Source organism: Capricornis sumatraensis, chromosome 17, assembly GCF_032405125.1.
Source record: "Capricornis sumatraensis isolate serow.1 chromosome 17, serow.2, whole genome shotgun sequence".
Classification (NCBI taxonomy): Eukaryota; Metazoa; Chordata; class Mammalia; order Artiodactyla; family Bovidae; genus Capricornis; species Capricornis sumatraensis.
The window spans coordinates 71,003,501-71,291,134 of record NC_091085.1 but is presented as its reverse complement, the minus strand read 5'-3'; the positions used below and the strand labels follow the sequence as shown (position 1 = coordinate 71,291,134).

Sequence of the window (287,634 nt, the reverse complement as noted above, 5' to 3'; positions counted from 1 at the left end):
GGGCTCCTCAGCGCAAGAATGCTGCAATGTGCCGTAGGAAGAACCTCGCTGGTGTTAGATAAGCTCCCTTCAGGCGTGAGTTATGGTGCCATTGGCTCTGAGTTCAGTGTTAATGAATCAGCTGCACGTATTAAATAAGATGTCTTTAAACAGAAACACAAATACAACAAGGTTATGCATCCTTGGTTGACGGAAATGTTGTGACCAGGGGCTTGCAAGAACCTGATCCTGTATTTCCCCCAGGAGCCGTGGTCCTAACCCCTGACTCTAATTCCGTGTTTGTTCTGACTCATTGAATGTAACTGCCAGGCATCATGAGAACTGACTGTACTTGACATAAACTAACCTGTCTTAATTAGATGCACAACTTTGTCAAGCAGGAAGGCGGTATTATATTCCACTTTACAGGGAGGAAACTGAGGTGCAGGCTGCTAAGTGTCTTCTCTGAGATCACCTAGCCAGTGTGTAGTGGGGCCAGGATCTGAAGCCATGTGGTCTGACTAGGGGACATGAAGACCCCCTATGATACTGGTCCATCTAACTGTTTGTATCTAGTCTCCAGGTGTGTGGATGAGGGCAGACGTGTGAGAAATCCCGAAATGCACAATTCTGACCTTCCAGAAAAATTCGAGATCCGCACACAGTCTAGCACAGTGCAGGGCACCAAGGGAAATGTGAAAGGAGGTGAAAGCCTGGAGAAAGACTGGAGACCACCACCCCAGAAAGGGCCTGCAGAGGAGCTGAGGCCCCTGGAGTCCATCGGACACCAGAGTCTCCAAGGAAAGCTCCCATCCAGAGGTTATGACATTTGCCACGGCCATGGACGCTGACAGTTGGGGTCTGGCCCTTTAAGATTTCTCAGCAGCCTCCAGATCAAATGTCCTGTGCCCTTGCTGGTCCCAGCAGTCCCTAGCACTATCCTCGCTACTGGGTCTCTGTGTCCAGAGCTCTCGAGAGTGTAACTCTTCTCCAGGCTTCTCCAGCTGCTCCTGACTTTCTCCTCAGCTGCCACGATCCCACCCAAATACCCATTTCCCATCCCCACTATGTTCATTCACTCTAAAACCCCTGACACTGTGTTTTTCCTGCCAGCATCAACAACCAGTTCTGACCCTCGTCCAAACAGTCACATCTTCTCCCAAACCCTAGTTCATCTAATTTATGGCCAGTGCGGGGCCAGGACCAGGGGATTAAGCACCTGGGCTCTATCCAGTAATAGCTGTGTAACCTGGGCTAGGACAGTTGCCTCCCCCAGACCCTTGGCTTCCATTCCTCATCCAGAGCATGAGATGAGGCTGGAGCAGATGACACTTCAAGTACTGCCTCGGCCAGCTCCACACTCCATCTTTCTCCATAGATTCTGCTGTTGATCTTCAGTCGCTCAGTCGTGTCCAACTCTCTGCGACCCCATGGACTGCAGCACACCAGGCTTCCCTGTCCTTCACCATCTCCCAGAGCTTGCTCAAACTCATGTCCATTGAGTCAGTGATGCCATCCAACCATCTTTCCCTCTGTCATCCCCTTCTCCTCCTACCTTCCATCTTTCCCAGCATCAGGGTCTTTCCCAATGAGTCAGCTCTTCGCATCTGGTGGCCAAAGTATTGGAGCTTCAGCATCAGTCCTTCCAATGAATATTCAGGATTAATTTCCTTTAGGATGGACTGGTTTGATCTCCTTGTAGTCCAGGGAACTCTCAAGGGTCTCCTCCAACACCACAGTTCAAGTGGTTTGCGATTCCTTTCTCCAGTGGACCACGTTTTGTCAGATTCTAGATGGTACTTAAATACCAACCCAGAGGCCCTGTCAATAGGCTTCTACTGAGGACCGAAAGGATGGAGAGAGAAGATCACAAGACCACTGACATTTATTTCATGTCCTCCAAACATTTCTTTAATGGCTTCTCCAATGACTCAGGGGGTAAAGAATCTGCCTACAATGCAGGAGATGAGACACCAGGAGATGCAGGTTCACCTCCTGGGTTGGAGAGATGTCCTGGAGGAGGAAATGGCAACCCACTCCGGTATTCTTGCCTGAGGGATCCCCATGGACAGAGGAGTCTGGTGGGCTACAGTCCATGGGGTCACAAAGAGTCAGACAAGACTGAACACAAGAATGGATGGAAACATTTCTTTGGCTGATGGATTGGCCCACTACATCAGTTCAGTTCAGCTGCTCAGTCGTGTCCAACTCTTTGCGACCCCATGAATCACAGCACGCCAGGCCTCCCTGTCCATCACCAACTCCGGAGTTCACTCAGAGTTGCGTCCATCGAGTCAGTGATGCCATCCAGCCATCTCATCCTCGGTTGTCTCCTTCTCCTTCTGCCCCCAATCCCTCCCAGCATCAGAGTCTTCTCCAATGAGTCAACTTTTCACATGAGGTGGCCAAAGTACTGGAGTTTCAGCTTTAGCATCAGTCCTTCCAAAGAAATCCCCCGGGTTGATCTCCTTCAGAATGGACTGGTTGGATCTCCTTGCAGTCCAAGGGGCTCTCAAGAGTCTTCTCCAACACCACAGTTCAAAAACATCAATTCTTCGGCGCTCAGCCTTCTTCACAGTCCAACTCTCACATCCATACATGACTACTGGAAAAACCATAGCCTTGACTAGACGGACCTTAGTCAGCAAAGTAATGTCTCTGCTTTTGAATATACTATCTAGGTTGCTCATAACTTTTCTTCCAAGGAGGAAGCATCTTTTAATTTCATGGCTGCAGTCACCATCCGCAGTGATTTTGGAGCCCCCCAAAATAAAGTCTGACACTGTTTCCACTGTTTCCCCATCTATTTCCCATGGAGTGATGGGACCGGATGCCCACTACATAGGATAGATAAAACCGTAACTCTGTTTTACCGTTGACAGTTCAGATGTGAAATGCAAAGAAGAGGGTGCTCATTTAGGACATCCAAGTCCTCTTAACTCGCAAGGCAGGAGTCCTACTGGAGCTGCTTGAAATGATAAGAATGCAATTTAATTTTCAGGTTCAATTAACCTGATGTTCTACTTTGTATGATGAGCAAGTCACTTGCATCAACTGAAAAAATGAAGTAGCTCTCCAACTCAAAGTTTTCAAAGTATAAGGCTCTCAAGATTGATATACCCAGATCTGGGGACTCAAACATTAAATTGCAATGATCCAGGACCAAGCAAAGATTGATGAATGAAAGGGATCCATCCAGTTCCAACTTTGTGTTGAGTCATCGGTCTCCCGGTGCCTGACCAAAGGCAGGAACGCACAGCCGTCTCATTGGCTCTCTCCTCTTTCAATTGCTACTGCACTTCAGTGTAGGTCAAGGCCCACTCTTGCTAGGGAGGAGATAAACTACAGCCTTTTGGTTATGCTCTGGAGTCAGACTCCTGATGGCTTTGAATCCTGTATCTCACTCACTCTGTGACCGCTGCCATTTTTAAGCTATGTATTTATTTGGCTGAGCTGGGTCTTAGTTGCAGCATGTGAGACCTTTAGCTGCAGCATGTGGGATCTAGTTCCCGGACCAGGGATCAAACTCGGGCCTCCTGCACTGGGAGTGCGAAGTCCCTGGACCACCAGGGAAGTCCTGACCTCAAACATTTTAAGAAACCTTCTTAAGCCTCAGTTTCCCCATCTGTAAAATGAGAATAAGAAAGAGCATTCCCTCCCTCTTAGGGTATTTTAGCGCCTCTCTGTTACACTGGAATCGTTTGGGGGTCTTGCTAAGACGAAGATTCTGCTTCAGGAAGCCCAGGGCTCTGTTCCTCATGCGGTAAAGTGAGGGCCTGACAAACTAACCATGCCGCATATAACAACGCTGAGCAAAATACAGAAGGGGATTACTTTAGGTCTCTAGAGAGTCAGGGTGGTGAGGAACAGGTAGATAGATCTAGGTGGGAATTTCAAATCTTAGAGGAATGACCTAGCACAGAATTCTGGTCTGAGGGTCCCGACTCAGGCACAGCTGTGGCTCAGCATAGGACAGTTGGAACACTTAGGAAATCTTGCCAAAATTTGGCAACCACAGTCATAACAAGGGATAATCCTAGTAAAGAGAGAACAGAGAAGGGGTACCCCAAAATTCTGGCTTGGGCATAGGCTTAGTCCAAATCTCTGTTTGACCCCTAGGCAACGCACGCCTAGTGCTTACAGCTTGGTGGTGGAGGTGGTGGTTTAGTCGCTAAGTCGTGACCAACTCTGTGGTTATGTCCGACTCTGCAACCCCATGGACTGTAGCCCACCAGACTCCTTTGTCCATGGGGATTCTCCAGGAAGGATACAGGAGTGGGTTGCCACTACCTCATCCAGGGTATCTTCCCAACCCAGGAATCAAACCCATGTCTCCTGCACCACAGGCAAATTCTTTTCTGACTGAGCCGCCGGGAAAGCCCCACGCTTACAGCTTATTAAATTTTAAACTACAGCTAAGATTTCGACTGCTGCTCATGTAAGTAAGACAGAGTTTGTTGTCTTTACAGCAAACCGTAATTGCCCACTAAAACAAAGAGATCAACACTCTTTGGAGGAATTTATCAATAACATAACCCATAATCTTCCATTAAAATAAAAATTCACAACATCCAGGATAAACTTCAAAATTACTCAACATGTAGAGAAACAGGGAGATGTGACCCATTTTTAAGGAGAAAGGCAATCAACAGAAGCCAACCCTGAGATGATGCACGTATGAAATAAGGATTTAAAACTGCCGTAGCGCTGTCTGATTGTTTTGTTTTTAAATATGCTTTTAATGAATGGAAAGAGAATCTCAACAGAGAAATAGGAAATACAAAAAGGAACCAAATGAAATTCAGAGCTGGAATACACAAAGGAAGGGGATTTGAAGATAGATCTATAGAAACGAACCATTCTTGAGGAGGGAGAAAGATGGAGAAACAAAATGAACAGACCCTATGGGGGGGGGGGTGTTGGTCCAAGAAACAAAAATCAGAAGTTCTAAAATAAGGGTAGTCAGGGTCCCAGAAGAAAAGAGAGAGAAACTGAGGCAGAAAAAAATATATTTGAAGATTCAGTGCTCCCAAACGTTCCCAACTGGTGATTCAGTGGAGCCACAGGAAGGGCTGAGATTCTGTCATTCTAACAAGCTCCTAGCTAATACTGAGGAGTCACACCTTGCGTGTGTAGGGTCTGGGCCAGCACTGTCCAGGAGAATGCCCTGCAATGGCAAGAACGTCCTGTATCTTCACTGTCCAGTGTGGCAGCCACTAGCCACACGAGGCTACGGAAAACCTGCAAGGTGGCTGGTATCACTGCAAGACTTAATTTTAGTCTTAGTTAATATAAACCTAAATCTCAAAAGCCACGTGTGGCTAGTGGCTGCCATATTGAATGGTGTGGGTCTAGAGGATTCACTGGGATGGTGCTTATAAGGGACTTACCTAACACCCAGCACAGAATGGCTCTCCATATGAACTAACCATCATCATCCATGCCATAGTCCTCAAGATCCATCTGCGGGAATACAGCCAGTGTTTTCTAATAACTATAAATGGAGTATATAGCCTTCAAAAAGTGACTTGATATGTTATAGACCCATAACTTATATAATATTGTACCTCAACTGTGCTTCAGTTTTTAAAAATCCATCTGTTTCAGCCCCTTGCTCAACATCATCCCTGTTTCTCCCCCAGTGGCAGGGGTCAAGGCCCTCACGGCCCCCGGCTTCTCCCACCACCTAATCATTACTGACATCCTTTCTCAGCCTCTTCCGCTCTTTCCATCCGCTGAGGGTTTTGTTTCTCTGTCACTCCGACTTCCTTAATTCCCCTGTGAGTCAAATGATGCGAGTGCCCTTTGAAGAAGGCTGGGAGCCCTCCCGGTGTTCTTCTCGAACCTGAAAGGGCCCTTCAGCCCTTTTACTGAAATGGCGTGGGGTTTCTGTTCTTCGCTTAAAAGAGAGACTGGCGAAGGCATGACAGCCCTCGGGCTTTGGGGAGCACTTCTGTGCCATCCCCGCTGTGCTCTTGTGAGGTCTCATACACACTCAGGCTGCACACTCGTAAGGATCGAGCCTGCCTATGAATATCCATTAACTTAATGGAGAGGAGAGACCATCACAGCGATCAAGCCGTTTCTGCACAACCGCATGGAGCGGCGGCCACTGGGAATGTCTCTAACTGGCACATTTCTCCTCCAGCTGGAAAGAGATGAGAAGGAAGGAGGGCCTGCGAAGTGGTCGCCTTCCCCTTTTCCCAGAATGGGAATAGGGGATTATCCGGAGGTTACAGCCTGATTCCCAGGAGCTAAAAGCAGAGGAGGACAGGCCAGAACCCTGGAGCAGGCTGCAAAAAACTCTGTCCTGCACAAGCTGTGTGTCCCTAGGCAAGTTCCTTAACCTCTCTGAGTCTTGATTTCTTTATATGGGAAGTGGAGGGAATAATAGTGCCTATATTATAGCCTATCATAAAGAGCTACTTTGAGGCTTTAAGTGGGAGGAAATGCCAGACAATAAGAATAATGATGATGACAACAGAACCAGCGTTTATGGGGGGCTTATTCTCGATCAGGCCTCGTGCCATGCGCTTTCTCCACATTCATTCTTTTACTCCTAACACCCTGTCAAGGGAGGTTCTATTACTAATCCTACTTTATAGATGAAGAAGCCGCATCTCAGAGAGGTTAAGACGCTTGCCCAAAGACACACAGCTAGTGAGAGGAAGATCTGGGATTTGAACCCAGGGATATCTGGCTCTACACGCTTCAGCCCTGGGAAGTATTTCCAAAGGCCCAGGACAAGGCTAGGATGTGCCCTTTCCTAGGGGAGAGAGACCCAGTAACTAAAGTACTAGCCCATACCCTGTCAGGAGTTCTCGTTTCTAGCTTCACATTATAATCACGTGAGAAGACTTTTAAACACACCAATGCCCAAAGAAGACCACAGACCAACTAAGTCAGAATCTCTGGGAGGTGGCGCCCCAGATCTCAGGAGCTTAAGCTCCCCCAGCGTATTTCCAATTTGCGGCCCAGGAAGAGAATCACGGACTTAGAGCAGGGGTCCCCACTCCCCAGGGTCGTGGATTGGGACCAGCAGCCTGTTAGGAACCGGACCAGAGGGCAGGAAATGAGCGCCAGGCGAGCGAGCGAAGCTTCGTCTGTGCTTAGAGCTGCTTCCCACACTTCCGGTGTCACTGTCTCCCGTCGCTTCTCCCCACAGGGGACCAGCTGGTTGCAGGAAAGCAGGCTCAGGGCTCCCACTGATTCTGCATTATGGTGAGTTGCATAATCGTTTCATTATATATCACAATGTAATAATAATAGAAAATGAACAATGCGCTTGAGTCATCACAAAACCATCCCCACGCCCCCATCACCCCCCGATTTGTGGGAAAACTGTCTTCCGCAAAACCAGGTCTGGTGCCAAAAAGATTGGGGACTGCTGGCTTAGAGCCTGAGCTCTGAGTGCTCAGAGGGAAAGTGCAATCCACGGAAACAAAAGACTCAACACGGGAGAGGTGGGGTGTGGCCAAGAAGGCCGTCCCCACGCTCCCCTCAGCTCTGCAGCATTATTGCCATATGATCCCAAGGCCTCTTTATTCTCCACGCATAATGAAGCCTGACGGGGGTTAAGATGGGTACTCAGTGATGCAGGGAACGTGGAAGGAGGATTTTCTGTAATTGTGTAATTACAGCCCCTACATGTCCAATGTTAATGATCCTTCTCCTGCATCTCATCGAGAGGTTTGGTAAACAAAGCGAGAAGGGAAGACCCAGGTGACAGGCACAGCTGTGTTTCCCAGGACAGCATCTGAGCAGGAGTCAAAATACCAACACTCCTTGGTGGAGTGGGGTTTGGTGAAGGATTTTAAGTGGCAAGAGTGAGGTCACTCTATTATGGTCATTCTACAGATGGGGAGAACCAACCATCACTATCCCAGCTCCTAAAATAGCCCTGGACCGCACAGCACCCTGTCCATCCCCAGGATAACCTCTGCAGTGGACTCTGCTGAGTTTTGCCTGGCTGGGTTCCTTTCCTCTTCATCTGCTACTAGCACCTTCATTTTTATACAGGGACCTGTTCCCACCACCCCCCACCCACACTGAATGCTGTTCTTTGGGAGCTGCTGGTCAAAACGCCCCCTCCTCTCTTGGCTGGGAAGCAGGCACGTGACCCAGCCTGGGCCACTGTCCCCTAGGACTCTGGCTCTTAAGCGCAGTGGACGCGGAGTGGAGGTAGGTGGAGCTGGTGCATCGTTGACACCAGGCCCTGAAGTGCGGGGGTTTGCACTGCTGCCCGGAGCCCCAGCGTGTCAAAGTCTTCTTCGTTCATGGAATCCGTAGTTTGGTTCTTCTTTGGTTCTATGAGTTCTTCTCTCATTTGTTTTGGTCCAAGTTAGCTCAGTGTCTGATGTTTCCTAGGTGAAGGCCTGGAAACAGAGCCCTGAAGCAGCCAAAGTGGCTTTGCGCCTATTCTAACAGGTCTTTAAACTCATGGAATATTAGAATTAGAGGGGATTTGGCTGACCAGTTCCCTCCCTCCTGGGTAAATCCTGTAGCCCACACCAAGACGTTGTCCAGCCTTCTAGTGGGAAGTCCTCTGCCTCCCAGAGAATCTGCTTTCATGGGTTTTGACCAGCTCTTCCACTTACTAGCTATGTGATTTTTGGGGAAACCACTCAACTCCTCTGAGCCTCAATTTGTGTGTGTTATACTGTAGTGTGTTTTGAATGAGATAATGTATGTAAAATACTTTATACGTAGTAAATGCAAGTTAAAGGCAATTACCATAACTCATTGTTCAGTTGCTAAGTCATGTCCGACTCTTTGTGACCCCATGGACTACAGCACACCAGGCTTCCATGTCCATCACCAACTCCTGGAGCTTGCTCAAACTCATGTCCATCGAGTTGATGATGCCATCCAACCGTCTCATCCTCTGTCATCCCCTTCTCCTCCCGCTTTCAGTCTTGCCCAGCATTGGGGTCTTTTCTAATGAATCAGTTCTTTGCATCAGGTGGCCAGAGTATTGGAGCTTCAGGATCAGTCCTTCCTTCCAATGAATATTCAGGACTGATTTCTTTTAGGATTGACTGGCTTGATCTCCCAGAGTTTGCTCAAATTTATGTCCATTGAGTCCATGATGCTATCTATATACCATCACTTGCATGGAAATGAAATCGACCTGGTCCCAGAGCCCCCATTGATAGCATAGACTCAAACATCTTTGGGGAACACTTCCAGCTCTTTATGTTACTAGGCCCAGAATGCCTGGGGAAATAACACTGTATCACACAGGAATAACCATGGTGCAGGCCTTGAGTTTCATTGTCTCTTGCTGGCTGGTCTTTGAGCCACAGCTTCAGCGTGGTCTCTAGGAATCAAAGGAAGCATTGAATCTACCAGTACAGTCAACGGGGAAGAAAATTGTTTCTTGTGGCAGGAAAGAAAAAAAAAGGAAATTATTTGGTCCAGTGCTTCCAGATCCCATCTTGAACATGTCCATCACCCATCACCTCACTGGGTAATTGCACACACAGTTCCTAAGTTAAGCTCAAATTAGATGCTGTGGCCTACACTGAGGGAACAACATAATTCACTCTGCTAAGTTTGGCCCCAGGATTCTGTGTTTATAAATCCAGCCCAGCATGGGATCCAGGACAAATAAAACTCTATTCCCTGGACAGGTTCGGATGAGGCATCCATCCTTATTACCAACCCCATTAAAATTCCCCAGAGTCCCAAGACTTCTAAAGGGGTGGTGACCCATGTCAGAGTTCTCAAACTCAGATACCTGCAGAAGCTAGACAAGTAATATCAGTAAATGAAGAGGCAGGGTGGGTACTGTGTGAATACACACTCAGTCTCAAGGAGAGAGCCACTACTCCGCCAATAATTGCCACACGGGAGTATGATCCCAGAGTTGCCAACCCCCGCTCCATCTCTTAGCAGCTGTGTGACCTCAGTCAAGTCACTTAACCTCCCTGTGACTCAATGTTATCATCCACAAAATGCCCACCTGTTAGGGTGACTGTGAAAATTAAGCATTACACTGAAGTCCTTAAAACACTCCCCATCCCCTAGGAGAAACTCAGTAATGTTGACTGTTACTGGTTTCTAATATTTGTTTATTTGGCTGCGCCTGGTCTTAGTTGCAGTACATGGGATCTTCAGTGTTCATTGTAACATGTGGGGTCTTTAGTTGTGGCCTGCGGGAGCTAGTTCCCTGGCCAGGGATCAAACCCGGGCCCCCTGCTTTGGAAGCATGGAGTCTAAGCCACTGGACCACCAGGGAAGTCCCAGCTGTTATTATTAAGTCAGTAGTTTTCAACAAGGGATTCTCATAACCATTAATGTGAACAAGGGTATTCCAACTATTCTCATTGTAGAGAGGCTCATGGCATGGGACAAGACCGAGTTGACTAAACAATCTTTTACTCGGGCTGGAATGCTGACAACATGACGTACAGTCATATTGGGACTTCCCTGCTGATCATCACCTTATTCAACGCATGTCTTTAACGTGTTAAAATTTGAACAACTTATTAATTCTTATTTTCTGCAGTGGACTTAGCAAAACATTTTCAGTTAAGGAATCTTGGGGAATAGAATAGCTGGACTCTTGATGAGAGGAAATTTGGAGACTGTTGTTCTAAAACCAGAGTGTAGATTTAGGTTTGACATCAAATATGCTGAGATCCTTGACTTCATAATGATACTCAAAAGGACACTCACTGGTTACTCACGGGGGATGCAAGTGAGCCAATGCTTTACTGTGAAAAAATAGAAAAATAAAGGGAAAGAAATATTTATGGTGGCTCTTCTAAAAGAACTGTATCTCAGGCTAGCCAAGTAGCATGTGACACTTTGTAGTTATATTCCAAATTAAGTATGAACACAGAATTACAGAATTAGAGTATCACCTTTTTTGCAACCCCTATGGAATTAACTGATTTATGGACTGGGCACCAATAGCCACTAATATCACCCAAAAATACAAAATACCTGCTATCAAGTAGTCTTACAAAAAGAAATGAACATAAATTTAATATAGCCTCTAGATCCGACTACTGGTTTACAAGAGAAAACAAAGACCAGAAGAATAATTTGAAGAATTCAAGAAGATAGAGCAAAATTAAGACTACAGGACACTTACAAGAAAAAGAACCCAGTATCTTCAAGAATAAATTACAAGGACAAAGAAAGTTTTAGAGGAAGGAATCTATAGGTTTTTAAAGACTTGAGTGATATCAACCAAACATAATATATGGACTTTATTTGGATCCTGTGGTAGCAAAATAGTGGTCTCCAAAGACGACCATTTCCTAACGCCTAGAACATGTGAGTATGTTACCTTACAGGGCAGTTCCTGACACGCTTGGGTATAGGATCCCAAGTGTCCCAAAGGTTGTGTTCGCCTGCTAGTGGACAGGGCCACGGCCCAGCTAGTCCCAGGGCAGGGCCTGGCTCGCCGTGAGTTGGCTGGGTCCGCAGGCTTCGAGACTGTGGTTTTCTTGCATCTGGTGTCTGCCAGGAGAGTCTGGTACCCCCTGGGGTGGGGCCGGGACCAGGGGATTCTGGGACTGTGGGCAGAGCTGAGTGCTGGACCCTCTGGTGGGCAGGGCCACGTCCAGAGGCAGCTGTGGGGCTCAGGGAACCTCTTTTTTTTAATTGGAGGATAATGGCTTTACGGTATTGGTTTCTGCCACACATCAACATAAATCAGCCATGCGTATACATGTGTCCCCATCCCACCCCTCTAGGTTGTCACAGAGCCCCAGTTTGAGCTCATTCAGCAGATTCCCACTGGCCATCTGTTTTCCGTATGGTAAGGTGTATGCTCCCATGCTTCTTCATCGCACCCCCTCCTTCTGGCACTGCGGCCACAAGTCCAGTCTCTATGTCTGTGTCTCTATCGCTGCCCTGCAAATAGGTCCATCAGCACCAGGTTTCTAGATTCCATATATGTGCATTAATATACAGTATTTGTTTTTCTCTTTCTGACTTGCTTCACTCTGAATAAAAGTCTCTAGGTTCATCTACCTCACTAGAACTGACTCAAATGTGTTCCTTTTTACGACTGAGTAATATTCCCCTGTGTAAATGTGCCACAGTTTCTTTATCCATTCATTTGTTGATGGACATCTGGGTTATTTCCCTGCCCTAACTATTGTAAACACTGCCGCAGTGGACATTGCGGTACGTGTGTCTTTTTTCAATTGTGGTTTTCTCAGGGTTTATACTCAGTAGTGGGATTGTTGGGTCATGTGGTAGTTTTATTCCTAGTTTTTTAAAGAATCTCCATACTGTTAGGCACAGTGACTACATCAGTTTACATTCTCACCAACAGTGCAAGAGGGTTCCCTTTTCTCCACACCCTCTCCGGCATTTACTCTTTGTAGATTTTTTTGATGATGGCCGTTCTGACCAGTATGAAGCGATACCTCATTGTGGTTTTGATTTGCATTTTTCTAATAATGCAAGATGATGAGCATCTTTTCATGTGTTTATTAGCCATCTGTATGTCTGGAGAAATGTCTGTTGAGGTCTTCTGCCCACTTTTTGATTGGGTTGGTTATTTTTCTGGTACTGAGCTGCTCGAATATTTGGAGATTAATCCTTTGTCAGTTGTTTCCTTTGCTATTATTTTCTCTCATTCTGAGGATTGTCGTTTCACCTTGTTCATAGTTTCCTTTGCTGTGCAAAAGCTTTTAAGTTTAATTAGGTCCCACTTGTTTACTCAGGGAGTCTTAAGGCAGCCTGAGCTGCTGGGTGGGGCTGTGTCCCAACTCAGTTGCTTGGCCTGAGCTGTCCCAGCACTGATACCTGCAGGCTCTCTGGTGGGGCCAGTTCTTGGTGCTAATGAGCTGGAGGAAGGATTCCAGGGTGTCCACCAGCATCACATCCTTGTCGTGGGACCTCCCCAGAATCACTGCCACCAGTGTCTGTGTCCCCGAGGGGTGAGCAGCAGCTGCCCTCCCCAACCCTCTCCAGGGGACTCTCCCAGACCAGCAGGCCAGTCTGGCCTAGACTCCTATCAAGCTACTTCTTCTGCCCTGTGTCCCGGTTCACATATGATTTTGTGCGCATCCTTAAAGGACGAAGCCTCTATTTTCTACAGCCTCCTGGGATCGCTGAAGGCCCCCCGGCCTTCAAAGTCAAATGCTCTGGGGGCTCATCTTCCCAGTTCAGGACCCCCAGAGCTCAACGTAGGGTTCAGACCCCTCACTCCTGTGGGAGAACCTCTACGACGTAATTATTCTCCAGCTTGTGGCCGCCCCCGCTGGGATATGGAACTTGGCTGTATCGTGAGTCTGCCCCTTTTTTGTCATTGTGGTTTCTGCTGATTGTCTTTAGTTCTAGAATTTCTTCTCTATTAGGTTCAGCCTTTTTCATCAATGGTGGTTTTGCAGACAGTTGTGATTTTAGTGTGCACGTCAGAAGAAGTGGGCTCAGGGTTTTTTTACTCTGCCATCTGAGCCAGTTCCCCCTTGATGTCACATGGCCAGACACTCAGTGCTTAGCAGAGCCCGCCAGCAAGGTGGGCGTGGCTTTATAGACAGTTTATCAGGTCTATAATTTAGATGGTGTATAGTTCAATGCCTTAGATGGTATATTCATGTTGCAGGGCTGCTGTAACAAAGTTCCCCAAACCAGAGAGCTAAAAACTTCAAAATGTATTCTCTCATTTAATTTCCTCCTAGTTTGCAAGCTCGGAGTCCAAAATCAAGGTGGCGGCTAAGTTGGTTCCTTCCGGAGGCTCTAAGGCGGGGGTCCCCACCATTCGGGATCTAATGCCTGATGATCGGAGGTGGAGCTGGTGTGATAATAGGAATAAAGTACAGCAAATGTGATGTACTTATATCATCCGGCGACCATCCCACCCACCCCATCTTGGTCTGTGGAAAGTGTCTTCCACGAAACCGGTCCCTGATGCCAAAAAGGTTGCGGACCAATGGTCTAAGGGACAAAAGGTCCCTCACCTCCCTCCCAGCTGGTGGTTGCTGGCAGTCCTTGGCCTGCCTCGGCTTTGTAAGCAGTATCGCCCCAGTCTCTGCCTCTGTCTTCACGTCCTATTCTCTCCCAGTGAAATTGCCTCCAAATATCACTTTCCTGATAAGAACATAAGTCATTGGATTGAAGGTGCACCCTAGTCCAATTTAATGTCATCACATCTGCAAAATTCCAGTTTCCAAATAAAGTCTCATTCATGGGTACCAAGGGTTAGGACACAATTCAGTCCACTACAAATGGCAAGGTCTTCCTCCAAACCCCGGCCTCCTTCTCTACCAAAGATCCCTCTAGTTCAATGTTATCTACCAAGTCACATGACTCAAATAGCAGGGCTGCTCGGACAGTAGCTTGGACTCACTCTAGGGCCCTGTCTCGCTGCTGGGCTCTGTGAGAAAGCTAGCAGCCTTGCGTGTCAGGCAGTAAGTACGTCAGAGAGCTATTTTCAACTGTAAAATGATCTCTCTTCAAAACCCTAAGGAGCTCACCAAGCATTGTGCTGCTTTTTTAGTGTTGCTGTTCAGGTGCTCAGTCCTGTCCGACTCTTTGCGACCCCATGGACTGCAGCGTGCCAGGCTTCCCCGTCCTCCACTATCTCCCAGAGTTTGCCCAAACTCATGCCCATTGAGTCAGTGATGCCATCCAACCATCTCATCCTCTGTCGTCCCCTTCTCCTCCTGCCCTCAATCTTTCCATCATCAGGATCTTTTCTAATGAGTCAGCTCTTCGTATCAGGTGGCCAAAGTATTAGAGCTTCAGCTTCAGAATTAGTCTTTCCAATGAATATTCAGGACTGATTTCCTTTAGGATTGACTGGTTGGATCACCTTGCAGTTCAAGGGACTCTCAAGAGAGTGTTACAAGGTGCAAAAATACAGAAACTTGTCTTCCGCGTAAGAGGGGCTGTACTGATGTGCTTCAGATCACAGGGCCAGGAAAAACTTCACTGACATGGCAAGCTCCTGAATCACAATAGGTTTTCACTCCCACCTTTTGTAGCGAATTTGTCTTCAAAGGCATCCAGGGTACTTAGCACTTTTTTTTCCATCAGTTAGATGAACGTAAAGTCATCGGTGTAGTAGACCTATATGATGATATTCTGCAGAATTTCTAGGGAATCCAGATCCCTTTGGACTATGTTCAGGAGGAGAATTGGAAATTAACATAACTCTGGGGAAAGACCTTGAATTTATCTCTTATCTGTCCCGTGCAAATGAAAACTGCTTCCAATTCTCATTCTTGACAGTTATTGAAAAGCATGCATTCAGTGGCCGTATGTCTTCAGAGAAGAGACCAGATAGTCTTTTCTAGTAAAGAATCTGCAGCTAGAATGTGATGTGGTCAGAGCTACAACTGATGGTATTTGAGGTCATCCTCTATCACCTACCATGATCTGCCTGGTTTCTCCAGGAGCTAGACTGATTAATTAGAACAGAAATGTCAGTCCAACATCCACGCATTCTATAAATCCTTGTGTGGAGATACTCATCTCCATCTTCCCCCTAGAATATTGTGATTTTTTTTCCTTTGTTCTCTTGGCTTGGAGGAAGTAGTTTCAGGGGTTTCTACTTGGCCTTTCCTAGTACAGTGACTTACTTCACAGGTCAAAGGACAAATGTGAACATGAGGGTCATGCCCACAATTAACTACATCCATTCAGACTGTATATTCGAAAACGGGGATGCCCAACAGCTGGTCTGTAAAGCATCACATTGGTCCATCTCCCATACAAAGTCCAGGAGATGAAGCTGGGATAGGCATAACTCATCAAGCTTCTCACATGCTGCTTTTTATTTTTTTTACAAATTGAAGGTTTCTAGCAACCCTGCATCAAGTCAGTCTGCCGGTGCCATTTGCTCACTCCCTGTCTCTGTGCCGCATGGTGGTAACACTGGCAATAGTTCAGACGTTTTCATTGTTACTGTATTTGTTATGCTGATCTGTGGTCAGTGGCCTTTGATAACGACTGTTTCAAAAAGAGTATGACTTACTGAAGGCTCAGGTGATGGTTAGCATTTTTTAGCCATTAAGTATTATTTTAAGATATATATATTCTTTTTTAAGACACAATGCTCTTGTACACATAGCCTACAGTATACTGTCAACATTACTTATATATGCACTGAAAACGAAAAGTTCACGTGATCTCCTGTATTGTGATACTCATTTTATTGGAGTGGTCTGAAAGTGAACTCTCAGTATCACCGAGGTGTGCAAACACTCTCAGTCAGGAACCACTGTGCTGCTTTGGGTCTGTGGGTGTCAGTTCCATCGTACCCTATAGCCCTGTATTGATTTCCTCACTGCCAACACACCTTGCCACAGACTTGCTGGCTTAGAATGGCATGTACTTGTATTATGGCATTGAAGTAAACGATTGCAAGCTTCAGTCCCGCACTCTTTGTTGTGTGCCCACTATGTACCAGCTACTGTGCTGCGTGCCAGGGGTGTGTTTAGGAGTAATATGGGCACAGTCCCTGACCTCAGAGTGCTTACGGTCTAGTGCGGTGACAGTCCATAAATAAGTAAGTAAACACTAAATAAAAACAGGGGGGGAAAGGGAGTAACATCTGCTTATTATCTCGCAGTTCTGTAGGTCAGAATTCCGAGTGTAGCATGACTCCATGAGTCCTCCTCTCAGAGTCTTGTAATGCCAACATCAAGGTGTTGGCAAGGCTGGGTTTCTTTCCAGGGGCTCTGAGGATGAATCTGCTCCCAAGCCTATTCAGGCTGTTGGTCAAACTCACTTCTTCGTGGGTGTAGGACTGAGGTCCCGCTTCCTTGCTGGAAGCCGGTCTTTGCTTGCAGAGGCTGCCCGCATTTTTTCTCATGCGCTCCCTCTAGCATTGGTGGGTTCCCTTCTGCCTTCTCTCCTGTTTCCAGCTGGAGAAGATTCTCCACTCTTGACAGCTCAAGTGATGAGTTTAGACCCACTTGGTTAATCCAGGATTATCTCCCTTTCTTAACACATTATTGACTGAAGGACTTTGGCAGACATTAACGCCTGTGGCCAGCGATTTGTTATGTAAGTGAATTGAAACGCTCTGGTCAATAGGTTCGGGTAACAAAAGACGTATTACTACATCTCTGGTCAATAAGCTGTTAAAAATCTGGAACCTTCATTACATCTTCAAAGTCCGTTTTTCTGTGTAATGTAACGTGTCCCCAGGATCTAGGAATTAGGGTGTGGACATTTCGGGGTGAGTGGTAGTATTCTGCCTACTGCACCCCAGTATGCAGACACCTGAGTGAATGTCGCAGATCTGGGTGAAAACCTAAGAACATCACAGCTGTACTCGCGACCACGACTCCACAGGGCCCTTTATTGTAGGAACTCTGCTCTCTCTCTCAGTTGATGGATTATAGGTGTGGGAACAGGAGAAGGAAGTGGCAACCCACTCCAGTGTTCTTGCCTGGAGAATCCCAGGGACAGAGGAGCCTGGTGGGCTGCCTTCTATGGGGTTGCACAGAGTCGGACACGACTGAAGCAACTTAGCAGCAGCAGCAGCAGGTTTAGGAACTCTTTCAAGGCATGGAAATTGGGATCATGGATTTCCTTGGAAATAACTGACATCAGTCTTCTGCGCATCCATTTTTTTTTTTTAATCTTCTTTGATTATACATATTTAGAAACTCATTTGTTGACCGTTTATCTATCCTGCCCAGAAACATCATGATCTATTAAGCACCTCAACAGACCCCCACAGGTCGAGCGACCCTGGCTATCACTCTGACTTGCTGCCTATGGCAGTCATTGTACCCTCCTTGCTTCTTCTTTTTTTTTTTTTTTTTTTTTAATTTGACTGTACCAGGTCTTACTTGTGGCATATGGGACCTTTAGTTGTGGCATCTGGGAATCTAGTTTCCTGACCAGGGATTGAACCTGAGCCCCCTGCACTGGAAGCATGGAGTCGTAGCCACTAGACCATCAGGGAAGCCCCTAACTCCTTACTTCTGGTGGGTGAGAACTGCCTGCTGGCCTCTGCTCTCAAATCCCACCATTCCCATTGCTCCCAAGTTCTGTAGCAGGGTCTCTGCCAGCCCCACCCTCAGAGGGCACCACTAGAGAATCTCCCAATGACGTTGGTGCCCCTTATGGGCACCCTCCTCGTGGCCTTGGTGAAAAGATGGTCCACCAGGCCTTCCCAAGGAATCCAGTCATCTGATGATTTTCTGCTCTTAGGCAGTACAGCCCCTCTAGCATTTTCACTCCTCCAGGACTTTTGATCCCTTCCTCCAATCTGCCATCTCTGCTCCTTTTGCTATGAGACAGTTTCCCCAAGCACCCAGGCAGTGTACCAAGATTGGGACCTGGGGTGCTTAACCAGAAGTTAAATGCGTTCTAACATCAGAGGAAGAATGCCTCACATTGACTGATTCTCTTTTATCCAAACTTGTCCCCCTTGATCCTGCATGCTCCCTGGATTCACTCCAAAATATACTCTCCTAATTCAAGCCTTTACAATTCCTCTGGAGTCCATTGTCTCTCCCCGCTGAGCAGTCCCAGCATGTTCCTGGTTAAACCTTCTTATAGGCCTGACATCCAGGAGTAGTGGGGTAGGGGGGACAGGTGCTGGGGAGAGGAAAGATTGTTTATAGGTAGCTGTCTCATTTGAGATTTCTGCATAAGTTTCAAGCAAAGAGGGGGGGCTCTTCTGACAAGGAAGAGTGAACTGCTTTTGCAGGCGTGGAGGGCTCAGGAAAATCAAGGGATTTGAGGTTCTCAAGTGCCCCTTCTCAGACGTCCTCATCCCAGTTCTTAGGGTCTCTCTCCCTCCCTCCTTGTCTATCAGGGTCCTGACTCTGGCATAGATGACTTGCCTAGGCTGAGACTTCAGCTTTCTCTGAAGTTCAGGAACTTTCACAATTGAATCTGGTACTTGGTCTTCAGCTTGGTCTGCCTTCCAGCTGGGGCCTTTTCTTAATATATAGTTTTACTTATTATCTATCTATTTTTGGCTGTGCCGGGTCTTTGTCTCTGCACGGGGTTTTCTCCAGCTGCCCCAAGCGGGGGCTCCTCTCCAGTGGCGGCTCCTCCTGTTGCAGAGCACGGGCTCTAGGGTGCGCAGGCTTCAGCAGTTGGGGCTCCCGGCCCTAGAGCACAGGCTCAACAGTTGTGGCGCACGGGCTTAGTTGCTCCGTGGCATATGGGATCTTCCCGGATCAAGGATCGAACCCATGTCTCCTGCACTGGCAGGTGATTCTTTACCACTGAGCCACCAGGAAAACCCCAGTTGGTGTCTTTAAATTTCCCCAAGGAGATGCTCTGTCTCATGTGGTTTTCCATGATAATGAATAGATCGGAGCCTGTCATTCTCTCCAATGCATCCAGCGATTCAAGGGAACAGCTACTCAGTTTTCTGATTCCTACACTTTTTATTTCTCCCATGTTGTTCACATGCCAGAGACATGTGAACATTGTATCCTCTTCCTCCCAAACACCCCCCAGGTGAAAGCCTTACCGACAGTCCTGCTGTACTCAGCCCGGGTCCGTTAATACCCCCCACCCTCAGTAACGGGTTCCCCACTACCCTTAAAGCAGCAAGTGCTTCAGCTCGAGAGTTCCAAGCTTAAAACTGGCTTCTAGGTCCATGCTGTAAACCGGGAGGTGTTTATGTATTTACGTGTTGAATATGTGTGTTTCTCTTATCTCCCCTACTCAACTGCTAGCAGGCACCCATCTGGGTTTCCCCATATTGCTTCTGCTGAGTTGACTAGCTTTCCCTCAAAATTTATGTCCTCCCAGAACAAGTGAATATGACCTTATTTGGAAATGAGGTCTTTGCAAGTTAAGACGAGGTCAGAGAGGGTCAGGGTGAACCCTAAACCCAACGTCTGGTGTCCTTATAAGGAGAGGGAGATTTAGAGAGACAGAACCACAGAAAAGATGGCAATGGGAAGACAGAGGTGAAGGCTGGAAGGAAGCTGCCACAAGCCAAGGAATGCCTGGGGTGATCAGAAGCCAGACGAAGCAAGGTAGGATTCCTCCCTAGAGCCTTCAGAGGGTGTTAACACACTTAATTTTGGACTTGTAGCCTCCAGAACTGTAAGAAAATTAATTCCTGTGATTTTAAGCCAACTGATTTGTAGTATTTTGTGAGAACAGCCCTAGGCAACTGTGCCAGGTGGCTCAGTAGTAAAGAACCCACCTGCCAATGCAGGAGACGCCAGAGACTCAAGCTCGATCCCTGGGTGGGAAGATCTCCTGGAGAAGGCAGTGGCAACCCACTCCAGTATTCTTGCCTGGGGAACCCCATGGACAGAGGAGCATGGTGGGCTGCAGTCCATGGGGTCGCAAAGGGCAGGACATGACTGAGCATGTGCAGGCAAAGGCAACTCTAGAGTACTTGACACAGCACCTTGCATATGGTCCATTCTCAGTAAAGAGTGAGCGAGAGTGAGTGACTGAGCGAGCGATGAAGCAGTGACATGAACTGGAAACAGAATCTGACAGGCCTTAGCCAACAGCTATGCCAGCCTCTTTGGCAACCACGGCTAATGTTTAATGGTCTCTCCCAATCCAAGCCCATCCATCCATCCACTTATTCATTATTTATCATTCATATTTACTGAGTCCCTGACTTGGGCCAGGTCCTAGGCACTGGGTAGCAATCCCATTGTAACTAAAGCAAGGATATGGGAACTGGCCTTTTTCAGTCCCCACCTCCCCACACACCTCTGTTTTGATCGATGACTCCCCAGAAGCCACCCAACCATGCTCACACAATAAAAGGAGAGAAGAAAATTTAATAAGATTCTAAATTGCCTTCCCTTGCATTCAAATTGCTTCATATATTATGTTCATGATAACTACTGGAGTCTCTATTTTTTTCCTCAAGCCCCCCCCCCCCCACTTCCATTTCTTTCTAATACGAGACAAGTTCTTGTGTTAATGAATTCTAGATTTTCATTTAATAAATGTTGTGTGGGAAGCTTCATTATTTGCAACTTCATCCATCTAAAGCAGACACATAAATGCCCCCTCTCTAAGTACCTGGGATCAATAGAGCATGATTCTCACGTACTGTGGCCCCGCGCACTGCCACCAAGAAGAATTCAGTAATTGAAAAGACCTTATAAATCAATACAGCCAAATTGAAAACTCCAGGAGACCTCCACATCATTCACTGAGGTGCTTGTAAAGACTTCTCTTTACTTTTAGAGGGGAAAAAAAAGACACTGGGAAAAGGTTGACAAGGGCAGGGGGCAAAAGAAAACATATTTCTGTCTAACCCTAATTACTTGGTAGAGCTGGTGGAGCTTCTATTTAGCACATGGATCTCATTTAGTTTTGATTACTTGTCCTGATTACTTTTTTTGTCTTTGCCACTGTTCAAATATACGGTTCCTCCATCCAGGCCACATACGGATGGTTTCTGAAACTTTTCCAGGGAGGCACCGAGAAAAAGAATTCCTCTGTTCACCATTAAGCCGGTCATGTGCTCAACAAGGGGTTCCCATGTGGCTCAACAGTAAAGAATCCGCCTGCAATGTAGTAGACCTGGGTTCGATATCTGGGTCAGGAAGATTCCCTGGAGGAGGGCACGGCAACTCACTCCAGTATCCTTGCCTGGAGAAGCCCAGGGACAGAGGAGTCCACGGGGTGGCAGAGTCAGACATGACTGAAGCAACTGAGCGCGCACGCACGTACTCAACAAATGCTGTGGATTTCCGGTGAGGTGCATTGACCTGAGTGACCGCTACCCTCCAGTCTTTCAAGAGTGGGACTAAAGCAGAACCCCTCTCTCTCTGTCCCCCTACACCCTTCCCTTGCCTGACAGTTCTCTACTACAGCTCCAGGAGCTGAACAAAATGTATCTTGAGTGTCCACAATGCAGGTTCTTCTCTTTTTCCACCCTCATCTTTGCTTCCTGCTTGCAGTGAGAAAATCAGCTTTAGTAATTGTAAATTGCCCACCTTGCAGGGAGGGGAGTAACCTGTCCATTGACCGCCGCACCTGGATGTTTGGATGTTTAAAGATGCCTCGAAGGCAAGCTGCACAAACCTAGCTTGATCACCTACATCCCTACTCCAGACCACCTCCCCCAGCCATGTGCTTCCCTTGGTGGGTCCCTGTCTCCATCGTCCACAAAGCCAAGCAGTTCCCCACTACACGCCTCCGCTACACACCCAGTAATGCCCAGCCAAGTCCCCAGCTCCACTCTCCTCCCTAAGTGTTTCCATCCGCCTCTCCTGCATCTCCTTGACCAACGCCTTCTGCCGGTTTATAGGATCACTGCCACTGTTTCCACCCCATCTCCTGCCTCCTATCTTGGCCCCGCGCGCAGCCCACGGGCTCTTCCCAAACTGAATAGCTGATTATGTCCCTTGCCTGTTTTCAAGTTCTTTAATGGCTTTCCATCTTTTTTTTTTTTTTGGCTGTGCCAGGTCTTCGTTGCTGCTTGGACTTTTCTCCAGGGCAGCGAGCAGGGGCTACTCTCCAGGGGTGGTGTGCAGGCTTCTAATTTCTGTGGCTTCTCTTGCCGTGGAGCATGGGCTCTTGGTTGCGCGGGCTTCAGTCATTAGGGCTCATGGGCCCAGTGGTGGCAGTTCCCAGTCTCCACAGCTGCGGCGCATAGGCTTAGCTGCTTTGCAGTATGTGGGATCTTCCCAGATCAGGGATTGAAGCCACGTCCCCTGCATTGGCAGGTGGATTCTTTACCACTGAGCCACCAGGGACGCTGTCCCTTGATTTTGATTAAGGACAAATTCTTTGCACTTTATAAAGTAAAAAGACATCTGGGCCCTGCCCATCTTTCTTGCCTTGTGTTGTTTCATATCCCACCCTCCACACCACCACAAGCTCTATCTGTCTCTCTCTCTCTCTCTCACACACACACACACACACACACACATACACACACACCGCCCACACCCACCCCTTGCTCATTGCCCGGCAGCTGCTCTGGCCTGTTTCTCAGACATGTCCTTCCGCCTCCTTTGCACCTGCTCTTCCCTGGAAAGCCCTTCCTAACATGCTTCTGCTCGCTAAGTCCTGCTCTAACTTGGGTCTCTATTTCATGGTCTCCTCCTTGAGGGAACCCTCGCCTGATCCTGCAACCATTCACTTCTGATTGAGACTTGAACCTCCATGCTGGGACTCACACACAGCCTAAACCCAGATTGGAACTGGAGGGCTTCTCCGATAGCTCAGCAGGTAAAGAATCCGCCTGCAATGCAGAAGACCCAGGTTCGATCCCTGGGTCGGGAAGATCCCTTGGAGAAGGAAAGGGCAACCCACTCCAGTATTCTTGCCTGGAAAACCCCACGGACAGAGGAGCCTGCTGGGCTACAATACAAAGGGTCACAAAGAGTGGGACACGACTAAGCTTGTACGCATGTTGTTCTGTGAGTTCTCGTAGGACAGACTGGGATTTGAACCCACGATCTCTTTTCTTCTTTTTTGAATGGTTGCTCTTTGTTGCTGCGTACAGGCTCTCTCTAGCTGCAGAGAGTGAGTGGGGGCTACTCTCTAGTTGCGATGGGCAGGCTTCTCACTGAAATGGCTTCTCTTGTGGAGCACGTGCCCTAGGGCTCTCACACTCAGTAGCTGCAGCTCACAGACTCCAGGGCGCAGGCTCAGAAGTTGTGGCGCATGGGCTTAGCTGCCCCGAGGTATGTGGGCTCTTCCCAGACCAGGGATCGAACCAGTGTCCCCTGCATTGCAGGGTGGATTCTTAACCTCTGGACCACAAGGGAAGCCCAAACCCATGGTCTTTTAATTGGAATCACTCACCAGGTGTCTGGACTTGAGGCTCAGGTTCTTTGTGTCTCAGCACAGAAGGAATTCAGCAAGAAGCAAAGTGATAAGCAAGAAATGTATTAATATAGGACACTTGTGAGAGATGCAGGCAGGCGAGGGGTCTCTGCCCCAAGGATTAAGTGGGCTACAATTTTATAATCAAAGGAAAGTGGGGGAGGGAGGGAAGACCGCCTTCTTCAAGTAGACGTCAGGCTTACGTCACCAGCTCCTCCTTCATATGCGGCAGGAGAGTGTCTGACCCTATGAGGTAAAACCAGGATTATCTTAGTGCTTATACAAATCAGTAGAGGGGTGGTGACATTTTTCTTTCCCCTGATGGCCTGGATCATATCTCATGCTTTTGTTTATGGCTTTATAGTTAAGCAAACCTGCTTCATTGAACGATGTTCCAGTAGCTTTCTTGAGCAATCATTAACCTACATGGTCTCCCGAAGCTTCCAAGGTTTCCCTTTCTATCCATAATCCCCTGCTGGGACTTCTACAACAACCTGTACGACTAGCCCATTTTATCCCTGTTAGAGAGAGGGGAGCGACCACTTGTACTTTGCATCCTATACAAAAAAGGCGGGGGGCGGGGGGGGGGGCCGGATCTAAGCAGAAAGAAAATACAGAAATAAGGAAGGAAAATGGTTTATTATCAGTTAAAAGCTTTCCCCTTACAATGCCATCTCCCATAACAATAAGGTAGACTCGGGGCCTAGTTTTAAATATTTGGAAGGCTTTCAGACGTACGCCTTGCTTTGTCTGCTCTGCCCAGTCCTGAAGCCTGTGTCTCCCTGGCCTGCATCCCTTACAGGTTCCCTGTGGGACTGTGCTTTTCACCACAAGGAGCCCTAAACACAGAGAAGGTCTAGGCAGAATTTACAGTTATAGTGTGGCACCGTTTCCCCCTTGTGTCTTGTAAATCTTTCTTTGTTTTGTTTCCCTTTAAGGGCACATTTTCTCCCTTTCCAGACATGTTTCGCATCAGCTACTGTACCCTTTAAGACTTTCTCAGTTGCAAGGGAAAGAAGCTAAGAAAAAAGTGGAATTTATTTTAAACCTTCAGTAAATGTTGCTTGTTGCTGCTGCCCCTGCTGTTGTTATTAAAGGCAAGACTTGATTGGGTCTCAGGAACGGCTAGATCCAGGAACTGGTAGCTGGATAAATGTCTTTGTCTCTGTCCTTTGCTCATTTCTCCTTCTGTTTCAGTGGGGTCTCTTTCACTTGTAAGTGAAACCCAAGTCACCAACTTTAGCCAAAAAAAAGAGATGTATGTGTGTGGGGGAGCTACTTATTGTCTCACATAACTGTGGCTTCAGATATTCCTTCAGTTCAGTTCAGTTCAGTTCAGTCACTCAGTCGTGTCCGACTCTTTGCAACCCCATGAATCTCAGCACGCCAGGCCTCCCTGTCCATCACCAACTCCCGGAATTCACTCAGACTCACGTCCATCGAGTGGGTGATGCCAGCCAGCCATCTCATCCTCTGTCGTCCCCTTCTCCTCCTGCCCCCAATCCCTCCCAGCATCAGAGTCTTCTCCAATGAGTCAACTCTTCACATGAGGTGGCCAAAGTACTGGAGTTTCAGCTTTAGCATCATTCCTTCCAAAGGAATCCCAGGGCTGATCTCCTTCAGAATGGACTGGCTGGATCTCCTTGCAGTCCAAGGGACTCTCAAGAGTCTTCTCCAACACCACAGTTCAAAAGCATCAATTCTTTGGCACTCAGCCTTCTTCACAGTCCAACTCTCACATCCATACATGACCACAGGAAAAACCATAGCCTTGACTAGATGGACCTTAGTCGGCAAAGTAATGTCTCTGCTTTTGAATATTCTGTCTAGGTTGGTCAGAACTTTTCTTCCAAAGAGTAAGTGTCTTTTAATTTCATGGCTGCAGTCACCATCTGCAGTGATTTTGGAACCCAAAAAAATAAAGTCTGACACTGTCTGTACTGTTTCCTCATCTATTTCCCATGAAGTGATGGGACCAGATGCCATGATCTTCGTTTTCTGAATGTTGAGCTTTAAGCCAACTTTTTCGCTCTCCTCTTTCACGTTCATCAAGAGGCTTTTTAGTTCCTCTTCATTTTCTACCATAAGGGTGGTGTCATCTGCATATCTGAGGTTACTGATATTTCTCCCGGCAATCTTGATTCCAGCTTGTGTTTCTTCCAGTCCAGCGTTTCTCATGATGTACTCTGCATATAAGTTAAATAAGCAGGGTGACAATATACAGCCTTGACGTACTCCTTCATGTAGGCACAAAAACTATGTAAGTTACACACACACCCTGGAAGCAGAGTGTGGAATCATTTCTACCCAACCCACAGGAACTAAGAATGGGAAACAGGTGGTTCTTGCCAAAGCAAACCAGGGCGTTGTCACTGAAAGAGGTAGAAGGGATCCTAGGTAAGAAGAAATAGCGCTCCACTGACCACAGATCATCTCCGTCCTCATTCTCCTTTTCTCACTCTTTTGCTCTGAAAATTGGCTTCTTCAAACACACTGATCTTTATGGTGGTACATATGGCTGCCAACAGATCGCAAATCCACTTGGCCTGACTCTCAAACCCAAGCCTAAAAGTCTCAGGGAAGGGTCTTGTATCAGCTTTCTAGGTGAAGGTGAAGTCGCTCAGTCGTGTCCGACTCTTTGCGACCCCATGGACTGTAACCTACTAGGCTTTTCCGCCCGTGGGATTCTCCAGGCAAGAATACTGGAGAGGATTGCCATTTCCTTCTCCAGGGGATCTTCCCGACCCAGGGATCAAACCCGGGTCTCCCTCATTGGAGGCAGACGCTTTAACCTCTGAGCCACCAGGGAAGTCCAGGTCAGCTATCTACTGATGTGTAACAAATTACCCAAAAACTGAGTGGCTTAATACAACAAAGACATTTATTACTTTGCATAGTTTCTGTGGGTTAGGGATCCAGGGGCAGCTTAACTGAGTGATGGTTGCTCAGGGTTTCTAATATGCTGGAAATCATTTGCAGGTTTGACTGCGGCTGGAGAATCCGTTTTCAAAATAGTTCACTCTAATGGTTGACAAGTCTGCGCTGGTTTTGTTGCAGTTCCTCACCATGCAGGCCTCTCTATGGGCTGCTTGGGCGTGGGGTTCCCCTGAAGAAGGTGGTCCAAGACAGGGAACACCAGGCAGAAACTACACTTTTTATGACCAGCTTCCAAAGTCATATACCATCATGCTACTAACTAAGGCACTAAGTCCAGCCCACGTTCAAGAGAAGGGGGATGCTTTAACTCTTGGAAGAATATCAGAGGACTTGTGGATATACATGTAAACAACCACAGAACTGATGAGTCCTTCTTGGGTCCATTTTTCCATCCAGTTTCATCAACTGTGATCAGAGACAATCATGTCATAATATGGCTGCTCCCTCCATAATCTCGTGGAAATGCTGGGAAAGAAGTTTCTAGAAAGGAGAGCTGCAGAACTGGAGAAGAAAGGGCTGTTTTCCTCCAGTTCTAGAGAGAAAAATTTCCAGGGAAGGATTCTGATTGCCTCAGCTTGCATTACATGCCCCTCTCAAGAGCCGTCAATCACAGTTGTCAAGGGGTAGGGGCAGGTGTCAGGAAAGGGTCCCAGATGATCACGCATGATGGAGTCTGTACTGCATGACTCTGGACAAGCCACTTCATCTATTTATGTTGTAGTCTCAACATCTGCTAAATAGGGTTTGAACACCTTCTGCATTGAGTTGTTATGACTATTAAATTAGGCAATATCTGTAAAGCACGTTTAGCTACATGAAAATCTATTAAGATCCTTACTGCTACAAATACATAAAACTCATCTCAAACTGGCATTTTAAAAAGAGTAATATATAATCAGAAAGTCTCAAGGCCCACTCTTCATTTCTAATTCTCTTGGTCCTTGGATAATGTCATCCGCAAAAAGGCATTCCTCGTAAGAGCAAAATAGTTGCAGCTGTTCCAGCTCTCGTGTTCAAAACTCACACAGTCCACAAAGGAAGAATGTCTTCCTCCCAACTTTACAAGCAAGAGTCTTGGCATTCACTTTGACTGCACTGTGGTCGCATGCCTGAACCAACCAGTGTCCAGGAAAAGGAAATGAGCTAATTAGCTTCAGCCAGTCAAAATCCACCTTCAGTGTCTTGGGCTGGAGCCAGTCTCCCAGGAACACAAGAGAGGTAGAATGAAAATCAGGTCCTGTAGAAACGAGGAAAGTACTGCTATAGACCAAGGTCAACTGATCTGCCAGACCCAGTCCCCTGCCTGCTTTTGTAAACAAAGTTTTATTGAAACAGACTGACAGACATTGATCTACATGTTGTCTGATTGCTTTTGTGTTACAGCAGCAAGATTAAACAATTGCCACAGAGCCTAAAGTATTTGCAATCACCTGCAAAGCCTAAAATACTTAGCTGTTAGACCCCTTATAGAAAAAAAATTTGCAGACCTCTGCATATAAGCAAACAAGTACCATTGCAATAGTACTTAAAAAATATATTCCTTTAACTTCCCCCACACCACCCCCCCATCCCTTCCATTTTGAGCAACATCATGGCAAGCCAGCAGAGTAGGCATCTGTAGGCAGGAGAATCCTCCCAGGGTCCATCAACTCACACCCCATTGCCAGTGACTAAACGCAGAAGCCTGTGAATTCAAATCAGGCGGAGGACTGGGTTGAGAAGAGCCTTCAGAGCTGCTGGAGCGTGAGGGCTCTGACTCTATTCATTACCCATCTCAGAACTTCACCATTCGAAGATCAACAGCGTGCAGCCTGGATGGTGCTGGCAGCCCAGGAGCTGCGGGTTCTGATTTTTCCCCTGTGATAAATGGGGAGCAATCTCCAGGAGCTCTAGCCCAGAAGACAGCCCCAGTTAAATTACTTTATCGCCCAGCTGAGAGATGGCCAGCCTGCAGGAGACGTACTCGGGTAGCATGCTAACTAGAGTCAGTATCAGCACCCAGGTGCTTCCTCGGAGCAGCAGGACCCTCCCTCCTCCTGCCCCGCGAAGAGCAGAACTCCACCCTGGGATGGGCCTGGAGGAGCTACACTTCAGGCCACTTGGATGGCAAAGAAGACGGGGGGGGGGGCGGGGGGGGGGGCGGTCTGCATAGTCAGTGCTCACCTTACATGCACACATCCTGCAAGATCACTGCCTTCAAGCTTGTCGAGTGGCAGAGAACTTGAACTTCATGGCACCCTTGCAGACACCCAAAGTGCAGCCCCATAGAGCTTAGAAGAAAGCTCTAGTGCTGTGGCTAAGTGCACAGGCAGCAGAGAGAAGCAGGACAGGGTTTCAAAACCCAGCTCCTCCATTTGCTACCTATCGTGGGCAAGTGTCTCTGGCTGGGATCCCACAGAAACTTATTCCGAGACCGAGACAAGGGGGTCAAGTGCAAGTAGCTGATTGGGAAGGTGCCCTCTCGAAGCACCAGCCAGGGGCTGGGGAAGAGAAGGAACCAACGCAGGGCGAGTATCAAGGAAGCCATCAAGGGATCTCGTCCAGGGAGCAAATGGTACCTCACCTAAGGAGCAAGAAGGCCAGGGGACTTATCCTATGGGTCTTTATTTGAGAGCTGCCCCCTGGGGGCATTCATTCCCTGGCACTGCTGGCCTGTTGGGCCTGTGGTCGCTGGAGTCCTGTGAGAGCCTTCAGGCAAAGAGGTGCTCACGCTGGGGGTTGGAAGACCAGTCCAGGAACCCTGAAACGGTAAGGCCCAAGGGGTAGGTCCAAAGGGGCACCAGCAACGTTTGCTACAGCAAGCAACCTAACCTCTCTGAGACTCAGCTTCCTCATCTATAAAATGCAATCATATCTAATAGCCTGGGGTTGCTTTGAGGGATAAAGACAATACCATAAGTTAAAATATTCAACACAGTGCCCAGCACTAGGAACCATTCAGTAAGCGATAGCTCTGTTTACAAGACCCAGCCTGCAAAATCAAATATACAGTGAATGCTGTGCTTGTATGTTTAATCAACTCTGAGCCCCTTCCTGTAGAGTCAACAAGAAATTCAATCTGTATTTTGGGATGGTCCTTCCCTCTCTAAAGTTACATTGGAATCTCAGAGGCTTAACAGGGAGCTCAGGAAAAAAGGCAAGGCCTCTGGTCTCCAGTCCCCCACTGACCCTGACGGTCTGTCATCCAACCCCTAGAGAGCTCTTTAAGCTTGACTGTAGGAATCAAGAGCCTCCGTATCCAGGGTCCATTTTTCTTCAGGGAACCCCAGCCATTCCACACCTCCCCATCCTGGCCCCCAGTGGGGCTCCAGCCATCACCCCAGAATTCTGTGTAGGATCATGGCCCCTACAGAGCTCCAACCAGCCCCCTTCTGGTGTTGGGGAATCTCTCTCTTACTCTCTTCTGCCTTTTCCCCACACCTCAAAATCACTACTCTCCTCCCCCTTTTTGAGACATCAGCCAAGAGTGGCCAACTGGAGGATGAACAGAATGGACCGAGTTTCCTCTCTGAGATAACAAGTGCCTTCTTGGAATGAGCTCCCAGCATCATCTGAGCTGCCCATCCTTGACTTATAAATGGCGACAGGATGTAGTAGGAAGAGCATCAAAGCCCAGCATTCTACAGCATCCCTGAAATCTCTCGTCAGCCCAGTCCTCTGCCTGAGGTGGGTTCACAGACTTTTAAATATGTATTTATTTATTTGACTGTACCAAGGTCTTTAGTTGCAGCATGCAAGGCCTTTATATGCAGCATGTGGGATCTAGCTCCCCGACCAGGGATTGAACCCAGGTCCCCTGCATTGGGAGTGCAGAATCTTAGCCACTGGACCACCAAGGAAGTCTCATCACAGACTTTGTATGTAGGTCACTGGCTACAAAGTAGGTTTGACTCTCTCTAGGACAGTTCTGCCTGCACACGACTGCTCTTGCGGTTTGTCACAGTGTCTAACAAGACACAGGAGAGAGAAATGGAAACAAACCACTTCTGAGCACCAGTAGCAGCAGTCATCACTTAGAGGTTGTGAGAGCTGGACCATAAAGAAGGCTGAGCACCAAAGAACTGATGCTTTCAAATTGTGCTGGAAAAGACTCTTGAGAGTCCCTTAGACAGCAAGGAGATCAAACCAGTAAATCATAAAGAAAGTCAATCCTGAATATTCATTGGAAGGACTGAAGCTGAAGCTGAAGCTCCAATACTTTGGCCACCTGATGCGAAGAGCTGACTCATTAGAAAAGACCCTGATGCTGGAAAGATTGAGGGCAAGAGAAGAGGGTGGCAGAGGATGAGATGGTTAGATAGCATCACTGACTCAATGGACATGAATTTGAGCAAACTCCAGGAAATAGTGAGGGACAGAGGAGCTTGGCGTGCTGCAGTCCATGGAGCTGCAAACAGTCAGACGTGATTTAGCAACTGAATAACAACAAACAGTAGCAGACGTTGTCTGCCTGCCCATTCGCTTTCCCCCTTTCCTCATAGTATCCAACACACAGAAGAATTTACAGATAACTTTCATGATTATTTTCCTGTGCAAAACAAAACACAAATGAGTATCTCAATGAATTATACTGCCTCATAAAACTTTGTGCTAAATCCACTATCATCTTACACCAAGTCAGTAGCAAGAGCCAGTGATCTAGCAGGAAAATGATGGAAGGAAAAGCCAAAACTATAAATTCCATTCATTCAGGATTTGGTTGTTTTTTCCCCCTAAGAATTGAAAACAAGTTGATTTTCATAGAGGGGAATGTCTCGTATTCAGTAAAAGCAGTCACATATGCCATTCTAAAGACACCACCCTGCTTTGAAACAGAGCTGTGTTACATCTCTGAGAGTGGCCAGATGCCTGGCTTCTCAAAGCAAAGAAGATGATTTGTTTTCCCAAGAGAATGGGAGAGCAATCCAGGAAAATATCTTGCTTCATCTCCATCAAAAGTATCAAATGCATGAAAATTTAGTACGGATAATTTGCATCTATTGGGGGCTTTCAGCATTTCAAAATGGTTTCATCTCAGTTGCTATATTATGCAAGACTGCTGGTGTCAGAAACCCAATTCAAAGTGATTAAGGTTTAAGGAGAATTTACTGTCTGGCATAACTTGGAAATTCAAGCGTGTCTTGATCCAGGCACTCACAAGATAGCATAAAGACGTGGCTCTTTTCTATTTGTTCCCTTAGGGAGGTATTTACCAGGGAAGAGGAGTTTCCCTGTTAGCTCAGACAGTAAAGAATCTGCCTGCAGTGCAGGAGACCAGGGTTCAATCCCTGGATCAGGAAGATCCCCTGGAGACGGGAATGGCAACCTACTCCAGTATTCTTGCCTGGAAAGTCCTAGGGACAGAGGAGCCTGGTGGGCTACAGTCCATGCGGTCACAAGAGTCAGACACCACTTAGTGACAAAACCACAACCACCTACACCAGAATAAATGACAGCAGGAGCTCCTTGCTGTTTACAGTCCCACCAGCTAGGGGCCCAAGAAGAAAAAGAATGCCTCTGTATTAGTAACTCTTAGAAGTCCTGGAATTCACTCTGATTGGACCAGCTCTGTGGTCACATGCCTTACCTGAACCAATCGTTGTCCTGGGGGATGCAATACGTGCTCTGATTGGCCAGACCTACCATTGTCTATCCAGGAACCTAGAATGGGTTTAATCCAAACCCCATTGATTAAGAGCAGAGATGGCACCCCATGATAAATCAGAGTGATGTTTCCAGAAGAGAGGAAAGTTATGCCAGACAGGCAGTCATGACTGATCCCCCACAGGCTCCCCAGCTATCATCTGATTCTCAAGGGAATTAATGATTCCAAAAAATGATCATTTGAACTTTCTCAGACTCAAAGTCATGTACACTTATTGTAATAGTTAATTTTATAGAAAGAGAAACTGAGGTTCAGAAGGACCAAATAACACCTAAATTCTCAGCCTGTCTGACACCAGAGTGGGGCTCCTTAAACCACAGAGCAGATCTGCTTACTGCCTTTCCTTACAAAGACCATTTACAGGCCCAGGGGTCATTGTCAGGATTGTCCAAACTCTTCTACTTCGTGTATAAGCCAATGGAACTAGTGTTCTTCACCCTTCTCTCCCACAACCCAGGTAAAGCAAATTTCCGGAGGCTGTTTACAGCCACCCACTGAGCCAGCAATTCTATTACGGCCAAAGCAGGAGAATCACCTGAGCACTTTGTAAAAAAGGTGGACCCCTGGGCTCAGCCCACACACACCTGTGAAATCAGGCTGTGACATCCAGCCTCCAAGATGGCCCCCTATGATCCCTGCCCCCCATGTTGTTGTGTGTTCACATCCTTGTGTGTTCACATCCTTGTGTGTCATCCCCTTCTACCTAGAATAGGCCTGACCTGTCATCTTAGTCTCCAACAGCTGCTATAACAAGAACACCATCGTAGATGTTCAGTCACCAAGTCGTGTCTGACTCTTTGCAACGTCATGGACTGCAGCACACCAGGCTCCTCTGTCCTCCACTGTCTCCCTGAGTTTGCTCAAATTCATGTCCATTGAGTCAGTGATGCCATCCAACCATCTCATCCTCTGCCATTCCCTTCTCCTCCTGCCCTCAATCTTTCCCAGCATCAGGGTCTTTTCCAATGAGTCGGCTCTTTGCATCAGGTGGCCAAAGTACTGAAGCTTCAGCTTCAGCATGAGTCCTTCCGATGAATATTCAGCATTGATTTCCTTTAGGGCTGACTGGTTTGATCTCCTTGCAATCCAAGGAACTCTCAAGGGTCTTCTCCAGCACCACAGTTCAAAAGCATCAGTTCTTTGTATGTAAGCAACAATTTCTCACAATTCCAGAGGTTGGGAAGTCTAAGATCAAGGTGTCAGGGCTCTCTTCCTGAGTCATAGATGACCGTCTTTTTGCTGTTTTGTCATCTGGCAGAAACAAACAAGGGAGTCCTCTGGGGTCCCTTATGCAAGACACTGATTCCATCCGTGAGGGCTCCACTCTCATGCCCTAATCATTTTCTGAAGGCCCCTCTTCTATTACCATCACATTGGGGATTAATGTTTCAACATATGAATTTGGGGAGGGATACAAACATTCAGCCCATAACATCTGTGTAACCAGTAGGCTATTGTGGAATTAATGGAGTGACTTCTGAGGCCAGGTCAGAAGAGACATTGCAGCTTCTTCTGCCTTGCTCTCTCTTGGGTCACTTGTTCTAGGGGAAGTCAACCGCCATGTCTCAAGGATGCTCAAGCAGCCTTGTGGAGGTTTCCATGTGCTGAGACACTGAGTTCTGCCGAGATCCAGCACAGATGTGACAGCCGTGGGAGAGCCGCCTTGGAAACAGGCCCTCCAGCCCTAGCCAAGCTCTGACCCACACCTTGACAGCAGCCTCATGTGAGACCCAGAGCCAGGACCAACCAGCTCAGACACTCCCCAGTTCCTGACCCTCAAACACTGTGTGAGGCAAAGATTCACTGTTGCTATTTCAGTCATTAAGTTTGAGTGTAACTTATTATGCAGCAGCAGATGGCTGCCGCACAAGGTAAACCTGGGGATCTACATTTATAAAGCCTCCTGGGTGCGTGAGATGCACACTCCAGTCGTCTGGCCCTCAGTCCCGAAGTTCTGGGGAGCAAATGCCTGGAGAAGAAAACACACCCTGTCTCTCAGGGCAAATAAGCACGCTGAGACCTGGAGCCACCCAGCTCTCACATTTGGGCCTTTTTCTCCCAGCCTGCAAGGCTACCTTCTGTTAACGCAGTTGCTTTTCAGTCCTCTTTAGTATATGTACGAGCTCTAGCTGCAACTTCAGCATTCCGGCTTTTAGCGCCTCCCCGAGAACCGAGAACCGTAGTTTTCTCTTCTGCTCACCACATGCTCACATCCAGAATTAAGAGACGGTCTTTCTCAAAGGTAAACTCCAGGCTCGTTCCCAGAAAGCAGGAAATGAATGGAATGTCTTGCATGAAGGCTTTCCCAGCTTTGATTTGTAAAAATGTGTGAGTTGACTCTACTCCAGGAACACTATTAAATATGCATTTATGTTTCATTAATTCAGCAATATTTACTGAGCACCTACCACATGCCAGACATTCCTGTCGGTGCTAAGGACGTGGGGCTGGAAAAACAGAAGCCAAGCCTATCGGAATCATACTCTGGTGCACACGTGCATAGAAAAAAAGCCTTAAAAAGACTTTTTAAACTGATAATGGTTACCCAGAGGATTGAGATAATAGCAGATTTTTTTTTTTTTTACATTTTGCGTTGTTTATAATATTTGCATTTGGGAAAAAATAGATAGTTTGAAAGAAGGTAGTTGCGGGTGTATGCCCATGTGAAAAGAATCCGTTAGAGGAGAATAGGCAGAGTCTGCTATTTGGGGTAAATATATACATTGCGTGTGAGTGTGTGTATGTGCATATGTGTGTATGTGCTGCTAATGTAATTTTGGACTGGAGAAATTATAGAGGAATGTTATATTTAATTTTCTTTTTGCCCTTCTGTGTTTTCCAAGAGTTATGTGTTGAGCACACACAGTTTGTTATAAATAGTGAAGGGGGGTGTTATTTAACAACCAGCGTTTGCTGCCTAGCCCTAAGATCTCCTATCCCTTGGTTGATCAGAATCCCTGAAATCTCTCTGAGTCCCTCATATGATTCAGCCTTGTGTTCACGGAGGCTCCTGTTAGAACACTTAGGAGAAACAGCATCCCGAGCTCTTGTCACCTGTGAAAACAGAACGTGAACAAGGGAATCCAATACTGAGCTGCTGTTTGGGGGGAGGGAGGAGCTCTCCCTGGCTTGGGGAGACACAGGCAGGTAGGGCAGGTGATGGGCAAAGTCTGGACCAGTGTGGAATCCCAGTGGCGAGTCAGGGCTCTCTGTTCTGACAGTAGGAAGGAGGCAGCCAGATGAGAGATGGGAAGAGAGAAGTCGCCCACCCATCCACACCCCTCCACCTACCCCACCAGCACTACAGCTAACAGATATCCTGGGGACAACGTCAGAGCTAATGAACAGACTAGAACAACCCCTTTTGTTTACCTGTCAGAGGGTTTGTCTGTAGTGAACAGCTCTGCCCAAGAAGCAGCAGCTCCATCATCACTGTCCCCCATCACAGCCTCCAGAGCTGGACATCACAGCATCGCCATAACACTCATTCACCCATCACTCATTCTAGCAGCAGAATTGTCCACCCAGAGGATGGAGAGGGGTCACAGGAGGAAACGCTGGCCCCTCATCTCCAGGCTGTCAGCAGGCCCTGGCCTGGACCAGCTGGAGCAGCAGCATGCTGACGTCGGGTGGTGAGACTGTTTCATGTTCTATACAAACCCCCCACGAGGAGGTATTCATCAGTTACCGACTCCATCATCTGGGCTCCTGGTTTATTAGACTTTTAAAGACCATCAGAGAAAGGAGGTATACAGATCTAGAAACTTCACTCATCCTCTTTCTATCATGCATCTAGTATCTTTTCCTAATACCAGGGACTGGGGTTCAGGTGCAAATTTCCTTGTAGATTTAACAAGTTTGAGAACATCTTGAACTTTCGAAAACACGCAGTCCGTTTTTGAATTGTGAAAATAAACACATGCCTGTTGTAATGCGCTAGAAGTTTAAAGAAAAAGTCAACAATCTCTCCCGCTCCATTCGCCAAGCCCACTCCCGTGAAGTTACGAATGTTAACAGATTATTGTAGAATTCCTTTCTCTGTGCCTGTTTTCCTTACAAAAAAGGGGATAATACTACACACATGATTCTTCAACTTGCCTTTTTTCACTTCATTTTGTATTAAGGATGTTCCATCGGGGTGACACAGAGATTGACCTTGTCCTTTTCAACGGCTGCATAGTATTCCATGGTGCGGTTGTGATACTGTGTGTTGGACAAGTCCCAGACTGATGGGCAGTTAGGATGTCTCCAGGAGAGGAGAAGATCCCATTAAACAACCTTGGACATAATCATGATTTCATGGATGTTTAAAAAGAGGTTCCCCAGTTGGGACTGCTAAGTCCCAGGTGTACACAGCTCACAGTGACAGAGAATTCCTTGATGCCCCAGCTCATGGGAACTTTTCCCAGGGGCTCTGGTCAGTCGCCCCTAGTTAGAGACCCAGGTTTCATCCCTCGATCAGGAAGATCCCTTGGAAAAGGGAATGGCTTCCCACTCCAATATTCTTGCCTGGAGAATCCCATGGACAGAGGAGCCTGGTGGCTAGTCCATGTGGTCACAAAGAGTTGGACAGGCCTGAGCAACTAACACACACTGGTCAGTCACCCCTAGTTAGGGAACAAGATTGCCCTTCTTTCCCTCTCCCAACGAGGTTCCTAAGCCCCCTGCCTTCTCTTTATGGTGCTGAAGAATTGCCAGAATAATTGTGTGGCAAATTATTCCCGAAAGGTGGGTCAGAAAGTCAGTCTCCTCCCACCCCGACCCCAACGAGGGCTGTTCAGCACTCAGCCGTGGCCCTCTCCTCCCTGGTCGTCATGCTGGAGGCCGCTCCCTCCCAGGCCCTTCTGCCCAGGACAGCCCTCACAGCCATCTCCCCTCCCTCTGCCCCGTGTCCTCATCCGTCCCACACGTCAGTCCACTTTGGTAGCATCAGACAGGGGAGGAGAGGGCCTTCAGAACCACAGCGAGAGCAGGGAGGGAGGGGAGGGACCGGCCAGCAGAGGGACGCGGGCTCGCTGCCACCATCCTGCCTCACTGCTTCCCAAGCTCCCGAAGTTCACATCGCCTGAACTCAGGTTATCCTCGAAGCCTCCCTCCGCCAGACATGATGGTCGTGCATATTTCACAAGGGAGACCCAGGGACCAAGGTGAGGCGGGCTCGTGATTCACCCAGCATCCCTTAACAAGTCAGCAGCGGAGACAGGGCGACCTCCCAGACCTCTGACATCACAGTCTCCATTGCAGTCCGTTCCTCCCGCCCTCCCGGGAGTCTGTGGCACAGCAGTATTAACCATGATAGAAAGGCTGATATTAAAACAGAACTGGGCCTAAATGAAGACAGACAGGTTCAAATCTATCACCCTTATGCCCCATCCAGTCAACCTGTCAGCAAGTCCTGTTGGCTGTTCCTTCAAAATGTACAGGGGAATCCAGCTCTCTCTTTGCACTGAGGCTACCTAGGGCCCAGGCATCGCGATTTCTGCAGCCGCCTCCTCCCTCTCTCCCAGCTTCCAGCCTGGTGTCTCCCCCCAGTGAGCCGCTCCTTTTTGCACGGCAGCCAGAGTCCTCTGTTTAAAATATAAATGGGATCACGTGTCTCTCCCCAGCTTGGAGCCTCCAGTGAATGACTTCTGCTCACACTTAAAATAAAACCCTCATTTCTCACCCTGGTCTGCAGGGCAGGACTCGATCTGCCTGCCCTCCAGGCCTCTCCCCTGCAGTACTTGCCTCGCTCACCCTGCACTGTTCCCGCTGTTGGAAACCCCCAGCTCTCCCCACCCCACCCCAGGGCCTTTGCTTGCTCTTCTCTCTCCCTGGAATTCCCAGCCCTCTCCTCTGCACCACCACCCCCTCCCCAGGTGTCTGCCCAGCATGCTGTTTCTCCCCTTCAGGTCGCAACTCAGATACCACCTCTTTCAAGAGGTCCTCCTGGATTCACATAAAATCCCTCCCATCTTATCAGCTGGGTGACTCTCTCAAAAAACTCTTTACCACTTAAAATTACCTTGTTTACCAGTCTATTCATTGACAGTCTGTCTTCCCAGTGCACCGTTCAGATACTGCTGGGATAAGGAGCAGGCCTATCTTGTCCAAGCACCCAGTACTTAGTAGGTGCTCCGTAAAGACCTGAGAAGAAAGAACGGAAAGACTGGGCCCTGGAGAGAGGAAGAGAAAGGCAGCCCTGGGGGATGCACATGGCAACATCCATTGTTGCTGTTGCTCTGTTCAGTCGCTCAGTCATGTCCGACTTTGTGACCCCATAGACTGCAGCACGCCAGGCTTTTCTGTCCTTCACTGCCTCCTGGAGTTTGCTCAGACTCATGTCCATTGAGTCGGTGATGCCATCCAACCATTTCATCCTCTGTTGCCCCCTTCTCCTCCTGCCCTCAGTCTTTCCCAGCATCAAGTTCTTTTCCAGTGAGTCAGCTCCTTATCAGGTGGCCTAAGTATTGGAGCTTCAGCTTCAGCATCAATTCTTCCAATGGCTATTCAGGGGTGATTTCCTTTAGGATGGACATGCCTGTCACCAAACACCCAAGTAAGAGTCAGTTAACCAAATGGGCCAGTAGGCCCTGAAGCTGGTCCCACCCCTCCATCGACTGCGCCCTAGTGGGGGTCGTTTGTCACTTGGCTTGGCCCCCTGGTGAGTCTGGTCCTGGCATATTTGGGACAATCAAGCCTTCTCCTAATGAGATGGATGGAGACTCAGCAGCCATTGTCTCTTGGAAGCTTCTAGCATCACTGTGAATGCCTCTCTCTGAGTTGGGTTTGTGGCTCTTCCTTGATTCACATTACATGGCATTAATGAGAAGAACAGCCAGCGCTTATAGACTTCTGTCTCCCAGGATCTGATCCTGTACTGAAATGCTTTAAACATGTCACAGCTCCATGACTGCACTGTAAGAGACAGACCATTTCATCCCCAATTTACAGATGGGGAAATTGAGGCTTCAGGTACTTCCTAACTAGTCCCAGGTCACAGAGCTGCTCAGTGGGTGAGTTGAGATTCAGATCCAGGCAGGCTGAGTACAGAATCGGTACTTTCACCCACTACACGGGGTACGGGGTACATCCTGGCACTGGAGAGGCCACGGGCTTAGTGACATCTCCAAGACTCCTAGCTGGTTTCTGCCTTAATTACCTTGACCGCAGAGCCTTGGGTCTTGGGGTCCACAGGTGGCCATGTCACAGTGAGCTGGGGTCCTGCTTTCCTGTGTCAGGAACCTCTTCCCTTTCCTCCACAAGGAGCAGGGGCCCAGGTCCATCCAAGCGTGGTTCATTCCTACAAACCCCACTCTATCCCTCCAGCAAGGAGAAGGCAGTATTGATTCTGCAGGCTCCAGGGATGGTAAATTCACCCCTGTCAGGCAGGCTCTGCCAGGCAGGGGCGCAAACAAAGCACTCCAGGACCTCAATCTAGTAAACCTGGGAGACTTGGCAGTGAGGATTGTTGCCGGGAGGGCGGGACAGGGGCCGGGAGAGATTTATGGGACGCCCGCAAGAGAGAGATGGGGGTAGCTTAGCTCATTCTTCTGCCAACCCCAGATTTACATGCTCCAGACCTAGCTCACTGCCCCCCACGGGACCTCCGGGACCTTTCAGCCTCTCCTCCTGGCCTTGGGACGATTCATCACACACAGAGGAAGCCGAGTGTCATGTATCATTGTGGGTGTGAGTGTGCCTGTGTGTGCTTGAATATGTGTGTGATTTGTGTGTCTTTCTGTGTTGGCCTCAGTGTGTTTGTGTATCTCTGTGTATGCATGCATTCGAGTTTCTGTCTGTGCTCTATCTTTCAAATATATCTCAGTCTCCCTCAGTTTTTTAAAAAAATTTTCTGGCCGTGCCATGAGGACATGTGGAATCTTAGTTTCCCCAACCAGGGATTGAACCTGTGCCCTCTGCATTGAAAGCGCAAAGTCTTAACCAATGGACAGCCAGGGAAGTCCTTTCAAATAGTAGCCTACTGGGCATTTGCTACAAGGCCCACATTCCCCTCCTCTAAGGAACATCGTGAAGCCTCATCTTTCCTTCCTTCTCCTCTGCTGACTTTAGTGCAAATCTTGAAAGTGGCCTCTGGTTATATTTGGGGATAGATGAGAACCTGTGTTGTGACATGCCAAGAAAAGGAGCTGGGTGGTCCCAAGCCCCTAGCTGGTGAATACCCTTCTCCTTCCTTCCTGCTAGTTAGTTCTTGTTTAGAGCAAAGATGTTTAGATCCTGTGTCAATTGTCATTTTTTAACAGCCTTACAGCCCCTTGATTCTCTTTTGCCTGCTTGAATGACCTGGAAGCTACACAGTGAAATGGCAGCATTACAAAAATCAAAGCAGCCCAAGTCCTTGAACCTTTGCACAGAAGACCACCACCCTGGAGGGCCAACAGACCCTCGTCAGAATCTGGGGAGAAAAGACAAAACTTTGTTGCATTAAGCCCCAGCCCTTTTTGGGTTTGTTTGTTACTGTAGCCTTAATGAGCTTATCCTGACTAATACAACCCCTAAATCATCTTATATATCCCTGCTGATAGACACAGAAACACTTTGGGATATACTGGGCTTGACTATTCCTGAGGTCCTGTTCATCTCTGAAACTTGAAGATCCTGACCTCTTCTGATGGCCTGATCCTAATTATTCCCCCAGATCACAACCTTGGAGTCTCCGCAAACATAAACTGTCATCTTGACATTGCCACCCAACCTCTGGAGTCTAAGGAGATAAGTCTAAAGATGCTGTCAGGCCCTCCAAGAATGGCAAAGCATGACACCAGAGGGGTTTTTTTTGTTTGTTTGTTTTTGCTTTTGGTGTAACTGTGAGGCTTCTATATTTCCTGCCTCTGGACTGAGCCAACTTCATGTCAGCCTGTGCTGGGTCACTGTTCCAAAAGGAACCCAACCCGAACCCCTTCTTCCCAGACACCCTTCTGTGATCCCAAATCCTCCTGACTATGGAAACCACTTTGAAATTAATCACAGCAGAGCCCTACAAGGACCCTTAGGCTTCAAGCAAGCTGAGTTTCTTGAAGGGTTTTTCCTGGCTTCTTGTCCGGTTGACCTGGACACACACATGGAGTGTGTGCACTAACACAACCAGAGTGTTAGTGCACACGTGCATGCCCATCGCTAAGTCGTGTGCGGCAGACATGGGTTCAAATCCCAGCTCTGGCATTTCCTAGCAGTGTGGGCTTTGACAGCCTCTCTGGACCTTGCATTCCTCATCTGCAAAATGTGGATAATAATAGTACCTCATAGGGTTGTCCTGAGGCTATATAGAACAGTTCTCTAAGGGAATGTGAATAAGAGCAACCCTTCATGTAAACAGAGAGGGGAAACGCACCTGTATGCAAAAATTCTTTTCCTCCATCATCTGGCAAAGTGTCAGTCCTGCCATTGGCGTTGTTACTTTAAATTAGGATGCTGCCTCCAGGAATAAACTTGACCTGAGGCAATAGCTTTTCGATTCATTATCGTTCTCAGGCTAAGACTGGCTTCTGAGACATGCCATTGCCAGTGATGGGAGTGAGTTAGACTGGGGACTGATAGATCTGGATGAGGGAGAGGAGAGTCAGTGCTTGGACACCACTGGAGAAGTCCAGTCAAGTGATGAGAAATCCCATGCACTGCAGAGAGATAGCACGAAGGTTGTATACTCTCTCTACATTTCCTCCTGAGGAAAACCCATGGGTTGTCCATATTGAGGGCCTAAAGTGGCTGCCACAAGTTTTAAACCATGATGGACATGTGAAATGTTATCAGTCCTATTGCCTTTTTTTTTTTTTTTTTGGCTTCACTGTGCAGCCTACTGGAATTTAGTTCCCCAGCCAGGGATCAAACCTGTGCCCCATGCAGTGGAGCACAGAGTCCCAATCACTGGGCCACCAGGGAGGTCCCTGTGATTGCCATTCACATTATTATGTAGCCTGCTTGTGAAAGTCCCTAGAAAACCTCCCCTCCCTCCAAGCTCTCCATGCCATCTCCTCCCTGGAGCCCCACACTATGTGGGTGAATGAATAAAAAACCTACTCTCTCCAGTTTCCAGCATCCTCCTGGAATCATCATTTGTTCTCCAAGAGGGTGGCTTTTAATTCCTCTGTAGGTGAGAGCCAGGCTTTCAGTTTCCCCCTCTGCTGTCATGGAAACCAGCGCCCTGGCAACTTGGCGTGGAAACAAGAACACTGTTTTCTTCTCTCGCCAACGCAGAGGAAGGACTGGAACAACTTCAGGGCAGGCGGAGGAGACCTTCACGTCGATTCAATCTCCTTTCGTAAAGGAACAGCTACCCAGAGGATGCCAACTGGGGAAATTTCTACAAGAAAGCATGAAAGAGTCCAGGACTGACTTCAGGACCATGGAAAGCTCCCTGGGGAGCTAAAGGTTGAGCTGAGAGGGAGGAGGAAGTCAGGCCAGTGCCTACACCTTATCCTCAAGGGGGACAGTATGCTGTGTTTAAGAATGCCAAACCACAGGGAGGAGACTTTATTGTTGCTTTCACGGGTCCTCAGAGTGTGTCCCGAGGGCTGCATCAGGCTGTACCTAGAGCCTCAGTCCTCCCAATATCTGAATCACTTTCTGCAGAGCAGAGCCCTGTACTGGGTATTTTAACATCCCGCCCAAAGAACAATTCTGATGTACGTCGGGCTTGAAACCAACTGATCTAGTGCCACACCCACATTTTTGGGGTGAGAAAATGGATTAGGCAAGGTGATGTACATTTCCCAAGTTTAAGAAAAACATAGTTGTTTTTTTTTTTTTCTTTTGGCTGTGTGAGGCAGCACATGTGCTTCCCTAACCGGGGATCGAACCCTGTGCCCCCTGCACTGGGGGCATCCACATGAAGTCTTAGCTGCTGGGCCACCAGGGAAGTCCCCATGTGCCAAGTTTATACAGCAAGTTGGAACCAGAACTGGACCCATGTCTCCCCCACTCCAAGATTTCTCTAAATCCCCCAGCATCACTGTGGGTCCTACCTCCGAGACCTGTGTTGGAGGCCCCAGAGTCACGGAGATGGCCGTGCCTTTGATCATCTCTGAGTTCTCTCCTATGATGCTTATTCTCCTTGGGAGAGGCAAACCATCTTGCTCCCTCATTTACATCCTTGGATCCTAACACACACAAACACTCAAAACATATTGATGAATTAACTAATCAGTTCATGGACTGATGAGCAAATGAATCAGTGCTGTTCACCAATGCAGGGTGATCTCTCTTAGTGGAGCTATAATAATAACTCACATTTGTTGAGCAAGTACCATATGCCAGTTACAGAACTAAGAACTGACATTCATTGGCTCATTGAGTTTGCGCAATAACCTGATGAGTTAGAAACTATTATCATTCCCCATTCAAAGATGAAGAAATGCAACTTGGAGAGGTTTAGTAGCTTACCCCCTGGGCACACAGCTAGTGTGACAGAGCTTGGGATTCAGACCTAGGTGTGCTGGATCAAAAGGCTAAGTTGCCAGCCACATTCTCTGCCTGAACCCAGGAAAAGTAGCTTGTCCCTACGAGTGGCTCTTGGGTACCAGGAAGAAGGTTAAAACAAAAATTCATTCATCTGTGATATGTTTGGTCGATAGCCAGAGCTTCTGCTTGGGGCTTACCAAAGAGAGGTAAAATTCACCCATTCATTTGTTCATTCATTCATTTATTCCTCCTGAAAAATGTTGTCATTGTTGTTCGGTCACTAAGTCGTGTCCAGTTCTCTGCAACCCCATGAATTGCAGCACACCAGGCTTCCCTGTCTCCCTGAGTTTGCTCACACTCATGTCCATTGAGTCAATGATGCCATCCAACCATCTCATCCTCTGTCGTCCCCTTCTCCTCTTGCCCTCAATCTTTCCCAGCATCAGTGTCTTTTCCAATGAGTCGGCTCTTTGCATCAGGTGGCCAAAGTATTGGAGCTTCAGCTTCGGCACCAGATCTTCCAATGAATATTCAGAGTTGATTTCCTTGAGGATTGACTGGTTTGATCTCCTTGCTCTCCAAGGGACGTTCAAGAGTCTTCTCCAGCACCACGGTTCAAAATGTTTGTTAGTTACCTGGTATGTGCCAGACCCTTCTAGACACTGGGGCACAGAACTGAGCAAGCTAGACAAGGGGCTCTGGTCGAGGGAGATGATCGACACATATTGAACTAACAAATAGGTATTAGAGTACCAGGCAGGGCCGAGTGCTCAGAAGAATACAGCAGGGTCAGGAGCTAGAGAGTGACAGGGCACACAGGAAAACAGCAGAGTGCCATTGACACAGAGCAGCTGTGCCTACAAAAGCCCCAAACAACCAGCTGAAACATAACACGTCAGGCAACCCACTGTTTGGCATCAAAACCCCCAAACCTGCGAGCGATCTTCTCCACTGGCCGGATCTATGTTGCCTTATCTTTCCTCCTCTCTTCTAACACAAGTGTCCATGGGTAGACAGGAACAGAACCTGAGGGCTGGAGGCTACGACTGACGCTCGGTTCCCCGGCCCGGCCTGGGGCTTTCTTCTGATGGAGACTGCGGCTCTCTGAACAGTGAGGATTGGCAGGAATGCCCGCTCAAGTCTCAGAAGGAAGAACAGACAATGGAGGCAGGTAACAGAAGCCTTTTATATCTAACGCTAGGAATGAAAGGGGGCTTGAGTATAAGGATACAGAAGTGTTTCAAGGAACCTGAGGCGGGACATGCCAGGACCCAGGGGAGGCAGGAAGCCCTCCGGATGGCCAGGTCTCAGGCTGTTCCTCTCTTGGCCCCTGGGCCACCCAGTTTGTGTGATGAAAGAGCAGATAGCTGCCTGCAGCTCCTAAGTTTTATAGTTTTGCTCAAAGTCATCCTTCTGACACTGGACCTTCTTAGTCCTGATCCCAAAATCCCAGGGAAGCTTCATGCTCTAATTGGCCCAGCTGGAGCTAGGGGTGCCCCGCCCCCTTTGGCCTGCCGGCTCTGCCCAGAGAAGGTAGAACTTCACTGAATAAATATGGCTACTTCACTCAGTCGTGTCTGACTCTTTGTGATCCCAGGGACTGTAGTCTGCCAGGCTTCTCTTTTTATGGAACTCTCCAGTCAAGAATACTGGAGTAGGTAGCCATTCCCTTCTTTAGGGGGTCTCCCTGACCCAGGGGTTGAACCCAGGTCTCCTGCATTGCAGTCAGATTCTTTACCCTCTGAGTCACTAGGGCACCAGGGAAGCATACATGTCCCAGGGACCCTGTGCATCAGAGGAGCAGTGGGAATGGTTTTCAGGAAAAACGGTTTCAGAGTCAGAAGCTATGCAGAATCGCATGCCCTTACCATGGCAGTGATACATCCTGGAGCCTAGAAACAGACAAAATGTGTATTGGGAGGGCTGAGTGACTTGGTCAGGGAAGAGTGCGTTGTGGAAGCCAACGATGGGGGTGAGAGAGTTCAGCTAAACCCATGAACTCTGAAAAGTACCCACACTCCACTCAGGAGTCATTGAAACGGCCTCCATAAAGCTGTGAGGCAGAATTATAGATCATCATTTTAATTGAGTGAAATTGGCTATACATTAATATTCATGATTATTAGCGCAGCTAATTCTCCTCTTTATAGAAAGTGAGTGGGGGATCATATCAGCTGCTACTTGCTTTCCCTCCCCTCGGTTTCTGCGGGGGAGGTGAAACAGAATAAAAAGCAAGGCTCTTGGAACCAGCCATCAGTTTCTGAACACTGGGTAATTGTGAAAGATTTTTAATTACTTTGACCTCTTAGCGGGGGCTATAGAGAAGCATCTTATGAATATAAAAGACAGGCTCCCATGAGCCTCTTGGATGGGCTCCTTTGGCCAGATCAAAGCAGGTTGTCTCACTGGGAGCAGCCCCCATCTATTCCTCTGTCCCGTCGACCTGCTAAGGGTGATCATAACAACAACAAAAATATAATTGCAGTCAGATCCTAAGCAGGATGAGGAGGGCATTGGCATGAGGTTAGGGTGACCAGGACATCCCTGCAAAGTAGGTGTGGCAGCTGTAATGGGAGAATTGTTTTGTGGATCAAACAATACCTTGAGAATAAGAGCAGTCCGATTTCTCACCACAAGAGAAGAAAGTCACAAATTCAGAGAGAGAAAACCAGCATGCACTCCACAGCGATGGATTAGAATCAGAGGTATTAATGTGACTTTATGGTTTTCAATACACTGGAAAAAAAATCTAGAAACACAGGTGTTCGCAGACATATACATGCATATATGCATGTGTCTAGAATTTGGGTTTGATTTTAAATCAACGCAAAAAACACGGACATGGTCTAATTCCTTTTTTAAATGTTCTTTATTTTTGGCGGCACTGGGTCTTCACTGCCGCGTGTGGGCTTGCTGTAGTCACGGCAAGTGGGGGCTGCTCTCTAGTTGCAACGTGAGGGCTTCTCATTGCAGTGGCTGCTCTTGTTGTAGACACGGGCTCTAGGGCGAACAGCCTCCGTACACTTACATCTCCTGAATTGGCGGGAAGGTTCTTTAACGCTAATGAAACAGCTCAGTTTGCTCACTATTTCTTGATCGAAGGAGATGAAGTATGTATCCCCTTCTGCTGACAAGTCATCCACTGAGGAATGCTCCCCTGGTGTCACTCCGAGGCACATGGAATTTCCCAGACCAGGGACCAAACCCACGTCCCCTGCATCAGCAGATGGGTTCCCAACCACTGACCACCAGGGAAGTCCCGATTCCCGTTTTAAAGGGAACTCCTAACTGTAGAGAGAGATTAGATGGGGCAAAAAGAGCAAAGGTAGGGGCCGAAGGGTAAGTAAAGAGCAGAGCCAGTGGCCCCCTCGCCTCCAAGATCTGTCTGACCTGTCTTGTCGCTTGAAGCTGGCACTCCAAAGTGCCCTCCCGCATCCCTCCACACTTGCCATGTTTGGCCCAGCTTCCCACCAGCTACTGCATCCCTGCCTTGAGCTTTCTCTGGCTGCCCTCAGCAACTCAGCAGTGTCTGGGATTAATGCTGCCACGACGCCAGGAGAGCATCCCTCAGTGGATGACTTGTCAGTGGTAGGGCACACATACCCCAGCTCCCTCACTCAAGAGAGAGTTAGCAAACTGAGCTGTTTCATTAGCAGTAAAGAACCCTCCTGCCAATTCAGGAGATGTAAGAGACTCAGATTCGATCCCTGGGTCGGGAAGATCCCCTGGAGGAGGGCATGGCAACTCCAGTACTCGTGCCTGGGGAATCCCATGGACAGAGGAACCTGGTGGGCTATAGTCCATGGGGTCGCAAAGAGCTGGACACGACGAGCACTTGAGCATGCACGCACACTACCTCATAGCCGCCTCTCGCAGCCCAGGTTACACTGAGGTTAAAGATGCCATGGGAGGAGGGTGGTGCTGGAATTAAATGAGATCTGGGTTCTAAGCCCAGTTCTGCCACTTCGTGGGAGACAGAAGCAAGAGGTGTCTAGGCTCCTCAAGCTGGAGCCAGGAAAGGTCTTACCTTTTCAAAAATTACTAATTGCTTTTGCCTGCCGCATGATGGTTTTCTCTAGTTGTGGCGAGGGGGGCTACTCTCTAGACGAGGTGCCCGGTGCTTTTGCGGCGGCCTCTCTCGTTGCAGAGCACAGGCTCTAGGGTGCGTGGGCTTCACTTGCTGCAACACACAGGCTCAGTCACTGTGGTCCATGCATAGTGTTGCCCCAGAGCATGTGGAATCTTCCCAGACCAGGAATCAAACCCAGGTCCCCTGCACTGGCAGCTGGATTCTTAACCACTGGACCTCCAGGGAAGTTCAGCCTGCCCTTTTTCTGTTATTTGAGTGTCTTCCATAAGCCTCCCTGACAGTCGACACCACAGTTACCCACCAGAACCTTCTGCCGTGATGGAGAGGCAGTGTATCTTGTGCCCCCCAGTATGAGAGCCACTAACCGCACGTGGCTACTGGACACTTAAAATGTGGCCAGAGCAGCCGGCTGACTCAAGTTTTCATCGTATTCCCTTTTACCACTGAGGTATGGCCTAAATCAAATCCCTTATGACTATACAGTGGAAGTGAAAAAGAAACTTAAGGGCCTAGATCTGATAGACAGAGTGCCTGATGAACTATGGATGGAGGTTCATGACATTGTACAGCAGACTGGAATTAAGGCCATCCCCAAGAAAAAGAAATGCAAAAAAGCAAAATGGCTATCTGAGGAGGCCTTACAAATAGCTGTGAAAAGAAGAGAAGCAAAAAGCAAACGAGAAAAGGAAAGATATGCAGAGTTCCAAAGAATAGCAAGGAGAGATAAGAAAGCCTTCCTCAGCGATCAATGCAAAGAAATAGAGGAAAAGAACAGAATGGGAAAGACTAGAGATCTCTTCAAGGAAATTAGAGATACCAAGGGAATATTTCATGCAAAGATGGGCTCGATAAAGGACAGAAATGATATGGACCTAACAGAAGCAGAAGATATTAAGAAGAGGTGGCAAGAATACATGGAAGAACTGTACAAAAAAGATCTTCATGACCCAGATAACCACAATGGTGTGATCACTCACCTAGAGCCAGATATCCTGGAATGCGAAGTCAGGTGGGCCTCAGGAAGCATCACTACGAACAAATCTAGTGGAGGTGATGGAATTCCACTTGAGCTATTTGAAATTCTAAAAGATGATGCTGTGAAAGTGCTGCACTCAATATGCCAGCAAATTTGGAAAACTCAGCAGCAGCCACAGGACTGGAAAAGTCAATTTTCATTCCAGTCCCAAAGAAAGGCAATGCCAAAGAATGTTCAAACTACCACACAATTGCACTCATCTCACATGCTAGTAAAGTAATGCTCAAAATTCTCCAAGCCAGGCTTCAGCAATACGTGAACCGTGAACTCCCTGACGTTCAAGCTGGTTTTAGAAAAGGCAGAGGAACCAGAGATCAAATTGCCAACATCCGCTGGATCATGGAAAAAGCAAGAGTTCCAGAAAAACATCTATTTCTGCTTTATTGACTATGCCAAAGCCTTTGACTGTGTAGATCACAATAATCTGTGGAAAATTCTGAAAGAGATGGGAATACCAGACCACCTAATCTGCCTCTTGAGAAATCTGTATGCAGGTCAGGAAGCAACAGTTAGACCTGGACATGGAACAACAGACTAGTTCCAAACAGGAAAAGGAATGTGTCAAGGCTGTATATTGTCACCCTGCTTATTGAACTTCTATGCAGAGTACATCATGAGAAATGCTGGGCTGGAGGAAGTACAAGCTGGAATCAAGATTGCCGGGAGAAATATCAATAACCTCAGATATGCAGATGACAGATATGGCAGAAAGTGAAGAGGAACTAAAGAGCCTCTTGATGAAAGTGAAAGAGGAGAGTGAAAAAGCTGGCTTAAAGCTCAACATTCAGAAAACTAAGATCATGGCATCTGGTCCCATCAATTCATGGCAAATAGATGGGGAAACAGTGGCTGACTTTATTTTTTGGGGCTCCAAAATCACTCCGGATGGTGACTGCAGCCATGAAATTAAAAGACACTTGGTCCTTGGAAGGAAAGTTATGACCAACCTAGACAGCATATTAAAAAGCAGAGACATTACTTTGCCAACAAAGGTCCATCTAGTCAAGGCTATGGTTTTTCCTGTAGTCATGTATGGATGTGAGAGTTGGACTGTGAAGAAAGCTGAGCGCTGAAGAATTGATGCTTTTGAACTGTGGTGTTGGAGAAGACTCTTGAGAGTCCCTTGGACTGCAAGGAGATCCAACCAGTCCATCCTAAAGGAGATCAGTCCTGAGTGTTCATTGGTAGGACTGATGCTGAAGCTGAAACTCCAATATCTGGCCACATGATGAGAAGAGTTGACTCATTTGAAAAGACCCTGATGCTGGGAAAGATTGAGGGCAGGAGGAGAAGGGGACGACAGAGGATGAGATGGTTGGATGGCATCACCGACTTGATGGACTTGGGTTTAAGTGAACTCCAGGAGTTGGTGAAGGACAGGGAGGCCTGGCGTGCTGCAGTCCATGGGATCGCAAAGAGTCAGACACAACTGAGCGACTGAACTGAGCTAACAAATTTGAATGCAAATAGCCACATGTGGCTAGTCACTGCCACATTGCACAGCTCAGCTCTACCAGCTGGAACAAATGCAAGGGCACATTCCTCTGGAATGGACACTCCCAGCCACCTGTCCTTTGCCACGTGACCCGAGCCCCTACCCCCACCCCCGGTCCCCGGGGTCACCCACAGGGTTTGTCTCTCTTTGGTCCTGTTAAAGCAGTCCTTCACAAAGATGCACAGTCATTTTAATGAGAACATACAGGGCTAAATTGCATCTCTCTCTTTCTCATCTCCTGACATAGTTATCACTCTAATAAGATTGTCCCCGGCTAACCCATTTTCTCGGCAGCTGTTCTAAAAAGCCATTTTCTGATGGAGCTCTGTCTTACACAAGGCGGTGGTGTGGGATGGGAGAGCGCGAGGCACAAAGCCAGAGGGATTTAGGCCCATTTTCTCACCTCTTTGGGGACAGCCAGATAATATAATCAAGCCAAAGTCCATTTCCCTGACGCCCACTGCGCGGCCAACTGACCAGCACCTGTCGTGTTCCGTTCTAATCGGTGATGCTGCCAGCCAACAGCACTGTGACTGTCAGAGGCAGGCCTAGGCCCCTGGCCCCTCCAGAGCGAGCTTTCCCTTGCCTTTTATGAAAAGTGAAAACAGAGACCCACTTCTTAAAAGGTGAGCAGAGTTCATTCTCTAATATGAGACTGTGGGAGGAATCTCCAGCCCAATCCATGGTATGGAAAGCCCTTCAAGTACAGACACAAGTAAGCCTAGCAGAAGTAATTCTTTCTTTTATCCCTAATATCCATTCGCATGCCGTGGCCTCTTAGCTTCAACCTGCAACTGACCATTCCTTTCTCCTCACCCGGACACCACTATTCCATCCTCTCTCACCTCCAGGAATGAAATAACCTTCTCAAAAGTCTCTTTGCTTGCGTTGTGCTCCCTGGCAACTCCCTTCCAGACCACCAGGAATAACTGTAGCAGGCAGGACAGGCCACATTATGCTGCGGTAACAATCGATCCCCCAAAACAGTTACACCTAACAGCTGGTTTATTTCACGGTTGTGCCCCATTCAACTAAGACCTTGGCTTCACGTCCCCACTTGCAAGATGCAGTCTCCACGTCAAGGCAGAGGGGAACTGCACCTGGAGCATGGTTTACCAGCAATCAAATGGTCCAGCCCAGAAACTGCCGCTTCTGTCCTCAACTCATTGGGCAGAACAGGTCACGTGACCCTGCCCAATGACAAGGGATTGGTCATGCGACACTGCCCAATGCAGAGGGACTAGGAAGTGAAGCCCTATGCTGTACCCTGAGTGCAGAGAATCTTAGCGCTGGATGGCATCTCAGAGATGATTGAATTCAACCTGCTTTTTCCATGAGCAGGGAAACTGAAGCCAGAGAGAAGTGGATTATTGACGGCCACAGAGCTTCTGCTTCAAATCCAGCGCTTCTTTCACCCATCGTTAAACATTTATGAACAACCTACTGGGTGCTGGGCACTGCTGGACAGGTGGAAATTGAGGAAGACTGGCCGAATGTCAGCTCTCGCCAAGCTCCCAGCCTAACCAGGGAAGCAATAAGTAAATGGTCAGTTTCAGCCCTGTGGGATAAAGCTGGGCATACACAGCGTATAACCCTGTTTATGTTAACAGTGTCATCATTTTGCCGAGGATCACATGGCCAGTTCATGGACATTCTGTAAAAGACACACTGCTCAAAGCAAGGAGAAACTACCCAGTGACCTCCGTAGGACACCCGTGGGCGATCTGATCTCTTCTTCAGTCATTTTCGGCTGTGCTGGGCCTTCAGTGCAGTGCTTAAGCTTTCTCTAGGTGTGGTGAGCAGGGTCTACTCTCTAGCTACGGTGTGGGCTTCTCACGGCGGCGGCTTCTCTTTATTGCCGAGCTCGGGCTCTAGGGCACTCGGGCATCAGCAGTAGTGCCGCACAGGCTCAGTTGCTCCATGGCACGTGGGGTCTTCCCAACCCACGAATTGAACCCATGTCCCCTGCAGTGGCAGGTGGATTCTTAACCGCTGGACCACCGGGGGAGTCTCTCTCTGATCTCTTAATACCTAGAGTAGGGAGGGGTCCCTACGAACATCTTGCCAGCCAGGCAGGGCAGGGCTAATCCAGCTTTCCCTTGATCTGAAACAATAAAGAAACCAGGCATTCTGTGTCACAGGGCCAATCTACACTCATTTCCGAAGTTTGGGTGACTCACTTTCCCTTCTGGGGTTAAACAAGGTGCTGGGGTTCAAGGAAGAGGATCACCCCACATCCATCAGCACCGTTTGGTTGCTGGCAGTGGCTTGCCAGGGAACATAGTATATGCTCAGTAAATCCTGGTGAATGAATGAAAATAGAAGGAAAAGCTGAAACTCCAGGCTCCAGAGGGCAGCTCAGGGAGGCAGAAGGGACATGTCATAAGTGCAGAAACTAATGGGACACATTTGGGTTGTCTCCTGAAACTGAACTCCAGTTGGTGGTATGTTTTGGGGTTTGTTTTTTTTTTTTTTGGTCTTTGTGTTCAAGATCTAAATCCCAGTGAGTTGGCCCCTGCTGCCCCACCTCCAGACCAATATCCCCTCTGTCCTTAATTGACGGTGACAGTGGATGCTCTTGGTGGCCACCACAGGTGGCCTGCCCCCTGCACGAGTGTGAGGCTCCGCGGCTGTCTCCCATCATCTGCGTGTGTTTTTTTGCCTCGGGGGCCTCTGGGCACACATTCAGCGGACAGAAGTGCTGAGATATTAGCCCTCTGCCAGGTTCCTCCCACAAGAAGCAGTTTATTTGCCCTCCCCCCACCCCCCACTGATAGTGAGCTTGTTCATGTGACTCTGGTGCCAACAGGCTGCTAGTGAACACGCCACAGGCAAAGACTTAAAATGAGCTTCAGCCATCGGCAGAAAAGGATGCCCCCAATACCCTGCTGGTGTCTAGCGGCCAAAGGCGCGGAGCAGCGCAGGCCAGCCGGGCCACAGCTGGCTGCACCACGGATAATCGGCTTGAGTGAGATGTGGATGGCCAGGCAGTAACCACTGCTCTTCAGCGCGGTTGCCATGGATATGGGACTGATGCTTCAGGACACCTGCAGTGGCACATTCAGGCTTCCTGGAAGATGGGGGCCTTCCATCTGGATGTCCAAGCTCTCCCCACAACAGCTGGAACCACTGGAGTGGTCTCCAAGCTTCAGTCCTGCCAACCCCTCACACCCAGCAGCCAAGCCAGGGCAGTGAGGGCAGGTTTCTGGGGCAGCAGTGACCCTCTGTGCCTCTTGGCAACATTGCATCGGGGTCTCCTCCCACCACCTGCCAGGATGGAGGAGACAGGAGGCTGAGAAGGGCCACATGCATCCCTTGAAGACTGTGGGACAGGAAGGAATCCGAGTGCACGACCAATGCTCCCGAGGACCCATCACTGTCCCCTGGTGAATCTGACAGCTAATGGGTGGGGACCCTGCAGTCAGGACGGGTCAAGGCTCTCAAAGTCCAGAAGGCAGGAGGCAGCTGCGTAGGGTTTGCTGAACATGAGCCCTTGCCACACTGAGCTCTGGGGCATATTAGTAAGCAAGAAGCATCCGGAACCACGCCTCCTAGAGTCTACAGTCTAGTGGGGAAGAGTGACCACAAACAAGAAACAGCCAGGTCCAGATTTTGATGAGTAGGACATCGTTTCCAAGAATACAAGCTCTACAACCAGACTGCTTGCGTTCAAATCCCAGTTCCAACTCTTATTATCATGTCACCTAAACTCTCTATGCCTCAGTTTTGCAATCAGTAGAATGGGAATTTAACAACCAAGAAAAAGTAGTATTTGTCTCCTAGCAGAGTTGGAAAAATTAAATGGGATAATACATGTACAGCAGTTAGCAGTGTGCATCAGACATAGTGAGGGCTATTTCAGCCTTAGCTATTCTCGTCACTGCTATTTTAAATGCTGTAATGGAGACAAATTGATGAAGGGGTAAAGAATGAAGGAGGAAATGCATTTAGTTAGGGTGATCATGAAAAGCTTCGCCAAAAATTTCCTCTCAGCTGAACTCTGAAGGATGAAGCAGATGGGTCAAAAACCTGGAAGAAAGAGGGAACAGCAAGTGCAAAGGTCCTGAGGTGAGACAGAGTCGGATGCTTCTGAAAAACTGACAGAATGGACAGGACGGGCTGTGGATGGAACACAGTCAGTTCCTCCACCTCAGGGGCCTTTTCACATGCTGTTTCTTCCCAAAACACTTCTCCCCTCCCTGTCAAAACCCTCGCCTCCAGTTCAAACCCTTTCACCAACTGAACTCCTGCTTAAACTACATTTGCCAGCTCAGAAGTCACTTCCTCACAGAAGCCTTCCTTGATTTCCCAAAGCAGGTCATAATTATGTTATATCTATATTAGTTTGCATGGGCCATAACCCCAAACTTGATGGCTTCAAACAGTAGAAATTCAATCACTCACAGTCCTGGAGGGCAGAAGTCTGAGATCAAGGTGTCAGCAGGGCCCTGACCTCTCTGAGTCTCTAGGCAAGAATTCTCGCCTGCCTCTCCCAGCTTCTGGTGGCTCCCAGTGTCCTCTGGACTCTGCCTGCATCCCTCCACCCCCTGTCCCTACCCTCACGTGCCCTCCTCCCCTTCTCTCATGCTGGCTCTGAAATAGTTACTTCTGTATTTATTTAGTTGGCTGTCCCGCGTCCTAGCTGCGGCATTCGGAACCTTTAGTTGTGGCCTGACACCTCTTAGTTGCAGCATGTACATAACTGGTTCCTAGTTGTGTTCCTCCCTAGGCAGGGAACTAGACGCCTAGGAAACGAACCTGGGTCGCACTGGGAGCTGAGAGTCTTAGCCACTAGACCACCAGGGTAGTCCCTCCCCTTCTCTCTTATAAGGTCACTTGTCATTGGATTTTAAGACCTACCTGGAAAATCCAGGAAAATCTCATCTCAAGATCTTTAACCTGATTCCATCTGCTAAGACCCCTATTTCCCCCCCCCCCAAATAAATTCTCCTTCAGAGCTTCCTGGGGTTAGGACGTGGACATATCTTTGTGGGGTCCCCTATTCAACCCGCTCTTCCTTTCCAGATCATCCGGAACGTCCCCTCCCTCCCTTAACCACGGTTTGCACTTGTGTGTTTATTTGCAGACTCATTTGGCTGTGCCGATGAGGAAGCTGCAGGCAACGAGAGAGCAGGTCTCCCAATCTGTGCTGCTCAACCCCCACACCCAGCACCCAGCAGCTACCTGCCAGGGGGTAGCTGAACCCACGGGCCGCTGAGCCCCCCAGCTCCTGGGGGATGCCTTTGTCAAGGACCCAGGCCAGAAGCCATCAGCGAGGTCTCCAGCCCGCACCAGGCTTAAAACTTTACAGCCTCATAAATCCCATGGCTGGCAGCGTGATTAGAATTGAGTCAAAAATGCAAGAAATTTAATTTCCCGATGCTCAGCCTACAGTGGCTTGTAATCTCACCCCCCAAACCAATAGTCATAAATGTTTGATAAAACACCGTCCAGGTTCTCATTTCCCAGAAATGGTTCCTGGGCCCAGGGAAATAGCCACACTCAGCCCCAGCTCCATGGGACTTGAGCATTGCGATTCATGTTTGGTAGAGTCCTTCTTAACGGCCTGGGCTCTTTGCAGCCGTATCAATACCGAAGACGTTCACCCAGCCGGTGCAGCCAGCAGCAGCAGGTTCAAACAACATGAGGTCAAGGAAGGTGACGGTGGGTTTTGTGGCGCTTCAGGCTCTCCTCCTACACCCGTGTCCTGGATCCCACTTGACCATGGCGCTGGGTCAGTGAGCAGAGTGAAGCAAGAGCTGCTAGCTCCGTCGAACGGAAAGTGAAGCCCAGAAGGAGAACCTTGCCAACTCAGGGAGCTCATCAAAGCCCTAGGACCCCACCCCACATAGCACATTCGAGGAGCAAGCAGCAGCATGCCCCAAGCACACGCCAGGTCAGAATGGCCTCCCACTTTCCATCACACTGCCTGAAATGCCAGCAGAGAGACCCACTTCTCTGTCTCTGTGTCTCCAAGATGCGTCTGTGACAAACGCATAAAGCCGGGGAGGAATTACAGCTGGGCTTGTTTGTAGAGGGGCACAGCTAGAGAGGTAGTGAGCTATCACTGGGTAGCTGTACAGATAGGGAAACTGAGGCCAGGAACGGAACCGTGACCGACTTTTCTACTTTTACAGGGGGATTTGCCGACCGCAGCCTGATCACAGAGATGACTTGTTTTGGGAATGACATCCAAAGGGAAACAGGAGCCCGGGGTCAGAGGGTGCCAACTTCCCCAGTTTGCCTGAACTCGGATAAGCCAGCAGGAACCATGAGGACCACAATGTGACCCATACTCTAGACCAGACCCCGCTTCCAGTAAGCAACTAAAGGTTTCAGCAAGCCTGAGTCACTCTCACTGGTGAGAAGGGAAGAGAACCTCATATTTTGCCCTTAAGAAATAGGTGTTGACATGTCTTTACGTTATTAGAAAGAAATGCCCAGCAAAAAATAAACCACCACTTTTATTTATAGTGTATTTCCCAGAACTCAGAGAAACACCATGCTTTTCTGCATAGACCTCAGACCAGAGCATCATTTATCACAATACATCATACTTTATAGTGCATAAAACTCTCCCTACCTTATAAAAAAAAAAACCTACAAGGAATTGTTCACTCTTTACATAAATTACTTAAGAGCACCCTGGTTGAACACATCATTTTGAAAAGATTTCCATTACTGGGAAGAGCTGTGTCTACCAGTGGTGGTCTTTGCAGAGGCTTGGGGACCAATTAAAATGGGTACAAGAGAAGGAACAAACCATGCGGTGAGAAACAACCCATCCCAGATCAGCCGAGAACAGAATGTGTTGTTCTAAGTACAAAATAAGTCAGCTTCTTATTGAATTCAGTCTTTCAAGGTGAGTGACAAATAGGAGCAGTGTTGGCGACTACCTAAGGGCAAGGACAGTATCTAGTTTTGTTCATCACTGTATTCCTGCCACTTTACAGATGCTCAATAAATACGAGCTGAAGAAGGAGGGAGGGAGTCTGCACAGAGTGCAAATATAGCTGTTATCTGCTGCTGTAGTAACGCTGTGTAACAAACATCCCCAAACCCCAGTGATTGAAAACAACGACACTTCCTGTTACTGCTCACAAGTCTGCAGGTTGGCCAGCAGGTTTGACCTCAGCCGACCTCACGCATATGTCTGGTGGTCAACTGGTTGTTGGCCTCAGTTGGTACAACCTGGCTCTCTCCCACGTGCCTCTCACATGCACGTCCCTTTCACATTGTGGCCTGGGCACATTTTCCAGCTAGCCCAGACATGTTCTCACGGTGACTACAGGAGCCCATCAGAGCCATGGAGACAGGCAAGCACTTTTTCCAGTCTGCTTTTGCATTCTGCTTGCTAACATGCCTGCCAGTGCAGGAGACACAGGTTCGATCCCTGGGTAGGGAAGATTCCTCTGAAGAAAGAAATGGCGACCCACTCCGGTGTTCTTGCCTGGAAAATCCCTTGGACAGAGGAACCTGGCGGGCTACAGGCCACGCGGGGTCGCAAAGTGTGGGACACGACTTAGCAACTACACAGCAACAAATGCTAGCACGCTGCTGGCCAAAGAAAGTCATACGGTCCAGATCCAGAGCGGGAGGGGACCGAGCTTCATAAACGAACTTCATAAACACAGGGAGAACGGTAACTGGGACCGTCAGCGCAACCAGCCTACCGCAGTAACGGTGCCTGATCCCCACAGCCCCCACCTCACCCACATGCAGTGGAAATCCAAGCTCCGGGTGCTGACAGGGCTGGCTTCTGGTGACAGCCCTCTCCTTGGTTTGTGGACGGTATCCTCCAGCTCTGTTCTCCTTCCTCTGTGCACACGAGGCAGGGTGGGGGGCTTAGGATCAGTACAGTCTTGTTGTCTTTTTTTTTTTTTTCTATTTCTTAATTTGTCGTATTTTACGATTTGCCAAGCCCTAGGTGGTTGGGGAGAGGGACAAATGCTGCCTCCATTTCTCAGATGAGAAGATTGGGGCTGACAGAGGCTCAGAGACTTGCCTGAGGTCACACAGTGACGAGAGAACACCAGGTCAATCTGGGATTTTGAGAGCAGCCTTTCCAGTATGCCCCAGCATCTCCCACCTTCAGCCGGGTCTGTACCGGAGGAGGTGGGGCCCTGTTTCATCCAGTGAGACCCACCAGCCAGCCCGGGGCCTCTTCTTTGCAGCCCCACCCTCGACTGCCACAGGCTCTCCCCTGGTGCTTGCAGGGGCCAGCACTGCCTGAGCGCTTCTCCCAGGAAGCCCTCAGCTGACGACTGTCAGGGCCATTGTATGGAAGCCCAGCTCTCTTCCTGGGACGTCACTCACCCGCCCGGGCTCCCCCACGGATCGGGCTGAGGCTGAGGCTGTACCTTGTCTGGCGTCCTTCCTGTCCCCGCCCCGCCTCGCTCACTCCCCTGGGACACACAGATGCTTGTCTCTGGGCCTTCTGGAAAGGCCAGCCCAAGACCCAGTCCCCTTGGCTTGATTGCCACTTGGGTGCAAGAGCTGGACTTGGGCCCCAGTCGTTGTTTTGTATATAGGTTCGTGTGTATTATTTTTTTTAGATTCCACACATAGGTGATATCACAGAGTATCTGTCTCTGTCTGACTTGTTTCACTCAGCCTCTAATAACCTTTAGGGCCATCCGTGTTGCTGCAGATGGCAACATTCCATTCCTTTCTGTGGCTGAGTAATATTCCATTGAATATTCACAGATCACATCTTCTTAAGCCAGTCGTCTGCTGATGAGCACTTGGGTTGCTTTCCCGTATCTTTTCAAATTCGTTTTCACTTTTTTCCTGGATGCCTATCCGGGAGTGGAATCGCTGCTTCATATGGTAATTCTGCTTTTAGTTTTTTTAAGGAAGCTCCAAGCTGTTTTCCATGGTGGCTGCACCAGTTTACATTCTCAAAAACAGTGTACAAGGGTTCCCTTTCCTCCACATCCTCTCCAACACATATTATTTCCTTGGAAGAAATATCTATATAGGTCTTCTGCTCATTTCTTGATTGAGTTGTTTGAGATTTTTGATACTGAACTGTTTGTATTAGCGTATTTTGGAAATTAATACCCTCTCAGTTGCGTTGTTTGTAAATATTTTCTCCCATTCTGTAGGGTTTTTTTTCATTTTGTTGATTGTTTCTTCTTTAATTTTTATTTATTTGGCTGTGCCAGGTCTCAGTTGTGGCATGCGGGATCTGGTTCCCTGACCAGTCCGATCAGATTGCATCTGTTCATTTTTGTTTTTATTTCTTTTGTCTTGGGAGACTGATCTAAGGAAATATTGCTACGATTTACGTCAAAAGAATGTCTTGCCTCTGTCCTCTCCTAGTTTTGTGGTGTCGTCTAACATTAAGGTCTTTAAACCATTTTGAGTTTGCTTTCATGTACAGCGCAGGGGAATATTCACATTTCACTGTGGTCCAGTAGCTTTCCCAGCACCACTTGTAGAAGAGGTTGTCTCTTCTCCATTGCATATTCTTGCCGCCTTTGTTGACTGCCTGTGGGTGCATGGATTTATCTCTGGGCACAGTCACATGGAGGGTAGCCTGCACTCAATCCCCCAGGGAGGTCTGGGGACACTGCAGCTGCCCCATCTTAGAGTTGACCAGGTCAGAGGCGAGGGAGCTGAAGTATTTACGCTCCACTCCCGGACACCACACCCCTGCGCCGTTGACTAAGGGCTGCCCAGGGGTAGGGAAACCTAAATCCCCAGCAGAACGGATTCTGGCAGCATGAGGCTAGTATGCCAGTAAAGAGCACAGCTGCTGGTCGTTAGAGACTTTTGGAAGGCAGTGCATGTGAAAACAGGAAACCGGCCCCAGAGGTGCACAGGGCCCTGACTGTGATGGCTGCGGAAGCATCAGGAAACGTGCACAGGGGTTCTGGGGTTGGCGGTGATTGGGGTTGGTGGGGGGGACTTGGCATATGACACCCAAGGACCCAGGATGCTAAACACTATACGATGTCCGTCCTAGTCCCACACGGTGAAATGTCATTTCACTCCAAAGGTCAGCCTCGCAGATGAACACATATTTACTTCCAACCCCTCATTTGACAGATGGAAAAACTGAGGCCCAGAGAGGGAAAGTGACTTGCCCAAGGCCACACCGCCATGAAAGATGCAAAGCTGGGGAACCAGAACTCTAACTCGCTTCCCAGTAGCCCTTGAGTCTTAATTCCTCCTGAAACGTAAAAGAGAACGTTCTAAGCCCCAAGTGCGGAAATCCCTTCTGGAATTCTCGCAGGGAGCAGCCAACCCCTTGTCCTGCCTGGGCACAGTGAGGAGAAACTAAACTTGAAGACCTCAGAAGCTGGTGCCCAAAGCAGATGTGCAAACACAGATAAGGGAGACAGAGTTTCCACCAGACAAATTCACACCCTGCTCAGTTTAGACATTAAAATGAACTAACTTAATTTCATGCCATATGCAAATCTTTACCAGCTGTCGGCTCTGTAATCACAGGAGACTTAATGTAATAACTAAACAAGAACAAAAATGCAGCGAATGCAGGCTCTGGGCAAGTCCATTGACAGCGGGTTTTATGTTCCTGGAAGCTAAGCAAGCACACAGCATTCATGGGGGACAGCTGGAAGCAGCGACGTGCCCGAACTCCTGCCATCTCTTTCAAAACAGTGCCTGCAACGCTAAAATAGTGGCCGAAGACTGGTCTGGCCGCTGTGTACCCTGAGCCCTCGTAGACCGTGAACATCCCCATCAAGATCTCACGGATGCTCTCCCGTTGTCAAGGTTCAGCTCAGTCCAGCCATCCAGACCAAGGGCTCAGAGGAAACAAAAGTTGCCTCAGGTTCAGTGGATTTGAGTCCCACCTCCTTACCCCCTTCACCAAAGGGACAGGAAGATGGCTGCTGGGGGCTGGGGACAGGGCAGCTGGGCTTCCTGCCCAAGGACCCCTGTTCCTCTGGCTGTCCCAGCTCATAATCATTATAGCCAACATTTATCAAATGCTCACCATGGGCCAAAAGCCAAGCACACTACCTGTGCATGGCCTCCATGTTCCCCAAAGCATGGAGGATGATTTAAGGTCATTCGTTCATTTATTCATTCAACAAACCTTTACTACCCATCTGCGGTGTACCAGGCACTGGGCTGAAGCTCTGTCAGAAAGCAAAATACACAAAAATTCCTGGCCTTGTTTAAGAAGCTTAATTTCTGGGACAATCACTTTTTAAGTACCATTATAGTGTATGTTAGGGAAAACCCCTTTGAACCCCGTGATGTCACCAATATCATTGCCTTAGGATGAAACTCTGTGTTTAAAGGATGATTTAAAGAGACATGTTGGAAGAGGTCCAATGGTTAAGACTCTGCCTTCCACTGCATGGGGTGTGGGTTCAATCCCCAGTTGGGGAACTAAGATCCCACATTTCATGGGGTACAGTCAAAAACTGGAGGGCAAAAAGTAAATCATAGAACAGATGATTCAAGATGGAAGGCAGGAGGAGAAAGGGGGGGCAGAGGATGAGATGGCTGGATAGCATCACTGACTCAATGGACATGAATTTGAGTAAACTCCAGGAGATAGTGGAGGACAGGGGAGCCTGGCCTGCTGCCGTCCGTGGGTTCACAAAGAGCTGGACATGACTCAGTGACTAAACAGCAACCACAAAATCATAAAACAGATGATTCACAGGTGAGCTAAAAGCATGATGGGGTTTCTTTTCCAGTGTGTGTGTGTGTGTGTGTGTGTGTGTGTGCGCACGCTTAGTTGCTCAGTCGTGTCTGACTTTTGCAACCCCATGGACTGTAGCTCACCAGGCTCCTTGTCCATGGGATTCTCCAAGCAAGAATACTGGAGTGCATTGCAGTTCCTCTTCCAGGGGATCTTCCCAGCCCAGGGATCAAACTCGAGTTTCTGGCATTTCCTGCAGGGGCACACAAATTCTTTACCACTCAGCCACCTAGGAAGCTGATTCTTTTCACATGCAATCCTGATATAGGTGTTATTGTTAGCCCCACTTTACAGCTAGAGAAACTGAGGCTCGGGCAGGTAGAGTCAGTCGCCTGAGTTGCATAGCTGGGACATGGTAGAGTTCAGATTTGAACTCAGGTCAGTGTTCAGAGTCAGTGTTTTATCCACCAGGCTGGGCCAAGGCCATCCATCTGTGGCCTGTGTCATTCTGACACTCAGTTCCCTGCTACCAGCGACCAAAAGTCCCTTCACACGTGCCTTGTATCTCTCGAAGGGAAACCTCATGGACGAACATGAGGGCCAGGGTTGGCGGCCTCGAAGAACCTGCCTCCTTCCATCCATCTCCAACCCCGGTGGCTAATTTGGCAGCTGTATCTGCAGACACAGCGAATTGTTCTTAAAGAGAATGGAGACGCCTTTGTCAGAGAAACCATGGAGAAGCTTAAGGAACCAAGAAGAATAAAAACGCTGAAAGGAGCCAGTCACAAAAGACCACATATTGTATGATTCCATTTCTAGGAATTGTCCAGAATAGAGAAATTTACACAGACAGAAAATAGATCACCGGGGGCTGAGGAAGGACAGTGTGGGAGAAATGAGAGTGACTGCTGGAAGGGATGGGGGTTTCTTTTCACGGGGAGTGATAAAAAGTCCTAAAATTGACTGTGGGGATGGCTTTACAATTCTGTGCTCAGCCACCTCTGACTCTTTGCAACCCAATGGACTATAACCCGCCAGGCTCCTCTGTCTAGGGGATTCTCCAGGCAAGAATATGGAGTGGGTTGCCGTGCCCTACCTCCAGGGGATCTTCCCGACCCAGGGATTGAACCCAGGTCTCTGTATTGTGGGGATGGCTTTACAATTCTAAGTGTATTAAAAAACCATGGAATCGCATACATTTAAATGGGTGGACTGTGCTGTGCAAATTATATCTCAGAAAGCTTTTTTTTTTTTTTTTAAGTTGCCTTGGCTCTAAACTGATGCCTCTAATTCCTCTAAGAGTTCCAAACCCTCCACCATCTCCCTGATTAGGGCTGCACTCATTTCACAGTAATTTTTAACAAGCATTTCCTCAACACCTGAAAAAGACGCTTTGATGTCCCTCCAAAGGCCTCCTAGGAATTCTTATCTAAAAGCTTGGCTTTCTTGGCTAGCAAGGGACCCATGTTAATTTCCATGTCAACACATTACTATGGCAACAGGAAGCTTTCACCGAGAGCTTTTAGGATGCGCCCAAAAGGCCTGCTCTCTGGACCCAGGTGGTCTGCAGCCTTCTACCCAGCATCTCCCAGGCACCAGATGCCTAGCCGATGGACGTGGCAGGAAGGGCAACCTGGAATCAGGTGAGGCGGGGAAATCTGAGGATGCGGGCGGTGGCACCTCAGGGTCCACACCATGCTGGTTAGTGGTCACCCTGAGTCGCCAGCACCGTGTGGGAAGAGGAGAGGGTGTCAGCCGCACCTTTTAGAAGCTGTGGTCTAAGGCAGGGTCTCGAGCATCAGAGCCGGTCTCCACACCAACATGACAGTATTTTCAGGCAGGAGTAGGCAAGGCAGCTCCTGGGGCCAATGAGAGTGACATGGCTAGAAACCTTTCATTAAGCAACTGGAGGAATGGCAGTTGGTAACTGGGAGCCCACTGTTCTCACAGGTGGAGAAACTCACACCTGCAAAGACTCCCTGCCCAGGGAACCTGCAGTCCAAGCTGTCGTGCTGTTGGGCAGACCTCTTGGGACCGAGGAGGGGCAGGGGCCGTGGGTGTAGGGTCAGCAGCTTCCCAGATGGTCCCCAGTGATTTCCACTTCTCCATTAACCTTAGGTAGTCCCCTCCCATACTTTTTACCAAGTTTGGTCTGCGTTGCGACCGATAGAGCTTGGCAGAAGTGACAGTGTGTGACTTCCCTTAAGCTGCTAAGTGTGGGGGCTATTTGTTACGGAGCAATGGATAACTGAGGTAGAACAGATCCAGATGCCCCTCGGATAGCCAGAGAGTGTCTTGAGAATAAAAGATGGCTTTTGAAGAGTTTTCCCTCCTTGCTGCTCACTCCTTTTCCCAAAGTGCTTTGACCTGAGAAAGTGTTGTGTTGGTGGATAAGGAATCTAGAGGCTTGGATTTGTGTCAGGGTTCCGTCTTTCCCATCAGCCTCAGCTTCCACCATAAAATTGAGCAGTTCAAGTGTGACCTGTTGGCTCTGAAATTGTAGGGTCTCCTAGTGGTTAAAGGGCCTCCCTGGTGGTTCACATGGTAAAGAGTCCACCTGCAATGCGGGAGACCTGGGTTCGATCCGTGGCTTGGGAAGATCCCCTGGAGAAGGGAAGGGCCATCCAGTCCAGTCTTCTTGCTTGGAGAATCCCATGGACAGAGGAGCCTGGCGGGCTACCGGCTGTGGGGTCCCAAAGAGTCGGACACAACTGAGCTACCTTCACTTCCACTTTTCACTGGTGGTTAAAACTGTAACTTCTGAGTCAAGAAGACTGCTTGCAAACCTTGACTCTGCCACATGCTTGCTGTGTGACCTCAGGCTAGTGCCCTAACGTCTCTGAGCCTCAGTTGCTCCTTCTATAAAGTGGGTTTAAGGATATCTACTTCATGGCATCATTACAAAACTCCATTAAAATAATACATATAAACTACTTAGCACACAGTAAGTGCTTAACAAATGGTAGTTGCCACTACTAATGATGAGATAATGTGACAGCTACAATTATTTCCTCTTCTACTTAAGATGAGATGATTGATGAGATGGTTGGATGGCGTCACCGACTCGATGGACATGAGTTTGAGCAAGCTCTGAGAGTGGATGATGGACAGGAAAGCCTGGCATGCAACAGTCCATGGGGTCACAAAGAGTCGGACATGGCTGAGTGACTGAACTGAACTAGTTAAGATACAGAGAGTTTGAGTGGTTGCTTCTGGTGGGGGATAGGGGTAGGTACAGGGATTGGCAGCTTGAGAGGGAGTTCCAGTAATCTTCTCTATCTCTAAAGGAGCTTGCATTACACTAGAAATACACTAGTTGAAATCATCAATGGTAGGCCTAAAGATCTGTAATTTTATTGTATTTTTTAAGAAAGCAAATATTGAATCCTAGATAATAATAAAAATCTGTTAAGAATTAAGGGGAATTTTGGAGGACTTTATTGGTCTGCATATGAAAAAGCAGAGACATTACTTTGCCAACAAAGGTCCATCTAGTCAAGGCTATGGTTTTTCCAGTAGTCATGTATGGATGTGAGAGTTGGATTAAAAAGAAAGCTGAGCGCCAAAGAATCGATGCTTTTGAACTGTGGTGTTGAAGAAGACTCTGGAGAGTCCCTTGGACTGCCAGGAGATCCAACCAGTCCATCCTAAAGGAAATCAGTCCTGAATATTCATTGGAAGGACTGATGCTGAAGCTGAAACTCCAATACTTTGGCCATCTGATGCGAAGAGCTGACTCATTTGAAAAGACCCTGATGCTAGGAAAGATTGAAGGCCGGAGGAGAAGGGGTCAACAGAGGATGAGGTGTTTGGATGGCATCACCAACTCAATGGACATGAGTCTGAGTAAAGTCCAGGAGCTGGTGATGGACAGGGAGGCCTGGAATGCTGCATCCATGGGGTCACAGAGTCAGACACGACTGAGCAGCTGAACTGAACTGATTGATCTGGAGCAGGCCAAGGTAGGGGTGCTATTTATTTATCTGGCTGTGCCAGGTCTTAGTTGCAGCATGTGGAAACTAGTGCCCTGACTAGGGATCAAACCCAGGCCCCCTCCACTGGGAGTGCAGAGTCTCAGCCACTGGACCACAGACAGGTCCAGTCTTAGTAGGGGTACTTCTTTAAGAGTTCCCCGGGTGATTCTTTGAGAAACTGCCAGAGAGAAACTTCAACACATGTGCCCTGAAAGTTATACAAGAATCACACTGCAGTGCCACTTGTAATGGGGAAAGGTTACTTGTAACAGAGAAAGATTAGAAGCAATCCAAGTACCCACGGATAGGTAAGTGGAAAATTGCTGAATATTATTTAGAAATACATACGTATGAATGAAGGCAAGAAGCCATGCATGAGTATAATAAACTTTGAATTCAAGATAGTAGTTACCCCTGGGAGGGGAAGGGTGTGTGTGGGAGGGGGGCTTCCTTGGGGCTTTGCACGGTGCATTTGTAATATGACATGGTATTTCTTAAACTGGGTGGCAAGTATGCAGGTGCTTATTGTATTATCCATGCATTCTGGGTGCCTGAAATCTTTCTTAATTTAAACACAGATGGGCATAGAAAAATATCAAGGGCAGTTGTGCATGGGTGATTTTCTTCTTATTGCTTTTAACTTTACCAATTTTCTTACCTACCATCTTCCTCCCTTTCTTTATTTTTTTAAAGTTTATTTATTTATTTATTTTGGCTGCACCAGGTCTTAACTGCAGAATGTGGGGTCTTTTAATTATGACATGTGGGATCTAGCTCCTTAACAAGGGATCAAAACTGGGCCCCCTGCATTGGAAGCATGGAGTCTTAGCCACTGGACCACAGGGAAGTCTCTTCTCATTGTTGTTTATTTGTGCCTTCTGTTACATCTATAATCACCCCATCTTGCTTTTAAGAAATAATGTCATTGATTTGTTAACAAGAAAAAATAGGTTTAATTTTTTGAAAGTAGGACCTATGGCTTCCCCAAATGACTTGCTCTGAGAATACTTCCTTGCATGTCTGAGATCCATTCAGTGGTGAAAACGAATCCAACACCCCATGACCTGAGATGCGTCCTAAATCCAGGGCATGAGCCATCAGCGCAGGGACACCTACACAGGGTCTTCAAACTCCTGTCTCTGGGGTAGGAGGGGAATGCCTGAGAAACTGGGCCTGACCACACTGAGCTTAATAAGAAGGACTGATCAGTAATCAGAGAGAAGGCCTGCTGGGGCCTCTTCAGCCTTAGGCTGTGTTAATCACCCAGTCGTGCCCGACTCTTTACGACCCCATGGCTCCTCTGTCCACGGGATTCTCCAGGCAAGGATACTGGAGTGGGTTGCCATTTCCTTTTCCAGGGGATCTTCCCGACCCAGGGATTGAACCCAGGTCTCCTGCATTACAGAGTCTTTACCACCTGAGGTACAGGGAAATGAAAAAATTCAGGCAAAGGAGTAAGAGTGAGGAAAGAGTCCCAGCGCAAGAGAATTTTCCTTTAAATGAAGTCGAGTCATCCGGATTTCACCTCTGCCAGGAGGAAGCATTTGACTGCTGTTTCTTAAAGATGCATAAGGGCTTTCTGGTTTGTTTTGCTTTGCATAATGGACTCATCTCCCAGGCAGCCACTTCCCAGGTTCTTTGTCAAGAGTCCAGGTAAGCGTTTAGAAAACCGCTCCGTGGACCACGGGGAGGCAATTTCCACCAAATACAGAGTGCTTAAGATGGAGAAAGCCCGCTTTTCAATACCGCTTCAGGGACCATATTTTGTGCACAGCTGAATGTAGACAGAAAATTGAGTGGGATCTCCTGACCGGGGATTGAATGGAAGAAGCGATGACAAGTGAGGTACTGCCCCCTGGTGTCCATAGACAGTAGTACCTCCATTTGCTTAAAAGGTCTTGTGTGTTACCAGTAATTCTGTGTTCTCTACCTCTATCTCCGCATACGTTTTAAAAAGCCTACAACAGGGATTACAATATGGCAGCCCTCTGTAGCCAGTGGGAAGACAGGCCAATTGTTTAAAACAAATAAGGACATTTTGCTTTAAAATCTAGGCCTGACATTTCTTTGGAGAAACTGGAAAAATCTGTCAACTTTTGGGCTGCACCCAGCATAATCAACATAGGCGAGATGGGATTTCCCTAGTGGCTAAGGCCCCAATGCAGGGGGCCTGGGGTTCAGTCCCTGGTCAGGGAAGCAGAAGGCTAGAGCTGAGAACCGCTGCCCGCTTTGGACTACCGTTCTTTCTCCACACTCCCCACCTCTCCCTAGCGTCTTACTCCCAGGCAGTATGTCTCATTATTGGTTCATGTATGGCTTCCAGATTTGCTACCAAGGTCCTAGCTCATTAAAGAGTTTATACTTGGTGTTCCAAGGAAGGGAGAGAGGACGATGTCTTTAAAAGCAGGTGATTACATCCCCTTATGCCAGGCAGGGGATGGGGTTCACAAGCTCCATGATACCAGCTCAGCGACAGGGTCAGTGTCCTGCTCAAGGTCGTCCAGCCAGGACGTGGAGGACCCTGCACTTGAATACACACATCTGTCCAGCCCAGAGCCTCACCGCTTTCCACTCCATCCGCTGTCCTCCATAATTAGCTGGCCGAGAAGGCCCTCCTCTGGGGAGGGTTTCTTATAAGGACGTCACGGCTTGCACCATCCAAAGTGAGATTCAGGGGGAGGTAATAATGTTTATGGCCTTTGTTCAAAAGAGAGAAACAAGAAATAACCACCATCCTGATTGTGTTTCCTAAACACTCCATGGTTTGTCCTGCTTCCGATATTTCTTGTTCAAGTCTGCAAGATCTCTCAACCTCTGCTAAGTGCTCCGCCCCACGCCAAGGGCGGGGAGTTGGTGGAAACGGGGCCAGGTAGCAGATATAAACAGGGACGCAAAGGGCCAGGGTCAGAGCTGTTGGGTCCCTCACCCTTTGTGACAGGGACCTGGACGCTTCCCGCTATGCTCTGGGTCAATGGCTTCCCTAAACTAGAAACAGACTGACGCCCACAAAAGGCCAGTGGGCTCTGTCCCCACTGACCAGAGCAGCCAAAAGGGACGTCCTTGAGGCCAAGTCAGTTGCTTAATGCAACTCAGTTCCCAAGTAGTAGATAGAGCTGGGATTTGAACCCAGGGCTGGTGACTCCATTGGTGACACAACCACTGCTGGGAACTGGTTCCCGGGGGGGATGTGAGTCACAGAGGAAGGAGGTCGGATCTTAAAGGGTCCAGTTCAGTTCAGTCGCTCAGTCGTGTCCGACTCTTTGCAACCCCATGAATCGCAGCACACCAGGCCTGCCTGTCCATCACCAACTCCTGGAGTTCACGCAGACTCACGTCCATCGAGTCAGTGATGCCATCCAGCCATCTCATCCTCTGTCGTCCCCTTCTCCTCCTGCCCCCAATCCCTCCCAGCATCAGAGTCAACTCTTCACATGAGGTGGCCAAAGTACTGGAGTTTCAGCTTCAGCATCATTCCTTCCAAAGAAATCCCAGGGTTGATCTCCTTCAGAATGGACTGGTTGGATCTCCTTGCAGTCCAAGGGACTCTCAAGAGTCTTCTCCAACACCACAGTTCAAAAGCATCAATTCTTTGGCGCTCAGCCATCTTCACAAGTCCAACTCTCACATCCATACATGACTACTGGAAAAACAATAGCCTTGACTAGATGGACCTTTGTTGGCAAATATTGTCTCTGCTTTTGAATATACTGTCTAGGTTGATCATAATTTTTCTTCCAAGGAGTAAGCATCTTTTAATTTCATGGCTGCAATCACCATCTGCAGTGATTTTGGAGCCCCAAAAAATAAAGTCTGACCCTGTTTCCACTGTTTCCCCATCTATTTCCCATGAAGTGATGGGACCAGATGCCATGATCTTAGTTTTCTGAATGTTGAGCTTTAAGCCAACTTTTTCACTCTCCTCTTTCACTTTCATCAAGAGGCTCTTTAGTTCTTCTTCACTTTTTGCCATAAGGGTGGCGTCATCTGCATGTCTGAGGTTATTGATTTTTCTCCCGGCAATCTTGATTCCAGCTTGTGCTTCCTCCAGCCCAGCATTTCTCATGATGTACTCTGCATAGAAGTTAAATAAGCAGGGTGACAATATACAGCCTTGATGTATTCCTTTTCCTATTTGGAACCAGTCTGTTGTTCCATGTCCAGGTCTAACTGTTGCTTCCTGACCTGCATACAGATTTCTCAAGAGGCAGGTTAGGTGGTCTGGTATTCCCATCTCTTTCAGAATTTTCCACAGTTTATTGTGATCCACACAGTCAAAGGCTTTGGCATAGTCAATAAAGCAGAAATAGATGTTTTTCTGGAACTCTCTTGCTTTTTCCATGATCCAGCGGATGTTGGCAATTTGATCTCTGGTTCCTCTGCCTTTTCTAAAACCAGCTTGGACGTCAGGGAGTTCACGGTTCACGTATTGCTGAAGCCTGCCTTGGAGAATTTTGAGCATTACTTTACTAGCGTGTGAAATGAGTGCAATTGTGCAGTAGTTTGAGCATTCTTTGGCATTGCCTTTCTTTGGGATTGGAATGAAAACTGACCTTTTCCAGTCCTGTGGCCACTGCTGAGTTTTCCAAATTTGCTGGCATATTGAGTGCAGCACTTTCACAGCATCATCTTTCAGGATTTGAAACAGCTCAACTGGAATTCCATCACCTCCACTAGCTTTGTTTGCAGTGATGCTTTCTAAGGCCCACTTGACTTCACATTCCAGGATGTCTGGCTCTAGATGTGTGATCACACCATCGTGATTATCTGGGTCATGAAGATCTTTTTTGTACAGTTCTTCTGTGTATTCTTGCCACCTCTTCTTAATATCTTCTGCTTCTGTTAGGTCCATATCATTTCTGTCCTTTATCGAGCCCATCTTTGCATGAAATATTCCCTTGGTATCTCTAATTTTCTTGAAGAGATCTCTAGTCTTTCCCATTCTGTTGTTTTCCTCTATTTCTTTGCACTGATCGCTGAAGAAGGCTTTCTTATCTCTCCTTGCTATTCTTTGGAACTCTGCATTCAGATGCTTATCTTTCCTTTTCTCCTTTGCTTTTTGCTTCTCTTCTTTTCACAGTTATTTGTAAGGCCTCCCCAATAGCCATTTTGCTTTCTTGCATTTCTTTTCCATGGGGATGGTCTTGATCCCTGTATCCTGTACAATGTCATGAACCTCATTCCATAGTTCATCAGGCACTCTATCTATCAGATCTAGGCCCTTAAATCTATTTCTCACTTCCACTGTATAATCATAAGGGATTTGATTTAGGTCATACCTGAATGGTCTAGCGGTTTTCCCTACTTTCTTCAATTTGAGTCTGAATTTGGTAATAAGGAGCTCATGATCTGAGTCACAGTCAGCTCCTGGTCTTGTTTTTGTTGACTGTATAGAGCTTCTCCATCTTTGGCTGCAAATAATATAATCAGTCTGATTTCGGTGTTGACCATCTGGTGATGTCCATGTGTAGAGTCTTCTCTTGTGTTGCTGGAAGAGGGTGTTTGCTATGACCAGTGCATTTTCTTGGCAAAACTCTATTAGTCTTTGCCCTGCTTCATTCCACATTCCAAGGCCAAATCTGCCTGTTACTCCAGGTGTTTCTTGACTTCCTACTTTTGCATTCCAGTCCCCTATAATGAAAAGGACATCTTTTTGGGGTGTTAGTTCTAAAACGTTTTGTAGGTCTTCATAGAACAGTTCAACTTCAGCTTCTTCAGCATTACTGGTTGGGGCATAGACTTGGATTACCGTGATATTGAATGGTTTGCCTTGGAAACGAACGGAGATCATTCTGTCGTTTTTGAGATTGCATCCAAGTACTGCATTTCAGACTCTTTTGTTAACCATGATGGCTACTCCATTTCTTCTGAGGGATTCCTGCCTGCAGTAGTAGATATAATGGTCATCTGAGTTAAATTCACCCATTCCAGTCCATTTTAGTTCGCTGATTCCTAGAATGTCGATGTTCACTCTTGCCATCTCTTGTTTGACCACTTCCAATTTGCCTTGATTCATGGACCTGACATTCCAGGTTCCTATGCAATATTGCTCTTTACAGCATCGGACCTTGCTTCTAACACCAGTCACATCCACAGCTGGGTATTGTTTTTGCTTTGGCTCCATCCCTTCTTTCTTTCTGGAGTTATTTCTCCACTGATCTCCAGCAGTATATTGGGCACCTAATGACCTGGGGAGTTCCTCTTTCAGTATCCTATCATTTTGTCTTTTCCTACTGTTCATGGGGTTCTCAAGGCAAGAATACTGAAGTGGTTTGCCATTCCCTTCTCCAGTGGACCACATTCTGTCAGACCTCTCCACCATGACCTGCCCGTCTTGGGTTGCCCTGCGGGCATGGCTTAAAGCGTCCAGCCTACTACAAATCCCAAACTTGATGGTAAAAGTAAGGAAGGTTGTCTCCATTTTGCAGATGGAGACACTGAGGCTTGGAGTCACTTGCCTCAGCTCACATGGAGCGGAGAGAACACAGGCTGAATTTGAGCCCGGGTCTCCCTGACTCCAGAATCTGTACTGCTAACAACAACTTTAATGCCTGGCACTTTGGGGCATGTCTTGGAGGTTTGATTTTAATATTTGTGAGTTAAGGTGGAGATTTCCACTCTCTGTTTGCTGTCAGATAGGAAGATCTAGATGCAGGAGTTAAACAATGCTCCTCTAGGACACTGCTTCCTGAGGGGGTTAAAAATTCCTCCCATGAAGTTTGGAGAAATTCTGGCAAAAGATTTAAGGGGCCCTCCGCCAAAGGAGGAAGCCCTGCTCCAGTGCTGTGGAGGGTCCTCTGATGTCCAATAAAACAAATACCTCAGACCAGAATAGAGTATCAATTTTGAACTTTTTTGATTGAAAGAGGCTGTGGGGGGGGGGGGTCAGGGGCAGTCCAAGAGAAAGGCAGAGTTCTCAGCCCTCTGTGAAATACTCGGTTCTGAACCCTCACGGGGACAGAGAGACTTGCTCCCCGACAGAAAGGACGCGCTAGACCCACGGGGATTCCGGGGGGTGGCCGGGTTCTGCCACGTTCAGATCCCCAACTTTGGACTTATAGCAAAACTCATTTAGGAAGCTCTTAGAGGAGACAATGAGCCTCTAGACTGAAATCTTAAAGAATAAACATCCAGAAAACCAGCTCCATCCTCTCTGGATCAGACCTCATGAGGAACATGATGGGGAAACACAAACCGTGCTCGCCACAGAAGAAAAACCGGGACCGAGATCATCCAAACCTTGGCTGGTTCCAGAAGTCCCACTGACTTCTGCAAGGGGGCAGTGAGCCCCTTATGGAATCTCAAGTTTCTTTTCAGAAAGAAGCTGTGAGAAAGAAGTTGAGGTGAGCACAATTGCTACAGAGGTGGCAATTGCCTTCTGGTAATCCTCAGAGGGCAATTTGCTTTTTTCTTTAACATCTGTTTGTTTATTTGGCTGCACCGGGTCTCGGTTATATCAGTCAGGATCTTTCATTGTGACCCGGGGGCACAGTAGCTGTGGAACGCAGGCTTAGTTGCTCTTAAGCATGTGGAATTTTAGTCCCCCAACCAGGAATTGAACCCATGTATCCGCATTACAAGGCAGATTCTTTTTTTCTTTTTCTAGATTTTATTTATCATTACTTTAAAATCGTATTTATTCATTTATTGGCTGCACTCTTAGCACGAGCTTTCGTTAGTTGCTGCAAACAAGGGCTACTCTCTAATTACTGTGCATGGGCTTCTCATTGCAGTGGCTTCTCTCTTTTTATTGTTTAATTAATGTTAATCGCTTCCCTGGTGGCTCAGAGGTGAAAGCGTCTGCCTCCAATGCGGGAGACCCGGGTTTGATCCCTGGGTCGGGAAGACCCCCTGGAGAAGGAAATGGTAACCCACTCCAGTATTCTTGCCTGGAGAACCCCATGGACGGAGAAGCCTGGTACGCTACATACAGTCCATGGGGTCACAAAGAGTCGGACACGACTGTGTGACTTCACTTTTCACTTTCAATCACTTTACAGAATTGTGTTGGTTTCTACCAAACATTACTATCTCCTGTTGCTGAGCACAGGCTCTTGAGCGCACAGGCTCAGTAGTAGGCACATGGGCATTGTTGCCCCGAGGCATGTGGGATCCTCCCCAAGCAGTAATCAAACCCATGTACCCTGCATTAGCAGGTGGATTCTTAACCCCTGGACCGCCAGGGAAGTCCCAGAACACAATTTAATTAACTTGTTAGTGACAGCTTACGGTGAATGATGTTGGATTCATGATCTCCGAAGATTTAACTTCGGGACGAGGGACCAGGCTTGACCACTCAAGAGGTTTTGTGTAGCAGAGTTTTATTAAATTATAAAAAGGGACAGAGAAATCTGACACAGACATCAGAAGGGGGAAGGAGAGGGCCCTGCTCACTAGTCTTATCAAGGCCTGATACACTTTTACCAGACCCACTCCCACAACAGACATCTTAAGATAACAGCATTAGTCAGAAGTTTCTTGTTAAGAAGGTGATATGTGTCCTTGAGCAAGATATTGTTATATAATCATTAGTCCAGAGCTTAAGGAAAAACAAACCCTTGAGCAAGATGAGTTGTTTTGTTGTGTAATCATGAGCTCTGGGCTTAAAGCAGTTCAGTTCAGTTCAGTTCAGTCGCTCAGTCGTGTCCGACTCTTTGCGACCCCATGAATCGCAGCACGCCAGGCCTCCCTGTATATCACCATCTCCCGGAGTTCACTCAGACTCACGTCCATCGAGTCAGTGATGCCATCCAGCCATCTCATCCTCTGTCGTCCCCTTCTCCTGCCCCCAATCCCTCCCAGCATCAGAGTCTTTTCCAATGAGTCAACTCTTCACATGAGGTGGCCAAAGTACTGGAGTTTCAGCTTTAGCATCATTCCTTCCAAAGAAATCCCAGGGCTGCTCTCCTTCAGAATGGACTGGTTGGATCTCCTTGCCGTCCAAGGGACTCTCAAGAGTCTTCTCCAACAACACAGTTCAAAAGCATCATTCTTCGGTGCTCAGCCTTCTTCACAGTCCAACTCTCATATCCATACATGACCACTGGAAAAACCATAGCCTTGACCAGACGGACCTTAGTTGGCAAAGTAATGTCTCTGCTTTTGAATATGCTATCTAGGTTGGTCATAACTTTTCTTCCAAGGAGTAAGCGTCTTTTAATTTCATGGCTTAAAGCAAGTTAGTCTTGAAGACTGTTGTCATAACAACTCAGAGTTTAAGAAAAAACACTTTATGTGACTAATACAAAAGTGAAGTGAAAGTGAAAGTCACTCAGTTGGGTCTGACTCTTTGCAACCCCATGGATTATACAGTTCACAGAATTCTCCAGGCCAGCATACTGGAGTGGGTGGCCTTTCCCTTCTCCAGGGGATCTTCCCAACCCAGGGATCGAACCCAGGTCTCCCACACCTCAGGCAGATTCTCTACCAGCTGAGCCATCAAAGAAGCCCAAGCAATGTAGGAAAAAAATGTCCTTTTCTCCTCTTTGAGAACCCCAGACCCCTTTCTCCTCCTCAAGGGCCCTGGACTCCTTATCAACCTACCTTAAGAATTAACTCTCTCATTTGGTTACCAGGATGATTCTTCTCTTGTTATGCCTTCTCTTGGCTTCGACCCTCCCAGGCCTGGAAGGACAATTCAGCCACTACCTACTTGTGCCAAAATTTGAAAAGTGCTCATCTCTCTAGCTGTTGGACATGTCATCCAAAATCTTTTCTCTGTATTGGACCATGCTGATTCCTTTATTGTGCCTCTCATTAATTTTCTGATTCTCCCTGACTTCACTTTGTCTTCACAAGCAAGGCTGTGCTAAGTCGCTTCAGTCATGTTGGACTCCTTGTGACCCCCATGGACTATAACCCTCCAGGCTCCTCTGTCCATGGTATTCTCCAGGCCAGAATCCTGGAGTGGGTTGCCATTTCCTTCTCCCTTCACAAGCAATAAATTGGGCTAATAAGAAAATTTCCTGTCCCGTTTTTTTCTTGACTAAGCTGAAATTTGGTCCTCTCCTTGCGTTCTTAGATTCTAAAGTCATGTTTTTGTTTTTGTTTTTTAATGTGGACCTTTTTTTTTTTTTTTAAGTCTGTATTGAATTTATTACAATATTGTTTCTGTTTTGGTGTTTTGGCTTCAAGGCATATAGGATCTTAGCTCCCTGACCAGGGATCACACCCACACCTCATGCATTAGAAGGTGAAGTCTTAACAACTGGGCCACCAGGGAAGGCCCTCTGCTTGGATTTGTTTTTTAAGACCCTGGTGTCTACCCCTGGCAAGGTTCTGCTTGGTCAAGATATTGTAGAAAGTGTACTCTGTTTTCCCAGGCTATGTTCCTTCCACAAGAACTTCAGTGCAGTTCAGTCGCTCAGTCGTGTCCGACTCTGCGACCCCATGGACTGCAACACTCCAGGCTTCCCTGTCCATCACCAACTTCCAGAGTTTACTCAAACTCCTGTCCATTGAGTCGATGATGCCATCCAACCATCTCAACCTCTGCCGTCCCCTTCTCCCCCTGCCTCCCCTCTTTCCCAGCATCAGGGTCCTTTCCAATGAGTCAGCTCTTTGCATCAGGTGGCTGCCTTCCCTCTTTCCCAGCATCAGGGTCCTTTCCAAGGAGTCGGCTCTTTGCATCATGTGGCCAAAGTATTGGAGCTTCCAATGTCTGCATTCTGTGCTCCCCTCAGGCTACGTCTTTATGGTTTCAGTTACCAATCTTGGGCCTATAAATGCCGACAGCTGGTACGTAGGTGGTGATTGTTTATTGGGATCAAAATGTTAACTTGAATCTGGGAACAAGAGAATCTTTTCAAATGAATGGTGCTAAATGCTTTGATTCATCAAGCTACACCCCTTCTCAGCAAGAAAGAGTCAGAACGGTTGTTGCCTTTATTCCTTAAGATTAAGGAATGATCCAAAAACAGGGGCAACCGTGGGTTGAATCTATTTCACCTGCCTCCGCTAAGGTCATTGTAAGAGTTGTGCATCCCCCAAGCGTAACTAAAAGTGGAGCATGGACTGTTCGCTGCTCAAAAGCTGACAAAGCAGCAGCACTAATGGAACAAAAGTTTGCTTTATTTTTGTTGCCCGCAGCCAGGGTGGTGGAGGAAGGATTTCAGTCCATAGGCTGACTTCTCACCCCCACCTACCACAAACAGTGGGAAAGAGCTTCTGTAGGTGCGGGAAGGGAGCTGCACGTAGAAACAGCACCGTCAGCACAGTCATCTGGAAACTGGTTGTATGGCATTGTTTTGATGGTTTTAAGCACAATTAATCTTCAGGTCCAGGGTAGGTTTGTTTCCATTTTCTTGAGGCCCGTTCTTGGAATTGTGGCAGCTTACATCATGGCTATTCTGGCCATCATGTAGTTAACTTCTTCCACTGGTGGGGGTTTCAGTATCTATCAGACAGCTCACAAGATATGACTTAGAATAGTATCTATAGCCCACGAAAGGTCCTTGACCGCACATAATGACAAAGCTATTATTTAATCTTGTTGGACTCTCTCCTCTGTCTGCATTTTCTCACTTCTCCGATTAAACTCATTCTTGGTGAAAGTTTCTCCACAGACAAAAGGCAGGCAGGGGGCATGAGGAGAAGAACTATAGGACCCTGCTGTGTGTCACAAGTGCCCGTAGCTAAACAATAAGATGTTTACCAGAGTCGGAGTCAGTTGTGTCTAGATTGAACTGAGCTGGTTGAGACGGGATGGGATCACCCACCCTTTACCTGGGCATGGTGAGGGTCCCTCTGTGACCTTTTGAATGTGTGGAGGCCTGTAGCTTAGTTATGCCTGCACAGAACCATCATTTTCACGCCTTCTTCCAGTTACCTGCCCCATGGTCCCCATGCCTCCAATCACGCAGCAGCTTTATTCATCTCGTAAATACCCTGAAAGTGAAAGTGAAATAGTTTACCACAGATTGGGACTTAAACCCATGTGCTGGGACTGGAACCCAGCCTAAACCCAGTTTGGGACTCAAACCCATGTGGCTGGGACTTGAACTCAGCCAAAACCCTGCTTGGAACTTGAACCCATGTGACTGGGACTCAGTTCAGTTCAGCTGCTCAGTCGTGTCTGACTCTTTGCAGCCCCATGGACTGCAACACGCCAGGCCTCCCTGCCCATCACCAACTCCCAGAGTTTACTCAAACTCATGTCCATTGAATCCGTGATGCCATCTAACAATCTCACCCTCTGTCATCCCCTTCTCCTCCTGCCCTCAGTCTTTCCCAACATCAGGATCTTTTCAGATGAGTCAGCTCTTCGCATCAGGTGGCCAAAGTATTGGAGTTTCAGCTTCAGCATCAGTCCTTCTGGTGAATATTCAGGACTGATTTCCTTTAGGATGGACTGGCTGGATCTCCTTGCAGTCCAAGGGACTCTCAAGAGTCTTCTCCAACACCACAGTTCAAAAGCAATAACTCTTGGGTGCTCAGCTTTCTTTATAGTCCAACTCTCACATCCATACATGACTACTGGAAAAACCATAGCTTTGACTAGACGGACCTTTGTTGGCAAAGTGATGTCTCTGCTTTTTAATACGCTGTCTAGGTTGGTCATTAACTTTTCTTCCAAGGAGCAAGCATCTTTTAATTTCATGGCTGCAGTCACCATCTGCAGGGATTTTGGAGCCCAGGGAAACAATATTTGGGACTCAAATCCAGCGCAAACCCTGCTTGGAACTTGAACCCACATGGCTGGGACTCAAGCCCAGCCAAAACCCATGGTACCTCGTTTCAGGACCTAATGAAGCTCGGGTTCTTGATGTCTCATCACAGAAAGAATTCGGTGAGAGACAAAATGATAGGTAAGTAGTGGATTTATTCAGATATAGAGATAAGCACACTCCACAGATAGAGCATGGCCCATCGCAACGGGCAAGTGCAGCACAAAATGTGGCATGGTTAGTTTTTATAGGCTGGGTAATTTCATATGCTAATGAGTGGGAGGGTTATTCCAACGATTTTTGAGAAGGGGTGGAGATTTCCAGGATCTGGGCTACCGCCCACTTCTTGGTCTTTGGACAGTGCCTTGGAGCTGTCACGGCACCTCTGGGTGTCATTTCACTTGCCGATTGAGGATCAAGGTCTAGTTTTTCTGCCATCTTGGTCCCACTTGATTCTAATTGGTTTATTTCGTGTCCTTGGGCTACATCATTCTTTCAAAAGTTGTGCCCTACCCCTTTCCCTCCTGTTTAAGAGAGTCGCTCAGTGTTTGCAACCCCATCGACTATACAGTCCATGGAATTCTCCAGGCCAGAACACTGGAGTGGGTAGCCTTTCCCTTTTCCAGGGGATCTTCCCAACCCAGGAACTGAACCCAGGTCTCCCACACTGCAAGCAGTTTCTTTACCAGCTGAGCCACAAGGGAAACCCAAGGGAAACTCAAGTAAATACCCTGAGCCCCTCCCTGGCTTTCAGAGAGAAGGATCTGAGATTTGTTCTCCTGTCTCCTCACTTGGCTGCCTTTTGAATAAATCCTCTTTGTTGTAAACCTCAGCTTCTCAGCATTTTGGTGTGCTGTGCATGGGATAAGAGGAGCTTGATTTGGTGTCAGGGCTTCTGCAAATCCCAAACTTCAGGGCAAAAGCGAGGCAGGCTGTTAGCCCCCATTTTACAAATGGGGGAACTGAGACTTGCCCAAGGACACACAAGAGTGGAGGTGACAAAGTCTGAACTTAAGCCCAGGTCTCTCTGACTTCAGAATCTGCAGCGGTAACAATTTTTTTTTTAACCTCATGTACTTAGAGCTTAGCATTTCCGGATGCATCCTGCATGTTTAATGTCAATATTTGTGAATTAAGATGGAGGTTTCAGCTCTCTGCTTCAAGGAAAATTTCTGTCAACTGAAGGGAAAAAAAAAAAATACAACCTCAAAGTTGTTTTATTCGGGCACATTACTGAGGGCTATATGGCCCAATACAGTCTCTCAGCTCTGGAGATCTGTTCCAAACAGGGAAGGAAGGAGCTAGGATGAGGTTTTGCTGGGGCCGTGTGGAGGGTGGGGTGGGGGAGAGATAATTGAACATCCAAACATGACCGTTAATCACCAAAACAGACATCTCAAGTTAACTTTAGTGCTCTCCTATATATGAGAAGATGGAAGAATCTAGGCTCATTTAAATTATTCTTTTGATTGCATCTTTACTGTCCAGGCCTCCTATCCTATTTTTCTCCATCCTTAAGTCCCCTCAGGACACACCCTCTGGGCAGCTGGTGGATGGCTTCTGGGATGGCCATAGTCTGTTTACCGGAATGGCAGGCAACATTCTTTGTCCACACCGGAAGGCAGGAGAACCAGGCTGGCTCTTCTCAAGAGTATGTAAATTTAAAACTTAGGAGGAAAAGGAGATAGAGAAGCGGGCAGCCCTGGCAGCAGAGACCAGGCTGTGAATGCGGGCTGGGAAGTCAGACACAGGTTTAAACCATCAGCCTCCTCACTTTACACTTAAGGAAACTGAGGTTCCCTCCTTCCCAGGGCCCCTTTTCATCCTCCCCTGGGCCTAAGAGAAAGGCCGTCGGAACTCCGTTTCCCAGTCGCTACCCAGAAGGCCCCAAAACCGCCTAGGCGGGGGTTTTCCCCGCGCCCAGGGCTCCAGCTGGTCGCCCTGGCCCCGCCCTCCCCATTGCTTATTGGCCCTTTCGAGCACGAGACCGATACAGGAGTCAGCCAATGGGAGTGGCCCACGGCGCGCCTTTCCCAGGAAAGCGGAGGCGACGCGAAAACCCGGAAGTGTGAGACGCCGACAAGTTGAGGAAGCCAATCCGCTGCGAAGAGGCTGATGGGCCGACCAATGGCGGGCCGCCGAGGGTGGGGCCACGGGCCGGCGGCGGAGGTCCCGGGAGCCGGTCGCCAGCAGACACTGCGAGCGCTGAGAAGGCGGCAACAGGGCCCCGCAGCGGCGCGAGGTGAGGAGGGGGTGGGCGGGGAAGGGTGCAGCGGGGCAGTGAACCCTGGGTGGGGTTCGGAAAGGGGCGGGCCCCCGGGGTGACCTTAGTTCAGTGTCCTCTCAGGTCCTCAGGTTCCCTCTTCCTAGCTAGTGAGCATTGAGATTCGTGCCTCCCAGGAACGCCACTTCCTCCCTGGGAAGCTGCAGCCCGGCCGGAGAGCCCCGACCACCTGGACGGAGCAGTGACCCGCACCGTCTTCTGTACCTCCCCACTAGAGTTTGTACCAAGCCTTTTCAGAAGTTCTGTATCGACCAGCCAGGCTCCTCCTGAAACGTCATCAGTTCTGGGTCTTGGTCTAGTACCAGGAGTAGCTGCTTGGGCCCTGGTTGTGAGTTAAGACCTAGGTACTCTAGACACAGATGCACTGGGGATTCGTTCCTGATGCCTGTTTACTTCTTGTGGGTCGTCTGGGTATTGACTTATCCAGTGTGTTAGTTTTCCTCAGTTAAAAAGTTAATGCCAGGGGCAGCTTACCTCGGTGGGATAATGAGTGGGGAGATAAGGTACAGCTGGTACTCAGCTCAGTGCCCAGCACACCGTAGTTGCCTAATAAATGCTTACTGTTAGCATGATGGTGCTTGCAGACTGGACCCCTCCACTCCCACTGCCAGCCCCAAGCACCTGCTCATTGTCAGAGAGAGCAATCACAGCCTCAGACCCACAACCTGAATTCCTCTTAAGATACTCAAACTGCGCAAACTCGGCCAGATGCCTGCTGGACAGGCCAGAAAAAGGTGGCCAGAGAGGAAACAGTATCGTGGGTAATGTCAGGGCCAGGGCAGGGGGAGGTGGTTGCCCAGGCTGCAATAAGTCAGGCCCCTGAACAGTTGTACTTCTCAAACAAGCCTCAGAACTGCCTTAGTTGTTCTGGACCTGTGTCTTGTGTGTCCAGAACACCCAGTGTTGGGTCTGAGGCCACAGAGATTTGTGCCCAAGTGGGGAGACTAGAGCCATGGGTTCCGCACTCAGGTCCCAAGGCCATCACTTGCTGTCCAAGTGCCTCTGGGCAAGGCCCTTCACTTCCCTGAACCTGTCTCAGCTGCAGAGCCAGGCTTCCGCTTGAATACCACAAGAGACGTTGTTAAGAGGCTGCCACCAGGGTTCAGCACGGGGTCTGGCACACAGCAAGTGTTTAGTGTTGAGCGGCAGCAGCGTTCCTTTTCAGTCGCACCACCCTGGAGGTGGCACCCATCTTTGCCTTGCCCCCACCCCCAGTCATCAGTTAGGAGGCGTGGGGGCGAGGGGGTAGGTCTCTGAGACTCTGCTGAAGCCAAACCTGTGTCCTAAAGGTGGTGTTCCCCTGCTTCACTTCCTGCAGGTCCTGCTCTCTCCCAGCCCCCTGTGGATGTGTGTAAGGGGCCTGCCCCTGGGCCCAGATGACGCTCATGTCGATGGCTTCGGTGATGGCAGTGACTGAACCAAAGTGGGTCTCGGTCTGGGGCCGCTTCCTGTGGGCGATGCTGCTGAGCATGGTGCTGGGCTCCCTGCTGGCCCTGCTGCTGCCGCTGGGGACAGTGGAAGAACACTGTCTGACTGTGCTCAAGGGCTTCTACCTGCTCAGGAGCAAGCTGGAGCGGGCACAGCCCGCCGTGACCAGGTGCACCAGGCCGTCCACGGAGCTCAGTCTCACCTCCAGGGGTGCGGCGCTGCTGGCGGTCAAGACCAAGGCCTCCCCAGGTAAGACTAGCCATCTCTCAACAGTCGTTGATCCCACAGGTGTTCAGAGGGCCTGCTATGTCCTGTGTGCAGGGCACGTGGTCGCCCTGAGCTCCCAGCTAGACAGGGTGATAGGTAGCCCAGATAGGGGTGGTGCTGTGGAACAGAGGCAGCCAAGGAAGCGCGCCAGGAAGGCTCCCTGGAGGAGGGGACGCCTGCGGAGACCTGAGGAAGAAGGGGCGAGAGCAGAGTGAGCCAGGTGGGAAGGCTAGGAGGGCGCTGCACCCTTGGACTAAAGGCCACCCAGTAGGTGCGGCTGGCACTGAAGGTGGGAGGGCGGCAGAAAAGAGCCAGGTGTAATGGAGGGTCTGGTTGAAAACCATTAGGTCAAAAGGTCCAGGGATGAGGAGGCCCCCCAGGGCCTAGCAGCAGTGGGGAGCCTTTCAGAGTCAGGGTCTAAAGGGGCGGGGTGGATGCAGGGAGAAAGGACCCGCACCTCCAGAAGTCACTAGAGTGGCTGCGAGCTGGAGCAGCTGGAGGGGAGGGCCTCCTGATGGGCGCTGCGGCCGTCCGGGAGCACGACCGCTCAGAGGGGGCCAGGGCACCCAGCTGACGCCCGCACAGTAGAGAGTGGCTCAGGGACTGAGTGGACAATGACCAGCCCGGGGCCCCACGGGGCTGCAGGGAACAAACCTGTCTACACAGACAGACGCACGGAAGGGCAGGTGTAGCCTGGCTGGAGGGGGCCCTGAGGCTGTGGGGGAGACAGCCCAAGTGACAGCCCCTCTGAACATTCTCTGCCTGCCCCCATCCTCCCTGACCCGTGTCTCTGGCTCTTTTCTAGCAGGCAAGTTGGAGGCCAAAGCAGCTCTGAACCAGGCCCTGGAGATGAAACGGCAGGGCAAGCGGCAGAAGGCCCACAAGCTCTTCCTGCATGCCCTCAAGATGGACCCGGGCTTTGTGGATGCGCTCAACGAGTTCGGCATCTTCTCGGAGGAGGACAAGGACATCATCCAGGCGGACTACCTGTACACCCGCGCGCTGACCATTGCGCCCCACCATGAGAAGGCGCTGGTCAACCGCGACCGCACGCTGCCGCTGGTGGAGGAGATCGACCAGCGCTTCTTCAGCATCATCGACAGCAAAGTGAAGAAGGTCATGTCCATCCCCAAGGGCAACTCCGCGCTGCGCCGGGTGATGGAGGAGACCTACTACCACCACATCTACCACACGGTGGCCATCGAGGGCAACACCCTCACGCTCTCGGAGATCAGGCACATCCTGGAGACGCGCTACGCGGTGCCGGGGAAGAGCCTGGAGGAGCAGAACGAGGTCATCGGCATGCACGCGGCCATGACGTACGTGAACACGACGCTGCTGTCCCGCGTGGGCTCCGTCAGCATCGGCGACGTGCTGGAGATCCACCGGCGGGTGCTGGGCTACGTGGACCCCGTGGAGGCCGGCCGCTTCCGCGCCACGCAAGTCCTGGTGGGCCACCACGTCCCGCCCCCCCCGCAGGAGGTGGAGACGCAGATGGAGGAGTTCGTGCAGTGGCTCAACTCGGAGGACGCCATGAACCTGCACCCTGTGGAGTCTGCGGCCCTGGCCCACTACAAGCTCGTCTACATCCACCCCTTCATCGACGGCAACGGCAGGACCTCGCGCCTGCTCATGAACCTCATCCTCATGCAGGCGGGCTACCCGCCCATCACCATCCGCAAGGAGCAGCGGTCCGAGTACTACCATGTGCTGGAGGTCGCCAACGAGGGCGACGTGAGGCCCTTCATCCGCTTCATCGCCAAGTGCACGGAGACCACCCTGGACACCCTGCTCTTCGCCACCACGGAGTACCCGGTGGCACTGCCAGAGGCCAGACCCAACGACTCTGGGTTCAAGGAGACGCTGCCGGTGAAGCCCTAACACTGTAAATCCCTCCTTGGTGGCAAGGGATGTCTCAGCGGAGGGAAAAAAAAAACAACACATTTCTAGAAACCTAGTCATCTCCCAGAGCAGAAGGAGATGGGTAAGAAACTGAAAACATTCTTTACCTCCAAATGTCTCTTTAAAGAAGAAAACTAAATTATTAAGCCTTGTCCCCAAGATAACTTATAACTGAGCCAAGTTATTTATTTCCCTTTGAGCTGGCACACGTGTGGTGTCTGCTGGTGGCCCTGACCCCTGGGGTGGTCCCAGCAGCTTCGGGGGCATCCATGCTCGTGTGACCAGAACCCAGGTTCTGGAGTGAAATTTGCACTAAGGTGAGGAGTGTGGGCTGAGGCCTGGAGGAGTAACTCCTCCCAGCACTTTCTGGAACCGGCTGAGAGGGTCTGTGCCTCCCTGGGGCGGTCGCAGTTGAGAAAGGACTGAAAGCTTGCTTTCTTACAGGCATTGGCTCCCCTACAGAGAGCTTAGTGTTGTGACTGATCTTACTGGTAGAGCAGACTTCTGAGACAGGAAGCGAGCGTTCACCATGTCTCTAGTTAGACACCTTGCTTAGTCCAAGGAACATGCTTTGAGCCACAGTTGCCAAACGCTGGTACCAGAGGTGGCTGTTTTTCTGATTAAGAACAGGGGTGTGGCTAGCCCGGTTTCTATTGATGTTTCTCGTATTCGCAGCAATTCAGACCAGATGTTTTAGTCTAAAGGTTCTCTGGGTTTGTCACCTGACAGTTAAATCCTGCTGCAAATCAAGTGTTAGGACCCACTGAAGACAGATGGCAAGTCAGTGCCAGACAAGTGTTTGTGATGAGTTAGGACGCCGCTCTGTAGGAACCAAGAAACACCCTCGACTGCAGCCAGGAAGCATCCCTCTCGTCCACTTACCTGCCCCATAGCCCCTGTCCCTTCAGGGGAAGCAGCATAGATTGCCTTGGCATGGCCTTATTTTTCTAGCAACTTGTAAAAAGATGAAATGTTACATGTAACACACCCACATTGTCATTATGGAGGCAGAGTCTTTTCAATCATTACCTGGCACAGATGCCAACATGACTGCTGCTGCTGAGCCCTGAGGTTGGACACCATCGAGCCCGTTTTCCAGGGGCCGAGCTGGTGATGTCCATCCCTGGACTGTCAGTGTCTGAACGAGGGTGAATGCCCACCGAGTGTTGTGTGAGCAGACAGTTCAGATCCTGACGGTAATGAGCACCCTCTTCTGATAACAAGCAGAGCAGTTTTCTAAAAGATAAGTGAAAAGATGTATGAAATGGCCCCAAAGGAGTTATTCAGACCTTGATAAAAGATATTTTTCTATTTGTATGCCAGAAGATATTTCTTAAACCTTAACTCTTCTACCGTTCTGCTTTTTGTAAGCACACCAAGGAAGCGTGATTGAAGGGCTTGCTTTGTGCTAGAGGGAGAGATCTGCACTTTAGCTATATTTGAAGGGTATTATTTTAAGACATTACTAATAAAGTATTTTGTTACATAAATGCCTAAGACTTTGCTTCCTTCCTCAAGAGATGTTCCCCTCTGTCCTAGGGATGAAGGAGGGACTCTTTCAGAACTTTAGCCCTGTATTGTTGAGAGAGAAAAAAAAGAAAGACCCAAGATGGCAACGTCACAAGAAGGAGACACAGAACTGGTTGATTATACTAACGGGGCTGAACCACTGGCCTTGCACTAAGACTGAAATAACTGACATGGTCTTTCATCTGTCCGCTCCCCATCCGTTCCCCCTCCACGCCCCAAGCCAGGGACAACACAAACCCACTCCTGTGTTCCTGAAAATCTCTTTCTGGAACAGTCGACACCCTGCACCCATTAGGGTCCTGCTCAAGTCTGAAAGGCCCACCTCTAACGAGCTCTGTGTACGCCTGAGAGGACGAAGTGCGGTCAGAGGACTGGAACAGCAGAAGAACACCACCGTTCCCTAGCGCCCCGCGACCTGGATTGAGAGCAGAGGTTCACGGCCCCTCGGTCCCACCTGACCCACAGACTCTCACCCACAGAACAGGCCTCTGCAGGGGAGTGGACGGCCGGCCACCCCCAGAGAACACAGGCTCCTCCGACAGCTTTAAAGCTGTTGCCTGAATTCAAAAACACCTAACAAGCGTTCTGTGCAAAGGATGAGGTACAGAGAACCTACAGATTAAAAGGGTTATTACGAAACAATAGGAAATTGACAATTTGTCTGGATGGCTGACATCAACACTACTCATGTTTCTAGAAATAACGATAAAACCATGGTCTTCAAGTCCGTAGAGACAGGTGCTCCAATAGTAGGGGTGCTGTGATGTCTGGGGTCTCCCTGTGGGACCCAGGGGGTACAGGAGAGAGGTGGAGACGAAGACGGGCTGAGCAAGGCTGGAGCTCGACAGCAGGCGTGTGGGGCTTAGTTTAGTATTCCGTCTACTTACCTGTTTCAAACGGCCCATTAAAAATGTTACACCAGAAAGTACAGTAAAGCCTGACTGATGCATAGAACCTTTAAAAGCAGATAAATGAGCCGATTTTTCATCACAAAGGAAAGAATTCCGATATTTTCCCCCAGAGTGCCTTTATAAAGTCAGTTTTCCTACTGAACTGGCAACATCACTTTCAAAGGAATAAATGCTGGATAAAAGGGGTAGAAAAGCTGTAAGCGCCCAACTGCTGTAAACTGGAGGTCTCACAGCTGAAATGGTTAAAGCAAAACAGCCGGATCTGACTTACAAAAGGTCTATTTACACATCTATCAGGTAAAGCCAGCTACACCCATTTCAAAATACATATTTGAACACACATTTGAGTACCTTTCTGCAAGAAGTTTTTAAGAGAACTTCAGTTTAATAAACAAAGCTAAATGGAGAGAATTTAAGTTTGCACTTGACATGGTATTTAAACAAAACCAAAGGGCTGAAACTCAGTATTCAGACAAAGAACACAGTTCACTAGTCACTAGGCAAAGAAAATGGTCCATAGCAGATGGCGCGCAAAGTTCCTACACGAAACAAATGTCACAAATATTTTGCTTTGAGGAAACAAAACAATGGGTTGACAAGTCATTTACAAATACAGAATATAAAAACGCACAGCCCCCGTGAACAAAACTCCATCAGATGTTTTTTAAGTGATGTCCCCTCCCCACCCCGTTACTAAAATAGGCCATTCTGGTGAATTACTAGCATCTGCCATTTTGTCTTTTAAAAATTAAAAGAGTGACGGGCACATGTGCTGTGCAGGGTGTACGGAAGTGTCTTATAAAAAGGGACCAGAGTTGGCCAAAAATACTTGGACAAGTGGGTCTCAGAACAGTGTGTTCGAGTTTCACTTCTGTTTCTCAGCTCTTTCAAGACACAAAAGTATCTCAGAAAACTATACCCTGCACCCAGCCTGTGGAGTGGTGGTTTTCGTCCTCTTGCCCTCAATATGAGGGAGCACTCACAACCTCTTTCCCTGGACACCCTTTTCCAGTCCTGCCTAAACCAGAGGAAGCGTGTGGCCACGCCCTGCACCTGGCCCTGCATGGCCAGGGCCCTGCTGGGCACCAGGCGTCTTCCCGGCCAGCGTGAAGTAAGGCATCTCCCTTCTCACACCGTCCCACTCACTTTCTCAGGAGCAACTTGGCGAAGTCGGCGTTGGACATCTTGGGAGCCTCAGTGGTGGCCGGGGTGGCGCCTGCCGGCGGGACGGCAGGGCCGTTCTCAGCCTGGGCGGTGGCGGCGCTGGGGCGCTGCAGGGCGCGAGGCAGCAGAGAGAGCTGGGTCCTCCCCTTCCCCCGCCTGGAAGAGCAAACACTGCATGGACCTCCCGAAGCGACAACTGGTGGCGTGAGCCAGGCCGGTCCTGGACCACCCCAACACAAAAGGTGAAAAGCTACACACAAGAAGGCTGAGACGGGCCCTGAGCTCCCCGACTCTGGCTATCAGAGGACAGTGACTTTAACAAACTCCACCTTTTCCACAACTTTTTGGCCAGGGCCACGCATGTGCAACACGGTCACACGCGTAGGGTGGACGGAACGGCTGTGACCGTACAGACCTCACCAGACAACCTTGCAACCTCGCTGCCTCATGCCCATGGCTGAGGACACAGCTCTGCTGGGGTCACGGTTGGCGAACACCTGGCTGTCAGGTTTGGGACCCACACACATGGATCCACCTGCCAAAGGGGACTTCAGAGTGACCACTATCTTTAAAAAAATCTTTTAAAACTTAAATAAACCACTGGTGTAAACCAGCGTAGACGAGAGAGGGCCCACTTCTGGGCTGGCCCTCGGCATGGACTTGGTGGGGAACCCCTGCCCCGGGACGGAGCAGGCAGGCCTGACCCTTCACCTAACTCACTGCCCTAGAGGGAAACAGGGTCACTGTGGTGCCACAAGGCCGCACCAGCGCGCACGACACTTACGCCCCGTAGACCTGCCGCGGCAGCAGGGCACTCCCCGAGGCTCTCCTCGCCTCCGGCTTCTCCGGAACCTTCCTCTGCGGCGGGTTGCTGATGGCCACTTTGATGACATTCTCCCTGATGGTCATGCCGTCCATCTTCAGGACAGCCTGCGACGCCTGTGATTCGTTCTCGTACTCCACGTAGGCCAGGCCCTGAGGGTGTGTGAGGCCCGGCCAGTCAGCGCTGCAAGCCAGGACGCGGCTCCCCACTCAGGGCCCCAGGCCAGTTCAGAGAGCCCCTCCCTTGGCCTATAGGTTCCTTCCCTGCCCAAGTCTCCCCTATTTCTGCAACTGACCATAACTTCAGACAACTCATAAACTTCTATGCACCAAGTGCCAGAGATGGACCAGCATAAACCCAGCAATGCCCATATATTCGTCAGCTCTCAATTAACCTGGACAAACGTGAAGGGGCCTCTCTCAAACCAAACTCTTCTTAAACAACTACTCAAAACGTGGTCAAGGATTTCACAGAAGTTGAGGAAACAGAGGGGAGAACACGGTAAGGAGGACACCAGGGCAGGGATTCGGGGAGATGCCGGAGGCCTCGTGAAGAGGGGTCGGGGTGGGAGGAAGCAGACTGCAAAGGGGGGCACCACACCCCAAAGCCCCACAGCCTGGGGCCGCACTGGAGCCCCTGCTAATTTGTGGTAGCTTTTCTTGCAACGCCTTTTTCTTTTCAGTGTAGTTATGCACATACAAGTTAACCTGACCCGAAACGCAAAGAGCCTAGTGCACCTATCCTTCTGCTAACTTCTTGTCTGTTTCTTAGCAGACAAACCAGAAACCACTCTAGAACCAAGTAATCTGAACAGAGGCTCCCCCGGGCTCCAGGCTCAGACACCGACCTTGGGTTTCCCGGCCCGGTTAGTGACCAGCCGGATGTCCTTCACGGTGCCATGGGCCTTGCAGATCTCCTCGAGTTCCTCTTTGGTGCAGGAGAAGGGCAGGCCCGACACGAACAGCTTGTGTTTCTCCAGGGCAGTGCTGTACCTGAACACCTGTGGAGGAGAGAGAGGACTCACACCCCAGGCCCAGCCCAGCTCCCCAAACCACAGGGTCAGGCCTCATCCACAGGCTGGGCCAGAGCTGGCTCTGGGTGCGAAGAACTGCCCACTCGCCCTGGGCAAGTCCCTCACTTCTTGAAGCCTTCACGTCCTCCTCTCAAAAACAGCCAGAATAAAGGCCGCCATTCTCCGAGTCTGGGTGAGGGTCGAAAGGTAATACACCAGATGCTGGGCGCAGCCCCGTGACGCCTAACTACCCCACGGCAAGGAGCTGTTACACGGCGCCTACTGTCAACATCACTTGTCAACATCAGCAGCTCAAGTGACCAGCCCCAAGTACAGACCTCAGCGAACCAGCTCTGAATGGACCCAGTTAATTCAGGCATTTCACTCCGAACAAACGTTCCACTTAGATTCTAAAGACAGGAGGCAAACAGCATTTAGTCTGTCCCACTGCAACCTATGGAAAGGCGGGCTTACCCCCCATACCAACCTTGAAGTCGGGGTTTTTGCTCTTGTCCACACAGGGAGAGACGAACATGGGCCGGCCCTCAACACTCTGCCGGTCCAGCTGGAGCGCCTGCAGAGCCGCCGCCTCCTCTCTGAACTCCACGTAGCAATAGCCGCGGAAGTCGCCGCGGTTACTGAAGATGGGGCGCACCTCAACCACATCCCCACAGGCCTCAAAGAGCGGCCGGAGAGTGGCGGCCGGCTCCCCAAGCCCATAGGGCAGGTTGCTGACAAAGACAGTGACGCCGTCCTTGCTGCTGTCGTGCGGCACCTTGGGCACGTCCCTCCGCCGGGCGCCCACCCGCACCTCCTTCAGCTCCGAGGGGGGCTCTGTGGCCGTGGGGGCACTGCTCCCGGAAAGGTTGGCTTCAGAGCCCAGCTCCGCTTCCCCGGCAGGAGGAACACTATTCTCCACCCTCCTGCGCTTGGAGGGCTGCTCTGTGGGTTGTCAGGGGAAAGGATGGTTAGGTAATGGTCTCCTGGCACTGAGCTGAGCCAGGGTGCGCCAAGCAGGGAGACAGCTCTCCCCACCAGACACCAGGACCCATGGGGACGCCAGGGTGCACGCCCCCCACCCTGTGCCAGGTCTCTCCCAACCCTCCCAGCACATCCCACTCCTTGCCTGGCCCCAGTGACATCTGGGGGAGGGGACAACTCAGATGCAAGTGACATCCTAAATGCTCATCGTCCATGCTCAACCATACAAGAGGTCAAGGTTGGAGGTCTCCACACTGTCCCGGCAAATCCCTAGGACCCCTCCCGGAAAGCCCAGGGCAGAGATGGGGATGGAGCCCAGGGGCCACATGTAAACAAGCACCTCAGTGACCCGGAAGTGCATACTCCCCGGGCCAACCCGGAAGTGGTACAGAGCACTAGCTCCTCCCCACATTCATGACTGTCCCATGTCCTTCCACAGAGCTTAACAACAACACTCTACTCCAACCAACACTCCCCAGTGCCGCCAGGGGGACGGGACTGAAACCAACCAGCGTGGGCCGCCTGCTGCCAGACCTTTCTGTCAGTTCCCCACTGCCCTCCAGATGGGGCCTACCCACTGCACTCTGCATTCTAGAGCACTGATGGGCGGGCTGCCGGCCTCACCGACCCCAGCACCCAGCCCCCACCAGGATCAGGCCCAAGGCTGCAGGGAACAGCGGGCCATGCTGTGCTCTGCGGGCCCCGGCCCCCTCTCTCTGGACACTCGTCGCCCTCCCCTGATGCCCGGGTGCAGCACCACTGCCCACGAGGGAGGAGCCTCACCATCTCCGCAGCCCACGGGACCCAGTGCTTTCCCCGGGGGGCCCAGCCCCCTCTCTGGACACTCGCTCGCCCCCACTGATGCCCGGGTACAGCGCCACTGCCCACGGGGGAGGCGCCTCACGGTCTCCGGCAGCCCGCTGGCCCCAGTGCTTTCCCCATCCTCCACCGTGATTCTCACCCACAGCTCCCCGAGCCCCCATGACACGTCACTGTGGTCACAGGTCCCCTGTGCCTCCCCTTGCTACACCAGGACCCCAAAAGAGCAGTGAGCTACCCACGATCACTTCTGAGGGCCCCAAGAAATGAACGATGACTCCGTCACTTTTGACTCCGGCTGACAGCTCCGCACCAGGAAAATGCTGAGCCTCCTTTCGCGTCTAGAGACCACTCTTTACCTTGACCGAGTTTGCTGAAATAAATCTAACCCACAACTGCCCACACGTGAAATGGCAGGGGTGACAGAAACACAGTCCGGAAAATTCAACAACTCAAACCACCAAGTGGGAGTCAAGTGTCGGTGGCGGGGTGGGGGGAGGGCAGGGGGGTGTACAGCATAGGTGCAGGGCAGGGCTGCAGCCAGGTGCCAGGGCCTGAGGGCACAGAAACGTCCACACCTGGTGAGGAGGGGAGGGAAAGTCCGCAGCGGGGGAGAAGGCAGGCGCCGCTCAGGAAGGGGATGGCGGTGCCCGGTGTGCCGGCAGGGGTGGCACCTGGTGCAGGCCTGGGAGCCGAGCAGGGGAGGCGGGCGCCACCAGGTGGAAGGGAGGCGGTGGCAGGGAAGGCGGCGGGCACTTCGGCTGTCACTCGCTCTACTGTGTCCTGCCCTGTGCCACCCCACGTAGCCCGCCAGGCTCCCTGTCCATGGGGTTCTCCAGGCAAGATACTGAGGTAGGTTGCTCCTTCCCCAGGGATCTTCCCGACCCAGGGACCAAACCCACGCCTCCCGCACTGACAGGGCAATTCTGTATGATCTGAGCCACCAGGGAAGCCCGCTGGGACCTTATCCTCAAACGGTTCCAGAATGAAGTTCTCTGTGCTGTTCGGCACCCTGTCTGGAGGTCTAGGATGTCCCAGGTATGAAAGTCCTGCCAGGCCTTACCTTCCTCATCGTCGCCCCACTCCTTTTCATCATCCTCGTCGGCTCTGTGCTTGTCCGCCCCTCTGATCTTTTTCTTCTTCTTCAATGCTTTCTTCTCGGCCCGGGCCCTCTTCCGTTGCTCAACCTTTTCTTCCTCTTGCTGGGCAAGGGCTGCTTCCTTCTCTGCAGCCTGGAAGGTCGGGACACGACGTGTCACTGGATGCGGCTGTCACACGAAGTCCACTGACTTGTGACAGGAGAGGTGAGCACACCAGGAGGTCGGCCACCCCCAGGAGACCAGGAAGGGCGCGGGGCGGGGGGGGTGGGTCAGGGGCTAAGTCCCACCTTTCCAGGCCCTTAAGGAGCTGCATCTCAAGTCTACAGTGTGTCTCCCAAGATCCCCAGGAATGACTCACCAGTAAAAAGAAAAACATCTATAAAACGGGCCCTGACTCATCTGGGGGCACTCACACTCCAACCACTAGGCTACACCAGTCAGGCTCCTTTTTTATCTTCTTCATCTATTTCAGTAACCTTTAAGTACCCCGCTACCTAAAGGATTTACTATTGGGGTTAACATTTTAAGCCAATCTAAAAAAAAAAGATAGTCTTAAACACTGATCTCATAGTTAACACACTGAATAAAATACACTTCTTAGAGGATGACCCCAAAGGTTTTAACAAGGAACATTCATACCAAACACAGTCAAAATCACTATCAGAATTCTAAATCCACTATACTCCAATAAGAAATTTAAAAAAAAAAAAAAAGCTTTCAGAGGTTCAAAGACTTGAAACAAAGAGCATCGTTACCTTAATTCTCTGCTCGTTAACTCGAGCTAGTCGCGTCTCGGTTTTCTGAACAGCTATATCCCAGTCTTCTAAAGTACCTTGAGGGGAAGGAGAAGCAAAGTTTCACTTCTCTGGATTTTGAAGGATATAAAAATATAGAATTGTCTCAATGTCCCCACACCTCCAAGAGAGAGCTCTTCCATCAAACAGTAACAACTGGAGAATCGGTTTTCCATTTTAAGATTTCATTTGTGTAGGTTTCAAGTTTCAGAACTCAAACAGTTCTTCCAGGTGTGTTTAGATCACTCCTTCTCTTAGAAAAGAGACTTGAAACCAGACTAGATTCTATTACAAGCTCTCAGTGGCAAAGATTAGTGAAAACATTCTAATGCAAAAGGTACAAAACATTTGTATTAAGATCGAAAGATTATTTTAAGAGCTCCTCAGATGATAAAAGCTGAGGTGTTTTTCTTACTGATGCTGCTGTTTAGGTGTCTATTTCCAGTTCTAAGGGGCTCATAGTACCCAAAATCCAGACTAATGCCCTTGGAAACTGTATACGGAGGCTCTGAAATTCACCAGGGAGGCACACGTGATCAGAAAGCAGTCTCGCCATGGGCCTCACCGCGCTGTGCTGGAACACAGGCTCTACTGATCCAAGGGAGCTCTTGGCAACGCCCAGAGACGGTTCTGCTCGTCAGGACTGGGGGCAGGAAGAGCATTCCTGGTACCCAGCAGGGAAGAGCGGGTCCAGGGAAGCTGCGCATGACAGCAGCGCCCCGTCCCCCAAGAGGCCTGTGCTAGAGCCCCGTCACGGGTCCCTCTGCACGTGGAGAGTGAGAAGGGCAGCGGGACTCACCGCATGATGGTCTCATTGCAGAGGCCCCTAGAGGGGGGAGCCGTAAACACACGTGTCCTTACACCTACAGCCCTGCAACCACACTGGCCTCAGGAACAAGGCCCAAGCCCAAGGCAGCGCTGAGGTCCCCACCTTCTGTCCTCTCCATGGTGAGCAACACCTCACAGACGTGCTCCGGGTAGTCGCTGGTGCACTGGACGGCCCGGTGCAGAGCCTTCCTGCAGTGCTGCGTGTCACCGTGGGCCCTGGGGCGGAAAACACAGAGTTGGGGCCACAGGGACCCAGCGGAACACATGGGCAGGGGGCACCCTCGCACAGCTAACGCCACGGCAGCAAAGCCTAGCGTCACCTTCAGCTCTGAGGAGACACCACGCTCTTCGTGCCAATGGTTTTAATGCTTCCTCCTTATCCCAGAAAGCTCCCTGGTCAAACCTGAAGGCTTTCTTCTAGACCACTCTTCCCCTCAGTAGCCAGGGCACCTGCGAACAGCGGTCCACAGCCAGGCCTTCTGCTTTCGCGTGTGCAAGGTGTGTGGGAGGACCCAAGAGCTGGGGTGACAGGGGAAAGGCCCCAGAGAGACTCTAGGATGCCATCCCCCTTGAGGGGAAAGCCACCAACACAGCGACTATCAGGTTTTGTGCCCAGGGTCACAAAAATCTTCCCACACTGACATGAAATGAGATACTGCTCAACACAATAGTTACAAAACAATACTCTCTTCACCCCAACCGTTATAAGACACTATATTCTCCTGTTTAAAAAATAAACATACATAAACATTGTAAACACACATTAGGACACTAAGAAAAAACTCAGGGCAATGGTTCTCAAAGTATGATCCATGGACGCCTAAGGGTCTCCAAGACCCTTTCAGGAGGTCTGCAAAGTCAAAACTACTTTCATTTATATACCGACATACTTTTATTGGACTTTTTCGCTGTGCTGACATTTGGACTGACGCTGCCAAAGCTACAGTGGCCCTTGGCACAAATCAAGACAGTGCACACTGATGATATTCTGGGTGACAAACGGAAAGCACACATTAAGCACCTCTTCACACCCAAGTACAGCGGTTGGAGCAAAGAAATATCAGGTTACTGTCTGAGCTGCAAGCTGCACTACTTCCTCTTTTTCATGGAACATCATTTTCACTTGAGAGAACAGTTGAGTGACAAAAACTACAGTGACTCAGACGTGTGTATTTGCCAGACATTTTCAAAAATTAATGAAGTGAGGCTGTCACTTCCAGAAAAACCAATGAAGAGTTTTTGTTGACTGATAAAACTGGGGCTTTCAAGTGAAAATCACAACTTGGAAAACCTGTATCTGCCACTGTGAGTTTGACAGCCTCCTACTTTAAAGACCTTTCTGTGACGATCAGTGCAGATATGAACAAATGGGATAATGAGATGCGTCAATATTTAGAAGAGCTGCAGAACTTGATGGGTCAGCATTTTCTATACACACAACGCATGTCATGGAATCCTGAGTGGGTAAAAAGGTCTGCTCAGGGCAAGACAGACTACTGGATGTTAACAGAACAGTCTCATAGTCTCCAATGAAAACGTCACCACGGAGAGGGTGCAGAACCAGACAGGAGAATCCAGCTGTCTGCTACTGAGCCAGATTAGAGGAATTTGTAAAAAGTATAAAACCAGGCCACTTTCTCACTATGTTACTTTGGAGTCTGGAAAGCAGTCATTTCTTATAAAAATACATTATTTTTGTTAAATGTCTTTACAGTGAACTTTAAATGAATAAAAGTTTTTCTTTTAATTTTTCAGTTTCATTTTCTAATATGGTAAATGTCAATAAATATACTTCACATAAACAAAAGCTCTTGAGGTGGTCCTGAGACCAAAACATTTGAGACCCACGGATCTAGCGGAATACTCAACAAGTTTTAATTATGGTCATCTCTGGGGAAGGATTTTAAGAAACTTTCTATCTCACATTCTGTAAATGTTCTATTTTAACTTGAGCACATATTATTGTTTTAAATCGGGGAGGCAAAATATTCAAAACAGAAAAAAATGTTTAGTGACATGCAATACCCAACAGCTGGACAGGACTAAGCAACTAAATAAAACACAAATGAACATGCAGTGGAGGTGATGAACAGACCCAAGGAATCAGACCTAGTAAACAGACGGCCTGAAGAACTATGGACAGTGGTCCATAATATTGTACAGAGGCAGCGAATAAAACCGTCCCAAAGAAAAAGAAATGCAAGAAGGCACAGTGGTCGTCTGAGGAGGCTTTACAAGTAGCCGAGGAAAGAAGAGAAGTGAAAAGCAAGGGAGAAAGGGAAATGTACACCCAACTAAATGCAGAGCTTCAGGGAATAGCAAGGAGAGACAAGACAGCCTTCTTGAAAGAATGATGCAAAGAAAAAGAGGAAAACAGAAAGAGTAAGACGAGAGATCTCTTCAAGAAAACTGGAAATATCCAAAGACCATTTCATCCAAAGATGGGCACAATAAAGGACAGAAATGGTAAAGACCTAATAGAAGTAGAAGTGATGAAGAAGAGATGGAAAGAAGACACAGAAGAACTGTACGAAACAGACCTTAATGACCCAGATAACCACAACGGTCCACTCTCTCACTCAGAGCCAGACATTCTGGAGTGTGAAGCAAAGTGGGCCTTGGGAAGTACTGCTGTCAATAAAGCTAGAGGAGGTGATGGAATTTCAGAAGAGCCATTTAGAATCCTAAGAGAGGACTCTATTGGCTGCACTCAATACGTCAGCAAATCTGGAAGACCCAGCAGTGGCCTCAGGACTGGAAAAGGTCAACCCTCACCCCAATTCCCAACAGAGCAGTATTAAAGAATGTTCAAACCACAGGACAACTGTACTCACCTCCCATGCTAGTAAGGTTACACTTAAAATCCTCCAAGGTAGGCTTCAGCATTATGTGAACTGAGAACTTTCAGATGTTCAAGCTGGGTTTAGAAAAGGCGGAGGAACCAGAGATCAAATTGTCAACATTGACTAGATCATAGAGAAAGCAAGGGAATTCCAGAAAAACACCTACCTCTTGTTTCACTGATTATGCTAAAGCCTTTGACTTGTGGATCATAACAAACTATGGAAAACTCTTAAAAAGAGATGGGAATACCAAACCATCTTACCTGTCTCCTGAGAAACCTGTCAAGAACAAACAGAATTTAGAACCCTGTATGAACAACTGACTGGCTCAGGATCGAGAAAGGAGTACAGGACAGTTGACTGTCACCCTGTTTATCTAACTTCACAGAGCACATCATGAGAAACGCCAGGCCGCACTGAGTTACAAGCTGGAACCAAGATTGCTGGGAGAAGTATCAACAACCTCAGATGCAGATGATACCATTCAAATGGCAGAAAGCCAAGAGGAAGAACTAAAGATCCTTTTGATAAGGGTGAAGAGGGAGAGTGAAAAGGCCGGCCTGAAACTCAATTATTAAAAAACTAAGGTCATGGCATCTGGTCCCAACACTTCATGGCAAACAGAGGGGGGAAGAGGGAAGCAGTGACAGATTTCCTCTTCTCGGGCTCTAAAAAAAAAAATCACTGCAGATGGTGACTCCAGCCATGAAATCAGACGCAGCAGCTTCTTGGCAGGAAAGGTATGACAAACCTAGACAGTGTGTTACAAAGCAAACACATCATTTTGCCGACAAAATTAAAAATAGTCAAGACCACGGTCTTTTCATAGTCCTGTATGGATGTAAGAGCTGGACAATAAGACAGAGCACCGAAAAATTGATGCTTTTGAACTGTGGTGCTGGAGAAGACTCTTGAGAGACCCTTGGAAAGCAAAGAGATCAAACCAGTCAATCTTAAAGGATATCAACACTGAATTCTTTTTGGAAGGACTGATGCTGAAGCTGAAGCTCCAATACTTTTAGAGTACCTGATGCAAACAGCTGACTCATTGGAAAAGCCCCTGATGCTGGAAAAGACTGAACGCAGAAGGAGAAGGGGGCAACAGAGAATGAGATGGTTAGATGGCATCACCGATTCAATGGACATGAACTTGGACAAACTGCGGGAGGTGGTGATGGACAGGGAAGCCTGGCATGCTACAGTCCATGGGGTCTCAAAGAGTGGGACAACTGAACACTTGGCAACTGAACACCACCACCATCCAAGATATACTGAATTTAAAAGCTGACCGTATTCTTTATATCTTCCCTCATGCTATAAACATCAGTTAAAATAATTTTAGAGATTGAGAATATGTATACTGTAATTGCATCACCATTTCTTAAAAATTTAAGCACAGGAAAGTCTCAAAGAACATATTCAAACTATTAGCAAACTGGTTTTATGTGGGTCTGTCACTGAAAAAAAATTGGGGGTTTTTCCCCTCTTTGCTTTTCAGTATCTCTAACTATAGACAAAGCAAACATGAAAAAAAATATACAGCTCCCCAAGAAGTCAAATAAAATATTCATGTCCCCAGATCAAAACAAACCAATATAAGTGGCAAGTAACACATGGCCATAAGAAGAGCCCAGGCACGGAATATCATGTGTGGTTCTCTAGAGCCCACCCAACAAGCCCAGGCACAGAGAGGCAGGACCGTAAAGGGAGCGGCGCCCGCGAGCAGCAGTCTGAGCTGTACGGGCGGGGTTGGGGCACAAGCGCCAAGGACAGTCACACCTGACAAGCGCCTCCCCTCACCCCGGGCCCGTTACCTCTCCAGGTTGTAATACTCGAGCCACATGTTGGCGAACTTGGCGTTCCCTCTGGTCATGATGCTGTCCCAGAGCTCTCGCGCTTTCTGCATGTTGTTGCAGAGTCGAGCCTGAACCCATGAACAGACCAAGTTAGAAAAAGACTCCGGCCTGACGACGTCAACACCCGTTACAAAACATACTTCAGACACTGTGCTGAAAACCTCCCACCCCAAAACTATTTGTGCTACTCAGCTCCTCAGACACTGCCAGGCGCCGCGCCCACCCCCCATGGTAACAGCCCGGCCCAAGCACCGGCCTTTCTGCAGCGTCAAGCCTCAGGCTGTCTGCCTACGTTCACCGTGAGAACCACACGAGCGAGCACACAGGCGCTGAGGACAGTGCTGGCCAGGCATCTGATTTTATTTTTATCAAGCCTTAACTCTACGTGTTTCATCCGAAGGCCCAGGCAGAGACAGAAAGAGCACCAGGAGCTGACGCTGCCTTAACTTCTGCGCCTCGGCTGCTGCACCCTTAACACGGTTCAGCACAGCCATCCCATCCACCACCAACTCAACACCGGACCCCCCTCAGAGAAGAGGACACAGGGGCCAAGTCCACATCCGACTCACCATGGAGTCCACGATCCAGCAATAATATTCAGCTCATCATATCCACTATCATCTGTCTCCCACATTAGTTTCAAGTCTTTCTAGCACAGGGACAGGGTCTATCTCATCCCCAGCCCACAGTGAAAGGCATGGCAAACTGCTCACGCCTAGAACAGGCTCATCACTGGGGCCCGGAGCGGGAGAGAAGTAACACACGTGTGAGCACCTGGCGTGCAGACAACTGCTGCGCAACGTGGCTGGGAGCCTGGATGCCGCCGGATATCAACAAACACGCGTCAAGCGAGGTAAACAACGCAGAGCCCTGCAGGGCCTAGGTGGTCAACTGGGACCCCAACTCAGCTTCAGCTACGCTATCGGACAAAGGTCCCACAAAGGTGGATGAAGCTGACAGGTCTGTTAAAACATTTACCTCAATCCGAGCCCAGTTCTGCATGATGAGGCAGCTCGGATCTCCACTTTCATTGAAACCTTGAAGAAGAGTAGCAGACAAAATTAGAAATCAACCGAGGGACTTCTCCCTGCTGGTCTAGTGGTTATGAATCCATCTTGCAACACAGGGGACATGGGTTCAATCCCTGGTCGGGGAACTAAGATCCCACATGCTTCAGGGCATCTAAGCCCGAGGTCCACAACTGGAGTCTGTTATGGACTCAACACATCGCACAACACAGCATGCTGCAACTAAGATCCAACCCAGGCAAATGAATAAACATTAAAAGCAAAGAGAATAGCGGAGAGGCAAACCGCCTTGGCCTGAAGAGACCCCAGGACCAGACGAGGAAGCACGGGCGGGCAGGGCAGGAGGACGCACTTACGCTCCTCCACCTCCTGCTTCAGGTACTCCAGGGCGCGGGCGAACGCGGACCGCAGCTCCTCCAGCTCTTTACTCGAGTCTGTGAGAAAGCACAGGGCAGGTTCAACTCTTCGACACCACATACCACGTCTTCTAAGTGCTGTCCAATCCCATACTGATACCCCGAGCTCACGCTGGGGACACCGAATAGAACACTGCCCGTTCCTGCCCTGATCACACACGGGACGGGGGGCAGACCCATGATAGCGCACATCACAGACGGTGCAAGGACAAAGGGGGCCAGGGGGCCAGGTGGGGCCAGAGTGGAGGGGTCTTCCCCAAGCCGGCAGAAGAGCCAAAATCCACCTGCATGCGTTAAGCAAGCACCAGTGGGGCGGGGGTGTGGGAGCACGGCGGGGGTGGGAGCACAACGGGGCTCTGGTTGCTCTTTATTATTTTCTTTTCAGGAGGGAGGAAGGCAAGGGATCCCATGGAGGCAGAGGTTCAACGACTTAAAGGGAACACAGCCGTCCCGCGTAAAGAACTATTCAGGACACACAGACGGGAGAAACGAGACTGAAGAGACTGGCAGGGGCCAGCGTAAAAGGCAAGGACATTCCTCTCTCCATTTAGCGTCTATGGCGTGACTCAGCACAGACTGAAACAGCTACAGTGTCTACCAGTGGCTGGTCTACATCGCTTGCCCAATGGTAAGGTATTCGGGCCACTGCCTCCTCCCACCAAGACATGCGAAGACACAGTTCAGTTCTGATAGAAACACAGGAACTTTAATACCTTGTTTGAAGTCGACCCTTCTCCTCAGGTAATCAAGGTATGCCTGCCAGATCTCCACATAGTCGGTGGCCTGAATGAAGCCAGCACTGAGAGCTTTCTCAAAGGTCACTAGAGTTGAAGAAAAAGCCAGGATTTGTGGTCACTTCAAGAAGAAGCTAATATAAAATTATCAAGATTATAAAAACCTCTTATAAAACACTATATGGCTAACAGTAATAATGGGATGGAACCAAGTGAAATGAGCTAGAGAAATATTCAGAAGGAAGGCTACCACAGCGGTACACAAACTGTGTGTTTTGTAGACAGGGCAAGTCCCACAGGGGGCCGTGCAGTAAAGTGCTCCAGGTCAACTGAGCTGGAGAAAAGACGACGACTCCCAGGAAAATCGTGGCGAGTAAGACATTAAAAGGTTTTAAGAAGTCAAAAATACATCTAGTTTATCTCTCACTTAGAGCCCTTTTTGCATTAACACCAAATATTCCAAAAGAACAATGACTCTGTCACAGCCCAACGTTCTTGACTTGGGACAAAAAGCTTAGACGTCTTCCCACAGAAACAATCCGCACCCGAAATCACGCGGTGTTCAACTCCGTGTCTCTCCAGAGCCAGGAGGTACCGACTCCACAGGGCAACCGTCCACGGGCAGTTTCGAACAGCACGACTGTGTGCAGACAAGACTAGGTCCTTGACTTTCAGCTGCCGGTCCTATGATAAAGAATGCCAGGGTCAGCAGACAAAGTTTCATTCAGGCGCCACCATTCAAGACACTCTCAGCAAACCAACCAACAGAAGAAATTTCCTTAACGTGACTGGTGTCTTCAACAAAGAATCCGCCAGGGGTTTGAGGGGAGAAGAGAGAGGTAGAGAAAAACCTACAGATCAAAGAGCTTTAAGAGACATCAACCAATGCTAACGTATGGACTTAATTGAGATCCCGAGTCAACCTCTTAATACACGTGTAAGGAAATAGTTACCATCAAAATGGGATCTCTAGATTTGCTTCAGAATAACATGGAAGGGGGGAATAGGTAAGGAAACAGATAAAACTGGTTAAGATTATAGATCAAATTAGACTAAGCCATTAGTGAAGTGTTGAAGATGGGTGATGGGTACTTGTCATTTCATTTTACTAACCTGTCTGTATTTATGCAATTTTTCCATAATAACACGGTAAAAGAAAAATTATTCTGTTATAAAGTCCATGATAGTAAGACTATGCCAACTTTTTTTCACAGTTAAGTCATCAGTTTACAATGCAACACGAGAAGACTTCCTTAGTGGATCAAGCAGAGAGGGGCAACACATTGCCAACTCCTGGCACTCTTTCTGATTCTAACTAGAACCTAAATTGGTAAAAATAAAGTGAGATTAGAACAGGTAGGTTATCTTACTAGGTACTGACTGTAACGGATCCATAAGTCTGGAACAAGGCAGTTCTCAACCAGGGCGCGCTCAAAGATCAGCTGAATGCGGGCGGGGTCGCCCATTTTCATCTCAAAATCGATGTACGCTTGATACTCGGCCAGCCTGGGCGCTTCAGCTTGCAGCTGGGGCAAAGGAGAATGGCAGTGAAGTTGCAATGGGCTACGTGTCACTGTTGGAGAGCACACACATGTCCACAGTAAACCATGGTGAGAATGGCCACCCCACCAATCCCCACTCTCAGAACCTCTGCACATCGGATCTGCAAGTCTGACAGACAGAATGTGAGTCCAAAGTACCACCTCATGGCAAGAGTTACAGAGGCTCCATAATCCCTTTCCTAAGTCTACTCCTAGATCACAGAGAACTGAAACCACCCATCAACCAGGAACTGCATGAAAGAGAAATACCTGGCCAATGACCACTGCTAGCCCTCTTCCGAAACAGATACGGCTTTCTTGGCCTACTGAGTGGGGTGAACGCAACCACACCAGAATGGCTTGGTGCCCTGCGTCGCTTCACGCCTGTCATTCCAAGTATCGGCTCCTGCCAGAGCGCAAGCACACGCAGGAGACGGAAGAAGCTATGTATGGCCACTGTGCACTGGCCCAGAGACAGCCAGCCAGAAGTCTCGTTAGACAAAATCCTCTTGTTCAGCTCATTCTCTCCTCAGCCACTCCCTGCTGATGGTCAAAGCAAAACTCAACTGGCCCAGGATTTCACGAATGAGGCTTTGTGAAGGGTAGTGGTGTTGTGTTAGCCGCTCACTTACGGCCAACTCTTTGCAGACTCCATGGACTGCAGCCTACCAGGCTCCTCTGTCCATGGAATTCTCCAGGCAAGAATCCTAAAATAGGTTGCCATTCTCCTTCTCTGACCCAGGGATCAAACCCAGGTCTCCTGCATTGCAGAAGATTCTTTACCATCTAAGCCACCAGAGAAGCCCTCTGTGAAATACACCTAAATGCCAATTATTCACATGTGAAAAAGAGAGTGCTCATGCGGGCCAGCTCTGATCTTAAAAAGATGAGACTGGAGAGGCTCAGTTTCTACTAAATAATGCCAAAAATCAGTTACCCAGGCAAACTGTGTCACTGAAAATGGCAGAAAATACTCGATTGAATATTGAAAAAAAAAAATTCTTGCAAATCAACCAACTGGGAAAGAAACAAGAAATATCACAAACAAAATCTAAATGAAGGTGGTTAAGCTAAGGGAAGGCTAAGCTTTTGCCAGTTTAAGAGATAATATTAAGAATTTGATCTTTACAACAATCCCAGGAGGCAGTTATCATTTCAATCCCATCGGACATTTGAGGAAACCAAGTCACAGGAGTAAAGTCCTAGCCCAGAGCTAAAAGCTGTGTTCTTACTCACCAGCCCATTAAAGATACCAAAAGCACAGCCAAGAAGTTCAACAAACCTTAAGCAAGATAAATACAAAGAAACCCACACACCTGGCCCTACTGTAACCAAACTGCCGGACATCAAACCAAACCAAAGAAGTCTTGAGACTTCACTGGTGGTTCAGTGGTTAGGACACTGCTCTTCAAACATGAGGAAAGAGGGTTTGATCCCTGCTCAGGAAACTAGAATCCTATATGTGCAGCCAAAAAAGAGAGAAATAAAACAAAAACAAACAAAAGACAATGACATCTTAAAACTGGCCAGGGTACAAACAAGAATTTCCTTCCAAGAAGCAAAAGTTCTTTAAGACAGTTGACTTCTCAGCAGCACAACAGAAGCCAGAAAGACATATTTAACTGCTCAGAGAACAGAACTGTCAGCCTAGAATTCTATATCCTGCGAAATCAACTCTCAAAGAGAACAAAGACCTCTTAAATAAAAACAGAAAATGTTACAAATAAATATCCAAGCACATGACACTAAAGGGTGGACTTGAAGCAAAGGAAAAGTGACTCCAAGTGAAAGATCTAGGGTGTGGTGAGAGGAAGCCGAGACAGCCGGAAATGTGCGCAGCAAGCGCGACCACACAGGTGCTGCAAAACGCAGCATTAACAGTGACCTGCGGGCCAACTGAAAGACAAGAAACTCGAGAAAACAAAAGCAGAAGCCTGAGGAGCGGTGAATGAAATAAAAAATATTCTAAGGCCAAGAAAAGGGAATAAAGGCCATTTGTAACTAATACCATGTGTGTATTACTGTCAACACAGAAAATTCCCCCAAATCTATACATTACCAGTATTAATAAGGACTGAACAAGTTTGATTAAAATACCACTAAAAATTACATTTTATATACCAGGAACAAACAGCTAGAACAGAAAATCGTTAAAAAGATATTGCTTACAACAGTATTAAAAACACTTAGAAATACATCTAAAAATGTGTTCAAGGCACTGGATAAATTTATAAGACCTCAGAGAAAGATAAGACCTCAACAGCAGAGGCCTATACCATGTTCATGAACTAACACCAAGAAAAGATGTCCTTTTCATCACAGGGGACTGGGATGCAAAAGTAAGATGTCAAGAGACACCTGGAGTAACAGGCAAGTTTGGCCTTGAAGTACAAAATGAAGCAGGGCAAAGGTTAACACAGTTCTGAAAAGAGAATGCACTGGTCACAGAAAACACACTCTTCCAGCAACACAAGAGATGATTCTGCACATGACATTCACCAGATGGTCAATACCCAAATGAGGCTGATTACATTTGCAGCTGAAGATGGAGAAGCTCCATACAATCAGCAAAAACAAGACCTGGAGCTGACTGTGGCTCAGACCATGAGCTCCTTATTGCCAAAGTCAGACTTAAATTGAAGAAAGTAGGAAAAACCACTAGGCCATTTAGGGATAACCTAAATCAAACCTCTATACACAAGAAGTGACAAATAGGTTCAAGGGATCAGATTTGATAGAGTGCCTGAAGAACTATGGACAGAGGTTTGTAAAATTATACAGGAGGCAGTGATCAAAACCATCCCCAAGAAAAAGAAAGGCAAAATGGTTCTCTGAAGAGGTCTTACAAATAGCAGAAAAAAGAAGAGAGCAAAAGGCAAAGGAGAAAAGAAAAGATAAATCCATCTGAATGCAGCGTTCCAAAGAACAGCAAGGAGAGAAGAAAGCCTTCCTAAGTGAACAATGCAAAGAAAGAGAGTAAACAAAAGAAAGACTAGAGATCTCTTCAAGAAAATCAGATACCAAAGGAACATTTCATGTAAAGATGGGCACAATAAAAAATGGTACGGACCGGACAGAAGCAGAAGATACTAAGAGGCTGCAAGAACTGTACAAAAAGGTCTTAATGACCTAGATAACCACAATGCTACGATCACTCACCTAGAGCCAGATATCCTAGAGTGTGAAATCAAGTGGCCTTAGGACGTATTACTACAAACAAAGCTAGTGGAGGTGATGGAATTCCAGCTGAGCTACTTAAACTCCTAAAAGATGATGCTGTTCAAGTGCCGCACTCAATATGCCCAACAAATTTGGAAAACTCAGCAGTGGCCACGGGACTGAAAAAGGTCAGTTTTCATTTCAATCCCAAAGAGAGCAATGCCATAGAATGTTCAAACTACCACAAAACTGCACTCACTTCACATGCTAGCAAGGTAATGCTAAAAATCCTTCAAGCTAGGTTTCAACAGAACGTGAACCGAGAACTTTCAGATGTTCAAGCTGGATTTAGAAAAGGCAGAGAAGACAGAGATCAAATTGCCAACATCCGCTGGATCATAGAAAAAAAAGAGAATTCCAGAAAAACATCTATTTCTGTTTCGATGACTATGCTAAAGCCTTTGTGTGAACCACAACAAACTGCAGAAAATTCTTCAAGAGATGGGGATACCAAACTACTTTACCTCCCTCCTGAGAAACCTGGATGCAGGTCAAGAAGCAACAGTCAGAATCAGACATAGAACAACAAACTGGTTCAAAATTGGGAAAGGAGTACGTCAAGGTTGTATACTGTCACCTTGTTTATTTAATGTATCTGCAGAGTACATCATGCAGAATGCTGGCCTGGAGAAATCGCAAGCTGGAATCAAGACTGCTGGGAGAAATATCAGTAATCTCAGATATACAGATAACACCACCCTAACAGCAGAAAGTTAAGAAGGACTAAAGAGCCTTAATGAAGGTGAAAAGGAGAGTGAAAAAGCTGGCTTAAAACTCAACATTCAAAAAACTAAGATCATGGCATCCAGCCCCATCACTTCATGGCAAATAGATGGAGAAACAATGGAAACAGTGACAGACTTTATTTTCTTGGGCTCCAAAATCACTGAAGATGGTGACTACAGCCATGAAATTAAGACGCTTCCTCCTTGAAAGAAAAGCTATGACAAACCTAGACAGCATATTAAAAAGCAGAGATATCACTTTGCTGACAAAGGTCCTTATAGTCAAAGCTATGGTTTTTCCAGTAGCTATATACAGATGTGCTAGTTGGGCCAGAAAGAAGACTGAGCACCAAAGAATTGATGCTTTCAAACTGTGGTGCTGGAGAACACTCTTGAGAGTCCCTTGGACAGCAAGGAGATCAAAGCGGTCTATCCTAAAAAAAAAATCAACCTTGAATATTCAATGGAAGGACTGATGCTGAACCTCCAATACTCTGGCCACCTGATGCGGACAGCCAACTCATTGGAAAGAATCCTGATGCTGGTAAAGACTGAAGGCGGAAGAAGCAGGCATCGGAGGATGAGATGGTTGGATGGCACCATCAACTCAATGGACACTAAGTCTACACAAGCCCCAGGGGATAGTGAAGGACAGGGAGGCCTGGCATGCTGCATTCCACGGGGTCACAAAGAGCCAGACATGACTGAGCAACTGAACAGCAACAACAGACCATGTTCACAGACTGGAAGGTTCGATGTTTAAAAAATGCAAATTCTTCAACAATTCACCTACAGATTCAATGCAATTCCCATCAAAATTCAAAGGAGTCCCCTGGCAGTCCAATGGTTAGGACTCTATGCTCTCACTGCCAAGGGTCCGAGTTCCATCCCTGGTCAGGGAACTAAGATCCTACATGCCGCACAGTGTGGCCAAATAAAAAAAATAGTAACGATAATATTATTAAGTAGAACTTGAAAAATTGATTCTCATTCTTAATGGAAGCATTAGCAGCTAAAGAAAGCCAAGGCCCTCTAGGAGAGGAACGGCATGAATGGGACTCATGCTACCGAAGATCAAAACTTAATTATAAAACCATCCCATCATTGCAACAGTGTAACATAAACCAGCAGGGTGGAGCAAAGAGCCCAGAAATGGACCCACACAGAAATGGACAGCTAATCCCTGACAGGCATGGGGCAACACATGAGTGAGGGCCAGGGAGAATTACCAAAGTCAGCAATGAACAACTGTTTCTCTACATAAAAAACGAAGTTAGCCCACACCTCAGACCATGCCCAAAGATCCATTCCAGATGAAAGCTGAAAAACAAACAGCAAAACTATAAATTTTCAGAAGAAAAACAAGAGCTAAGTCGATCAGTGACCCCAGAGTACAGAGAGAATTCTTATTCACAAATTCTAAGAGAAAGAACGATAAATCCAATTACATTACAATCAAGAACTGTTCACTGGGCTTCCCTGGTGGCTCCGTGGTAAAGAATCCGCCTGCCAGCGCAGGAGGTGTGGGCTGGATCCCTGGTCCGGAAAGACCCCACACGCCCAGGAGCAACTAAACCTGTGAGACGCCACCACTGAGCCTGCGCTCCCGAGCCCGGGAGCCACGTGCCCGAGAGCCCGTGCTCCGCAACAAGAGAAGCCACCGCAATGAGGGGCCCGCGCACCGCAACTCGAGAGAAGCCCCTGCAGCGAGACAGACCCGGCGCAGCCAAACTAAGTAACATCACTTAAGGACAACTAGTCATCAAAACATGCCACTGCGGGGGGGGGATGGCAACAACAGGCCACCGACTTGGGAGGAAGAAATCGCAATACATGCAACCGAAAGTATGCATGAAGACCCAGGACGCCCAGATGTCAACTAGAAAAAATCTGACAAACCGAAAGAAAACTGAGTGAAAGACTTTAACAGCTACTTCAAAGATTTTTTTAAAAAAGGAAATCTGAGGTGTGAAAAGACGCTCAACTTCATTAGTAATGAAAGAGAAATGCAAATTAAAACTGTGCTTTCAAATCCATGAGACTGGCTAAAATGTCAACATCCCAGCTGGCAGGGCAATGAGAACGCTAAGATATTGCCGGCAGAAGCAGCGGCTACAGCCTGGAAACAGTTCGGCTCTGCCTCAGGACCCAGCACTTCCTTCCATTGTGACATAGGTACCTCAACAATTGCTACATATGCGCCTAAAGAAACTCTTTTTCACGTGTACCAAGAGATACGTCTGAGAATCATCAGAACAATTCTCCTCCTCCTAGCAAAACACTGGATACAACCCAACTACCTATGAAAGGGATAGTTTATACACAGACAACCTTACAGTAAACAAATGGACTGTAACTATACTTATCAACGTCAAACTCAAAGACATCTTGAATGAAAAGAAAATATACAGCCTGATTCCATTATACAGAAGCTCAAAAACAAGCAAAACTGAACTATACATTAAGGATACGTCCATAGGGCATAAAACTATAAAGAAAAGCAAGGGGATGATGGTCACACGTCAGGAAAGTGGCTGCCTCTCGGGAGAGGGAGGAGGAAGCAGCCGGAGAGGGCACAGAGGAGACTCCTGAGGGACCGGCAACGCGCTACTTCTTAACCTGGGTGGTGGGCACATGGACGCTCACTCTCATCAGGATGGAAACTGAATGTACACATTCATCCACTCTACACATTTCATGACAAAGATACTGTTTTACTCGCAACTGTTGATGTAGGGAGCAGCTGGGAGAGAGACATTTAATGCAGAAGGGGCCATACTCACCAGGGCTTCCTCATAGGGCTTGTATTTCTCCAGCTGCTGCAGTGCTTTGTTGTAACTCTGAATTACTGACTCTGGAATGGGGTCTTCAGACCATTCCTCATACTCTGCAAACGTTGCTTCCATATCTATTGAGAGATGGAGTCAGCCCTGTGGGTCTGGCCGTTGGGTTTTATCATCTCAAACACAGAGTAAACTCTGAGACAGGTGCCCCGGGCCCCTCCCGCATCTCTGGCCATGGGCTCTTACTGACTGAACCCTGACCTCTTCTGCTGAGCCCTGTTTTGGCCCCAGACTCTGTCCTGAAGCACCATCCTGGGCAGCCCTACCAGCTAATCCAACCATCAGTAAATGGAACTAACAGCAAGGCTAGAACCACACGTACGCACTGCTTCCTGTGTTCTAACACTTCACATCCATTACCTCACTCAAGCCTCACAATTCTGCAAGGGAGGTTCTACAGTGATCCCCAAGCTGCGGTTGAGGAAACACAAGCAGAGGGTCACGTCACCCGGCCACGGTCAGTGGCAGAGCGAGGCTCTGAACCCAGGCAGTCTTCTGCCTCAAGTTCACGCTCACTCACCATGCTGCACTATCTCACACTGGTATGTGAGGTGAAATGTACAAGCCAGCTCCACTCTGGACTTTTCTGCTTGTCACCCAAGGATTCAACTGAAGAGCCACTTTATAATTTGTCAAATCAAACCCAAATAAACCAGGCAAGTAAAAAGAGAAGTAACACCTGGGTTTAAGTAAAGTCGCTCAGAGGTTCCCAAGGTGTGCGGTGCATAACCGCACCCAGGGAACACACAAGACGGTGGCCTCGAACCCTTCCCACGCTTGGGAAAGTCCTCCCAGTGCTTCTTGCATTCAAAAAAAGGAGGTCTGGCTTGCCAAATTACGTTCACACGAAAAAGAATCTTTCCCAACCCCAAAAAAATTCAGACAGAGCTACTCCAATCAACTATGCTCATGAACCAAATCACCTCCAAAGCCCACGTAAAATATCCACCCTGTAATGGAGGTTTCTTCTGAAGGGAAAATGCTTATGACAGAACTCTTTTTCCCCCAGAAAATACAGGGGGTCAGCTTCCCTAGTCCTTTCAGAGACCCTGTCTCCGCCCACCCACGCACCACGTCTTAACATAGGAAACTGGGAGTCCCACCCCTAACCCTCACAACTCTCCTGAGCGTTAACAATCCAAGATACATTTTTACCCAGGGCCTTGTCAACAGTGACATCCAAAAAGAAATCAAATGCCAGCCACGTCTGCCTCATGAGATGCTGGGAAAGGCCTAATCATGACACGCCCCAAAGCGCAGACTGCTGACGGGGCAGTTTCTCTTACCGTAGAGTGGGATCGCCAGCTGTCGCCGGAAGAGACTGTGGACTTTCTCCAGCTGTGAATCAAAGGTTTGTTCCCAGTCAGAAGGGGAAAGGAAGCCAGCCATGGGCTAAAGAAGCAAACCCGTAGTAAATAACAAACTTTGGTTCTGCCTACTTCAAAAATTGTTTTAGCACATTTTTAGCTCACACTAAAAAAAATTCATAGGACCCCTTACACATGAAGTGTTATGCCAAAGTATTAGGCTCAAATGTCAATGTTATCTCTACCAAGTGATGGTGATGGGGAGAGCAAGAAGGAATCTAAGAAATGGACCCAAAAGACTATCATGAGATAGGACAGAGGCATCTCAAGTATCAAAGGCTCGTGGCTTGCTTCAGGCTGGTTTTTAGGGCTGTCTGCAGCTATCAAGGGAAGAAGTCAGGAAGGACTCCTGGAGGAGCTGGCACTGGGGACACCTCTGCAGGCTCTCCAGAACTAATCAGACAGAAACAGACCCCCCCAGTGAATGAACAGCAGGAATCAAAGCACAGAGGCAGCAACTGCAGGAACACTGAGGGGAGCGCGGGACCCGAGTCCACACGGGGTCACGACTGACATGTGTCAGCCAGAGGCTCTGTCCCGCGCCTCAGTGAGGGTGGGGGGCAGGCACCACCGCACGTTCTTCAACAGGGACTCCATCCAGAAGGGCCTGGGCGCTCGTAATCATGATGATCTAAGTGATACAGGGCTCCACTGTGCACCAACAACAGTGTGGTCACACACATCGTGGGGGAGACACCGGGGAGTGGACTCTCAAACCCTATAAATCATAGTCTAGTCTGAAAAAACGCAATCATGGTGAGGTCAAACCTCATAGTTACTATGGGACACACTCTGTATGTACAGTGTACAAGGACAACCAAGTCACCCCTTCAAAATTATATATCAACATATAATTTGAATGAACATATTTACATTTTAATATAAATTATATTTTATATTACATTAGCAGAAAACATGTATATATTAATGTAATCTATATTTATATATTATACTAATATAATTTGAATGTCATATTAATACATAATTTGGGGGGGGGTGACTTGGTTATCCTTTGTACATTCACCTGGAACCATAACTAAAACAGCAGTATTTTTAAACACTAGAAAAAGCTTGTAGGGAATCTGCTTTTTAGGCAAGGAAGACACTCCTACTACTCCACAAAGATACTTGATTTTATTTACTTTGCTGCCCACCCGCTAAGGGATGGGCAAAGACCGTTTTGTTCACTGTGTTCTTCCCAGACCACTAACGAAGACTGGTAAGCGGCTGATAGAAGGCAAGCACTGGGCACTCACCCGGGCAGCTTCCGCGATGGCACTTTCAAACTCCCGGTATGCCTCCCAGATGGCAAGTCCCTTGGTCATGTGTAACCCAACGGACGAGAGGGCCCTTTCAAACACAGAGCGGACTTTCTCGAGGCCACCCTTCTGACCAATCCCGCCGACTGAATACTGGCCGTACTCTAGCCAAATGTTAGGACCTAAAAACGAGAGGTATATTCAGGATAGGAAATGCCCGAATGTAAAAACTTTTGTTCTGAAGCAAACAGAAGAAATGAGCCCACTGAAAAAGTGCTCATTCGTGGAGAAAGAGCACAGCGTCACTGACAGGCATCCCAGGTCACCTGTATCAACACCGCAGCCTGAGAAGAACGTCTACCCGACGCGCCTACGAAGCATCAGCAGTGAGTCCTGACTGTGTAAGCAGTACACGCCAGGTGGTAATATGTAATCTTACGACTGGTTATAAAGCGGATTTATTAAAATTGAAGCAACCCTTAACAGATTTCAATGAAAATAGTTAGAAATCTGAGTGAATTTTCAGAAAGACTGCAAAGCCTAGACTGTTCCAACTTTTAAATCTTGATTCATCTTTAAGCCTTCCGATTGAAATGAAAAAAAAAAAGTACCAATCCTGTTACCAAAGATTTTTAAATCTCTAAAATACAACAAAGAGACCTGGCTGCCTTGTTTCTTTCCCTCTTTAATAAACTTTCTATATGCTCACTCCTGCAGCTTTAAAACTAATGAATTAAACTCTTGATAAACGCATTGTTTTTTACCAAACACATTTTGCCTATTAAGTCACTTTTCAGAGATCTGGAAATAATTTGATGTTTATACACTAATCTTCGAAAATAAAAATTCTAAAAAGATAAAGCTAACATGAGAATTCCCGCATGTTTTCCTGAGGCTTGCTTTTTCAATGAAATAAATCTATTTCAAAGAACTTAGCTAAAGTTTGTTAGCGGCTCTGTTTTCACTCACCAGTACAGAGCTGCCACATGGGCTGTGAAATACAAAATGAACTAGCTCTCTGAGGCAGAATCCTCCTTTAGTGAGGGTTAGTCAGGTTTACAGGGGGCTCTGCACTTCTCACAAGGGGAAATGGGGAGTGAGGACAATTAGACAGGGAAAAGAGATATTTAATTAACAATGGGGACTTTTTTAAAAAACATTTTATCCACAACATTGTCTGATACAGTCCTCAGTGTCTGCAGAGAAAATATTTTAGAGACTTATATACCATCAAACTGGATTTAAAGAGAGATAAAGCGTTCGCACTTCACTTTCACTGAAGTGAAAGACCAGCAGACCAGGCAGATCTCCGTGGTGATGGAAGATTCTGTAGCTCGAGACAGTGGTGAAATAAAATATCACAAAACTATATACAGACATTGTATGTACCAAGGGCCGTTTCCTTGAGTTTGTCCTACAGTCATGGGGCTTCCCTGGTGGCTCAGTGGAAAAGAACCTGCCTAGAGCGCAGGAGACACAGGTTCGATACCTGGGTTGGGACGATCCCCTGGAGGCGGGCGTAACAACCCACTCTAGTACTCTTGACTGGAGAATCCCATCAACAGAGGAAGGAGCCTGGTGGGCTACAGTCCATAGGGTCGCAAAGGGTGGGACACGACTGAAGTGACTGAACATGCATATACTACAGTCATAAGATACTGGCAGACTGGATCAAGAAATTACACAAGACCTCTCTGTACCATCTTCGCAAACTCCTATAAATCCATAATAATTTCAAATTTTTTTAAGTTTTTTAGTATGAGATGGCTGGATGGCATCACTGACTCGATGGATGTGAATCTGAGTGAACTCCGGGAGTTGCTGATGGACAGGGAGGCCTGGCATGCTGCGATTCATGGGGTCACAAAGAGTCGGACACGACTGAGTGACTGAACTGAACTGAGTATAGGGGGAAAAGAAGCATCCAGTCCAAAGCTTCTAAAATTCCATTCAATATGTAAAAGGTAACCTTTAGTCACCTGGAAATAGCAGCTAAGTTCTCCCTGGAGACAAATGCTGGGGGCGAGTCTATTCACCTCCTCCCTTCAACTGTTTCTTCCACGCGCGTTGTGAAACCAAAAGCCTCAACTGAAAACCACAGACAGTGATGATAATAACCGCACTCCAGTCTTTCCCACTGCTGGTCGAAGGACTTTCCTGCGGGCAGCGCCTCATGGTGTGGCCCCGGCAGCCGAGAGGGACGCGAGGGGAGCCTGCCAGACCCGCCTGGGCCGGCCCGCAGGGGACTCACAGATATAATCCTTCACCGCTCTCTCGAAGAGGTCGTACACGTGCTCCCGGTCCAGGCCGTCCATGGCCATGCTGGTCTCGTCGTGCAGCCACTCCAGCCAGAGCTCTGCAAGACACCCGCGCCCCGCGTCACTGCCCATCCCGCAGCCCCCGCTCCGAAGGCGGGCAGAGCAGGCGCCGCACCCCGAGGCGTCAGCACACACAGGCTTCGTCTGCCTCATACACCCTGGCCCAGTTCACAGAAATTCAATTCTTACGACCTGCACTAAGCACACACGAGGCTGAGGCTTCCAAGTAAGATCAACTCACTGGAGTCATAATATCCCTCCAGCTACGGGGCGTTTCATTTTCTGCAAAGTATTTACACACTTTCTCTTTCAGTATCTATCAAAATCCTGTGAGGCAGGCAACAGTAACATCAGTAACAGTGGCATCTATCCAAGCATTTACGACACGCCAAGCACGTGTTAAGCGAGGCACACAGAATGCCTTGTGAGCAGAAACTACTGTTATCCCCATCGTACTGCTGGGAAAACTGAGTCTTAGAACGCTTATATAATGCACTTAATGTCACACAGCTAGAAAGACATCTGAAAGGCAATCGGATTTCAGCTTCTACACTCCACAGTCATGCTTTGTGGGAGGGAAAGGGGGACAGAGCTGGATCTAGAATCTGTGTTACCTCACTTGTCCCGAAAACATCAATTACGTATACGCATGGAGATTTAACTACAGAGATGCTTGGTGTAATCACATTTCAAATAAGCAACTTAAGTGGAAATAACTTAAATGCCCAATTACTGTGGACCAAATAAGGTATGAAACATTTAAATTTAAAAGTGCTTATGAAAGTTTAACTATACTACAGTTACAATTATCTGTTTCTGAGAGAACAGATTAAATACATAAATACCAGAATGGAAAACAGAAAGGGAACGGGGAAATTTTAATTACATAGAAATATTTTATCGTAACATTACGAGAAAGAAATCAAGATTTGAAATGTGACTCAGTACTGCATGACCACAACTATGTGTAGCAAAACCCTAGAAGATGAGAAACTAAAAGTCACTGACTTTGGATGGATTTTCTTCTTTCCACTACACTTATCTATTCTGAATTTTTTATGAGGAGTATGCCCCACTTTCAGCACGGGAAAAAAGACCCTTCAGCTCTCTGTGTTTGTGAGAGCAGCTCGGCTGCGGCAGCACCACCTTCGGTCAGAGGGAAGATCTCGCTCATCTTCTGGCGCGCCATCCTCACTTTGGTCAGCTCCCCTTCCAGCCGGAGCAACCGGATCAGGTCCACGTGGCAGTTGTAGTCATAGACGTTGATAGACAGCTGGAAGGAAAAGGAACACAGGTGGAAACTTAGAATGCGATCATCAAAACAACTCACCTTCTGTCACCACCGGCGAAAGCCCACGCCTGCTACAAGCATAAGATACGTGTTTTCTGGAAGAGTCACAGAAGCAGCGAGGCAACATTTCCCTCAGGAAGATGGAGAAAAATACACAAGAGGCTTTTTGTTTCTTCTGAGCACACCACTCGGCGAATGTGACCCCACTTCCCTGACCAGGGGTTGAACCTGGGCCCCTGGCAGAGTCCTAACCACTGGACCGCCAGGGAATTCTGAGAGACATTTTAAAATAAATGGAACACTCCTTCAAATCTGTTACAGGTCCTGTCAGAACACACTTGGTTCTCCCAGAAACACTGGAAACAGTCTAATGAAACAAACACAGAGTGACCTGAGGCAAATCACTCACTATTCTAAGCTTCCCTTCTCTCATCTGTAAAGTGGGATACACCACCAGAGGGTGAGAATTCTGAAAGGTAACTCAGTATCACACTGTAGCGCATGCCAGCGACATGTATGAAGAGTTCTTTTCTTTTACTGACAAACAAATGAAAACCCCGCCAGGAGAAACAAGAATGGGGACAGACTGGTACCAGATGAAGGTGAGTGACAGGCACAAAAAGATTTATTTCAAACTTTCCAAACTAAAAGTTTAATAAACTAAGATCACTGCTTCCAAAGATACTGGACATCTGAAACGAAGGGAAACTAAAAGCACCTGTCACTAGCAGGCTTTTACTCTTAAACAGCTAGAGGAACCTCTTCAGAGAGAAGGAGAATGCTAAGAGAAACCTTGGAGCGTCAGCAAGAAAGAGCAGAACTACAGGTAAGCACAACAAACGACCCTTCTCTTCCTGACTCTCCTAAACTGTGTCTGATAATGGAAATACTTTAAGACTATCTGATAACCGAAACGACGACACTAGAAAGGAAAAATGGTAGAGACCTAAATGGGAGGAATATTTCAACACTTTACTCAGGGATAAAACACAAATACCATGTAAATCAAATACACTGAAATACTCAAAGCAACTACTAAGAAACTATACAGACCAAGACTCTAAAAATTGGTATGAGTAACCAAGCTGGAATCCAAAGAATGTCCAGGTAACCCAAACAAAGGCAAGAAGAAAGAACGCTGAGAACAAGAAACACAGGAAACAAAAGAGAATAAAATGTCAGGCTTCAGACCTAATATATCGGCAATTGCCTTTAAAGGACCTGGTTTAAACATGCTAATTAAAAGGCAGAGAATAGCAGAATGAATAAAAACACAACCTATCTGAATGCTGATTACCAGAAACTCACTTCAGATTCAACTGAAAGGATGGGGGGCTTCCCTGGTGGCTCAGTGGTGAAGTCCGCCTGCCAGTGCCGGAGACGCGAGGTTGAGCTCTGATCCCGGGAGATCCCACCCGCTGCACAGCAAGCCTGCTGCTGAGCCTCTGCTCTAGGGCCCGGGCAGCCACACGACCAAGTGCTCCTGCCGCAATTACTGAAACCCACGCGCCCTAGGGCCTGTGTCCACAACAAGAGAACCCGCCGCAATGAGAGGCCCACACGCCACAAGTAGAGAGCAGCCTCCACTCACCACCACGAGAGAAAAGCCTGCAGGGCAACAAAGACCCAGCGCAGCCAAACATAAATAAGCAAATAAAATTATACAAGGCAGAAGCACGGGGAAAGATCTAGCACGCAACCAACAGAAAGAAGCAGAGGTGGCTATACTAATACCATATAAAACAGACTTCAGCGCAAAGAAAATGATCAGAGATAAAATAGGACATTACGTAATGATAAAAGGATCAACCCACCAGGCAGACAAAACAATCCCAAACGTGCAGGCACCAAACAACAGAATCCCAAAACAGAGGAAGCAAAAACTGATACAGCTAAAAGAAGAAACAGACACACCCACAGTTACACTGGGAATTTCAAAGCCCCCACTCAGAAACTAAAAGAACTGTCAGATTATCAGCAAGGATATAAAAGAACTCAACAACACCATTAACCAACATGATCTAATTGCTATATAAAGAACACCCTCCCAACAATAACAGGGTAACACAGTCTTCTCCAGGGCCCAAGGAACATTCACTGGGACCATATCCTGGGCTATAAAACAAACCTCAACAAATTTTAAAAACACTGAATCACAGAAAGTATGTTTTCTGGTAAGAAGAGAAGCAAACTGGAAATCAATTACTGTAGGAATCACTCTCTCTAAACACGTGGAAATTAAGCAGTTCAGTTCAGTTCAGTTGCTCAGTCGTGTCCGACTCTTTGCGACCCCATGAATCTCAGCACGCCAGGCCTCCCTGTCCATCATCAACTCCCGGAGTTCACTCAGACTCACATCCATCGAGTCCGTGATGCCATCCAGCCATCTCATCCTCTGTCGTCCCCTTCTCCTCCTGCCCCCAGTCCCTCCCAGCATCACAGTCTTTTCCAATGAGTCAACTCTTCACATGAGGTGGCCAAAGTACTGGAGTCTCAGCTTCAGCATCATTCCTTCCAAAGAAATCCCAGGGTTGATCTCCTTCAGAATGGACTGGTTGGATCTCCTTGCAGTCCAAGGGACTCTCAAGACTCTTCTCCAACACCACAGCTCAAAAGCATCAATTCTTCAGCGCTCAGCCCTCTTCACAGTCCAACTCTCACATTCATACATGACCACAGGAAAAACCATAGCCCTGACTAGACGGACCTTAGTCGGCAAAGTAATGTCTCTGCTTTTGAATATGCTATCTAGGTTGGTCAGAACTTTTCTTCCAAGGAGTAAGCGTCTTTTAATTTCATGGCTGCAGTCACCATCTGCAGTGATTTTGGAGCCCAAAAAAAGAAAGTCTGACACCATTGCCACTGTTTCCCCATCTATTTCCCATGAAGTGACGGGACCAGATGCCATGATCTTCGTTTTCTGAATGTTGAGCTTTAGGCCAACTTTTTCACTCTCCTCTTTCACTTTCATCAAGAGGCTTTTTAGCTCCTCTTCACTTTCTGCCATAAGGGTGGTGTCATCTGCATATCTGAGGTTACTGATATTTCTCCCGGCAATCTTGATTCCAGCTTGTGTTTCTTCCAGTCCAGTGTTTCTCATGATGTACTCTGCACAGAAGTTAAATAAGCAGGTGACAATATACAGCCTTGACGTACTCCTTTTCCTTTCTGGAATCAGTCTGTTGTTCCATGTCCAGGTCTAATTGTTGCTTCCTGACCTGCATACAGATTTTTCAGGAGGCAGGTCAGGTGGTCTGGTATTCCCATCTCTTTCAGAATTTTCCACAGTTTGTTGTGATTCACACAGTCAAAGGCTTTGGCACAGTCAATAAAGCAGAAATAGATGTTTTCCTGGAACTCTCTTGCTTTTTCCATGATCCAGCGGATGTTGGCAATTTGACCTCTGGTTCCTCTGGTTTTCTAAAACCTGCTTGAACATCAGGAAGTTCACGGTTCACGTATTGCTGAAGCCTGGCTTGGAGAATTTTGAGCATTACTTTACTAGCATGTAAGATGAGTGCAATTGTGCGGTAGTTTGAGCATTCTTTGGCATTGCCTTTCTTTGGAATTGGAATGAAAACTGACCTTTTCCAGTCCTGTGGCCACTGCTGAGTTTTCCAAATTTGCTGGCATATTGAGTGCAGCACTTTCACAGCATCATCTTTCAGGATTTGAAACAGCTCAACTAGAATTCTATCACCTCCACTAGCTTTGTTCATAGTGATGCTTTCTAAGGCCCACTTGACTTCACATTCCAAGATGTCTGGTTCTAGATTAGTGATCACATCATCATGACTATCTGGGTCGTGAAGATCTTTTTTGTACAGTTCTTCCGTGTATTCTTGATGTTTCTTAATATCTTCTGCTTCTGTTAGGTCCATACCATTTCTGTCCTTTATCGAGCCCATCTTTGCATGAAATGTTCCCTTGGTATCTCTAATTTTCTTGAAGAGATCTCTAGTCTTTCCCATTCTGTTGTTTTCCTCTATTTCTTTGCATTGATCGCTGAAGAAGGCTTTCTTATCTCTTCTTGCTATTCTTTTTTTGGCCACATCCTGCAGCACGTGGGATCCTAGTTCCCGACCAGGGATTAAACTCGCAAACCCAGCACTGGAAAGCAGAATCTTGACCACTGGACCGCAGGGAAGTCCCAAGCAATACACTTCTAAATAATCTATCGATCAAGGAGGAAATCTCAAAGAAAACTTAAAATACATAGAACTGAATGAAAATGAAAACACAGCAACTCAAAATAAGCAGACTGCAGCGGGCACCACGTGGAGAGGAAAACTTACAGAGCTACAGTCAATGTAGAGAAAGAATCACACACCGTGACTGCGTGCGAGTCATTCCAGGCGCACAAGGCAAGTTCACTCTGTAAAAACTAAATCACTGGATTCCACTGCATCACAAAGAAAGAAGCAAAATTCATGGTATTGATTAATACAGAAAACAAGCATTCACAATAAACACTTTCAACTGTTTGCTCTGTAAAAGACTGTGCTCACGCGTGCTCAACTCCTAGTCACGTCTGACTCTTTCAGCCCCACGAACTGTACAGCCCACCAGGCTCCTCTGTCCCTCGGGTTTGCTAGGCAAGAATTGTGTCTCCCGCTCTGGCAGACAGACTCTTTACCACTGCACCACCTAGAAAGCCCCGTAAAAGACTGTTAGGAGGCTGCAAAGACAAGCTATAGGCCGGGGGGAAAAAAATGTATAAACAAGTATCTGGCGAAGTTAACATCTAGAAGACGTAACTCCAAACGAGTTAAAAAACAAACAATCCAAACAAAAACTGGCAAAAGACATGAACCAGACATGTACATCCGAAGAGGACACAGATGGCCAGCGAGTGCAGTGGACAGTGGTCACCATCACGAGCTGTAAGGAGCACAAACTGCCACTGCAATGAGCTATCGCTGCACACCTGTCAGAAGGCCGAAAGGGGACTTCCCTGGGGGTCCAGTGGTCAAAACCCACCTGCCAACGCAGGAGACACAGGTGGGAGCCCCGGTCCAGGAAGATCCCACGTGCCGCGGGACAACTGGGCCCGCCTGCCATCCCACTGAAGCCTGCACGCCTAGAGCCCGAGCTCCTCCAGTGAGGCCACCACAAGGAGCCCACACACCACGGCTAGAGGGTGGCCCCTACCTGCCGCAGCTAGAGAAAGCAAGGATCCCAGCATGGCCAAGACTACATTTTTTGAAAGAAAGAAAAAAAAAAAAAGAAACAAAACCAAGAATGGCCAGAAGGGAAAACGGGGGCACCACCAAATGCTTGAGAAGAGGTTAAAAAAACCAGTTCCCTTTAAAATTCAACATACAACCACTGTAACACCCAACAAGTGCACCCCTGGGCATTTTTCCAGAGCAATAAAACCTAGGTTCATACAAACACCTGTATAGGACTGTGCATAACGGCTGTACTCCTAACCACCACATCCGGAAAGAAGTCAGAGGTCTTCAATGGGTGAGTGGGTAAACGAACCGTGGAACACCCACGCTATGGAAAACTACTCACCCATAGAAAGGAACAAACTAATATACACACACGACTCAGACGAATCTTGAGGGAGCTGTGCTGAGTGAAAAAGGCTCCTCCCCAAAGGTTACATACTATATATTCCACTTATGTAATATTCTTGAAATAATAGAACTATAGGAGTAGGAATCAGCTTAGTGGGCGTCCGAGGTCAGGCTGCGGCTCCATCTGGGTTGCAGGAGGGGCCTGAGGTGGCAGAGCCCATCCATGTAATGACTCTGGCAACGTTAATACGAGGGCTGGGAAACTGCACTCCAGTGTACCACTGGGGGAACCTGGATAAAGGGCACACAGGATCTGTCTGTATTATTTCTTGGAACTGCAAGGAAACCTACAATTACCTCAAAACGAAGTTTCACTTTTTAAAAAAGCTTTCAAATGAGTTAGGGTATGAGGTTACATTAGGTCTATACACCAAAGGACTTCTTGATGGTCCAGCGGCAAAGACTCTGCACTCCCAATACAGGGGGCTCAGGCGTGATCCCTGGTCAGGGAACTAGATCCCACATGCCTCAACTAAGACCCAGAGCAGCCAGATAAATAATTTTTTAAAAAAAGTCTAGGGACTTTCCTGGCGGTTCAGTGGTTAAGAATCTGCCTGCCCATGCAGGGGACACAGGTTTGATCCCTGGTCCAGGAAGGTCCCACACACGGAGGGGCAGCTACACCCATGCACCACAACTGCTGAGCCCACGATCTGCAAAAAGCCACCGCGCTAAGGCCACGCACCACAACCAGAGAGGAGTTCCCGCAACTAGAGAGGACCCGCTCGCAGCAATGAAGACCCAGCACAGCCAAGTGAGTCGCTTTTTTAAAGTCTGCTCACTGAGACTGGTTAGTACCTACTCTTCCAACATCTGCCACATTTCAGCAATAAATATTTCCCTCTCCAGAGATGACAGATGAATGATAATCCATTCAACTAACACTGCCATCTGACAATACACTCTTAGTAATCTAGACACTAGCTACTGCATTAAACTGCACATAAGAGGATCTGTCTCAGCAGATAATGAGTTAGACCGTGGAACAGACACAGGACAAACTGACCAACAGAACACTAGAGTGCCCAGAAACAGACCCCCGCACACAGAAAGGGACATCACAGAGAGACACTGGGGTAGCCACCGAAACAAATTCATGACCCATGACCATGAGCCCAGTTTGAACAATACTGACTCTTACACAGCTTCAAGAGTGGCAGTTTATCAGTAACAATGTTCGTTGGAGCTAGTCTGTATTAGGGGAAAAACTGTAGGCAACTCAAACGCCACAACAACTGATAAGCTGTGTGCTACTCACACCCTGGTGTGCTGAATACACAGCAGTCAAAATGGATAGCTAGAAGGAACATGGCGGAACCTCAGAAACACCTCTGAGTGGAAAGCACTCCCAGATTACATACTGCAGGATACGCTTTCGTAAAAGCTCAAAAACAAACAAAAGTATCTGCTCAGGGCTGCATACTTAGTGGATAAAATTATACATTTTAGAAGAGAAGGAAGCAGAAGTCCATGAGGTTCAAGAAAGCAGTCACCTGGGTTTGGGGGTGTGGGGCAGCGGTGAGCATCGAAGCAGGACCGTGGGAACGGGAGAAGCCATCTGGACAGGCAGCACCAGTGACGAAGCCCCCACTCTGAGAGTGAGCGGCAGAGCAAGGGTGTGCATCTCTTTACCACCCTTCACAATTTACAGACGTGAACTGCTCTGTATACATCAAATTACACGTAAATAGGGACTTGGTGGCTAAGACTCCTGGCTCCCAATGCAGGGGGCCCAGGTTCAATCCCTGGTCAGGGAACTGGACCTCACATGCAGGAACTAAAACAAAAGATCCCACGGATCCCACGTGCTGCAACTAAGACCCGGCACAACCAAACAGATAAACTACATGCAAACAGATAATAAAGAACCAATAACACATCAGCCCACGACCCGGAATTTTTAAAAAATCTTTAAGCAACCGCCTCCTGCTCATGATTGAACGCCCACCAGTTGTCTCCCTACCTGTCCTGGAAGGCACTAAGGTGCACCTCTGGATCTCAAGTGGGCTCCCGTGACACAGCGATGTCTCAAAATCAACATTCAAGTGCGTCAACAAGTAACAACAGTGAAAGAAGAGAAGATGGTGGGAGGCACACCGTCCTCATGGAGGCGCAGGCATGGCTCCCCAGGTCACCCCAGCACTCCCACTCCCCCGGGTCTCTATGTGTTCCCTGAGCACGAAGCGGTGGCAAGTCCTGGGAGTAGCATCTACGCAAGCCCTTCTGTGACCACCACAGGGAGGTAAGGACTGAAATGTACAAAACCCACTGAAGACATGTCTCTAGGATGCTTTTCGGTCTACATTTCTGATTTTCAGGCCCAAATGATGAAGATACTGTGTATAGAGAGGCACTCTTTAATACACAAGGACATGCATTGCAGAGGCCGTCCAGAGAGTTCAACCAGAGCTGACAAACGCGCACATGTGCCGATCTAGTCCGGTCTCAGAACATCGCCAAGGACAAAGGACGCTTCAAGGAAAGAGGCGGCCTAGCCATCGTGCAAGTGCTCTGCAACAGGTTTCCTCTCGCCCTGACAGCACGACCTGCACGGAGAGGTGACAGAGGCGCCTGATGGGACCACACTCGGCCCAATCACGGGAAGGGACCACGAGGTGCCGCTCCTAGTTTCAGCCACGACCACACACACAGTGGGACATCTCCGCTTCTGTTATCTGGACAGATTTCACAGCTGACTGTGAGCTTTCATAAAAACACTTGGGGTCAGAAGCGGAATTCAAACACGACAAGGCCGAGCACTTCGCGGGCCTCTCTGGAAGTTACTGACCATCACGCTCCACCAGGAGAGTCGTTACAGCAAGAACTAGAGGCTGGGATTAAGAGGACATGGGAGGGAGTTTTGGGAAAACTGGAAAAGTCCATTTCTGGACCCCAGGAAGAGGATGAAGCCAAAGGCTCTTCAGTTCACCATCACCTGCCGGATCCCATCCTGTGCGGTGGCCTGAGGTAGGGTTGGCAAGTACACACCACCAGTAGCCAGGAGACCTCTGCCCAGACCCGTCCTCCACTTTAGTAAGCAAAATACCCTCATTGAGGGTTTAATCCCTCCGCTTCCGAGCCTCCCCTTCCCCTCAACAGGTAATACTATTTCCGCGACTAAGCGAGATAAGGGCTCACTGAAAGGCCGAAGGCCAGAGCGACAGACTGCCACCAGGACAGAGGCACAGGCGGCCTGCCCCCTGACATTACACTGCAACTGCCAAACGAGTAAGAGAATGAGTGGCCTGCGGCATGCTTGCTTATAGGAGGCAGGACGGGTGGCCACCGGCCTCCCCCTGGCTGGTTCAGACGGGGTGACAAATGAGACACATATACCGAAAGAAGATACAACTATTTCACAACTGAGCAGGAACGTCACCACCAGAGAGGACATTATAAGGAATCTCACACCCAGCCAAGTTAACTGAGAAACCCAGGCTACCAACCCCACATCACTAACTGATTTCACACCCACTGTGGCATTCGGTCTACAGACAACCTTGAAAAGTTCAAACGCCCTTAGGCCTGACTCTGACCAAAACACTTCATCAGTCCTTTGGAGTCTCCGTGTCCTCGTCTGTAAAATGAGATGGAGCTCCATCTCTTCCCCTCCAACACTACTCCACTCTCTCCCCTCCCTGTCCTGGGACCCACCGTGTGGACCACATCCATGGGGTCTCTGGGTCTCGGGGTTCCAACAGGATTTGCCCAACAGGCCATGTGGAAGCGAGGCAGAGAGGTAGGTCAGGGTACTTCTTGCCCACCCTCCTTCCTGATGGGAAACAGGGGCTACCTCCCTGGAACAAACATCTCAACTCCTCTCAGGGATCCTCTCCACAAACTAGAAAACCAGTCACTCCATCACCTCTACAGGACTAAAGGGGACACCTAAAGGTCCTGCTACTACTAGCCCTGGGAAACCAAACCTTTGCTCCTGACTTCCCTGCCCTAGACTCAAAAGTCTCTCCATCGCTGTGCTGTGCCCAGTCTTGTCCGACTCTTTGTGACCCCACGGACAGTAGCCTGGCAGGCTCCTCTGTCCATGGGATTTCTCAGCCAAGAATCCTGGAGTGGGTTGCCATTTCCTTCTCCAGGGGATCCTCCTGACCCAAGGATCGAAGCCACCTCTCCTGCACTGTCAGGCGGATTCACCACTGAGCCACCTGGGAAGCCCAGTCTCTTTATGGACCTTTACTCCAAACTCTCCTAACTTGAATGTGCCACCTACTTCCTGCTGGGATCCTAGATTACATAGGAGACACCAACACCTGTACCTTCTAAGGTTACAGATTAGAAATCACATAGCTACTATTGCCAGGCCCCGAGCCCTGATTACCGTTACGACAATTCTCTGGGCGGGAACCGTTTGTCCCAGTTTACAGAGTGGAGGATGAGAAACGTTAAAATATTGGCCCCAGCACACACGGGTGTGGAAGAGCTAGAACTGGGGCCTTAGCCTCCAGACGCTATTCCGTTTCTATTATCACCGTCACGGTCACTATTTTCCCTACCACGCCAGAGCTCCTTATCTTCGTCATTCCTACAAGCAAACAACTCTTCTTGGAGGAAAAGAATCTTATTTCTAGGCCTAGACACAGTTGACCCGTATGGCTAAGAGGGGGAGTTGCGGAGTCGATTCAAAGTGCAAAGCCTGACTCGCCACTTGCAGGAAGTGTAATGGTGAGCAAGAGAATTCCCTCCACCGGGAGCCTCAGGGTCCTCCCACAAAACGGGAAATACAACAATTCCCTCGCCGGGTTCTGGCGAAGGTTCAATAGGATAACACTTGCGAAGCACCTGGCGAGCAGTAAGCGCTCCGAGGACCGGAGACGCGCTGGGAAACTGCGATTTGGAGGCTTTGGCGCTTTTTATTACCTCCGAGGACCACGGAGGTGGGCCGGGGCCTGGGAACCCGAGGGAGAGAGCCCGCCGCCGCCGCCGCCCACGCCCGCGCCCACCTGCTCCTCCAGCCGCTCTATCTCCAGCTGGTTCTTCTCCTCTTCGTCGTAGCCCCACTCGTACTCCCCAGGGGAGCTCTCGGCCGAGGAAGCCATGGCGTACTCCTCATCTCCATCGCTCTCACTCACGCCTTCCTCCTGCTGGTCCCACTCTGGCCCCATGGTCTTGTACGTCGCAGCGGCCACGGCCCGCGATAACACCTTCCTCCTCGCCCGAGCCGCCTTAGCCTCATCCTCCTCTCCCTCGGCCTCGGGCCCGGCCTTGGGCTCAGCCTCCGCTTCAGAAGCCGATGCTGCGGCCGCCGTCGCCATCTTGGACTTCCAAAGACTCCCGGGTCCTCACTTGGCCGCCAAAGACCCGCAGTAGTTGGAGCTGCCCGCGGCGCGCGCCTGGTCAAAATCCCGCCCGTCTGCCACCTGCAGAGAAACTATGCGCCTCGGATGACATGGAAATCTCGAAATACACGAGATTCATGTTATTTTATATACTTTCAGTAGCTCTTGTTCGAAAAAAAAGCTCACCAACAGGGCATGCGTTTCGGCACAACGTCGGACAGCAGTTGGGTCCTTAGGCAGGAAGTGGAAGCCATAGAGGCAGCCACGGAGTGAGCGTGATGGTTGTAATTAAGGGTTTGGCGCCATCTTGAGAAGGTCAAAAATGTTTCTTGGAATAAATACCTTACCACCTACTCTGACCTGGCGCGTGAGTCAGTCTCCCCAGCAACTGAGCCTCAAACGCGCAGAAAAGTCTTAAGTCCTCACGGAAGGATCGATTGCACCATTCATGAGAATAACTCATTTCCCAGAGATTCCTTCTCTTTATCGAATGCCTGGCGCCTAGCACTTAAATACACGTGTGAGTTTTGATTTTATAGGATCATATTCTGCAAACCAGTATCAATAAATTACATTAATAAACATTTACTTAGAATCTCTTCATTGCTATATCTTGTGATTTAATCTGTGCCAGTTTGCTTTTTAATGGAGACATAAACATATACAATTTTTAAAATCAGAGCAAAGTATTCTTTCCTTTAGTTAAGCTTCTCACTTTAGTGGTAGAAAAGCCTTGGTGGGTCTATTTATTGCCTTGCTCCCTCAGTAGCAAGCTTGTGTCGTCTTGGGTTTTCCCAAAGCACCCTGACAAAAAGTAGATACTCAACACAAGATTTGCTCAATGGATGAAGAACTGTCCTTGAATTAGTACAAAAAAGATCGAGGTTTACAATGACACTATGTTTCACTTAGCAGCACACAGCCAGTTAGGAGCAGAAATAAGATTCTAACTCAGGACTGTTCAAGTCAGAATCCCAACTGGGCCCCTCTGGGCAACCTAGGGCAAGTTACTAAACCGTTCCGATCCTCAAATTCCTAAGCCGCAAAATAGAGCCAAGAAGGGTGGACTGGTTGAGCCTCTGCGCCGAATTAGGCGGTGGGGCTTTGTGAACGCAAAGCTGGGTCCTGATTTCCAGCTCAAGGATCCTCAATATTCAGAACCCAGCTCGGTGGACCAGCCCTCGAACGATTTCAAACCTTTAGGCTCCGCGCCCCGGGAACAAAACGGGGACACGTGAACGCAGCGGGAGGGCGCAGGCGCAAGGTCGCCGGTACTTCAGAGGGTGCGCGCTCCCAGCTGGGAGCCGACTCGCGCACGCGCCCCTCCCCTCGGCCGCGCGCTCCACCTGCGCAGGCGCGAGCCCTCAAGATGGCGGCGGCGGGAGCGGGCCGTCTGAGGCGGGCGGCGTCGGCCCTGTTGCTCCGGCCCCCGCGCCTGCCCGCCCGGGAGCTCTCAGCTCCCGCTCGGCTCTATCACAAGAAGGTAAGAGCGGCCCGGGGGTCCGCACCGGGCGGGGGGGCGGGCGGAAGTGCGAGGACCCCCCAGAGGACTTAGGGGTCCTAGCGGAAGCCCAGCCTAGTGGCCCTCCCGGCTCTGCGCGGCCCTGGAACCCCGACTGCAGCCCAGGGCCCTGGCCGCCCCCAACCCTGGATGGAGGGGCCTTCCTCTCAAGAGGCCGCCTCGAATGGCTTTCCCTCGCTGCGCTGGGGCAACTAACCGCGCCTGAAACAAGAATGACAGCTCCCGCTAGCCTAGCGGCAGCTGCCCTCAATCTGAAACATCCATCCAGCCTTTAAACCTCTCTGCTGCCCAGGAAGCAGGGTCCTGCTCTGTCCGGGCTAGCCGGACACACAGCGGCCGAGTGACCTTGGGCGAGTCACTGCCCCGCGCTCGTCAGATGGGGTCTGGGCAGCGCCCCCGTACGCCAGTCCATTGCCTGCGGAGTCCAGGGCAGGGCGCTTGGCACAGGGAGGCCACTGAGGGTCGGTGTTACTGTTGCAAGAGCTCAGAGCCTCCGAGTGGACATGGACGTGTAACCAACAGTCGTCACGTTTTTGTGTTTGGTTTGGTTTTGTTTGGGGGTGGTGGGATGCTGTGCGTTAAGACAGGTTGGGTAGTTGGCAGCCACATGAGACGTGTCTCGCTTGGGAACCGGTTAAGTAAAAAAAGGAATGCGGTAAATCAACCCCGGGGCAGAAAGTCCAGACTGGATATTATCTTACAGATCCTTGGACTTGGAAGTCAAAATCCGTGGTCGGATAGGTCGGGGGAAGGGGACTGGAAGTTCGGAATACTTAACGACTAACTGGGAAACAAACCGCAAGGTTTTTAAAGCCTCGCGTATGCCAGTTTGAATAGATGTCTTCTCTGTTCTGGCTTCCACGCGTTTGCGCACAGACCTCACTCCCCGCGGACCCAGGGCTGTATATTGTTGACCGTACACGCGGAATGACCTGGCGCGCGCAGCCTTTCCGCCACCAGGGCGCGCTGCGGCACCGCAGATTTCAGGGCCCCGAAATACAGTCATGGTGGTTATTTATCACCACACACAAATGGCCGTATTCCATAGCCTTGTTCCTCCCGTAACAATCTCCATGAGGCTTCTGGGACCATACAGACGTATAGGTTTTTGAATAGTAATCATTCTTTTGAGAATGGATTTTCTTCCGAAATTACAAAAGTGCTGTTCGAGCCCAACTCTGTGACTTGGGTGGTTAGAGGTCAAGTAATTAGTTGTGGTTCAAAACCCCACAGAATTAAGACATGATTTTGCTGATTTTTCTCCAGGATCCCCATCTCTCTTAAATCCTGCCCAAGTGAAATTTGGTATTTAGTGATGGCCTGCCAGGTCCAGCTTGCTGACTTGAAGGAGCTTGCCATCAAAGTCGGGGAGATGAACAGCAAAAAAGAGTGACTGTGATTTCTCTTCACTCTCATTTCAGGTTGTGGATCATTATGAAAATCCCCGAAATGTGGGGTCCCTTGACAAGACATCTAAAAATGTTGGGACTGGATTGGTGGGGGCTCCAGCGTGTGGTGATGTCATGAAATTACAGGTACCCCTGGTTTCCATCTTTACTGGTGGTAACAGTGACCCCTTTGTTTGTACAGTGTTCTGTAGTTGACAGAGCATTTACATGTCCAGCATTTCCTCTGGTCCCCATCTTGATTCCTGTGAGGTGGGAGAAGTCATTGTTACAAATGATTCCAGCAGGGGCTGAATCCTAGTCCTCCTGGTAAACTGTGCTGACCCCTTCTGACAGAATAAACAGATCTCACGTTCATACTCACTGTATCAGTTAGCTATCCCCAGAGGGACAGGAAATGCCATAAATCAAACTCTGCCTGCCCCCACGGTGGAAGCGCCCTGCACTCTGGTAAACCATAGCTTTCTCCACATCTCTTTCGTCACTGTGGTGGGAAGCTGGCCAGGCGGCTTCATGCCTATCTTGGAGAACAGAAGCAAGGCAGGGAGGAACACACTGCTTGCAGTTTGACGTCAAAGGGGAAAGCACCAGCCAGTGACCTTCACTGCCAGTGCTTAAAGGTGCACACTGACCCAGCAGCTGGGAAGCCAAAAGTCAGGCTTGGGAGTGGGAGGAGACTGGGCAGGAGGCACACTTTTTGGCTGATCTTTGCCAGCGAGGCCCGTATAATTCTGTATAGTTGTTCCTGCTTGCAGCTTTTCATTGCTGAACTCTTTGAAACAGAGGGGCCTCAATAATCAACGCCCAAACTTTTAAGTATGGAAAGCAGGAGCGAAACTCTTAGGAAGTGCCCTGCGGGCCTCCCTAGGTGCCGGGCTCTGCGGGCAGTGCCAGAACCCTGCTAACTCCTGCCTCTTTTCCAGATTCAAGTGGATGAAAAGGGGAGGATCGTGGACGCCAGGTTTAAAACATTTGGCTGTGGCTCTGCCATCGCCTCCAGCTCATTAGCCACCGAATGGGTCAAGGGGAAGACGGTAAGGCTCTTGAAAGCTGGAATTAAGTCCTATCCCCACACACCTGCCTCTTGGTTAAGGGAAGGTCTTAAACAAACACACGCTATAATTTTTTTGTAAATATTCCAAGGATTTTCTTAATTTTGCTTACCCAGATTTTTATCAAATTCTTCTCCACATTGGGAATCATGGATAATCTTAAGTGTTTTTTTAGTTTGGGGTTTTCTGTTGTTGTGGACCATTGTTATTTGTTTGGGGGTTTTGGTGGTGTTTTAACTAAATCAAAAAAAGGTCCCCACCTACTCCTAGAACACAACAGAAGTGGAGAGAAATCTTTGGCTTTCTCCAGGGACACGGATGTTATCATTTCTTAGAAGCCTAAGTCTGCTCGGGGGCGGGTGTACCGTGGTTTGTTTTGTTTATTTCTTCCCATCTGGTGTCAGGAAGGATTGCAGGTGGCTTACAAGGATTCATGAGATAACTGACTAGCCTTTCGAAAGTCCCGTCCTCATTAAAACCTCTCAGAAAGGCCAGACTGTAGGTGCTCGTCCTTGCGGCCCCAGCAGCCGGAGTTCAGCAGGCTGAGTCACAGAGGCCTGTGCCAGGCAGCTCTGCAGCCAGGCCACGTGCCACCAGTCCCCTGTGACTCAGGGCCTCCTGGCCAGCAGGCTCCTCAGGGCCAGGAAGCAAAGACCCAGCTTGTGCTGGCCGATCTGTCCAGAACGAGCCTCTGGGGGAGTGGGCATGAGGAGACGGCACCTCAGAAAGTGGAGAGAGGGCATTTCTCTGACCTTGAGAGCCTCCCATCTGAGTTCACAGGAACAGAACTTGAAGCTTAATTCAGTAGAGTTAGCTGACTTGGGAGACTGGGGGACAGGCTGGGAAAATGCTTTCCTTAAGGCAGCAGGCCCTGCTCCACAGAAGCCTGCCTCCGGCTCTGCCCTTGGCTTGAGACAAAGTCCAGGCGTTCTTTCAGTCCACCTGGAGGTGAAAAGTCCTCCTACAGGCCGGGGATGTGCCCCAAGGTCTCCTCCTAGGAGCTGTCTATGCTGCTGGCCCTGGCCCCGCCCACCTCGCTGACACCATCCAGCTCACAGAATCGATGGACATCAGAGAACTCATAGTAACACAACCAACGCAGGAAATCACTGCCTTTCGGCAAATAGGCTCGAGGGGACTTCCTGGTGGTCAAGTGGTTAAGACTCGGTGCTTCCCCTGTAGGGAACGCACGTTCAATCCCTGGTCGGGAACTACACTCCCTCATGCTATTTGGCCGAGGAAAAACGAAAAAACGGCTGGAGCTGCTGGCCTCAAGGAGATCCCTCCGAGCCTCCCCGGGCTCTGCTCCTGGCTGTGACAGTGTCTCTGCAGGCTGGGCTCACCCCAGGCCAGCAATGTTTGCTCTTCGGCCCCACCAGACAGAGCATCACCAAAGCTGCCCCTCTGTCCTGTCTGCCTCTCAGGTGGAGGAAGCCTTGACCATCAAAAACACAGACATCGCCAAGGAGCTGTGCCTCCCGCCTGTGAAGCTGCACTGCTCCAGTACGTGTCGCCTCCAGCATGCCAACGGGCTTGGGCTGGGGGCAGGGGTGGGACTGGGGCGTTTTCGTAATGGTGTCCATGTGCATTTGGACAGGTGAATGGTGAGTCCTTTGGGGTCGTGGAATCCACCTTTATAACCTCAGAGGATTAGAGCTCGGGTTGTCTTCACAGCCTCCAGAAGATCAGAGCCCCAGGGTCTCCCGGCGGGTGCTGTGGGTTGGGCATCAAGCCGAGCTGGTCGCGGCCTCACATCTGACCCTTCGGAATGTCCTCCAGTCGTGTCCTCACCTCCCCCTCACAGAGCAGGAAATGAGGGCTCAGGTTCAAGCCGCCCAGCCTCACAGCTCCTGAGGGAAGGGCCAGAGTCTAAAGCCCAGACTTTGATTCGGAATCTGTGCTGTTCCCACCCCACCGTGGTGAAGTTGGCACCGGTGAAGGAGAAAATGCAGCTTCCACATAATCCCATCTGCCGTGCATTTTATCACTTCCTTTCCAGAGGCCTTTACTCTCGGGGTCTGCATCTGTGTATATGGGATGACTCAGCCCAGCTGTGCAGTACCCTTCTCTTCACTGTCCTGAGAGAAAGCCCAGATGCCGAAGGCTTTTACTTGGCTTTCCCGTTCAGTCTAAAGCCTTAAAAATCTCACCCTTCTAGGGGAAGGAGAGAATGAGACACAGTAGCCTTAACTAAGTGATGGAGGTTTACTGACCAAATTAGTTAAAGATCAGGAGAGAGCCAGGCCTCCTGCCTGGGCAGGACTCACAGGGCAAGACGTGAGTGCCAGGGCCCAGACAGAGGTCTGCTGAGACCCTCGTTCTTTCCACTGAAGCTGGAGTCTCAAATACCCGAGAATAAAGGCCATAGCTTGTAAACATTTTCACGTGGTTTCAGAGAAACCCCTGCCTTTTCATCAGGCCTTCATGGGCGCTGGAACTTAGCCAGTGCTCTCCACCGCCACTCCAGCTTTCTCAATGCTTGTTTCCCCAGAAGCCTCCCTTTTAATACCGACTCCAAAATAAAAGCTGCCAAACTTGGGATCACTAGAGTGAGCCGGCAAATGCCATCCCACCCCCAGACTGACGTGACCCGAGTTATGCCAGCCAGCATCACCGACATCCACCGTGTTATCCCGACTTGCTTGTGAGCAGCTGAGGACTAACATCTGTTGTGTCGGTCCCCGCGCACCCCTCCCAGTGCCCCAGACCTCACCCTATCCCAGCGAGAGGCTGAGCTAACGTAGAATCCCAGGTGTGTGCCCCCCCGTCTGTCCCAGAGCCGCCCCAAGGGGGTGGCTCAGGAAACGGCCAGCTTGCTCCTGACCCTGCACCCTGGTGAGGGGACTGTCAAGCCCGTCCCAGCACCACTGTCTCAGCTCTTAAAGATGTAGAAACCTACAGGCTGTGTTTTGTTCCGTTACCTGCAGTGCTGGCTGAAGACGCCATCAAGGCCGCCCTGGCTGATTACAAGCTGAAACAAGAGCCCAAAGCAGGAGAGGCCGAGAAGAAGTGAGCCCCGGTGACAGGGGCCTCAGACGCCCCGCAGGCCGCCAGCACCCCCGCCACGCAGCCACAGAGGCATCCCGGAGCCCTCACACTAAATAAAAGCGCTCTGAGGTCCACACAACCTGTGCTGCTCACCTTGCGAGTCTTAACTCAAGCAAAATACACAGCGTAGTTGTTCTGAACCCTGGGGTTTCCTGCAGCTCACTTGCATCGCCTTAACCTCGCGCGTGTCTATCTCAATCTGTGTGTATGACCCCAAAACTGAAATCAGTAGCAAAGTCTCAGGTTTGGGGAGTCGTGAAGTGCACAATATCTAATTCTACCTGAATCTTTTGGGGGAAGATGACCAGTAGAATGCCTTGGTAAGATTATTTGGTAGGACCAAATAACATACAAGTATTGTACCTAAAGCAGATTTTGCATCCATATAATAAATAAAGGAATGTTGTAAGAGTGTCTCTCTGGTAAGCCTTGTCGCTGGGGCCCCTCCCTCCCTTCACAGGACTGCCTTCAGCCCCACGGGGTTCATTCACAGATGCTGGATGGGGTGATGACCGAGGCTCCTCTCCAAGCAAGCCGGGCGGCAAAGACCACGCGTGAAGGTCTTCACAAAGCCGATGTCAGTGACGTCTCCTGAAACGAGCGGGGGAAGGATATGGCCATTACTCTTCACTGGTCTTTACTGAATAGCAGGCTGGCAACTCAAAGTGACTCCAAGAGATTCTTTCTGTAACTCCCCTGGTTTCTGAAATCTGAGGAACTCTGGCTTGGACTCTACCCTAAAGCTGTGGACCGAAAACAGATAGAGGCCTGAGGAATGAGCTTTAAATAGCAGTTTCTAGGCCCAGGGTCTGCTCCAGATCTGGCCAGGCAGTTCCAATATCTGACTTTTTTTTAAACTTTTTATTTAATGGAGTATAGCCAATTAACAATGTTGTAATAGCTTCAGGTGGACAGCAGAGGCCCTCAGCCATACAAATATACGTATCCATTCTCCCCCACGGCCCTCTCCCGTCCAGACTGCCACACGACGTTGAGCAGAGTTCCCTGTGCTGTCCAGCAGGCCCTCGTTGGTTATCCAATTTAAATATAGCAGTGTGTACATGTCCATCCCAAACTCCTTACTTGTCCCTTTTCCCATCCTTACCCCCCAACCAGCAGCCATAAGTTTGTTCCAATACCCGACTCTTGAGAACCTCTTGGGTGGTTTTGTGTGGAGGCGATGAACCAAGCCATCAGGAAGAAACCTCTTTGGTCCACACCTGCACAGCTGTGATACTTAAGCAGTTCGTTCTGAACAGTCTGTATGTGTACGGTGATCTAAAGTTTTAAAACATCCACCTCTGACTCAGGGACAAGTAACAGGCACCTCATCTCTGTCCGCCTATCCCATCCTCCCCCAGGGTAGACAGGCGATGGGTGGGGGGTCATGCAGAGATGCCCTCGGTCACACAGCAGCTCAAAGCCCCACTACAGGAGGTCCAATGGTCTGGTGAAAACATGACCTCAAAATGCCAGCTAAGACTCAGATCTCCAACTTCAAAAGTAAGATGTCCTGACGTTCAGGCATAGGCTGGCTGGGTCTTCTCTTAAACATACCTCCTTTGTTTAAAAAAAAAAACAAAAACCATGAAACGAAACTCCTCTGGGTTCTGGGGAAGGGCATGGAACTTCAAAGGCCCTTCCCCACACCCAGTGGGGAAGGCCACAGAGCAAGGCCTTCATCAGAACCTCAAATTAGAGCAGCCGGGTGGAACCATGTCACATTGTCCCGTGTGGCGTCTCTGCTGTTTAATTCACGGTCCCTCTAGGCTGTGCTTGTCTCTTCATTATATGTGGCCACCCTGCAATTCCCCACCACTGTTCTTTGCAACCTTTTTAAAACGAGACATTTTTGTCCCAGTTACACCCTTTCAGAGCCAAGCCTAAATTCTACACATCAGAAGCTGTTCATAAACAGCCACGGCAATAGCCCAAACCTCAAAATATGTGGTCATGTAGCTGAAAGATAAGAACATTTTGGTTGAACTTCCATGAGAGACTGTTCTTGGCCCAGACACAGCTAGTCTGAACCACAGGGGGGCACCATGTCCCCATGGGTGAACTCAAGTCTACAGATGTTGACATCCCAACAATCTTCGCATCTCCACGTAAACTCTTCCACGGGAGATCCCAACGTGTAAGTGACAGAAGCTCTGTGCACTCCTGTGTCGGGCCAGGCCCTCACATTTGTAATCCCCTCCATCCTCAGCACAGCCCTCTGGGGTGGGCATTGTTTCAAACAAGCAAACTGGCTCGGGAGGTCAGCTACTCCCAGGCCACGAGGTTGGGCGTGGGCTGGGAGACCTCAGAGGCCGAGATTCGCCCGCCCTGTTTGCTTCCTGCAGAACTCGACACCACCGGATGCTCCCCTGTGCCTTGAGCATCAGCAGGAGGTGACCCCCAACACAGAGTGAGCCCTAATCCATTCATTTGGCCAACTTGCCGCCAAGCACTGTGCCTGGCCCCAGCCGTGCCTCAGTCATCCGGGAGCCCAATTTAACCCAACATCCAATTAAATCTGATGCTTTGTGGGTAGGGCCTGGGCACAGACGTTTTCCCAAAGCTCGCCGGGAGTTTCACAGAATGAAGCCCTGAGAGAGAACCACCATGGAGTGCTCTGCACTTGGCCAAGCAGTTTGCTGAAATTCTTTCCATGGAGGCTGACGCTCCTATGAGAAGGCGTCCCTTTCCACCCCCAACTCCCTCTCTGCCCCTCCCACCTCATGTATCTGCCTTGGTCTGGGCCTCTATCACCTCTCTCCTGGCCTCCCCACAGGCCTCCCTGCCTCCAGCCTCACTGCTGGAGTCCAGTCCCTACTCTGACCCTGTCCCTCCTCTTGAAACCTGTCCCTGGCTCCCTATCGCCCTTCAAACAAATCCAAACTTCCTGCTACATCGATCCATCTCTCTGCTCCGGGCCCACCAAACCTCCCTTTCAGCCCTGTGCTACTCCCCCCACCAGCAAGAGCCCAGCCAGGCACCTTCCCTTAACTTCCACTCAGCCTGGGAGCCTCATCTCAGACACTGCCTCCGCAGGGAAGCCGATCCCGACTCCCCCAGGCTGAGCTAGGCGCCATCGCTGCTCCCAGAGCACCTGCCGTTCCCTGATCCCATACATATTACGGATGGTTTTTGTACTCCGCTCTTGCCTTGTCTTTCTGTATCATTACTCAGAAACTTGAGTCCTTTTTAAACAAATTTTTTTTCATATTTTAATAGGTAAAAATAAATAAATAAATAAATAGGTAATATACTTTTTTTTTTTAAATTCAGGACTTCCCTGGGAATCCAGGGGTTAAGAATCCGCCCACTAAAGCAGGGGACATCTGTTCAGTCCCTCGTCTGGGAAGATCCTACATACCGTGGGGCAACCAAGCCCGAGCTCTAGAGCTCAAGAGCCACACAGCTACTGAGCCTGAGCACTCCAGAGCCTGTGCTTCACACCAAGGGGAGCCGCTACAATGAGAAACCCCTGCACCAAGGCTAGAGAGCAGCCCCAGCTCGCTGCGGCTGGAGAAAGCCCATGCGTGGCAGAGAAGGCCCAGCATAGCGAAGAATAAACAAATAAAAATGTAAAACATAATATTAATAAATATAATTAACTAATTTAAACAGCCTGAAAAGGAACAGAATGATAGATAAGCTTCCTTACCACCCCTACTAATTCCCCAGTCTCCCTCCTCATAGGCAATCTCTGATATCTGTTTCTTAGCTGTCTTTCCAGAAATTTTTATGTGGATATGCTTTGGAAATGCCTGTTCATTTTTTCATTTTTTACACAAATGGTAGCATACTACACATACTTCCGTATCTTTTTATTTTCCTCTTAACCATATTTCTCCATTTCAATTGCCGTAGACCAACCTCATTAACAGCTACCCAGGATTCCATGTAGGATGGTTCATGATTTGGCCTTCTACTGATGACAGTAATATCAGTTATGGCTTCCCTGAAAGTGAAAGAGGAGAGCGAAGAGGTTGGCTTAAAGCTCAACATTCAGAAAACTAAGATCATGGCATCCGGTCCCATCACTTCATGGCAAATAGATAGGGAAACAGTGGCTGACTTAATTTTGGGGGGCTCCAAAATCACTACAGATGGTGATTGCAGCCATGAAATTAAAAGACACTTACTCCTTGGAAGGAAAGTTATGACCAATCTAGACAGCATATTAAAAAGCAGAGACATTACTTTGCCAACAAAGGTCCATCTAGTCAAGGCTATGGTTTTTCCAGTGGTCATGTTTGGATGTGAGAGTTGGACTGTAAAGAAAGCTGAGGACTGAAGAATTGATGCTTTTGGACTGTGGTGTTGGAGAAGACTCTTGAGAGTCCCTTGGACTACAAGGAGATCCAACCAGTCCATCCTAAAGGAGATCAGTCCTGGGTGTTCATTGGAAGGACTGATGCTGAGGCTGAAACTCCAATACTTTGGCCACCTGATGCGAAGAGCTGACTCATTTGAAAAGACCCTGATGCTGGGAAAGATTGAGGGCAGGAGGAGAAGGGGACAACAAAGGGTGAGATGGTTGGATGGCATCACCAACTGGATGGACATGAGTTTGGGTAGACTCCGGGAGTTGGTGATGGGCAGGGAGGCCTGGCATGCTGCAGTTCATGGGGTCGCAAAGAGTCAGACACAACTAAGCAACTGAACTGAACTGGTGGCTTAGTGGTAAAGAATCCCTCTGCCAATGTGGGAGATGCAAGAGATGCAAATTCAATCCTTGGGTCGGGAAGATCCCCTGGAGAAGAAAATGGCAACCCACTCCAGTAGAAATCCCATGGACAGAGTAGCCTGGTGGGCTACAGGCCATGGGGTTGCAGAGAGTCTGACACAACTTAGCAACTGAACAACAAATGTCAATTATGGGACCCAGCCTCTGGTCCAGCTCTTGTCTTATTAGGGGCTTCATGAATGCTTATTTAGTGAATGGATGGAGGGAGGAAGGATGTGTGAGTGGATGGATGGGTAGATGGAGGGGTTGGGTGGAGGGTGTGTGAGTGGATGGATGAAGGACAGATGGAGAAACAGAGGCTCAGAAAGGTGAAATGACTTTCCTCAGATAGCACAGTGAGGAAGTGGTAGGTTAGAGCTCCAGCTGTGGTCCTCTGCCCACCTCCCACCCCCAAAGCACCACCCCGTGGCTATGACCACATCTGTAGTCTAATGTTATTCCTGGATTCCAGCCACTTGGGACCACATCGACATGCACTTTTACAACTTCCCATTAAGCACTGTCCTGCCAAAACCGGCTGTCTGTATCCTGGAGTCTTCTTAAAAAGCCAAGCAAATGAGAGGTGATTAAGGCCCCTTGAACTTGAGACAAGAGAGCAGACTCTGTGTCCATTTTCGTGATGGGACAGATTTCCGGGTCCCACTGAATCTTGGCAGAGTTAGGGGGACCCTGCGGATGAGCTCCAGCCCCAGCCAGAAGATGGATATGAGTACCTCTCTCACTGGTGGCTTTGTGGCCTGTCTGCTTGCTTCCTCCATCCCTCAAGATGACATCAGCTCAGCCCTCAAGGAGGGCTCCCCAAAGAAGACCTTCTCCACCCAGGGAGCAGCAGCAGGACAGAGCAGGGTGAGCTTAGAGCCTTGGAGTCAGAAACAGTGGCTTCAAATGCTGCCTAGCCCTGTGTGACCCTGAACAAGAGACCTCAACCATCCAAATCTCCATTCATTCATCTGCAAAATGGGGTGACAGTAGGACCCACCTGGTCTGGTTGACGTGGCCATTAAATGAGAGGAAGCGTGTGAAGCACGTGGCACTTAATGTTCACTGTTGTCACGGTCGCATGGCTCTTTAGCCGCAGAGACACACCCGGCACAGCTGCTGGGTGCTTTATACAGATGAGCTCATCTACTCTGCACAGAAATCCTAAAATTCTATGATCATCCCATTTTACAGAGGAAGAAACTAAAAGGTAAAGGCATGTGTCCAAGGTCACAGAGCCAGGACGTGGCCGCAGCCGGGCTCCAGCCCGAGAGCTCAGACCGTGACTGGCCTATTCTCTCTTACGGCCGTTTTTACTCCTGTCAACATCAGTCTCATTACCATGACTCGTAGCAACGGTCACTATTACAACCACTGTTACCATCACTGCTGCTATTACTATTTTTAAAATACTATAAGGAATTCCCTGCGATTCAGTGGTTAGGACTCGGCATTTTCACTGCCGGGGCCCAGGTTTGATTCCTGGTCAGGGTATTCTGATCCCTCAAGCCATGGCAAAAAACTAGAGTGACATGAAATAAAAATTAATAAAGTAAAACAAAATACTATAACTTCAGGCTTCCAGCCTATGGTGTCTTCGCCTTGGAATGAGCCCTCAGAGCACGGCCTCCAAAGTTACACAAGTTGTAGTCTGCCTGCCCCTGTGCAGGGGACACACAGACGTGACTTCTGTCACACCTGGCTTGACAGGCAAGCTCACTCCACTGTACTTGGTCAGCCACAGAACACAGCTACTCCCAAGGCCCGGCCTCAAATACCACCGGCACCCTCCCTGCCCAGCTATCTTTGGAAATGTCCTGTTGGGCACTCCAGCCTGTGGCCTCACCTCAGGGAAGCCCACATCCCAGAATAACTCCTGGAGGCCCCCTGGGTAAGGACAACGCTTGATGCCCTGGAGCTGCTGGTGCAAAAGAGGTCCTGGGGGCCTCATCCCCCCACCCCACCACTGGGGCCTCAGGCTGCTGGAGCAGAGGAAGCCCCAGTGGGGAAGTCAGGCTGGACCCCTCCCCACCAAACACCTCTCCACCACACACAGCCCCTTTGAGCAGGACCATAGGATGTGAGGGAATAACCTTGGATGGGGATCTAGGGACTTGGGTTCTAATCCCAGCTCTGTCATGATCTCTCTATGTGACCTTGAGCAGGTACTTAACCTCTCTGAACTTTGATTTCCCTTCCTGAAAAATCAGCAGAATACTAGCTCCTAATGGCACCCCACTCCAGTACTCTTGCCTGGAAAATCCCATGGATGGAAGAGCCTGGTAGGCTGCAGTCCATGGGGTCGCTAAGTCGGACATGACTGAGTGATTTCACTTTCACCTTTCGCTTTCATGCATTGGAGGAGGAAATGGCAACCCACTCGAGTGTTCTTGCCTGGAGAATCCCAGGGACGGGGGAGCCTGGTGGGCTGCCGTCTATGGGGTCACACAGAGTCAGATACGACTGAAGTGACAGCAATAGCAAGTGATAGATGTGTTGTAAGGATTAAAAGAATGATCACAAGTGGAAAAAAAAAAAGCACATTACCAGGCATGCAATAAACACTCAATGAATGTTAGCCATCATCACCATCGCCATCATCATCCCCATCACTATTATCATCACCCCCATCATCACCCCTATTATCACCATCATCATCCCATCATCCCCATCATCATCCCATCATCACCATCATCATCCCATCATCCCCATCATCACCATCATCATCATCCCCATCATCATGAAAGGTTGTTGCTGAATCACGCAAAAACGCCAGGATTCTTGGCCTCCGGAGGAGAAGAATTCAATCTGGGGCCAGAGACGAGGCTTGATCACTCAGAGCTTTTGTGTAATAAAGTTTTATTAAAGTATAAAGGAGATAGAGAAAGCTTCTGACATAGACATCAGAAGGGGGTAGAAAGAGTACCCCCTTGCTAGTGTTAGCAATGGAGTTATATACTCTCCAATGAGTTGGAGAAGACTCTTGAGAGTCCCTTGGACTGCAAGGAGATCCAACCAGTCCATTCTGAAGGAGATCAACCCTGGGATTCCTTTGGAAGGAATGATGCTAAAGCTGAAGCTCCAGTACTTTGGACACCTCATGAGAAGAGCTGACTCATTGGAAAAGACTGTGATGCTGGGAGGAATTGGGGGCAGGAGGAGAAGGGGACAACCCAGGATGAGATGGCTGGATGGCATCATGGACTGGATGGACGTGACTCTGAGTGAACTCCGGGAGATGGTGATGGACAGGGAGGCCTGGCGTGCTGCGATTCATGGGGTCGCAAAGAGTCGGACACGACTGAGCGACTGAACCGAACTGAACTGAATGAATCCAGAGAATGTCTGGAGGTTGTAAAGACCTCACCAGACCTACTCCCATAACTTACATTTTAAGATGACAGGATTAGCCAGAAGGTTTAATCCAGAGACTGTCCTCAGGCAGGATACATAATCCTAAGGAATGTAGAAGGAAAAAAAAAGTTTGTCCTTTCTTCCTCCTTGAGAATTCCAGACCCTTCTCTCCTTGGGGACCCCTAGACTTCTTATCAACTTGCCTAGGAAATGACTCTGTCCATCACCATCCCCATCATCCCCGTCATCCCCATCATCATCACCATAATCATCCTCAATACTATCACAGTTATTCTTGTCATTACCATCACCACCGTCGTCACCACCGTCAGCAGTAGTGACAAACGTCACCATCACGGTCACCGCCATCGTTATTGTCACCATGACCGTTGCTACGGACTATACTGTGTCCCCTCTCCCAAAATGCATATACTGAAGCCCTAACCTCACTGTGACTATATTTGAAGATAGGGTCTTTCGGAGGTAATTAAGGTTAAAAGAGGTCATAAGGGTACAAAGGTACACTCATGCTCAGAGGATAGGCCATGCGAGGACAAAGGAGCCATCTAATAGCCAGAAAGCTCCCACAGAAATTGAGCCCTACTGGAAATCTGATCTTGGACCTTCCAGCCTCTAGAACCGTGAAAAAAGAAATTTATTGTTCAAGCCACGACATCGGTGGTATCTTATGGCAGCCTGAGCAGACTGGCACATCAACCATCATCATCACTGCCAGCATCAATATCAACGTTTCCACCATCATCGACATGACTCCATCATTATCACTGTCATCAGCAGTATCAACATCACCACCATCTTCAACACCTTCATCATCACGGTCATCATCAGTACCAACATTATCACCATCACTGTCATCATAGCATCGACATTATCACCATCACCAACATTATACCATCATCACCAGTATCAACGTTACCACCACCGTCAACAGCCTCCTCATCATCGTCATCACCAGTATCATCATCACACCATCATCATCACACCATCAGCATCAGTGTCATCTTCAGTATCAACGTGACCACCATCATCAAAACCATCATTATGATTGTCATCATCATCAGTATCAACATTATCACCTTCATCATCAACATCACCGTCATCATCAACTTTATAACCATCATCATTACCACCTTCAGTAGTCTAGGTCAGATTCCCCAGAGGGTTGACTCTCAGGTGGAGTTAACAAGCCGGGTGTTGATCCAGGAGTGTTCCTGGGATTGACACCTGTGGAAGGCTGGCTAAGAAAGCAGGACTGAGCAGAGGGAGAAGATGGGTGGCAGGGTAACCCCAACAAAGTCTCCAGTGACCCCATGGAGAAAAACAAAACAAAACAAAACTCTGATGGCCCCTCAGAGTTGTTCAGCATCTGGGCCCCTATCACTTACAATCTCTAAATTTTATCACAATATTGGGTTTGCGACATCATCTTCTCACTTTTCTCCAAAGGAGATTTGCATCTTACAAGAAGAGAAGCCAAAAGGAAGGCTTGATAACACCACCAAGTAAATCACTGGTGGAATTCCAGGCATCTGCTGGGCTTACTGTCCTGGGGCAAAGAGCCCTTTGGGAGTTTCTCACACTGTCGCATTTGCCCTCCAGCTCGAGATCCTCACTTTCCCACCACAGCAGAGCCCCTGGGAACCACCGCCCTTCCAGTGGGCGCGCATCCATTCCAACCCCAAAGGCTCAGGCCAGCATGGCCCTGCTTCCTGGCAAGTCTTCTTGGGCGGCCGCCGGGATTGGAGTCTCCTCTCAACCTTTCCCACTCTTTTTCTTCAGGAGCTGAACCAAAGGACAAGCTGCTCACGCAGGCTGGTCCTTTCCCGGCTGAGCTAATCAAGCAGAGGGTCTCAGTGAGGGGCAGAGCCTGGGCCAGGGATGCCTGCCGTGGGCCTCTCCCATCTGTCCTCCTCCAATGGTCAGCCTGGGAGAGACTGCCGCATGATGAAATGAGACCATGTGGACGAAGGGCCCGGGACAGCTCAGCACACAGTAGGGGCTTACTAAATGCTCATTCATGCACAGGACAGGCCCTTAGCAGGCAACACGGGGCAGGAGAAGGGGTCACAACGGGGATCACGCCCCTGATGCAGGGCAGCTTCCCACTGAACCTCTCTCTGGTCTCCAAGGCTCTGCCTGTCCTCCTTATGCCTCCCTCAGCCCCCTAGTCTCCCCGCTGTGTCTCAAACTCACCAAACTCATCCCCACCACAGGACCTTTGCACAGACTGGCCCCACTGCCTGCAGCCCTCTTCCCAGATCTTCTCCTCCAGCATCTGCAGCTCACTTCAAATGCCATCTCCCTAGACAGGCCTCCCCCCTCCACTCCAACATCACACTGTCCATATATTTGTCTCACAGCGTAACACTCTGAATTTTTCTTGCTCGGGGAAAGCGAGTCGAAGGATTCACCATGAAATCTCGGTTACCTAGAACAGTAACTGCGTACAATACAGGAGGTGGTGCCAAGGGCTTATTTTGGCCACCATCCCAGGAAAAAGCTACGAGGCAAGAGATCCGTTCCTTACTTTCTGGGCAAACCTTTCTCCCTCTCTGTATTTGCAGTTCCTCTGTCTGCAAAATGAGGGGACTGGACCCGATGAATCCATACTCCTTTCCAGCTCAAACAACAAGATTCCATATCCTTGGATAACTTCTCATTTTAGCCCATAACCAGCTCCCGCCAGGACATGATTCATCTCTGCCGATTCTGCCTAGCAACCAGCCCTTCTCCCCACATCCCGAGCCAACCCACCCCCCCTTTCAAGACAAATTCCTCCGCCACCACACACCCGCCCGGCCTCCCCCCTCCTCCAGCATCCTGGGGAGGAATGCCAGGCTTCAAGATCCTCCCCTGTCTGTCTGCCACCAGCATTTTAACGCAACCTCAGAATGTCTCGGGCTATGTCTGGAACCAGATGGGGGGGAGCTGGTCCCCCCGGGATTAGTACAGGAAACGGCAGCAGAAGTCAGGCAGGCGGAAAGCGCTGACCCAGCACGGGAGATCATTTCTATTCTGATGCCTCGCCCTCCTCTACTGTCCAGCTCCCTGGGCCTGAAAAAGTGTCTGTGTTTAGGTAAAGAGAAAGAAGGGACAGAGAAAGTGGATGAGAGAGAGAGAGCGAGTTTCCATGCTTGAGACAAAATCAGTTCATTTGGACTTTCCCAGGGAGGTCTTCATACAGTGCCCCATGGTGAGAAGAAAGAACCATCTCACCTGCTGGCTCAGTGGTAAAGAACCTCCCCTGCCAATGCAGGAGATACAGGTTCGATCCCTGGGTCAGGAAGATTCCCTGGAGAAGGAAATGGCAACCCACTCCAGTATTCTTGCCTGGGAAATCCCATGGACAGAGGAGCCTGGCGGGCTACAGTCCATGGGGGTTGCAGAAAGAGTCAGACACAACGACTCAACAATATCATTTTCATAGATACTGGAAAGCGTTTGATAAACTTCACTGTCCATCTACAATTCAAAAATCTTGGCAATCTAAGAATAGAAAGGAATTTCCTTAACTTGAAGAAAAGACATTTACCAGAAAACTACAGCAAACATCACAGGAAAACTTTGGAAGAACTCCCATGAGGATCAGGAACCAAGCAAAGATGTTCACCACCATAGCCACCTCCACACTGAGGTCACCTCCTCCAGCACCATCCATCACCCACCCCCCCGCCCCCACCACCATCACACAAAAAACAAATGACGTGCAGGGCACAGACTGAACGTGAGGAGCCTATCACTGATGGATGGACCATCTCCCTAGAGATCCTTCTTGAATGACCATTGACAGTCAGCCTACCTGGGGACATGCCTCAATCTTTTCTGGGCAACTTTGGGTCTCAGTTTCCCCACTTAGACCTGGAGTGGTGGGACTATACCAACTGCTTGCAAACTATAAGCCCTAGGGGCTGCTGAAGAGGGGGAAGAGGGGCAAATAGGTACCTCTGGGAATCCCACCCCCTCCTCCAGGAGGCAGCTTTGCTTTCATTCAACTTATGTTAGGATTCCTAGGAAGAGTTGACTCGAACAAAGGATTTTATGGCTCAAAAAATGTTGAAAACCAGTACGTACCTAATCAATCAACACGTGGAAACTAAGGCCAGAAACAGGTCATTCGTAGGAGAGGAACTCCATGGGGTTAAAAGCCCCCTCTCTCTCACAGATAATCAGAGAACCAAAATGAAAACAATGAAACACCACTCCTCATCTCTCTGATTGGAAACTCACACTGCTGGCAAGGGTGTGAGGACCCTGAACCACCCTTACACCTAGATGGTGATGGAAACTGCTGACGCATTTTGGAAAAGTCGTCTGGCAGCACTGCTGAAAACGTGATGCCTCTATCCCTGGCCTTGGCAAAGCCCCTCCAGTAGGACCTGGTATCTGCAAAGACACCCACATGCAGGATGGCCTGGTGACACAGAGCCCTCCAGCTCCGCCGCCTGTGGTCTCCCTTTGTGAGCTCACCCAGGGCCTGCTCTACCCCCATGCCTGACCTGGAGGCACCGTGAGATGGTTCCATTGTTGGGGTGCCTGAAGCCTGGGTGGACGTCTGGGTTCACACTTCCAACAAGTGCCTCACAGGCGTGAATCCACCACGCCAGGGCTGCCCTTTCCCTCATGTAAGACACCACAGGAGCGATGAGTTGCCAGACCAGACCCAGGAGCTGAGCCCTCTCCCCAGCTCACCCACGGTGTGACAAGTCCCCTCGCCCCTGGGGTTACCACATCCGTCAACAATTCTCTGAGCATGGGTGCTTTCCTCATTAGCTCAATGAAGCTGATGGAATCGACTTCACAGTGATCTTTCAACATGAAATCATTCACGTGAAAAACAAATTAGGACGTGCTGACGACAGTTCTTACGTCCAGACCCTGCTCCCAGAAGCGAATTCTCTCTGAATATCCTCTTGAACTCGACAGGGCTGCCATCTCCCTAACCCTCCCCCAGCGATGGGCACTTAAGTCATTTTCCCTTTTCTCATTTATTCGCATCAGCGCTAGTGTCAACCATCTTTGTAGGCCCATCTCAGGGCCCATGCAGAGGTATTTCCATAGTACCTTCTGGAAAAGAATCTCAGGGGCAAACACATGGACAAGCTTGGTCGATGTGGCCCCACCACCTTCCAAAAGCCTCCTTCTATCTCTTTCTGATGTCTACTCAAAACCAGACAGTGCGGGGACCAGATCCGGACAAAGTCGAGATGTTCTTATTTCGTGAGAGGCCAGGGGAAAAATTCAGAAGAGTTTCTAACTGGCTCGCCCATGGTTGTCCACCCAGCTAGGGCCTCTGCTGGGGAAAACTGGCCCTTGGGCCAAGCCGGTTCAACTTCCCTTAGGTGGAAAGCGGCATCTGAGAGGGTTTGTTTGGATGCTGGAGAGACCGTCCGAGAAGCTGGGACACCTCTTCCAAGGGTCTCTTAAGGTAGGGGGGTGGTTGCTCTCCCCACAATGGATTCAAGGGGGTAAAAAAACTCCAGGTTCTCCTAAGATGTTCTCATCCAAGAATCAAGCGACTCTTTTTACTTCAGGGAAAATGGCTTCCTGCAGCCCTTGTCTCAGCTGCTGACAATCGCTGCCTCACACGGGAACAGTTCGAGGCCCACCAGCTGCCTGAACTGTAGATGTTGCCTCCTTCTTTCCTTTGTGGGAGAAGCAGCTGAGGGCCAGGAGGAGTGAGTGACTTCCCTCAGGAAGCATAACCAGGAAAGGGGCAGAGCCAGACCTTCACCCCGGGGCCCCAGACCCAGGGTGAGTGACTGCCTTTGGCCCCTCACCCCAGGTTCACGCCTCCCCTCCGGAGAGCTCAGGGGCCGTGGGCTAGGCCCCAGGGACCTGGTGGACTCTCGGTGTCGACCGCATGCGGCATCCTGGGCAGGGTCAAAGAAAGCATTGGTTGGAGCCCAGCAGACTAGCTTGGTCATTCCCCGGCCACGTGGACTGGAAGGCCACTTCAGTTACACTTGGTAACACCGGCAGGCAGGCCCCAGGTGGTGGTGGGAGGCGCAGGGACGCCAAGCTCCGCCCCATACCCAGACCCCGCCCCCAGGCAAGACGTACGCAGGTGCAGTTGTTGCATCGGTGACCTCATGGACTGCAGCACGCCAGGCTTCCCTGTCCATCACCGACTCCTGGAGCTTGCTCAAACTCATGTCCATCGAATTGGTGATGCCACTCAACCATCTCATCCTCTGTTGGTGCGTAGGCGGGGCCTGACCCCGTGGCCAGTTACGGTCAAAGCTCTCTTTGCTGCCTTTCTACCTCGTAGAACCGCAAGGGTGCAGTACCAACAACTGCGATGACACCCCTGCCACCAGCTGAGCTGTGGAGGTCACATGGAAGTCTGGACACTTTGGCCTCGGGCCCCATCAACCCCGTTATCCTGCATTCATGCGCTCATTCATTCACTCCTTCATTGACGAGTAGGCTTGCAGGCAGCGTGGAGCTGTGGTTAGAGCCCTACTTACAGGATCCTGGTGTCTTCCCAGGTGGAGCTAGTGGTTAAGAGCCTGCCTGCCGTTGCAAGAGATATAAGAGACACGGGATCGATCCCTGGGTCGAGAAAGGCGTGGGAACCCACACCAGTGTTCTTGCCTGGAGAATCCATGGACAGAGGAGCCTGATAGGCTACAGTCCATGAGGTCTCAAAGAGTCGGGCATGACTGAACCAACTTAGCACGCACGCATGGGATCCCTACAAGCCCAGGAGATTCAAAACCCGGCTCATGCTCTTTCTGGCTGTGTGACCTTGGGGGAGTGACTTGGCCTCTCTGAGCTTCCATGCCTCCCTCTGTAGAAGGTGGATCATGCCCTGCCACCCTCAGCTTTGTGAGAACCCAGTGTGTAGAAAGTCCTCAGTGCCACTCTTGCTACACTGTGGGTGCTGAAGAAGAGATGGAAACACCCTCATGGTGGGATTTAAATCCTGAGGAAGGCGCAGGTGGGGGACTTGGGGGTCTCCCAGGTGGGCCACATGCTCAAGTAGCATTGTTCTCATCTAAGCCTCACAACAGGGCAGGACCTGTGGTTTCACAGGTGAAGTGCTGAGAGAGAGCAGAAACTGCCCAGGGTTGAGCAGCCTGGAGGTGGGATCCGAACCCTGGGATCTGAACCCCAGGCTTTCCAGGATGCAGACACCTTCTGCCCTTCCCCCACCGTGCCTAGAGAAATTTCTGGCCAGTCTAAGCATTTGGTTTGTTTTATACTGGATACACAGCAGAGAGGGAAGGAGAGATATTCCAGGCCACCTGGCAATTAATCCCACTGGGTCCCCTTCACCTTTCCAACCCCCTGGAAATAGCCCCAGCACCTGCCCCGTCCGAGTCCCTGGGCTCCCCAGCCCATATCGACAGCCACGTCTCCAGCTGTACCCACCAGACAGTATCCAAACCCTGGCGGGGACACCACACCCCAGAGGGAGACGGGGAACAGCTGCCACGTGACCCCTGGCCCCCACTGGGCGCCAAGCCCCTGCAGAGGGGCACATGGGGTGGGGGTGACTTTTCACCCCCAAACGGCCACAGCACCCTGTTGCTGACTCTGGCCGCATCTGTCGCCCTCTCCCCAGGGTTCAGAGGACTTTCCTGGCTGCCGGTGGTGCTCTGAGTCCGCCAACCCTTCCAGCACCCTCTGCCCTGCCCCTCAAGAATAGATGTTTAAAATGTGAAGTTCCAAGCCTCTAAAATCACTGATCTTAGGATACTGAAGCTTCTAAACCTAGACCTGGAAAGAAGTGACTCCCAGAACAACCAGACATTTAGAGCCAGAAGTTTCCCTCTTTTCTCTTTCTGAGGAACGGCACTTCACAGTTTACAGCAAACAAGAGCTCACACTCAATGAGCACTTGTGGGGGATTTGTTCTACGAGAATGAACTCAACTCCCACCTCAACCCTCCGAGGTTCTGTTTCACAAACAAGGAAACTCACTCAGGCCCAGAGAGGTTAAGTGACTTGCCCAAGGTCACACAGCTGAGAAGTGGCAGAACTGAGATTCCAACCCAGGTCATCTGAACCCCTACCCACCAGGCTACCCTGCCCCGCACAGTGTAAAGTGCACTCACGTCCATTAACCTCAGCATTCTGAGGAGATAGGGCCCCAGCTGTACAAGCGAGGAACCTACAGTTCAACAAGTTGACATGCCCAAGTCACACATAAGAGGACCCTGACTAGGCCTCTGTTTCTTATTTCCATGTCCACCACAACCTTCTCCCCTCATTGTCCCCAGTCCGGCCTGTGCAATCCTAGTCTTTTCCCCCTCCAGGCCCTCCAGCTGAGACCAACTCTCCAAACCCTAAGTGAGAGGCCACAGGTGACCACCCTAGACCTGGACCCTCCAGCCTTCCAGGCACCGTCAGCGTAACTGCAGGGCCCCCATAGAGGGGGAGGGGGAAACCATGCTGAGCATTGCAGAGGCCTCTGGCATCAGGGACCCTGGCAAGAGCGGATTTACGAGCAGAGCTATTTTATACTTTGCAGCTGCCACCATAAACCCTGCACCCGCCTGGGGAGGGGGAGCAGCTGCGGGGGAATCTCCTGGGCCCTGGAGCCAGCACCAAATCCTTCCTGCTATTTCTGAGCAGCCGGAGGAATCCCAAAATTAAAACCTCCTGAAAAAATGACAAATCCCTGTCCCACTCCAGACAGATCCTTCCCCCAAACCAGATGAAGAGCCAGGATAAAGCAGAGTGCAGCTGGATACCGTGCAGGACTGCCCAGCAGAACCCCGAATTCTCACCCAGCTTTAGACGAGACCCAGCCCGTCTGGTCCTCAAATGACCAAGTATAAAATGAGGGCCTGGTCTGAGTCTCTCTCAACTTTAGAGGTTCCCTAAAGTCACTTAGCTCAAAAATTCTCATTCTTTTAAGATTCTGTGCTCCAACTACTGGCTGTGTGACCTTGGACAGGTTACTTGACCTCTCAGAGTCTCCATGAGTCTCATCTGTAAAATGGGGAGCACTGACAATCGTCTCCTTAATAAGATTGGGAGGAGAGAGAAAATAACATCCAGTAGTTCATAGCTTTTTTTGTAATAGCCAAAGCCAGAAACCACACGAACATCCATCAACAGGAAAATGGATGTTTTCATATGTATATACAAGGGAATACTGTGTGTGTGTGTGTGTGTGTGTGTGTGTGTGTGTGTGTTCAGTTGTGTCCAATTTGTTGCAACCCCTTGGAGTGCAGCCTTCCAGGCTCCTCTGTCCATGAAACTTCCCAGGCAAGAATACTGGCTGCTGCTGCTGCTGCTAAGTTGCTTTAGTCATGTCCGACTCTGTGCGACCCCATAGAGAGCAGCCCACCAGGCTCCGCCGTCCCTGGGATTCTCCAGGCAAGAACACTGGAGTGGCTTGCCATTTCCTTCTCCAGTGCATGAAAGTGAAAAGTAAAAGTGAAGTCGCTCAGTCGTGTCCGACTCTTCACGACCCCATAGACTGCAGCCTACCAGGCTCCTCCATCCATGGGAAATTCCAGGCAAGGGTACTGGTGGGTTGCTATTTCCTACTCCAGGGGATCTTCCCCACCCAGGGATCAAAGCCACGTCTCTTGCATCTCCCACATTGGCAGGAGAATTCTTTATCACTGTGCCACATGGGACGCCCACAGGGGAATACTACTCAGCAATAAAAAAAGTGTGAAATATTGGTAGATATAATAACACGAATAAATCTCAAAATATTTATGTTGAATGAAAGAACCCATACATAAAAACAGAGTACACACTGTATGGTTCCACTTATATAAAACTCCAGAAAAAAAAAAAACTCCAGAAAATAAAAGTGATGGAAAGCAGATCAATAGTTGCCTGGGGACTGGGGTTGGGGTGGGGAAGCAGTAAGGGGAGATTACAAAGGGTGATGGGTATATCCATTATATTAATTGTGGTGATGGCTTTAAACACGTGTCAAAATTATCAAACTGCACCCTTGAATATGTGCATTTTAGTGTGTGTCAATTACACCTCAGTAAAGCTGTAAAAAATAATATGGGTAAAATGCCAGACACGTGCATAACAGTCCACTTATAAATGGTGGCTATTTCCATTATTAATCATTGTGGTTGCATCTGGATGATTCTTTGATGAAGTTTCATTTCCTCTGCTAGAATGTAGCCTCAGATAAGTTTTGCTAACTGTTCCTCCCCAATACATGGCACAGAGTAGGTGCTCATAAAGAACTGTATTTGGGAAACAAAAGATGTATGACCCTGCTACACACTTCTGGGCCACCTCGGAACTCAGAGGGTTACATCATCCCAGGCAAGGAAAAAAACTGGATGATTCCAAGAATCTATGAATGAAAACAAAGACAGGCAGTTGGCAGTCACTGTCATCACCCCAGGAGGAAGGGTGGGGTCAGAACAAGCAAGGGGGACTCAAGATGAAATGCAATGGATACAAAATGCTCGGGCCCACCGCACCATCAGGGAAGGGGCTCTGCCTTTGGAACAGGAAGTTCTAAAATGAGGTGGGAGGCTCAGCACTGAAGAGTCCAGGCTGAGAAGCCACACAGACCTGGGTTCGAAGACCAGCTACGCCGTTGTGTGACTTTAGGTAAGTCACTACGCCCCTCTGAGCCTCAGTTTTCTCATCTGCAAAATGGGGGGAGGGTAATGATATTGCTCCTCTCTCACTGGAGAGTGTAGGAAGGATTAGACGTGGTTACGGATGTGCGGGCACCATCTCGCCTTTGCCTTACACGCATGCGCACACACAGAGCGCTTGCTATGTGCCAGGGGCAGTGTTGAGTGCTGGGGAGACAGTGGTGCTCAGACCCCCGGCCCCTCTCCCCGGGGGGACTTTGCATCTTGGCTGTGACAACTGCCTGGCTGTAGCCTCAGACACTCTGATTTCATTGGTCTGGGTGGGGGCCAGGTAGAAAGGAGTTTCAAAGCTCCCAGGTAACCCTGCTGGGCAGGTGGAGAACACTGCGGGCTGGAGCGGGTTCATCTTCTGTTTATCCACAGAGGCCCAGAGAGGCCCAGAGAGGCGAGGCGACTCCCTCAAGGCCACACAGCCAGGAAAGCAAGCGTGGAGCTGGCACTGACTCAGGTGGTCTCGCCGGAGAGCCCAGACCACGGTGAGCACCCCAAGCGGTAAAGATGATGAGCCCAGCACAGAGCAGCCCGGCAGGCGTGGGTTCTGTCCCTCCTGTTCTCAACAAAACGCCAGCCAGAGTACGCCCAGCCTGGCAGATGATCAGAGCAGAGCGGGACACGGGGAAGGGGCTCTTCAGCACCCCAGCCCCACCTCGCGTCACCTGAAGCCCCATTCCCACACCAGCTGGGGTTTAGTCTCAGGTTGGTTTTGCTCGCCCTCCCCCTCCCCCTCGAAGGCGGCTGTCGGCTGGCCCCGGGGCAGACTCCCTGACTGGGGGCAGCTGCGGGGCTTTACAAGGCCCGGGACAGTGGGGGCCTGTTTCTGCCCTGGCAGACGCCGGGATCCCTGGGAACGCTGGAACCCCTCACCCCGACCCCCTCCCTTAAGCCGTGCTGTTTCCCCCTCCCTTGGACTCGCCACACGCACCCCCACCGTGGTCTCCCTCCGCGGCTCACTGCCCGCTGATGCCGGCCAGATGTGAGCCCATCAAAGGCCTCTCTTGGGTGACTCCATCACAGATGCGGGGGGCAGGGTGGAGGGGCTCCAAGCCTTAGAGATCGTGCGGCCGTTCTGTCCTCCCCAAGGGCGTCCTTCATTCAATCACTCGTTCATTCATCGAAAAAGCAGTGGAGTCCGGCGGAGAACTCAGACTCCAGAATCAGACCGCGGGGCTGGAATCCTGGCTCTGATCTGGGCAGCTGACTTCCTCTCTCTGGACCTCAGTTTCCCCAACTGTGACATGGGGATGAGAACAGTGCCTGGGTTGCCACGAGCTGATGATGTCCGCGGCTTAGAGCGGTGCCTGACACATAACAGATACTCCTTAACTAAGCGATTATTGTCATCCTTGAGCCCACAGGACTATAGAAGAGAGACTGGGAAGGGGGGAGGGGGGAGGAGGGTGTCAGGGAAGACTCTCGGGAAGAGGGGATATCTAAGCCAGACGCTAAAAGATGAGAGTTAACGGGAATTCTCTGGTGGTCCAGTGATTAGGTCTCCGAGATTCCACTGCAGGGTTCAATCCATGGTCAGGGAACTAAGATTCCTCATGCCCCACTGCATGACCAAACAGAAAATTAGAGTTAGCAAAGCAAGGCAGGGGGTGGAAGGGTGTCTTAGGCAGTGGGAATAGTAGTTGTAAAAGCTCAGAGGTGAAAGAGAGGTTGATTCCTGCACTGGGGCTCAGACCCCTCCTTAAGCTCCTCCCCAGTCCCTGGGGAAACAGGCTGTGGCTAAAACCGCACGCCCCACGTCCTCTGGAGGGCCCAGTGGACAATAATAGAAGCCACTGGCCAGGCCACTGCTGATCGGAGACCCAGCCCTGCCCGCTCCCCAGGGATCTCCTATGTCTGCTGCTGTCTTACCTGGGTTTTGCCTGACTTGGGGAAGCTTCGTGTACTTCCTAGCCACACCCCTGCGCCTAGGACCCCGCAGGAGCTCAGGAACAAGCAGAGGGCTCGTCACACCCAGAGAGGTAGAATGACTTGGTCCTAGACACACAGCGTCCTGGTATTCAGTATTCGTACTTCAATTCTCCCTACGTCCTTGGGCGGTCACCTGGCTGGGCTGAGATAGGGAGGGTCCTTCCCCACTGAGTCAGACAGTGGCCATTGTGTGTTTTGAAACCCAAACCCAAACCCCGGCCCCCCCAGATGGATGTGGGGTCAGAGGAGGAGAGGGGCTGCAGGGGGTGGGGTTGGGGATAGCCTCCTGCCCCCATCACCCCAGGGATTCAGCACATGCTTCCAGCCCAGCCATGTCTGGATTCCAGCTGGCAGCTGGGGGAGCAGTGGTCACAGGAATTGCCATCAAAGGCAAGGAGGAGGCTGGTGGGCGAGGAGACAAAAGGCAGGGACTGCCTTCCACCCCGGTACCGCAGGCCAAGGGTGCGGCCAGTGTGGCGCTGTCCGTGAGACCCAGACCAGCCCTCAGCCATTCTGCAGGGAGAGGGGGAACTAAAACTTTGGCCCCAAGCCCCTCCACAGCCCCTCTCTCCTGGGGGAAACGGAGAGGTGGGTGGTTCTCCTGCAGACACCGTAAGCCGCAGAGGCGTGCATGGACACTGCCTCGGTGGCCATGAGCCCAGGGCTTCTGGGGCACAATCTCTGGACCCTGTTCCCATGGGGCACCCACCCCTCCCTCCATTTCCCACACCCATCCGGCCCCCAAGGCCAGGTCGATGTGTCCCACACCCCAGAAAGTTGCCCCACCCCCACTGAACAGCCCAGAGGAAATGGCCCCCAACCTCCCAGCAGACTCCTTCTCCCCACCCCCAGAAAACCAGGATGCTCAGGCCTGAATAAAGGTTTATTGTGCTGGTTTATTATATTCCAGCACCTGGACAGCTGTGCAGAGGTGGGGGAGCCTGGACGGAGGGATAGAAACAAGAACCCCCTCACAGGGCCTCCCCAAATCCTGGACGAAGCTCAGGCTCCCTTGTTGAAGACTAAAGAATGCTGTGGGCACAGGCTGCCAGGTGTGTGTGTGTGTGTGTGTGTGTGTGTGTGTGTGTGTGTGTGAAGGGTGGGGGGCCATTGACCCCTGCTTCCAGCCTGGGTGTCGGAAACCCTCCCCCATACCTTCAGACCCGTCCTAGAATGGGGTCCCCTCACACACAGCACCTCCCAGCCGGCTTCTAGGTTGCTTGGAGTCCCTGGCAAGAAAGGTGAACTTCATTTTCCCCATCCCCACAGCAGTAAGTAGCAGGATGAGAGGCTGAGACCCCAAACCCTACCACCCTCACCCTGGACCATCTGGAAACTGGAGAGGGGGCACCCCGTGGAACATTTAGAGCAGTAACTTCCAGAGTGTTCTCTGCAGGATTTTACTGTGTAGCTGTAAAACAAAAACAAAAGTACTCCACGGTCAAAAGCAGTTTGGGAAAGGCTAAGGGAAACCAGATTCCATGGGCGCCTTTACTGCAGGACTTGTCAGAGCCTTGGAGGACTTCAGTTGGGCGGGTTGGGGGAGAGGCGGTGCGCAGAGCAGAGAAGCAATGTTTTGTCGACTCGTTCCTTGGCCCTCAAAGTCCTTCTTCCAGGGAAGCCAGTTTGGGAAATGCTCGCGCTGCGTGCAGGGGCCCTCACAGAAACCTCCTGATGGATCTTCTGTGGTACCTCCAGGCCCCTGTGCGTCTCCCCATTCATTCAACCTCTTCCAAAATGTCTAGTTATTCCGTTTCTCTTTCCTGCCTTGATGGAAAGCAGCGGCGTCACAAGGGACTGTCACAAGGGACCTGAGACTTCTGTTTCTCAGCGGACGTGTCTGTGACTGGGACACCCGCCTCCCAGCGCCAGCCCCCAGAGGAGCTCTGCCTTTCGGATGAGCCCCTTGGGGCTGCGAAGAGAGATGTTCTGGAAGTCGGTGAGATTCCTGAGGTGGGACAGAGACCAGCATCTCCGCCCACTGTGGTAGGGTCAGACACGCTGGGATCTGCAGCGGGGAGTGGCAGAGGAAGCAGGGTGGTCAGAGCGCGGCAGGGACCAAGGGCCTTTCTATGCCCAAGGAGGTGACCGCTAGGGGTCCAACAGTCAGGGCCCGCAGTTCGAGAGGGGGCAGTTAGATGCTGGGGGGGACACTGCCGCAAGCACAGGGGTTTTCGGGGGGACCAGCTGGGCCCCCGGCTTCCTGGGCGAGTGAGGGAGCCACGTCTGGCTCTCCTTGACCTTCAGTGGCTGCCGCCGCACCTGCAGCTGCGTCCACCTCCACTGAGCACGGCTCCTCTGGCGGAGGAGGCACCTCGGGTTTCTCCGCCGGAAGTGCACGTGCCTGGACTTCCAGGTCCGCCTCCCGGGGGCCTTTCTCCTCGTCCTCTGACCTAACCTCTAGTGCCCTGGCTAGGTCTCCACTGCTTGGGGCGGCCCTGGAGGGAGACTTGAGGTTCTGGGTGGCGGCGAGGATGTGAGCCTGGAGCTGCTGGGAGGAATCCAGGGTCTCCTCGGGCCGGCCGTCGGGAGCCCGGTCGGGGACCTCGCTGAAGGCCCGGGGGCCCCCCGCGCGGTCGCTCTGGTCTACGTACTTCTTCTTGGGGAAGGACGAGGGGTAGTAGGCAGAGGCCTTGTGCTTCTGGCGGGTGATGAGAGCCGCACAGACGATGAACATCAGCAGGAAGACCAGGGAGCCCACCACGGCGATGAGCATCACGTACTGGCGGAAGAAATCCACGATGCCGTCCAGGAAGTTGGTGGGGGGCTTAGGGCCCGCCAGGGGCGTGGGCTCGGGCCCCACCGACGTGGGCCTGAGGGCCGGGGTCTGGGGCGGCGGGAGGCTTGGGGAGGAGGCCGACGAGCCCTCGGCCTCCCCGCTGCCCCCCGTGTCCTCCAGGAAGCCAGCCTGCAGGGACATGGAGTGGGACGCCGTGGGCAGGACCCGCAGCAGCAGCAGCAGCAGCAGAGACACGGCGAGACTGCGCGCCGCTGCGGAAACCATGTTGCCGGGAACCTGTGCGGAAGGGAGGCAAGAGAGACGTCAGGGTGGGACCCCGGGGCCTCAGGGGACCCCGAGGAGGTGCAGGGGTCACAGAACCTCTTCTAGCAAATCGCTTCCCCTCCCGGGCCTAAGCCTCCCCACTGTGCAATGGACCCCATCCCGGGGTTCACGTCAGTTCTCCCCCGCCCCCAACGACTCACCTCAATCTGAGCTTCTAGAGGGCACAGGCTGAATCTTACTCGTCTTGGCAACTTCAGGGTTTTGCATTGTATCTGGGTCCTGGACCCCACAGTAAGCACCCAATAAATGCATCTTGATGGACTTGGCTCAACGAATAAGAAGAACTTACTCTTTCATCGCTTGCCATGTGCCAGGCCCTATTTTATCTTTCTTAGATGAAATTTCTCTTGACTCCGGGGAACCGCCTGCTGGCGGTAGTACTACATTCTCCCCATTTTCTCAGGTGAGGAAATTGAGGCTCAGAGGGATTCAAAAACTTGCTAAGGAAGAGCTGGAGTTTGGATGCAGGCACCGAGGGAGGGCTCAGTGAGTAACTGAGCAAGCTGACCCCCTCCTCCAGGAAGCCCTCCCCACTGCCCCTGGCCTATCTGCTGTCCTGTCACCAAAAGATTCATAAGTTTTGAAGCATCCAGATTCTGAGCTCAGCAGGGGCCTGAGTGAGCATGTGCCCCACGGCTAACCGCCACCTCAAAGTCCCCCGGGGAAACCCTTGTGCCTGAAACCAAGCTGGAGCTGGAGTCCTGTGGCCGCCACCAAATGGGATCCAGATGAACTCTGCACCTCCCTCCCCCACGGGAAGGCTGCTCCCGACATGAACCCCCAGACCCTCCCTGGCCCAGACAGCCCGGATGACTAATAAATTCCTTATGGCCCAGCTTTACGGAGGAGCCTGGCTTCTAAAGCATTAACTCTCCCAGCTGGTGTGAGTTGGCCTGGGCTCTCAGACAACCCAGGGACCCCTTCTATGCCCCCCAGGCCGCCCCCTGAGAGTCCCTGCCTGGCCCAGCAGAGGGCCCAGGACCCTGATGCTGGATGAGGCTGCATGTGCCAGGATGGGAAAGCCTCACACGCCCCTGACTGTGGCAACCCCTCTCGGGGATGCAGCTGGGAGAGACAGAAGCCCAGAGAAGGCAAGGGGCAGGCCTCAAGCCACACAGCAAGTTCCTGGGCTGAAGGAGTCAGGTGCCCAACATCTTGCAGCAGGTACCCATGAGAGCCCAGGTCTCAAGCCCCGCTCTGCAAAGCAGGTGATGGTACCAACTCGTGGTGACTTGGGGATTCAGGAGGTGATGTAGGAATGACATGGGGCCATTGACTGGCTTGTTCCAAGTGACCTGGTGCCTCCCAATATGACATGAATGTAGACAGACTGGCTCAGATCGCAAAATACAAAAGAAATTCCCAGGATATCAGACAAGGCAACACTCACCCAGAGGCTCTTTTAAAAAAATTGTTGGGGCGGGGGGGCTCCATGGCATGTGGGATCCTATTTCCCTGATCAAGGATCAAACTCGCATTGGAAGCAAGAGTCTTAACCACTGGACCATCAGGGAAGTCAAGAGATTCATTTTAAATGAGTAGGTCACCATGTCCGTTTACCACAGGTTGCTCATCTGAGCCCCTTTTGTGGGTGCAATTCCAAAGAAACCCAGAACACTAGTATTGTCTTAATTTCTCAAATGAGGAATTGGAGGTCCAGAGATAGACAGTGACCTGCCCAAGGACACACAGATGCTAAGTGTTAGAGCTGGGATTTGAACCTTCCTTCTTTGTGATTCTGAGAATCCACACATACACTCACTCACACACACACACTCACACTCCGATGTGCCCTCGGCTGACCCAGGAATGGGCTCACACTCCCTGGTTGACTTGTCAGCTGGGACCAGGATTTGAGCAGTTCCATGAACTTCAGGAGCCTTCCCCTGGTACTTGTTAGCCTAGGTTCCTACAGACAGCCTTGATCTTTGGCGGATTTGCCCCTCCCTCACCAGTCACCTCCCTGCCTGCTGCTTCGAGTAAGCCCTGGAATGACCTCTCATGATGGCAGCTGAAACTTCTCGCTGTAAACTGCTGGCCGGGTGGGGCCTGAAGACCAGGGTCTTCCCTGCAGCGGCGGCCGTCAAGGTTCCGCCCTGAAGCTCTGCAGGCACTGGACTGAGAAGGCCAGTTAGGCCGGGATTAGGATCCTGGTTCCATCTGAGTCTGGCTCTGCTGCCCGGCTCCTCTGGGCCTCACTTTCCCCATCTGTAAACTGGGGGCGGGGCAAGGAGGTGAGCACAGGGCCTGCCTCTTGGAGCTGTTAGGATCAGATAAGACCACAAGTTCAGAAAACGCCTGGTACGGAGCTGCTGCTCCATTGGAGGGGGTGGGGGCGGGGGCGGGAGGAGATGGAATTCAGAAGCAGCCGAATTTCTACCCCAGCAGAGATCCAAGACCAGCGGGCACTCTGCCACCCCGCCCGTGGACAAATGATGATTATCCTTGCCTGACATGTAAATGTGCTCACTCTTTCCCCCCGTCGTCCAGGAAAGACCAAATTTGTATTAATACCTCATTGAGTGAAATCTCCCCAAGCTGTAGCCAACGAGGAATCTGGGACCAGACACACACACGCATGCACTCACACACACACACACGCACAGCAATGAGTCAGACAGAGTAAAGTGTTCCTTTCCCCAAGAGCCTTGGGGGCTGGGGCAGAGGATAAGGAAAGAGGCCACGCAAACTACTTCTGGCTCTTAAAGACTGAGACCCTGACTCTCTGAGTCCATTCAAATGCCCCTCTCACCGGGGCTCCCTGGGAAACATGTAGGCTGAGTGCGGGAAGCCGGCGGGGCTTCACAGGAGATGGCTGTGTGACCCTGCTGGACAAGCCCACTGACCTCTCTGGGCCTCAGTTTCCAGTCTGTAGAATGGGTGCGCTGACCTGGGCTGCTCTGACATGATTGTCCTGCCCATCAGCTGCCCTCAGCTCCTCCCTGCTCCTCATTTTTTTTTCCAGGACGCAGAAATTCACGGGCCACGAGGAGGTGGGGTCAGGCCAACCCCTCTCATTTCATCCAAGAGGAAACCCAGGCCCGACACTGGGAAAGGCCTGCCCAGGGTCACACAGTTGGTTAGAACGGAGCCGGACTGGAGAGGCGGCTCTGAACACCCGGATGGAGGTCATTTCCCAGCTGTGTGTCCTGAGGTCAGGCACGGCACCTCTCTGAGCCTCAGTTTTCATATCTGTACGATGGGGAGAAGGTCACCTTCCTGGACTATTGTTAGGACAAGAAATAGCGGTGGAGATGTCAATTAGTAGTACCACGAGATTATCCAGGACTCCAGGCTGGGAGCAGGGCCCCTCTCCAGAGCCCATCTCACTCACAGTTCATTGTTTGCAAATGTGATGCCCCCACTTGAGGTCAGGAATAGGCAGATACTTCAAATCCATCCCTAAGGCTAAGGTACCCTGCCAAGACCTGAGGCTGAGGGGCCAGGGGCTGCCCCGCCCCCATTCAGGGACTGGTGGCCAGAGGGGGAGGGGAGCCCACAGAAACCTGGCTTCAATTAGTGGCCTTGGGGGGAGGGGTTCTGGCTGAAGCTCTGAAGCCCCTGCTCCAGGGCAGCCAAGGACAGGGCCCTGGGCCCCTTGGAGGGGAGGCCTGGGGAAGGACGGGAGTCTTTCCCTGAAGTCTTGAAACCCACGCACATACACACAGTACAGACACACAACACAGGCACCAAAGACACAGATGCACAGAGTCCCGACACCCCGGATGGCTACACGGGCCCCAGCCCAGACACACAGAGAACACACACGGATGCACGCTACACTTGCACAGTGCACCGCCTGACCCGCTGGGGATCCCCACAGATGGGACCACCCCGTACACACCACCCTCCTGCGGACCCCGGGAACACCCACCCCGGCGCCCACTTTCCAGCACACCCCCTAGAGCAAGGCCCCAACTGCACACACACGCCACAGCACTGCGCTCAGGACGCATCGTCCCAGTGCACACACAGCTGGCCACCCATCCTGTTAACACAGGTCACACACATACACAGCATCCGACACACACTCAAGGCTCACACATACTTAGAGAAGCCCCCGAAAGCACTCACGCCGGCCCCCTAAACTCCAAGACAGCCCGGGCTCCCCGAGAGAGGCGGGGGCCCCAGGACTCACCGGTTCCTCTGCACACAGGGTGTCCCGCCAGGTGGAGCAGAGCGAGTCAGAGTCCGTGGCGGTGCCCGGTGGCCGCGGCTCTGGGCTGCCACCCGCCCTCCCTGGCCCTCCCCGCCTCCTCCTTCCCTCCCTCCCTCCCTCACTCCCTCCCTCCGTCCAGCTTGATTTCATTAAGTGGGTTTGGGGTGGGGACAAGAGGAGGGGCGGGGCCAAGCCCGGCCACACACAGTCCCCCTCCCCGCTCACACTCGCGGACACCCTCTCCTCCACGGGTGCCCCCTCCACAGCCCAGGACACCAGATGTGGCATTTCCTCCCTGACCGTGGGTCCCCAGGGCAGACTGAGGCCGACAGACACACACAGCAGGGCCATCCTGGCGAGTACCCCTGGGCCAGCAAGCAGGGATCCTGCCTCCCAGCCCAAGAGGACAAGGTCAGGGAGGCTCCGAGGCCCCTGGAAGTGAGGAGGAAAATTCCCTGTGCTTGGTTCCAGCTGTGACTCAGGTTTTCCAAAGCTCAGGGAGCAGAGTGGGAGCTGGGCTTAAAGGATTCGTGGAGGGTCAGGCCTGAGGCAGGGAGGGAATTCAGACACCCGAAGTCAGAGCCTTTTCCTCCGCAGACCTCCGTTTCCCCATTTACAGGGGTGGGTGGGAAGCTCTGTGGGTTCCCTCTTAACATCCTGAGATCCACGGCCTCGCGATACCCCAAAACAAAGCAGCCAGAACACAGGTTTTCACGGCCCCATTTCACAGACTGAGAAAGTGAGGCAAGGTGCATTCAAGAGGCTCCGCCAGGGAACTGAGATAAGTCAGTTGTGGGCACTGGAACTAGGCTCTCTGGCTGATCTGAGGAATCCAGTGAGTCAGCAGTCCTTTCATTCATTTATTCCTGCACTCATTCATTCATTCGTCCATCAAGTGCTTAATGAACACCTGTGTGCACCAGACCCGGTGCTAAGCAGGTTTCAGAGGTGAAGCAGACACAGCCCAGCCTTCAGGAAGCTCACGGACTTCCAAGCAGAAGCACACATACATTAATCGCTTTAAAAAAAAAAAACATAAATGGGTCCACGGCGGGAGAGAAGCCAAGAGCTCAGGGAACCCCAGGACAGAGAGAGGTCCCCTGAAAGAGGCAGGGGCGTTGTCCTAGAGGTTGTGACTGTGAATGAGCCGAGACCCAGGAAGGTCATTCCTGGAGGAAAGCCCAGCGTGGATGAAGGCAGGAGGCTGAGAATGCCACACACGGACAGGGGGCTGTGACGAAACGGTGCTGGAGCACGAAGCAGCTAAAAGGGAGGAGCAGATGAGGAGGGCGAGGGAAGAGCGGGGCTAAAGGCTCAGAACAGCATTCATCAGGGGCAACAGCGAGCCAGGGGAGGTTTGCAGCATGGAGAGTACAAGAATCAACAGATCGTGCCTACCCTTTGGGAACCAGGGCCCTAGATTGTAGCTGTTCCTTTTGATGGTCCCAGCAGCCCCAACTCGCCTCCCCAAAGAGGAGCCAGCTGTTTAGAAAATAAAACCAGGGAAATTACCAGGCCAGTGACCCTGTTAGACAGCTATCAGACCATCTCTCTCTCTCTCTCTCTCTCTCTCTCTCACACACACACACACACACACCCCTTAAGTCAAATATCCCGACACGATCTAAGGACAGAATAACAAAAACGTCAGTCACCAATGGGAGGAAAAAAGATCCCTGAGCTCCAGCCCCAGCTCACTCATCAGCTGTGAGTGGCTGGGCAAATCTCTGTCCCTCTCTGGGCCGCAGCTAAATGTGGGGTTTTGCTCGATGCCCGCTGCAAGCCTGCCAGCTCTGAAGTTCCAACGCTGTGACATTCTAAATTGTATTCAGTCTACAAATCTTTCTCGAGCATTGAGTTTATACCCAGCCACTGTCAGGCCCTGGAAGACAGTAATGAGCAGACACAGGCTCAGAGAGAGGAGACTTGCAATAAGCAAGTAAACAAAGAAATGAATATCTAACTGCAAACTCTGCTAAGAGTTGGAATGGGGCATTTCCAAGGCTGTGAGAGGCTAATCTGGGGGGCATTAGTCTGGTCCTGGGGCTTATGGGGGCCTCCATGAGGAGGTGGAAGTAGAGCTACTGGTGGAGGCATTTAGGAAGGCAAGAATGCAAGAGGACAGCATGTGCAAAGGCCCTGGGACAGACAGGAAGCCAGCACCTTCAGAGCAGTTTCTGATCATCATCAAAGAGTAATCCATGAACGAGGCCTGCGGGGGGACCAGGAACTCTACCTGTTTTGTGAGTGGCCAATAACTCCAGCATCTAGGGTGGTCCCTGGAACACAGTAGGTGCTCAATAAATGCTTGTGACCATGTCAGTGACCACTCTGCCCTCCACGCTCATGTTCCTAGGATCTAGCCACTCCTCATCCATCCTGAGGGACTCACGGTCCACATTCTCCAGCTCCAGGACCCACGATAGGGCCTGGCCCGGGTAATCCCACAGCCCACAGCGCCACGCATGGCTCCAAGGGTGGGGGGTGGGCAGGCCTGTGGCTTGGAGGGGGCCAGGCCACTCGCTTGCAACCCACAATTTCAGAAACAGAGCAAAGAGTCCTCTGCCCAGCCTTGAAGCAGTTCAGAGCCCCCACCCTGTGCCTAGCCTGCAATTAGCAGCTGTGACCACCCCCACCCCTGCCCCACTGACCAACCAGGACTGAGGAGGCAGGGAAGAGGAGGGAAAACCTCACCCAGGCTTGAGTCCCTGCCAGAGTGCTCCCCGGTTGAGCCTGGGCAAGCTGCTTGGCCCACCGCAGCCCCCAGCTCCAGCCTCTCGTGGGCTCAGAGCCACTTCTAATTACACAGCCCCCGAAGCCACTGGGGCCTGCCTTCTGGGCAAAAATATCGTAAGATTTTTATGTGGCTGGAGAGACCTGGGCTGCGGCCCCATCACAGCACAGGCCTGGCCTGCGAGTGGACACCTGTGGAGTGGCCCCTGGTGAGGGGCTCCAAGGGGGTGGAGTGGTCAGGGCTCAGGCGCACTGTGAAACCTCCCCATGCCTCAGCTTCCCCATCTGTAAACTAGAGACGTTCACTCATTCCATAACTCTTTACCGAGTGTCTCCGTGAGCCAGGAGCTGCCCGGGGCCTGGAAAGAACTGTGAATAAGACAGATGAAGTGACTTCCCTCCGCCTGAAGCACTGTTCTCCGTGTGCCCCCTGGCCTGACCCGCCTGCCTATCTTGCATCTCTGTTATCACCACCTCCAGGAAGCCCTCCCTGAACCCCAGCCTCTAGGGAGGGAGATGAGCAGCTCCTTCTATGTTCCTGCACCCCTGGTGCCCTGTAAGGACTTGTTTCTATGTGTCTCTAGACTGTCAGTTTCTCGGGTCCAGAATAAGGGCTTTTTCTGTCACCATATCCCTGGCACCAGTGCCTGGAACACAGTAGGTGCTCAGTAAATGCCCTCCACTGGCTGAATGGCTCTCGTCCAACCTGCCCATGTTACAGATGGGGAAACTGAGGCCCAGGGAAGGGATTCACTGACATAATATTGCTCCACCTCAAGGAGCTCCTCTCAGGGGAATTGGTTGAGAAGCAAGTCAACTGGCAATTCAAGAAGACACCCTAACACTGCAAAATGCCATCAAGGAGATAAAAAGGCCGAGGAGACAGGAAGTAGCTTGGAAAGGGCGGGGGCAGGTGTCCGGTCATCTATTCTAGTGACTGTGGTCAGGGCTGTCTTCCTGGAAGAGGTATCGGCACTGACATGTGCAGATAAGAGGAACTAGGCACTCAAGGGGCAGGAGGAACAGCTTCCAGGGCCAAGAAAGCCAAGTGCAAGTGCAAAGGCCCTGCGGTGGAAAAGGGCTTGGCACCAAGTGCCTTATAGGGAAACCAGAGGGGCTGCTGAATTGGTTCTCGCCCAGGAGTCATTCAAGCTCAGAAACCGAGAGACCTGCCTTCCTCACTCCCAGCTCTGCCCCTCCCACACACTGCTGTGAGCCAAGCCTCAGTTTCCCTTCCCACACCAGGAGGAGTCAGCCGAGTTTCCTCTGAACTCTTTTTGCTGTGTGATTCTAAGTGAATTTCCCACTCCAGCAAACAACCCACCACCGCGGTAAGGAGAGAAATACCGTAGCCACTTTGGAAACAGTCTGGTGGGTTTTATCAAGTTAAAGATACACTTCTCAATGGCCCGGCAAGCTCTTCTCTGGGTATTTCCCCAAGAGAAATGACGACACACGTTCACATGCAGACAAGAATGTCGCTTTATCCCTAAGAGCCAAAACACACCAAACTGGCAACTACCCAGATAGCCATCAGCAGGACAATGGATGTGCAGACTGTGGTCCGTGTGACACTCCTCCCCAGTGGGAGGATGAGATAGATGGGAGGCAGGCAGTTGGACGAATCTCATAGACACACCGAGCAAAAGAAATGGACTCCACAGAACACGGACTGGGTGATTCCATCTACAAGTTCTAGAACAAAGGCTAAACCAGGCTATGGAGACAGAAGTCAGAAGAGCCGTTACCCAGAACTTCCCTGGTGGTCCAGTGGCTCAGGCTTCACACTCACAATGCCGGGGGCCGGAGTTCGACCCCTGGTCAGGGAACTGGATCCCACATGCCGCAACTAAGACCTGGTGCAGCTGAATAAAGAAAGATATACATTTGTTAAAAAAAAAAAAAAGAAGAAGAAGAAGAAGAAGGCAGTTACCCTTGGGGGCGGTATTGACTGGAAAGAGACACGGAGAAACTTCTCGGGCTGGAGCCGGACAATGTCTGGGTGGCGGTTATGTGGGCACGTGTGTATGGGAAAATCAAGCCTCACTTTTCAGATGGTTATGCTTTACGTAGGTTATGACTCAAAGCTGTCTTTAAAAATTAAGAGCCCTGCCTCCCTCTCATTTTTTTTTTTTTTTTTGGTGGGGTGGGGGCACCAGAGCCAGTAGGATCTCTGGCTTCCTATGTCCATGGTGACCTGGCCAGCTGCACACAGCCTTGTAAACATTTACATTCCCCAAGCCCGGCGCAAGCAGCAGCTCCGTGCAGCCCATGTGGGAGCCCACGTGTCAGAGGGTAGGGGTGTAGACGCGCACCCCTGGCTGCAGCCCTGGCCTGGCTCTCCCGCTCTGCCAGCTGCCAATGGGGTGCCCTCGGTGAGGTGCCCTCCGGCAGGCCGTTCTGCAGGAGCCCCCCGCTGCCCCGCCCCACCCCCTATCAGGAAGAGGAATTGAGATGGTGCTCCTGAATCGTCTATACAGCACTGTTGGAAGTCAGGCGGCGGGGGCGGGGGAGGGGGGTGCTGCCCGTCTTTGAGCAGAGGGGCAGAGTGGGGAAGGCTCAGAGCTGGACTTCGGGGCCCTGAAGCCACCCAAACAGCTCATCATCCTGTGTGTCTCCTGCTCTGCGACCCCTCCCTTTACACTAAGACCGTCTGTCCCGTCTTCCCTCCCTCTCCCTTCTTTCCTCTTCTCCCCTTCCTCCTTCCTTTCCTCTTCCCTATCCTTCCCTTCCTTTCTCCCTTCTTGTTCTGTCTCTCTCAGTCCTTACTGAGCACGTGCAATGTGTCGGACACTTTCCACCACTGGGACTGCAGCAGAGAGCGATACGGATGAAAAGTCTCTGTTCCCGGGGAGCTTGCCTCCTGGTGGGAGCAGGACTTCTTCTCTGGTGGTCCAGCGATTGAGACTCCACGTTGCAATGCACAGGATGCAGGTCCGATCCCTGATGGGGAGCTATGATCCCACATGCCCTCAAGAGTCTCCACGCCTCAGTGAAAGATCGCAACGAAGAACCCGAGTGCCACAACTAAGAACAGCCGAATAAATACCTGAGAAGATAACACTGGGACTTCACTGGTGGTCCAGCGGTTAAGGCACTTGCACTTCCATTTCGGGGGCAGCGGGGTAGAGGTTCCATTCCTGGTCAGGAAACTAAGATCCCACATGCTGCCCAGCACAGCCAAAAAAGAGGGTAGTTTAGTAATTACATAACTACATACAGAATGACAGATGGTGATAAGGGGTACTGAGGAAGACAAAGCAGGGAAACAGTGATGTTCAAGCAAAGACCTGAAGGACGTGGCAGAGTGAGTCAGGGAGATGATCAGAGATAGAGTGGTCCAGACAGAGGCAAGAACAAGTGCAAAGGTCCTGAGGTAGGAGGTGCTGGGCTGTGTTTTTTTAATTTATCTCCAGTCAGTGAGAGGCTTGCAAGAGATATCATAGAGAATCTTTTCTTTTTTTTTTTTTTGGCTGCACTGGGTCTTGGTTGAGGCACCCAGGATCTTCAACCTTCCTTGCAGCAAGCAGGAGTTTTAATTGGAGCATGTGGGATCTAGCTCCCTGACCGGGGATGGAACCCGGGCCCTCTGCACTGAGAGTGCGGAGGCTCAGAGGCTGGACCACTAGGGGAGTCCCTGCCTGGCGTTTTCAAGGCGTGGAAAAGAAAAGTGTCCGGTGAAGCTGGAGCCGAGTGAGTGAGCGGGAGGGTGGGAGGAGGTGAGGTCAGGGGGCACTGGCGCCAGATCTTGCCAGGTCTCTGCGGGCATTTGCAGGGGGCTTTGGCTCTTATCACGAGTGAAGGCCAACCACGGTCCCCCCATATGCGTGAAGCCCTCTCCTCCCTGCATCAAGCCCCTCTCCTCTTTATGCACGATGCCACACACACACACACACACACACGCGCACCTGCACACACACATGCATGCATGTACAGACTTACCTTTTCTCTCGAGGACCCTCAGAAAGGGCTCTGGGTCCCACCTCTGGGGCTGGGGAAGGGGCTCCATGTAAGGCCCCCGTGAAGCCCACGCAGATCCCCACAGCCCCTCCGCCAGCCTCCGGCTTCTGACTCAGCTGGAATCCGACACTTGGCTCCCGGGGCCTCCTAATGAACCTCCTCTCCTGGCAGCTGCTGTGAGCCATCTTCTGCACCCGAGCCCAGGGACAGCCTCACAGAGAGGGTCTTCCACAACCCCCAGATCCATCCACCAGGAGGGAAAGGGCCCCCTGGGGGTAACAGCAAGGAGGGAAACTCAGCCAGGGTGAGCTGAGACCACCTACCCTTCAGGGCCTCTGGGTTCTGCTGCTTCAGAGCCGAGAGCCCTTGGGCTAGTTCCTCCACCACTCTGGGCCTTAGTTCCCTCATCTGTAGAATGGGAGCACTAGTGACACTTTCCCGGGTTAATGCGAGAACGTAACGAGCCTTGCTGTTGTTTAGTCGCTAAGTCGTGTCCAGCTCCTCTGTGGCTCCCTGGACTAGAGCCCACCAGGCTCGTCTGTCCATTGGATTTTCCAGGCAGGAATGCCGGAGCAGGTTGCCATTTCCTTCCCCGGGACATCTTCCCAACTGTAGGGTTGAGCCTGGCTCTCCTGCATTGTCAGGTGGAAGGAATCCTAACCACTGAGCCCAGCAGGGAAGCCCGTATAAGCTTGGTGCATATGTGTGTGCTAAGTCACTTCGGTCGTGTCCAACTCTGTGCAACCCTATGGACTGTAGCCTGCCAGGCTCCTCAGCCCATGGGATTCTCCGGACAAGAATACTGGAGTGAGTTGCCCTGCCCTCCTCCAAGGGATCTTCCCAACTCAGGGATCGAACCTGCGTCTCTTAAGTTTCCTGCATTGGCAGGAGGGTTACCAGTAGTGCCACCTGGCACTAAATGCATACGCTAATAATAACAACAGCAACACAAGCGGCGCCTCAGACTCTTTCTCACAGTATCTGGACAGCAGCAAATACAGAGGCTTGGCATACAGCAGGCGCTCCACAAGGCTCCTGAATGGAAAAAGGCAGAGGGGTTACCCACCCCAGCCCCCACTCGCTGGCAGGTCAGCTGGCGAGGGTGCCCCCATCCTTAGAGGAGTGAGCCCACAGGCCCAGGCTGGCTCCCGCTCCTGCCAGGGCCCCCGAGTGCGGGCTCCGATCCATCTCCCCCGGGTAGCGTCCGACCTCCCCGGGGCACATGCAGGCGCTGGCCAGGGGGGAAGGGCTCCAACAGCTGGAAACATCTGGTTTGAATTGTCAGTTGGAAGCACTGACCAGGCAGCCATGGAATTTGTGAGCTAATTTTAGGCCAAAAGACGGCGCGCTCAGCAGGGCGGGGGCTTGCTCCCCCAAACCACAAGGGGGCTGGACTTCCAGGCATGGGGGGATGTGGAGGCCCCCCGGTGCCCCTCAGAGGGTCCACGCCCGCTCCCATAGCCAGGGACTGTCTCTCGAACGCGGGCCCTCGTTGGTCACCTGAAGTGTGCCAGCCACGTCACAGCTGTGGAATAGCAAGGACTTTTCTCCCCCTTTCACAGGTATGGAAGCTGAGGCTCCCAGAGGCTAGCCTTGCCCGACATCCAGAAAGAAGCAGCAGAGCAGGGATTGAAAGCCAGGCCTGGCCCTAAGCCTTAAACCTAAGGCTCTTTTGATTTCTGCCTCTGGTGCTTAGATTTTTGCCAGGCCCACCGCTGTCCCTGCATCTTCACCCCCTTGCCAAACTCCCTTACCCATTTGTCAATGCAGTCAATGTCTTCTGAACCCCTGCGGACTGCCAGGCACTGTGCAGTCATAGAGAGAGTGACGTGAGGGGCAGAGGCCCCACCCTTGCGCAGCAAAAATCCGTACATCCACACGGTCACCTGGCTTCCCAGGTGGCACTAACGGTAAAGACCCCCCACCCCTGCCTGCCAATGCCGGGGACGTGAGAGATGCAATTCAGTCCCTGGGTCGGGAAGATCCCCTGAAGGAGGGCATGGCTCCCCATGCCAGGATTCTTGCCTGGAGAGTCCCATGGACAGAGGAGCCTGGTGCGCTACAGTCCACAGAGTCACGGAGAGTCGGACACGGCAGCACGAGCACCACCACCACCACCCTGAAGGGGAGCAGGGGGTTGTCCTAAAGCAAAAGCGGGGCAGGGCCGCAGAGCAGGTCCCTCTGAAGAGGCGACATTCACACTGAGACACGAGGGTGAGAAGATGCTGGTCCCGCAGACCTCTGGCGAGAGGGCACTAGGCAGAGAAGCGGCAGGTGCAAAGGACCTGGGGCAGGCGAGTGCGAGGAAGAGAGAACCAGCAGGCTCTTGGGGCCGGAGCCAAGTGACAGTGAGAGGTGACAGCTTTCCTGCCCTCATCCAGCCAACATGTCTGTCAGTGGGTGAGATGGGGGTTCAAACAGGCAGGGTTGGCTTCCAGAAGCTTCGGCTGCTGGCGGGATTAAGGCACCCTACTGTCCTACAGATTCATTTATAGCCAGTGATTTGCTGAGCCGGCCACTGAAGCTCTGGGGGAAATCCCCTGAAGGCCGGAGGGGTCCGGAGGCCAGACACAAGGCAGAACAATCGGTCTCCCAGAAGGACTGCCCCGAAGGAGGGGGCAGCCCGGAAGCAGTGCTGAGACAGGAGGGGACCATGCTTCGCCCCTGGCAGGGCTCATGTGCCTGGGAAAGGGACTGCACCCTCGCCCCTTTGGTGCTCCTGTCTCCTGCCCTAGGCCTATGCCCTTCTGCTCCTTTCCTCAGAAAAGCAGTTCCAAGGCTGCCCCCCTGCCAGGTTCAGCAACAGCATCCTTATTTTGCCAGGCTTAGGCATGGGGCACTGGCTCTGTGGGACCCCGGGGGGCAAAACCTGAGCAATTATGGCTACAGGCTTCCAGCCACCAAGAGGAGACTCAGCAATCAAGCTCCTGGCCGCACAGTTCAGGTTTCCAAACACTTTTGAGAAGGGGAACTCCAACGGGCCCTCACTGCCAAGTGGGAAGAGCAGAATTTCTCCATCTCAGGACCACTGACATTTGGACCAGGCCCTTCTTTGCCTCGGGGGACTGGCCTGTGCACTGTGGGATGTTTGTCGGGGTCCCTGACCACCTACTAGATGCCAGCAATGCTCCCCCAAGTCCTGATAACCAGCTTATCTCCACACATTGCCAGATGTCCCCTGAAGGGGGGCAAAGTTGCCCCCGGGTCAGGACCACCAGCTCAGAGCCTTCCTGTGTGGGCATTCATAGCTAAAGAGTGGATGATTTTACCCACCAGCTGGGGAGACCTGGGACCCCCAGACTTCCTAAATACTTATGATTTTGTTCCGCCCATTGAAAAATATTAGGAAAACACAGGAAAGTCAAAAGAACCAAATAAAATTCACTTATAATCCCATGCTTGGTGGCTAATCTCTCTTAACGATTCGGTGTAGTTCCTTCCAGTCATTTTTTCTGTATTTGATAATCCTAAAAACTACAGTTTATGGAGGATGAATCTTGTGCTTAGGCATCAGGTAAGACTTGGCTGAGTGGCAGGCAGGGGGCGGGTATGGAGGAGGGTTTGGGGAGCCTTTGTCCAGAATGACTGTCAGATGAAGCACCCGCAGGGCTGGCAGCAACCCCCCTCCAAAGGGACAAGAGTAAATTTAGCATGCCACCCCCTGTCCCCCATTTCCTGTCTACCCTCCTTCCTTCCCTACTGCCAGAGCTGAAGTCAGCGGAGTCTGGTTTCTCAGCAGTGCAACTTGCTGAAGCCAGTGGTCCAGCTTTCTGAACCTCAGTTTCCCTAGCAGAGAAGTGGGGTAATAATTGTCATCACCGCACAGGCTGTTGTGAGACCTGAATGCGATGAGGCAGATAAAGCATTTGACGTGGGGCTGGGTATAGACGGAGTGCCCAGGAAATGCCAGCGCCTTGCTGCAGCCACCTCTCTCCGTCTTGCATCCCAGGTCTGCTGTGTGCCTGCTCTCTGCAAGCTGGGTTCAACTGTGTCGTCCTGGGGCTTCCCTAGCGGCTCAGACAGTAAAGAATCTGCCTGCAATGAAGGAGACCCAGGTTCGATCCCTGGGTCAGGAAGATCCCCTGGGGAAGGGATTGGCTACCCACTCCAGTATTCTTGCCTGGAGAATCCCAGGGACAGAGGAAAGCCTGGCAGGCTGCAGTCCATGGGGTTGGAAAGAACTGGACATGACTGAGCCACTAACTAACAGGTCCCAATGCCTTCTCTCAGCAACTGGGAGCCACAAAGGGTGACTGAGGGGGACTTCCAGACGCCAGGACAGGTCAGCAGGAGTGGGAGTTTGGGGCATGGGATTCCCCCAGAGCCCCGCTATGATCTCAAGGACCACGTGACTTAGTGGTAAGAATGTGGCTTTCTGATTCAAGCCTAGATTCCAATCTCAGATCCTCATGTACGATCTGAGACATGTGACTGCACTTCTCTGAGCCTCAGTTTCCTCTTCTGTGAAATGGCAAGAATCCCAGTTCCTCCTTCATAGGCTGTACGAGGGGATCCATGGAGACATAGCAGATATTCGTGCTCAGTGGATGGATGGGGCAATTCACGGGGCAAGGGAGGTCCAGACAAGTGGAAGGACGCACTAGGAAGCAGGAGCTGGCCTCTATCAGTCTCAGATCCAGCTGTCAAATTTTCAGAATTATTTGAACCAGTTGTTACATAAAATTAAATTACATTATGTTAAAAACCAAGGTCTTCAATCTTAAAACTCATCGCTTCCTCTTGATCTTACTACGTCCTATCTACGCCATTGGCGTTATTTACATTTTTTGTATGACCTACCGGATAAATGGCTGGTTGCTCAAAATCAGCCATGGGAGTATTTACAGCAAATAAATTGGCAAGCACTGCAAATCGTGCTTTGGGCACCAATCCACCTGAGAAGCCAGTTGGTAAATATATACCAGCACCCAACTGGGTTTGGAGCTCGGATCTGGCTCCATTCCTCCTTCATCCTCCGAGACTGGACCAAGCGAAGCGCCAGGCTGCCCTTGGCTCCACTAGCTGGTGGTGGGCGCCCCCTGGTGGCATCGTCAAGCATTTGCCATCTCCGCTGCTGACGAATCCTGCACCTTGAAGGGAGGGCTGCAGAGAAGCGGTCCTCTTCCGGTAAAGACGGAAAACCAACGTGCGGGAGCAGAGGCGCTCGCCGGGGCCCTTAAGGGAGCCCGGAGACCTGCTCCTTGCCGAGACGGACGGGGTAGCAAAGTCCCAGAGGAACTGCTGAAATGTCCCCCAAGTCCTCCAGCCTCTGGGGCCCCACCCCAGTGATGTGGAATCCACCAGCTGAGTTTTCTGATCCCTGATAAAGGGGAAGTGAAACACTGTTGCTGTCTTAGGAACCCGCCTTCTGCAGGGTTGTCCGTCCTCGCCCATGGCGGATAGCCCGCTCCACCAGCGCCCCAACCAAAGCACCTTGAACACACCTTCCGGTGTATCACAGCTGTTGTAGAGGTTCAAGGGCAAGGGGGCAGGGGGGAACAGAACCAGGTAGTTCTCCGCTTATCCCTGACTCTGTTCCCTATGGCCCTGTTGCTTTTCGTGTTCCTGCTGCCTTCCCCCCATCCCTCTCTCTGAGTTGCAGCCAACACCCCCGCTTCCCCTGCCCCAGTTCGATCTTTTCTTTGAATTCATTCTCTGCAGGTTATGCCACGGAGTGGAGGAGGTCCTGAATTCCCAAAGAGGCCCTTGGAGGCATTTTTCTAGAAGAGAAAAAGTCCCCTGAGATGAATGTTCTAGAAGGTAGAAGTGTGTGTGTGTGTGTGTGTGTGTGTGTGTTTCCTTCCCCGTGTACAGAAATGACTAAAAGGCATTAGGAAGCAAAGATCAAAAGTCTGAAACCCTGGCTCAGCCATGTCAGGAAGTAAACCACACCCTTCTCCTCTCTAAGGCTTTGGCTTCCTGATCTGACCCTGAGTCCCCCTGGGTTTCAGTGCTTAAATAGGGCCACTCGCTGTCCTAATCTGCTGGAGCTGAAAGCCTTATATCCCATTGATATAGGACTTTCAGTGCTGAAACCAGGAAAGTCTCAGGACATCTGGTCACCCTACACTGAAGTCAGGGACAAGCTAACTTATAGATCCTGACCCAGCCTGCTGCCTTAAACAAAGTTTCAATAGAATTCAGCTAAACCCCTTCATCCGTGACGCAGAGTCAATCGTGGCCTTCGTGCCAGGATGCCAGAGTTGAGAAGATGCAACAGAGACCACGTGAGCTGCCAAACCTAAGATATTTATGATCTTGCCCTTTAAGAAAAAGTTTACAGGGCCCCAGACTCTCTCTGCTGGAGAAGGAAATGGCACCCCACACCAGTATCCTTGCCTGGAGAATCCCACGGACAGAGGAGCCTGGCAGGTTACAGTCCAGGCAGTTGCAAAGAGTCGGACACGACTGAAGTGACTTCACTTCACTTCTTCAAACTCTGTAAGACAACCAGTCAGTTGTAGGAAGGCCTTGTGGGGTGTACCCAGGCTCCCCCTGTGAGGAGGGGGCCACTGGGTGTTAAGGGGAGATGAGCCTCATGCAGAACAGAGAAGGGTCAGGGTGGGCTTCTGGGGTGCATGGCATTGACGTTTAGAGGGGGTATCTGGCGGAGATTTGGGGTGCGGGGGGACCAAATTCTGCAGGCTTGAACTGTGTCATGGGTAGCACTGGGCAAAGTGGTTCCTGGGGCCAGCAGCCTGAACCCCTTGCCCAGCGCCCAAGGATACACCAAGGTGCCCCCTGAAGTAACCTTAATAGCCTGTGCAGGGGGCTTCCTAAGGGCCCTGGGGCTGGGGGAACAGCAAAAGGACCCACTCCCCACCTGAAGGAGGCAGCTTGAAGCATTCACTCAGCCATCACTTGTTCACCACCAAACATTTACTGAGCGTCTGTGCCATCGTGGGCCCTGAGCTAGGCCCCGGAGACCTCTGTGAGCACCTCAAGACCCCGGGGGGAGGCGAGGGAGGCCAGGATGGGGTTAGGCTGTCACTAGACAACAGCTTGTAGGTCCCCAGAGTCCCCTAAGGAACCTGCCCAGCCCCCACAGCTCACTGTGGGTTCCCCAAGAGATTCCCCAACTGAGGGGGGATGACAGGAAGTGAACTGAGGAATCCAGTGCCGAGTGCCGCCTTCCTGTGCCGTGGCCGTAGAAGGAAAGGGTCGCGGGCATGGCGGCAGGGACAAACTCTGAGCCCCCCTGGGTGCGTGAGCATGAGACTCCAGCGGCCGGGGAACGGAGGCATTAGAGGGAGCCCAGGACACACGGGGGCTGGGCAGGGAGCTGGGGGGTCGCCTGCAGCCTCTACTGGAGGTTCTGTTTGCCAGGCCTGCTTCGGTGCCTGGAGCCTGGCTGCTCTCAGTCCTGTGTGTGGCGGCCCGGGTCCCCGCCCTGAAGATTCCCGTCTCCCGGGGGATCCAAGGCAGTCCGACCCGCAGCTTAGAGCCTCGGCATGGGCCCCGGCTCAGCAGCTCGGCAGCTAAGGGAGGAAGCTGCGCAGGGTGAGGTCATCCCCTTCACGGTCCTCCCCCGGCCCTGCCTTCCGGCCCTGGTCCTTGGCCTTGGGCAGGTCCCCGTTGGGCGTGGGAGCGGGCCCCTCGCCCCCCTCGGGCAGCAGAGACGAGATGCAGACCATCTCGCTGGGGGAGTAATCGCGCACGGGGTACAGGTGGTTCTTGCGGGAGAGGCGGATGGCCAGCACCACGGTGCACACGAGGAAGATGGTGGCCACCAGGGCCAGGATGAGGATGGCCAGCAGACACTGCTTCACGGGGCCCGGGTCCGGCAGGCCCTCCACGGGGATCGGGGCCACAGAGCTCCCAGTGAAGTCATCAGACCAGTCGCCAGCTGCCACAGTGGTGCCCTTGGGAGTATCAGAGGCCACGGGAAGGGCTGTGGTTAGGCCCCTGGTGGTAGCAGGTCTCGTGGGCAGGGCCTCCACAGTGGTTGGATCTGTGGGCAGGGCTGGTATGGTAGTGGGCTCCCTGAAAGGGGCTTCTGTGGTGGCTGGTTCCGTGGGCAGAGTCTCTATGATTTTGGGTTCTGTGGACAGGGACTCTGTGGGCATGGGTTCTGTGGACAGGGCCTCTGTAAGCCTGGGTTCCGTGGACAGGGCCTCTGTGGGTGTGGGTTCTGTGGACGGGGCCTCTGTGGGCACGGGTTCTGTGGACAGGGCCTCTGTGGGCACAGGTTCTGTGGACAGGGCCTCTGTGGGCACGGGTTCTGTGGACAGGGCCTCTGTAAGCCTGGGTTCCGTGGACGGGGCCTCTGTAAGCCTGGGTTCTGTGGACGGGGCCTCTGTGGGCGCGGGTTCTGTGGACAGGGCTTCTGTGGCTGCAGCCAGCTCTGTGGACAGATCCTTCATTTTGGGAGGGATTTCAGTGACCAGTTCTCTGGTCAGAGAGACCAGTGTGACCAGTTCTGGGCTCAGTCTCTCAGTGGTTGCCCCTGTGGCATTCAGGACAGCAGAGTCCCTTGTGGACATCTCTAGAATGAATAATTTAGGTGTCGTAGGCCCTGCAGACTCTCTCTGCCCCAGCGTTGCCACCATAGGCAGAAAGTTGGGGACCTCGGTGCTATCGTCAAGCATCTCCGGAGGGTCTGTTTGTACTACATAGTCATAGTCTGATTCATCGTCTTCTGGGAGTCCCCCATCATCACCTGGGTATAGGGGGCCTGGGGCCGTCACGGTTTCATTCTTGCTGGTCTCCGCCAGCTGGAGGCTGCTGCGAGGGCCCAGCAGGGCCAGAAGCAGCAGGAGTTGCAGAAGCATGGCACCTGGAGGGGGACATGGACAACGGGACGTCAGGAGAGCTACACCCCTGGGCCCACCAAGCGCCCTTGACTGTGACCCTGAACAGCCACAGCTGGTAACACATCTGGTCTGGGACATCCTCACCCCCCAGCACACGCCTGGTGCACAGATGCCCCTCCACAAATAGCAGCTATTACTACTTACCAGCATCAGTGAATCCACCTGGGGGCGCTCTTCAACTCCCTTGACCCAGTGCACACAAATGTATTAATATTTGCCTCAGACCTCCCTGGTGGTCCAGTGGTTAAGAATTCACCCGCCAGTGCAGGAGACACAGGTTCAATCCCTGGTCTGGGAAGATTCCATGTCGCCACTGGGCAACTAAGCCTGCGCACCACGTCTACTGAACCTGTGCTCCAGAGCCCCTGAGCAACCGCTACGGAGCCCACACTCCACGTCTGCGGAAGCCTGCGAGCCGGAGAGCCTGTGCTCTGTGACGGAAGAAGCCGCCGCAACGGGAAGCCTGCACATCACGACTGGAGGGCAGCCCCCCATCCCGTTCGTCAAAACTAGAGAAAGTCCACGTGCGGCAGCAAAGACCCCGTGCAGTGTGGACAAGACAGTCTACTGAGGCGTGGAAAGATACCGTTAGCTCTTCTACTTACAGGAACTTCTACGTCACTTAACTTCTATTTCTGTACACGTTTACAGTGTCTCATGAGCACAGCGGTACCTGTATACAATTTGTAATATAGCAATGTACCTATCGTGTCCATCGATGGGGCAAGAGTTTGGTGACCGCGGGACTACAGGATAAAGATGCTCGCTTGGCCCTCTGAGGCCTCTTGGAGTGTGACGCTGACTCCTCTCTCTGCACCCCTCTGTTCCAGTTCCCCTTATCTTGGCTCCCATCCCACACAACCCTGGCCTGGCCCTCAGACTCTCAGTCTTCCCATCCTTTCTCAATGTGTTGGCTTGATCCAGTTCCCTTTGGGTAGGTCCTCGCTCACATGATGGGGATGACAGCACCTACCTGTAGACTACCGTGAGGATAAAATGAGGTGATACCTACAAAGCTCTTAGCGTTTTGCTCCCATCTCCAGCTTCTGCAAATAGCAGCTACTTTGGTTCTTTCGGTAAATCTATCCTGTAAGTCCTCAAGGGCTCAGAGCCATCAACTGCTCTATCTGGGGCCAGGAGAAAAACTCAAATCTGTTGTGAACAGCCTGTCCTCAGGGAGCTGACAGTCATCTCGTTTGCCTGTGGGTAGCAAAAGTGACTGTCTGTCTTCGTGTCACCCCTCAGCCTCCCTCCGAACCAGGGAGCCAGAAAGGGCAGTGCCTCTCTCTTTGGCCGTCTGATTGGTCTTTCTTCCTGGCCTTGTGAACACTCATGCCTCCTGGGTTTCTCTCTCTCCCTTTATTCTGCCCCTGGCAGTGGCTGCTATTTGTGGGATTCAAAATCTTGCAGCTGAGAATCCTGTGGTGACCAACACCTGTGTTTTGGGGTGAGATTCCTCGATTCCCTGACATAGTACCCTTTAGCAATATGCAATCTAAGGTACTATGGAAGGGGCCAGGTTGTGGTCCCCAAGATGGACTTTCCCCCCAACCCACCCCATCACACAGAGGCAGCCCAGGGCAGAGGAGGGAACACTGAGCTGCTGTGTAAACTGAGCAGATTGCTTTACCAAGTCTGAGCCTCAGTTTCCTTATCTGTAAGATGGGCAGTATTGTCTCAAAGATGAGAACTGAATGAAATGCTGCAGGAAGGTCCCCTGATGCTGGCATCCAGCAGGGGGCTACGGACGGAGGAGCAGAGGAGATGAGGGGTGCCTCTGACTCAGGAGGGTACGGAGGTGGCGACCTCCCTACCTCCCCACGTCAGGGAAGCTGCAAAGACCTGTGTGAGAGCAGAGACCTCCCTGCCTGTTCGGGATGCAACAGGGAGCACTGGGAAAAGCCAATATCTCCCTTCCTGGGACTAAGCCAACCAGCTCATCCTAGAGTGGAGCAGAGCCTGGATAATTTCCAAAACTTTTCCTTGTTTTTTTTTTTTTTTTTCAGTTGGAGTGTAATTGATTTTACAATGTCGGGTTAGTTTCAGGTGTACAACAAGGTGATTCCAGTATACATCTGTCGATACATATATCTATTTTTTCAAAGCATTTTCTCATTGTGCTTTCCTTGTACTTCATGTAATTCAGAGCAGCGAGCAGTTGTTCATCGTTTGTTGAATGTCTGTAACTCACTCACAGACCCTCTGCTTCTAGACTCAATTCAGCCTCTCCCATGTTAGTTAAAATTACAATGGTTCCTAAAATACCAGTCTGATCTTACTTTAAAATAATTTCTTAAACTAAACAATGATATTTGCACCAGACACATCTGGCTCTGACAGATATCCTCATTTTACTGAGGAGGGATGAAGCTCAGAGAAGTAGAGCGACTTGCCCAAACAGCTGCCAAGTCGCGGAGACAAGATTTAAAGCTAGCGAGAACTCAGGAAGGCTTTGTGGAGAGACCTAGCTGAGAGGGCAGAAGGAGCAAAGGCTTGGAACACAGCTTAGCTTGGTGGGTTTGTGCCTGCCACTGGGGACCCAGTTAGGAGAGGGAGGGCAAAGAAGGAATCAGGAGGACCTTGAAGGCCGTAACACCCAGAAAGTTTGGTGCTCTCTGCACTGGGTACTGTGCAGGGCACAAGGTTGAGAGCACAGATTTTGAGGTCCAACAAAAGGATGTTCAAGTCTCAGCTCTGTCCCTTACAAGTGAAATCACCTTGACTCAGATCTTTGCCTTTCTGAGCCTCAGTTTCATCATCTGTAAAATGGGAACAACAAACGCCACCCATCTCATTGGGTTTTGGGGAGAATGCAATGAGATAATGAATTCAAAAATGCCAGCTTGCAGCTCATGCTTAATAAGTGTGTCATACACGTGCGCACACACACAGTCTTTGCCTCTGCATTTGCCTTTGGGAGGCAGACATTCTTTGCACCTTGGGAAAGAGTATATGGCCTAACCTTGGCCCCACTTTCCTGATGGCAGGGGACTTTAAGAAGAAGCCATGTTTAGGACATATTTCGTAACTATGAGCTTGGGCACTACCCCCACTATCCCCACTTGGGCAGTGCTCGGTTCCTGGAAGGCAGAGCTCTCAGCTACTTCCTGGAAGCAGAAAGGGAGAAGCAAAAGCAGAAGACCCAACCCACTGGCACCTGGGTCAGGGAGGGACCTGGGTGAGTCAGGGAGGTTGGGAGGGTGCCATGGAAGGGGCCAGGTTGTGGTTCCCAAGGTGGGCTCTCCCCCTGCACCCATCCCTTCACACGGAGGCAGCCTGGGGTGGAAGAGAGACCACTGAGCTGCTGTATAACCTAAGCAGATCGTTTTACCAAGTCTGAGCCTCAGTTTCCTCATCTGTAAGATGGGTAGTATTGTCTCAAAGATGAGAACCGAACGAGATGCTGCAGGGAGGTCCCCTGATGCTGGCATCCAGCAGGGGGCTACGGACAGAGGTGGGGGAGGGCCTTTTGACTCAGGAAGGGTACGGAGGTGGCGACCTCCCTACCTCCCTAAGTTACGGAAGCTGCCAAGATCTGTGTGAGAGCAGAGACTTCCCTGCCTGTTCGGGATGCAACAGGGAGCACTGGGAAAAGCCAGTATCTCCCTGCCTGGGCCTAAGCCAACCAGCTCATCCCAAGTGTTCCCAGTGTTAGCACTGACCATCCCTCGTCCCCATCAGTCTCAGGCAATCCAGGACCCTGGGACCTACCATACTGTTGGCTTCAAGGGAAAGGTTACCGGGGACACAGCAGCCTGGAGCCAGGCTGCAGCTGGGCAGGCCTCACCCATATGACTGAAACCCACACGGTTCCCAGGGCTCTGTGACTCCAAAGAGCCTCGCGGGTAACAAGGAGAGGAGCAGAGTGCAAGCACCATCTGTGGCAGGTAGAATAATGACTTTCATCCCTGCCTGGACACGTGTACCCTAACGAAGCAACGTGGTATAAACCCCCACTGTGGACGGATCGTTTCACTACCTCATCATCTGGGGGCCCGTTCGTCTATGCCCCCAGCGCTGGCCGCTCTGGTTCCTGTTACACAGATAAGGCAAGGCTGAGGGCGGTGAAGCCATTTCCTTCAGCCCCCACCTTTTGCCTCTTCTCTCCTCTGATGGCAGGAAAATAGTCACCGGAGAGGGGTGGGTGGGGCACAGAGAGAGGGGCAGAGAGATGCCACATCCTATTTGTGTTGTCGCTTGCCCGACGGAGGCGGTCAGACACTGCCCGTTTCCTTCCACCCTAAACTGGGGTACTTCTGCCTGAGCCGCACTCAGGCAGTGCAGACTAGCGAGCTGCCGGGGGGCACCCCCACCCCATCCTCACGCTCTGCACAGCTGCCCTGGACCACTCAGGAAAGACGCTCATGGGACTCAAGAAGTTTGGGACCTCCCAGCTGGAATCCTGAATACCAGCATTCAAAAGCTTGAAATCTGAGGATCTGAAGGATGGAACATTTCAGGGTGTGGGTTGAGCAGCCTCAAGAGAGGGGATCCAGTGGAGACCCAGGTGTCACCCCCCACACACACACCCTGATATCCCAGCTCAGGTCTGAGTCCTGCTGGACTGGACATGTGATCAAGGAGGACCCTGTGGGGCCTTCTTAGGACATACACCGCACCCCTCCTCCCCCCCGGAGATTCTCTGCTTTAGCTCTTCCCTGAAATACCTAGATAACAGTACCTGATGCACATTTCCTGAGTTGTTTTACAGAGGCTAGCCCTTCTCCCACCAGGCGGATGAACACATAGCCCCCAGACCTGGCACCTGAGGCTTGATGTTGTTAACCTCTGTGATGCTGCCCTGTTACCTAACCATAAACCAATCAGAACTGTGCAACTCTCCTCCTTCCCTCATCTGGCCTTGAAAAATGCTTTGCAGGACTTCCCTGGTGGTCCAGTGGTTAAGACTTCTCCTTTCAAAGCAGAGGCTGTGGGTTCGATCCTTGGAGAGCTTAGATCCCACATGCCTTGCAGCCCAAAAAATTAAAAAATAGAAACAGAAGCATGCATTGTAACTAATTCAATAAAGACTAAACATGGTGCACACCAAAAAAGATCTTTAAAAAAATAAACGTGCTTTGCAAAGGCTCGTAGGGGAGTTCCGGCTTTTTGAGCCCTAGCTGTCCTAGACTCCTTGTCTGTTACCCTGCAGTAAACACTGACTTTTCCTCCCTAACAACATGGTGTCAGTAGACTGGCTTGACTGCACACGAGACAGCGGACCGCAGTTTTGGTAACAGGCAGGCCCTGGCCCTGCTCAGGATCAAATCCAGTATCAAACCAGATCCAGTCCCACCTCTGTCACATACAAGCTGTGTGACCTTGGGCAACTGAACCCACCTCTCTGAGCCATGAGTTCCTTATCTGGAATACAAGATTCCAGTAGCGCCTATGCTTTGTGGGGTTGTTACGGGTTGAAGTGAGCTGGTCCAGGCTGAATATTTAGTACCTGATAGGACTCACTAGAGGCCAGCTGCTGTCATCATCATTCTGCACGGAAGGTCATATCCCTGAAAAATCTGCAAGCCTGGGATAGCTGTGACACACTTCTGACCTTGTCAGTCAGAAAGAGCCAGGGCCAGAAGCCCCTGAAGCCTGGGTACCCTACACAGCGTCAGTCTCCTGCGGTTTGTGAATCACATGTACCTAGTGTAGACAATGCCCGGAGCACTGTTCTAAGAGCTATGCATGAATTATTAGCTCACTCAGGCCCCACAGCCTCCTCATATTAACCCCATGTGAAATGTGGGGAAACTGAGGCTCACCTGGTGCTTAGAACCACATGGCCAGTAAGAGAAGGAGCAGGAATTTGAACCTGGGTGGTCTTGCTCCAGAGCCCACCTCATAGTCACAGCTCCGTACCACCTGTGAACCAGGCCTGGACATTCTCTGGAGCCAGAATAAATGCTGCTTCCTCCAAGAAGCCCTCCCAGATTGCCCAGGCATGATTAGTGTGGGTGTTTAAACCTTTTTTAAAAAATGCTTATTTACTTTCAAAACATTCATTCCCATCAGTCCATAAATGCTAAATAGGAACCAGAGACTCTTATGACTCATGCTACATGCCCAGGGCTTAGCAGACAGACAGGTGCTTGGTAGGTGCTGTGGTATTGGTCCCTCGGAGCGCAGGCAGCATGGCCGGCCACCTCCTTCAGACCGCAAGTCTCCAGTGGATGCCCAGTCCCCACAGGCCTGGCATCCTGGGGGCTCATCAAAGGCGTGCTGCAGGAGTGGACACCAAAGTGAGACCTGGGAACAGGCTTGCAGCTGCACAGGACGTGCATTCTGCAGGCTTTTGGCCTCACATGTGCCATCCTGCGCTTCCCAACCTTTTCTTATCAGTTACCCTAGTGCTATTAAGACATTACGCACGTGTGCTCAGTTGCTTCAGCTGTGTCCGACTCTGCGGCCCCACGGACTGCAGTCCACTAGGCTCCTCTGTCCATGGGATTATCCAGGTGAGAATACCGGAGGGGGCAGCCGGGCTTCCCTGGTGGCTCAGGCAGTAAAGGATCTGCCTGCAATGCAGGAGACCCCAGTTCCTTCCCTGGGTCAGGAGGATCCCCTGGAGAATTCCACGGACAGAGGAGCTTGGCTGGCTACAATCCATGGGGTCACAAAGAGTCTGACACGACTGAGTGACTAATATTTTCATTTTTTTCATACCTGGTGAATGTTATGTGGACCTTTACAGGGACACAAACCATGGTGACATCTAAGGTTTGGTTTTTGCCTTCCTCTCATCCTCCAAAACACCCAGCTCTGGGAACTTCCCCAGTGGTTTTAGTGGTGAAGACTCCAAAACAGTGCAAGCAGCGTGGGTTCAATCCTGGTTGGGGAACTAAGATCCCACAGGCCCCTCCAGTGTGGACAAAAAAAATGCAAAAAAAAAAAACCCTCAAGTCTCAACTGTCGTACCCAGATTTGCTGGTCTGGTAACAGAGGAGGTGAGGTCCTTCCACAAATGAATTCACTGAGACCTACACTTGGTTTTAGCTTAAGAACTGACAATTTTCAGAGGCTATCTTTAGACAGACAGATGGACCAACACACAAACACACACACACACCAGCCATCCTGTAACAGAAGAACAAGCCTGACTCCACCTTGTCTGCCTTTAAAAGATGGGGGATGTTTCAAATATCTCCAAAAAGAGTCTTCTGGGGGTGCATTTTGGGTAAGTGAGTGGTCTGATTACAGCTACGCTGCTGCTGCTGCTAAGTTGCATCAGTCGTGTCCGACTCTGTGCGACCCCACAGACGGCAGCCCACCAGGCTCCCCCATCCCTGCGATTCTCCAGGCAAGAGCACTGGAGTGGCTTGCCATTTCCTTCTCCAATGCATGAAAGTGAAAAGTGAAAGTGAAGTCGCTCTGTCGTGTCCGACTCTTAGTGACCCCGTGGACTGCAGCCTACCAGGCTCCTCCGTCCATGGGATTTTCCAGGCAAGAGTACTGGAGTGGGGTGCCATTGCCTTCTCTGGATTACAGCTATGAACCCATGACTAAGAGGAAGAGGACATTGTACTGTAATGGTGTGGGGCCACTGTACCTATTAGGATCTGAGAAACACTGGCCTTTGAATGGCTCTCTAAATTACAATACAATCGTGAAATTAGAGCCATTCTGTGAAGAAGTGGGGAAGAATGATAAAATCCCCTCTGTGCAAACAATTGTATCAGGATGAGAAAAGTCCTACAGTTGTTGCCTTATACAGGCTTTTCAAAGGCTTGATAAGAAGCCCAAGGGGAAACCTGTGTGACAGGAAGAAAAGGAAAGGAAGGAGACGGAAGCCACGCTGCCCCCGAGCTGAAGTGCTCCTCTGGCGGAGCTGGCTGTCCCAGCCGCTGCAGCCACTATGCCAACATATCCACTCCCACTGCCCCCCATTCTTCTTGCTCCAGCCCCACTTCCCAACACTGGGGCTCGGGAAGTGGTTGGACTGGTTCCCTCTCCTTAAAGGGATCAGTTATCTTTCTGGGCACTGGAACCTGGTCTGGTGTCACTTTCCAAGACCCAACACGGCACCCAGTTTGGACCGGGAGCACTCCCAGAGCAGGGCAATTACCCCATAGAGGGCATAAATGAAAAAGGCCAGCTGGCTGGGTTTCTATGGATGCACAGACCCTTCTCAACCTTGGATTTATTTAACTGGACAACCCTCTTTATAGGGAGGATTCTTTCCAAAGGACAGAATTGTTTTGCTACCCATTAACTACTTGAACAGACATACACAGTCTTTTCAATATGATCTTCATAGGCGATGAAAGGAGAAAGGTCACTGATCAGGCCAGGAAAGAAGCATACCAGCTCCACCTGATGGACCCGAATGGTGCACCCAAAGCCCGCTTGGCAGCACCCACAGCTGAACCAGACTGGGAGCCTTAGCCGGGGAGCAATGTCCATTTTTGCTTGTTTCTGGCCATGCCGCACAGCATGCGGACCTTAATTCCCGACCAGAGATCAAACCCGGAGCCACAGAAGTGAAACACTGAGTCCTGACCACGGAGCCCCCAGGGATTCCCAAAGCCCTTATTAGAGCACTACCCGTAAGTGCATCTCGGCAGGGCTTCAAAAAGGGGTCCCAAAACAAGAGTTTGAAAAAGTTCAAGAAATTCAGCACAAATCAAACGAAGGCCTCTCTAAATCTGGTGGAAGAATTTATCAGACTCTATAAAGATGCAAATCCCGAGGGCCCCAAAATCACTAGAAACGAAGGAAAAGGGAAACTTTATGGGGCGACGTGCCCCAGATACCAGGAGAAAGTTGTAAAAATTAGACGATGCCTTTAGAATGAACGCTCAGTCGGTAGACGTTGCTTTTGAGGTGTTCAACAGTGAGAGCCAACACAGACAGAAGAGGACCACGGTGAGATGCTCTTTTCCTAACGGCTGTGTTGGACTCCTGGAAGACGGGAGGCTCTCAGAAAGGTAAGCCAGCACTACGTCCGAAACAATGGACTTATTATAAAGAGAAAGGACACTGGGGAGGAGAACGCCTGAAATTAAAGAAAAAGAGGGCTAAAGACATGGGAGCAAGCTAAATGTTCACTGACAAATGAATGGATAAAGATGTGGTGTGCACACGTGTATATATATATACAGACACACATAAAAAGGAATGCATTTGAGTCAGTTCTAATGAGGTGGATGAACCTAGAACCTATTATACAGAGTGAAGTGAGTCAGAAAGAGAAAGATAAATACCATATTCTAAGACATATAAACCGGAGAAGGCGATGGCAACCCACTCCAGTACTCTTCCCAGGAAGGTCCCATGGATGGAGGAGCCTGCAGTAGGCTGCAGTCCACGGGATCGCTAGGAGTTGGACACTACTTCACTTTCACTTTTCACTTTCATGCATCGGAGAAGGAAATGGCAACCCACTCCAGTATTCTTGCCTGGAGAATCCCAGGGACGGGAGAGCCAGGTGGGCTGCCGTCTATGGGGTCGCACAGAGTCGGACACGACTGAAGCGACTTAGCAGTAGCAGCAGCAGCAGCAGCAAGACATATATACAGAATCTAGAAAAATGGTACTGAAGAATTTATTTACAGGGCAGCAGTGGAGAAACAGACACAGAGAACAGACTTAGGAACATGGGGAGAGGGGAGGAGAGGGTGGGATGTATGGAAAGAGTAACATGGAAACTTACACTACCATATGCAAAATGGATAGCCAACAGGAATTTGCTGTCTGGCTCAGGAAACTCAAACAGGGCCTCTGTATCAACCTAGAGGGGTGGGATGAGGAGGGAGATGGGAGTAAGTTTCAAAAGGGAGGGGATATATGTATACCTATGGCTGATTCAGGTTGAGGTTTGACAGAAACAGCAAAGTTCTGTAAAGCAATTATTCTTCAATAAAAAATAAATTACTTAAAAAAAAGACGTGGTGTGTACATGTGTATTGCATACACACATACACAATGGAATACTACTCAGCCATTAAAAAAGAACAAAATAATGCCAGTTGTAACAATATGCATGGACCTAGAGATTATCCTACTAAGTGAAGTAAGCTATATAGAGAAAGAAAAATATATCATTTATTTGTGGAATCTCAAAATAAAAGATACAAAATAAACTTTTTATAAAACAGAAATAGACCTACAGATATAGAAAACAAATCTATGGTTACTAAAGGGAAAGGGGGTTGGGAAGGAATAAGAATATGCAATTAACATTTATATATACTGCTATATATAAAATCAACAACAAGAACCTGCTGTATAGTACAGAGAGCTATACTGAGTATTTTGTAATAACCTATACACGGAAAAGAATCTGGAAAAGGATATAGACAAATATATGCATAATTGAATCACTGTATTATATACTTGAAAACAACACAATGTTGTAAACCAACTATACTTCAGTAAAAAAAAGTTTTTAAAGGAGGGCTAGAAGTGGACACGACTGAAGTGACTTAGCAGCAGCAGCAACAGCAGAAGTGGATAGGAAAGGATAGGAGTGGGGCCTATCAGACGGACGGTAGAGAGGGAAGAATGTTCAGGTGATGAATGAGGAGGCCTGAGGCTCCTCAATTCAGATATCCCCACCGGAGCCCCGGGTAAAACTGACGATGAGTAGCAAACTGGTTGATTTTCTGTAGACACGGGGGAAACAAACTCCATAGTAAACCCTCAGTTTAGTTGTTGAAAAGACCCTGATGCTGGGCAAGATTGAGGGCCGGAGGAGAAGGGGACGAGAGAGGATGATGGTGGAATGGCATCACCGACTCAATGGACATGAGTTTGAGTAAACTCTGGGAGCTGGTGATGGACAGGGAGGCCTGGCGTGCTGCAGTCCATGGGATCACAAAGAGCTGGACATGACTGAGCAACTGAACTGAACTGAAACCCTCAGTTAGCACAGAGAACCTCCCAGTCTACCTGAGTCACTGGGGTGTCAGGGGAAGTACAGAGATGATCATTTTCACAACCACTGGAAGGCCAACTAGGAAATCTGATATTAAAATATAGTTTCTTGTACATGCCTGAATTCCTTATCCTCATCCTAGGCCAAGATCACCTCTGTAAACTAAATGCTCAAGTGACGTTTTCCGACAGGACCGCTAGATATCAGAGTCCCACCAAAACCTGCTTTGAAACCTACAGGGGACTCTCCTAGAAAACTCAGAAAAATGGACAAAACTTAGATGATCTTCCTGAGGTCTACAGAAAGGTAAGACCAGAAGTATGGGCCAATGGCGTCCCAAGAAAGGCAAATTATCCCCCAATCTGTATTGCTTAACATCAGTGACAGAGCGCTTGCTTCTATCTACAAATGTAAGCCCAGTATCACATTGACTGGAAACTACTCATGTACCGAGGGATAAGGCCTTGCCAGTTGCCTTGCAATGGATTAGAGTGGTTCCCAGAAGCAAGCTTAAATTAAGCCCTTTTGAAATATTGGATTCCTGGTATTCTCCTGACCAGGAAAGCCTGTAGCCAATAGGTCCACAGACTCGGCCTTGCAATCCATTAGATCTTAAGTTGCTGTTTCAAGTCAGCCTCCTACCATATAAGTAATGAGGACTTCACTCTCTCATTTCACTGGTACTTGCTGGAAAGGAAATGCTTTAATCAAGCTCTGTCCAAGTGTGGCCAACAGGGGAAATATACAAAGATAGCACATGGCAGAGCAGCCTCGGTGCCCTCAAGTGCTAGAGTTTATATATAGGTAAAGTGGAATTATACATATATACACACACATGTGTGTGTTCAAGTGCTTGTCTAAGTGTGCATACAGGCTCACTCAGTGGTGTCCAACTGTTTGTGCCGCTATGGACTGTAACCTGCCAGGTTCCTCTGTCCATGGGATTCTCCAGGTGAGAGAATTGGAGTAGGTTGCCATTTCCTCCTCCAAGGGATCTTCCCAACTCAGAAATCAAACCCACGTCTCCTTCAGGTTCTGCACTGGCAGGCTGAGCCACCTGGGAAGTCCGCTTGTCTAAGTGTGGCAGAACTGTAAAAAGGCGGGGCAGTGTCCTCACGATGCAAACGGCTCATGCTCGGCCTAGGACTTGGGAACACTTCCAGTTTCAAGGTGATACATTCCATTCCACCATCACCCCTTCCTTGCTCTTGTTCAGCAGGAAGTAGCCAGGGCCAATCCCTCCCTTCCAGGGCCGGGTGCCTTCTCATCCCCACCCTCCATCCCTATGGTAGTACTGTGGCCTTTCTCAACTTGACCCTCCCCTCCCCCAACCCCCACCCCTCCCCCAACCCCCACCCCTCCCCCACCCTCCCCACCCCCACCGCCGCCAACACTGTGGAATGGACACGGACAGTAGGGAACTGTAACAGGGGAGAGCAGACCTGACTCCACGTTAGACCTATTCCTTTAGCTCTAACCTTTGTATTCGGTTGCCTCTGGTTAGGCCTTCTGGCTCTGCACTTTTGTAAAGAAAAAAAAAAAAAAAAGTGTCACCTATAGCCAGAAATACACATACTGTTTCTCAAGGCTCTGCCTCCCAGACTTGACTTTTAAAGGTATAACAGTTTTCCATTCATATAGAGATGAAAAAGTTGCCGAACAAAAAATGACAATTGTCTTGATAGAGGTTTATAGGAACACCGTGACCAGAACCACTGTGCATAGCTGCAAGAACAAAGGATTCCAACTCCAAGAAGTTTGCATCAACCAGCCACCCTACCGCTCCCCTTTTAGTATAAAAGAAGCCTGGATCCTAACTCAGGTAGGATGGTTCTTTGGGACACTAGAGGGCCATCTTCTCAGCCAACTGGCTTTCCGGATAAAGTTGCTCTTCCTTATACCAACACCTTGTCTCTCGATGGACTGTCCTGTCCTGCAGTGAGCAGCGCAACCGGTAACAATCCTATTTCCTTCTAGCCGGAGTCCACCCCCACCCTCTGCCTGCTCCAGCTCAGCAAAAGGAGACCGAGACCAAAACCTGGGATCTCTGTGGGCCCCAGATGGGGCCACCACAAGTGCAAGCCTAGCCACCTCCCAGCCGTGCCGCCAAGGGCAGCTGCTTCACCCCTCTAAGCCTTGGTTTCTTCATCTGTTGAAAGGGGGCACAGAGTTCTCAGATGACTCCCTGACCTCTCTGAAGGCCGAGGTTCCCAGGCGGTGCTCACCTTGCAGCCCAGCCCATTCAGTTTCAGTCTCCCGAGTCTGCCGGCCAAGCCCAGTGAGGAAGACGTCTACCATGCAGGGTGTGGCCTGCCTGAGGCAAGGGGAGCCACATTCTGAGAAAAAAAGATTTCCAGGCAACCAAAGCCTACCGGCCCCGATCCTTTCCTTGTCTCTGTGTATGTTTGTGTATAGGGGGACACTGCTTGAGCCACCAGCCCCCCACCATGCCCTTATATGCCCCTAAAGCACTCCAGACACAAAACAGGAATATTCTCATCATTATTCTGACTTTCTCTTTTGCTAGCAGTAGTTTCTTAATTCTAATATTTTAATAATTTGCTGTGCACACGCATCCCTTCCTCAGTCCTATAAAAATGTGAAGAACACAGGTCTGAAAAATGCTATTTTAAATGGATCCACAGCCTGAGCAAATCTCTTCTCTGGGCCTTGGTTTCCCACCCATGAAGGGGTAGGATGATTTTTAGGGAAACATTCCTGATTTCTCCATTAAAAAAAAAAATTCACAGTAACCCCCAAGCCAGCAGTTGCTGGCAAAACTCGTGGGAAGGGACAGATGAAAGTTGAGGGGGGTAGGACCCAGAAGAGACAGCAGAATTAAGCTATGAACTCTACGCACACCTCAATCCCGAGTGCCCAGAGTGCTGGGATGCCCTTTCCAGCGGCTGCAGCTCAGGCCCTGCCCGGGGCTGGCCCCCGCCCTGCCCTTGTCTGTCAGGCAGGCCTGCTGGCCCCTGGGGACTCTACCACCCAGCCACTCCCCGTGGTTTTGCAAGCTGGCACTTACCGTGCTCAGCAGACCATGGGACAGCCACCTCGTGGGCCCAGGAGAAGTGGTTCCTCTGCTTTAGCGACAAGGACCCAGCCTGTGCTGCCGAGCACAGCTGTGGCACCCCTGCCGTGGCCTTGGATTGCGCCAACCCCCAATGGCCGTGTGTAAAAGACGGAAGCGAGAGTGTGGTTACTCAAAGCCACATGACAGCCCACACCCCCTTGTTTGTGACAGCTTAGGAGACGTTGATCAAGCCTGGTGGGGAGTGGGAGACAGGGCCCCTCGGAGCCTGAGGTCACTCTCAGGTTCCTGTAACCGTGAAAGCACCTCGAACCACATGGGAACTTGTGGGGGAGTAGCTGGGAGGAGGCTCAAGTTGAGAAGGGCCACAGTATTACCACGGGGATGGAGGGTGGGGATGCGAAGGCACCCCGCCCTGCAAGGGAGGGATTGACCAGATGCAAAGGAGTATGGTTCTCGATTCTTGGCCAAGACAAGAATTGGGGGTGGGGGAGATTCAAATCACAGATCTTCCTGAGCTTTGCAAATCAAATGTAACCATTCTTTGGAGATCCAAGAATCTCTCGAAGGCGCCCAAGTGGTCCTTTTAGCTGTAATCAAGAACCTCTCTGGGGAGACAGACTGCAAATCCATGAGGGCAGGTTCTGTCTGTTTTCCCTTTCCTGTTTTGGTTCTTTAGCCAATTCTGACACCCCACCATCTTTGCTCTGAGACCCTAAGGCAAGTAATTTTGGGCTCTGGCCTTCTTGAGGCTGTTCATCTGATGAGAAAGCCAGCAAGTAAACAAGTAAACAGATCATTAGGACAGAGTGGTGTGGTCATGCCACCCCTGGATGAGCCAGGGAGGGGCCTCAAACCTACCTTGGGCAGGGGAGGGAGTTGACATGAGACTCTTCCAAGGAGAAGTGGCCACTGAGAGGACAAGTAGCCCAGGGAGAAGGCAACATCCCAAGGAGAGCACAGAGCTGGGAGCCCAGGCTGGGAGGCCTGAGAATGCAGACTCTCAAGGAGGGCAAGGAACAGGGAGGGCTGCCTTCCAGGGTCTGCCCAGTGCCTTTATATTAATACAAGGTGGGGCTCAGGACACATGCACAGAGAGGACCACATTCTGGTTTGTCTTAAACTGAAAATCAGAGCCCCAGTGGGTGTTCACATGACAGAATCTCGATCACTTTGGGAAGCTACAGCCAGAAGGGGACCCAAACACACTCAGTCTGTACAGGCAGGGAACCTGAAGCCCCCAAAGAAGAACGGAGACACTCAGAGATTCTTGCTCCTCCCCAGCAGGTGTGGGAACAGCCAGCCCTCACAGGCAGGGGCTGAGAAACTCTGAACGCCTCACCCAGGGGAGGAAGGACATGCCCCGATCATAAGCATTCCAGATATTAATACATCTCTTCCGGCCGGGGTTCACAAGCCCGTTGGAGGCGGGGCAGTCCCTCTGCTAGGCTCAGCCCCAGATGTCCACTTCAAACCCCAGGTCATCCCGAACCAGAGCCCATCACCTGGCCCACAGGTATGAAGTCAATGACGAGGTCGTCAAGACGCAGAGGTCAAGGGAACAGCGCTGCCCAGGAGTCCAAGACCTGTGTGACTCTAGGGTGCCTTCCCCCATCCAGGTCCCAGTGCTTGATCCATAAAACAGGAAGCCCTCCAAAGATGGAAGTTTGTCCAAGAACTAGGGGCGGATGCTAATGGCCAAGTCAGAGAGACAGGAAGAAGGCTCTGATGGGAACGAACAATGGGGCAATCGCCCACCTGCAGGGGTGGAGAGGGGAGCAGCCCTGACTTTGCAGCAGGAAAGACCCCGTGAGAGTCTGGCTCAGGGACGACAGTCTACACAGAGGGTGATCAGCGAGGCAGGCCTGCTGGAACTGAAGGAGCTCCTGGGATGTGGGACTTTTAGTGTTAAAACTGGGTCAGTCCCAGGCTAAACCGGGATAAGTTGATCATCCTAGAGCAGGGAGCAGCCCTCTCAAGCCACAGGGCCAGGGGACCTGGTCATTTGTTTAACTGTGAATGGGGTGCCGGAGGCTGTTGGCCCCACCTGCGGAATTGGGGTGGGAGTACTGGCCAGGGGGTCCAGAGCAAGCAGAGGCAGGGCCCCACGTCCCCCAGACAGCTCCTTTCCTCCCTGGCCCCTGTGCAGCTTCAAGCTGCTTCTCAGAAGATTCTGGCACAGCTGAAAGAAAAGTTAATTCTTCCACAGGCTGGCCCTGGGCCCTTATGCCCCTGTAAGCTTTGAAAAACCATCCAGGAGCAGTGACCCAGAGGGGACCACTCACAAGACCAGGGGCCTGGCAACTGGCCTTTTACAAGCTGAGTGACCCAGGCAAGTCACTTCTCTGGAGCCTCAGTTTCCTCTCCTGCAAAGCCTTAAAATACAGAAGTTTAACATTACCTTGGCTTCTGCTAAGCACCGGACTCTGTGCATCTATCTGCTTGTAGGCTCACAGCAGCCTTTGGAGGTTAGGATGCTGAGGCTCAAAGCAAAGCTGTGCCTTGTTCAAGGTCACACAGAGTCAGTGGCAGAGTCCAGGCAGCCCGAAAAAAGCCCCCAGTCTACACCCCTGGCTTGTGTTCATGCTGGCTGAGTATTAGAGTGCTGGTGAATCTTCTCTACACCCAGCAAGTGCTCTATGTAAGGAGGACGGTAGTAACTCAGCAGCAGGTAAGCTACGTCAAGGCAAGACTCGTGCTGCTAGGTCTGCCTGGTAGAGGAGCAAACAGTAATAACAGCATGCTGGTTCTCGGCGTCTGTGCGAAAACCATAGAAGCATACCTTGCAGCACCTAAACACCAGTAAGATGCAAGCATGCAAAGTGAGTGGGTTTCCACTTCTACAGATGGAACCCAGAAAAGTACTCCAAATGTCTTCAGAGATCGAAGCAATGACATTTCACCTAAGAGAAATATCGGTAAGAAACACACAAGTCCCACAGTATGGAAACCTGTCCTTTGATGGGATAAAAATGCAGGGGTTGAAGTTACGGTGGCTCAGCGTCTGCCTGCAATGCAGGAGACCCGGGTTCAATCCCTTGGTCAGGAAGACCCCCTGGAGAAGGAAATGGCAACCCACTCCAGTACTCTTGCCTGGAGAACCCCATGGAGGGAGGAGCCTGGTAGGCTACAGTCCATGGTGTCACAAAGAGTCTGACACATTTATGCTAAATGTGTGTAAAAGCACTTGTACCTTGTTAGGTGAAAAGGACGGGGTGTAAGAAGTGTACAAACAGCATACTTTCAACTGGATGTGGTCGCTTAGTGGATGGACTGAAAAAGAAGCTTACAGCGCCCTGTAAGCCTAACAGTGGCCCTTTCTTTCTGAATATTTTCTTTTTCTGTATTTTTAAATAGAAAAGCGTATATAATGATGTATGTGTCAGCTTTATTATCAGGAAATAGGCGCTAAATGGTACAAGGACTTTACAGACACCCTGTATTTCAGGATGGCTAGACAAGCTGCATGCAGTTTTTGACTGTTTGTATCCTTATGGGGTTTTGGGGGTCAGTTCCTCGCACCCCCCAACCGTGTTTGTCAGGTTCCCCAATGTCCCCCTGGCTGCAGCAATGGGGCCAATGACATTCTCGAAATGTTCCTCAGCCTGACTATGGAAGATCTCCACGGAAGATTCTCTGGAGAGGATTTAGGGACCTGCTCACATCACAGACTAAACTCTCAGAGAACAATTCATTCCCTAGAATAGGATCAGGGAGCTTTTTCTGTAAAATTCCAGAAAGCAAAGCTTTTCAGCTTTGTGGATCTGTCCAACAGCTATGGTCCATATACAAACAAATGAGCATGGCTGTGTGTCAATAAAACTTTATTTACAAAAACAGATGCAGGGCCAGATTCGTCACACAGGCTGCAGTTTGCTGATTCCTGATCTAGAAAAATAGAAGTCACTGGCTATAAGGGGAGCCAGATTGGAGAAGGGCCCCACCTGGTCCCCACCTGTGGGCAGAATGAAACATTGGTCCACTTAAGTCTATGCTTCTGGCTCTCTCAGTACTGGACACATTTATTGAGCCCTGACAAGCGCCAGGCACTGGGATGAGCCACAAGCAGGGAACATACTTGTCCTTGTTGTCTTGGGGCCTTCAGGTTAGTGGTCAGGCCAAAAGCCTAAGGCAGGGGCACTAAACGTGGCCTGGTAGAAAACACAGGCCTAAGGATCAGGAGAACCGGATCTTTGCTTCACATTTGCTGTGTGGCGTTAAGGAATTCACGTGAGCTTTCTGAGGCTGGCTCATCTGCAAAACAGAGACTTGAATGCTTAGTGCCAAGCAATGGAAAGACTCCGTCAAGGCCTGACAGTGACAGCAGGCAGGGCCACCGAGGTGGGCAGAGGGTATGCAGGACTTCCCATCACTCCTCACCAAGACGTGAGCGGCGGGGGTGTGGGGTGGGAATTGCAACCAGGAAAGCCACTGAGTGTTAATTTCCTCTGTCAGAGTGCAGGGGTGAGCTAGACTGGGAACCAAGGCCCATTTAGGGGTCTTCTGGGGAAAATGTGTCCCTGAACATTAACTAATGCTTGGAGCAGCCTTGTCTTAAAGTGAATGGTGTGGCTCCTTGGGTCCCCAGCTGAACAACTAAGGATTTGCTATCCAAACCTTCTTACCCTGGGACATTCCTAAATACTCATCTGGGGGCTAAATGTGGTCACGTTGCCCCTGGTGATGGGTGAGGGTGCTGCAGCTACCACGTGGTGATGGCCGCAGTCACACGCTGGGTGCCCCGTCCCAGCAGCCTCACCGCCACCTGTACGGCTCTGCTTGTGGCAAGGAGTATCGTATGGTTGCATTTGGTCCCTTAGTTTTTTCTGGGTGGGGACTAGGGTGTGGAACACCGTTCTTACGAAACAATACCACAGAGACAGAGAGGAAGCATTAGGTGGCCAAAGTCAGCAGAATTTAGCCTCAACCTGGTATTTACCAGACGTAAGCTGGTCACTTATTGAGGAAAATGAGAAAAGAAAAACAGACAAAACTTGTGGAATTCTGGAAATATGTGGAGAAGCAGGGACTGTATCTGAAGGGCCAGGAGTAGCTGAGATCTGATCATCTTCGCAATTTGCTGGGAACTCGCTGGGGCTCCTCCCCCAGAAGATGTCCACTTCCTGCGTGACCCTATGTCCATTTCCCTAAAAATGGAGGAAACTGCAGGAAAATGGGGGTGGCGTCTCATAGAATCATGCCTGCCTTCCTAAGTAGCCATTGTGCCACTGAGGAAACTGGGGCCCAGAGAAGGGCCCAGGGGATCGGAGCCCAGGTAGGCCAGATAGCAAAGCCTCTGGCTTCCTCTCAGACAAAGAGTCTGGCTTCCCAGGTGGCACTAGTGGTAAAGAACCCGCGTGCCAATGCAGGAGACATTAAGAGATGTAGGTTCAATCCCTGGGTCGGGAAGATCCCCTGGAATAGGAAATGGCAACCCACTCCAGTATTCTTGCCTGGAGAATTCCATGGACAGAGGAGCTTGGCAGGCTATAGTCCACGGGGCTGCAGAGTCAGACACGGCTGAGTGACTGAGCGTGGCACAGCTGGAGACGCAGCAGTTTTCAAATTTACCTGCCATGGGACCCTTGGTTCAAGTGAAAACAAAGGTCTCCTAAAATAGAGAACAGAGATAATGTAATAAAAGGTCCTGCCCTGGAGAGGCAGAGGGGACTACACCCAAATGCCTGCCCTTCCCTTCCCCTTTCCCCAACACCCTCGTGGACACAAAGGAGGGTTCACAGAATGCCATTTGCTGATTTGAATGTCTGAAGGGGAAAATGGCCAATTTAAGGCCCACCAGAGCCAGGACATCATTGTTAGGGGAAACACTGATGAAAACTGCCCACCCTGGCCTGGCCTGATAGTAACCACTTGCATGAGTTATCTTACAACAGGAGGTTCTGATAATGAACACAGAACTACCAAGCCACCACCAGTGAGAATTCGGGAAGGGTGAAGAGGAGAAAGGAGACGCCAGTCCATATTTCCTTTGAACCTCCCAGCATTCTTGCTGGAATTCACCTTGGCCTCTAGGTCCACACCAAGAAGGACCACATCTCGGTGGTCCTTCTGCCACCAAGAAGGACCCTGAGTCACAATGATTGGCCAGAGACAACCCAGAGACTAACCCCATCACCATAAATCCTGAGACTTGTCAGCTACCTAGCAGAGCCGTTCTCCCGGGTTCCCTTACCCTGCTGCTCTCCACCCGGGGAGCTGGAACCCCTTCCCAATAAAGTCTCTTCATCAGCACCTGTGTCTCCTAGGACAATTCACTACCGAGTGCTAGACAAGAGCTGACCCCTGGGCCCTGCAACAATTCCCCTTCTCAATGACAGCAGAACTTCGGGGAGTTGACCTTCAGCCTGACTCTGGCTCCACCTCCGGGCAGCCCCAGGAGCTGGCTGCTTTCGATGGAAGCCTACAGAGTAAGCCAGTCCTTCAGAGTGAAGAGGGACTCTCTAGGGCTCACTGGATCAGCTTAGGGTGGACAGTGGCTGGCACAGGGGCTGGTCCCAGACTGGAAGGCCAGACAGCAATCAAATCTTAAAAAGGTGCTCCAGACTCAGTGATTTTTCCAAGGAACATAGCAGTTGAAGAAATCAATGCCTCCAACAAGCCACCCCAAGCCCTGGGCCCTCCTTGGCACTAAAGGTACAAAGATGAACTCTGGACTTCAGAACTCAAGGGGCTCTAATGGGGGAGACAGAGCCGTATGAAGAAGCAGTCTTGGTTGCAGACAAACTCACCTCAAACTGGCTTAGGCAGCAGTAGGATTCCTAGAGTGTTTCGGAAAGCTGGATCTCAGGCATGGACTCAGGGAGCAGAAGGGAACCAGGGCGCTTTCTCCATCACTGCACCTCTGCCCCACCTGCTTGCTCCCCGAACCCCAAATCCACCTCCTTTGTAAAGGACTTGCTGCCACTGAAGGTGGCGGGTTCTTTGGTCCAGCCTGGGGTGGACTGTGGTCAGCAGAAGGTCATATTCTGGAAGCAAAGTACTGTTGCCCAGATATTCCACTAGGCACCTTCATCTCCGTAATGTCTGTATTTTCAATTCACTCATTCAACAAATGTTTATTAACAGCATATGCCAGATTCTAGCGATACCAGCGTCAAGTACTGGTCCTGTCCTCAGTCCATTTGGGAGAGACAGAAACTTAAACAGTTGATAGAGCTGGTGGTGTTAGGAGCTCTGCAAATACTGGGGGTGGGGGAAGGATGGGTGGTCCTGAGAGAATAGCACAGGTGGAAACTCAGAGGTAGGAGGCCTCTGACAAACAGAACATTAGGAGAGAGGAGGTCAGGAAGCCAAGGGCCAGCCTTGAGGATCTTCCAGCCTTTTATTCTGAGTGGGATGAAAAGCCGTGGAAGGTTTGGAGCCTACAAACAGGAGTCAGGCTACTTTTTCTAAAAGGGCCAGACTGCAAATTTCAGGCTTTGTGGCCACTGGGTCTCCTAGTACCTACTCAACTCTGAGGATGTCTAGTGAAAACAGCCACAGATACTGCTCAAATGGGTGTGGTCATGTTCTAATAAAATTTAGGGACACTAAAACTTGAATTTGATACAATTTTTACTTGTCACTGTTCTTTTCTATGTGTTTGCTGTTTTCTTACAGCCATTTAAAAATGCAAAAAAAAAAAAAATACAACAACCACTTCTTAGTTTGTGGATTATACAGAAACTTCCAACAGGCAGGATATGGCCTGTGGGCTTTTGTTTACCCAACCCTGCCTTAATATCTTAAAAGGTTACTCTGGCTGCGGTGCCAAGAACAGACTAAAGTGGGGGACAACAGGAAGCTTGGTGAGGAAGGCATGATGGTTAATTTTTGTGTGTCAGCTTGACTGGGTCACAGCGTACCTAGATATTTGGTCAGGTGTTATCCTGGGTGTGTCTGTGCAGGTGTTTCCGGGTGAGGTGCACATTTCAATCGGTGGACTGAGGAGAGCAGATTGCTCTCCCCAGTGTGGGTGGGCCTCATCCAATCAGTTGAAGATCAGACTAGAATAGAAAGGCTGAGTAAGACCGAACTTCTTGCCTGACTTTGAGCACTGTTTTGCTGCCTTTGGACTCAAAACTGAAACACTGGGTCTCCAGTCAGCTGACTGGAGATATGGGGATTTTGGCCTCTGCAATCATGTGAGCCCATTGTTGATAAACCTCTCACTATATACATATATGAACACGTCTCGTTAGTTCTGTTTCTTGGGAAAACATAATACAGGTCAGTTCGTTTCAGAGAGGAAGGGGGCATGATTTACCAGGGTTACAGTGGCGGTGTGAGAAGTAGCTGGAATATGGATGTTATTTTCAAGCTGGAGCTGACATGAGTGATTCATGGGCTGTGAGAGGAGACAGGAGCCAGGTGGGGTGGGTGGGAGGGAGGCAGGGGTGAGTCAAAGGGGCTCTCATACAGGGGGGCTGAAGAGCGGGAGGCAAGAGGGGAACCATTTGTGTCTCCCCCAGAGACCTTGACAGACTCTATTCTGAGAAATGTCACTCTGGAAGCAAAAAAGGGAAGAGGCGGGTAGGGTTAGGGGTAGAGGAACCAGTTACAAGGCTGTTCAAATGGCTGGTCGCCCTGTAAGAGGGGTAAGAAATCAGGTGCTCAGGGCCTACATGCGGATATCTACCTTTCAGTCTTTGGGGACATTTTAATCTACTGCCCTCGTAGAAGCTGGCCAGGCTGTAAGAACTGGCTTATCACTTTGGGAAACTGCAGTTGAGGATGGCAGCGTGTTGACCAGGAAGTGCTTTGTCTTACCTTTTAGAATCCAAATAGCATCTTGGCACAGAAATGAATCTGCAGCAACTTCCTGTTATCTATGGGGCAACTTCCCAGCTCTCAGGCCTCATCACTAGAGCCCCTGAGCTGGGATTTTGTTGCTAAAACCCTGAAGATTGACTTCTTGACCCACGGGGCACTAAGCAACCTTTCCTGGCTAGGCCGCTTGGTTACTGGCTCTACTCCAATTTTTCTGCAGGCCCTTTAAAAATCTCTCACTATAAAAATAAGTATTTCCTCAGTGAATGCCAAGATGAATGGAACCATGGTGGGGAGGGGTGGTTTAGAAATGAGTAATGAGAAGACAGCAGGGCTGTAAAGAAGGTGAAGGCTGCCCTGCTCCCCGCCCCACCCTCAGCTGCTGCAGCACCTAAGGGCCCCCAGGACACTGTGTGTGACCCCTTCACACTGTGATCTGTCTGTACCCCCCAGACTAGCCGGCCGTGAATTTGGGATGGTACTTGGTGTTTAAAGCTCTCACACACAGCACTCGACACCAGACCAGCTACTTGCTCTTCCCCTTTCAGACACAGATGACCCCCCCTGGCCTCTTTCAACCCAAAGCTTTTCCTACACCCGAAACTGTCTGCAGGCCTTTGTCTGAATCATTTCTCCCCAGGGCTGCTCCAAACCCATCATGTCATATTTTCCAAAAATATTGAGTCTTTCAGATCACCATGAGGAAGGCTCCATTAAAAAAAAAAAACCCTCAGCACCTAGTGGTTTTGGTAATCTGTCCACTCGCTTTTCAATCTCCTGAGCTGACTGCTTCAATGGATTAACATCTGGTCTGACCCCAGCTCCAAGCACTGCTCTCCACTCAGGGAGCTGGGTTCTTCCCCCCAGCACTCGCCACCCTCCATTCATGAACTCAGGCTCTGAAAATCAGCTTTCTCATTTTCATTTCCATGCAGTAACATGAAACTACACTGAATCTCACAGAGCCCACCAGCTTCTCTCAACTCAGCTTCCTCAACGTTGCAACCCAGCTATCAAACTGGGCAGCTACCTGACCCCCAAAGATCTTTATATCCAGAGTAATTTCTCTTTCTACTTTTCTCTTTCAGAAACTTCAATCAAGTGTTCTCTGACTAGCATCTCGTAACAAACCCCTTCCACTTCTATGTCTGTGTTAAACCAGTAGGTGGTGGACAAAATTCCAGAGGATGGGACGAAGACTGTTGCTACCTGCACATCAAAACCCTCTTGGACTTATTAATAAAATTGGACATGCCCCACCAGGGAGGTGGAACCATCCCTGTCCAGACAGAGGTGGCAGCTGGGACTGAGATTAAGCACATTAAAACATGTTACCCCATATTGTGTTGGTTGAAAACACATTTCCCACTTTCCATGGCCTTCATTTTTTATGCCAAGTATTGAATATATAATTTGCTTTTTATGCAGCCAATCTGCCTTTTCCTCTGTGATTCATTCTATTGCTTTAGGATTTAAAATCTTTGACCCATTCTTAAGTCTAGATAAGAAGGGAGTTATTTTTCCTTCTAAATTTGAAAAGAGAAGTTTCCTGAGACCCAGACATAGAGAAGGATCTCACGGACATGGTGGGGGGAGGAGAGGGTGGGACGAGTTGAGAGTGACACTGACATGCACATACTTGCCGTGCGTGATAGACAGCTGGTGGGAAATTGCTGTACTGCCCTGGCAGAGCAGCCCGGTGCTCTGTGATGACCTAGAGGGGTGGAATGTGCGGGAGGGAGGCTCACGAGGGAAGGAATATATATAGACCTCTATCTGGGCTTCCCTGTTGGCTCAGACAGAAAACAATCTGCCTGTATTCTCAATGCAGGAGACCCAGGTTCGATCCCTGGGTCGCGAACATCCTCTGGAGAAGGAAATGGCTACCCACTCCAGTATATCTCTATCTGTATCTATAGTTATGAGTGGTTTGCATGATTAAACAGCAGAAACCAACATAACATTGGAAAGCAATCATCCAATTTTCAAAAAAATTTCCTTTTAACTACGGACCCCATGAAGCATGGACACTGGTGTTGCTGGGAGGCCCTAAGGAGTCCCTGCCCCCAGTGCAACTTTAATGTCCCATCACTGAGTGACAATGCCTCCTGCTTTAACGAGTATTAATTTATCACTCGTACATTATTAACTTCTTCCTGGGAATTAAGACATTTATAGGAAATTGAGAAATTCAGAAAAAAAATCCAGTTAATGAAAAATTACCCACAACTGCTACCCTGCACAGCAACATTTGTGGTCTTTATCCTACATATAGATATTCGTTACATATACACGTATCCCGAAGCTGTGTGCTTAGTCACTCAGCTGTGTCCAACTCTTTGTGGCCCCATGGATTGTAGCCCACCAGGCTCCTCTGTCCATTGGATTCTCTAGGCAAGAATATTGGAGTGAGTAGCCATTCCCTTCTCCAGGACCTTCCGTCCCAGGAATAAAACTGGGGTCTCCTACATTACAGGCAGATTCTCTACCAGCTGAGCTACCAGGGAAGCCCCCATATCCTTCAGAGGGTTTGTCAAAAACAACCTATTCTGGGGTGGGTAATAATGAACCCAAGCTGCTCAACTAATTTCTACTCCTCTAATTCCCAAACATGCCTCCCGCTAGCCTCCTTGGGATAGAATTTCCAGAGGTGAAAACATCTAAAGCTTCTGATATACCCTATCTACCTATGCTTGGCAATGGTACCAGTTTACATACACTCTCTCCAGGAGTGGAGGAAAAACCTTTCAGCCCATCCACAGAAGGAAAGGTGAGCGTCCTTGACCATGACTCATGTCTGTGACCCCATGATGGCTTGAGGGCCTGGGGATGTGCTGGCGGAAAGAGAAGGGCCACTGAGGGTTAAGAGAGTCTGAAGCGCCAACAGAAGTTGCTCTGGACACAGAATGCCGAGAACAGCGGCAAGGGAAGTAGCCTTTCGAAACCAGAAGCTCTCCCTGACGGGGCCTGGCTGTCTGTCTGGGCCTAACACCCTGGTCTTCTGGCAACGAAGCGAGGCGGCCAAGGGGGGAAAACCAGTCAGTCGTAAACACCCTGCACCACGAGTCTGCACCCTGATGGGGGGCGCTGAGGGGGCTGCAGACGCATGCAGCCGACTTTCACTTCCTGCAGATACAGACGGACGTGCAGACCACGGCCCTAGCCTCTGTTCTCCCCACAGACTACAGCAACTTTGGGAGAGGGAATTTGAGGAGGGGAGGCTTCGTGCCAATGGGTCATCGTAGTCACAGACATTTAGAGAAACCAAACAGTGAGAATTCTTTGCTATGATCGTTGAAATGTCATGGGATAATGCTTCCAGTGTAGAAAGGGGAGCTGAGAGAGGGCCATGAAATCCAAATGACCTTGAAAACCTTTTGTTGGAATAAAAATCACAGTCAAACCAAGGGTACTGGGCTTCTACAAGAAAGAGATGCTCTCCTAAGCCCTGATTCCCAGGGAATCAGCTCGCCACAGGAACTGTCGTGGCTGTGCAGAGGGCTCCTTGGGTGACCAGACACAGCTTATATTTCCCCTGAACTCTCGTCCCTCCTTCACAATAAGGGGCTCAGCAAGACTAGGCAGTCTGCCCCAGATCCACCCCTGGGGAAGGCTGGAGATGGGTTCTGAACACCACTCCACCTCCAGAGCCAGGGGGCCCACTCATACATGCCCCATACTTACCCTCCGAGAAAGGGGGGGAGGTTCCACTGAGTCAGAGACACTGTGTCAGGGAGCAAGGCACTCGCTGCCTCAAAGACAGTGAGCATGTGAAATAAACACAGACACTGTTTTGTAATCAATTTTTTTCTTTTATCTTTTAAAATGGAAGCAAGTGTTTCGACAGAATACGATGGCTGCTCTATAAGAGCCGATCTAGGAGTAATTCACTGGGTCTTCTCTCGGATAGCTTGGTTTAAAAAAAGAAAAAAGACAAAACAAGAAAAATAACCCACAGAGCGTCAAACACCAACTCTGAGCCTGGCGGGGAATCCGTTCATTAAATAAGCCGTAAGCTACACACTCAGGTCAGAATAACCGGCTCCTGCCTCCTTGTCTCTCCAAACCATATTCCCGACAGTGTTTCACCACCAACAACAATTTTGCTCACTTAATTAATTGGGTATCAGAACCTTAGAACATTTCTGAATCTTAATAATGAAGGTCTTCAGCAGATTGTGTTGATAAAGAAACACATACAAGCTTGAATATAAACCACTGTAATTATTGTTTTCTTTATATCTCATTATCCACTTGAGTATTTAAAGCACACACGTACACACAAAACCACACCAAACATTCAAATACCCTGAAACTGTGGAGACAGCAATCCCAGGGTTGGCTAAGAACATGGTACCTTTTCTACGTGGACACATGGACAGCTTGGACACGTGTCCCACCCCACCGACGCCACACTCTGCTTCAGCCTGGCCCCCTGCTCACAAACTATTCCAGCCAGTCCCAGCCCGGCCCCACACCCGCAGGCACACACCCAAGCGTCCCTGCCGTGGTCCCAAAGGCATGGCACGATTCCTATTCCATCACTCAGCTCTTCTAAAAGGGCTCCTTACACCTTTTTTTTTCTCAGGCATGTGCTCTGAGAAAATGGAAATGGAGAGGGGTTCCTGCTAACCCAGGAGCGGGGCAGGCCTGGAAGCTCAATGTCTGGCCCAGGACTAGGCAGCCTCTGGGTTTGGACCCAGCCTTGGAGGCGCTGCAGGGGGCGCGGGTGAGTTTGTGTAGAGGGCGCACAGGGACAAACGACACCATCAAAGCTACAGCAGATGTCTGCTTCCTTCTTGGCCCTTCTCAGTCTCGGTATTCAACAGCACCCTCTGGCCGCAGCTTAGCAGAATGCAGTTAGGACCGAAACGCAAGAGGAGGGAAGCCCTGAGAGGGAGAGCTACTTACAGAAGGGAGAAAGGAAGGGCAGGAGCTGCAGGGATGCTGGCTGGGGGTGGGGGTGGGAAGCTGCCCAGTGCAGGACAGGCGGGAAAGCAGAGGACCACGCAGGGCGACACGCGGGGCGAACACTCCCCCCGGGTTCCCTGGTCTGTGTCCCGTCTAACCTTGGGTAAGCTGCTGAAATTGACAAGAAGGAACACTCCACAGCATCTGTGGCTCCTTGTCCTGGGCACCCTTGTCAAGTATTGACCAAAACCTGAAATGTGACATCAAAAGGGATGAAGGCAACAGTTTCTATGTGTGTAACAAAACCGCAGAAACACATGCTAGTTTAGGTTAGATTATAATCATCTGAAGCACAGGATAACCAAGAAGCAAAATTCCATTCTGGTACAACCACCCAATTTTTAGAAAAGAGAAAGAAAATGATTCAATATGAGCCTTTTTTTTTTTTTTTTGATCAGAAGACTCAATGGGAGGGGAAGGGTGGGAATACGAATCCACGTGATTTTTCAAGTCTTCCTTTTGTACAGTCATTAAGATGACCAGGTTTGTGCTGCAGAGAAGTCAGCACCATGTGGCTACGGCTCTGTTCTCAGATGAATGTTTATACAAAATAATATCTTATCTTCATTTAGTTTATAAACATACACAGTGCTGTCCCTTTCAAATTAAAGAAAAAAAAAACCCACACACAAATACTGCAAAGTAGCAAAATATAAAGAAAAAAAAGCTACTTTTGGTTTTGGCAACATTAAAAAAAAGAAATATAAAAAGCAATGTGGCATTGGTCCCTATTTGTAAAAAAAAAAAAAGGAAAGAAAGGAAAGAAAAGGTGCTTGGGCAGGACACTGAATCAGAATTGGTTGGGTTTCTAAAATTCAGAATATCTGGGATTTTCAAAGTAGCACTTTTGTCTTTTAGAAGTTCACAAGTCACATAACACTTAAAACATCAAAAAAAGTTTTCTGGTAAAAAGCTCAGGTTTTAAATCACATTTTGTTTCTGCAAATTTGGGAGACGAATTGAGTTCTTACTGGAACGTGGCCTGTCGCTGGTCGACAGATCTGAAATGGAATGTCTCCAAAGGCAGTGCCTCCCTTCGCCCTCCCCGGGACCACGCCTTCCTGCTCCCATCTTGGGGGTGGGGTGGACCTTCAAGCTGCTATCTTCGCCATCTGCTGTTCTAACTTGGAAATACGCTCGTCTTGATTGCAGATTGTGTCTTTTATAGATTTGATCTCTTTTAAAATCTCATCCAACTTGGCTTCATTTTGCTAAGGAAACAAAAAAGGGGGGAGAGAAGAAGAGGGTGACTAAGGCAGCGAAATTCAGCACAGGTAGCACGTACGGGGCGCAAATGGGACGTTCTACTTAGAAGTAGCAGGTCGCAGGCTGGGCCTCATAGGAACGCAATGAGCGCCAGCTTGTTCCCCTGACCCCACAGCAGAGCAACTGTGCAACATGACTCCTGGCCCCTCACCTGTGCACCTGCCTGGATGGACTCTTGGGATACAGTTAAGTTGTCGGAAGAAACCGACAGGGCAAGCCTGCAAGGCTGCCCCACATTCTAGACACCGCTGTCACCCTCCTCAAGCAGGAACACCCTCTATGCAGCCAGGGTGAGGGTGACCTTCTAGAGGCTGCCGAGCACCCGTCAGCTCCTGCAGAAGGTCCTTCCTGGGAACTGCATCCCCTGCCCTGTGGCTCCTCTAAGAGCCTGAGCTTCACCCTGGTGGAGCTGATTCTTCAGGAGGAAACCCTGCTGTCTCCAAAGTCATGGTGCCTCAAGCAGCCTCCTTGGCCACAGCCTGAGGGCACCTGTCCTCTGCTTGCCACTCCTCTCGTCATCAACAACACCCGGCCCTCCTGGCCCCCAGAACTCCCTTCCACAGCCTGCCGACACCCCACCCCCATCCCTCCCTGGCTCACCCCTGCCCTCCCCGGGGCCACACTGGTCTTCACTGCCAGCCTCTGCTCCCTGACATGACTCTTGCTAAGACACCCAGGGTCATCTCAGCCTCTAAGTCCCACTCACTCCAGATCCTTCCATCACTCGAACACCCAGCAACTGCTACACTCTCTCACCACTCCTTCCTTCCGGGACCTCCTTCCTTCCAGGACCTCCTCTCCCCAGCATCAGTAACAGGCTGACTTCTATCCCAGTCATCATTAAAAAAAAAGAACTAAAAGAATCAAACCCATGAATGCCATGTGGTCAAGGTAGTTCCTACAGACAGTGCCTGTTATCACAGCTGAGCCCTGCCTGTCCGGTGGGGACAGTACTTGCAGATGCCCAGGGCTGGCAGGCGCTTCTGGGAGGACCAGGCTGGGCCAGCCCACCCCCCAGGCCCGGCGGGCCTTACCCCACTGGCCGCATCTGCAGTCTTCTTCGGGATGCTGATCAGGTCGCACTTCTTGTTCGCCGTGGGCTTGCTGTCCAGAATGTTCTTCTTGACCACCTTGAGGTCCCTGTTCTTCCCAGGGATGTACCCGTGCTTCAGCGAGATGAGGAGCGGATCGGCGTTCCTCCCCTCGAACCACTCTTCCGCCTCCAGGGCCGCCTCGGGCCCTGCCGTGTCAGGGTACAAGTCATCTTGGAAAAGGTCAGACTACAGGAGGCACAGACGAGACTCACAGGTGAGGAAGAAAGCTGTGGGATGCTTAAAGCTCTTTTTAAACACAGGTCACCCAGACAACTGGGCACTTACCTTTCTGGGGACAGTCATGATAATAGGCTCACACTTCCTCTCGTGAAGTTTGAAGAATCTTCAAAAGAGAGATAAAGGCAAAGTTGTATTAAGTGAAACAGGCCAAGCAACAGGCTTAGTAGGCATTCTTGTACATGCTGCGTCTGCCCATCGCCTCATCTGACGGATCCTGGTGAGCAGGGAGAACTCAGTGTTCCCATCCACAGAGGAGGAAGGGGAAGTGGGAGCAGCTATGCCGGGGAACGACGGACAGGACCGTGAACCAGGGGCAGAGGCCATGCGCTATGGTGACAGTCAAGTGCCACTTATCGGGGGCCGACGAGCTGTGGGGAAATGGTCAACATCACCAATGAGGAACCGCCTGTGAGGAAACCACCGAGGCAACAGCCGGGAGACAATGGACACCCACCACTCTGAGGGTCTCTGTGACCTGGATGCCAGGTCTTCCGCCAACATGAGGTGGTGAACATTCATAAGTATAAACAGGGTTTTTAAAAAGGAAATGAAAATAATCCTAGGAATTAAATGTTGGCATCTGAGCAAACCACATCAGGGGTAACACTCAAGAAAAATCTGGAATTATTCAGAGCGTGAGAAGAGTAGGAACACCAAACCCCAAACCTGTGCAGTCAGCTCAGTGGTGGGAAGACGAGCCTGAGCTGGACGGCCAGCTCCACTCCCAGCCCGGGGCTTGTGGCCATCTCAGCCGGCTTGAGCTCCTCATTCATGAAGGGGGTATACCCGCATCCACCTCACGGTGTGGAAAGGGGACCTGGGCCATGTGGTTAACACAGTGCCCCACACTCAACAATACCCCAGCAACAGTAAACAGGAGGCGTCCTGACTGACCCACTTAAATGGTCGCTCCTCGGTATCCACGGGGGACGGGTCCAGGATGCCCCAAAACACGGGAATCCATTGCTCTCAAGTCCTTTACACAAAATGGTGCAGTGCTTTACAGTCTAAATCATCCTAGATGACTTATGACACCTAGGATGACGTAAATGCTAGGTAAACAGTTGTGAACACAGCGCAAATGCTAAGTAAATCGTGTCCCACATGCCGCAGATTCAAGTTTTGCTTTCTGGAACTCTGGAACTTTTGCCCCTCAGTATTTTCAATCCACAGATTCAGAACACGCAAATTCCAAGGGCTGACTATGGTATCTTCAAACTTTTAAATGACAGTAGCATAAACCCGTTCCCAAATCCTGAATGTAATTTTAAAGTTCAGATTCAGCCTGTCTTGAACCACATTTTGCCTCTGGCTGCCCTGTACAGCATGCCTGCCTCCCTGGCCAGGGATTGAACTCGTGGCTCCTACAGTGGAAGCACAGAGTTTTAAACCACTGGGCCACCGGGGAAGTCCTTGAACCACATTTCGATTACTTTAAACCGCAATTTAGAAGTATTTGTGACAGCTTCATTATTCTAGCTATAGAGTTAAAGTATTAAAAAAAAACAAAACCCTGCAGTGATTATATAAAAATGGGCTCATAAAAACTTCTTTTATTTTTACAGATGTGTCAGTTATCTGTGCGGCCAGCTTAGCACACTTTGTAAACGCAGTGTTATAAAGATGTGTGGCATGATCATATGCTTGCTAATGTCGTGCTAGTTATTTTTTTTGTTTAAAATGGCCAGCAGTCGGTTGGTACTGAGGAAAAAGCCTGCCCCTTAGGAAAGTCACTAGCATCATGGGATATGCATTTTTAAAAACTCCACAGAGTAGCAGAGAGAGGCAGATGTTACACAACACAGATGAGCTTCCTAAGCCAACTAACCTAACGCCGGCTATGGATCTCTGCTTCTCTAGTTTCAGATCCATGGGGTCCACGAGCCGGTTAGGACCCTGGCAGGTCCCCCCACAGGGCAGGAGAACCACCCCTCAGTTCCATCCTGGGGACAGGCTCCCTGGTTGCCTGCCAGGGGCACTGGCCGAGCTGCAGCCTGAAGATGAGAGACAAAGATGTCACTGAATCAGGGTGTGGGTCACCCCAGCGAAGCCACTGACTGCTGTGTTTCAAGTTTATAATCTGGAGGACGGGGAGGGCACAGTTGGAGTAAATGATTTTGAATGGTTCCTTCTTGCTCTCAAATCCCATGTTTCTAAGAAGGAAATGAGACACTAGTTCTACGATTCTACTGCACACACAGAGGTAGAAAGACTGGGCACAGCAGAATCACCAGCTCTCACAGAACACGGACGGCGTAAGCCTTCGAAATGCTCTCCAAGACCAATTCTTTTACCTGGCAATCTCACATTTGTTGACATCGAGTCCCCTCTTAGGCATGTAGCCCATCCCCCTCTGCGGCTCCTTGCTGCTGAACGTATTGAGGTAGTGGACATAAGGGGATTCGTCCGTGATCTCAAAGTAGCGGATACTGCTGTCGCCCTACGAGAAACAGGAGATGTGAGCCAAAACACTTGGTTTAGGTGGGCGTCTGACTCCTCCCTGAACTCAGCACTGACTGGGACTCCGCTACAGTGCTGACCTTTTCCTCCCCTTATGAGGCTTGGCCTCAGATGGTTTTGCTTTCTGGCAGGACAAGCCCTCGCTCATGCAAGGCTAGCATGCCCTCCAAACAGCCTCTTCTTGAGGGCTCTGACTGTCCTGCGCTGCATCTGACACTGAGGCAGTCAGGGAGGAAAGGTTCATCGCCCAAAGGAATGATTTTAACATTCCTTCTTGGCACAGGTCTGAGGGCACTAACACCAGACAACAGGAGAAGAAGTAAGATTTCTCTAGTGAAGAAACATTAGTTTCAGCGAGCACCCTTTAACTTCAGATTGGAATGCTATCTCACTGCAATCTGTCAGGTTCTGTGATCATTTTGCGTAGATGGTCCAGAGTGTTTGAAGACCTGAGTACACTAGCCTGAGTATAAATAACTATCACGCAGTTACATGAAACTGAGAATGAAGGCAGTCCTGCCTGGCAGAGGGGACAGAAGAGGTCTGTGGAAGAAGTGATGAAGAGCTGGGCAGTGCCCCACCCTCCTCTCCTTTCCCATGATCTCCATCTGTTTCAATGACGTAACTATCTAAAGCAATGAAGACAAGCTAATCACACACTGCTTTCTACATACTCACAATAACTTTCCACCCAGTGCTAGTAACATCTGGCTGACGATGTGGTCTATGGATGCTGTTAACATCGCAAGTACAACTTTCAAGGAAACAGACAAGATCTCAGTTTCTAAGTAACTGACCTATAAAAATGTCAAGCAGGTCTGCAGCTCACTCCATCAGTTGTGAACCAGAAGTAATAATAAGACACCCCTAGCTTCACCCAGCGAGGGACTATCTGACAGGTTTGGGGAAGGGAACACATCAACAGATTTATTTTTATTAATTCAATTACTTCAACTACAAAAGTTCTTTAAGATTATTGAACCTACAAAAAAAGAAGGGATGCTGAGGCCACCACTTTCTAAAATGATGTAACAGTAAGGAAGATAAAGCTGCCAGCACTTTAGTTAGGCAGAGATCAGCAGGCAGCAGAAAGGGGTTCCGAGTTTCGTGTGGGGTCTTCCTGTAATGAATGTCACCTTCTGACACTTGAGTTGGGCCACATAATCCAAGATCTGGCTCTTAACAGAATTCCAGGAGTGAGAACCCTCTGGAGAGTCTCTGAGGCCGTCAAAAGCTCGTATCTACAAAGTGCTCTATACAATTGCCCATCTACTAAAGCTCTGAAGGATAAACTTTTCTTCTTACAGGATTAAATTTAAGATCAAACAGGAAAACTACTGCTTACCTTGCCACATAAGTAAATGATACTAGTGTCGGGGTCGTAGAAAGGTAGCAAAACCCCATTGCTAGTGTCCATTTCATGAAGAGCAATTGGTTCCTCCATATTTTTCTGGAAGAAAAAGTTTATATATACATACACATATATGTATACACACACAAACACACGTACATACACACACATTTTAAAAGATGAATTTTCATAAGATGGTACATTCTTTCACCTCTAAGTTAGCCATTTCCCTAAAATAATGAAAGTTTAAACAACACACATGTAATATTCATATGTGTAATTACCAGTAAGAATACTATATGAGATCCAGCTCACTGACGTGTGTTGACTTGACTGCATAATTAATGCACCCATCAGTGTGATCCCATGAGAGACAAGACAGTCCTTCTCTTCTGTGACTACTTTCTTTTTAAAGTACTTTTTTCTTATAAAAAAAAAAACTCATGTTCTTTAGAAAGTTACAAGGTACAGGAAAAATACAAAACTCATCGCATACGCCATAACCCCACAGTCCAGCACGGGGCGACGACTGCTTTGGCCTACTTCCTGTAGCACACGAGCACACACAGAGTGGGGGCACACCCTACACGCAGTCCAGTACTTTCCCCACTTGTGCTGTCAGGAACATTTTCCCAAGCAGGACTACTTTGATCTAGACATTTGATCACGCTCTTTAGAAAACATTTTAACTAAGTTTAGAACTTACTTCCCAAGTCTGAGACAGTGGACTCTTCATGCATTCTTTCAAAAAACAGCAGTAAACATGGACTCCTTGGGAGCATCAAGAATGCATTTTTAAAACACACTCAGCAGTAAGTCTCCAGTGAGGATGAGAACATCACATCCAATTTAATGAGCGGGAGTTCAGCATATGACACCAAGAACCCTACCATCTACTGACCCACCTCAAGGCGCGCTCAGAAAAGGAAAGGCTCGAGGCTGTGAAGGGGTAGCAGGGCCGCGACGGCACGTACCGGGTTCCAGAGAGCCAGCTGCCGCTCGCTCATGCGACTGAAGCCAGTGGTGAAGACATTGCCGTCTGCCAGGAAGATGGCTCTCATGGGTCGGGCTCCTTCATGTGCTTTCTCCTTCTCCTGGGTGAGAAAGCAAAGAGGCACTTTACACATAGTCAGACTGCAGGAAGGAAAAGTGAGGGAGAGCGGGGACTCAGTGAACCCAGCTACACCCCACATGCCACTCACATCAAAGGTGTGACTGTGTGCGCGCACCTGTGTGCGATATGCACACGTCAGTGCTGACCACCTCCCCTCCCTGAAGGAGGAGGAAGCAGAGACACTGAGGGATCTGGCCGAGGCCCCTCGGCAGGAGAGCGAGCAAGCACGCCAGGCCTGGACTGAAAGGCCTCAGCCCTCCACCAGCCCCTGCCACCAACTCCAGTCCAGCCTCCGCAAAAACATGTGAAAGGGCTCTGCCAAACATTTGTTTCTCAAAAGTATGGTAATAACCTAAAGGTGGGTATACGCTATGGCATCCAGCAGTTTCATGGGACAGGAAGTCGAGTCTGGTTAACCCCTTCCTTGGACTCATCTGTTCAGTGGGAGCCCACCAGCTCTGCCCTATGGAAGGTTCTAGTGGAGAAACCACACGCACAGGGCCTTGATAAGCACTGGCCATGCCTGTCGCCTGACTCATAAAAAGCAATGCCGGGCAAGAGCTACCTTCTCAGAGAAGGGCTGTGACGGGGCACAGAGTAGGGGAGAAGTGACTGAAGGCCTGCCTGTCCATCTTTGTCATAACGTGTGATTTTGTGGAGGCCGAGCTCAGAGAGCAGGACAAAGGATGCTCTGCTGAGGGAAGAACGCTCGGCGTCATCAGGCCCTTTAACAACCAACTGAGGAGCAGGGGAGGGAATCCACTGAGCTACCTGTAGTCCTAGGCCAGCATGCGGTTAAAACTCGGTGGGTTAGCTGATCTAGACTTGCCAAGTCTTTTTTTTTGAAGGGTGATATTGTATCTTCAACTCAATGTTTCTTGCTTATTGCTTTTGGTCGTGCTGGGTCTCTGCTGTTGCCTGAGGGCTTTCTCTACTTGTGGTGAGGGGGCTACTCTAGCTGTGCTGTGCAGGCTTCCCACTGCAGCGCCTCTCTTGCTGAGGGGCCCGGGCTTCTGCACTGCGGTCTCAGGCTCTAGAGCACGGGCTCCACAGTTGCCATGTGTGGGCTTAGCTGACCCACAGCATGTGCCTCTTCCCAGATCCGGATTGAGCCCATGCCTCCTGCATTGGCAGGTGGATTCTTCACCACTGAGCCACCAGGGAAGCCCTAGACTTGCAAATTCTTAAGCAAACTGATTTTAAAAAATTGTCTCTCTGTGAGAAATGGTTGCCAACTGAGAGGGAGAAAGTGAAAAACAGAAAGTGAAGTCGCTCAGTTGTGTCCGACTCTGCGACCCCATGGACTGTAGCCTACCAGACTCCTCCGTCCATGGAATTTTCCAGGCAAGAATACTGGAGTGGGGAGCCATTTCCTTCTCCAGGAGATCTTTCCGACCCAGGGATTGAACCCAGGTCTCCCACATTGCAGGCAGATGCTTTACCATCTGAGCCACCAAGGAAGTCTTACCAGGAAGGCTTGGGTAAAAGCTGCATATGCACAGCTCTGCAGAGAAGGGCGACTGGGAGACAGAAGCCCAGACAAGCCTTTTCTGATTCACAGCTGAGTCTCTGTACACAGCAAGGGTCCACGGACTGGCAGCCCAGCCTCTCTGGTCTGTGTTAAAAAGCAGAAAGCTCTCACCCACTGGAGCACTATAAATACAGCGGCTGTTGCCCTAAGAATACTTACAGCAACAATCTCCTGTTTCCTCGGATCGATTACTCTCACTTTCTTGTCTTTGGAGGCTGTGCAGATCAGACTACCGTTTCGGTTCCAGCTGACATTGTAAATCATGTCTGAATGCATGTCGTCCAAGTTTATCAGGGCTTCCCCGGTCCCCACGTTCCAGATGATGATGGCATTATCACAGCCTGCAAGCAAGCAGAACCACACCCTCAGGGATGAGAAATGCCTGCACAACAACACGTCTGTGAAAACCATAAGCACAGGGAGGATAAATACACATATGTACTGAAATGAAGATGCTAATTATAAGAAGCCCCACTTGCCAGGAGTCAAAACCTGAAACGACCATAGAAAAAAGAGATTTGTGTAAAACAAACATGGCAAAGGAAAAATACAGCTTGTTAAGTCTGGGTTCATGTGAAACAAACAAGAACACCAAGCAAACAAAAACAAAGAACTGCAAGAAAATAAAATCCTATTTTTTTCAAAATAGAGTTAACTGGGCTGGTGGACCCTGAGTGACTAAGTTTCCTTTTCTAGTAAAACATGCATCAGAACGAATATAGCTTCTTTCTTTTCCGGAGAAACTAAAAATAAAGGGTTTAAATAACTGTTTAGGAGGCTCAAGACAAAGACTGGGTAGGAGGCTACTGCAATCAATGGTGCTGTAAGACACAGTCTTGGACCAAAGCATGTAAATTACAGTAAGTGAACGGAAATGCCCAGCCATCTGCTCATAGCAGATTTTTATCTTCAAAAAGGAAAGAAAAATAGGCCAAGACTGGCCTGGTTTGAGAAGCACAAACTGCCATTAAATAGGCACATAAATTCAGAATGTGATCCCCAAAGAGGCCACAGGTCAACTGAGCCACAGCCCCTCAGCTCATCAACCCATCTTCCCTCCATGGTCAGCCCCCTGTCCTCGAAGCCCCTTTAAAAAGAAGTACCACTTGCTGCTTCCAGGACATGAGCACAAGGAGGAAGCAACATGAAGGATGGACATCCTGAAGGCAAAACTCTTGTCAATAAGCCAATTCTGCAAACACTGAGAAAAATAAGCTACTGATAACCAGGACAGCTAAGTTACCTAAGGGTTCAGTCAGTTCAGTCACTCAGTCGTGTCCGACTCTTGGCGACCCCATGAATCACAGCACGCCAGGCATCCCTGTTCATCACCAAATCCTGGAGTCCACCCAAACTCATGTCCATTGAGTCGGTGATGCCATCCAACCATCTCATCCTCTGTTGTTCCCTTCTCCCCCTGCCCTCAATCTTTCCCAGCATCAGGGTCTTTTCAAATGAGTCAGCTCTTCTCATCAGGTGGCCAAAGTATTGGAGTTTCAGCTTCAACATCAGTCCTTCCAATGAACACCCAGGACTGATCTCCTTTAGGATGGACTGGTTGGATCTCCTTGCAGTCCAAGGGACTCTCAAGAGTCTTCTCAAAAAAAAAAAAAAAAGAGTCTTCTCCAATACCACAGTTCAAAAGCATTAATTCTTTGGTGCTCAGCTTTCTTTATAGTCCAACTTTCACATCCATACATGACTACTGGAATAATCATAGCCTTGACTAGATGGACCTTTTTGACAAAGTAATGTCTCTGCTTTTTAATATGTTGTCTAGGTTGGTCATTATTTTCCTTCCAAGGAGTAAGCGTCTTTTAATTTCATGGCTGCAATCACCATCTGCGGTGATTTTGGAGCCCCCCAAAATAAAGTCAGCCACTGTTTTCACTGTTTCCCCATCTATTTGCCATGAAGTGATGGGACCGGATGCCATGATCTTCGTTTTCTGAATGTTGAGCTTTAAGCCAACTTTTTCACTCTCCTCTTTCATTTTCATCAAGAGGCTTTTTAGTTCCTCTTCACTTTCTGCCATAAGGGTGGTGTCATCTGCATATCTGAGGTTATTGATATTTCTCCCGGCAATCTTGATTCCAGCTTGTGCTTCCTCCAGCCCAGTGTTTTTTTCATGATGTCCTCTGCATATAAGTTAAATAAGCAGGGTGACAATATACAGCTTTGACGCACTCCTTTTCCTATTTGGAACCAGTCTGTTGCTCCATGTCCAGTTCTAACTGTTGCTTCCTGACCTGCATACAGGCTTCTCAGGAGGCAGGTCAGGTGCTCTGCTAGTCCCGTCTCTTTAGAAGCAGGAAATGGGTGGAAAAGCTGCACGACAGTATGAAGAGCTGGCACTAAACTCTGGGATGGAGACTTGACCCGTCTTCTTCCTCCTTCATCACAGGCAAATAAGTAGCTCCAGCCGCTGTGGATGGATCATGTAGTCTTAAAATATACACAATGCTGCAATCAACCATTCTCCTCAGCTTGTACAAGGGAGATTGGGCTTGGTCTGCCGATGATACCCTAGGTCTGACCTCGATGAGGCAGGCAGTAGGGTATTTTCCATGATGGAATTCCACCTTTGGACTTGTTTTTTCTCCTTATCAGACTGAGGTTCTGAGTAAAACGCTGGAAGGGTTCCCAGTTATAGTCAATTGTGATTTAAAAAAACAGAATCTTTTTTTTTAAAAGTAGTTCTTGGTTTCAATAGGCACCAGGCATTAGATTTTTAAATTAACGTACTATATTACAAATACCTTTCATTCCTACTTAAAACCTGGACTTCTCCCCGCCTTTTTACTGGTAAAGTGAAAGAATTTAAAGTTCTACCACTAACATTAGCACTGCATTTTTAATAAGCCAATTTTTTTAAGGTACAGTTTACATACAAGGCACTCATTTTAAGTATACACTGGTTAAGTTTTGACAGACATATATACTCATCTAGCCACTATCACAGTCGAGATCTAGAACATTTCCATCACCCAACAAAGCTCCTTCCTGTCCTTTGTGTTGCTCCTATGATAGTAGATAAACGCTGATATTTCTGAAGAAAGAAAAAGATTTCTTTAAGATGAAACTTGGAAACTATGCAAGTGGGAAAGCAGTAGGGAACAACTAGGACTTGGTCACAAGATTCACTGCAGCGCTGTTTAACAGTAAAAAAGCAGAAGCAGCCTCAATGTCTAAAAACAGAGGACTAACTAAATAAACAGAGGTATCCAGACAATGGACTATTAATGAAGTCATTAAAAATATCACACAGTATGTATGAAAAGGACCACAGTGTACCAGCAAGTGCAGAAAGCAGGTCACGTGAAAGAGTCTGAACCCTTCTTTGTGCGTAAAATCATTTATGCACACAGAAATATCTTCTGGAAACATCAAAATGGGGTAATAATTATGTTTCCTCTGGGTGATGGGGTTATAAGTGATTTTTATTTTCTCCTTTTTGTTTATATATATTCTCTATAATATACATGGACGACAAGGAGAAACATGGAAGTATTTTTAAAAGGAAAGAACATATTAAACTAACAAGATCAACCCAACACTGGCAGCAATACCAGAGCTCCTGACTCCTACCTGGGCTCCTTCTACCACATCAGGAACAACTACAACAGAGGGCTGTGGGGGCCCCAGCGGGAACCGTGGCTGCTGAGGCTCACTAGCGTCACAAAGTGCTAGACACACTAAGTAAGTGCAAGTCCGTTCCTGCTTCTAGACAAGAAGTCCACAGCTCCCACTGGATCTGCCCAAGTGGCCTTAACAGACACACACACACGGGCGCACGTGGGTTGGGGGACACCTGCACCCCACCCTGGGTTCTTCTGATTTCACAGCTGCCAGCACAGTCGGAGCATGTCTGTTGCTCCCCCAACACGGAGCTGTGGGGAGTGAGGGGGAGAGGAAAGCAGAGGCCGCTCAGCTCCTACCTGCGCTGAGAAGCACATTGCGGGCCGTCGGGTGCCAGGCTACGATGCCAACTCTCTTTGAGTGGCCTTCTAAGATGACCACGGGCTCGGTCAGGGAAAGGGTGAGTCCATTTTCTGGGATCTGCCATACCTGTTGGAAGAGGAAGAAAGGTGATCCACATGAAAGTGGTCGGCTTTTGTTATCACATTTACTGTGACCATCCTGTGGGAAGCCTCACTGTGCGTAAACAGAACGCACAGTGGTCTCCGGGTGAAAGGTAGAATGTGGTGAAACATGACTAGCTGTTTTTCAAATGGAGTAGGATAACAAAGAACAAAATATCCATAAGCTCTAAAAATGGTAGGCCTCTCTGGCTTCTACTTACTATTAGTGGAGATTTTATTTTATATTCACTGTTAAGTTAAAAACTCTCCAGTTAGAACCACACCAAAAAATTGAAAGAAAAATTAAAAATGACTGAAGCAAGCACCCACAAAAAGAAGCACTGGGGTGAAAACCCCTAGGTAAGCCCATGGTCTTGAGGGGAAAGCAACTCTATCCACCAGAGGTTCTTGGGTGGCGGCATAGTTTTTCAAACATCATATTTTCTATAATTTTACATTGGGAAAATAAAAAGATACCTAAGAGTTTTATAACAAATACTGAAGAAATGTTCTTACAAAAGAAAAACCTTAATTGGACTTCATCAAAATTAAAAACTTTTGTGTTTCAAAGGATACCATCAAGAAAGGGACAAGACAACCCACAGAATGAGAGAAAATAATTTATGTCATATATCTGAAAAACGAGTTTTTCTAGACAATATAAAGAGCGCAATAAGAAAAGAAAAGTAATCCCATTTTTTAAAATGAGCAAGAAATCTAGATATTTCTTCAAGGAAGATATACAAATGGCAAAAAAGCACATGAAGAGCTGTTCAACATTATCAGCCACCAGGGAAACACAAATCAAAACCACAATAACATATCACTTCATACTCACTAGAAGTTTGGAATTAAAAAGACAGATACCAACAAGTATTGGGGAGGATGTAGAGAATTCAGAGCCCTCATACACTGCTGGCTAGAATGAAAAAGAGTGTAGCCGCTTTGGGCAACAGTTTAGAAATTCATCAAAAGATCAAGCACAAAGTTACTCTATGATCCAGCAATTCCACTTCTAGGTATCTACCCAAGAGAAAGGAAAATATATGTTCTGCACCATAAACCTATTATTATTCATCACAGCCAAAAGGCAGAAACAACCCAAATGTCCAGCAACTGACGAATACAAGAAATGTGAAACACAAAGGAATATATGACCAAAGAAAGGATGAAGTTCTGACACACTGGGCTTCCCTGTGGGTTCAGTGGTAAAGAATTCGCCTGTCGATGCAGCTTTGATCCCTGGGTGGGGAAGAGTCCCTGGACAGAGGAACCTGCCAGGATTCAGTCCATGGGATTGCGGAGTCGGACACAACTGAGCATGCACACATTGACAGATGCTACAACGTGGAGGAAGCTTGACAATGTTAGGTTAAGTAAAAGAAGCCAGTGATGACAACCCACATATTGTAGGATTCATGCATATGAGATGTCCAGAAAGGAAAATCTACAGAGGCAGAAAGTTTATTAGTGGTTGCTTAGTGCTGGGGGTGTGTGTGTGCATGTGCAACAGCTCAGAACATGGGGTTTCTTTCTGAGGTGGTGAAAACATTCTAAAATTGTCTGCAGTGATAAGTGGCACTTATCTGTGAATATACTAAAGACCACTGAATTGTACACTTCAAATGGGTGAGCTATATGTAAATTAAATCTCAATAAAGCTGTTAAAACCAGATATTAAATAACATTTAAACTTTTGAGAAGATTAAAACAATTATTTTCTTCTGTATGAAGATTAAGTAAATCTTCTACCATAAAAGAGTTTATGCAACTAGTTCGTAACAAATTTAGAACTTGCCAGTGGAAAAAATCATGCTCAACAGTGGAACAAGTGAGAAACAGAATTTTCCTTTGTTGGGGATTCTTAAGGAGGAGACAAACAACTGTCTGTTTTCAATTGCTTAGTGGAGGCACAGTCTGGATTAGGAGTGGTTAAGGTTCAGCTTGGTTCTGTTGTCCTGCAAAGAATCAGAACAAAAAGGGTGCCAGTCTGAGGACTGCAGGAAAGTCGTGAATTATGGGATTATTCATAAACCTGACTTCTGAGGGCTTAGGAAAACCACCTAATTTCCCCTGAATGCTCCATCATTCAGCGGGTTTTAAGGCAGATGTGAACCAGCATGGGAAGGCAAGGGGGACCGACCTTGCTCCTTCCCACCCATCACCCAGACCAGGCTTCTCTCCTCCGAACAAAACAGACTCTGGCCTGTGGCCCCCTCTCTTGGAGTGTGGGTATCTGCTACCCTCTAGTGTTACCTGTTTGCTTTCCCCTGTTTTTATTCAAGGGTTTATGATCAGTAAAACAGCTCCACATTGAACTTGGCTATTTGAAAGTAAAGCAGGACAGAAATTTTGAACAGAAAACAAGTACTGATTTAATCAAAGCACGAAGTCGGCAGAGAAACAGTTAGGAAGTGGGACTTCAATGACTCAACAGGAAATGCATTTTGCAAAATGAATTCTGACCAGGCTTGGGACAGAAAGCATGTAATTCCACATGCTGTCTCCAGGTGGCACTGTGACCACGGGCTGCCGGGTTTTCCCACAAGGATCGTAAAACCTTCAGTGCCTGACTGACCCCGATTAAATAGTGCATTTTCTAAATCCCTAATGAGGCGTGGAGTGATGGGTGGCTTTGGATATAATCAGCATTTCCTGTCTTAAACATGAGAGCTCATAACGGGACTTCATCTCTTCTTTCTCAAGTTTCTTCCTCCATCTTTTCTTTGGATGGCAAGGAGATTTTAGTGATGGAGCATAATATTTATTATATACTTTTAAAAATGAGGAAATTCTTTGTCCCTTCTTTATCTAACTTTTGGCAGACCCATGGTTCCATCAACAAGGCTTATGCATTTCACGCAGACACCTAACCCATCGTACTACCTCGGTCACTCACTCACGAGCACTCTCCTTGAGTAGCCACCGTAACACAGGCCCACTACCAGGCAAGGAGAAGGACAACTGAACTTAGATCTTGCTCTCAAGAGGTTTATAGCCTTAACAAAGCAGAGTGGTCGGTCTATGAGACCGAAAGTCAAAAACAGCAAAGTCGAACAGAAAGCTGGAGCATGGGCTTGGGAGCCAAACAGATCTTCCTTCCACTCCAGCCCAGGCCTCTTACGGTGATGGTCAAAGGGCTCAGCACAGGAAAGGGTCAGACTTCATTTAGTGCCGTGAGAAAGTCCTGGAACAGTGCCTGACACACACTCAGTGCCCCCAGTACAGTGCAGGGGGGAGGAATATCCTAATTCTTCTACATATCAGCTGTATGACCTTAGGGACATTCACCTAACCTATCTGGACCTCAAGCTTCCTCGCCTATAAAATGGGAATAATAAGGAATTTGCTCTCACTGGGGTTGTCCGGAGACCAATGCAACAACATGAATCTAAAGCACTCAGAACAACGCCTGGCCTAAGGCAGGCTCTGGGTAAGTGTTAGCTGTAGTTGTTACTTGTCTTTTTCACCAGGAAACCACAGAGTCTACATTACCAACGTGACACTGATATGAGCTAAGTGGAGTGAAAATTAAGTGTCACGAGGTTGCCTTCCTGCCACCTGAGTCTGGTACATCCAGGAAGATTCCCTGAGGAGACACCTCTAAGGATGAATAGGAGTTAGGTGACAGGTGGAAGCAGGAAAGAAGGAAGGGGAGAGGGAAGGAAGGAAATCAAGGATCTAGTTTTAAAAGAAAACAGCTGTAGGGAGCAATTTTCTAAAGAGTAGATGCTCCAAAGAGGCTGGCTGAGGGGCTGGGAGACAGCAGAGTAAGAAGATAACCCTGGCAGGAGAGTCCAGCAGGAGGGGACAGTGACTGTGTGGGGAAACTCCTGTTCGAGGAGACACAGACAGCAGCCCTCCAGCCTCTGCAGGGAGGAAGGTGGACTCGGGAAAGGCCTGGCACACCTATAGGTCCTTCCACACGAAGTGGACACAGCCCTGCATGGTGCCCGCTGAGCTGGCTCACAGACCCGCTGGCACGTGGCTCTCTGCCCTTTGCTGGGCTGCCTGCTACTGCCACAGTGGCCTTCCAGTTTGGACTGGAGAGGTCGCGGGAGTCCCATTCAGTCTATGTTTAGTTTTCCTGCGCACGACCTGGGATGCAGGCTGGTGTGGACGCTGGCCAGGATATCAGAGACCAGGTCTCCGCCAGAGCTGGGACGCTAACTGGCCACGTCAGCATGAAAAAGGGGCTTCACTTCCGGGAGCCTCAATTTCCTTGTTCGATTCAAGGGGCAGCAGCAGCTCTGCCCTCTCAGGGTAACTGGAAAGGTCAAACACGTCGAAACATTCTGCACCCCTAAGCACCACCCAAAGGTGAACTACTGCAAATGGAGTGACCTTTGACTAAACTGTCACCTCTCTTGGGCCTGGGTTTCCTGAGTAGTGAAATGGGACATGCTCCTGCCTCACTGTGCTGTTAACAGTGATTAAATACAATCACCACATGAAGGCTTAAAACAGCGCCTGGCAAATAAAAAGGATCTACGTTCATGATTATTTTTCTTGTTGGAACTGTGACCCCTATGACCCCAATATGTAATTTTAAGTCTGAACAGCAGGATTCTTGGCAATGACATTAATTTGTCTTCAAATTAATTCAGCCCTGTACCTAACTGCCTAATTTATGTCCAAGATATCCCATGTGTGAAAGCTCTAGTTCACGCCCAGCCAGTCAGCACAGAGAAGATCAGCTCTCATCTCCAGGCTGGTCCGCTAGCTCCTCTGTGCTCCGTGGCCTCGGCAAGGACTCTGATACCACTCGCTCTTCCAGACTCATACTCGGGGAGCAGCGAGGAAAAGAGGCCTCAGACACCCTCTGCTGAACCCTCAGCGGGCATTCAGCCTGGCAGCCCCTACAAGCTATCCCCTCACCTCCTGGCTTTTTTCTTATTTTTTAAAATAATACTGTGTATTCCTGGCATTTTCTGTGTGGATGATACATTACTAAGGCAATGTTTTATCTTGTTTCGTTTTGAAAGAAAGAAAGAAAGTGAAGTCGCTCAGTCGTGTCTGACTCTTTGCGACCCCATGGACTGTAGCCTACCAGGCTTCTCTGTCCATGGGATTCTCCAGGCAAGAATCCTGGAGTGGGTTACCATTTCCTTCTCCAGGGGATCTTCCCGACCCAGGGATCAAACCTGGGTCTCCCGCATTGGAGGCAGATGCTTTAACCTCTGAGCCAAAGAAAGGGGGAAAAAATACCACCAGTCTTTAGGGCTTTCAGATAAAAAAGCGAATCAGTGAGTGAAAAGCCAACATGGTTCTGGAAAAAAACAACTTTAAGCCCCTGTTCAGGAATGACTGGCCTCCTTTTCCCATGTGAATTTCTGAATATGAAAAAAGACAGGTCCAGAGAACAGTTCTAACAGGAAAAAAGTGAGGAAAATTAAGAAAAGCGGATTTCTCTCAAAGCAGTCATTTTAAAGTGTATCTGTTTGACGGTTTTATTTCTCAAACACAGCGCAAATTTAAAGCAAACAGAAAGTGTTTCCAGACACCGCTTCCCTGCTTTAATTACCCGTCGTGAACTTGCTACCGGGCCAGCTACTGCAGTTATGGCCACAAAAAGGAGGATTCCCCACAAAGGCTGCGTTTTTTAAACGCAGAAGAAATCAACTCCAAAGGCAGAATGAAGGAAAGCGCTGATCTGAAGGGACAGGGAGAGGCTGAGACTGCAGCCGCTGCAGAGCAGCAACCCCCCCGCAGAAGCCGCCGTCCAACCACCCCCGCGGGCAGGACACCCCTCACGAACCGTGACACTGAGAACAACACTGGTCTTGAGAAAATCAAGAACTGAGAGTGGGGTTCCGATGTGCCAAGGAATAGCCCCTTGGCCGATGGCCCAGATGCAATCTGGACAGAATGGAAATAACAAGTCCTGCTGAATGACTGAGAGGGGTTGGAGCCCTGGGGAATGCGCTCTCATCACCAACCACGTCACTTCCATCTTTATTTCAAGGCAAAGCCCACAATAGAAAAATTTACAAAGGACGCAAAACTGGCTAAACTAGGGAGCTGATCACTGTTGATGTCCACAGGGGTGTTAAGACTGATTCGGGAAAAGGGAACAGTGGCCATTTAAGCCTCATCACCTGGGACCATCAGAACCTCCAGCTGAAGACAAGTCAGAGTGCTCCTCCTGCGGGAACATCCCCTCTCCCAGACTCTGGAAGAGCCAACCAGGCGGCCCCACTGTCTGGACAGCTGCTCTTTTGCATTTGTGTTTGCAGATAAGGGACAGTGTTGAATCGACACCATTCACTAAACCTACCTTGGTTGCTATTTGTATTATATAAGGTGTTGTTATTCTCTTGGAGCTAAAATTTTCCCAAATAAAATACTCAACAGCTGCAATCTTTCAAACTTTCTGTGAGGAGATTTTGTTAGAGAAAAGAACTCACAGTATCAAAAAATCTGGAAAACCTAGGAGCAGAGTAGTTTCCCGGAGCAGGGTTTATATCATTGCTATTTGCTTGTACAAAACATCACTTCAAGAAGCAGTCCACCAGGACTTCCCTGGAGGTCCAGGGGTGAAGACTGTGCACTTCCCCTGCAGGGAACACAGTGTCGATCCCTGGTCAGAGAACCAAGATCCCACACCACATGCCAAGTGGAGTGGCCAAAACATGAGAAGACAAGAACAAGCAGCACATCAAGGGCAAACTACGCCTGTAAATTTACCTTCAGGTGGCTTCAGGAAGCCGTCTCTAAACGATGAAGGGATGTACCATAAGGCTGGCATTCCTTCTCGAAAACTGCAATCAACACTAACATCAGTGTCACAGAGTCAATGCTCACACAATGAATTAACCACCACTTAAATGCAGAGGACATCGCAGAACTACACCATAAATATAAGAAGCAGTTTTTAAAACTAATTTAATCATTTACCATTTGGTAAACTGGTTTTGTTGTATTTTTTTCTACTGAATTATCTGCTGAAGATATTCTTACTGCCATGAATCCTCTGTAAGTATACATCAAAACTCACTATGAGAAAAATAACTCATTATATATTTATACCTTCCTTGATCTTCTCAATTGGCGTATTTGTGTGTTTATTTATTTAATTTAGTTTTTGAAACAAGTAAGGTAGCTAAGGCTGAGAGCATAGATAAATATATATACGTGGCCTGGGACTTTCTCAGCATCCTTTCTCTACAAGAGCTGGGCCCTGATAGCATTTGCAGCTCCTGGGCTATCACCAGGAGGAAACTAGAGCCAACTTCTCTTCTTCTTCTTTTTTTAATTAATAAAAGCTGCTGTTTGAAATTATTTGATCTATTGTATGGTGTTCTTTTACCTTCAGAACAAGTGGGAAATGACGTATTAAGAAGCAGGTGGGGTAGCAGATCAAATACTTCTTAAAAACTTTTTTTCAACTGCTGAGTTATTAAAGCATTTTGTAATTAGCCCAATAATATCAAATGATTTGAGGCAAATTAAGCGATTAAAATACCAGCCCCATACTTGAGGGACTAAAAAAAAGCTGGAGGAAGATTTATCCCACATTTACAAAATGTTCACTCTGGCAAAACCAATAAAGGGGCAACATGGGAGGATTCTAGGAAGACGGTGGTGTCAGCGGCAGATCTCCCCGAGTCCCTGCAGAAAAACATAGAGCGCTCAGATGACAAAACAAAACACAGGGACCACATTTACAGAAAACGAGGCGACGACCCAGATGCAAGCGGGTGGAGGAAAATCAACAACAGCCACACAACCCGTGTGCTGTCGGCCTCTGTGTGAAAAACTCATGGGGCAGCAAAGGGGGGCCCACAGACCTGAGCAGAGCAGGCTGTTACGAGACCACAACGGAAATGGGAGGGGCTCTGCCTTCCCCAACAGTGGACGAGAACAGGGGTCTGAAACAGCAAAGGTCTGAAGGGGCTGAGAAAGCTAGACCCCAGTATTCTAGAAGCCAGCCAGAGAAGACTCCCTTCTGAGACAGGCCCACACTGAGAGGCAATTCCAAGAAATGGAAGCAAAGCTGGGCAGGACCGAAGTAAGATGGACAAAGGAATCAGAAAGGTCAAATTAAAAGCAGGTCAGGAAATATACACCAAGCCACTGTGTTCCCCAGCACTACCTGAAAACGACAGAAGAGGGCGCTCTGCAAAGTTTGAATAGCTTTATAAACCAAGCCAGCTTTCAAAAGCTTTGGAAAAACTAAATTCACATAAAAATGAGAGACAGTAAAAACAAATAAATAAATAAATAAATAAAGGCCCCAAAACTACGAGAAAAAAAGAGAATAAGGTACAGAATAGCACCCCGACAGACAATGCAGAACACTAACAAGATCTGCGCCAAAAAACGATTTAAATACTATCACACACGCTTCAAAAGACATTATTAAGAGAATAAGACAGGAAACGTTGTAAGTCTGAACTTGAAAAATTCAAGAACAAGGTGGTGGAAATCAAGAAAAAATAAGATCTCAAAGTAAAAGTACTTTAGAAACAAAGGCTAACAAAGAAACTAAGAGCAAACAGACACAAATAACAACCCCAAAGAAATAAAAGGTAAAAAGCAGAAAAATTTTAGCCTACAAGAAATGAGTAAGAGGGATGCCTCTGGTACGCCCATGCAGGGGGCCAAGGCCCGCAGACCCCAGTGTGGCTGAAGTCTGCAGGTCCCGCCATGTGTGCACACCCGAGGGGCTCCTGAGCCACCCGCTGCCCCCAAGTCCAGTGACCCTGGGATGGAACCCTCGGAGGATCCGAACCTCTCCATTCCTCTTGCAGGTATCCGGGTTCCTGACCATGCCTTTCAGGCCCGACTCAGCCCAGGCATTTGGGGGACCACTTGCTTTCACCAGCGCCAACCTCAGCCCTCAGGCCAGCTCTCTGAATGTCGAGGAATTCCAAGACCTCTGGCCTTGTCTGTCCCTGGTGATTGACTGGGGACCAACTGGGGACAACCAGAGCCCTGAGGTTGACTAGGCTCAACTGTGGTCGATTTGCCTGTGGATGGAAAGTCTGGCATCCTTTGCCCGGTTGTGCCCTGGGGAGTATTGGGCCATCCTCCAGCAGTATGGGCTGCTCCCCTCACATGGATCCTGCCTGTGAAACTCTGGGGACGGAGGCCTGGGGACTGGTGCTGGACACTCTTGTGTCCGACTGCTGGTGGCTGGCAAGGGCTCTTTGCAGAGGCTGCTGGGGCTGCAGTGCTACTGGTCTGACCTTTTAAGGCAAAGTTTCTTTCTGAACACAATAGACAGACTAGGCCTCTGAAGCTGCTGGTTAAGCCTCACACCTGGTTGGGGAGGGGATATTTATTTATCTGTAATTTCATATATCAGTCACAAGCTGAAGAGAGGTTTTATGAACATTCCTAGGCTGGCCTTGATCTCATAAGTTTCTTCTTGTTTTGATTTCTGAAAAATAAATAACAGATTCGGAATCTAATGAAAGCCTCTTCTCTGGTGGACAGTGGCATTTCAGGTCCAAATCAGCTAACACCATCAGTTGGTGCTTTTTAAAAAGTCTCAAGTGACCAAAGGCATGAGTCTGTGCTCCTCAAACTGGGGTGAAGTTAGCATATAAACTGTAGACCCAAACATTGCTTCCACTGAACCAGGGGCTGGTTCTGTGCTGTAACTGCCTGGTGGAGAGTCATCATTATGTTTTAATGGCGGGAAGTAATAAGCTCTTGGTGGGGCAGAGGCATGGTGCGTTTGGGTCCAAATGAAAGAATAGTGAAAAATAAACCTCTACTGTCTTTTTCAGCCTTTTTTTCTAATTTATTCATAATATAAATTATAATGAATTATACCTACAACACCTTTATTTAAATCCAATGTCTACTCAGCAGCGTTTCTCTTTATCCAAATGTATATACCAAGTGTTAAACATAATTACTGTTGGGCATTTGAACTTTGTGTTTTCTTTAATAGACAGGAGTGCTATTAAACATCTTTGCAAATGCTAAAAAAAGGAGAAGAAAGGTTTGGAGAGAAACTGATAAATATCAAAGCTAGATAGATAATATCAAACATCAAAGAAAGACGATAAAGCACTTGGATAACAGGAGTCCCTGAAGGAAAAAACCAAAGCAAAAGAACAAATTTTGAAGACTTCTAAGTCAAGAAAACTTTCCTGGAGGGAAGAAAAAAAAAAAAAAAAAAGACCTGAAGCTACACTGAAAGAGCACATCACACACTCAGAAACACCAACTCAGAATAACCAAAAATAGTCTAGCAAAATTTACTACATTTTGAGAAAAAAACAAAAACCTTATGAACATCTAGGCAAAAAGAACATACTCTGTAAGGAAAAGAAAATTACACCATCATCTGGTTTTTTATAGCAACACTTCATGCCCAAATAAGATATTTAAATACTCAAGGAAATGCTGTGAGTGAGGATTTTATATCCAGAAAAATTTACCTTCAAGTATAAAGGTCAGAAAACAAAGATCACGGCATCTAGTCCCATCACTTCATGGGAAATAGATGGTGAAACAGTGGAAACAGTGTCAGACTTTATTTTTGGGGGCTCCAAAATCACTGCAGATGGTGACTGCAGCCATGAAATTAAAAGATGCTTACTCCTTGGAAGGAAGGTTATGACCATCCTAGATAGCATATTCAAAAGCAGAGACATTACTTTGCCAACAAAGGTCCGTCTAGTCAAGGTTACGGTTTTTTTCAGTGGTCATGTATGGATGTGAGAGTTGGACTGTGAAGAAAGCTGAGTGCCAAAGAATTGATGCTTTTGAACTGTGGTGTTAGAGAAGACTCTTGAGAGTCCCTTGGACTGCAAAGAAATCCAACCAGTCCATCCTAAAGGAGATCAGTCCTGGGTGTCCATTGGAAAGACTGATGCTAAAGCTGAAACTCCAATATTTTGGCCACCTCACGAGAAGAGTTGACGCACTAGAAAAGACTCTGATGCTGGGAGGGATTGGGGGCAGGAGGAGAAGGGGACAACGGAGGATGAGATGGCTGAATGGCACCACTGACTTGATGGACATGAGTTTGCGTGAACTCCAGGAGTTGGTGATGGACAGGGAGGCCTGGCGTGCTGCGATTCATGGGGTCGCAGAGAGTCGGACACGACTGAGCGACTGAACTGAACTGATAAAGGTCACAACAAGCCGCTGTCAATATAGAAGAGTTTAGAGCACGTGTTCCCACGAGCCTTTCCTAGTTGATTCCGTCCCTTGGAACTGCTCCTCAGTGTGGATCCAGCCCATCCCAGCAGGGAGCCCTCTCAGGTTGGTTTCCAGAGAACTGGGGTCTACAATCTACCAGAGGAGGAGTGTCAGATGATCCAAATGACTTTTTTTTAACTGCTTTCAGCAATCATGACAGTGGTGATACTATTGGTATTTTTAGTGTGAGACTACTGTGTGTATACCGTGAAACAGCAAATGAGATAGATTAGAATATTTTAATTCATCCTGACTCCCTGAAAACCAGGATTCTGGGTATGAAAGAAAGGAGACAGAGATGTATTATTAAAGAAGTCAGATAAAAACTCTATAGTCCTGACTTTGAACTAGCAAGATTAAAACTAAGTCACAAGGTATCATATCTTTAAATATATATGTATATTCTGAACAAATTTACCACACGGTCTTATAAACAATGATCACCACAGTAACAATGAGCATCCCTAAGCACCCAGACGGTGACCGAGAAATTCTATTTTCCATTCAAAGAAACCAGAGCTTCTGAGAGAAAGGCCGATTCGAGGTGTGTGGCTAGAGATGTCCAGGATGGGCCTTGGACACTTCGACATGCCAAAGAGTAAGGAAGCAACAGAAACAAGCAGGGTCATGTCAGAAGGAATCGGGGACTACAGACAGGTTCCCATGAGCAAAGACTGAATGAGCTGAGCTTTGAAAAAAGAACTGTAATGGATCAAAAACTGTGAAATAAGTTCAAATCCATAAGTTCCATATGAAATGAAAGGGGAAGAAAACCTCCAAAGGAAAAACTAATTGGTCACCTTCTGAGGAAGACCGAGAACCAATTCATTATCTTGAAAACTTGGTAAATAAAAGGAAAGACTCAAATGTTTACCCTGCTTTCCTGTATGAACTATATACTCCTGGGTAACTACATAGATAAGAGGGAGGACTAGCTTACAACTTTACCAGCTGAAAACTGAAAACAACTGATATCCAGTAACTGTGCAAATTTAAAAAAAGAGAAAAAAAAAAAAAAAAAAACAGGCATCCTGAGACCTCATGCCTTGAGGGAAACCAGGGCTGGAGCTCTAGGCTTGTCAAAGGGTTGGAATCTAAATCTAATCACACTCCAGGATGCAGCTGCCAACTCGCAGGGAATCTGAAGGAGAGAGAAGCAGGTTGAACTGGACCATGAGGGTGCAATCAGCAGAATCTAGACTGCTGGAAGCTTCAGGTCGAAGGTCAGGCACCTCCAACAAGGAGAGGATGGAGGAGGAGCTCCTCCTGTAGACTAGGAAAGACTTAAAAGACCTACCAAGCTCTTAAAACTTGGAAGACTGAGCTCTAGCATCATCCAGAGATACACGTTTACATGATTAAAACCACAAAGACAGGCAAGGAGGTGAATTTACTGGTTACTTGTGGAGGGAGGGGTGGCTCAGGATTGGGGTGGGCATAGGAAGAGTCTGAGAGGGCTGGGAGAATCCCACTTCTTGACCTGGGTGGTGGTCACAGGATGTTCACTCTGTCATAAATCTCTCAATTCACTTTTTCACTTAACTGTTTAGCGTGTTTTTATAACACAAAGGTGGTTTGTTTGTTTGTTTTTTAAAGGGTAACATGACCAATAATGCTGGAGATGAGGAGAGATGGGTCAAACACCCTTCTCTAAGAAAGGTTAAGGTTTCTTAGATTAAGATTTGGCATTGGGTCAGAACACTGTTTCTCTCCCTTAGCAAAATGTATCTGCAGCCATTCAAATGATCAGTTTAGCAAGGCATGTTAAATGGAACAATCCCTTTTAATAGCAGCATATTTCTTTAATATGCTTTGGCTGCCAAAATCATGAGATCACAGGAGGAGTTATCCTCAGCCAAAAGTCCATGAGAAAAATTGGTAAATGTTTAAATGGCACAGTTCAGGAATTAATTTGTGTTTATGTAAAATAATTATAATTAACAAAGCCTTCCAAACAATGTTTCTAGGTCTGGTTCAGTGCACAGAAACCCAAGAGGGAGCTACCCGAGCATGGTTCTTGCAGCTCTCCACTGCCAAGTGAGAGGCTGCCTTAGGGAAGACCTGCTCCCATCCAGACCTGACTTCAGGACTCCCCTTCCGCACTCAGGCTCAACCTTTCCAACAGATGTTGGAATAGGGTTAAAAATGCATCCAAACCCATAATTACATTTGAAGGCTAAGAAGAACATAATCAAGAACAAGAAACTTCACTTTCAAAAGTACTCCTTCCTTCCACCAAAGCCTGGTTTCACACATAACCTACTTTCAGAACCTAGGGCACATAAAGAACTTACTTTAAAAATCTTTCAAGTTGGATGTTTGCAGAGAAAGGACTTTCTTAATCAGGGTCCACAAACATTAGCTTGGAAATAAGCACTTGCAAAAAACTCATTACTATCTCTCAGTATCTGTTTCATGTCCCATTTATCTGTATAACCTCTGGCATCATATTTCACTGGAATATGCAATTCATGCTAACAATTTTCTCTGCCTTTTTGGTGGGGAGGAAGGTTATGCTGTCCAATGGCATTCATGGAAATATTTGAAAGTCACTTTATCTTTTCTAAAATCTTCCCAACCATGCAGATGTGTCAACTGTTAACAAGGAAGACGACACACACACACTCTCTCTCTCTCATGCGAAAGAAGAAAAAAAGACAATAGAGTACAACTCCTTGATATAAGGGCTTGTAAAAAGGTTTACCAAAGTTAAACTTTGATGTTGCTAAATTCTTACATAATACAATGGACAATCAAAGCTACCACAATTTTCTGCATTTCAAACCTCCTCATTGGCCTGCGTGCCCACCATACCACGGGGACTTACCATAACAGTGCAGTCCTCCGAGCCGCTGGCAATGACCTGGTCGTTGTGTGGGCACCAATCTATGTCCAGCACTGGTCCTGTGTGGCCACATACTGTGGGGTAGGATTTGTCAATTCGACCAGTCTGAAAGGAGAGAGAAACATACTTATTAGGTATCATCAAGGCCACAGAGTCTGTATGTTTTCTCAGATCCATTTTTCCTTTATTACCTCTACCCTGAACTCTCAACACTCTACCAATGATCATGTTCATTCAGATCAGCCAACGTCAACCAATAAGAACTGTCAACTTGCATTTCTAGAAATAGTTACTACTGCTGCTGCTGCTGCTACTAAGTCACTTCAGTCGTGTCTGACTCTGTGCAACCCTACGGACAGCAGCCCACCAGGCTCCCCCTGTCCCTGGGATTCTCCAGGCAAGAACACTGGAGTGGGTTGCCATTTCCTTTTCCAATGCATGAAAATGAAAAGTGAAAGTGAAGTCGCTCAGTCATGTCTGACTCTTCACGACCCCATGGACTGCAGCCTTCCAGGCTCCTCCGTCCATGGGATTTTCCAGCAAGAGTACTGGAGTGGGGTGCCATTGCCTTGTCCAAGTTACTACTGAGGATGCTCTATCAAACAAAGGAGCTACATTTCCAGAACCAGAGATTTAATTAATCAATGGCATAAAGAGACACAGCAAAAAAGAAAAACTTTTTACCAAAATACAATTCTAACAAATAGCTGAATTGTAAATTATAGGCGTTTCTACTGTTTAGAAAAAAAAAACTAGTATTACTCAAAGCGTAAAATATAACCTTTAATATGATAAGCTAATACCCTTGAATATATACAAATTAACAGCTCTGGAAGTGGATGGCACTGTGAGCAAGCAAGTGACGGTAATACAAAGAAAAGCTTTCACCAGTGCTCAGGGGCTGAAGGACATAGGATGTGCCAAGGTCTCTGCTGTCTTCAATCAACAGAAATGCCAGCCGGGCCTTCTAATTTACCACTTTAGCACTCAGGCACTACCCAGATCCACATTTCATTAAGAACACAACTTTTAAGATTGGTCATAGCAACCATCACAATGTGCTCATGTTACACACTTGAACCTAACAAGCCAATGTGGCTTATTGGACCAATTCTGTGTTAACCAAGACAAATGCTCTTACAACAACAGGTATATAAAAGCTAGCTCCTTTTTAAAAGGTTAGTGCCAGTCCTTTCTGAGGTCCTTCTACATGTGCTAAACACAGGTGGACAGAAAGGGATCACCACAGTGTAAACCAACCTCTCCTGTTATGGCCAAGTGTCACAACACAGGAGCAGGCTTTTTGGAAAATGTTTAAGATCAGTAAATTTGGATTTCTTCACTGACTACGGAAATCTCCAGGGAAGCAGTGTGCTAAAGCAGAGATCACAGGCTTAGAGTCAGAGAGATGGGTTCAAACCCAGGCTCTCTTGGTTAAATAGCATATGATCTCAGACAAGTAATTTCTCTAAGCTTCAGCTCATCACCTGTGAAATGAGTAATAATAATACTTACCTAGGAGGAGTACCATGAAGAGGAAATGAGAAATGAGGTAAATCATAGCCCAGCATTACAATGATCTATATAACATCTATAAAAAAATTATAGTACTGGAATACAGTAAACACTCAATGAAAAACTGGCACTTATTACTAGTTTTTCCTGCATAACTTATTAACTTACTCCATCATTAAGAGTTACAAATGTGTTATCTGTGCAATTTGGGCCAGACACTGAGCTGAGTGTTGGAGACAGAGGCAAGCAGGGAGGCCTGGCCTGGCCGAGCGTGGAGTCCATCTAGAGCTCTAGTTACAGCACAGCACGAGATGTGCGGCGGCAGAAGGCCCGGCAGCAGGGAAGCAGGAGGACGCTCAACCAGAGGTGTCGGCTTAGTCTCTGGGAGGGTTTTCTGCTGAGAAAGCTGAGTTCTCAGCTGAGGGGTGAAGATGGACCAGCCTACAGACCTGAAGCCTGGGTTTTTTCACACACTGCCCCTTTCTCTTGCAAAACTAATTCAACCCAGAGTGTGGGTCTCCTGAATCAGTATTATAGAGAACCTGGGTCATATATGAGAAGCCATGTGGGTCACTGACGGGCCACAGAGCAGCAAAAGTCAGGGACCAGGTGCCAGGGCTGGGGTGTGGCACTGCCTTTTTCTCCCTGAGGCCCTGGCCAAGCCTCAGTTCTCACCTGTAAAACGAGAACCCTAGAGTTCTTTCTTCCAGAACTGATGTGAGAACTGACTGACATAATCAAGGGAAAGCACGCGGTACTGTCCCAGCAATGTTGCCAGAATTCAACTGCTGGAACCCACTCTATCAACATCCCTGACCATACCCTTCCATAAAGAAGGAACTGTCACCAAGCATCTCAGCCAGGAGTTTCCAACCAGAGTTTCCAACTCTCCCTGTGAGTACTCCTCCCCGGAGCTCCTGCCCCAGGTAACAGTCTACTGCTCAAGGTGCTGGCGGTGAACTCACTCGTGTTTGTTTCCTGATATTATTATCATTATATTATGCATTATTATCATTATTTAAACTATATAGCAGTTACTCTCTTGAATGTGTGATATTTTATAATTTAAAACATTCTGAGACATGAGCCCCACGGTGGGATCTGACACACTGCAGCAGACACTGCAGAAGGAGGGGCTGCAGGAAAGGCAAGACCTGAGGAGATGAACGCGGAGGATTTTTCCGGTGTAATTGAAGGTGAAGTCTTCAGATTGAAGAGGCACAAGTCCCAAGGAGAACAACTAAAAACAAATCCACATTTACTCACATCCTAGTGAAATTCCAAAACACCGAAAACAAAGACAAAATCTCAAACAAAAGCAGCCAGAGAGAAAAGACAAATTACTTGGAGAGAGCGTGACTAGGTCAACTGTAGGCAGACTTCTCAAAAGCAAGTACAGAAACAAAGATGTGGGGAAAATATCTTGGAAATGCTAAGAAAAACAACCACCTGTGCATTCTATACCCAGATAACCTGTCATTCAAAAGTGATGGATGGCCAAAAAAATGGGACATTTTAAACAAAAAGATACTGAAAACTTAGCATTTAAAGACTCTTATGCAAAGAATTAAGTTCTTGGACTTATTTCAAAGATAATTTCAAAGAATTAAGTTCAAGGGCTTATTTCAGGAAATAAAAGTTAACCAAAAGAAAGAGCTGGGATCCCAAATCAAGCTGTGAGCAAAAAAACTGGTAAATGTGATCAGTGTAAATGAGCACTGACTGTATAGAACAGTAGTAATTATGAGTAACTGCAATAGAGGTAAGACAAGCACATATTAACATCGTTTCCAAACACACATTAAATATTTATTTTTAACATAACCAATTAGGATACCACAAAGTCAATCTCAAAAAATACAAAGGAATCAATATCCTAAAGTGCATGTTCTGAGTACAATGCAATACAATTAAAAATTAACAGAAAAATATAAACCAAAAATCTCCAATGCATCTGAATTACTCAATAATTCACACAGAAAATCAAAACTGGCCAATAGCCAATAGAAAAAGGTTAAAAAAAGAAAAGTGAAAGTGTAAGGAAAAGGTTAAAACTAGTCAGTAAATACATGCCATATAAAAACTTGTGGAATATAGCTAAAACAAATCTTAAAATTCCAGAAAAAATAAGCCATCTCCTAGAAAATATGTGATGTATCAAAAGTTTTTCAATAAACAGGAAACCTAGACAGACCCAGAACCCTAAAAGAACCAGCACAAAACCAATCAGTCAGTAAACTCCAAACGTAACAGACCTGGATGGCTGTACAGATGAGTTTTATCCAACCAACATCCCCAGAGAACAGAAAATCAAGGCACACTGCTGAACCCATAACCTAAGGAACGTACCACCTAACATGAAGGAAACCTACAGGACATAAATATTGATGCAAATATCCCTCAAAATGGGGGAAAAATGTAAACTAAATTCAGCAGTGTAGGTTGTTCACAAAAAACATAAGTAAAAAGATATGTTGCAGAATGGGAGATTTAATATTTGTATTAAATATCTGTATTTAATATCTGTATTTGTACACTATTACATGCATGTATACATAAAATGTGTATCTGACAAAATCAACAACACTTTAACAGAATAAGGGGCAAATGACAGGAACAAGGATCCACAGGGAAGGAAGCCTGAAAAGCCAACAGATGTATGGAAAGCACTCCATTTCACTGGTAATCAGGGGACTGCAAATTAAAACAAGGTAATAAAGCCCAGGCCCAGACGGCTTCACAGGTGAATTCTACCAAAAATTTAGAGAAGAGCTAACACCTATCCTACTCAAACTCTTCCAGAAAATTGCAGAGGAAGGTAAACTGCCAAACTCATTCTATGAGGCCACCATCAACCTAATACCAAAACCAGACAAAGATGCCACAAAAAAAGAAAACTACAGGCCAATATCACTGATGAACATAGATGCAAAAATCCTTAACAAAATTCTAGCAATCAGAATCCAACAACACATTAAAAAGATCATACACCATGACCAAGTGGGCTTTATCCCAGGGATGCAAGGATTCTTCAATATCCACAAATCAGTCAATGTAATTCACCACATTAACAAATTGAAAAATAAAAGCCATATGATTATCTCAATATATGCAGGGAAAGCCTTTGACAAAATTCAACATCCATTTATGATAAAAACTCTCCAGAAAGCAGGAATAGAAGGAACATACCTCAACATAATAAAAGCTATATATGACAAACCCACAGCAAACATTATCCTCAATGGTGAAAAATTGAAAGCATTTCCCTTAAAGTCAGGAACAAGACAAGAGTGCCCACTTTCACCACTACTATTCAACATAGTTCTGGCAGTTTTGGCCACAGCAATCAGGGCAGAAAAAGAAATAAAAGGAATCCAAACTGGAAAAGAAGAAGTAAAACTCTCACTGTTTGCAGACGACATGATCATCTACATAGAAAACCCTAAAGACTCCACCAGAAAATTACTAGAGCTCATCAATGAATATAGTAAAGTTGCAGGATATAAAATCAACACACAGAAATCCCTTGCATTCCTATACACTAATAATGAGAAAGTAGAAAAAGAAATTAAGGAAATAATTCCATTCACCATTGCATCAAAAAGAATAAAATACTTAGGAATATACCTACCTAAAGAAACTAAAGATCTATATATAGAAAACTATAAAACACTGATGAAAGAAATCAAAGAGGACACTAATAGATGGAGAAATATACCATGTTCATGGATCGGAAGAATCAATATAGTGAAAATGAGTATACTACCCAAAGCAATCTACAGATTCAATGCAATCCCTATCAAGCTACCAGCAATATTTTTCACAGAGCTAGAACAAATAATTTCACAATTTGTGTGGAAATACAAAAAACCTCGAAGAGCCAAAGCAATCTTGAGAAAGAAGAATGGAACTGGAGGAATCAACCTGCCTGACTTCAGGCTCTACTACAAAGCCACAGTCATCAAGACAGTATGGTACTAGCACAAAGACAGAAATATATATCAATGGAACAAAATAGAAAGCCCAGAGATAAATCCACACACCTATGGACACCTTATCTTCGACAAAGGAGGCAAGAATATACAATGGATTAAAGACAACCTCTTTAACAAGTGGTGCTGGGAAAACTGGCCAACCACTTGTAAAAAAATGAAACTAGAACACTTTCTAACACCATTCACAAAAAATAAACTCAAAACGGATTAAAGATCTAAATGTAAGACCAGAAACTATAAAACTCCTAGAGGAGAACATAGGCAAAACACTCTCCGACATAAGTCACAGCAGGATCCTCTATGATCCACCTCCCAGAATACTGGAAATAAAAGCAAAAATAAACAAATGGGATCTAATTAAAATTAAAAGCTTCTGCATAACAAAGGAAACTATACGCAAGTTGAAAAGACAGCCTTTGGAATGGGAGAAAATAATAGCAAATGAAGCAACTGACAAATAACTAATCTCAAAAATATATAAACAACTTATGCAGCTCAATTCCAGAAAAATAAATGACCCAATCAAAAAATGGGCCAAAGAACTAAATAGATATCTCTCCAAAGAAGACATACGGATGGCTAACAAACACATGAAAAGATGCTCAACATCACTCATTATCAGAGAAATGCAAATCAAGACCACAATGAGGTACCATTTCACACCAGTCAGAATGGCTGCGATCCAAAAGTCTACAAGCAATAAATGCTGGAGAGGGTGTGGAGAAAAGGGAACCCTCTTACACTGTTGGTGGGAATGCAAACTAGTACCGCCACTATGGAGAACAGGGTGGAGATTCCTTAAAAAACTGGAAATAGAACTGCCTTATGACCCAGCAATCCCACTGCTGGGCATACACACTGAGGAAACCAGAATTAAGAGACACATGTACCCCAACGTTCATCGCAGCACTGTTTATAATAGCCAGGACATGGAAGCAACCTAGATGTCCATCAGCAGACGAATGGATAAGAAAGCTGTGGTATATATACACAATGGAGTATTACTCAGCCATTAAAAAGAATACATTTGAATCAGTTCTAATGAGGTGGATGAAACTGGAGCTGATTATACAGAGTGAAGTAAGCCAGAAAGAAAAACACCAATACAGTATACTAACACATGTATATGGAATTTAGAAAGATGGTAATGATAACCCTGTATGCAAGACAGCAAAAGAGACACAGATGTATAGAACAGACTTTTGGACTCTGTGGAAGAGGGAGAGGGTGGGATGATTTGGGAGAATGGCATTGAAACATATATACTATCATGTAAGAAGTTAATCACCAGTCTAGGTTCGATACAGGATACAGGATGCTTGGGGCTGGTGCACTGGGATGATCCAGAGAGATGATATGGGGAGGGTGGTGGGAGGGGGGTTCAGGATTGGGAACTCAGGTACACGTGGCGGATTCATGTCAATGTATGGCAAAACCAATACAGTATTATAAAGTTAAAAAAAAAAAAGTTTAAGTCACCTAGTAGAGTGATTGATATGTAGTGAATCACCATTAAATAAAATTGATAATATTAAAATAAAATAAAATAAGGTAATAATATTTGACCCCTATTAAAACTGGCAAGAATTTAGAAATTTAAATACAAGTGCTAGCAAAGATGTTGGGAAAGGGGAACTCATAAAAACTGCACCCAGGAGAGTATCCTGCTGCAATTCCTTTGAGAGCAGCCTGGAAACAACTGGAGTGGAAGATGCCCACCCCTCAGCAACACCACTTCTACATGGTCTGTCCCATATTTCGCACAAGAAGGGTATTCATGGCAGCACTGTTGGAAATAGTGAAAAAAGCAGAAGCAATTAAACTGTCCTTTGGTATAAGAATAAGTAAGCATCACTTACATAAAAGTTTAACATATAGAAAATAATAGTCTGTGTTATAGGTGTATGTACATGGGAACCCACTCCAGTGTTCTTGCCTGGAGAACCCCAGGGATGGGGGAGCCTGGTGGGCTGCCGTCTATGGGGTCGCAGAGAGTCGGACACGACTGAAGCGACGCAGCAGCGGCAGCAGCAGTACATGTAATAAAGGTACAAACTAATGGTACACAGCAACTTTGAGAAGATGATTCCTCTGGGGAAGAAAAAAAGATGAAAAGGGGAATGGTGTTTTAACTACATCTGTTATGCTTTACTGTTTTTCAAAAACAGAGATGAAACAAACATGGCAAAATTTTAACATCTGTTTAATCTTGTGGGTGAGCACAGGAGTGTTCTATTATGTATGACTTGTTTCCTAGTTTTAAAAATAATTAAAATATAATAAAGTTGAGAAACACACTAATGCATTGCTATTAATTTACATTTTTAAAAAATGTTTAACTTTCGAAAATTTTTCTACCTGAATTGTTTTATTTGATCTCAGGGTCTCTGCATTCGGGGGCTCTCCCTAGCAAACCACTTGTGGCATTCTTAATGGTAGAGGACAGTCACTAAGCTCTCAAAAGCTAAGGACACCAAATAATTTTTTTCAATCTGGGCTAAGAAGAGCTTTTTATTGGGTATACAGCAATCTTGAGGGGAATCTGGGAGTACATTAACGCTATGCTGTGCATGCTCAATTGCTCAGTCCTATCCAACTCTTTGCAACCCCATGAACTGTAGCCCACCAGGCTCCTCTGTCCATGGGGATTCTCCAGGCAAGAATACTAGAGTGGGTTGCCATGCCCTCCTCCAGGGGATCTTCCTGATCCAGGGACCGAACCCAGATCTCCTGCATTGCAGGCTAACTCTTTACTGGCTGAGCCACCAGGGAACTAATTGTTCTTATATACTCAGAAGCTTACTAAATGACTTTTCTTTTTTAGGTTAAAATTACACAACCCTGGCCAAAAGTTAATAGCTACTTACCAGTATTCTTCAGTTAAGTAAGGTACCTGAGAATAGTAAGCAGCATTTCTGCATTCTCAACTCAGCTCCAACAAGTCTACAGCATAAAAGTACTAAAGGACCCAGCATTTTCACAGGGACTTGGATGTCATTTAAAGGACAAGTGCCACTTATTTCCCTCCTTTCTATTAAAAAAATCAGTAATAAAAATCACTAGTGCTTTCAGAAGACTTACATTACATGCTAAGAACTGTATGAAGATCTTTTATCTGCATTATCACAACTACCTGCATGATATAGCAACTCTATTATTCCCATTTTCTAGATAAAAAATAGCAACAGAGAAAGCCAAGAAGCACAGATCGAAAATATCACTGACAATCCTACAAGGTTTCTACAGGGAAAGACAATTTCCACTATGCCATGAGGTTGTGAAAAAGGCATGAGAGTAAAGTGGAAATTATTGGGAGCTGGTCATCAGAAACCCAAAGTTAATCAAAAATGATACCCTGCAAACAGCTGCTTCCTCTGGTTATAACATCGCCCTAAATCCTTATAACAAATAAAGCAGGGAAAGTCACATCCTTCTGCAGCACAGCAGGAAGGGAATAGACTCAATGTCTGGTAGTGATAAAGGAACACGAGGCTGAACGTGTGAGAAACACTGCTGTTTTCAATGTGCACTGATGGTTTCACACGCAGGATGCTCTCCAAACACAGTCAAGCATCAACCCTTGATTCCAAGGGCTTGCACATCCAAATAGTTTCTTACCCACAATAAAATCAAACCCAAAGCACAACAACATATTTCACCCATGAGTATGTATCTTTAAAAGGGCGGAGCTGGGCAATTACAAACTGCTGAGAGCTCAAGTCCCTGGAAACCGAAGGAAACCATACAATAACGGCCTTATATGGTAAAGATGAGGGCATATCATTTAAGAAAGTCCTTCTGCGCCTGGACCTAATGAGAATGCACTTCTCATTCATAATCATGATACATCCTCATTTATCATCCAGTGAATAAACTGAGGAATCCATGTCTAATTCTAGATTGTGAAGGGCCATTCAGAAAGACATGACTACAAGTCATGGTGACAACATGGCTTACCTGCTCATCTAAGCTGCAAATTTAAATGAATGCAGAGGATGGAAGGAAGACTGACAAGAACTTAATAACTGCCTTTAAAGTATCGTCTCTGGCTAAACAGTGATTTAAGAACTACTCATCAATTTCCCAAGGCTTATATATAGAATAATTTCATTTCCTAACAAATCAGTCCACTGTTTCATTAAGGATGCGTCACCTCAGTTACATCATCTAAAATATTACTACTTTGCTAGCGTGGAATTCAAAGCTTAGCTGAGACTAGCCAGTCAGATATAAATTTCCTGCTTTGAATAATTGTTTAAATATACTGATTATTTACTAGTTATCCCCATCACATGCCATAGAACAACTTCTATTGTACCTCTCCAGCTAAAACTCCAAGTGATGAGAATTACTAGCAAGTCAACTCAAGTGGAGAAAATGACCAACACCAAGGTTCCCAAAGGCTCTGGCTCAGACCCCACGCCTACACTTGTGGGACGTATCAGTGAAACAGGTCAGAGCACTGGCTTACAGACTATTATTACCTAAAGGACTCAGTGGCCTGCCGGAGACCCAGCAATATGAGCCCCGGGTAAAATGGCTCTCCGAAGTGCGTGTGCGGCTGGCACCAGGGACAGCTGGGACAGCAGTTTCCACGTGGCAGCCCAGGCTGAGGCTGACGGTTCTGACAGGTTCCAGCCAGCACTCCTGGTAGCTGAGAACCACCAGGACACTGGCGCTGTCATTTACTCTGGGTTTGGGAAAAGTCCTCAAATATTTCAAAGTGGCTACAAGCCTCAGCACAGCTCCTGGAGACTGATGCTTCACTAAACCCACAGAGTTTGGGAACACTTTCCTCCCATAGGCTTTCTTGTCTCTTTTGGGGGGGTGGTGAACAATCAAAATTTAAGCATTAGTAAATATATCTTTGTAAAACTGCTCTAAGAAGGAATGCAATTTTAAATAAGTTGGCAAAAACATTCCTCCTTAGGCATAGCAAGTTCCACATAACTCTTCAAAATATTTCTAATTGCAAAGGTATTTCCCATTAGCTTGAATAGGAAACCACAACTGCTTCCACTTACATCTAACAGTGTGTCTTACTTATGTGTCATAGAGTGGAGTGTTAGTTGCTCAGTCATGTCCAACTCTTTGCAACCCCACGGTCTGTAGCCTGCCAGGCTCCTCCGTTCGTGGGATTCCCCAGGCAAGAATACTGGAATGCATCGCCATTCCCTTCTCCAGAGGATCTTCCCGACCTTACCTGTCATATCTCCTTTCAAAAAAGAATCCATGTTTACGAAGTGCACTCATCACATTCACTGAAGACACTACCATGCAATCAAAGCACTTCTGATACATACGAAACAGACACATACAGAAGTCTTGTCACAGACGCTTCTATAAAGCAGTTCCACTCTGGGATGTATTTTCAAGGAAGCTAATGGTGTATTTTACAGGTGCAGACATTTCACCCTCCCAAAGTCTCAAAATACAACTCTGGAACGCTTCCATAAGACCGCTGCATTAATCATTTAGGATGACTTTCTTCATTTAAGACAGACCGCCTGACATGGTAACTGCTTTCAATCCACACATTAGCTTGCTCAATATTAAATTGAAGATGCTACCAAACTGGTGCCAAGGAGGCTCAGTCTAATAATTACTGGTTACTTCTAAAAGCGACCTTCGGTAAAAGCCACACAACACTTTACCTGGCAGGCTTATTCTTGCTCACAACCAACATGTTTCCGTAAAGTTTAAAAAACAAAACAAAACAAAACTCCCATGGTGTCAAAAAGTGACACGTTAGTTCCATCATTCAAATCAGATATTCCCTTTTAAGATGCTGAGGGTATTCCACACACTATGTCCTAGTCTACACTCTGGATTCAGTCAGACACGCAAGGTGTTCCGGGGCGGTGGGTTCTGCCTGCTTCCTCGGCAGTCTCCCTCAGTCAGTCCAGTACAGGCAGCTCCCACGACTTCCCTCCAAACTTCTCATCTGCAGTCTTCTTATAATTCAGCCATTTTACAATCCATTATGATAATCTGAGTTTATTATCTGGACTGGTTACACCATTCTCAGATGTAAGGCCCAAACAGCTTCCCCCCACACCCTGGCTCAAGGAACACAGATTTTTCCAAACTGTTCATCCCTACTTTATATTCATACAGGTTTTCATTTTAGGGAAAAATGCTGATCAAAATCACTTGACGTGTCCAAAGTTCAGTAACTATCATACTGTTGATACATCAGAAGATCTTTTCAGAGGCATGGATCATCTCTCACCACCGGCCTTGGAATAATTCCCTCAAAACTCATTCTCTGCAAGGAGAATGGTAAGTCAAACATGTGCTTGGACGCAAATGAAAAGTTTGCAGAGCCTGGGCATAAGGCCTCCATTCACACTGTGCAGAGTTCAAAGCAGTCAAAAAAGGGTAACTATTGAAGTGGGTTTTTCTTTTTTTTTCCAACTTCCTTTTTCTTCGAGCAGTATTATTTATGTGGATATGCGTTCTACTGAAATCTCTTCAGGCCCTGCTCCTCCACCGGAAGGAGCTACAGTGACTGGTGGGGGTGGGGCGGGGGGTGGTGCAGGGGAGAGTGGTCCATGGTGCAAGGCTGGGCGCCTAGCAGCTGACTGATGCACACGACACAGGGCCTGCAGACAGGCGGTCACCAAGAGTGACAGCTCCTTCATGGCCCAGGAATGGAACATTCTGAGGAGGTTTTACCTTAAGGGAACCAGAAACGCTAACCTTAAGGTGGAGCTGAGAGGAGGGGCTCAGGAAGAGCACACACAGATTGGGTTACCGGGCGCTGGAAAGTAAGCCGGCCATCACAGCCGCCAGGCATGGTGTGGGAGCCCTCACCTGCCTGTGAGCAAAAAGGAACAGTCTCTATGGGCACAAGTGAAAATGCCAAGCAAACCATTCTGACACTGCATGTCCTCTTTAAAAACTGGGTTGAAGAGAGAGGAGACCATTTTAAAAGTCCATGAAGAATCTGGGAGCAGTTACTGTAAAACTATGGCTATTTTATCATCCGAAAGCAGAAAGGTGGAAGAGTTGGCATTTCCTGGCTCAGCCACGCCTAAATATACAACAGCAAACGGAGAGGCTCTATCTAACTTCTTGACTTAACAGAAGATTTATAAAGCAAAAACTCATCACTGCAGACAAATAATTCCATATACCACCTCTGGTCTGAGAACAAAGAAAAACTAGGAACCCATGACGAAGTAGAAATGAGTCAAAACACAGTTCAGCTTGAAAGGAAAAGCTGGAGAGCAAAAGAACTATCAATGTAAGAGCAACTACAGGAAACTAAAACAAAGTATTCAATACCCACTCAGCAAGGACAGGAACTGGTTGCCAAACCCCTGTCCTGAGTGTCATCTCCCTGACCCTGGGGGTTCCTCCCACAGGACCCTCCATGAATGAGGAAAAGCCCCAGAACCACCCCTTCCAATCCCAGCTCTGCACTGGTTTACCCACAGCCCTTAGAGCAGAAACCCACCCTTCCTTGAAGTGGGGATGAAAACCAGAAAAATATCACAGCTCTTTTTTTTCCTTTCTTTCTTTAGGCAAATGCTTTGGGCTGCATGGCCAAGGCAGCTGACATCTTGCAGTGGTTGTCAACAAGCAGGAGCACCAGAGCAGAGACCCAATTCAGTAGCCTGTATCATTTACTCCCGACTTATAGCTCAGCCAGAAAGGAAACCCAAGTCCCCGCTCCTCTGAGAAAGCCAACACGTGCTCATCACTGCCCTCAGGCTCAGCCTGGACTCAGCTCAGGTCCCACCCCCAGTCAGCGTGGAATTCAACTTGGCACGAGCAGAATGTCTGCTACATATGGTTACAAAGAGGCTTCTGGACAAGCAGGGATGGCAGGAATGTGTCTACGGCACCTGGAGTCTATTTCAGTAGCGTAATTGGTATGTAGAAACCTGCTCCTCACTGCGTGCCCGACGTGGGGTCATCATCACGTTTATACACAGAGGCTTCTGCCAGCAGCACTGCCTGTGTGCTCAGCCTGGGCTCACATGTTCCAGAAAACCAGGAAAGAGTTAAACGTTCTTTGCACTTGACTCAGTGGCTTCCCCTCACCACAGACTCCCAGATCCCACCATTCTCCAAGCCGCTGCGCAGCCAATCAAAGCAAAGGAAGGAAACGATGCTGGCCGGCTGACAGCCCCAGAGCTCTGATGGCCATATATGGTAAAAACCACTGTCAGAGCCTGTCAGGCCTGCGGGCCGGCTGCTGTGGACATATCAGTGAACTGCAGCAGCGCCAGAGGCCAACCAAGGAAACGCACAAAGGACAGGCTGCCTGCTCATCTCCAGGGGAGGGTGAAGGATGAGGGGCGGGGGCTGGGGGGGCGCAGGGCGGCGTCATCTGCCAGGGCATACGCTGAGACATAGCCACTTGCTGTAATCAAAAATAGCCCCAGGGTACACGGTGAGGTTCCTTCTGCCAGGACTTTGTGCTCCATTGTTAATAACTAGGGGTGAGGAGGGTGTCCCCCCTGGCTCCCCAACAGTCACTGGGAGAAAATGCAAAGGTCCTTCTGCGGCGCTTCATGTGGTAATGAGGCCGTGGGGCGCTCCTGGGGCCGGCAGCTCGGGACACAGTTTGGAAGTCATTGTTCTGCACCTGGTGCCTGCCGCCACCACCGCCACTGCCGGCCCCCACCCCCTGGCCCTTCACAGTTGTCCGTACCATCGACGGTTAAGGTGCTCAGGGAAGGAGGCAGCATCTACTTCAGGAGGCAGTGAATGGGCATCCCAGGACACATCAGGACACTGGCCCTGCGTAAATGCTCTGGCCCGTCATACCAAAGCTACCCTGTGCCAAACGTCCACATCTGTACAAAGGGCTACCGGCATCGCCAGCCCTCTCCAAAACGGGGCACCACTATTTGTGGGGATGGAAACTGCCTGTCAGCGGCGTACAGTCAGGGCGAGTCGCAGCCAATGCAAATCCAGCAGGTGCTGGCAGTGACTGAGGGTCACAGAGAAAAGCGCCATCGGGAGACTGCCGTTCCTTTTGAACTAGTCCATGAAAGAAGGCACTTATCAGCATGACGCCTGGCACTTAAAGGAAGCCTTCAATGATGTGAGCTGCTGCGACTCCGTCACAGCCGCTGTCTGCGCGCAAAGCACAGTGGAGACCAAGCACTTTCCAAACCTCGAAACAATTCTCAAGCTGCCAGAATCGGAGCCCTGACAGGCTAGTGTTTTTTGTTATTAAGCCTTCCAACCCCAGAGAAAGAATGCAAAGGATTAAGTGTCAATTAGGCCATGGTTTCTATTTTTTTTACATCTTTCACCCTCAGTGGAAAAAATAAATGTTAATCAAAAATATACATGTACAAATCAAATAGAGACTCAAAGTTCTAATCCATGGAAGAACTCAGAGCTCTGGGTAGTCACTCAGTCTGAGTTTCCATTTTTGCAACTGTAGAACAGGTGTATGACAGCAACCCTGCTGTACGCAAAAACTAAGACATGATGTATGAATGGGACCCGCCAAGCACATTCTTGATGCCGTGAATATGACATGAAGTCACCACCACTTTCTGAAGCTGAAACAGTGCAAAGATGCTATATGGATCCAGTTTTAACAATAATCCTAAAATGCAGAGCAATGCTTACTCTGGTTTTCCTCCATATAATGGTGAAGGAAAATTCCACTTCTGCACTATTTACACTGGAAGTGAAGGAAAAAATGGCCCAAAAGTGTGAGATTTTTCTACCAAAAGGCTGTTCTACAGCTCCTCCTAATTCCCCCCTAATCAAACATTCCATTACTCCAACATTAGAAAAGGTCTTCCCAATGCAGGGAGGAGGGACAGGGCTCTCCCTGGTTCTCTGCCCTCCTGGGGACAGGCCCCTCTTCTCACTCATGAGTTTAGTGAGTTGGCTGGGCTCCTCTTCTGTTTCATGCTGGCTCCCATGCTCAGGAGAAACCCAACTTCCAGTATTCTATCCTGGAAGACTTTATTTTCACAGACTGTATATATTCTCTGTGACATCTTCCTTGACTTCTGAGGCTCAGTGAGAACTCATTTCCCATAGCTGTGTCAAGAGCCCTTTAGGCACAAACATATCTCCCCATTTCAGGGATCAGTGTCAACTGTTGGCAAAACCTTTTTAAGAGCAAGAATCCAACACATGTTCTGGCAGAGCAGGTGCTCAAATGTCTCATAAATAAGCATGTGAATGAATTAATGTAATTTTTCTAAAGTACTGATTTAGCTTTCATTAAAGTTTAAACAATTAGCTCTTCATATACACTTTGGTAATATTAATGATAATGCTTTTTAAAAATAATATTTACATGTAATAAATTCATTATAAAACATTTTGAAAGAAGTACAGATAATTATAAAAAAGAAAATAAAAATCACCTTTAGTCCCACCATCTATGTTAACATTACAGTTTTCTCCCAAAATTAGTAACATAATCTGAAGTTACACCTAAGGCAGACTATAACCTTATAACACATTTTTAGGTTATGACAAAATCACAGAACATAGGATAAAAGTATCTTGCCATCTAACATACACTTCTCTTGCTACTGTACACAATCCCTCAATATTCATTTAAGATTTATTAAAGAATCCTATATATCTATATGTATTTATCTACATGGATTTTTTTTTTTAAAGGAGAGGTGGAAAGAGTATCTAAAATTACCCAAAAGGCCTTTGAGCCTCGTAAGAGACATGGGTTCGATGGCTGGGTTGGGAAGATCCCCGGAGGCATGGCAACCCCCGCCACTATTCCTGCTTGGAGAAACCCCATGGACAGAGAAGCCTGGCAGGCTACAGGCCATAGAGTCACAAAGGGTCAGACACAACTAAAGTGACTGAGCATGCACGCAAAGGACTATCTTGAGTTATTTATTTACCCATTGTGTGACCTAACATTATGAGTCAAGTAAGCATCATATTCTGAGAATACAGCTGATCCTTGAACAACATGGGTTTAAACTAGGCAGGTCCACTTAGGATGCAATTTTTTTTCAATGAATATGCACTACAAGATCCACAGTTGGCTGAATCCACAGATGCAGAACCATGAATACAGAGGACCAGCTGTAACCTTAAATGTGTATTTTCGGCTGCCTGGGGGTCTGTGCCTGTAACCCTAGTTGTTCAAGTGTCAACTGTACAGTGTTTTAGTTATCATTACTGCTCAATTGTTGTTGCTCAGTCACTCGGTTGTGTCCAGGTCTTTGCGATCCCATGGACTGCAGCATGTTAGGCTTCCCTGTCCTTCACTACCTCCCGGAGTTTGCTCAAACTCATGTCCATTGAGTCGACAATGCCATCCAATCATATCATCCTCTGCAGCTCCCTTCTCCTCCTGCCCTCAATCTTTCCAAGCATTAGGTCTTTTCCAATGAGTTGGCTCTTCATATTAAGTGGCCAAGGTATTGGTGCTTCAGTTTCAGCATCAGTCCTTCCAATGAATATTCTGGGTTGATTTCCTTTAGAACTGTCTGGTTTGATCTTGTTGGCCAAGTGTCTTCGACTGCTTAATGAGTCATCCTAAAATTTAGCTACTTAAAACAATAAATATTTCTCATCTCACAAAGTTTCTGTGGGGTCAGAAGTGCAAAAGCAGCTTATCTGGGTGGTTCCAGCTGGTTTTCATAAGGGTTTTCATAAGTCAAGGTGTCAGCCAGGGCTGCAGGGATACACCTTCAAGATGGCACATTCATGAGGTTGGTAAGTCAGTGCTGGCCACTGGCAGGCAGTCCCAAGGACCTCTCCATAAAGCTAACTGAGGGTCTTTACAACATGGCAGCTCCAAAAGAAACAAAGTGGAAGTCAATATGCTTTTAAGACCTAGTCTCGGAAGCCACACTCCATTGATTCCTCCATATCCTAGCAGTGACAAAGGTCACTTCCATTTAATGTGGGAGGAAACCGCCTGACGGCGTGACACAAGGAGGTGGCGGCCTCTCTGGAGGCTGCTGCCACAGTGGGTAAAGTGAGACGATGGAGAGCCCTGCCGCACAGACAGCCATCCAGCTTACACACCATCCCCATCACCCTCCCTTCATCTGTTAGGTGGCTAAAAGTATAATTACCTGACAATGTGAGGATGCAGCCTGAGACAGCAGCTAAGGAAATCCAAAGTGTGATTTCCACTGTCTCAGTGAATCAGAGGTAAACTCTGAGCTGGATACTAAATGTCAAGCAGCAGCACTTAGAATACTGACTACAATGAATCAAGATTTCTTCCTCAACAAATTTCTTCTTCAACAAATATGACAGAAAAGCACTCTAAAGCAGCCCTTGCCAATCTGAGTTCATGGAAGAATTAAGTCCTAACGCCCTAAGGCAGCTACTTATGTAGTGGATTAATTTCTTTCCTATGCATCTACAAGGCTTAGCAATGTCCGTTCCTTGAGATAACTAAGAATATATTCACTGAGATGATTTCTGTAGGGCCGAATTCTTTCACAAAACTCTAGTTGTAAAGGGCTACAAATGAGTTGGAAAGATAGTTCACGGACATAAATAAAGCAAGATCCCAAAGATTCCCACAAAATATATGGGAGAAACATACCGATGTATAAGAAGGCAGCACACAGCTACACCAGAGGAGCAAGAGGAGAAAGGAGACAGAGGCCCAGAAGGTTAGCAAAGACTGAGCCACATCCACCCTGGCATGGCCAAGAGCACACCTGCTCTCCAAGGCAATTGCTGGGAAGAAGAAATCAGCAATCATGTCAATCCTCCCAAGTAAGAACCGTCCAGGGAGGAAGGAAGACAGGAGCCCTCCACTTTGCATCCTACACCCAAGTGGATAAGAGATCGCGAGCAAAGAAGTCTAACCAACTTCCTCAACCCCTGTTTAGGTTAGGATTTCCAGGTTCTCTGTGATTGGCAGCTTTAGTGTGTGTGTGTGTATACACGTGCATGCACACACCTACCCACAAACACTGCCGTGCTCATGTAAGCCACAGTGGCTCACAAGAGGGAAGGCAATGCCTCCGTCCCACGTCCTGAGTGTGGCTCCCACACTCAGGAAGGCTTGCTCAGGCCCACGTGGTAGAGCGCACAGCGGGCCAGACTTTTATGCTTCTGACATGGCAGCTTGTGCAGTTGTGGGGAAAAAACCTCCACGGCCAAAACCACAGAGCCAACTTCTGTTCGGCAAGAATGCTATTATTCATCCTCTGAAAGACCAAAGAACAAGAACATGTACTAGGCCACACCTTGAGAAGTCATGACAGGACAGCATGCCGCAGCTTGATGGAACCATTAGGAAGAAACCCTGAATCACGTGTGCTAATCTAAATTGCCCCACCTCAGGGCTCAGTACTTTCCACATTCCCCCGGCAGTGAGTGACCCCTTAAAATCCTATAAAATCTTCTGGATAAAAACCTCATAAACCAATACACTTAAATAAACATATTCATTCCTAAGCTTACCTCTTGCTGTGTACACATCAATGTATTTGTCTCTAATACTCTTTCCATTTTTAAAGTCCTGGAAGACAGAGACCATGATTCTCCTAGACTCTAACCACAAGCCTCATGAGGCTACAATAAGTGCCAGTACACCAGTTAGTGTACTGCTGACACTAACTTTGAAGAGAAACTCACAGGGACCATGTTTTAAAATGGGGAGACTTTCAGAAAGAGTCACAATACATCTTAAGATCAATACACACATATTCAATATTAATATGGACAGAAAACCCCCAAAACACTGCCAAAACCAGCCTGGCTGACTATAACCAGGGGTAAAAACTGCAGCGGCAGAGGTCATGGGGAGAGGACGAGGCGGGTGGGGAGCAAGGGGCAACACACATTACCAGAAATCTCTGAGACAGTTATTTAAAAGCATACGCATCTCCTTAGGTTCATGTTTACAGAAATCCTAGACTGCCATCCTCACATACAGGAGTCTAACACACACCCAGAGCATCATTTCCTGCAATCTTCATTTCAAGCATCGCTTCATATTACATGTGGGAATTTGGTTTTCCCTTCCCTTTAAACAAAAGCAGCACCTCATTATAAAACTGTTTCAAAGTTGCCAAGACACTGAAGTCGCAGGACCTCTTTTCCAGGGCAGAATCCTGTTCAGGATCAAGGGTTCAACATGCACTCAGGCTCCTGAGTGTTTTCCTCCTTCAAGGCTGCCCTTCTAAAGGGGAGACAAACATCTCAGCACCAGCAGTCTCCAGAGGAGTGGGGGGAGGGTGGCAGGAAACTGACCACAACAAAAGGTAGACACAGCACTCCTGGAGGACAGAGATTACAGATGATCAGACCAACTGATCACATGCACACCTAACCAACTGTGCACATCCAACAATGAACCATCACTGTGAAAACGTAAAACTTATGATCCTCATTCAAATATATACTATTAAACCAAAATTAAAAGGAAACAGATATCCGGGGGCAGTTGGCCCTACAGAGCCTGCAGAAATGTAGGTTTCCTGACAATGTGGAGCAGAGTTCTATTTTCTGAAAGCACAGGTAGTAAGTAGTTAAGGGACAGGGTCTTAGGAAGAAAAGAAAGGGGAGTGTTACCTGACACTCCAGGGCTCTGGGCTAGGCCCTGCCATCCTAGCAGAGCCTTTCAAGAGCTCCTGAGACACAGGACTGTCTACAGGGGCCAAGGATTACTTTTCTTTGCTTGGCTCAGCCTTGCCTTTGGTGGAAAAGCAACCAGGAGTAAACAGGCACCTACTTCGCAAAGTTACGTGTTGGCACTAAGGAGGGAAAAAAGGAACAACAGCATTTCCCTTGCTGACTTCTGGGTAGCAAAATGAGAAAGCATATTAACACTGAGTGCCACGGGAGACAGGAAATACTTCCGAGATCATCTGGAACTCCCAAAGCAGAAAGGCGCTTTCATATAATACAGAGCCTTTCACGTTCCAGACAGAGAAACGGGAGAGAAGGACAGAGTGAGGAATCCAGGCCCCACCAGAAGTCAGTGACCGAGCCAGCACTGAGCGCCCGGCTCCTGCCTCCTGGGCCCGTGTTCCTTCCTCAACACCACGCTGATCCTAAGGGCGCAACACACACGCTTTAATACACAAAAACCCCAGAGTATGTGTGAACCCACTGATTATAAAATGTGATAGCCCCAAGTACTGGCTTTATTTCCAATGGGTGTCACTGGGCTCAGTTCATGCCAATGTCACCTCCTCCAACACAAATTAATATTTAAGGACCAAAGCCACACAGAATGCTATTACAAGCCTGGAAAAGACAGGCCCTGGAGGCGCCTCCAAAACCACCACTTTGCTCAAACATGATAATTTCTGAAGCAACTTATTCTATCCTAATTCCTATACAGTTGCTTAAAGAACAAAATGGTAAAATCTACTTATTGACCACTTCATGTTAAAAACCAAAGCACCGGATCCAGCTGGCTTTGGACCTGCACACGAGTCTCCCTTACATGGTATAAGCAGAACCCTAAGCTTCCCATGGTTGGTGAAAGCTAAGGTGGACTCACAAAGCCTTCTGTGGATGTGGGACTTGAAGAGAACTGTCTGAACTCAGGGGAAGATTAGCCACTTGGAAGTTGATTTTGGGTTTCTTAATTGGCTTGTTCCATTTCTTTGAAGCAAAAAAAAAAAACCAAAGTCTTAAATTTATCCTCTTGAACTCAAAATAGATCGCGGTGCCTCAGAGCCTGATCTTGGTTAACAAGCTGAGGTGTCTTCTTAGCTAGCCACCATTAAGACACCACTGAAAGTCAAGTTTTCAAGTGCTCCTTGCTCTTGGTAGACAAATCAACTAAAAAGTCGTGGCAATCAAATGCACTACTGGCATCAGATTCCAAATCCCACTCCAAAATCAGGTAAGTACAGTTGTAACAGTGTACTGTATTATTCTGCTGGGAAAGATTGAAGGCAGAAGGAGAAGGGGATGACAGAGGATGAGATGGTCGGATGGCATCACCGACTTCAATGGATACAAGCTTGAGCAAGCTCTGGGAGTTGGTGATGGACTGGGAAGCCTGACGTGCTGCAGTCGATGGGGTCGCAAAGAGGTAGACACGACTGAGCGGCTGAACTGAAATGAATGAATTATTCACCACCAAAGCAGACGTTTTCTCCACAAAAGTGAAAGTATCTGAGTACAAAATTTAATTTCAATTTAACGAAAAGAGTCTTCTTTAAAAAATGATAGACAACTTTGCCAATAAGAAAGTACATTTGGAGACATATATCAGATTTGTTCCCCAAAGGCATCCATGTCCTGTTTCTGTAGTGAGATGGTTCTGTTGTATAATACCACATCAATCCAGTCACCGAGGTGCAGATCAGATGCTAAAATAAAACAAGTTTAGTCACGAGCATCTGAGAGAATGAAAAGTCAAAAAAAACTGGAAGCTTTCCCAGCAAAAGTCTTCCTAAGAAAAAAACACCAAAATACAATGGGAAACAAACTTTGACAGAAATTTACGGACTGTAACCATTTCAGAATCACACGGCCCATCATGAGGAGACACGCCCCTAACGGGCATGGCTCGGGCTCAGGGAGACCCACTGTTCCCAGCAGAGTGGAAACAGCTGTGACGTGACCCAGCCGCTGCGTCCTTATCATGAGGGCTCAGGACTCACCAAACCTATTTTCCTCCCAAAAGCTAATCAGAAAATGACTCTTTCCAGGCTCTCCCTTCAGTGTTTCCCGCCTGTGCACCCCCCCCCCCCCATTATTTGCAATTCTGGGATTTCCTGTTAAAGCTCGCACAGACCTCATCTACAATTTTCAAGAACGGTCAGAAAGTTACAAACCGCCTATCTGCTCCCACATATTGGAGAGGGTTCTCTGGAAGGATGAAGTCAGAAGGGAGAACTAGGAAGCCCAGCAAGGCTGAAAATCACATGGAACCACTTTCAGTAGAGAGCCTTTATTTCTACCACTTGTGAACGCTGTTTAGATCCTATGCTGAAACTTACTCCTGCACAGACTTGCAATTTGCATTGTCTGTGGACATTTTCTCGGGCTCTCATCGCACTTACCATTCAAAAACAAAACAAAACCAAGAAGTCTCAGTCCTCATGATCACTCACACATACACACATACACACGAGTTTCTTATATATCTTTTACAATTTCTGCCCATTTAAAAACATTACTGCTTTTAAAGTTGCACTTTGGGAATCTTTTAAGGCAAGCGGATGATTACTAACCAAATCATTAAGTCCCTGTGCCTCTCCACACTCACAGCATCACCGTAAGAATCTTTCCTGTCCATAGAGAGCACGTCCAGAACAGAGTTCACCATTCTGTTTAATGATTCTCTGTCAGAGAAAAACTGATGTGGCTAGTAAAGCGTGTGGAACTTAACCTCAACCACATCAGAGTCTAATGGTCCCAGAAATCACACAATGCTTAGTGAACTATCTGTCTCCAAAATCAATCCATTACAGGCTAAACAGAGGTTACTGGAGGGTGTCATCTCACAGGATGGAAAGTCAGATGACTTACCTTGTGCAAAGGGAGTACAAGGAACGCTCCTCCCCCACTCGCTTCTATGATTATGGCAACGAATCTGGGATTGACAGCGCAAAAGGAACTGTCCCAGGTCACTCGAGAAACCCGGATGTCATCATAACACTGGTCATTTTTCACTGCTTGTCCAAATACATGCCGAAACTTGCTCTGTCGTACCACTCGCCTCATCGTGTCTGTGGGAGGACAAAAAGTAAGTTAAAATCATGCCCCTGAGAGAAAATTTACTTTTAGAAATGAAGAGCTCCAAGTCAGGAGAAAAAAAAAAAAAAAAAACAGAACAGTATAGCATTTTGTCTGCTCTCCTAAATGGTGGCCAAATGGCAAACCCAAATTTCCTTTAGCAGCACGTACTCAGAGAAAACTTGCAAAATGCGTCAGGGAAAAAATTACAAAGAAATGAAAAATTCCAAATTCGAGATCCAGAAACAGCTCATTAGTTTTAATTTTAAGAGAAAGATCAAGGTAAAGAATGAAGGAAATTAGCCTCTCAGGGCTGGGTGGGACTGGAAAGACAATCCACTATGATCCCCACCCCTTTATAGATAAGGGAAGCTCCAAAGTGAAGTCATTGGGTTGATTTGAAGCTGAGGAATCCCTTCCTCCCCCAAATTATGATACTGTGGCTTTTTCCTCAGTCTGCCAAGGTAATTTTTCCATTTTTAAGCATTTTCCCCAGACATCAGCACTCTGCCATCTGAGAACAGTGTCTGCTCACGAATGTTTCCACAAGACCAGCTACGAGCAGTGGAGAATTCACAAATAAACCGCCCTTGCCTTCAAGAGGCTTCCAACACAAGCAGAACAATCAGAGCAACTAAGAACCACATCTCTGGTGCTGTTACCTGGAGTCTGACTACTTGCGCTATCATGGGGCCAAAACCAGGTTGAGGAAGAGAAAAAGCAAGGCAAAAGCTTTCATGAAAAGTGGAGATGAATTGGATGACAAGAGGGGTGCCGCTAGCACACCAGATTGATTAGGCAGAAAGGGGCCAGGCTACGAAGCTGCCATGATGGAGAAAGGCCTGGGGTCATCGTGCCAGCAGCTGTGAGCAGAGGGAAAGAAAAACTCAGGGAGGGGAAAGGAAACCAGTATGTCAGAGCTGACCACTCAGCACAGCGAATTCCCAAGGAGCCCAGAGGACCTGGGGACAGGAAGGGACACCAAGCCGGTGTTCCCGGGCTTCCTCAGGGGTCATTTCAGACCCCAAATTCCACTGGGTTGTCCAACCCTGAAAGCGGTCAGGCTTGAGGAGCAGCAGGCCCCGCCTGACTGAGGCCTCCTGGGCTGCACCGCAGTGTCGTTTTCCTGTCCGTTAACACAGGACATTCCATTCGTGCTGGCCAGGGAGGAAGGAGCCCCCGGAAAACGCAAGTGACGATGGAACACAGGCAAACCTTCACAACTCAGCTGAACACTGGTCCCCCTGTCCCCAAGGACAGAAGAGGGCAAATAATGCCTGTCCACGCGTGCCAAATGGGACACATGTGGGGCGGCCGCTAATTACCACCAGCCCCCACCCTTGAATTCCCTTCCTCATGGCTCTGGGCCCACTGCTAAGTGCAGAAGCCCAGGGCATGTGGCTGGGCTGAGGCAACAAAGCCTTGGCAGGCTGCTGAGCACCCGTGTTCCTCAGAGCAGCTGCTGCCAGACCTTCCCAGCTGACCAGGAAGAGCAGATGCCGAAAGCCCTCGGTGAGGAGACGGTAAATTATTTCCTCCCACTTGGCCAGGGCCCTCCATCCATGCAACAGAATGAATTCATCTCAAGCTGGAGAAGACAAGACAGCTTCCACAAGGTGGTGAAACCTAAAGAAAAGCACATCCATACAAAAACCGACATACAGTCAGCCTGTCTCAGGGTCCGCTTCCCTCCCCGACCACCTCCACAAGCCGCAGAAGCCAGAACCCCCGCCATGGCCGTCCAGCAGGCGTTTCAGAAGTGCAGTTAACGCAGAGGAAGGGAGACCTGCGCTGTGTGCCAAAGAGTTGATCCCGCTTAAGTAACGATTTTACAGATTTCAAACATGAAAATCCCAAAGGAAAATCACGTGAACTACAGGACAAGGTAATTTACAAAAGAAATTCATGAATGGCATTTCTCTCCACTCCTTCCCGAAATCCTAATAAAATGACAGTAAAGGAATAAACACAGGTATAAACGCCAAAAGAGAAGCAGACACTGGAAAGGAGCCTACAGAGAGCAAACGGGACCACGAGCCTGTGCAAAAGGAATGCTGTCGAGCCCGTGGAGCTGGCAGAAGTGAGTGCTCTCCCCGCAGCGGAGGTCTCGGAGGAGCAGCTCACAGAAGGACGCCAGGCCCAGGGCTCAGAAGGGAAACGCGTTGGGGGCCGGAGGGGGGCTGCAGGGAAAACTGACCAACAGCCTAGTTAGGAGCAGCCAGACACCCAGCTCTGCTCCTCCCATGTGGCACAGCCAGGCGCTGCCCTCACCCGCCCCAGAAGCCACACGGGGGCCCCGGACAGGACAGCACAGCACAAGTGAGCAGAGGGGCCAGCAAGTGCCACCCAGACAGCCTGGGGCTGCACAGGGGAGCCTCCAGCCCCGGTGTCCCAGCAGGTCCAGGAACACTGGCTGCCAGGCCGAGACGGCGCTCGCCTGCCCCCCAGATCAGCTCTCACCACCCTCTGGGAAGTCCTCCACCCACCCAGCCCCTCCAACCACGCAGGCACTGGGTCAGCTTTTCAGGCTGCCAGCAGTCAGCGTGAACAGACACATGAGGAAGCCCTCTAACTTGAAAAATGGAGACATTTTTCCTCTTCACTCAAACAGGCCAGGATACCATCTAATCTCACCAACAATATGAATATTAATATAAATATGCTTTGAATGTCTTCACTGGAAAACATCTCACAAAGCTGCTGGGTGTCTGACATACTAAAATACCTTTAAAAGTCACTTCTGTATTACACAGAGTGACATATGTTACACAAATGTCCATCCCAAGTACAGGAAGTCAGAGTGAGAGGTTCTTTTGCTACAACCATGGAGCAGAGTGTTAGCGACAGAGCAGAGAGGGGGAGGCCAGGGCTTTGGCCGTGCTGCGCTGTCGGGGTCAGGCCATCCACACCCGAGGCCGAACCTCATCTGGGCTCAGCTGCCCACATGTGGCACGGCTGCTCACACTGCACACAACAGAGAGGAGCAGGGAAAGGGGCGGACTCGCGAGTCAGGCAGCCTTGTGAGTGCGGAGCATGCCGTTTACCTCCTGGTCGGGGTTCAGCAGGGCAAGTCATAACCTCCTGCAGGGTCAGAGTCTCTGCCTGGAAACGGGCACAGTACACACAAAGGTGACGTGACCATAACCGAGCCCCTGCTACCGGGACTGCAGCAGGAGCGCCCTATACAGTCAGAGGCAAGCACACAGTAGACCGGCTATCTTCACCATCCTGGTCCTCGACACAAGGTAACCCAGATTCATGTTCCACTTCTGCCACTGACCTTTCTGAGCCTCAGTTTCCTCATCTATGAAAGAGATGATACCTCATAATAAGAATTAAAAACGGTATTTGACACACTGAGTCCAGATGACTTCACTGCAAAGTCTGTCAAATGTTAGAGAATCAATACCAGTTCTTCACCAATTACGTCCAAACTAACTTTATGAGGCCAGTATTACTCTGATACCAAAATCAGACAAAGACATCCCAAGAAAACTAGACTAATATCTTTTATAAATATGGATGCAAAAATCCTCAACAGAATACTAGCAGACCAAATCTAGCAACATGTGAAAAGGAATCTACACCGTGACCAAGTGGGACTTTTCCCACCATGCAAGGTTGGTGTGACCTCTGAAAATCAATCAATGTAACATGTGTCAATCAAATAAAAAACAAAAATCACATGACCATCTCACAGAAAAAGTATCTGACAAAATCAGAACAAGGACAGACATATAAGTTAATGGAATAGAACTGAAAGTTCTTTCTACATCTTTGATCAACAGATTTCAACATGATTCAATGTGGGGAATAAGCCTCTTTTTTTCAACAAATGGTGCTGAGACCGCAGAACAGACACAAAAGAAGCTGGAAGCGGAACTAGATGTAACTTTGTTCCGTATTTTCCAAGTCTTCTGTAAATGTGTTATATTTTCATAATAAACGCATGATTTAAAAAAAAAGGCTGGACCCTGACCTCACATAATATAAAATAATTAACTCAAAATAGATCAAAGATATAACTCTAAGACCTAAAATTTTTAAACTCTTAGAAGAAAACAGAAGTAAATCTTCATGACCTTGGATCTGGCAAAGGATTCTTAGATATGACACCAAAAACACAAGCAACAAAAATAAAAAGTATACAAAATGGACTGCGTTGAAACTAAAAACCTTTGTGCTTCAAAGTCACCATCAAGAAAGTTAAAAGACAACTCACAGAATGGGAGAAAATTTTTGGAAATAATATATCTGATAAGGCACTTGTCTCTAGTTTAGAGTTCCTACAATTCAGTAATAAAAAAGACAAATACTCTAATTTCAAAATGAGCAAAGGATTTGAATAGATCTTTCCAAAAAAGAAATGTTCAATAAACACAAGAAAGTTCAGTTCAGTCGCTCAGTCGTGTCCGACTCTCTGCGACCCCATGAATCCCAGCACGCCAGGCCTCCCTGTCCATCACCATCTCCTGGAGTTCACTCAGACTCACGTCCATCGAGTCCGTGATGCCATCTAGCCATCTCATCCTCGGTCGTCCCCTTCTCCTCCTGCCCCCAATCCCTCCCAGCATCAGGGTCTTTTCCAATGAGTCAACTCTTCACATGAGGTGGCCAAAGTACTGGAGTCTCAGCTTCAGCATCATTCCTTCCAAAGAAATCCCAGGGTTGATCTCCTTCAGAATGGACGGGTTGGATCTCCTTGCAGTCCAAGAGATTCTCAAGAGTCTTCTCCAACACCACAGTTCAAAAACATCAATTCTTCAGCGCTCAGCCCTCTTCACAGTCCAACTCTCACATCCATACATGACCACAGGAAAAAAGATGCTGGATATTTTTGGTCACTGGGGAAATGTAAATCAAAACCACATTGAAATACCACTTTCCGCCCACCAGGATGGCTAGAATCAGGCCAGAGAATAAGTGTCAATGAGGACGCAGAGAAATCTGAACCCTCAGACACAGGTAGTGGGAATGTAAAACAGCGCAGCTGCTTGGGAGGGCAATCTGGCAGCTCTGAAATGATTCAACAGAGTCACGCTATGACCCTGAAATTCCACAACTAGGAAGTTACCCCGAAGAACTAAAAACATGTAGTCAGACAAATACTTGAACAAGAATTTTAAGAGCAGCACATTCACAACAGCCAAAGGGTGAAAACAATTCAAATGCTCGATATACCCACTGGAGAATGAATGGACAAACAAAATGGCATATATCCACACAAAGGGATATTATTTGGCAATTTAAAAAAATACTAATACATGCTACAACTTAAATAAACCTTATTATGCTAAGAAGCCAATTACAAAAGCTTATATATTATGATTCCTATTCACACAAAGGCCCAGAATAGGCGAACCCATGGACACAGAAAGCAAATTAGTGATTACCCATCGGGGAGGAAAGGGTATCACAGAACAGGAGGTTATAGCTAAAGAGTACAGCCTTTCTTTCTGAAGTGATGAAAATATTCTATGATTTGTGGTGACAGCTGTACATATTTGTACATATTTGTGAATATATTAAAAACCATTGAACTGTTTACTTTAGGGTGAGCTGTCTGCTATGTGAATTATCTCTCAATAAAAATGTTTTTTAAAAATATGCAATGTTCCTAGCATAGAATCTGAAGTATAGTAAGCACTGTCCGATAAATGTCTGCAACTGTTATTTCAGAGCCTGCTAATAGGTTTCCCTACCCCAAGGGAAAAAAACCAAGTCAATTTTCTGCCAATTTATGAGCCAAAAGTATGATTTCACATTAATGAGCTAGCATCAGTTATCAACGAACCTTTACAAAATTTTATATTCTCCCACCTCAGCATGGTGTTTACTACAGAAAAATAAACCTCTTCTTGAGAAAGAAGCCAGTAGTATCAAACCACATTAGTGTTTCACCAATTTTTTAAATGTTCAGCTATAAATTTCCAAAGTGTCATACCATCAAACTTAGGTGTTCTTTTATTAAATATCATATCCCAAATTACACAACTAAAGCATCCCCCAAATGAAGGCATTTTATAAGTAAATTTAATTTTCAGTTATATTAAAAAGAATAGATGAAACAATCCTGAACAAATACACAAAGTCCAAGGAGAGAATACATTCAATTTCAAATATCTTATCCAAGTTCAATCTTGGAGAGGTTGCTTGCCCATTAGTCTTTCAAGTCAAGTTCTTTGAACTGCATAGGGCCTTTTCTTTCCAATGATCACAGTAACTAAGGAGCCTCTGGTAATAAAGAGGGAGACAATGTAGCAATCATTAAGCAAATCAATGTTTACAAATTTCAAAATAAACTGATTTTAGATAGAAAAAATGCAATGTGGTTTTTAATTTTCACAAAATGTTGGGAATTATGAACCTTACGTAAGGCCTTATAATAAGCAATTGATCATTCTGCCCAAATTTCCAGTATGACTGGGACTGTTCTAGAATGATTTTCATTATAATAAAAACTGATGAATCTCTGAAAGACAAAGACTGTAAGAACAGGCTGAGAGCACAGGTTCAACTATAAAACACTCTCACAGACACATCTCCTCTGCCCAAGTTTCTAGATGATATTGAAAGCCAAGCAAGCAGATTAAAAGTTAAGTCTTTGACTGTTTAGCAGCCATCATGGCAAGCCTCTTTTTAATTCATTTATCCTTTTTATAGTCCACAGGCTCTATATTAGGACTTATTTATATTATAACCAGATGTTTGTATCTTTAGACCGCTTCACCCATTTCACCCACCCATCTAACCCACCACCTCTGGCAACCACCAAATGTGCTATTTTCCTAGAGAGTTTGGGTTTTGTGTTGGCTTTCGTTTTTAAGATTCAGCATGTAAGTGATAAACAGTATTTGTCTTTCTCTGTCTGATTTACTTCACTTAGAATAATGCCCTCAAGATCCATCCATCTTGTCACAAATGGCAGAATTTCCTTCTTTTTAATGGCTGAATAATATTCCACAAGACTACACTTTCTCATCCATTTATCTGTCACACATCTGCGTTGTTTCCATTATCTTGGCTATTGTAAATAATACTGCAATGAACACAGGGGTTACAGATACCTTTTCAAGACAATAATTTAGTTTCCTCTGGATAAATACTCAGAAGTAGAATTGCTGGATCATATGGTAGTTCGATTTTTACCTTTTTGAGGAACCTCCATACCATGTTCCATAGTGATTACACCAATTTACATTCCCGCACAAATTTCTAATCATTAGATAATATGTTCTTGTTTTCAGCTTCACGAAGAAAATCTAGGGCTTCCCTGATGGTCCAGTGGTTAAGAATCCACCTGCCAATGCTGGGGACACGGGTTTTTGATTCCTGCTCTGGTAAGAGCCCACCTGCTGGGGGCAACTAATCCCGTGCACCTCAACTGCTGAAGCCCAGTGTGCTAGAGCCTGGGAGCCGCGAGAGAGGCCACCACGGAGAGAAGCGCAGGAGCTGCCGCCGAAAGCGCCCCCGCTCCCCGCAACCAGAGAGAGCCCGAGCGCAGCAACTGAGACCAGCACAGCCAGAAATACAGACAGCAAGCTGGTCTGCAAAGAAAGACTCTAAAAAGAGAAAACCTACAAGCTGACTATTAATGCCCACAATACTTAACAGTTCAGCTAGGGAAACAAAAAATTATTAAAATTTTCTTTACATGTTGGGTAAACATTTTAACCAAGAACAAACTGTGAAAAATAAGGTCCATGTTTTAAGGACCTATTTTATGGGCATCAGAGCGAAGTTTGCTAAAAATCATTCTCAGAAGAAAACTTGCATCTCACAATCAGCTGATCATCATCGACCTCGTCGAGAGTGTAAAGGCATGCTTCTTGCAGTAATGCCTAGTCAAGTTAACAGAGAAAATTTATTTCAAAGGCCATAAAAGAAATGTGTTGGGTGTTTACAAGGGGAAACGTAGACAAAACAGGGTGTTTATAATACTGTAATGGCACCAAATAAAACACACTCAAACACCTGAGTAAATGTTACTACATTTTTTTCTCCATTCTCTCTGCTTCCATCCATCTCATAAAAAACGGACCACAATTTTGACATTTTCCTGTTTATTGAAAAGTTATCTGTTTTAAAGATTCCAGCAGATGCACTTCTATGGTGTGTATGAAAGGAAGCACATCCTGCTAGGAACACATACAGGAAAACCCCTACAAGCAGCAAAATCCTGCTCGGCACATGTGCCGAGACCATTCCAGAGTCCAGATCACTCGACCTCAGGAGGCTGAGCAGCAGCAACCACAGGAAGACTCCAGAGTGTCCCAACAGAGAAAGGACATGTTCCCTCTGAGCTGCTGTTTTTCTGGCCCTTTTAGATGTGGGGAGAGATCAGACACGTTATTTAATAGAAAGCAGCAAGCAGGACAGCAGAGGAGGAAACAAGGGTCCCCAAATCCGCTATTTAAATGGCAGTGCCAACAGTTAAAAAGTCTTTGTGAGAAGTTGTAAAGGTATTACGCAGGCCTATGTAGGATGTACATTCGTAAGACAGCACACACCAAGAGCAAATACGGGAGGTACTCTGATTAAATACAAAAATTCAAGATTCATCACCTTTGGATATGAGATGGCTCAGCTTTTTTGAATTTCCTTAAACCAAACCCACCAGTGATACTTGAAGAGTTCACCTAACAAATTACTTTTATTGCATCCAATCCAATCCCTTAATAGATCCACTTATGAGATCCTCCAAAAAAAAAAAAAGCCTAATTTACTTACTTTAATAGAAGCTGTTTTATAAAGGAAGAAGAAAAAGACCACATGCAACAGTCTGCTTTATATAAAGCACAGCAGAAAGTCAGACAGACACACAACAGTCCTCACACACAGCAGCTAAGGGTGAAAGTTTGCACTCCATAGATGTTGGAAATTTTTTTTTAGAAAAACTGCTGACCACTTAAGACAACTGACAGCAACTATGGAACAGCCTTGATGTTGGTTCAATTCATCATGACACCAGGAATGGTGACAGGGCTTCCCTGGAGGTCCAGTGGTTGGGACTTTGTCTTCCAATGCAGGGGGTGTGGGTTCCATCTTTGGTCTGAGAGCTAAGATCCCACAGGCCTCTTTGCCAAAAAACGTAAAACAGGCAATATCGTAACAAATTCAATAAAAGACTTTAAAAAAATGGCAAAAGTAATGGGTGAAAATTCACTCATTATAGCTTTCCAAACACTGATATCCCCTCATCCACTCAGGTTCTAGATAAAATGCCACAAATGAGGCATACCAACAATAAGTGCACTTTGCTTTGACCCAAGAATCCTACATTTTGGTTTTTAAATGCTTCTTGGAAAGAAAATACAAAGAAATGCAAGTAAGATTTACCAAGAAGTATCCAGACCGGGCCCCACAGAAGAAGCCTGGAGTAAAAAGGGTCATCAGCTCCAGGCCCTTCATTTTTAGTCCAGAGACACTGCGTGACTTGCCCAAAGATAAAGGACTTCAGAGAGAGATAGGATGACCTCAAACCACAAAGTACAGGGCAGTTCAACTTCTCACCCCCTGAACTTTCATACTTTTTTAGTGATAAACTCCACACACACATACAGTTTGGGTTTCCCACGTCAGCCAGCAACGCCTCTCAGAACTCCTTCATGCGGTGCCTCCACAGTTCACAGTTCCACTTGGCCTGCTGGTGCCATTTTAAAATAAGAAATGACACTTGGCTCACACTTTATAAACTACAGAAGCTGGCTGTTTGCATTTAAATACACTGAGACAAGCGACACAGCACATTAGGCATGCCGAAGGAAACCCATCTTTGCTTCTGATTGAACACCCTTAGGTTTAAGTCAAGGGACTCTGTGCTCAACTGTCCAAGAGAAGAGCCGGGCATGTATAAAAAGCTGGAGATCTACATGTCAAGAATAATTTCTGGGCTTCCCTGGGAGCTGCTCCGTTGCAGAAGACATGGGTTCGATCCCTGATTCTGGAGGATCCCACATGCCTTGGGGCAGCTAAGCCTGAGTGCCTCAACTACTGAAGCCACGAGCCTAGGGCCCGTGCTCCACAACAAGAGAAGCCACCGCGGTGAAGAGCCCACATACCACAACTAGAGAGAGCCCCGCGTGCCCCAACTAGAGAAAACCCTGCACGGCAACCAAGACCTAGCACAGCTGAAAATAAGATCAATCGTTCTTTAAAAAAGAATACTTTCTAAAAGGTGAGCTACGAAGAACAGGTTTACTCTTTTCAAAGCTTTCTAAGAAGAGAACTCCTACTTTTACAGTTTATAACTCTGTACTCATAGGAAAGAATTACAAAGAGTTACAAAGAGTTACAAAGAGTTCCTAAAATGATAATCAGTATAGGCACTCCCCGATGCCACAGAGTAGGAAGTGCAGCTCAGAGTGACAGCAAAAAATGCAGTGACAAGAGCCCACACAAGCTATCGACCTGCGCCAAATCACGAGGCAGGCTGCAGCCGTCTCACAATTAACTGTCAACACACTCCATAAGGCTGCAACTTTTAAAAAAGAAACGAGCATGACGTGAACAGCAAAAGAGCGACAGAAAAAGATCCTAAATACGAAACCTCAAAATCCCACTTCAGCGCTCGCATGCTTGTCTTAAAGAAAGACCCTTCATCAACCAAAGAGGTCTGTGCTGGAACTCCCTTAAAATGAAGAATGACATGCCATGAATTTTAGTTACTAAATCAAGAATTTTAAAAAGGTTGCGAGGGCCATCTCTAGCTCTTCGATGGCAGAATTTTTTTTGTTACTTTATCAAAGGAAGGGCAGGTCTCCCCCAGGTCACATATAAGGGTGACATGTTTACAGGCCCTGTATCTCCCAGCTATCATCAGCATTTTCATAAACATGCCACGCCATGCTTCCCTGGAGCTTTAAGAAAGGATCGCTGAAGAATCCCCCATCGAAGAGACAGGCGCCGCCTGCCCAGACAACACAATGGAACCAAATAAAATCCTCTGAGCTGAAGCATTTCCCTAAAGTGCCCCACAGGAGACCAGGCTCGGAAGCTTGGTTCTGCCTCCCTCTTCAAAGAGCCAAATTAATCCCAAGAGTGCTCATCCCAATTGCAGAACCTTTACCGACATGACTGGCCCAGCACTCTCACTTAAAAATTAATGACGAATGTGTTTTGAAATGCTCTTTCTATACTGTTGACCTACTTTTCTTATCAACAGCTGGGGAAAAGCACATTGTGTATGACTGTTCAAACTTGCTAAGTCTGTATGCACTACTGAGATGGAGTTTCTCTTGGAATAAAATTTTAATAATTCTTTAGCAATATACTTAGAGCAGGAAATGAAATTATCGGACTCCCAGATCTTTCTGTGGGTTTTTAAAGGCATTTTTATGAAGACCCTCATAAGGCTAGCCATAGGAAAAAGTAGCAATGTCAAAAAAACACACTAATCTCCTTCAACTGAAGAACTGCCGTCTTCCCTTTTTAATACCATATACCCTGGGCAAGCAGTGATCAAATAAACACACTCCTGACCCTGGTTCAAGGGAGGTAGAGTAGGAATAACTCTGGCGTGGATGCAAGGTAAACTTACCCTGGCACAGTCACCTAACCGCTGAATCAATTCAGGCCCGTGGTTGGTTGTTTCTTCATCTACAAGTGGGAGAACTAAAAGAATTTCTACGGGGCTGTTATTAACACAATTACTATCAAACGTGTTAACCTAAAGCCTCCAAGTCTATACGGAATGTTTCTTTCACTAGGATGCAATCTACATCCCCCCATAAAACACACACAACTCAAGGAGAATGGAGTACCAGCACCCATAGGGTTATACTCATAACACACATGCTCGACTGTGAATGCTGAAGAGGTCTTTAATCCCAGTCATTCATCATGCATTTATTCACCAACTATTTACTGAGCTCTGACCATGTGCTTGGCATGATGCTACCGGCCAGGCTCTCATGGAGCTGACAGTCTCCAGGAGGAGACCCTGCGATCGAATATTCACACCAAAGTCACTGTGCTGCTGGGACGCAGAGTACGTGGGGCAGGGAGTCAATTCAGGGTGAAGAACCACCTTTTAGGAGGAGTTCCCAAGAGCCTTCTCTTTATAAGCAGGGTATCTGAAAACAGCAAAAGCTAGGGGAAAATATTTAAATTACTTACATGACTTTTCAGATTAGTAACAATCTGTGGCTTTAAAATTAAGGTAGTTTGCCCACAGAGGTGCCCCAGAGCTTGAAGGTAAACATACTGAACAAGCTATTTGAAAACAAAACTAACACTGTTTAAAATAAAAAAATCTCCCTGTTTCCAGAATTTTCAGCCATTTTATAGAGACAGGAAAGTGCACAGGTGTACACAGCTCAAAGATAATGCAGGTTCAGGTTCAAACCACTGCAACAAAGCACATCTCAAAGTAAAGTGAATCACAAGAATTTTCGGGTTTCCCAGTCCATATAAAAGTTCCATTCACATTATCCATAGGACAAAGGAGCCTGGCAGGCCACAGTCCACAGGGTCACAGAGTCAGACACAACTGAAGCGACTTAGTGAGCACATGGTCTATTGAGCGCACAGCAGCATAATGTCTGAAAACAATGTATACATCTTTATTTTAAAATACCTAATTGCTTTTTTGAAAAACCAGCTATCATCTGAGCCTTCAGTGAGTGATAATCCTTTTTGGTTGATGGCTGACAGATCAGGGTGGTAGTTGCGAAAGGCTGGGTGGCTATGGCAATTTCTTAAGACAACAGCCTGCCACATCAATTGATTCTTCCTTTCACGAAAGATTTCTCTGCAGCACACAAAGCTGTTTGACAGCATCTTACCCACGACAGAACTTTTTTCAAAATTGGGCTCAATCCTCTCAAACTCGGCTGCTGCCTTATCATCTAAATTTATGTAATATTCTAAATAAAACCTTTGTTGTCATATCAACAATCTTCACATCTTTACCAGGAACAGAATCCACCTCAAGAAACCATTTGCTTTGCTCCCCCGTGAGAAGCCGCTCTGCCCAAGTCGGATCAGGAGGCGGCAGCAATCCACACCCATCTTGGGGCTCCAGTTCTAGCTCTCTTGCTACTTCCATCACATCTGCAGTTACTTCCTCCACTGAAGTCATCCATGACGACTGGAATTAACTTCTTCCAAACCCCTGTTAATGTTGGTATGCTGACCTCTTCCCATGAATCATGAATGATCCAAGTGGCATCTAGAATGGTAAGTCCTTTCCAGAAAGTTCTCAATTGACTTTGCCACAATCCATTAGAGGACTCACCATCTATGGCAGCTATAGCCTTACAAAAACATTATGTCTTCGATAGTAAGATCTGAAAGTTGAAACTACCCCTTGATCCATGGGCTAGAGAGCTGAAGCTGTGTTGGCAGGCAGGAAAACAACATTCACCTCATTCTACCTCTCCACCAGAGCTCTGGAGTGACCAAGTATGTCAGCAACAAGCAGTAATATTTTGAAAGGAATGTTTTTCTGCACAGTTGGTCTCAACAGTAGGCTTAAAATATTCAGGAAACCACGTTGTAAACAGCTGTGCTGTCATCCAGGCTTTGTTGTTCCATTTATAGAGCACAGGCAGAGTAGATTTAGAGTGACTCTTAAGGGCCCTAGGATATTCAGGATGGTAAACGAGCACTGTCTTCACCTTAGGTCAAGAGCTGCATTAGCCACTCGGAGTCAGCCTGTCCTTTGAAGCTTTGAAGCGAGGCACTGACTTCTCCTCTCTTGCTATGCAAGTCCCAGGTGGCATCTTCTTCCACTAGAAGAATACTTCATCTATGTTGAAAATCTGTTGTCTAGGGCGGTCACCTTCGTTAATAATCTGAGCTAGATCTTCGGGATAACTTGCTCCAGCTTCTACATCAGGCCTTGCTGCCTCACCTTGCACTCTGATGTTAAGTGACAGTTTCTTTCCTTAAACTTCATGAAGAAACCTCTGCTAGCTTCAAATTTTTCTTCTGCAGTTTCTTCACTTTAAGCCTTCACAGAACTGAAGAGAGTTAGGGCCTTGCTCGAGATTAGGCTTTGGCTTAAGGGAATGCTGTGGCTGGTTTGGTATTCTCTCCAGACCACCAAAACTGTCTCCATATCAGCAATAAGATTGCTTTGCTTTCTTTTATCATTCCAGGTTCACCAGCGACCTTCAAGAATTTTTCCTTTGCATTCACAACTTGACTAACTGGCCCAAGAAGTCTGTTAGCCTCCCTCACTGAGCTTATTATTTCTAACTTTTGATTTAAAGTGAGAGACCTAACACTTTTCCTTTCACGTGAACACTTAGAAGCCACTGCAAGGTTATGAACTGGCCTAATTTCAACACTGTTGTGTCTCAGGGAATAGGGAGGCTCAAGGAGAGAGGGACAAGGGGGCAGCCAGGTAGTGGAGCAGTTAGAAAACCCCCTGATTAAGTTCACCACCCACATGGGCGTGGTTCGTGACGCTCCAAAACATCAGTGGACCATCAAAGAGCACTGATCACAGAGCGTCATACCAAGTATAATAATGAAGAAGTCTGAAATATTGCAAGAATTACCAAACTGTGAACACATGCGTGAAGTGGGCAAACGCTACTGGGAAAATGGTGCTGACAGACTCTCTCGATGCAAGGCTTCCACAAACCTTCCACTTTGTGAAAAGACTCTATCTGTGAAGTGTGATAAGGAAACGGCAACCCACTCTAGTATCCCTGCCTGGAAAATCCCATAGTCAGAGGAGCCTGGGGGGCTACGGCCCATGCAGTTGCAGAGAACTGAACACAACTGAGCAACTGAGCGTAAGCACGCCTGTACTCCTGAAGTCTTACTGCACCTCTGGACAGATCATTTTGTCTAATCCTTTTTGGTAAAATTACAAACTACTTCCTCATCAGCACACCTCTCTTCTAAAGGGGGGAAACACAAAAAACTCAGAATATCAGTGTCTACAATCAAGAAACTGTAAAATGTAACATCACTAGGGAAAATGTAATTACTATCAAATAAATACTTTGCTAAGTCGCTTCAGTCGTGTCCGACTCTGTGCGACCCCATAGACGGCAGCCCACCAGGCTCCCCCGTCCCTGGGATTCTCCAGGCAAGAACACTGGAGTGGGTTGCCATTTCCTTCTCCAATGCAGGAAAGTGAAAAGTGAAAGTGAAGTCGCTCAGCCACGTCCAACTCTTCATGACCCCATGGACTGCAGCCTACCAGGCTCCTCCATCCATGGGATTTTCCAGGCAAGAGTACTGGAGTGGGGTGCCATTGCCTCCACTCAATACCTTTAGAAGGTCTCAGTTCTTTAAGTGGGAAATGTCACACATCTTTTACTAATAAAATGGAAATACCTCCAGGGAAACGGAGACAAAGCTCACTTTCAGAAGCAAAATGAGCTTTCATTTGGGCTAAGTATTTTGGGAGTGAATTCTCTATTACTAGAAGCTTTTACCAGCCTTAGCTGGTAAAACTGTAACCTCATCCATTCCAAATCCAATTTCCCTCCAAACTGGATAATGATTTGAAAAGAAAATCATAGCCCTTAATCCTTTATGTTAAATTAATTGGACTACATAATAGTAACTAAAAGAGAATTTTCAAATGCCTCAAATGAAAGCAGGAAGAATCCTTTAAGCATTTTGAGTAGAAGGCCAGCGGAAAGACCAGAGGTGTCCCACCCCCTAACAGTACTTGTCTAAAAAACTACATTTATAACAAACTTACATGTATAGTTTGCAGGAACCTCTAAAAATGGCCAAACTAACACACACAAAAATGCAGCTACAAAATGATTCTTTTTTTGTGATCACATGTTATAACAGGATATAAACCAAAGCCTACGGATTTTCAAATTTTAAAACTGCACAAATGAACTCCTAAATGATTCAACAGCTGGAAGGGTGCCCAATTCACCCTACCTTAATGTACTTGGTTCTTGTCAATTTTTCAAGTGAAATGAACCCAAGCACATTAAATTCTTGGAGATCTAGGAGCCACTGAAATGAGCTGAGACCTGCCCTGTGACTCCCTGGGGCTGGCCTGGGGGCCCTGCAGTGCCCACTATGGGCACTTTACAGCAAGTATATTAAAGGACAGGAAACTGGACAGAAGGAGAAAGACAAGAAAAGGAAACTCCATTTTTTCGAGGGCTACCTGAACTATAAATCCTCACCTTGGTACACATCAGGTTTCTTCCCATTCCTGTTTTGACAAAAACTCTCCAGCCAAAGGCACACTTCCACTAGGACGTCTCTTCAGATTCTTTCTAAAGTCAGAGTTGCAAGAATATTGGAGTGGAGTGCCATTTCCTACTCCAGGAGATCTTCCCAACCCAGGGATCAAACCAGTACCTCTTGTGACTCCTGCACTGGCAGGCAGGTTCTTTACCACTAGTGCCACCTGGGAAGCCCCAAAGTTGCTAACCAAACCACAAATCAAAGCCCTAAGAACTCCATGCTACCAGTACTTTCAATTTACTCAATAAATTAGTTCATCAGAATTCATGCTTTAAATAACTAGAACTCCAAAATTTGCTTCACAGATAAAACATGTTTCAGTGAGTAAATGTGTATATATATGCTAACACATTTAAATGAAAATGATGACTAGCTTATCATGAGATAATTTAACCAGCAAATGTTTACAATCAGCAGTCCTTCTACACCACAGAAAATTTCCTCTATTCCTTTCATCTTCTAGCAAAATAGGAAGACTAACAATCCCTAGCACAAGTATAACATGCAAAACTGAAGTTCAATTATTTGACTGGCATTTACTGAACATCTACTGTATGCCAGGCACACAGCAGTGGACTGGGCAATGAAGGCACAAAAAACGTGAGACTTCTCTGCCTTCGAGGAACATGGCATATAGTGGTGCCAGTGTTCACTTTCACAAACTGGAAAATAATAATTCCACACTTACTGGTTTTAAACTTTCTACTCGTTTAGCTCAAAATGTAATTACTATTAGCACAGAAATCAGTAACGTTAGTGACACCCATAACTTACATTTCCATCTACCTTTATAACTCCATAGCTAAACCATACTTCCATTTTACTCAAATGCACTGTATAAACGTGTATTCTGTTCTCATGACCTTGGACAATCTGGGTCATCTGCCTTATCCGTCAACATTACTCTTCCCCTGTTACACCTGCCCTGAGTCACCCCAGTGCTATTTCGTAAACCCAAGGGCAGGGCCTCAACCCAGTGTCCCAGAGACACTGACTCTCCAACCGCCCTGTCCTTTCAACCCCCAAAGGGCTCAGGCCCCACACACAGAATTCAGCACCACGAATTGTATACCTGGGGGCTAGAGGAAGCTTGTAATGTATTTTTACAACTATTACACATTTTAAAAGTAAATCAAAACATTAAGCCTGCCATTAACACTTTGTGAAGAAGTCTTTTCTACCTGCACCAGGAAAATCAAGTCCCTAATCCTTATTATACTGAGTTTCATAAAATGTTGAAGATGTTTTTAAAAACCAAACAATCCAAACCCTTTAAAGAGGTAATAACAAAAAGGAAAGATCAATTATTTCCCTTTGCTTGAGGAAAGAAGGGGCTTTGTGATAAGAGCTTATAAAGAATTAGAAATACAGGTGGAGACTAGCACACGGCTCTGGCCAGCACAAGTCACCCCAACTTACAGCCATTATTACCCTGACCTGACCTACCACTACTCTAAGATTCCAGAATCCAAGTCACTAAAACTTAAAACCCTTTTAAGCTGCGGTTCCCAAATGAAAAGAGAGAGAAAAAAAAAAAAAAAGGATCATGAGTGTTTTGAAAAAAAGCTGAGCAGACTCACTGTTTTCAGTGAGGAACTTTTCTTTTTCTTGAGTTTAAATGCATTTTATTTTTAGACAATGTACATGACATGTTTTCTTAAAAACAATGCCTTTGCGCCAAATAAATCACCGTTCAGAACAAATGAAGAGCTTGAGATGACATCGGTCCCATTTGTCTAAGCCCTGGTGCTGTGTGGATGAAAAGCAGCAGCCAGCCAGTTATGACGACAGGTGACAGACCCAAAGTAACTGCCAAGTGTATTAACATATTCCATCTCTAAACCATCCCTAAAGAAAACCATATACGGGGCCACACCATGCTCACAGTAGTCCAGCAGAGCAGCCCTGCCATCTGGATTCATGTTTTCATCAATAAAAGAACTGACAGTAATTAGCAAGGATGTGCTTGATGTGTTCTGCAGCCCCTATCATCAAAGGTTTTACTCTTTCTGGTCTCTGTTTTTCAAGTTTCCCTTTGATTGACTTTATATCATCTTTGATGTACTTTTTGTAGGCTTCTTTTGTGAAGCTGGTTTCCTGCAAGTGATGGTTCAGACAATATCAACACCAGTGATTACTGTGTTTTCAGCACCTTTGCCCTTGGGGACTTCAGCAGAGGCATAGCCACCAACGAGCCAGTCGTCAATGTTACCCTCTGTCCTACTGACCATATTCCCCTCCACCTCCAGACACAGCCGGTCCACCACCTCCCAGGTCTTGTGGATGTGGGACAGTATGTCATCATCTGCTCTCCAGAAGGAACCTTTCCAAAGCAGACAAGGCTTCTTCCCAATTCCAGGAACCAGGGCTGCCTCCTACATGGGCTCTGCCTGAGCCTGCTCAAATTCCCTCAACCTTTCCCTTGAAACTCTGTTACACTGACTACAGGCCAACATTTCACAGAGATGATGTTTATCAGTAAGGAATCTCCTTTGTAAAAACAGTAATACTGGATCTCTAAGAGGGGCAAGAGACATGAACAAAATAAGCTAAGACAATTAGGGCCACAGTTGGTCTCGCACTGACAGTGGTAGTCTCGTAGGAACTGCAGCCCTCCAGAAGCACATTAGTTAGTAGAAACACATTTGAACCACCTGCTTTGCCACTACTATTTAAAGGAGATCAGTTGAACAGGGGAGTGGAAGCTTCAAGTCAAGAGAGAAGCAAGCTGAACTTGGAGGGCTGCTGTGGCCTGAGGCTGCAGGATGTCCCTGCACAGATAGGCATGGGCTGGGCACCGGGGAGAACTGGGTTCCTTCCTTACTCGACTCCCAGCTCCCAAGGCCTGGAATTCAGCTATCATCACTAACACTTTAAAAGTTGTGCTGTGACTTAAACAGATTTCTTCAGTCTAGGCTGGGAACTTACCCACTGCTATAACACTGAATCTATACCCAAAAAATGCCTTCTTGGTTCCAAATAACTGAGTTAGACTGGGAATGCAACCCAGTCCTGTGCTGGGGACTGAATGGACACGCTGCCTCCAGAACAGAAGCTGCAGCTGAACTGCTCAGGGTCAGGGAACGAGTGACTCACAACTATCCTTTGCAGGTAAGACATATCACTTGTTCCACTTGACATTGTAATTCAGCCCAGGGCATGCAAGATAGCTCTATACCGCAAAAGGTCAAGGACATCGCAGGGTTAAAATAAAGAAGCATACACACTTCCAGTTTCCCTTTTCCTCTGTAACACTGTAAGCAACAGCGGTTCACACAAAAGACAGGGAGCCTAAGGGGACAACACGCATCTTATTAAGTATCGCCCCAAAGAGCTATGGCCAACACTTGTTGGCTCTGGCCTCTCGCCTGCTTGCCAAGAAAAACTAGGATGAAAATGTTAAACTAAAGACACTACTAACCGCAAAATTAATTTATCATCTAGCTTGTAAAGTGACTAGTCTCCTAATAAATCCTTCTGCTTAACGGAGATGATAGCTCAAGTTTACATGGGTTTCTCAGTCACCGCTCAGGCAGCGCTTGAGTTCTTATATTAATAAATCGGCCTCAATTCTTTAAGTTCCTAAGAATGAAAGGAATTAGAGTCTTTAACTAGAAAAGAATGCTTGACCATTATGAAAAGGAATTTAAGTATCTTTCATGTGCAGTAAGCAAATAATGGTGAGTAAACATTCATCCTACAGAGGGGGAGCCTGTGAATTTTGTCTAGAACCTGATAATGTCAAGAGTGGAAAATACACCCCCAAAGGCTTCACCCTCCCAACACTTTCTTTCCCACATGTGTTTACGGCCATTTACAAAACTGAAAAAACTATGGCTTTGTTCATACAGGATGAAGACCTCAGCAATTGTCAGAACATGGGACACACTATGAGTTCACAATGGGGCCAAAAAGGCTCTTCCACCAAATGGCCACCTGCCCAGGTTGCCTTGGTTCCCCAGAAACATAATGACCACAATGGGAAGCAATGATCAACTTCTGCCAGCCCCATGGGGTTTTCACTACACCTGTCTGTAGTTCCAGTACCCATCAGATCTTGTTCCTGTCAAAATGAGCCTTTTCATGTATGGATGGCCTAATGGGGCTGACCTTTGCAATATTAATTGGTCTTTGAAACACCCAAGATAAAGCCTTACCATAACTACATACTATAATGGTCAGATTACAAGATTGAGGATACAAAAAGGGGTCAATAAAATAGTGTCAAGGAGCTTTACATGGAAACTAGGACGTCTACCAAAGGCTATCCAAGAGAGTCCAAGTATTTTCACGTTTCCCCAAACTACATCTAAAAAGAAACCCTGAAAATCTGGACCAAGTTTCCTAGTTTAATACATGTTCAATCTGCAGATGAGAAGCAGAAAAAAGAAATTGGTGCTAACTACCAATCTGGATGATGAACTGAAGTGAATGACAGTGAGTGGGCTCAGTGTGTAAGTCTGGCAAAAGACCACAGTGGAAGCTTAAGAGGGAATTGCTGCATTGTGTCAAGGACTAAAAATCAAGGAAAGCCCATCGGGGTTCACACTGTTAAAAAAAAAATCCACACTATAGTATAAATCAACACCACCAATTACAAAAATGAACTTACACCATCCATGAAAGGAGGTGGAGGCAGAAGGGAGGGACAGTCAAGTTCCTGATCTTGGCAAGTCTCTCAAACGCCCGTGACCACAGTCCCCTGGTCATCAGATGAGGAACAAGCCAGTGAGGTACTTTCCGCTCGAGCTGTGATTCAGAGTCACCAGGGAGTTGGAGCCCAGGCAGCTGGACTGACCGAGCTGAACCTCACGGGCATCAAGTTGAGGACCTCTGGGCCTGAGAAATAATCTCCCAAACCCACTAAAATGATACATTTGTCAAAAGACAGTGACCTACCAGAGCTAGAACTAAGATCTATTATTCATAATTTTTTTAAATGGAGATAATTGCATGACCAAAGGGGGAAAAATATGTATTGTGAAATTCCCACCTTCAGTCATGCAAAACACAAGTGTTTCTACTTCCACTTAGAGTACACCTTCACCCCCAACCTCCGCATTAATTTGATTTCTCTTGACTATGGCAAACCGAAGGAATGATTTTTGTCATTAATGTAAGATTCAAATGACAGGCCTAATTTAACATCCCATGAGACAACGGAGGCTCTATTCCCACACAGAACGTTACACTTGATCACAACACTGCCACTCACATCGTACTCCATCCCATGAGCATCTCACACACTGCAGCACAATCTCCTTCCAAATCCTAAAAAGACCAATCTTTTTGCCAGTAGCTAAACCTTTTTCCTTAAAATACAGACTGAATACAAGCCTAGGGCCTGCATAAGAGAAGCTCGTCTGAATAGACAGTTCCAGTTCAGATGGATGGCCAAAAACTGTCTCATTTTTAACACTACCTTCCTATCCTAAAATTAAACACTTTTTTCCTCTCCAGTGATTCAAGTTGGATATGAAGTCTAAAATGCAGAGGTAGGAGTGAGAATCCATACACTAATAGCTTAACATCAAAAATAAAATGTTATTAAACTTCCCCTCATTGATTCTCCCCAATTCCATTCATTAACAGACATTTAAGAGTGAAGACCAAGGGAACACAAATTTATTCAGAGTCTACTCAAAACCTAGCAAGGTACTGTTAGCATCTCTGTATCACAGAAGAGGAAACTAAGGCTCAGGGAGGTCAGGTAATTGACAAAATCGCAGCTATTAAAAACAGGAGTAGAGAGTGAAACCCCCTCAGTCTGGCTCTAAAGGTCTGCATTATTCGTTGCTTCAATTTCTCTAAAGACAAAACTCTCAGAGCAAGAAACAATGTAAAAACAGAGAGCTCATTGAGCCTGATGAGACAAAGGACAAATCTGAAATTTATTATTATTTTTTTAAAGCATTTGTTTATTTACCTGGCTGCGTCAGGTCTTAGTTGTAGCACACGGGATCTTTGTTGCGTCATGAGGGATCCGCTCCAGACTCTCTAGTTGTGGAGCACAGGCTCAGTAGTCGAGGCACCTCGGCTTAGTTGACCCTCAGCGTATGGGATCTTATTAATAGTTTCCCAACCAGGGATCAAACCCATGACCTCTGCACTGCAAGGCAGATTCTTAACCACTGGACCACCAAGGAAGTCCTAGAAATTTACCTCACTCCACTCCAATCACTTCAGTGACCACACAAAAAAGAAAACATAACCTCAAATGGCCAACTGGTTTTTTTCTAATTCTTAGGAAGATACTAATTGGAGTATTTTTAATTAAAGCGTTAATCAGATGCTCTGAGAGAAGCAAGAGCAAGTGAAAAGGAAGGCAGTATGCGCCTTTAAAACTCAATTTTCACCCACCATGAGGGGTGCACACGAGCAGTTCCAGCACTGACTGACTGACTCAACACCATCAGGGTAAGCCTGCTTGCGCTTGGTGTGGCTAAATCATACCAACCAAATGTGCTCCCTGGCCATCTGCCCTGCTGAGAAGGCTGTGAGCCAGTCATCACTGTTTATCAGGGGGAAAGAGCCTGGATGAGAATATTCTGCCCTCAGGAAAATGTTTCAAACACTCAGTTTACATCTGAGCAATTTTTTGGTAAGAGCTGGACTCTGCCAGAAAGGCAGAGGGGAATTACCTCTGTACTTTATGTTATTCTGACATAGACAACAAAGGTATAAATAATAACCAGAGAAACAAACCCACTGACCTCAGGATCTTTCCAGTTAACTTCAATAAAAATAATCATTCAGCACTAGAGAGCGTGCTGTGAGCAAGCGAATCTCGACCTGCCTTCCATGTCCATTTCTCTCTCACATTCTGCCTTCTATAGGAAGGTGCCTTTCAGACTGTGAGCTCAAGTTCAGATACAGTTCCTTGTAGCAGATGGGAGTGATGAATGTCTGAGGTATGAGGACAGGAACAATGTCTGCCTTCGAGGACTAAGGAAGGTTTCACGGATCCCAAAGGACAAGAGGGAAATGCAAATCAAAACCACAATGAGATACCACTTCACACCCACTAGGACGCCTAGTATCAAACAGAGGATAACAAGTGTTGGCAAAGATGCAGAAAAATCGAAACCTTTATACACTGCGGGTGGGACTGTAAAATGGTGCAACTGCTTTGGAAAAATATGGCAGTTCCTCTAAGAGTTAAACACAGAGTAACCAATATGACCCAGTAATTCCCAAGAGAAAGGAAAACATATGTCCATACAGAAACTTGGACACAAATGTTCACAGAAGCATTATTCATAATAGTCAAAAAGGAGAAACACCCAAATGTCCATCAACTGATGAATGGATAAGCAATGGAACAGAGTATTTTTCAACTATTAGAAAAAGAATGAAGTACTTACTCATGCTGCAACAGAGAAAAACCTTCCATACACTATGCTTAATAAAAGCCACAGAAGACCACATATTGTATGATTCTACTTATAGAAAATGTCCAAAACAAGGGAAATCCATAGAGACAAAAAGTAGATATGTAGTTGTCTAGAGCAGGGGAGGGAGAAGAATTGAGGGATGGGGGTAAGACTGTTAATGGGTACAGGGTTTCTTTTGGGTCGATGAAAATATTCTAAAATTGTTATGATGACTGTCCAACTCTGTGGATATACCAAAAATCAGTGGATTCTACACTTTAAATGGGTGAATTGTATGATATGTGAATTATAGCTCCATAAAGTAGTTATAAAACAAAAAGGATTGCATTATGTGCCACTGAAATACAAAATAAGCTCTCAAAAGGAGTGGAGAATCTTATTCACTCATTTTAAAGGATCTGAACTAGGTCAATGAAAACCCAGAGAGATTCTATTACTTAACATTCTGGGTACTAGGTCATACTAAAATATTCATGAGTATTTCCATGTTTTAATAGAGAAAAGGCATCTTATGTTTAAAAAGACATACACATGTCAGAAAAGAGTTCTTAAAACTCAGGAACAGGATGAATCCAAAGGAAAACAAACCTGGATTTGTACCCTGCATCTGAAAATAGCACCCAAAATTTTTTATTGTTCCACCTCTGAAAAAGAAATCAAAGGTAAAACAACTTGGTTAATATAATATTTCTAAAACACTGTTTGCAACAAAACAAAGTATTAAGAAATAATCTGCCATCTTACAGAAATGAATTTCCACACCCCCAGTGACATAACTAAGAACTGATCGCTTCTCCTTTTGTACATTCCATTTCGTAGGTATCTGAGTGACTCTCTTCATGGGTGGAGTGAATCTCAACAGCGACAGCTGTGGTAAGCATAAAACTTAAATCAAAAAATCCAAGTATTTAAAAAGGGCTATATGTCAGGGGTAAACGGAGTCAAGAAGTACAAACTTCTAGTAAAAACATGCGTAAGTCATGGGATTTTACAGTCAACACAGTGACTACAGTCAATAACCTAGTGCATATTTGAAAGCTGTCAAGAGACTAAATCTTAACAGTTCTCATCACACAAAAAAAGAAATGTAACTTTGTATGGTGACAAATGGTAACTAGGTTTATTGTGGTGATCATTTCAGTGTATACAAATATCAAATCATTATGCTGTACACATGAAACAATGTTACATGTCAATTACACCTTAATTTTAAAAAAAAAATAATGAAGCAGCATACACATCAAAAGTCCTGTCTGTCAACCCTGAATCTGATCCCAAACTATATGTAAAGTAATAGACATAACTTTTGATTAGCACAATCTTCATGCAAAGAAACAAATGATCATGAAAAATGTAATACTTTGTGCAGTGATCTCTCATTAGAATGTGTCCATCAGAATCCATCAGGCTTTAATGTACCTTCCACAAATAACTGAAAACAAACACAGACAGGGCACACTCCTGATTTGTCCAAAAGGTGTGTACCCAACCTTTATACCAATCTTTGTTCAATCCCCAACACACACGACAAACATCCACCACAGAACATGGCACCGGGAGGCCTAATATACAACACAATTCCCAGTTTTATTTCACTTTCTCCTCCTATTTATTTATGCAAACTCCCAGACCCAAGAGTTACTATTAGGCTTCATATCCAAACATGGTGCTGTGAATTTGAAATGTACCTCCAAGGCAAAAGAAAAAAAAAAATGTTTCCTTTAAATTAATTTTCTGAAATACATAGAATCAAGTCCAAAATAGAGTCTTCCCATGTCTTCAGTTTTACAGGCAGTGCAGAAAGCGCAGTCCTATAAACAGATATCTATTTGCCTTCACAATTGAACAGCAGACGGTACAAAGCAACTGCTTATACTTAATCATGTTTCTGTCTACTCTAGCAGGCTGGTGTCAGGAGAGAGTTCTGCCAGATAAGGACAATGAAATGTATTATTATAGAGTGACTACCAGCCCTACAAGTGCTGTTTGAGGATGGAACCCTGGGCAGGAAGGCTTAAGTGAGAGGGCCTGCTATTTTGTTGTAACCATTTCCAAAAGTAAATACCTTCGTTCCCTAGAACCAGTTTACAAACACGCACTATATTCAATTCTGCTTAAATGTCTTATACGAAAGAAAGGCCTCTGTATCTTGCTCCACTGGGGAAGATGAGCGACTTGCAATTTGCTTCTTACCCTGAATCCCACGTTTGCAACATGTAGAGCAAGGACTTCAGACACCACAAAACAAGGACAGCCTACATTAAAGCCAAATATAGGATGTGATTCTAAACCGCGATGCAGTAAAGCCTACGTTTCCTTTTCCAGCCATCAAAACCCTTTGAACACTCCCAAAAAAGGACGGGAGGGCCAGCGCCTCTCCTGCAAAAGGAAGCCCCTTTCTTCTCGGCTCTTCCCGCAGCCGGCCACTTGCCCCCAACACATTCATATCATTCGAGACGGAGAGCAGAGTGTGCGCGCCTGTGTGGACAGGCGGGAGGGCTCGGTTCCCGTATTTCCAGCCTCTACATCTGAGCTCATCCTCAGTCATTTAGGCGCAGCAGAGCCCCACCTGCACCGCGCTCCGTCTTAACTGCGTCCCTCGCCAGCTGCTCCGCTCTCACCCGAGCCTAGCTCTGAATCACCCAGCGCACGCGGACACTCCAGGCCCCCGACCCTGCCGCCTTCCTGCCCCATTCTTCCTCTCCCAACCTGCCCCCTCGCCCCTCCCTCGCCAGTCCCAGATCTCGGCTCCCACCGCCCGGCTCAGCCTCCTCTCAAACCGCCCCCACCCACATCACTCCAAACCCAGCCCTGCCCCGCCCTTCCCGACCCCCCAACCCAGCTCTTCAGGGTCCAGTGCCGGCCTCTCACCCCAAAGCAGGCACCCCGAGGCCAGACCGCCGCCCTCACCTCTCCCAAGCAGAACCCAGCTCCCCCAGACCCCACACGAGCCCGGACCCTGGCACCCGCCCCCTCCTCGCTCCCCAGGGCGGCTCAAGCCCCGCCCCCAGGCCTGGCGCCCCCGGGCTCAGCGCCCTGGCCTCTCGCAGCCCCACCCCACCCAAGACCCCACCCAACCCGGCAGAGCCCTGACCCCTACAATCCTTCCCGGGGTAGCCCTATTCTCACGCGGCTCCTCACCCGTCCAGGAGGGTTCCGGACCCCTAAAAGTCTCCCCTGAGCAGCCTCTTCCCCACAGGCGACCTGGGTTTACTCTCCTCAGGCCGAGCGGTTCGGTCCTCAACTCCCCGCCCCGCCGGACCCCAAGTCTCCCGAAGCAGCCCCGACCCCTGCCCCTTGCACACCGGCCAGGGCGGGCCCCCGACCCAGGGACCCGCGCCGCGCGCGCCCACCCAGCCCTGTCCGCTCCACCGGGCCCTGCCCTACGCCCCGCCGGCTCCTGTCAGCCGGCGCCCGCACATGCTGAGAAGACAGATCCGTCCACCCGCCTCGCTTGTTCCCAAGCGGCCCTGCCGGGCGCGCGCAGCTCACCAGGGCCGAGGTGCCTGAGGCGCCGCTGCCGAAGTCCCCACCGCAAAGCCCGGCAAAGCCTCCAACCGCTACCGCCTCCCGCCTGGCACTGAGCGCTGTGCGGGGGAGGGGCGCGGACAGCCGCCACCGCCCCCGCCGCCGCACACAGGCCCCGCCCCGCGCAGTGCCGCGCCCAACCAGGGCCGCCGCACTGCGGCACGCCACGCCCACTTCCGGGAGGGGAAGCCCGCTTCCCATCCCGCGTTCCACGCCTCACTCTCCCTAGCGCCTCCTCTGGTCGCGCTGAGGGATGCAGGTAGGCCTTGGAAGAAGGCGGTGCCCAAGCGCAAGCACCGCCCACTAGCCCTCGGAGTGACCGGAGAGCCACGCCCACTGCCCCCTCAGAATAGGGAGCGGCGACCTTAGAGCCCGCCCACTGACCTGCTTGGTTCGGCCGAGCCACATTCCCTGGCTCCTCAAAAATTCCCCCAGAGTCCCTTAAAACCGGAACATCAGCTCCTCTAAGCTCCGCCCACTGCCCCATCCGAACCCTTCGCCGGCTTCTTGGGTCCTTAAGCCCAGCTCCCCTCCCATCCCTTCAGAACTGTCCCTTCTGCGTCACAAACCCAGTCCCAACTTCTAGAAGCCCCGCCCACGGCCGAACAACTCTCTTTTGTGGCATCGCAATTCCCGCCCGGGAGTTGGTGATGGACAGGGAGGCCTGTGGCGTGGTGCGGCCCATGGGGTCGCAAAGAGTCGGACACGACTGAATTCCCGCCCAGGGCCCATCTAACTGTTTTAAATCTCAAGCTCCGCCCAGAATCCTCGAATCCCCGCCTCTGGCTCCCGAAGCTCCGCCTCTGCAGCCAGCACACCCTCCCACCGCTTCTGGGAACTCCTGAGGCTGAGATCTTCATTCCACTACACCTTGTCACTTTGCTAGCACAAGGTGGCGGCCCCTGGACTCCCACACCCGCGTATCCCCCACCACTACACAGGAGGGCCTATCTTGACCAATTTCGCAGGTGGGGAAATGAAGGATTACAGGGTCCCTCCCTCTCTTTTCCTGGCCGAAGTCCCTGACTTAATAACTGGGCGACCCAGGCCTAAAAAAGTCAGAGCGCAGGGCTTCGAGTCCATCTCTGCTGCCGTCAGACTGTGTGTCCTGGGGCAGTTGCCTTCATCTCCCTGGACCTGAATTTCCTGATCTGTAGCGTGAAGCTGTCCTCTTGATAGCCAGAGTCCCTTTCTCAAATACCAAGCTCTGAAATGTCAAGATTTGGGGAAGCTAATCTTCAGGCCTGGTAAACTGGACTGACAAAGCAGATCTTCTGATGGGGTAGGCTATTTACTTCCCAAAGCAAAACACCTTTGCAGTTAACAATGAGGAATTTTTCAGTATCAGCCACAGAAGTGTGTGTTATGTAAAGCATGGTCCACCTGAACCAAAACAGCTATCAAAGCAAATTATGTTTCCTCTCTAAGCCTCAGGGTTTGGGGTGGGGGTGGGGGGCAAGGGGGGGTGGGCTGCACCATCCAACATATGGAATCTTAGTTCCCCAGGGATCAAACCAGCGCCCCCTACATTGGACCCACAGCCTTAACCACTGGCCCACCTAAGCCTCAGTGAAATAGAGATAGATAATAGACGCACCTCAGGAAGGATTCCATGAGGTCCCAGTTAGTAATACACTTATCAAAGAGACTGACTTGGCATAAGCCCTCAGTTAGTCATTTCGCTAAACATTAAAATGCCTCTCTGGCAGCATGACAGAATAGAAAAAACATGGACTTTAGATGCTGACAGACTTGGCTCTAAATCCAGGCTCCACTTCTTACCAGTTGTGTGACCTCAGGCAAATCACTTCCCCTCTCTGCACCCAGCTCTCCTCCTTTATATAGGGGGACTCATCCAAGTGCTTACTTCAGGGAATGGTTTTGAAGATTCAGGAGTTTAGATTCAATGAATTAAGGCATGGCAAAGCATCCAGCATAGTGCGTGGCATGCAGAAGTTATTTAAAATGTGTTGATTCCCATCTCTCAGTTCTATAAATGATAAAATTAAAGCAAAATTTCCTAGGACATCAGTTCCCCACAGATGACACCACCATACCACAACCATAAAATATACTGAGAAGGATCCCAAGGCATTTGTCTTCCAGTTTTATCCTTAGGGTGAAGAAGATGATTCTTGCACAGAAAGTAACCAAAGCCAGAAGCAATGCCACATCCCCACCTCACCCCACACCTGACCCAAATGTGCTCAGTGGAGAGCTGCTGCTTCCAGAAGCAGCTGGAAAATTGCGTAACTCTTTGAGGGGGGAAAAAAAAATCATCCCATTGTTCTTGAATCCATAGCAACCTCTTCATGGGTCTGAAAGGAAACCTTGGGTCTGCCCAGGTTGGCCCCAGATGGAGAGATTTAGGTGCAGGTAAGATGCCTGATTTGTGTCTTCTGCTCTCAAAAGCTGGCGATTTCTGAAGTAGCCTGAAAAGATAGATGCTAGATGAAGATGAATTCAGTGATCAGGAAAAAGGAGAATGGTCCCATATCCTACATGATACACATGCCAGCTCATGTATGAAGAAGAAAGAACTGTGAGACCTGCATTTGGAAGCTCCTAAGAAAATCTTTTTTTCTAGTTTCTCTTAGTAGCAAATGGGGACCTTAGTCTTAGGTTGCCAGGGCAACATGGAAGCTGAGCTGGATTAGCCCTATGGAAGCATTAACAAATGATAAAACTATTAATTAAATGAAAGACTGGAAGTAATCTCAGATTACTGGAATAATCTCAGTAGGCAAGACCCCTGCTTGAGTGACAGAAGGGGACAAAACTTGGGGAGTATTAAAATTCACCATCCATTGATCAGTTTTGATTCTCACTGCTTGGAGTGCTTCCTTCTGCAAAATAGAACAAGGAATCATTGATTGGCAATGATAGGATGTCTTTTTCAAAAATTTATTTTACTGAAGTATAGTTGATTTATAATGTGTTAATATCTACTGCACAGTGATTCAGTTATACATGCATATACATTCTTTTTCATCCTCTATCCATTAGGGTTTATCACAGGACATTGAATATAGTTCCCTGTGCTATACGGTAGTTCTTATTGCTTATCCATTCTATATATAATAGTCTGGAATGCCTTTCTTAATTTAAATGTTTGATTTTGAGATAATTGTAAGTACACATGTAAATATAAGAAATAATTCAAAGAGATCACGTGCAATGACATCTCTTGTTGCAGAGCATGGGCTCTAGGGCCCAGTGGTGTGTGTTTTGCTAAGTCGCTTCAGCTGTGTCCAGTTCTTTGCAACCCATGGACTCTCGCCTGCCAGGGTCCTGAGTCCATGGGATTCTCCAGGGAAGACTACTGGAGTGGGTTACTATTTCCTTCTCCAGAGGATCTTTCTGACCCAGGGATCGAACCAGTGTCTCTTACATCTCCTGCATTGGCAGGTAGGTTCTTTAACCACTAGCACCACCTGGGAAGCCCTCCCCCCGGTGGTAACATCTTGCAAACCTGGAATATAATCTCACACTCTGGATATTTATATCTTGATATAAGATACAGAATATTTCCACCACCAGGAAGACCCCTGCCATTGCCCCTTTACAGCCACCCCCACTTCCCTCCTGCCCCCGTTCCCTCCTAACCTCAGGCAACGGCTCATCTGTTCTCAGTTTCTATAATCTTTGTGATTTTAAGAATGACAAATGGGACTTCCCTGGTATTCCCCTGATTAAGAACCCACCTGTCAATGCGGGGAACCCAGCTTTGATCCTTGGTCCAGGAAGATCCCATATGCTGAGGGGCAACTAAGCCCATATCCCACAGCTACTGAGCCTCTGGGCCCTAGAGCCCATGCTCTGCAACAAGAGATGTCATTGCAATGAAAAACCTGTGCACCACAATGAAGAGTAGCCCCCCTTGCTGCAACTAGAGAAAACCCACTCACAGCAATGAAAGACCCAGTGCAGCCAAAAAGTACATAAATATTTTTTTTTTAAAGAATGGCAAATGAATTCATATATTGCGCAACCCTAGGGGGCTGGCTTTTTTTCACTCAGTATAACTCTCTGGAGATGCACCGAGACTGGTATATGTTCGTTCCTTATTACTATTTGTTGTTAGTTTTCCGTTTTTCTTTTGTCCCTTATTATAACTAAGTAATATTCCATAGAGAGCAGAATTTGTTTAACCCTTTATCCACTGAAGAAGATCTGGGCTGTTTCCTGTTTGGGATCATTTGTTATGAATAAAGCTGCTATGAACACTATACACATTCATGTACAGGTTTTTGTGTGAACACAGGCCCTCATTTCTCCCGGAAAAATGTCCAGGAGTTTAACTGCTGGGTCATATGGTACAGGCAGACCTCAGAGATACTGTGGGTTCAGTCTTAGGCCATCATAATGAGTCCATGCACAACAGCTCTATTGGACTGAGCTGACGGTAGAAACTTTGATGCAATGACTGGTCATGCCATTTCCTGGCTCTGACATCTTGGACAAGTCGTGTTACCTCCCTGGGCTTCAGCTTCCTTATCTCTTCAATGGGGAGAAATAACATTAACCTATGATTATGTTTGTGAGCATACCTGCTACAGATCTTCAATACAAGTAAATGCTATGATGGAGCTTGTACTTATAAAGCACATACTGCTCACCAGGCCCAGAGTTAACCAACTTGCCAGACACTACCTCTTTGATTCCTCATAAGTTGACAGGAAGTAATACGGCTTTTTAAAAATTAGTGTTTTACAGAGGTGGAAACAGGTTTGTTATGCAGTAAGAACTAACTGATACAAACTGAAAAGACCTCAGTAGAGGCATTCCATGTGGGCTCAGTAATTCCACTCTCAGAAATTTAACCTAAGGCAATAATCATGGTGACATGCAAAATCACAATCAACTCTCACTACTCAAGAGATATATTCTATAAAGTCAGCACACACACTAAATTAGTGAATATTGAATCATTGCTTCTGGGAGAAATATAATATTAAGTAACTATAGGCTTCTGGTCACATGTTCGCCAACCAATCAATATATAACATGGTTTTATGTGTGCTTCTGTTTGAAGATATCTTATTTAACATGTACATTGTTGAAATATATATATGTGAGTGTGTGCGTGCGTGTGTGTGTGTAGTTTATTCGACTTCCCAGGTGGTGCGGTGGTAAAGAACCTGCCTGCCAATGCAGGAGATGCGGGTTTGATCCCTGGGTTGGAAAGAATCCCTGGAGAAGGAAATGACAACCCACTTCTTGCCTGGGAAATCCCATGGACAAAGGTCCCTGGCGGGCTACAGTCCATGGGGTCTCAAAGAGCTGGACACGACTGAGCAACTGAGCACACACACACGCACAGGGTCGATTCACCAACATTGAACTGACAGCCAATAACAGCACAGCTCATGCCTGAATGAAACTAACACATGTATTTTCTCCATAAGGCACCATACAGCCTTCTTGTCCTTAGTTATTCTAAACAGCACTTTATCACTATACTTGGGTGCCATTATAAGTAGCAAAATCACGCCAAAAC

General features: G+C 48.4%; 6 protein-coding genes, 1 non-coding gene and 1 pseudogene across 9 annotated transcripts; 2 read left to right on the top strand and 6 right to left on the bottom strand.

The window, feature by feature from the left end:
- Positions 1-30,394: 30,394 nt before the first annotated feature.
- Positions 30,395-30,467, bottom strand: TRNAG-CCC (transfer RNA glycine (anticodon CCC)). Its single transcript has one exon. It is a non-coding gene; the product is annotated as a tRNA-Gly (tRNA).
- Positions 30,468-80,733: 50,266 nt separating this feature from the next.
- On the top strand, positions 80,734-85,866 carry FICD (FIC domain protein adenylyltransferase). The gene is made up of 3 exons (XM_068989951.1): positions 80,734-80,794; positions 82,155-82,513; positions 83,337-85,866. The coding sequence occupies exons 2-3, from the start codon at positions 82,213-82,215 to the stop codon at positions 84,410-84,412; spliced, it is 1,377 nt and encodes a 458-aa protein (XP_068846052.1). The 5' UTR covers positions 80,734-80,794; positions 82,155-82,212; the 3' UTR covers positions 84,413-85,866.
- A 1,455-nt stretch (positions 85,867-87,321) lies between these two features.
- Positions 87,322-126,690, bottom strand: SART3 (spliceosome associated factor 3, U4/U6 recycling protein). 2 transcript variants are annotated; one of them, XM_068989782.1, is made up of 19 exons: positions 126,379-126,690; positions 115,691-115,817; positions 114,478-114,582; positions 112,224-112,408; positions 110,887-110,992; positions 109,541-109,665; positions 102,643-102,798; positions 101,818-101,956; positions 101,252-101,359; positions 100,479-100,556; positions 100,073-100,131; positions 99,053-99,162; positions 94,499-94,611; positions 93,529-93,605; positions 92,737-92,905; positions 90,361-90,815; positions 89,709-89,861; positions 88,823-89,013; positions 87,322-88,194 (listed from the first exon to the last, which is right to left on the bottom strand). In XM_068989782.1, the coding sequence occupies exons 1-19, from the start codon at positions 126,688-126,690 to the stop codon at positions 88,017-88,019; spliced, it is 2,946 nt and encodes a 981-aa protein (XP_068845883.1). In that variant the 3' UTR covers positions 87,322-88,016. The 2 variants fall into 2 exon arrangements, with proteins under 2 accessions (XP_068845883.1, XP_068845884.1); XM_068989783.1 differs by having other exon boundaries at positions 110,887-110,938.
- A 1,384-nt stretch (positions 126,691-128,074) lies between these two features.
- Positions 128,075-134,141, top strand: ISCU (iron-sulfur cluster assembly enzyme). 2 transcript variants are annotated; one of them, XM_068989973.1, is made up of 5 exons: positions 128,075-128,197; positions 129,658-129,771; positions 130,566-130,676; positions 132,119-132,197; positions 133,622-134,141. In XM_068989973.1, exons 1-5 carry the CDS (start codon positions 128,084-128,086, stop codon positions 133,705-133,707), a joined length of 504 nt encoding a protein of 167 aa, XP_068846074.1. In that variant the 5' UTR covers positions 128,075-128,083; the 3' UTR covers positions 133,708-134,141. The 2 variants fall into 2 exon arrangements, with proteins under 2 accessions (XP_068846074.1, XP_068846075.1); XM_068989974.1 differs by lacking the exon at positions 133,622-134,141 and adding an exon at positions 132,854-132,888.
- A 21,363-nt stretch (positions 134,142-155,504) lies between these two features.
- TMEM119 (transmembrane protein 119) lies at positions 155,505-161,639 on the bottom strand. The gene is made up of 2 exons (XM_068990056.1): positions 161,558-161,639; positions 155,505-157,371 (listed from the first exon to the last, which is right to left on the bottom strand). The coding sequence occupies exon 2, from the start codon at positions 157,357-157,359 to the stop codon at positions 156,490-156,492; it is 870 nt and encodes a 289-aa protein (XP_068846157.1). The 5' UTR covers positions 157,360-157,371; positions 161,558-161,639; the 3' UTR covers positions 155,505-156,489.
- A 13,798-nt stretch (positions 161,640-175,437) lies between these two features.
- Positions 175,438-191,047, bottom strand: SELPLG (selectin P ligand). The gene is made up of 2 exons (XM_068990062.1): positions 190,989-191,047; positions 175,438-177,047 (listed from the first exon to the last, which is right to left on the bottom strand). The coding sequence occupies exon 2, from the start codon at positions 177,040-177,042 to the stop codon at positions 175,750-175,752; it is 1,293 nt and encodes a 430-aa protein (XP_068846163.1). The 5' UTR covers positions 177,043-177,047; positions 190,989-191,047; the 3' UTR covers positions 175,438-175,749.
- A 12,579-nt stretch (positions 191,048-203,626) lies between these two features.
- Positions 203,627-282,159, bottom strand: CORO1C (coronin 1C). The gene is made up of 11 exons (XM_068990094.1): positions 282,099-282,159; positions 254,824-255,023; positions 231,863-231,985; positions 217,729-217,858; positions 213,950-214,131; positions 212,120-212,239; positions 211,140-211,244; positions 209,629-209,774; positions 207,380-207,437; positions 207,035-207,280; positions 203,627-205,945 (listed from the first exon to the last, which is right to left on the bottom strand). The coding sequence occupies exons 2-11, from the start codon at positions 255,016-255,018 to the stop codon at positions 205,826-205,828; spliced, it is 1,425 nt and encodes a 474-aa protein (XP_068846195.1). The 5' UTR covers positions 255,019-255,023; positions 282,099-282,159; the 3' UTR covers positions 203,627-205,825.
- LOC138093570 (translationally-controlled tumor protein-like) lies at positions 272,949-280,490 on the bottom strand (annotated as a pseudogene).
- Positions 282,160-287,634: the final 5,475 nt, after the last annotated feature.

What these genes read in the sequence shown, in the direction of transcription:
- SART3 (XM_068989782.1), bottom strand. Translation starts at nt 126,690, where the DNA reads ATGGCGACGGCGGCCGCAGCATCGGCTTCTGAAGCGGAGGCTGAGCCC. An exon ending in GAAGCAGGAGGTGGAGGAGC is followed by an intron (nt 100,132 to 100,478) that starts GTAAGTGCGTCC and finishes CTCTTCTTCAAG; the next exon opens with GTTTCAATGAAAGTGGAGAT. An exon ending in GAGTATTACAACCTGGAGAG is followed by an intron (nt 94,612 to 99,052) that starts GTAACGGGCCCG and finishes TTTCCGCCCCAG; the next exon opens with GGCCCACGGTGACACGCAGC.
- SELPLG (XM_068990062.1), bottom strand. Translation starts at nt 177,042, where the DNA reads ATGCTTCTGCAACTCCTGCTGCTTCTGGCCCTGCTGGGCCCTCGCAGC.
- TMEM119 (XM_068990056.1), bottom strand. Translation starts at nt 157,359, where the DNA reads ATGGTTTCCGCAGCGGCGCGCAGTCTCGCCGTGTCTCTGCTGCTGCTG.
- ISCU (XM_068989973.1), top strand. Translation starts at nt 128,084, where the DNA reads ATGGCGGCGGCGGGAGCGGGCCGTCTGAGGCGGGCGGCGTCGGCCCTG. An exon ending in AATGGGTCAAGGGGAAGACG is followed by an intron (nt 130,677 to 132,118) that starts GTAAGGCTCTTG and finishes TCTGCCTCTCAG; the next exon opens with GTGGAGGAAGCCTTGACCAT. An exon ending in TGTGAAGCTGCACTGCTCCA is followed by an intron (nt 132,198 to 133,621) that starts GTACGTGTCGCC and finishes CGTTACCTGCAG; the next exon opens with TGCTGGCTGAAGACGCCATC.
- CORO1C (XM_068990094.1), bottom strand. Translation starts at nt 255,018, where the DNA reads ATGAGGCGAGTGGTACGACAGAGCAAGTTTCGGCATGTATTTGGACAA. An exon ending in CAATGTGCTTCTCAGCGCAG is followed by an intron (nt 214,132 to 217,728) that starts GTAGGAGCTGAG and finishes GCTTGCTTGCAG; the next exon opens with GCTGTGATAATGCCATCATC. An exon ending in AACAAATGTGAGATTGCCAG is followed by an intron (nt 207,438 to 209,628) that starts GTAAAAGAATTG and finishes TCTCTTTTGAAG; the next exon opens with ATTCTTCAAACTTCACGAGA.
- FICD (XM_068989951.1), top strand. Translation starts at nt 82,213, where the DNA reads ATGACGCTCATGTCGATGGCTTCGGTGATGGCAGTGACTGAACCAAAG. An exon ending in CAAGACCAAGGCCTCCCCAG is followed by an intron (nt 82,514 to 83,336) that starts GTAAGACTAGCC and finishes GCTCTTTTCTAG; the next exon opens with CAGGCAAGTTGGAGGCCAAA.